Source organism: Canis lupus, chromosome 2 (genome assembly GCF_011100685.1).
Source record: "Canis lupus familiaris isolate Mischka breed German Shepherd chromosome 2, alternate assembly UU_Cfam_GSD_1.0, whole genome shotgun sequence".
Lineage (NCBI taxonomy): Eukaryota > Metazoa > Chordata > Mammalia > Carnivora > Canidae > Canis > Canis lupus.
Window position 1 is genome coordinate 4921101 of NC_049223.1, and position 204599 is coordinate 5125699.

The window sequence follows — 204599 nt, forward strand, 5'->3', positions numbered from 1 at the left end:
GATAGGAGTTTGGGAATTCACAGAACCACCCTCCTAGTCCCAGAAAGTCTGGGAAGTCTTCTGTGGAAGTAACATGCATCTAGAAAATGGAGTAATGTCTAAGCAAATCACTGCCAGGAATGATAATTATTACCATCTTACAAGCACTTACATATGTTAGATGTAGTACAAAGCACGTGTTAGCATTTATTCTTACAACAACCTGGCAAGGGTTATCCTATTTTACAGAAATGAAAGGTCAGTCTCAGTGGGATTAAGTAACTCAAATTTACATATCTAGTAAGTGGCATAACTGGAAGTTGGGCAACCACAAACAGAAAAAGTTGGAAACAGTTGACTGTAAGTTCAAAAGCAATTTTCTCGGGTACAAATATGTTCTTGATTTTACATTGCATACATGTACTATCGGTAAGTTTTCTATGAATAAATTGTTCCTAGTTCGTATTCCAGATTTAAATAGATCAGTAGGTCAGTTCTAAGTATTCTACACCTAACAAACTTGAGCTCAGCTGTAAGATGATGAAGTTAATTATGTGTCTCCAATTTATATTTTTAAAATCAATTTCACTTACGTCTTATTGATTGAATTTTATTTTCACCTTTGTTCAAGATGTTGATTATTATAATCCTAAAAATGCAACACCCCATTCTCAATTTGGACAAAATAACTTTGGCTATAAAATTACTATGAAAGCTTCAAAGGTTAATAAGCATGAATAATTTTCCTTTGTCTCCTTTAGTTTGGGATATGGGCAGATCAGCTCAGGGACGGAAGAACCCACCTTATTGGAATTTACATGAACAGGTACCACATGTTTCCTGGTATAATAGCTTTTCTGGTAAATATTAACATGAATCTTCTAATACTTAGATTTCTTTGTTGTTGTTGAAGGCAGGGTGAAAAGTGGGAGCTCCAATTAAAAGGCTCAGGAAAGACCCCATACTCCCGGTACAGTTTGATACTTTTTTTAGAGTCATCTAAATAAAAATTGATGTTGTCTCTTAACTATACCTGAAAAGCTTTTTTCTCTTATTTGCCCTAGAAATGGTGATGGCAGAGCTGTACTTCGTTCCTCAGTGAGAGAATTTTTATGCAGCGAGGCTATGCACTCTCTTGGAATTCCAACTAGCAGAGCTTCAAGGTAATTCCTTTTTCCTGAAAGCTAACTTTCAGGACTGCATCATGTTATCTGCAGGCATGTGTCAGTACATTGAGCAGATAAATCTCTGGTAGCATGACTTCTCATTGTTTCTTAGGGTTTTAGGGACTTCTTGGTAGTTTGCTAGCAGTTAACATATAACTTTAATTGTTGGATTCTCTTATGTTTCAGTCTAATTGTGAGTGATGATGAGGTATGGAGAGATCAGTTCTACAATGGAAACATTACAAAAGAACGAGGTAATAAAATTTCTAGAATACTTACATAAAATTAGGCTAAGTTCCTAAAGAATAACAGATCCTGCACCTCTTTGCAGTCTTATTAAAAAATGACCCATGGTTCAAGATGTAATTGCAGCATTAGGATATTATCATAGAACATCCTTTCTTCACATCATCAGCTCTTTGGTTTCAAACAGCAGGAATCTGGGAAGTGAACAAAAATGTTTATGGACAGCCAGCAAAATGTTACAAAGCCAGGACACGAAAGTTCATATACTTTTTTCTGAGGAGAGACTCCTCAGATCTTTCCTCAGAGCCTGACTGCTCTTACTTCATGCTTACTTCCAATCGGTTCAGTTAACTTTTTCCTCAGCCATTAGTAGGCCAGAAATAAAAAATTAGGAAGGGGTGAGAAGTGTGGTGTAGAGCAGCAAAGAGAAAAAATGAGAGAAACTTGACCCTGAATCTCTGGGGAGAGAAGAGACTTGAAAATCAACAGTATACGTTTTTTAAAAAATAAAAATTAAAAAATTAAAAAATTAAAAAATAAATGTTTTATTTATATTCATTCATTCATTTATTCAGAGTAAGCTCTACAACAATGTGGGGCTTGCACTCACTCCCCTGACATCAAGAGTTACATGCTCTACCAACTAAGCAAGCCAGGGGCCCTAATAATAAACTTATTCAACACCTTAGAAAGCAGAGTTGTTGAAGGCTGCTGATAGCTGCACATGTTTTTTTGGGGCCTGTGCACATCACTGTGTGACAGGGCAGGATTTTTCCTGTTATTCACAGTGATTTACTGAGTGTGCATGTTATATTCCTTATGCTTAGCACCTGATATGTTTCGACAAGATTTTCATTAAAAAAAAATCTCCCTAAGATATTCATGCTTAAAGGAGTTCAGGGTTACTTATCTTTGAGATTAGGAAGGATTTCAGTGGGAAAAAAAGAAGCAGTGTGCTGGGCATGTGGAGCAGGGAATAGCACAGAGGCTCAGGGGTAGCAGTGAGTGTGGTATTGTATCAAAGCACAGCACCAACTGAGCAGGAGGCTTTGTTGCCTGTAATAGACTTCATCTTGACACCTAAACACACCTAAGTACAGCATTCCTTTGGAGAAAAGAATCACGCAGTTCTATTTACTAACTATATGACTAATGGCGGCAATAGAGGGTACAAGTACTAACACAAAAATACATAGACTCACTTTATTTCTTCAGTGTATGCATAAGTTAAAATGTACACAAAACTTTATTTATTGAGGTTAATTTTCAGTTAGTTATACCAATAGAAGGCCCTTGCAGGGACTATGCCATGGAAATCATTCACTGATTCCTATTCCAGGATGAGGTACAAGGAAAAGGTCACAGCAGAGAAGACAGTGGGAATCCCACATTTGGATCCTAATGTTTAGGTGAGCAGCCTTTACTGAGATTGGAGCTGTGGTATTTCTGAAAGTGTTATGGTTCCCGACATCCTTACTGAAGATCTTCCTGTTGAGAGGACAGAGGATTGCTTCAAAAGAGCAAAAGCGATTAATTCTTCCCCTTGCATCATGCAGTACAGCTTCCAGCATTTTCTGATGTCTAGGTGCCTACCCTGTCTATACTTAGAAATTCCAACTTTCTCAAGCAGGCTTAGCAAGATATGTCTTCAGACAAAAAACATTTCCTCCTTTAAGAGGAATTCTGCTTCCTTTTGTTAAGATAGTTTTAAAAAGTCATATAAATTTCCTTAGACAAACTAGAATAGTTTGGAATGTGGATCCTGTATTGTAGTTATCAGCATAATAAATCCAGATACCTGGTCCATGAGGCATAGACATGAGAAAAGACATGAGGGAAGGCAATAAGCAGAGCAGAGAAGTCTTCACACTGGTCAGAGCCTCTGAGTCTCTTACTTTGGCAAGTATTTACTGAGCTCATGGTCATCTCACTTGTTGAGAGAGTCATCTACACTCACTGGGCATTATTTCTAACTTCTCATTTGTTTTTTGGGTCACTTCTGTTTGGATTCACAGTGTCACTGACATTTTTCCATCAATGTCATACTGGTAATACTTCCATTATTGTTCACTTATCTCTCTGGCATTTGATATATATTAGTGACCACCTCGTCCTGAAAAATGTCTCTGTTGGCTCACATAACCACATGTATATTCCTGTTTGTTTCCCAAATGCCTGAAACAGTTCTTGACATATAAACAGTTACATAATAAATTATTAAATGATTAGAAAAAAATACATATACACAAACATTAATCCATTCCTTTTGTTTTTGACTGTCTTTCAGTAATTCCCAAGTCATATCCACAAAGTCCAATTTTCTTCTGGATTCTTTCTCATCCAATGCATTAAACACTACTAGTTAGTTGACTAATCAGTTAAAATAGGAAGTAAAAAATATGATACACAGACACCTTAAATACCCTGTTTTCAAACATTGGCCAATTTTTTTGCCACCCCCATTTGTGAAGCCTTATGTAACCCTGCAGACGTAAATAATTGTTCCCTGCTCTGTTATCTTTATATCTTTTATATAGTTTTATTATTGCATGTATCACACTGTAATGTCATTACTTCTTCGTGTGCTCTTCTCCCCGATGGGCTCTGTGTGCCCTGAGGCGTGGGTCCTCTGAGTCTGGGTATTGGCATATTTTCCCCCTGTGCCTGCACCTGGCATGGTGGTACAGTATGTACAGTAGGTACACACTGGATATTTATTGAACTAATATGCGTTTGTAATATAACATGATGGAATCTAATACTGTCTTAGAAAGACATTTCCAGTTTTTTAAAAAATTATTTATTTATTAGAGAAAGAAAAAGAGAGCACAGGCAGGGGAGGGGCAGAGGGAGAAGCAGACTCTCTGCTAAGCAGGGAGCCTGACTCAGGGCTTGATCCTGGGACCCTGATCATAATCTGAGCTGAAGGCAGATGCTTAACCAACTGAGCCACTCAGGTGCCCCATAAACACATTTCCAGTTTTGACTGGTTTTGAGGAAGTATTTCTCTATGGCTGTTTTGAGAGTAAAATCTTGGTTTAATTTTAAAAAGTTTAAGCTTGAATATAACAGATTCCTGAATGTCAAGGGCAGATTGGGATGATTTGATACTGGGGAACACTGATGCCCTGTCCTCTCTCTCCAGGACATTATTAGACTTCATCATACAGGAGCATTTCCCCTCAGTAAAGATCACAGTACCTAACAGATACGTGGTAAGTTTTTAAAGAGAAAGGACAGTACTCGGTTTCTCTCATTGCCTGCCAATATCAACAGTTATAACTTAGAGCTTAACTAAAAGTAGGAAAGATGTCGAGCACTTTGAACGTTTTGTCAGAGGAGAAGGTGAACCACTTCATAAACAAGACACAGATAAGAAAGTTGTTTTGTTTGAGAGGTATTCAGAGAAAAAGAACAGGTGTTACCACATCCAAACTCTAGATGTTATGTTTTGCACATATGTTTTGTAACTTGGTCTTATGTATTGTTTCTCACAAATGAGATATATCGATATTTCTAAGTAGTTCTAAAATAAACACAATATATGACAGGAAAATGTGATTTCCTAATCTCATGGAAATGATTTGGTCTTTGTAACCCTTTTTCATTCTCTTAGCAGCTAGAGAAGGGAATTCTATTATTTTTCTTGGTGACTCAGTTTAAAGGTTAAGAACTTACTTTGCTTACACTTAACTCCCTTGTGCTGAATTCTAATGCATTTCCTGTTCTTTTTTTTTTTTTTTTAATTCAATTTGCAAACAGATAGTATAATACTCAGTGCTCATGCTTTTCCTGTTCTTATTGGAAGTGGAAAAAGCCTGGCCATAATACTGTGTCTGAGACTTTATATAGTATTTCTTGATGACTAATTCCACATTCTTCCATTTTTTTCTTATGCCTGGTAATTTCCATTCCTTTAGTCAACCTTTAGCACTCTGAATTCTTTCCATGTTCTCCTTGTGACTTATCAGAAGATCCTAAAACAGTACACATTCCTGAAAATCTGAAAAATTTCTGAATTTTATTTTAGGACTTTTTCTCTGTTGTGGTATCAGAGATGGCACAACTCATTGCCTTGTGGATGTCTGTTGGTTTTGCTCATGGTAAGTCATCTACTGATGTTTCATTTTTCTGATGGGAAAGTAGAGTTAATTTGTTGAAGCAGAAGACTTCTTTCTTGTACTTCAAAATATTCCCGCTAATGAGCTTCTTAAACTTTTATGGTGTATGAATTTGTTTTTAGCAGCAGAGAAAAAAATGTTCTTGTGTTTAAAATGGTTTTGAGGGCACCCCCGGTGGCGCAGCGGTTTAGTGCCGCCTGCAGCCCGGGGTCTGATCCTGGAGACCCAGGATCGAGTCCCGCATCAGGCTCCCTGCGTGGAGCCCGCTTCTCCCTCTGCCTGTGTCTCTGCCTCTCAGTCTCTCTCTCTCTGAAGAAATAAATTTAAAAAAAAAATACTAAAAAAAAAAAATAAATAAAAAATAAATAAATAAAATGGTTTTGAATGGAACAGTATGCACAAAATAGAATAAGCATCCTCAAATCGAGGAGGATGTTATTACCTGTAAAGTTTTCTTTAAAAAAATATTTATTTATTTATGTATTTGAGAGAGAGAGAATGCATGAGTGAGGGGGCAGAAGAAGAGCTGCAGGGAGAAGCAGACTCCCCTGCTGAGTGCTGTGCCAGAGGACCACCACCAAATGCTGGGCTCCATCTTAGGATCCAAAGATCTTGACCTGAGCTGAAATCAAGAGTTGGACACATGGGATGCGGGTGGCTCAGCAGTTGAGCATCTGCGTTTGGCTTGGGGCCTGATCCCAGGACCCAGGATAGAGTCCCGCATTGGGCTCCCTGTGGGGAGCCTGCTTCTCCCTCTGCCTGTGTCTCTGCCTCTCTCTCTCTCTGTGTCTCTCATGAATAAATAAATAAATGTTTAAAAAAAAAAAAGAGTTGGACACTTAACCGACTGAGCCACCCAGGTGCCCTAGCCTGTAAAGCCACCTTGTGGCTACATATTTAGAACTCTTTAAAGCTGTTTTTAAAATCTTTTTTTTTTTTTTTTTTTAGATTTTATTTATATATTCATGAGAGACACAGGAAAGGGACAGAGACACAGGCAGAGAGAGAAGCAGGCTCCACACAGGGAGCCCAATGTGGGACTCAATCCTGGGGCCCCAGGATCATGCCCTGGGCCAAAGGCAGATGCTCAACTGCTGAGCCACCCAGGCAGTCCCTAAAATTTTAATCATAAAAGCACTGAATGCTTATGGTAAAGAATTGAAAGTATACAGAAGTGAGTGTGAATTCCATTCTCCAGGGTAATCATTATTAACCATTTCATATCAATCCTTTTGGACTTTTTTGGGGATGATATTCATATACCTCCTGTGAAAAAAGCAGGGCTGCCTTGTGTGTTTGAAGCCGTGTAGAGTGTGAAGTTGCATAGGAAGGAATTTGTTTTTCCTTCCTATGGAAAACAAATCGTATGTACCAGTGTCTCTAGATAAATATGAAAAGGAGATCCCACACATGTATTTTATTTCACTAAGAAATTATCACAGGGTTATTTCAGATAAATTGTACAGCTAATACAGTGGTGTGGTGGTAGAAAGAATTAGGTTGACTCATAAAGTGGTTATTGTAAAACTTTTTGAAATCCGCGTCCCTTATCACAGGCATCCTCCGCATATCTCTCTTGGGGTGGGTTAGGGTTGGGAGAGTAGGGTAGGTGTTTTAGAGTTTTTGCTATGATGAACTATACCAAGTGACTACCAGGCAACTTTATCTTTGTATTCTTGAAGGTGACTTTTTGAGGACAAACCCCTAAAGTGGAATGGCTGGGTTAGAGAGTCTGTACATTTACAGAGATACACAGGGCCATCATGCTCTGAAAAAGGTTAAAACCCTATATTGGACACAGTGGCCAAATATCCTGTATTATGCTGGCATATCCGTTCCCTGGCTTCCTCCTACCCCACACTCCTGTTGCCAGCCATAGTGCCCTTGCCTAGGGTGTGGGAGAAGGACGATACACTCCCTCTCCACTCTGTTAGTTGTCTGCAGCTGATGACTGTAACCAGAGTGCATATCCATGTTTTCCCCTTTTCCCAACCTTTGAAAATGAGTTAATCTTATTCCTTTACCAGTTTCACTTCTATTCCAAGCAACATTTATTTTTAAAACAAAGGCAAGAAATTGAGGATAAGTAAGAGGAAAATTTCTTTCTTGGGACTTTTGTTCCTGTAGTATTTGAAATCTTTGTGGGCGTGGGGTCTAAAACAAAAGGCTAAATTTGGTTAAAAGATATAGTTTTAATGTATATTATGCTATTTGACATCACCAGTGAAACTTTCAATTGATAGTCTAATTTTGTGTCATTTCTAAAACAAATGCATTTTAATTACCTTTCCTATTCTGGATAATTTTATACATTTAAAAATGCTTTATTATTTTATTACCATGGTTTTCAAATCTTTTTGTTGTGGTTTCAGGTGTTTGTAATACTGATAACTTCAGTTTGTTATCCATTACAATTGACTATGGCCCATTTGGTTTTATGGAAGCCTATAACCCAGGTATGTGTGCTTTATGTGTAAATATGTGTGTGTATACACACATGTATTTTATTTCACTAAGAAATTATCACAGGGTTATTTCAGATAAATTGTACAGCTAATACAGTGGTGTGGTAGTAGAAGAATTAGGTTGACTCATAAAATGGTTTTTTTTTTTTTTTGTGGTGCTCTATGTTCTAGATGCTATAGGGATACAAAACTGAGTCTTTTGTGGTCTCTACCTTTATGGAATTACATATTAGAGATGACAGGGAAGGTGATAGGAGATATGTGTGAGACAGATGCAGGTGTAACTTCTGGCATCTGGGCCTCAGCGGCAAGTTATTTAACTTCTCACCTTACCAACTTACAAAATGGAGGTCATAGTAACCCAATACTTACAAGGAGGGATCTTACCAGGCTTTGTGGAGGATGTGCCACCTGAAGTGAAATTTGAAGTTCATGTATGATCACCTGAAAATTCTTACATGTTGGAATTGTATTCCTCTAGTAGGCAAATAATTCATATTTTAAAATAATTTCATATGTATAAATAGCGTTTTTGTGACTTTTGAGTTTAATGTTTAATGTCAGAAAAATTTAATAAATATAAATATATCTAATGAATATAAATTTATTAAGTTTAAATATGAACTTAGGGAGAGGCTATTTATTATAATCATCCCCATGATAAAATGCTAGTATTTTTTGTTTTAAACAGATTTTGTCCCAAACACATCTGATGATGAAAGAAGATATAAAATAGGAAATCAGGCCAATATTGGGATGTTTAATTTAAACAAGTTGTTGCAAGCTTTAAACCCATTACTGGATCCTAGGCAAAAGCAACTGTGAGTAAATTCTAAATCCACTACTTAAATCTGTGTGAAAATATATTTGTATAATGATCATTTTTTGAAAAAACCAGAAGCTAACATTTTATTTTATTTTATTTTTTAAGAGGATGAGGGACTCCCCTGCAGCTTTCTTTTTTTTTTTTTTTTAATTTGTTTATGATAGTCACAGAGAGAGAGAGAGAGGCAGAGACACAGGCAGAGGGAGAAGCAGGCTCCACGCACCGGGAGCCTGATGTGGGATTCGATCCCGGGTCTCCAGGATCGCACCCTGGGCCAAAGGCAGGCGCCAAACCGCTGCGCCACCCAGGGATCCCAGAAGCTAACATTTTAAAAGCCATCTTATTGTTTAGTCTTTAATAATGAAGGCATTTCAAACTGTACATTTTTCTCTAGTACAGTTTGCCTTTTTCCCATAGTTATCAGGATAAAGTGTTTCCCTATTTATTGCTTTCTAAGTGTTGTGAAATTTTAGTTTATTTCTTCTTTGATCTAAGGGTTATTTATCACTGTTTTTCCCAATATCTAATTTTTAGACTTATTTTATCCACATATTTTTATATGTGTTTGGCAAAATCTATTTAAAATGTGTTAAGGTTCTTTATGACCCCAAGATAATGAATTTTGTGCATGTTTTGGTATGGTTAATACAAAAGAATGTATACTCCATAGACAGAGGTTTTACTATATCAAATTGAGTGTATTGAGTGTATTATTCAAGATGTTTATGACTCTATTTTTTTAATCTATTTGATAAATTTTATTCATAAGAGATGTATATTAAAATCTCCCACTTTAATTGTATTTTTACTAAGTAATTTTTTCTAATTGTTTTAAATTTACATATTTTGCTATTGTATTATTGGTACATACAGGTTTTTACTTGTTTCCCTAAAATAAAAAAAAAATGTGCCTTTTAGCCTAACATAATGAGATCTTGATTTATCCTTTTAATTCCAAATTTCAGTTTATCTGATACTAATATTGCCATTCATGTTTTCTTTTGGTTGGATTTGCCTTGAGTCTCACTTTGTTTTTCAGCTTTCTTTTTTTTTTTTTTTAAGATTTTTATTTATTTATTTATTCATGAGAGACACAGAGAGAGAGAGAGAGCGGGGCAGAGACATAGGCAGAGAGAGAGAGAAACAGGCTCCATGCAGGGAGCCCGATGTGGGACTCGATCCGGGATTCCAGGATCATGCCCTGGGCTGAAAGCAGGCACTCAGCTGCTGAGCCACCCAGGCGTCCCTTAGCTTTCTTTAAAAAAAAAAATTAAATTCAATTAGCCAAGATATAGTACATCTTTAGTTTCAGAGGTAGAGTTCAGTAATTTGTCAGTTGCGTATAACACCCAGTGCTCATCACATCATGTGCCCTCCTTAATGCCCATCACCCAGTTACCCTATCCTCCCACCCACCTCCCCTCCAGTAACCCTCGGTTTCTTTCCCATTGTTAAGAGTCTCTCATGGTTTGTCTCCCTCTCTGATTTCTTCCCATTCCATTTTCCCTCCCTTCCCCTATGATCCTCTGTGCTATTTCTTATATTCCACATATGAGTGAAACCATATGATGATTGTTTTTCTCTGATTGATTTATTTTGCTCAGCATAGTACCCTCCAGTTCCAACACATCAACATAAATGGTAAGATTTCATCCTTTCAGATGGCTGAGTCATATTCCATTGTATGTATATATATGTACACACCACAGCTTCTTTATCCATTCATCTGTCAATGGACATCTGGATTTCTTTCTATAGTTTGGCTATTTTGGACATCTCTGCTATAAACATTGGGGTGCAGGTGCCCCTTTGGATCACTACATTTGTATCTTTGGGGTAAATACCTTGTAATGCAATTGCTGGGTTGTAGGGTAGCTCTGTTTTTAACTTCCTGAGGAACTTCCAGGAGGTTCCCCTTCCTTTGGAGATGTGTCTAGTAAGAAGTTGCTGCAGCTGAGGTCACAGAGGTTGCTGCCTGTGTTCTCTAGGATTTTGATGGATTTCTGTCTCACATTTAGGTCTTTCATCCATTTTGAGTCTATTTTTGTGTACGGTGTAAAAAAATGTTCCAGTTTCATTCTACATGTGGCTGTCTGATTTTCCCAACACCATTTGTTGAAGAGACTGCCTTTTTCTCTTTGGGTATTCTTTCCTGGTTGTTGAAGATGAGTTGACCATAGAGTTGAAGATCCATTTCTGGGTTCTCTATTCTGTCTCATTGATCTGTGTGTCTGTATTTGTGCCAGTACCACGTTGTCTTGATGATCACAGCTTTGTAACAGAGCTTGAAGTCTAGCTTGTGATGCCACCAGCTTTGGCTTTCTTTTTCAACATTCCTCTGGCTATTCAGAGTCTTTTCTGGTTCCATACAAATTTTAAGATTATTTGTGCTAGCTCTGTGAAAAAATGTCAATGGTACTTTGATAGCAATTGCAGTTTTTTTTACCATTTTTATCACTTTGTTTTTTTAAATTTATTTTTTGTATATTTTTTTATTGGAGTTTGATTTGCCAACATATAGTACAACACCCAGTGCTCATCCCATCAAGTGCCCCCCTCAGTGCCCGTCACCCAGTCACCCCAACCCCCTGCCCACCTCCCTTTCCACTACCCATTGTTCGTTTCTCAGAGTTAGGAGTCTCTCATGTGCTGTCACCCTCACTAATATTTCCCACTCATTTTCTCTCTTTTCCCCTTGAATCCCTTTCACTAGTTTTTATATTCCCCGAATGAATGAGACCATATAATGTTTGTCCTTCTCCGATTGACTTAATCACTTTGTTTTAAAGCATGTTTCTTGGGCAGCCCAGGTGGCCCAGCAGTTTAGTGCCGCCTTTGGCCCAGGGTGTCATCCTAGAGTCCCAGGATCAAGTCCCATGTCGGGCTCCCTGCATGGAGCCTGCCCCTCCCTCTGCCTGTGTCTCTGCCTCTCTGTCTCTGTGTCTCTCAACAATAAATAAATAAAATCTTAAAAAAAAAAAAAAGGTTTGTGTCTTATAAGAGCAAATAGTACCTATAGCCAGGTTTTAACTCAATGTGATGGTTTATGTCTTAATAGAAGTATGTAGGCTGTTCACATTTATTGTAACAATTCATTTATTTTATTCCTATCTTACATCATCCTTTATTTTATGTATCAGTTCCCACTCCCCACTTTCCTTATCTTTTTATGATGTGGGCAGTTCATTCATCATCACCCCCTTTGTTGATGTGGAAACTACTGTATTCCCCACTGCCACTGACCATTTCCAGAACAACAAGTGGAAGGCAAAGCATATAGTGATTTCATTAACCCCAGGTAGCAAAAAGAGTTACTACAATAAACATTAAAGTTTTATATTCCATATATGGTTTCCTTAACTAATTTAATGTAATTTTAAAATATATTGGTAATACATCATAGTTAAAAAATCAAAGCAATGTAAAACAGTATTAATCAAGTAGTCATTCTTGTCTCCATTAATTTAGTATCACTTTTGCCCTGCAGAGTTCATTTATTCATTCAACAAATGTTTATTGAAGTGCTCAGTATGTGCCAGACACTGCTCTAAGTGCTAAGGGGATAGCAATGAATCAAACAGCACAATAATTGTGCCCTTGTGGTGCTTATTCTGGTGGGATAGACAGTCAAACAGAATAAATAAGTTACATAGCTTATTAGAAGGAGATACATACAATGAAGAAGAATAAAGCAGAAGATAGGGAATAAAGGGAGGGAAGGGTTCACAGTTTTAAAAGGATGATCACTCAAGCAAAGGCTTGAAGAAATCACAGGAGCAAGCCACATAGATACCTGGGGGAAGAGTGTTCCAGGCACGGGACCAGCCTGTGCAAAGGCCGTGAGCAGGTGTGTGTGGGGAATTTAAGGAAAAGCAAGAAGCATCCTCTGGCTGCCTCAGAATGAGCAAGGGGAAGACTTAGAAGGGATGAGGTTAGTAAGGTAAAGGGAGTGGAGCTTCAGAATGATTTGAGCTTTTGTATGATTTAAAATATGTTAATATTAAGAAATAGAAACTTAGTTTAAAGATAAGTTTAAGGTTAAGAATGCTTTAATCTTTACATTTTTATGAAATATGTGAACCGAGATTGATAAATATGACTATATTTATATTTAATATGTGAAAAGGTTCACTTTTGTTCTTGTAAAGTGTAATTCAAGAATGTTAATTTGAAATCAAGATTTAACTGTCCTTCCTTTTTTTTTTTTCCCCTGTAGAGCTGCTCGGATTCTTGAGGGGTATCCTGTTCTTTATTATACAAGGTTTGTCCTTTTGAATAGAGATATTGAAAGATCCTGATTGATTTGAGGACAGTTCGCAAAATAGTGAGAGTTGAACTGAACTGACACTTCTCTTTCAGATTTAGAGAATTGTTCAAAGCCAAACTGGGGTTACTTGGGGAAAGGAAGGATGATGATGATTTAATTGCAGTTCTATTACATGTGAGTTTGTCATTTTATCTTTTTTTTCTTGACTAACATTTGAATTACTAATCAGCATATTCTTGAAGAATTGAAATTGATAAATATAATTATTTTCCTTAGCTCATGGAAAAGACAGAAGCTGATTTTACAATGACATTTCGGCAGCTCAGTGAGATCACTCAAAGCCAGTTAGAGGAGCTCAGCATTCCCCAGGTAGTAATTTTTGACATTTGGTTTTCTCTTAATTAAATTTTCTTTAACGGATATATTGAGGCATAATTTACATGCCATAAAATTTCACTGGCTTTAAGCATATAATTCAATGATTTTTTATAATTTACAGATCAGTGCATTTATCACAACTATTTGATTCTGGAACAATTCCATCACCCTAAAAAAAATATCCTTTGTGCCTATTTGCAGTTAATCCCTGTTTCCACTCCTAGCCCCAAGCAGCTACTAATTTACTTTATGTCTCAAGGTTTTCACTTTCTAGACATTTCCTATAAATGGAATCATACAATATGTGGTCATTTGCACTTGGCTTCTTCATTAGCCGAGTTTTGAAGTTCATCCATGTTATTACTCAGTGGTTCTTTCCTCTTTGTCACTGATTGGTACTCCACTGTAAGGATATACCATCTTTTGCTAATCCATTTACCAGTTGATGGACATTTGGGTCATCTCCACTTCTTGGCTATAGTGAATAAATACTGCTCTGAACACTCACCTACAAGTTTTTGGGTGAACATATGTTTTCATTTCTGTTGGATAGATACTAGGAGTGGAATTGCTGGATTGTTTAGTAAATGTGTGCTTGATTCTTTAAGAAACAGGGGATCCCTGGGTGGCTCAGTGGTTTCGCGCCTGCCTTTGGCCCAGGGCGCGATCCTGGAGTCCCGGGATCGAGTCCTGCGTCGGGCTCCCGGCATGGAGCCTGCTTCTATCCTCTCCCTCTGCCTGTGTTTCTGCCTCTCTCTCTCTCTCTCTCTATGTCTATCATAAATAAATAAAAATAAATTAAAAAAAAAGAAACTGCCAAACTGTTTCTAAAGTGGTTGCATTTAATTCAGTTTTAAAAGTATGTGTTGCCTTTTTATTTCAACATGAATACATTGCATTTATGGAATATTATGGGTATTACCAGAAGATTCTTACTTATTACAGATTTTTAGAGACAAATCTATTTCTAAGGTCTGTCAAAAATTGAAATTCAGCTGAATAAATGTGAAGATTCAGTCGGCTTTATTCAGTGATTCATGAATTGTGGGGCATCCCATCTAGCAAATAGAGAGGAGTTCTGAGATGTTGCACAAAATGGGAGGCCTTTTTTTTTTTTTTTTTTTCTTTTTAGTGTGAGGCTTTTATAGGCAGAAGAGGACAGGGACAAGGAAAGAGCAGATTACATCATCTTTTTTGGGAGGGGGGTAAGAAAGTGTTTATCAGGTGGCTTACCTCACTACTGCTGACCAGGAAATTTTTGACTGACCAGTTAAGATTATATTCTTGGGGGAGTTTGAAACTATAATTAGGTTAGATACTAAGTTTTGGTTTGGTGATGTGGCCTTAGCACAAGTGACTCAATTTTGAACAGGTTTAAGTATTTTATATTGTAATCATTGTTTATTTTTGAGAATAAAATTCAGCCTTTTAAAAAAAATTTCAATCTCTTCATTATATTTCATGACATTCTCTACCTAGTTGACGTTATCTTTTTATAGCTTCAGAAATCCATTTTTTCAAAAAGCACTTATTGAAAACCTGCTATTATTGTTTTTAAAGATTTTATTTATTTATTTAAGAGAGAGAGCACAAATGGGGGGGGGGGGGGGTAGAGGGAGTGAGAGAAGCAGGCTCCCTGCTAAGCAGGGAGCCCAATGTGGGGCTTGATCCCAGGACTTTGGGATCAGGATCTGAGCCGAAGGTAGACACTTAACCAACTGAGCCCAGGTGCCCTGAGAACCCACTATTATTGGGAGCTTACTCTGGGACAAGCATTATAGTAAATGCTTCACAAAATATGAAAAAATAATAACAAAAATAATAGCTAACATTTATTGAGTGCTTATTATGTTCCAGGCACTATCCTAAGAATTTTATATGTATAATCTGTGCCATGACATGAGTGGGTACTACTATTATCTCTATTTTACTGATAAAGAAACTGAGCCATGGAGAGGTTATGTAACCAGTGCCCGGTGACATAATTAGTAAATGTCTGGTGGGATTCCAACGCTGGCAGCTTTCTCAAGAGTCCATGTTCTTAACCCCTGGAATATCTGCATCAAATTCATGTAAACCTTTCTCTATCAGTAGCTCAATATAGTAATAAAAGTAAATTTTTCTTAGCTTTCAATTTATTTTCTGTCAATAGAAAAACAGTAGGATTCAATTCCCATGCTAACTCATGCCTGGTGAGGCCCCTTCTAAAGTCATTTCCATGCTATGGAGCACTTAGTTTATAGAATTTCATGTTAGAGAATGCTTTGATCACTGAGGAAGCCCTCTCTGGGCCTCCTAATTCTCAAGCACCTAGCTCCTGCTCCCACCATAGATCACTTCATCTTGACTAAACTACAAATGGGAGTACAGGGAGAATGCAAAGGGTAAACATTTCCTCCCTCTGTCCCTCCACCTAGCCAGTCACCATGGGTTATGTAATAAAGAATTAAGGTCCTATGTCATTTGAGTCCAGGTGTCATCATTGCAGTAGCTGAATAAACTGGAGGAAAAATAAAGTTAAAGTGACTTGTTCAAGTTATTAACAGGTATAAATATTTAAGTTTCTAAGATTTGGGACAATTTAAGTGAGAAGAGATCATTATACTTTTAATTATTTCAGTAGTTTTGTGTCTTTTGGACATGAGAGCTTTTCAGCTCTCTTTCAGGCTAAGCTAACTGCTTAGCCTTTTATGTATATTTCTATAACACTTCTAAAATGACATTGAATTATTTGTTTACACACTTTCCTTAAGGCTGGGATCATGTCTTATTAATTTTTATATCCTTCCCACCTAACATAGTTCCCATCATAAAGTTGACATTCCGTAAATATTTGTTGAATGAATTAAATAGATGATTAAACAAAATGCAGTTACAAATTAAGTTTTTTAAAGCAAATTGTACATTATTTAAAGGAAGGCTTTTGGATAATTTAAGTATTCATGTGTGATCTTATAAGGACTTTGTTTATCTTAAATCATGCCATTATGTGAATTTCCATGAATTAGAATTTTAGAGTTGATATAAAAATATATATTTAATATATGTATGTAAAAAAAGAAAAGTATTGTTCTTTTTTGGTACTACTTTTACTTGAAATAGCATGCCTTAAAAAATCTGGATATTACAAGTTATTATTCAAGAATATAATTTAAAGTAACGAAGTTAAATAGCACTAATATAAATATAATAAGCAGCCTATTACTGCATTTTAATTTAGCAATTCTGGGCACTGAAGATGATTTCAAAGCACAAGCTTTTTTTTTTTTTTTAAAGATTTTATTTATTTATTCATGATAGTCACACACAGAGAGAGAGAGGCAGAGACATAGGCAGAGGGAGAAGCAGGCTCCATGCAGGGAGCCCGATATGGGATTCGATCCCAGGTCTCCAGGATCGCGCCCTGGGCCAAAGGCAGATGCCAAACCGCTGCGCCACCCAGGGATCCCCACAAGCTTTTTCCTGCCTGGGTGTCGCAGTACCTTTTGAGGCTGAAGAGGTAAGGTGATCTAACCACTTCTAAAAAAGAATGTAATTCCATCAAAATCCTAGAGGAGAACACAGGCAACACCCTTTTTGAACTCGGCCACAGTAACTTCTTGCAAGATACATCCACGAAGGCAAAAGAAACAAAACCAAAAATGAACTATTGGGACTTCATCAAAATAAGAAGCTTTTGCACAGTAGAGGATACAGTCAACAAAACTCAAAGACAACCTACAGAATGGGAGAAGATATTTGCAAATGACTATCAGATAAAGGGCTAGTTTCCAAGATCTAGAAAGAACTTATTAAACTCAACACCAAAGAAACAAACAATCCAATCATGAAATGGGCAAAAGACATGAAGAGAAATCTCACAGAGGAAGACATAGACATGGCCAACACGCACATGAGAAAATGCTCTGCATCACTTGTCATCAGGGAAATACAAATCAAAACCACAATGAGATACCACCTCACACCAGTGAGAATGGGGAAAATTAACAAGGCAGGAAACCACAAATGTTGGAGAGGAATGGGGAGAAAGGGGAACCGTCTTACACTGTTGGTGGGAATGTGAAATGGTGCAGCCACTCTGGAAAACTGTGTGGAGGTTCCTCAAAGAGTTAAAAATAGACCTGCCCTACGACCCAGCAATTGCACTGCTGGGGATTTACCCCAAAGATACAGATGCAATGAAACGCCGGGACACCTGCACCCCGCTGTTTCTAGCAGCAATGGCCACAATAGCCAAACTGTGGAAAGAGCCTCAGTGTCCATCGAAAGATGAATGGATAAATAAGATGTGGTTTATGTATACAATGGAATATTACTCAGCTATTAGAAATGACAAATACCCACCATTTGCTTTGAAGTGGATGGAACTGGAGGGTATTATGCTGAGTGAAATAAGTCAATCGGAGAAGGACAACATTATATGGTCTCATTCATTTGGGGAATATAAATAATAGTGAAAGGGAATAGAGAGAAAGGGAGAAGAAATGGGTAGGAAATATCAGAAAGGGAGACAGAACATGGAAGACTCCTAACTCTGGGAAACGAACTAGGGGTAGTGGAAGGGGAGGAGGGAGGGGGTGGGGGTGACTGGGTGGTGGGCACTGAGCGGGGCACTTGACAGGATGAGCACTGGGTGTTATTCTGTATGTTGGCAAATTGAACACCAATAAGAAAATAAATTTATTATTAAAAAAATAAAAAATAATTTAAAAATGTAACGTATTGCTTTAGCAGAGACAACCCATCTAGCCTCTCTTCCCTTAATTTTCCAGATTTTGCTTTTTACTGTGGGGTCCTTTGCACCTGCTGAGGCATCCTTGACAAACACCACACCTGTTCTCTTCAACTCTGATAACACTGTTTCCTCAGGTGCCCTGGAGAGTTCGTGCCCTGGAGAGTTCATGCCCTGAAGCTCTGGAGAGCTCCTCAGGCTTCTAGCCATGCCTACTAGTTGTTACAACAAACTTGCAAGTAAAGACTTTATAGGTAGTGGCTTCTGAAGGGAGAGACAGGAAAACCACAGGAAGAAATAGCCCTTCCCAGTTGAATTGCCCCTGAGGGATGTTTATAAAGATGACCATGATTAATCAAGAAAAAGTTGATTTTCAGAAAACTATGTTTAAGATAAGGAAAGGTATCAGACAATTTAGATTTTCTTTTTTTAGACAAAACTATTTTTATAATTGGTAAAAATAAAAGGTTTGGGTTTAGCTAAAATGACTAAAGGTGGTATTCTATATATTATTTAATCAAAATCAGTATTTTCTATCTTCCTTTCAGACACTGATTCAATATAATTTTTGAAAATTTTCCCTCAATATTGGTATTGTGAAATAATTTCCAATCTTTTGAAAAAAAGAGATAGTGGTTAATTTTGTACTTTGTTTTATTCTTTGTTAGTAACATGAATGATTCAGATTCTGAAAGAAGAAAAAGAATGACAAGTGAGTAAATAAACCTTTTGATTTTTTCAATGTTAAGGATTATCACATAAAAGCAACATTTTTTTGAAAGCCAGAAGTAATTACTTGAGGGAATTCAAGGTTGTTTTTTTTTTTTAATGAGAATAATTCTACTTGAGTATATTTTACTTAAGTTGAAGTGTCATGAGCTTTTCTAAAATTATCTTTAAGAGAATATGATAGTTCTGCTTTTAATAAGTTTGCATACTGATGTTAAAGTAATACAGTCTTAAAAGATGGTGGAGAGACAAGGTAGTTTGGGTTATGATGGAAAGAACGAACGTGACTTTGGGGATCTGGCAGGTGAATCTCATCTTGCCACCTTTTAGTTGTATGATCTGAAAGATATGTGACTCAGTTTCAAGGCCCTTAGCTGTTGTGAAATGGGGATATTTTGCAGCAATTGTAATGATGAGCAATAATATATGTAAGGTATCTTGTTACAGTGTATGGGCCATCACATACATCCAGTAAATGACAGTTCTAAAAACAAATCATTTCTATATCGATTTCATCTTACCATGTGACTTCATAATTGATTTGGAGAAGAAAAAAAAAGGAAGTTAGTTATTTGTTTGCAGTGTAGATTCTAACAAGACCAAAGAAGTTCAGACTGAAGACCCTAAGTCCTTGAATATTCCTGACTTACTTAGGACTTGTATAGAGAGCTAGTGAAGTCTGAATCATCATTTCCCTTACAGGGTCTTCATTTCTGTGTATGCTCTTGACCTGAATTTCTTTTTCTTAATAGGACAATACGGCATGGCCTCTGGAGTTGGACCAGCTGTGCCTGGGCTCTGGTTCAAATATTTATTTTCTAGATGTTATTAAGCAGGTCATTCGTTTGATTCCTTCCTTTTTCTCTTTTTGGTGTGTATATATATTTCTTTAGTTTATCGGTGTTTAAATTACACCTTTATCGAGGTGTAATTTATATAACAAAGTTCATTAATTCAAGTGTACAGTGATTTTTTTTAAACTAAAAACACTACCATCATGACAGTCCAGTTTTAAAACATTTCTATCCATTTGACCTCTCTTTTGTTTCCTCATCTATAAAATGCATTTACATCATGGATTATTGCACAAATGCAGGGAGATAGTAGTTGGCACATGATATGGGCTCAGTAAGCATCAGCTGTTATACTAGTATAGTGTACATTAAATATCTTTGTTGGGAAGACTGGGATGACTATGTTTTGTAGAAACCAAAAGACTAAAAATATATTGCTGTTACATATTGTCTCAAAACATTTTAAAAAAATCATAGATTAGGGGAAGTTTTTTGTTTGTTTATAAAGACTTTATTTATTTATTCATGAGAGACACACAGAGAGAGAGAGAGAGAGAGAGAGAGAGAGCCAGAGACACAGGCAGAGGGAGAAGCAGGCTCCATGCAGGGAGCCAGATGTGGGACTCCATCCCGGGTCTCCAGGATCACGCCCTAGACTGAAGGTGGTGCTAAACCGCTGAGCCATGGGGCTGCCTTTTTGTTTGTTTGTTTGTTTGTTTGTTTTTTGTTTTTTTAAAGTAGGCTCCACACCCAATGTAGGGCTTGAAGTCATGAGCCTATGATCAAGAGTCACATGCTCTACCAGCTGAACCAGCCAGGCATTCCAGGGGAAGATATGCTTTAAAATTTTTTTTTGTAAATGCTCCAGGTTGCAAGCAATGGGAACATCAAAGATGAGAATTTTTTTAAAACTGTAAAATTTATTATTTTTAAGCCTCCAAATAACTCTGATCCTAAGCCACCAGAGGCCATTGATCACTTCTCTTCTATGTCACACTGTGCCCACCCAGCCCAAGATCATGCTAAAATTTTAATAAATGCCTTTGATAACTGTCAAGACTGTGCACTGAAGACAGCCACTATAGTTCCAGCCTTATACGATTGGGTTTATATTGCTGGGGGATATTTTTAAAAGCCCTAAAACAGTTGTATCTGCAATAGAACAAACTTGATTGTAATTCTGAAAATGCATCAGTGCAATTCTGCTTTCTTTGTGCCCAGTAGTGAATTTGTGGCACGTGCTCAGAAGAATCTTTACGTGTATCCTTAGGGTTTTAGAGCTCAAATCTTGGGCTTGAGCCTTATTAGAAAATACAACCCTGGGCCTTGTTCACAGGCCTCCCCATCTACCACCACCTTGCAAATGGCATGCCATTGATCATGGAGGATGAATTGGCCCAGACTGGGACTGGCTCAACACAAACTTATCTCCTTTGGAAAGGAACACAGAGAGAATGCTAGTGTGATTGCAAGTCAGAGATATTTCCTTTGTGTGGTGAGGACTCTCCATAGAAATTAAGCAAGGTCATTTGGGAATCAAGGTGAAAGTGCTCTCCATCAAGGTGATAGTATAAATTTAAATTGTGGCCCCAAATAGATATTTCAGACCTGACCCTTTGTAAATAATAGAGTAAAAGAAAAATTTGCTTCTTCATTCTTCTTCCTGAACATTAAAAAAAAAAGAGAGAGAGAGAGAGAGAGAGAGAGAGAGACAGAAGGAACAATGGAAGATGTATATATTTGAAATAAATTTTCTCTTATTTTAATAGCTAACAATAAGAATGAGATTTATTTTTGAGTTATATAAATGATAAATAGAACTACCATTTTCCAGTTTCATGGTCAGCCTATGAAAGATTAGCTGCATTTAATATTTGAAGTGTTCAGTGTTTTATGGCCATCGAGTCTGCTGACTTTCTGATACATTAATCTTTTCCAATAGGGTGATCACAATGACATGCTTCATTTATATTATGATGTATTCAGTAAAACATAGTCTTAAATCTTTCCAGAACTAGATTTGCTTATTCAGAAACATATACGAAGCCTTTATTATAGGCCCTTTTTCGGTGCAGTCACATTGTTTAAAGCTGAAACTACAAAGATAAATTTGAGTCCTGCCCATAAGTAGTCAACACTCTAGTGGATCTGGGATTCCCACATTACGTGGAACTCTGGCAGGATTTGTGGGTGGACATAATCCTCATTAATATACTGCTTAAAATTTTATTGCCAAAAGAAATAACCCAGGAACAGAAAACTCCCAACTAGATAGAAATGTACAGAATTTGATAACTCCTCAAAGAGTCCTAAAAACAGATCTGTAATTTTCTGATTTCAAAGTACTTTGTATATTTATAACTTGGTCCAAAGCACTTCTGCTTGTAGCTGAAATTTCCAGTATGTTTTAACAGTATTTCATTGCCAGGTTTCTTTCTTTCCTTTTTTTAAATATTTTTTTTTATTTATTCATGAGAGACACAGAGAGAGAGGCAGAGACATAGGCAGAGGGAGAAACAGACTCCCTGCAGGGAGCCCGATGCAGGACTCCATCCTAGGACCTAGGATCCTAGGATCACAACAATGTGAGCCAAAAGCAGACTCAACCACTGAGTCACCCAGATGCCCTATTATAATACTTTTAAAGTGCCAAAATACATGGTTACATCAAAATATAAATTTATAAAGAGTTTTGCCTGTATTTGGCCTTCACAGTTGCTCTTCTCTTGGCAGCATTAACATTAAGCAGTCCTAGTAAGCCAGCTTTTATTCTGAGCTTAAAGTTGTTAAAAGCAGCAACTTCTCTCCCTCCACCTCCACTTAGGCCGATTCAGATGCATTCACTACTTTCTTCACGCTTTAGAAAGTGCTTAGTGAACCGAACATGGTGAAAAGACCAAAGTAATGATGAAACACTGAAGAGAAAAAGCAAATAGTATTGCTCATAACATTCAAAAAGTGTTTTCTGGGTCACCTGGGTGACTCAGTGGTTGAGCATCTCCCTTCAGCTCAGGTCATGATCCAGGGTTCTTGGGATCGAGTCCCACATTGGGCTCCCCACAGGGGAGCCTGCTTTTCCCTCTGCCTATGTCTCTGCTTCTCTCTGTGTCTCATGAATAAATAAAATCTTTTAAAAAGTGTTTTCTGAACCATAAGACAATGGACAGTGTACACAGTTTACAAACAATCAAAATTGATTGATGCCGATCTTTTTTTTTCTCATTTGTGCCTCCCAGCAAAGTTCTTAAAGCCTGTCTAATTTGAGGGATAATTTCATATGGCCCAAACGGACTTAGTAATTCATTGTTCCAAAACACTTTTCCCTCTTAAGCTGTTAATCCGAGGTATGTGCTGAAGAACTGGATGGCAGAGTCCACAGTGTGAAAAGCAGAAAGGAATGATTTTTCAGAGGTAAGATGTTTGAGCCTTCTGGCTTTTTCTATTAATTTTCAGTGTATCATATTTTAAGCACACTTATTTTGTTTGCAGACATGCTAAACTAGACCGTTGCCAGCACCAGCTTTCCAGAATTCTTGCTGCCTAATCTCCCATTTTAAAAATTCATCGGTGAATCATTTTTTTCATATTTTATAATTTATTATTTAATAGAGTTAAGATTTTAAAGATTCATTTATATCCTATATCTGTATTATTCAAACTTCTGAGGGTCTAGTTCTGCTGCTTATTGTTTTTATTTTGGAATTTTGGATTTTAATCTCTGAGATCCAATGAAGCCTGACTTAAGGTGCATCTCTCCAGAGGGAATTAGCTTTTGCTTCTATCAGGTGTCCATGGCACTAGCAATGTAGGTCCACTTAAATTAATCCTGACAGCAGTGAAGTTGAATGAAGTAAGTCCACGTGTACCTGCATGGATGAATCCCACATATAATGTTAGGCAAAACAAGCAAGTGGCAAAGGAATATAGCAAGCACCACTTTAATGCAGTGTAAAACATACAAAATTATACATTACATAGGGATGCATGCCTATATAATACAAGTAACAAAATGAATAAAGATGATAAATGTCATCTTCAGATGGTGGTTACTTTGAGCTAAGGAAGAAATTTGAGTAGAGAAGGAGACTCATACTGGGCCGCAATCATATTGGAAGTATTTGATTTCTGAAGCTGAGTGGAGGATACACAGGTGTTCATTATATTCTGCATACCTTCTTGTAATATACATACTTCATAGTCAATTATTTAAAATGCAATGCACGTAGTACACTTTTTAAAAAAAATTTTTATTTATTCATGAGAGACAGAGAGAGAGAGAGAGGCAGAGACACAGGCAGAGGGAGAAGCAGACCCCATGCAGGAGCCTGATGTGGGACTTGATCCTGGGTCTCCAGGATCACTCCCTGGGCCGAAGGCAGGTGCTAAACTAAACCTCTGCCACCCAGGGATCCCCACATAATACATTTTTAAGAAGAGGAATGGCCTTGGCACTCGTGTTGTCTTGTCACTGTCCTACAGTGGAATACATGTTATTGATGCTCGAAGCTCTCTCTGACGCTGGTCCCACCTCAGAACCATTCTCATCACAGCATGTATGTGGTCACTACCAACAGATCAGAGTTGGTATGAGAGAGAAACTATTTTTGCTATGTCTTTTATTATTACTATTATTATTATTTTTTAAAGACTTTATTTATTCATGAGAGACACACAGACACACACAGACACACACACACACACACACACAGAGGCAGAGGGAGAAACAGGCTCCATGCAGGGAACCTGACATGAGACTTGATCCCGGGACTCCAGGATCATGCCTTGGGCTGAAGGCGGCACTAAACCGCTGAGTCACCTGGGCTGCCCTGTCTTTTTTTTTTTTTTTTTTTTTTTAAAGATTTATTTATTTGGGATGGCTGGGTAGCTAAGTGTTTGAGCATCTGCCTTCAGCTCAGGTCCTGATCCCAGGGTCCTGGGATCAAGTCTTGCATTGGGCTCCACGCAGGGAGCCTGCTTCTCCCTCTATGTCTCCGCCTCTCTTTCTCGCTGTGTCTCTCATGAATAAATAAAATCCTTAAAAAAAAGAAAAGTTTTATTTACTTATTTTAGAGAGCAAGAGAGCACACATGAGTAGGGGGAGGGGCAGAGGGAGAGAGAGAGAAAATCTCAAGCAGACTCTCTGTGAGCTTAAAGCCTCATTTGGGACTTGATCTCACAACCTTGAGATCATGACCTGAGCTGAAATGAAGAGTCAGACAATTAACTGACTGAGCCACCTAGGTGCCTCCCGATTTTTGCTATTTCTAATTTGGAACTCGCATTAACTTTTTATTACGGTAGTTTCATTAGCCTGACCCAAATCTAGTTTTTCATTTTAGATAATATCTTAAAATGTAATCTTTTTATGGTATTAAATAAGAGGAGCTCAGTATTTATCTCTAAATCTGCCTACACTGAAGAAACGAAGCATTCTTTCATCAGTTGTTTTGTTGGTTTATTTCTCCTTCCTTCCTTACTTTTTGTTCCTCGTATTCTTCTCTTCCTCCAAATTATATTTGAGTAAAGGTGCAGTTCCCACCTTTGGTGGGGAGGTGTCTTCCTAGGTTCAAGTGAACATTCAGATTCCTAAGACTAACAGGTTGCTCTTGGCCCCACTCAACTCAGAAAGAGGACAGAACTGGCTCACTTAAAAAAAAAAAAATCCTGGCTCACTAGCAAGGCAATATCAGGCTCCTTGTTTGCAGGAGTTCTTCTAATGGTCCTTGCTGGCAGCCCTGTGGAAGCTCAGGTGTGCAGAGATGAGGTCCACACTGGGAAGATGCAGGAACAGAGACACAGGAGGAGGGAGAAGCAGGCCCCATGGGGGCCTGACGTGGGACTCGATCCCGGGTCTCCAAGGATCGCACCCTGGGCCGAAGGCAGGCACCAAACCGCTGAGCCACCCAGGGATCCCCTATTGTTGAAATTTTAATAAAACATAAAATGTTTAAACTTAAAAAAATGGTTTATTTATTTATTCATGAGAGAGACAGAGAGACAGAGAGACAGAGAGAGGCAGAGACATAGGCAGAGGGAGAAACAGGCTCCCTACAGGAAGCCCGATGCAGTACTCCAGCCAGGATCCCAGGATCACACCCTGAGCCAAAGGCAGATGCTCAATTGCTGAGCCACCCAGGCGTCCCCATGTTTAAACATTTTTAAATAAATTTAAATTTAACCTTGTCATTCTGGGAATTTAGAAAATTAAGAGTCTTGAAGAAATCTTTATCTATGCTCTTCAATTGTTTGGCAGGTTCATCTTCTCCAGCACGATCTTCAGCATCCTTTCCAGAGGCATTCTGCAGCTGAGAAAGCAGGCTACTCCTCACCTATTCCTTCTTGGGCTAAAGACCTCAGAGTTAGCTGCTCATCTTAATTTAGGGCAAATAAATTAAGGAATACTTCTGCTATTGAATTAAACATAGAATAATCTATTTGATAGATTCTTAATGAGCATCTACATTTTGATGACAGCCCCCTGTTTCATAAAAAAATTATGTATGCAAATATTTTTAATCAAATAAACGACCTATTCTTTGGAACAACTTTGTGATCATTTTTGTTCTAATGAATAACTTTAGTGGGATAATAAAATATGTTTGGCAAGTTGCATGAGTTTTTCTCAATAACTGAAAAATCTTATGGCAATCTTTTAATGAATTTGTAAGTATTCATCTAAGACATGCTATGTGCCCAGTGTTGTGGGCCAATCAGATAAGTCTATAGTTTAAGTTGTACTCCTAGAGCTTTTTTGTCTATTATGGTAGTTTTTCAACATTAACCAAAGTAAAGAGAATAGTTTAATGAATCTGATTTATTAGACAGCTTAATTATCAATGAGTGATCAACGTTATTTCATCTACATCCCTACACTTTCCCTCATTTTTAGTTATTGTTTTAATTGAGGTATAATTTCTGTATCCCCCGTAAGTTCCCTTATCTGTATCATTTAATTTACAAATATTTCTGTATACATCTCCAAATGTTAATGACTTAAAATGCATATAATACCATTATCACTTTAAGACAAATGAACAACTCCCTAATTCATCCAATCAAATAACTAGTTTTTGGATTTTTCCTATTGTTTTATCACCTCTGTTATTATTTTATAGTTGTTTATTTGAATTGTGATCTAAGTAAGGATTATACATTCAAATTAGATGACAAATTGAGTTTCTTTTGGTATCTTTGGGTACAACCACCTGCATCTTTTTTTCCCCTTGAAATTTTTTGTTTTGTTTTGGTTGAAGAAACCAGATCATTTATCCCATAGTGTGTCCCAGAGTCTGCATTTTGCTAATCACATCTCTGTGGTATTGTTTAACATGTTGCTCTGTCAGCTGTATTTCTATAAACTTTCAATTTATTTGAGGGAATACTTGCTATCAGAAGGCAAGTGTTGTGCATTTCCACCAACAAGTACATATTGGCTGTTTCCTTTTGTGATATCAGTAGCCCCTGACAATCATCACCTTGACCCATTGATTCAATGAGGTTGAAAAATGATAATCTAATCCTATCATTTACTTGTTACCTGGAATCCTTCTATAAAGGAAAAACTTTCTATCATTAATTATTTGGTTATCCTGAGAGAGAAAGGCAAAGAACTGGTTCCCAAGCATGTGCCAAAGACAACCCGTGGGCTTGTTTAATTATTTTAGAATCATTATGAACTCTTGAATTTAAGCATATTTTATGTTTTATGCTATTGCAATTATTATCCTTACTGATGTACAAATTGTCCCATGTATAGCCAGTAAAGTTTTATTCATAATGGCTCTTTGTGTACCTCATTCTAGAAGTTTTTGATAGCTTCTTTGTTTTCTGATGTTGTAAGATGTTTCAGGGTCATCGTGTATATTTCTTGCCTTAGGCCTAAAACCAGTCATTTTTCTAAGGAAGCCCCATTCAGGGAAATGATATTAGAGATCACAGTTTAGATGCTTAATGTTTTGTTAAATTACAGCAAATATCTGAGTTAAAAACCTTCCCTAAAATTGAAGACATGAATTTAGAACAAAAAACCCCCAAAAGCATAAAAATGCATTAACACTAAAGTCCTAACTTCACAAAATTTTAAGGTGATCATTTATTATTTCTTAATTATTAAAGTAATACTTGCTCATGTCAAGTGATATACGCTCATGTAAAAATTTATTTATTATTTATTTATTTAAAAATATTTTATTTATTCATGGGAGACACAGAGAGAGAAGAAGAGATATAGGCAGAGGGGGAAGCAGGGTCCCTGCGGGGAACCTGATGCAGGATTCCATCCCAGGTCCCCAGGACCACGACCCGAGCCAAAGGCAGATGCTCAACCACTGAGGCACCCAGGTGCCTCCCCCACCCTTTTACATAAAGTATATAGAATAAATGTGGGAGTCATCTTTCATACTCTACTTTCCCCTCTTTTAACTATACCCATTCTGTATCCCAGAGGTAAATATGCTTTATGAGTCTCGTATCTTTCCAGACTTTGCTGTACATACTTATATACCAACATAGATATATAAGTGCACATGTTTATGTGACTAGGATCATATTTGATATATTGCTTTATTTAGTTCTATATATTATATATGTAATATATATAATATATATTATATATATTAATGTTCAATATGAATATGTGCTGATCTCCTTAATTTGCTTTAATGGTTTAAAAATATTCCATAGTATAGATATACCATATTTTGTGAAATTTACAAATTTAGTGCCCATTTGTTTCCAGATTTTTTCCATTATAAATACAGCATCCTTTTCTGTTTATCTTTGTATGTAGAGTCCTACAAATAGAATTAATTAGGTCAAAAGGTATATGCATTTAAAATGTTTATATATACTGCCAAATTGAATCCCCATAAGGCTTCACCAGTTAATATTCCCAATGATGTAGCAAAATACCAGTTTCTTCATACCTTCAGCATTAGATGAATTATTGTATTATATATTTTTCCCATTCTGATATGAGAAAATCTGATTTATTATTTTAATATTAATTGTAATTATGTGGCAGATAATTTTTGTTTTTCATGTAGTAAATAGTGTTTCTTTTCTAAAAATCAGTATTTTACTCTTTAATGGTATCTTTTTAAACAGGTTTTTAATTTTCATATATTTGAATTTGGCAATTTAAAAAAGTATTTTTAGATTTTATGGCTTGTTTAGTATTGCTTAAATTTTGTAAAAGTATTTCCTCATATTTCTAGTATCTTTTAGAATGTGTGCTTTTAATCCCTTTGAAATTTGTTGATTGTTTTTGCCACATTGACAGATAATGTTCCAATACTATTTGCACATGGTTTATCCTTTTCATACGTTTGAAATACTTTTATCATATATTAAGTTCTCATATTTTTGAGCTCACTGCTAGACTTTATTTTTCAACTTCTAGCAATGCAATTCTTAATTATTTTGATCATATAGTATTAGCAACTGCTAATATATACTATATACTATATATAGTATATTTCAATAGTTATTCTGCTATCATTAATTTTTTTTAAGATTATTTATTTTAGAGAGAGTGAGCAGGGGGAGGGCCAGAGGGAGAGAGAGAATCCTGAAGCAGACTCCTTGCTGAATGTGGAACTTCATCCCAGGACCCTGAGATCATGACCTGAGCAGAAATCAAGAGTCAGCTGCTCAACTGACTGAGCCACCAAGGTACTCCTATCGTTATTCTTTTAAAATGTTTTCTTTACGGGGTGCCTGGGTGGCTCAGTCAGTTGAGTGGCTGACTCTTGATTTCTGCTCAGGTCACGATCTCAGGGTGGTGAGATCTGGCTCTGCACCAGGTGTGGAGTCCACTTAAGATTCTCTCTTTCTCTCTCCCTCTGCCCCTCCCTACCACTTGCGTGTGCATATGTTCTCTTTCTCTGTAAATAAAATAAATGTTTTCTTTGCTATTTAATTTTTTTTTAAAGATTTTATTTGTTCATGAAAGACACAGAGAGAGAGGCAGAGACATAGGCAGAAGGAGAAGCAGGCTCACTGCAGGGAAACCAATGAGGGGCTTGATCCCCAGACCCCAGGATCACGCCCTGAGCAGAAGGCAGATGCTCAACTGCTAAGCCTCTCAGGCATCCCTACTATTTAATTATTTTAGATGAATTTTTATGTGTATCAGCTTTCAAAAAAAAATCTTGTTGGTATTTTGATTGGGTTTATATTAAATGTATAGAGTCACCTAGAAAGAATTGACATCTTTACAACATTGAGTCTTCCCAGCTAGTAACATACTATAGGCAGTCTTCACTTTGTGTGGTACTACAGGACTGTAAAAATGGCCATGCAAACTAAAACCATGCAAAGTGATCTCAATAATCAGTGGGAAAAATTATGATTGTTTTGTGATCTTCAAAAATTTTTGTCAAACCCTTAACTCTTCTACTGTTGGCTGTAGATATATAGGGAAATAAAATAGTAAAACTAGTATTTAGTGCATTGTAATTTAAAATATTAGAAACAGGGGATCCCTGGGTGGCTCAGGGGTTTAGCACCTGCCTTTGGCTCAGGGTGTGATCCTGGAGTCCTGGGATCGAGTCCCACATCAGGCTTCTGCATGGAACTTGCTTTTCCCTCTGCCTGTGTCTCCGCCTCTCTCTCTCTCTCTAATGAATAAATAAATAAAATCTTAAAAAAATATTAGAAACATTGAGAAAGTGGTTTTTTTTTTCCTAAGAAACTTATCAAGATTGGCTTCAATAATGCTTGCCTTCTGTCTTGTCACGTAACTCATAATACAGAGCAAGGATGTTTTCTATGCCTTAGTGAATTGATACTATTTTTTCTATAATTCCATTTATTTTCAATTTGAATTTCACTTTCAGTATTACCATTTTTCACTTATGTACTGCAGTTTCATATATAATGGCCAATTCCCCTCTTTCAATGGTCACTTTTATGTCATGTGGGTTTACCACTGGAGATAAGGAGCCAATGCAATGACACACTTTGCTGTCTATGCATAAACTGAATAACAAATATGCAGTGATCAATCACTAACAGACTTTGAGAGAAGTGATGTGATTGGTCACTTATCATGATACTCATCTGTTTTTTTATGTAATGATTTATGGACTGTAATGCTAATAGTAAAGTTTGTACTTTATAATACCATGGTAGCAAATGTTGGGGATAACTAGTGTTATTTAACTAAATTGTGGTACTTGGAACTTGTGCATGTTGGAACTATGCAAAACAAGGGCTTTCTGTACTTGTTTCCTAAACATTTTATGTTCTATAATAAAGATTCATAGTTTTCTTCATATAGGCTTTTAAGATTTCTTATATCAATTCCTTTTTTTAAATCTTATTTTATTTTATTTTTTTAAAGATTTTCCTTATTCAGGAGAGACACACAGAGAGAGAGAGAGAGAGAGAGAGAGAGAGAGGCAGAGACACAGGCAGAGGGAGAAGCAGGCTCCATGTAGGGAGCCCGACGTGGGACTTGATCCTGGGTCTCCAGGATTAGGCCCTGGGCCGAAGGCAGCACTAAACCACTGAGCCACTCGGGCTGTCCTCTTATATCAATTATTAGATATATTGTAGTTTTTGTTGTTACTGTGAATGAGATCACTTTTACATTTTCTAATAGGCATCACTGGTACATAGGACAATTTTTGGTTTCTATTTTGGATCTAGCCATGTTGTTGAACTCCTGTTCTTACAGCTTTCAGTGAATTGCTTTAGTCTTCTTAGTTTTTAAGTAGATATTCACATCATTTGAGAAATGAAAATTATTTTTATTCAGCTGCAAATAACTGGAAGTTGACTAACACTGTCTTAACCACACAGAGGTTTGTTTGAGTCACATAAAGGGAAGTGTATGACCAAGCATTCTAGGGCTGATTCAGCAGCTCAGCAATGCCTGAGGTGCCCAGACTTTCCTTTACATTCCCCCCATCTCCTTCTGGCATTGAGTTGGTACTCTGCTTGTTGCCTCACAGTCAGTAAATAACTGATGACCTCCAAGCTTTGATCCTTAGTCCAGTTAGGATGCAGGAGGAAGGGAGGGAAGAGGGGACGATGCCTGTAACAGGGAAACAAAAATCCTTCCTAGAAATCTCCAACAGTCTTTTACTTACATCTCATTTTTATTTTTGTGTTTCACTGGGCACATGACTGTTTTGGCTGGAAAGGGAGTCCAGGAAGCTATTTTTAGTCAGTTATGTTGCCATTCCAACTATATCTTCTGTTAATTAAGAAGAAAGGGAACTTGGACACTATGGAGATGAAAGTGTCTTTTCATTTCTTCCTGTGATTATGAGACTACAGGTTTTCTATATCTTCTTGCATTCAATTTGGTAATTCATATATTGCTTAAAAAATTAGTCTAATTCATCATGATGCTTAATTTTGTTGACCTATACTATATGTGCTATTATTATGTCTTATATTTAATTTCTTCCAAGTCTGTAATTTTCTCCCTATACTTGTTTCTAAATTTCTTAATGTATGCTCTCAATCTTTTATCCTTGATCAAATTTATAAACCTTAGTCTTTTATGTTAGTCTTTTCAAGTCATCTGTTTGCCTTTTTTTTTTTTTTTTGGCCTCCTGTTTCATTAATTTTTATTTTTCTCTTTATAAATGAAATATTTCTAATTTCTTTAGGTTAATTTTTTTATCCTTTTGGCTTTCTTGCCTTAGTACACAGTTCATTTATTTTTAATCTTGTTTTCTCATACATGAAATTAAGACTACACAATTTCTATTGAGTACCCCTTTTCCAGTTCCCATTGTCATTGTTCCTAAGTAATCTGCATTTTTCATATTGATTTTATTTTTAACCTAAGAGTTCTATGTTAGTTGCTTTAATTTTCCAAATGGGTTGGGTTTTTTTGTTTTGTTTTGGCTATTCTTTTGTAGTTATTTGTCTTATTTCACTTTGTGGTCAGAGACTATGATATACATTATACCAGTTTGGGGGAATTTGATTTTTTTCTATGTGTCCTAATGCATAGAAAAATATAATTGTTTTGTGCATATTTGATAAGAATGTGTATTCTCTAAGTTAATATAAATACTATGTATTTTATTGGAGGAAATTCTTTCAGTTGTGCCACACATTACTAATTATTTTTGCTCTACTTTAATTATTGGACTTTTGAGAGAGATGTGTTACATGTCTAAGAGTTAGGAACTCCAAGGAGGTTCAGTCTCAGGAGCCATTACTACACTTTCGTGAATTCTATCTTTAGGAGTTATACCAGGTTCTCAAAGTGAAGATATGAGAAAAATCCCCTCATGTTTCCAGCATGGAAAGAGGGAAAGTAGCCATTCTGAAATATGCCAGAGAGGAATCCCTGGGTGGCTCAGCAGTTGAGCATCTGCCTTCAGCTCAGGGCATGACTCCAAGGTCCTCAGATTGAGTTTCACATTGGACTCCCTGCATGAAGCCTACTTCTCCTTCTGTTGTATCTCTGCCTCTTTCTCTCTCTCTATCTCTCATGAATGAATGAATGAGTGAATGAATGAATGAATGAATAAATAAAATCTTAAAAAAAAAGAAAGGAAGAAATATGCCAGAGAATTCTATTCTTCTTAACAAGACCTGCCCTTGGGAAAAAAATATTTTATCAGAGCCTAACCTAGTGAGATTTTATCACAGCCTAACTGACCAGGGGAAAGGGAAATGCCCAACTCCAGCCTTCTCTAGCCTTTCATGTGGGGGAAAGGAAATACTCAACTCTAACCCTCTATAACCATCTTGTCCCACCTAAGGAGGAAAAAAACTGAGAAGCATTTGTGAAGTGCATTGCCCAGTGTCATAGACTAACATCATGAAGAATGCCTTTGATGGTGTCATTAGTAGACCAGACACAGCTAAAGAAAGTATCTCTCAGCTTGAGGATATATTAATGTAAACTTCTAAAATTGAAGAGCATAGAGAAGAAAGACTGAAAAGAAAAAAATATCCAAGAACTATGGGACAACTACAGAAGGTATATTATACAAATACTAGAAAGAAAGAAGTAATGACTGAGAATTTTCCCAAATTAATATCAGACACCAAACCACAGATCCATGGAGCTCAGAGAATACCAAGTAGGATAAACACCCCCAAAACACCACCAGTACCTAAGTATATCATATTCAAACTCTAGAAAATCAAAGATAAAGAAAAAATCCCAGAAGTTTCCAGAAGAATATAACATCTTGTAAATAGAGGAAAAAAAGATAAGAATTACATTTGACTTCTCAGAAACCATGTAAGCAAGAAGAGAATAGAGTGAAATATTTAAAGTGTTGAGAGAAAACCACCACCAATCTAGAATTCTGTATCCTGCAAAAGTATCCTTCAAAAGTGAAGGACACATAAAGACTTTCTTAGACCAAAAAAAAAAAAAAAAAGGAAGAAAAAGAAAAGAAATTTGTTGCTAACAAACCTGCTCCACAAGAAATGCTGCAAGAAATTCTTCAGAGAAAAGGAAAATGATATTCGTCAGAAACTCAAATCTACATAAAGAAAGAAAGAGCATTAGAGAAGGAATAATTGAAAGTTTTATGTTTCTTATTCTTACTGTAATAGAAAACAGTTTGTTAAAAGCAACACTAGCAACAGTGTATCAGATGATTATGCCTTATGTGTAAGTGAAATCAATAACAGTAATGATATATAAGAAACAGGAAGGAGGAATAAAAAATATTTTGTTATAAGGTAGTTGCACTTCCCATAAAGCATTGCAGTTACTTGAAAGTGGATTTAGATTACTTGTAAATATATACTGCAAACTCCAGAGCAACCACTAACAATGTTAAAAAAAAGAAAGGAATATAATTGATGTGCTAAAAAAGGAGAGAAAACTGACTCCTATAAATGCTCAGTTAAAACCACAAAAGGCAGAAAAGGAGTGGAAGGCATAAAGAGAAACAAAGAACAAGGACAACTAGTAGAAAACAGTAACAAATATGGTAGAGAGTAATCCAACTATACGAATAATCGTTTTAAACATCAGTGTTCTAAATGCACCAATTAAAAGACAGAGATTATCAAAGTGGGTCAAAAAGCAAGACCCAATTGTATTCTGGCTACAAGAAGTCCACCTTAAATACAGGGACACATACAGATTAAAATTAAAAGGATGGAAAAAAGATATACTAAGTTAACACAAACAAAAGAAAGCTGGAATAGCTATATTAATTTCAGAGCAGACATCCAAGTGAGGAAAACTATCAGAGATACATAAAGGCATTACAGATTGATAAAAGGGTTTATTCTTCAGGAAGACATAACAGTCTTTAATGTGTATGTGCCTAACAAGGGAGTGTCAAAACACATGAGGCAAAAACTAATAGAACTGCAAGGGAAAATAGATGAATCCATTATTATAGCTGGAGACTTCAACACCCTTATATCAGAAATGGACAGATCCAGCATGCAGAAAATTAGTAAGGACACAGTTGAACTCATCAGCACCATCAATCAACTGGATATAATTAACATTTATTGGTTATTTTATCTTGTAACAGCAGAATACACAATCTTCTCAAGCTTACATGGAACATTCACCAAGACAGACCATATTTTGAGCCATAAAACACACCTGAACAAATTTAAAAGAATATAAATCACACAGTATCTGCTCTCAGATCGTGATGGAATTAAATTATAAATCAATAACAGAAAGATACTTAGAAAATCTCCCAAAACTTGGAGAGTAAACAACACATTTTAAAGTAACATATGGGTCCAAGAAGGAATCTCAAGAGGAATGAAATAGTATTTTATGAAAATGAAAATACAACTTACCAAAATATGTGGGATGAAGGGCTTAAAGAGAAATTTATAGCACTGAATGCACAGAGTAGAAAAGAAGAATGATCTAAAATCAATAACCTAATCTTCCTCCTTGGGAAATTAAAAAATAAAGTATAAATTAAATCCAAAATAAGCAGAAGGAACAAAATGAAAATTAATACAGAAATCAATGAAATTCAAAACAGGAAATCAATAGAAAGTATCAACAATGCCAAAATCATATGATCACATCAATAGATGAAGTAAAAAGCATTTGACAAAATTCAACAGCCATTCATGATAAACATTCTGAACAAACCTGGAATAGAGGGGAATTTTCTCAACTCGCTAAAGAACATGTACAAAAAAACTACAGCTAACATTTTACTTAATGGTAAAATTAAGCACTAAATGGTAAAATTTCCCAGTAAGGTCAGGAACAAGGCAAGGATATTCCCCTCTCATCGCTGCTTTACAGCATCATACTGGAAATCCTAGCTAATTTAATAAGAAAAGTTACTAGAAGGTATATAGATTTGGGAAGAAGAGAGTAAACTGCCTTTGTTTACAGACAACATGATTGTGTAGAAAATTCAAAAACAGTTGACAAAAGAAATTGAACTAATTAGCAATTATAGTAAGGTTACAGAATTCAAGGTTATATGCAAAAGTCAATTGCAATTGCATTCTTATATATCTGCAATGAACAACTAAAATCTGAAATTAAAAATACCATTTTTATTAGTACCTCAAAAAATGAAATGCCTAGGTACAACACGGAAAGTATACAAAATTAAGAGATATGAAGGATAACTAGAAGGCCTGACATACATTTCGCTGGAGCTCCAAAACTGGATAAAAAGAAACAAATTTGAAAATAAAATATATGAGAATTTTCCAGAATACTGAAATCCACATATTTGTAAAATTAGGAGCCTCAATAGATTCCCAAGCATTCAACTAAAAAGAAATCTACACTTGGATCCCAACAAAGAAAAGTCTTAAAATCATCCGGGGGTGGGGGGAACAAAAAGATGGCCAAATGAAATGATTTGACAGCCAACTTCTCAACAGCATCAGCGGAAGCTAGGAGATAGGAACCTTCTTTAAGAACTCACTGTTCCTTAGTATTTACTAAAATTTATTTACAGGCAACCCAGAATTTTGTATACAGTGAAACCATCTTTCAAGAATGTATAATATAAACATTCTAAGAAAAAAAAACCCCTGAGACAGAACTCAAAACACTGGGCAACAATATTGTGCATGTGTGTGTGTGTGTGTGTGTGTGTGACTGAAACTAAAGTATTCTCAAGTCTTGTATTGTTCTAGTTAAAGTTGTTTTACTTTAGACTTTATTAAGCATGATGTTGTCACTTATAAGTAGCAATTGAAAGAATAGAAACAGTATGTATAACGTTCCAATAAGATTAAAAATGGAGTAAGAGAAAAATCCTTAATTCCATGAAGACAGATAGAAAAAGGCCCCAGAAAAATCCAGAAAATAGAAAGTATAAAATAAAATATTAAAAGCAGCAGCAAATATAAAATCATCACAGTAAGAGTTTAAAAAATAAATTTGCCAGTTAAAAGACAGTGGTGGCTGGACTAGATATAAATCCAACAAAATCCACTTACATGCCATCTACAGGTGGCAAACCTAGAACATCATGATGTAAAAAGTTTGACAGTAAATGAATAGATTTTTAAGTCTGAAAAATAGAGTTTTCATAATTGAAAAGAGATGGAACAGCTGTATGAATATGAGATAACAAGCAACAAAGCATACACGGAGGTATATCATTCAATTCACTAGGATAATATACAAATAAACTTTGTCTATATTTACTGAGGTGTCAGAACATGTTAAGGCAGAAATTTACCAGAACAAATAGAAGTTATTAACAACTCCACCTTTCTCGAACGGTATTTTAACACATTCTTCTGAGTAATCAGTAGGTCAAACAGACTAGATAGTAGGCTATGGAAGACCTGAGCCACATGGTTAGCCAGTGAGTTGTTCTAAGCACATGTACAGTACGCTGTACCTAAACACACATGGGTCGTTTATAAAAACTGATAACGTATCAAGCCGTAAAAAAACAAAAATCTCTAACTTCAAAGGCTCAGTTATCATTGAGTCTGATAATTTCAGTATCATACCAGCCATTGTTTTTATGCTAAATAAAATACGTAAAACACAGGAGCTTAACTGTTCACTTCCCCTCTGAGACCTGCTGGAAGCAGGAGATACTGTCTCCCGGCGTGGTAAATCTTGTCTGTTGTAAGCTTGATCACACCCTGTGTTTTGTTTTGTTCTATTTTGCTTTACAGTTATGCTACTACCTGGGTCTTTGTCCTGTTGGCAACATTATGCATGGAATTCTATAGTTATCATAAGTTGTCATATAGCATTACTGTCTTGATCCCATAGTTTTTTTCCCCCACTGGCTCCACCCCAATGTTGGAACTTCTGTCATGCCCAAATTTGTGGCTCAGCTGTTCAAAAAAGGGGAACAAATTTCAGGGCATTTTCAAGGCTGACCCAAGCAGACTCATGTATAAGTAATTGTTGGTGAAGACCTTTCTGCAAGACACCAGAGATTCTGTTCCACTTGAGTGAAAATCACACAGAGCTCCTGAGCTGGTGGTGCCTGGGCCTACTGAAGGTCTGCAAACTTCTGCCCCAAGATGAGGCAAAACAGCCCTGATTTCTAAGATTCCTGACTTGACCTTAACACTGGATTCTTTCTTGGATACTCATACAACAGAGATCAAAGGGCCCACCACACAGGCAAACAAGCAATGGAGAGACACAGTGCATTCAACCCTTTGGTTCACTAAAACTATTCACATTTTGGCTACAAAATCAGTTAATTCTCTTTAGGAGCTTTCCTAAAATACATATTATCATATGTAAAAATTCACATTTTAATATTTGAATTTTTATAGTTTTTCCCCTGTAAAGGAAAGGTATGGTGTGGATGGGAGTCAGGAGACGGGCTGTGACCCAGCTCTATGGGATCTAGGGCAAGTGCATTGTCAGGCCTGGTTTCTCTCTGTTAAATTAGGAATACCTTTGGGGTGACACTTTCTGGGTCTTCTGTGAAGCCCATAACAATCACAGTTCTCCCCTTCCCTTCTTGAGTGCCCTGGCTCCAACTCTGAGCCTTCTTGATCCACAGCGAGGGGTACCACGTCCCTCTGTGTTAGGTTCCAGGTACACACCTGATTTGGCCAAGGAATGACCCTTTATTCACTCAGGGCAATGAGGTTCTCTTTTAGAGAATTCTCCCAGTTGGGGCTAGCAGGTAGACCGCCAATCCGTCCTAGCCTCTAGATATATGCTGTAAAAATTGGGAAGCTGGAGTGTATGAGACTGTCTTTTAACATAGGAACTGAAAGGTGGAGTGACAACACAGAGAATAACACTATTTGCAAAGAGTGACAATGAGGCAAGCGTAGAGACAGGAGCAGAGATAAGGAGAGGGGAAAACTATGAATTTCCAGGCCCTGCCCAATAGCCCAGGTACAACTGTAGCCTCGGGTACTGGCATTCTGCTCTGAACTGTGTAATCCATACTATTTTTGGCTTAAGATTGCTCCAAGGGTTTTGTCATGTAAGGTCAGAATCCTAATTCATGTAGTGGGTTGTTTCCAGGGTCCCTTCATCTTCCCGATTCTGTGGCTGTGGGATGGGGAATGCTTTTGCTTCCTGCTCTAGACATGCCTGGGAAATTGCCATCAAAGGTTTTTATACTCAGCAAAGGGTTATTATTATTTTTATTGTAGAGGCACTAAATTCTAAATTATTCATGAATAGACATTTAATGTAAAGCATTCACCTTCTATCCTATTTTAGGAACAAGATTAGGAAAAATGTAGAGCATTTCGTCAGTTTTAATTACTAAATACTTTGGATTTAAAAATCGGAATTTGCTTTTTTGTTTTAAATGTTAATTTAGGGCTTACTTCCCCACAAAATATTAGAACATAAGATTAATCATCTTCCTTAAGTATAAATTAGCATATTAGTTATTATTTATTTTCTACCCACTTTAAGATTTTGAAATGTGGAGAAAAGGAAACCTTGCACGCTGTTGATAGGAAGGTACAGTGGTGTAGCCACTATGGAAAATGGTATAAAGGTTCCTCAAACAAAAACAGAAACACCAGGGATCCCTGGGTGGCTCAGCGGTTTAGCGCCTGCCTTCAGTACAGGGTGTGATCCTGCAGTCCTGGGATCGAGTCCCACATTGGGCTCTAGCCTAAATAGAGCCTGCTTCTGTCTCTGCCTGTGTCTCTGCCTCTCTCTCTCTCTCTCTCTGTCTCTCATGAATAAATGAATAAAATCTTAAAAACAAAACAAAACAAAAACAGAAACACCATGTGATCCAGTTTTCAAATGGCTATTTATCCAAAGAAAACACTAATTCTAAAAGATATGTGCACCCCTATGTTTATTGCAGCATTATTTACAATAGCCAAGATATGGAAGTAACTTAAGTGGCCGTAGATAGATGAATCGATAAAGATGATGTGCTATATATACCCATTGGAATATTATTCAGCCATAAAAAAGAATGAGAGCTTGCCATTTGCAGCAACATGGATAGACCTAGAGGATATTATACTAAGTGAAAAAAGTCAGAGAAATACAAATACCATATTTTCACTCATATGTGCAATCTAAAAAAAAAAAAACCCACAAATAAGCAAATAAAAAGCAGGGACAGAGAACAAACTGATAGTTGCCAGAGGTGAGGGGGTGTGGGGGGCTGGGCACAATGGGTGACGGGGCGTGGGAGACACAGGCCTCCAGCTATGGGATGAATAAGTCACAAGATTAAAAGGCACAGCATAAGGAATATAGTCAATGATATTGTAATAGCTTGTGGTGAGCACAACATCACATACAGAGTTGTTGCAATGTTGCACACCTGCAACTAACATAATGTTGTGTATTATACTTCAGTGTATTTTACTTCAATAAAAAAAGATTTTGAGGTGTTCCACAATTTTTTTAAGAACCAATTTTATTTATTTGAGAGAGAGAGAGCTTACATGAACAGGGGCAAAGGGAGAGGCAGAAGCAGACTCCCCTACTAAGCAAGGGCCAATGCAGGGATCCCAGGACCCTGGGTTGTGACCCCAACAGAAGGCATACACTCAACTAACTGAGCCACCCAGCTGCCCGTATGTGTTTCACAATTAAAAAGAAAAATAAAACTAAGAAAATCTAAAAGGACTCCCTTTTAGAAGCCAATGAGAAAGAGAAGAGAGAGGGTAACAGGAACTCAAGATAAATTGGCTATTAAAATTGAACATCAAATTTATCTGAGAGAAAACATTCCAGGTTAAAGAATATAAATGATTGCCTGTTCTTATCTCTAAATTTTAATTTATAGGATACTTATAGCAGTGTAATAACAGAGAATCCCCAAACTCTACATATCTATTTTTTTCATTACTATGGTATTTGACCATCAGAAAACCAAAACCAAAATCCAGTATGTCCAGGACTGCCATGAGTCTCAAAGAAACTGAATTCACTCTGCCTCTCCTGTTTCTTCCCTTTTTCTCTTTTGATTTTTCAGAAAATTCTGACAGTCACGGAGGTGGAAATGGAAAATATATCGAAGATTAACAACACCTTTAGAAGGCCGACTTTGAAAGGTATTAAAAGGTCAAGTATGTTATAACTGTGTTAATATCGCACTAGATTTATAAATACTGATATTTTTAGAAATACCATCTTTAAGAAAAAATTAACTTTTATTAATTTGATGCATCTGAACATAATAAAATAAATGAACATAAAACACTTCAGTAAACTCGGAAGGGAAGATAGATTTATGGAAATGGAAACACATAGGAAAGATAATGTACATTTAGGCAGATGCTCTAATGTCTGTGTTAGGTGAATGGTTATGAATGAGACATTTTACATCCTTTCTAGTCTGAATGTGTCAATATTTTATGGAAAATGAACAAGGTGTCATGAAGGTAAAGTAGCAAAAATGCACTTGAGGTTAGAAACGATTATGCCCATCGCACAGAGAGCTTTATCTGTCCCCTTAGGACATGTTGCCTCTTTTCTTTTGCAAAGCCTTCATGAGATCTGACATGAAATCCTGCTCTCCGCTGCCTCCCCCGACGGCCGGCCCCGGGCTCTCTTTCCTCTTTGGGGGAGCGGGAGGTCTTTTAAGGGCAACGCGGGGTGGCCTTGCGGCCTCGGGGGCCGGTGGGGGCGGGGGCGGGGGCGGTAACGCCGAGCCCACATCCCCTGCGAACGACGGCGGTGGGGGAGGCACGAAGTCCGGGGGCGCATCGTGAAAATCAGGGGGAGGCGGAGGGAGCTCGTCCTCGTCCAGGGGCGGCGGGGGCGGCGGCGGCGGCAGAGAGTCCTCGGGAGGGGCAGGGGCAGGGAAGCCCCCTCCCAGGCCCCTGGCCCTGGCGGCTGTGGCCGGACTGCTGCAGACATCCGAGGACCGTCGCACGGGAGGGGGTGGCGGCAGGCTGGACTTAGGGAGCTGATGGACCTCGGGCGCTCCGGGGCCCTGGTTACCCAGGGCTGGCTTCTTGTCCTTCAACAGAGCAACCACAGCGTGACATTTCCATTGAAAGGTGAGGTCTGCCTCCTGAGGGGTGGGGGAGCCTCCATTCCACGGGCCTGGGACTACAGCTCATGAGGCTGTTCATGAGCTAGCTCCTCTTGGCTCTGCATTAGTGACTTCAAATGGCCCTTCACATTATTACCCATAATAACATTATTTAATGCTAATCATGTCTTCTTCAGTGAATGGAAGATTTAGTACTATTCCACGAGGTGTTTATTACATTTAGATTATAGAAGTATCTCCTCCCAACCACCTTATAGAGGACTTACCCATGCCTCTTTAGTGATACAGAGTTTAGCTAGTTATGGGCTTACTTCAGTCTTTACCTACCCTAAGCTCAGGCTAAGGAACTCAAAATGGCAGCAAAATGGCTCTCCGGGAATTCCCACTCATGGCCTGGCTCCCAACACAAGCCTCCCAGGTCCGAGGCATATGCAGCCATGACATTTTTCTTGGTCTGAGTTGAGCCGGTTGTAAAGCTCAGTTGTCAGAAGCAGGAGTCTGTAAAATTGTTTTGCTTCTGTATCATACCTCCAGTGGTAGAGAGGTGATTAAGAAGCTTCCCCAAACCTTCCCCAAATCTCCTGGCTCAGATGTCCTCCTTTGATTAGCACAAGGAAGATGGAAGGGAGAAATAAAAGAGTTCTCTCTAGGCTACCGGTGACCTTTGTTCAAATCTGGACATAAAGAACTCTCCTAGCAAAGAACTGTTCTAACTGTTCTGCGTCTCTTGCATCAGTGATTGCCGGCATGCTGAGAACAAAGATATCTTGTCTCAGGACTGTGGACTACCAGGGAGAAGCCAATTATATGCTTCACTCCCACGGCATACATAACAGCTTCAAGGAAGGTGGTGGGTGGATCTGGAATCCACACACTTGGTCCATAGTCCAAAGGTCCATTTACTTTTTCTTAACTGTGGGGAAGTCATCTGGCTAACTAGGGATAAAAGGAGCATGCATCATAGGCTTTGTTATTATCTGTGCCTCAAAGTTCTGATATCAAAGGAGCTAAATGTGTGGCTGGGTTCTGTAGAGTAAAATCATGTTGCACATACTACTGGTGGAAACCAGAGCAGGAGACTTGGCCAAACTCTCAGAGGACTGTGCTCGTAGAGGCAGTCATTCTGCCAACAGTGGAACAGATAATAATAGTAAATTACATCATACAACTTCCCCAGGAATTTCAGGCAGCTTAGCTGAATCCCTCTGTTTTAATAATTATCACAATTTACAATTTATCAGGCTTTCATTTTTTGCTTAACAACCTCTTACCAGATGATTCAATTTAGAAGTTTTTTTTTCCTAACAAAGTGCCTATTTTATTTAGTTTATTTGCTTAGCATGATAAGCTAATTGATTAGTGATATACTTAAAAAAATTTCTGAACAGGCAGCTTGAAAACTGATGTTCACAACAAGGAAGCAATTTCTATTCTGGGATCTTTTTCTTGCTTTCAGCATTTCTGAGTGTTTCTCTTCAGCTGACATTGGTTCTAAGCTGAACCATAGAAATAATAAGAGCTGAAGGTACAGTGCATGATGTCAGACTTGAGAAGCTCATAAGAATATTAGAGAAACACAATTTTAATGGTTTATAACGGTTTTCAAAAGCTATAACAAGTTCAATAAATACAAGATTTAACTGCTCCCACCACTGGTTGATGGACAAAATGAAAGGGAGGAATGAAGTGAAAAATTATGGAAAGTACAGTTATTCAAGATTGTTTGAATCATATGCGGAAAACAGTCAACAGAATAGTCAGTTGAGATGTTACCAATTAGACTAGTAACTAGATCACAACTTTCAGCTGCAACTTTCAGGTTAAATGAATCTTCATTAATCTACTCTACTGAAAAAAAATTATTTATAGAGAATGTTCTATTGATTTGGCTATTATTTTAAAATGTGTTTTCTTCTCTATCACCCTGAGGATGTATGTAGAACATTAATAGAAAAATCTAAAATGCACATTTTTTCTAAAAGAACCCTATTAGTAGTCTTATAATCTGGTTTTGGGGCTTAGCATTTAATATAGGGCTTCTGACTAACTGGTTGCTCTAATTTATTCAGAAAAACATAAGTAAAAATCCCAAGGGCTTAAAACTCAGGAGCCACTCTCAGAGTGCTAAAACCTTGCCTAAACCAAGAAAATCCCTTCAGTCAAAATCAATGTAGCTAAATTAAAAATATTTACCAAGCCTCAGTATTAAAAAAAAATTCTTATATTTTCCTGGAGCAATGTGATAATAGCTGGTTTTAACTTTCCATTCTAGCCTGTATAACTTTAAGATTATAAAAAAGGGCAATGATCTAAATGAAATTATAGTGACTTCTCAGTTGTTGGAACTAGATTTTCTCCCTTTAGAAGAGCAGTTATTGGACCCTTGCTAATGGTTTAGAATATGGGCTTACCAGAGACAGGTTGAAAATGAGGTCAGTTCCCCTCTAGCCTTACCTTAGTTGTTTCTACATGCCTCTGGGCTTCTTCAAGAACAGCGCTTACAGAATGGGCAGCCTGGGGGATCTGACCATTGGCCTGAGGGGTGCTTGTTTTCAGTCCTGAGGAGGGGGAAGAAAGACAAGAAGAGTGGGCAAGGGATATTCAACATTCTTGCAAATTCATCTAAAAATATCAAGTACTTTATATAGGTACACAGGCCTTAACAGAAAACCTGAGGTTCTATGGCAATACTGCGTGAGATTCAGCAAAGGTTTGGGAAAGTGAATCCTTTATATAGATTACAACATCTGGATTAATTTAGAGAATAGTATGTTCTTTTTTTTTTTTTTAACAATTTTATTTATTTATCTGAGAGAGAGAGAGCATCAGGAGAGGGGAGGAGCAGAGGCAGAGGGAGAAGCAGGATCCCCACTGAGTAGAGAGCCCCGATATGGGGCTCGATTCCAGGACTCCGGGATCAGGACCTGAGCCAAAGGCAGATGCTGAACCGGCCGAGCTACCCAAGTGCCCCATTTGTTCTGTTTTCAAAAGTCTTTGTTTTTGGGGTTTGTTCTGTTTTTGTTTAGAGAGGAGAGGAGGAGGGACAGAGAGAGAATCTTAAGCAGGCTCCAGACGTAGCATAGTGCCTACACAGGGCTCAATCTCAACAACCCTGAGGTCATGACCTGAGCTGAAATAAAAAATCAGACACTTGACTGACTGAGCCACCCAGGCACACCTCAAAAGCCTTTTGATAACTGGAGAATAAACTCTGAAAAACTGTTTTAAAAACTCCTGTTGTTGAAGATTTTTCTGAAATGTGTGTTTCTAGTTTCATACTGTGCTGTGTACAGGAATAACTTTTGAACATTATTCTCATCAGCAAGTACTATGGGCACAAAAATAGCAAACATAGAGGACGAAGCAAAATATGGAGACCCCTGAGGTACCCTGGAATAGACCTTCTGCCAGGAGTTCTGAATAAACACTTATTTTCCTACCTTTTAATTTACCCTTGTCACAGAAGTGAGATTAACTGAGGTCTCAGTTTTGAGGGAATCTGATAGATTTCCTCAGATATATGTGGATCTCTCTGGCTTCTTAGAGAACATCCTGGGGAAGGATGGCCACCTTGCCACACATGAAAGCCCTCTCTCCAGCGACTAAACTGCCACCCAGCCCACTATGACAACAGGTCTTCTCACTGAGCGAACTCAGAGATTGCTTTAGCTCTGCTCAGTGCCAGCTCTTCTGTCAAGTATTTATGAAATGACCATTTGCTTGCTTCTTCAGATATTTTTCCAATAGTTTGAGAAACCCATTCATCTACATAACAACTCAAAGAAGGCTATCAGGGACTTGAGACTAGGAAGAACAGAGTGTTTGATGGGGAACAGGATATTTACAGGGCCTCAAAGTATCTCTCTACACATTATTAAGTACCCAATGAAAAATCTGTATAGGAGAGAAATTGGACAACACACTGACCAAGTGGTCAAAATGAATGTTTCTAATGAGCCGCAAACAGATATCGTAAGCCTCTGATCGTGATACCCTGAGAAGGACACACAGCCCTCATGCAGGATTCCTGCAAAAAATACACTACTATCTCAAATGAATCACATGGAGACATCAGACACATCCAAATTGAGGGATGTTCTATAAATTAAATGGCCTTTATTCTTAAAGAACTGTTAACATCCTGACAGGGAAAGGCTAGAAGAATGTTCCAGATGAAAGAGAACTAAGGGGACATGATAAATAAATGCCATACACTATCCTGGGCAGAGCCTGTGCCAGGAAAACACGCTGCTGTCAAAGACACTGCTGAGACAGCTGGAAAAACTGGAATACGGATTGTGATTTACATAATATTAAATTTCCTACATTTGATAACTGTACTCTGGTTAGTAAGAAAATAGCCATGATTTTAGGAACCACAAAGACTGCAAGGGAAGGGAGTATGAGGTATCCAATCTACTCTCAAATGGTTTGGAAAATAACATGACTGTGGATAACATATAGAGAAGCGAGAGGAGATAGAAATGATAATGCATATATGACAAATGCTCAATACGGGTGGTCTGCGGAAAGGGTTCTTTGTAGTCTTGCAACTTTTCTGTGTGTTTGATTTCAGAACAAAAAAAGGTATCTGTGTCCATTTATGCAGGTGAAATCTTAGAACAGGCTATAACCACTTTCTCTACTGCCAGTTTTTTATTATAAAATCCATGTTCCTCATTCAGCAAGGACAGCCACCTCATTGTTCTGAGCGGACCTTCACTTGCCCTCTTCAGCACGCCCGTGCAGGGCTGTTGGAGCATACATGATGTGTCACATAAATGTGCATTTCTCTAGCTCTAAGGCTTATTAAACGTCTCTAATTAGCCACAGCTTTGTTCTGGAGGTCAGGAAGTAACAAGTCTAAACATCTCAAAGCCTTACGATGTTTACACTTAAGGCTTTCATAAGGCCTTGTGCATGGTACCAGCCGCTCCTGGGAGATTTAAACCTCTTAGATTCCGAAGTGCTCCATCTCCTTGTCTCCTCTGGTCTATTTTCTTTCTTCTCTTCCCCTTCTTATACATATTCAAGTCCTTTCTTTATATATAAACACCTTCGTACAAAGCAAGCAGAAACTGAAGCTGAATCCTTAAGACCACTGGGGGGAATTCCTTTGAAGGACACAAATTGTATTTTCTTTTTGCTTCTTTTGCCCAAACATATACACAGGCTGATTTCTGACCAACACAGCATGTATTTTCATGAACTAGGATGTCCTGCTCTTTAATCTGTTTGTGAGAACAAACAAATAATAACGATACCCCAAATGCTCCAAGCTGCTGTCTTCCCATGGACCAGGAAATCCAATCTTCTCCACGGGCTCTCTGCCCCATCCTGACAACCTGTAACCTGTGGGCACCCACATAACCCATATATTCTGTAGGTCCACTGACTTGGGATCTAGGTCGTATGGGTTCACTGATTAACAGTCCCAGCTGTCAGGTAGCAATATAGCCTTTTCCACTGTCTCTATAGGAATCTTTGGCGGAAGTAGGGGTTGTAAGTTGATTAAACAAGTATGAGCCTCACATGCTTTACAGGACTCAAGTACATTCTGAAAAGGGAGCCAAACCCCAATCCCTCATCCTTAACCCACATGGTTTATGAAAGGCCAATCCTCCCACTTGACCTGGCAAATCAGAGGGCAGCAACCTCCTGGGCATAGTAAGCTCGTTAGGAATGGGCATGAGGGATCCCTGGGTGGCGCAGCGGTTTGGCGCCTGCCTTTGGCCCAGGGCGCGATCCTGGAGACCCGGGATCGAGTCCCACATCAGGCTCCCGTGCATGGAGCCTGCTTCTCCCTCTGCCTGTGTCTCTGCCTCTCTCTCTCTCTCTCTCTCTGTGTGACTATCATAAGTAAATAAAAATTTATATATATAAAAAAAGACTAAAAAAGGAATGGGCATGAAAAAGCACTCCCAGAGCTTTTTCAGAGATGAGACATTCTATTTGTACTAATATTTCCAGCTGTATGAAACATGTAAGCCTAGAGAATCAGTGGCAGTCCTTGCCACCTAATGGGGACGGTGCCTAAGAAGCCATATCTTGATGACATCACTTGATGACATCACCCCTGGATCTTGCTGTGCATGAAGGAAGCCTACCCCTGGACCTCCTAGTTTTGCGCATTAATAAATCTACCCCCCTCGCTTTTTATTGCTTAAACCAGACCAAGTTGGATTTCTGTCAACTACCATGTGAAAAGTCCTGACTAAAAATAGTCACTAAAGTCAAATTGATTTAATAAGTACTAAGAAAAAACCCTCTATGACTGTTCTCTAACATGGAAAAAAAAAAGCTGCCATTTATCTAGAATAAATTCCTTGTTAAAGCACTTTGGATAAGTGAACAATGCCTCCAGACTTTTTCAGTTGGAAAATCATAGCAGAAACACCTCATGATTTCTTTCAGTGTCTAGAGGAGAGAACAGTTCTAAACTAATCAAACAGATTATTAATTATGACTGGTTTAAAAAGGACAATTCAGGGCAGCCCAGGTGGTTCAGTGGTTTAGCACCACCTTTGGCCCAGGGCATGATCCTGGAGATCCGGGATCGAGTCCCATGTTGGGCTTCCTCCATGGAGCCTGCTTCTCCCTCTGCCTATGTCTTTGCCTCTCTCTCTCTGTCTCTCATGAATAAATAAATAAAATCTTAAAAAAAAAGTAAAAGGGACAATTCATTGTAGACCTGAGAATAGGAAGGAATTAGCCACATGAAGGAAAACATGTCATAAACAGAGGGAACAACATCTGTAAAGTCCCTAAGAGATGATGGTGTTTGGGGCTTTAAAAACTAGGAAAAAACAAGTGGCCCATGTGACAAGAATGGGAAGACACAGGTGGGGAAAAGAGGCCTCAGAGCTGGGCAAGCCTCATATTATGCAGACTTGGTTGGCCTTGCTAAGGATTTGGGACATTAAGAGCAGTGAGAAGCTTCTGAAACACTACCCATAGGGAAGAAATCACATTTTCGTTTAGAAAGTTGACTTAGGGAGGGAGAGAAGTCTTCAAATGTAGGGAGTTGAGCTGGTGCACCACCACCACTGGAGGCCAAGTGAAATATCATGGCAGCTTGGGTTTGACGGGAACGGAGATGAACAGATCTGGACAGATTTGACCAATTTAGAAGGTAGAGTCAACAGGATTTGGATGTGACTGGATTTGGGCATGAGTGATCTTTCCTTGCCTGTATCCTGCATGAGCACCTGGGCAGATGATGATGATTTACAGAAACTGAGAAAAACAACAGAAGATCAAGTCTGGAGGATAAGATGATGCATCAGTTTTACTGATGTATCCAAATGGAGCCATTGAGCAAATCACTGGTTACATGGTTTTGGAGATCAACAGAGAAGTCTGGGTTGGATTTATATATTTGTGGGTGGTCAGCACATATATGGTGACAGGAGTGGATTCAGACCACGTAAAGAGATCGTATAACATGAGAACAGAGTTAGGATTGACTGGGCCGAGGCTGATTAGGTGCAGTAGAAGAAGAGTTAGCAGAGGAGGTTAGAAGTTGGGAGTGGGATAGAAGATTTGGAGTGTGTGCTATCTGGAAAGCCAATAGAGGAGACTGTTTCAGGGAGGAGTGGACAATCGTGTTGATGGTGCTAAAAGGTCAGATACGAAGACAGGTTTATAATAGTTGCATTTAGCAACATAGAGGCCACGTGGGCTTAGCAAGAGCATCCTCCATGGGGTATTAGAAGAAGCAGCTTGATTGAAATGGGTGGAAGAGTGAATGAGGGTAGGAAAGTGGAGGCAGCACATGTAGTCAACCCTTTAGAATAGTTTGGTTGGGGATGCATGGGTGGCTCAGCAGTTGAATGTCTGCCTTTGGCTCAGGGCATGATCCCGGGGTCTGGAATCGAGTCCCACCTTGGGCTCCTGGCAGGAAGCCTGCTTCTCCCTCTACCTATGTCTCTGCCTTTCTCTGTGTGTCTCTCATGAATAAATAAATAAAATCTTAAAAAAAAAAAGAATAGTTTGGTTGTCCTGTGGGGCAGTAGCTAGAGGGAGATGGGGAGTCATAGGATGGTTTTAAAACTTGTTTGTTTGAAGAAGGAAGCAATGTTGAGGAGAAGGACCCAGTAGAGCAGAAAAGAAAGTAGAAGAGAATGGTATAATAAAGCATGTGTCTAGTCTTTGTCCTGGGTTCCTGGCACAGAACTTTTAATACCCTTGGTATTTCCAAAGTGATTGGAATGTCTTCGCTATTCAGTGAACCCCTAGGATCACATCTGAGTTTATGCTAACAAGATGGCTTGGGAGGTGGGCTTGTTATCAGAAACATCAACCAAGTGATTAGAGGGTTGGGGCTCTGTGCTAACCCAGCCTCTGGGGAGGACAATGAAATCCATCACATGGTCAATGAGAGGACAAGCTCTGCAGCCAGGACCCTCCTAGACCTTGCCTGGTGTGTCTCTTTATTTGGCTGGTCCTGATATGTATCCTTTATTTTAAAAACTGTAATAATAAGGATAGTACTCTCCTGAGTTCTGTGAGTCCTTCTAGAGAACTGTGGAAGCTGAAGGGGTAGTGGGAACCTCCAAAATTGTAGCCACTAGATCAGAAGTGTGGCAGAAGTGCGAAGAAAGGCAGCCTTGTTAGGGTTGGTGCCCTTGACCTGTATGGTCTGAGCTAACTCCAGTGGTAGGCATCAGAGTCAATACTGCAGTAAATCAACTGGTATCTGAATTGGGGACCAGAGGCTACATGGAAGGACTGGCCTTTATTAGGAGGTAACATAATGGATGCAGTCTAGGACAGGTGCACATACAGGGAAGGTGTTGGGTTTGGTGGTGGGAAGTCAAAGGAGTTCCCATTTGATGGTTTTATTTTCTCTCCTGAAAGTAAAGGATTTGGCCATTAGATATCTGAGGAGAGTAAAGAACATATGAAACAATTAGAGAAACTAGGAGATTACATTGACAGCAACAGGTTTTCTCAAGACTACTGACATTTGGGACTGGAAATTTTTTTGGTGTATGGGGCCCTGTCCTATACATTTTAGGAAAGATGGCATCCCTAGCCTCCATCCGTTAGATGTCACAAGCATTTCCCTCAAGGTGTGACAACCAAAATTGTTCCCAGACATTGCCAAGTCTTCCCTGGGGGTCAAAGTCACCCTTGGCTCCGAGAACTGCTAGTCTAGAAAACTGTAGTAAGAACAATAGGTAGTATTAAGGGCCCAATTGAAAGTGATGTCCAAAGCTCTGTGGTAGAATCACTTGCTTGGTCCTTTTGGTGACCAGCCCCCATCCTAAAGCCACAAAGGGATTCACCATGAGGCGTCTCATTAGCATAACAAAGACACCATAACTCAGCTCACCTTGGGCTATTGAGGCTGTGTCAGGAGCTGATGTCAAAGACCAAATATATTTCTTACTGAATCACAGAGACAGTTTGTGATCTGAGTGACCTGAATGAATACAGCTGATGCCAAAGATGATCCCCTGAGCACCTGACTGGATATGGCTCTTCCTGGCTGCTGACCATAAAACCCAAACTTCCTGACTGATACCTCACTGAGCCAGATCCAGGCTAAGAAACCTGTCTGGGTGACAGGATGATTGTTGGTACAATACACTAGTTGCTCCATTCTGGGAAATGGCTGATATGCCAATCAGGGTATCCCAATTGTTCTAAAACAGTTCAGCTGATGTGTCAGCTCAACAAGAGGTATGGTTATGCTTGTGAAAAATAACTAGAGCCACTAGTTGGTAAGAAATAGAGCTATTTGCTAAAGCAAGTGATCCCAATTTCAAGAAAAATGCTCAGAAGAAAAATTCTTTGGCTGTCTGGAAAGGAAAGGCATCATAGCATTCCCTTGAATCAAAAGACTAAGGAGAACCTTATGGGCTCACCCTCAGTAAGAGCTGAGGCCATAGGATGATCTGCCTTAGAAATAGCCCAAGAGCCTTTACTGGAAAGGAGGCTGGTACTCCGGGGAGAGATGCCGGAGATGGCCTCAGGATCCCTCATCCCAAAGAGTGACCCCATCTTGGGAAGGAGAAACTTGCCCGCCAAGAACTCCAAGTGGCGTTTCCCTCCCAAGCTGAAGACTGAGAGGATTAAGAAACCCAACTCCCAACCAACCTCAGCAACCCTTTATTTAGTAAATTTAGTAAATTTAGTAAATTTATTTACTCAATAAATATTAAATATATGCCAGGCTTGTAAACTCTGGGAACACAGTGTGCAACATGGTGAAATGGTCCTTTGTCCTTTCAAGACTTAGAGTGCAGTGGAGAAAACAGGCACCAAACACAGTAATGGACACATAAAATTATTACAAATCATGGTAAGTGCTCTGCAAAAAATAGTTTTATTCAAGACAAACACTTTCAGAAACTCCCTGTACACATGGCAGGCAGACCGGACTCATCTAGTAAAAATATCTTTAAATGTTGGGTCAAATCTACTGTTACTGCACCTTCTCCATTTTCAAGCTGCTTTTACCTTTGAGGAGGAAAGAATATATATACTGGCCTTTCTAAAAAAAATATTTATTTATTCATGAGAGACACACAGAGAGAGAGAGAGGCAGAGACATAGGCAGAGGGAGAAGCAGGTTGCCCACAAGAAGCCTGATGCGGGACTTGATCCAGGATCCCAGGATCATGCCCTGAGCCGAAGGCATATGCTCAACTGCTGAGCCAGACAGACATCCCAATACTGGCCTTTGATATGACCATTCTTTAACACTGAAGGGTGACCAAGACTAGTCATAATAGTTCCAGTTCTTTCAACTGTTGTTTACCATGAAGACAACATATTTGAAATCCAGCTGAGCCACAGAGAAGACGCTAGACACTTGATTATCTGAGCTTCAGAATTTCCTCAACTGTGGAGTGCAGATAGTAATCTATACTTTGCAGGGTTGGTGTAAGAATCAGAAACAGTGTATGTAAAGCAATGCTTTGTACCCACTTCATCTCTCTGTGTCTGGCCTCCTTACAAATACAAACAAGAAGCTGTTATGTTACCGTAGAATGTAATGTCCAGGATCAGCTTCAAGGCTCTGGTTATGGGATCACTGAGGCAAAACGCCAGGGAATGATCTTGTCATTTATGTGGGCTGTCTGTTGGTGCTCATGGAGCTTGGGACAGATACCACCTTTATACTCTGATGTGACACAGTACTCTTTCAGCTCACCCTCCACTGTGATCACCATCTGATCCACAAGCATATCATGAGAAAAGCAGTCGAAGCTTTACTAAGAATCACTTATAAAGAAACAGGTACAGATGTGTGTGGGAGATCTTGGGCCTGACCATCAGAAGGGAAACAAACATACACAGTGCCAACAAGTTCTGTTTTTATAAGGTGCATTAGGTAAGTTTGAACATGAGCTCTGAACAGGTAAGCTTTGAACAGGTGTCAGAATTTCTTTTTAGCACAGTACCTGTCGACGGCGCAGCTGACGTGGCTGGTGGAGCTGTGCTGACTGTGCTCTGGTTTGTCCACCGAGAGGCGAGCCCGGCCCTTGCCATCGCCCGTTGATAGTTATCATAGAGAGTCTTTCCATACTGGGGAAAGAACACAAAAGAAGAAAGGAATCCGTTTATCCCAAATCCAGCACTCAATTGCAATATACATATCGAGTAAAAAGCACCTTATAGCTACTCTTTTTACTTCTTTCTTGAGATTTTTTTTAGTATGTTTCAATTAAAAAAATTCATAGATTGTTTTCATGTGTTAAGTGATTTTCCAGATTAGCAGAGTCAGTTAATACTTTTACCTAGATGTTAGAGGAGAGCTTTTGCCTCTCAGTTCTGATTACATAGGTCTTCATGTAAATCTACTACAGGTTACGTGTTGTACTTTTTAATTACATACTATATGTGCAAAGCTCTCCCTGAGTAAATATAAAGACCTTCGAAGTCTCACAGGAGAATAAACCCTTGATTCTCAGGTCATTGGAAAGGTCTGTGTTTCCATCACTCTCTCCTATTAAAAAAGCCCCAAGGGCCAGAAAATAAAATGGCATCAGGAATGCTGACCCATCCTTAATGGATGGTCATTTTGAAGTAGTACAGAGACTGCACTCAGGTTGGGGTGCGGGTGTGCAATCCAAGACAGGCTGTGTCCAAATGGTCTCTTACCTTGGCAATCCTTATTCCCATGACCCACTGGTTTAGGGTCCTTGCATCATCACAGCAGAGATATTTGATATACTGGGACTCCTTCTGAATTTGGGGATGCTAGAAAAAAGTAATTTCAAAGACCATTTATAAACTCCTTCTTATTTATTAGCATCTTTCAAAAAATTAAAAAAAAACAACGTATGTGATTCCTGAGATAGTGGAAAACTGCTGGTAGTAATTTTAGGATTAGGAATAGGAGTACTTTTATCTTACTATTTTAAAAAGATTTTATTTATTTATTTTAGAGAGGGAGAGCACGCAAGTGGGGTGAGGGCAGAGGGAGAGAATCTAATCTCAAGCAGACTCCCCGCTCCCCACTGAGCGTGGAATCCAACACTGGGTTCAGCCTCATGAGGAACCAGGGTACATTTAAATGGACTCATTATCATTTTTAGTAAGTTTTATTATATAGAAAAGTTACAACTATAACCATTGTGGGTGAAGTTGTGTGCATAAGACCACCTCTTCTGCCTCCAACCCTCAGAGAAGCTTGTTAATCCTGCTGGAATGCGGAGAAACCGGTGGTGGTGCTGAGCATGAAATGGAATGCCAAGAGAGTGGGAAGCCATTTTCAGGGGCAGGAAAGGAGTGGAGCTGCTGGCTCCTCTCTTAAAGAGTATCGCACAGATCTCTCTCCTTCGCTTTTGCTTTTGGCTTCGTTACGGACCATCAAGGAAATGGCTATTTTCAAAATTGATCTAGGTCAAGGGCATTGTGCCTCTGAACATCAGTTTGAGTCTGAGAAACAGCATCTCAGCTAGTCACCCTGCTGTTTCTCACAACTTGGTGGCATTGCTGTCATTGCCCAAAAAGGAGAACAAGACCTGTTACAGACTCAAGAGCTTGATGAGAGGTTAGTAAATTTCGGTTTTACAAATGAGAAAACAAGGCCGAGAGAAGTTATTATATATTTTATGCTATGGTCCACTAGAACTTTGGGGGGGTCTCTTGTCCTGCTACCTAGAATTTCTGTATTTTTATGAAGCTCTTAAGGCCAAAATTCCAAACTTTAAGGATACCACAGAAAATTAAGAAATTGTAAAGAATTCTTCCCTGTGGCCTTTTGACCAGTTGAGGAAAGTTCACCTTCATACTTCTGTCTGTAAATGGACCATTCTCTTTGTTTAGGTTCCTCCGCTCTGAGAATCTGCTTCTGCATCACTTGCAGGATGGTCTTAGGTTTTCCTGAGGGTGATAGCCCTGGGCTCCCCAGGGTGGCCTGTAGTTTTCCATTCTGGCCAGCAGATGGTGGCAGACACTTCTGAATGGCCGCTGCACATTTCCCTGTTTTTGGGGTTCAGTGTTTCCTCATTCATTCTGAATGTGAGATTTTAGCTTTCTAACTGTCATGCAAACGATCATCATCTGTGGAGGCCTTTAAAATCAAAACTCTCTATCAACTCAGATAATGTGGCCCCACGGCAAAAATAGATTTGTAACATTAATGAACTAGAAGGTCATGCTGATGACAAGTGACTTATTTCCTGGATGGAATGTGACGTTCCAGAGATGCCTGCAGCACGCCCTCCCGTAATAAAATCCACAAAGCCAAACCAAAGTTCTTGTCTTTCAGCACCAGAAACCCAGCTCCCTAACTTACAACAGCATTCTTGTTGACAGTCATGCAAGGGGGTGAACGGGTCTCTTCAGCAAGAGCAATTAATGTTTGTAATTTTTCTTAGAAAGCAACTCTTATTTTTTTTTTCCTGAGAAATTTTAAAAGTTAACACTGTTAACTTGGCTTGGTATATTAAAATATTTTTTAAAAAGATTTTATTTATTTATTCATGAGAGACATAGAGAGAGAGAGAGAGAGAGAGAGAGAGAGAGAGAGAGAGAGAGAGAGGCACACAGGCACAGGCAGAGGGAGAAGCAGGCTCCATGCAGGGATCCCGACGTGGGACTCGATCCTGGGTCTTCAGGACCACACCATGGGCCGAAGGCGGCACTGAACCGCTGAGCCACCCAGGCTGCCCCTATTCAAATATTTTTCATTTGTTTTTTGGTTTTCACACCACATGAGAGCCAGGTTCCTAATAATAGACTATATATCATATTGTGCTTGCAATGAGGTGCACACATCAGCTCTCTGTGTAGAGGTATCCACTTATACAGCACAATTAACAAATTCTTAAGTATGTTATTTATCCAAATAGAGTAAAATGTGGATATTCCATTAAATAAAATGGGTTTTGAGGATAAAACATAGGCAAGAACTCTTGAGACTTGAATTCTAACAGTGGCTCCTCCTATGATGGTGAGGTAGATGTACAGACCTTGGTTCATTCTCTCCCACATTCTCACTGACTTCCTTACACTACACACACACACCACAAATGTATACAGGAGAGTTAACATCAGATGACCTCAAAAGTTGCTTGCAATCCTCAGATGTTATGGTTCTAAAGTGACCTATCTAGTGGGCACGAGGCTCCTTTCTGACTCCCAGGATGTCATATAGCAAAGTTAGCGTGTTTGTTTTCCAGTCATGGCTTAGGACTTTGCCAGGGAGTTTGCTCCCTAACTGAGCCTTTTACTGAAAAATCATTTGCAAAGGGGTTTAAGAAAAAAAAACAAAAAACAAAACAAAACACTGGTTCAGTACCGCTGGCCAGACTCTTGTGCAATAGATTTAATTTAATTGTGCTGTAAATACTACAAGAGAAGCTCTTGTAGTATGTACAACACAGTACACAAGTGTCAGGGCAATTATAGAACATTACTGTTAAAAAGGATCTTAACAGATCTCTAAACTGAGGTAACCGATGTATTACAAATGAGAAGACTGTGCTAGAGAGGTTAAGCCATTTGTCTAAGGCCAAAGGAGTGTCTGAACTAAGAAATATATTAAGTACTAAGAAATATAGCTCTCATTAATAAAGATGAGTAAGGCACTCACACCATAATTAGGACATGGTGGCTGGGGAATGTTGCTGGAGGAGACATACGTAAACAAATTTATGATTACCCTATGACATGGTGAATTTCATAGTAAAAACTTGAAACAGAGAATGAGAAGGCTCTTTGGAAGAAGTGTATGCTAATACTCTGTCACATCTGAGGAACATCTAGAAATTCTCTGTGTGACTAAGACCTGGGAGCCATGGAAAAAAGAGGCAGCAAATGAGCGGAAGCCAGAGTCAAGAGCCTTGTGTCAAACTAGCATGTGGACACTGTCCTGTAGGCATCAGACATTTTAGGAGAGCACAGTGATACAAACGGCAATGGCAGTTACGTGGAAGATGGGCCTGGAATGGGGAGGAAGGACCAACAGAGAGGGCTGGATTAGAGACATCTCTGATGGAAAATCAGAGCTTGATGATGGATTGGACAAGAAAGGGAAGAGAAGGGACTTCTAGGATGATTTTTCTATTTCTAACTTGGAAAAGTAGGTGGTTATTATGGGTTTAACTGTTTCCCCTTTATGTTGCAGTCCTAACTGCTGATACCTATGAATGTGACCTTATTTGTAAATAGGATCTTTGTAGATATAATCTAGATGAGATGAGGTCATGCTTGATTAGGTTGGGCCTTAATCCAAAATAACTGGTGTCCTTGTGGGAAGAGAACAAACAAGCATGCAGAGAGTGGAGGGCCATGTGAATACAGAGGCAGGGATTGGCGTTATAAAGCTGTAAGCCAAGGAGTGCCAAGGATTGCTGGAAAATGGCAGAAGCCAGGAGAGAGGCATGGAACAGATTTTCCCTCAGAGCCCTCCAAAAGGAGCCAACCCTACTGACACCGTGATTTTAAACTTCTGGATTCCTGGAATTGTGAGAGCATAAATTTCTGTTGTTTTAAGTCAGCCAGTTAGTGGAACTTTCTTATGGTAGCCCCCCAAAAGTAATACAGTGGGTGGTGGTACCATCATCTTGATAGGGACTGCAGAAAGGAGTAGTTCATGAGGGTGGAGAAAGTGCTGAAATTACTACCTGACAGGTTATGACTGAAGTGTCTTTGGACACGTGCTTGTCTCAGGTGTAAGATGGAAGAAAGTGAAACAATTCGCTATAGACTGGGAATTCTTAGTGTACAGACAAAAGCTGGAGCTGTGGCTGTGAAGATGATTTCTCAGAAAGAGCAGAAGTCTGGTGAGAACAGAATATAGAACCCCAGAGAACATTCTAGGGTGTGTGGGAAGAGGAAGAACTCACAGAAATGGAGGAGCGGGTGGATAGAGGGGTCTGGGCTGAGGGTGAGGCAGTTATCACCAATGCAAATGATGCCAGGAAGATCAGACACCCGAGGATTGACTGAAACTCCTGACTGTTCACCAGAAACTTTAACAATAGTTTCAGCACAGGAGGGAGGAGAAGCCTGCTAGAGTGCAAGTTCCACAAAGACAAGTTCTTTGTTTTGTTCACCATGTATCCTACGGTACTGGATAGCAGTAGGCTGGAGAGAAATATTTTGGAACGAATGAGTTTTATTTGCAGAATAACAGTTGAAGACAAGGAGGACATATTGCTTTCTTAGGAAGTCTGGGTGAAAGGGAACGCAGAAGCCCAAGGCATGGGGCAGATCAAACTGAGGGAAGTGATTATAGAACCTCCCCTATCCACCCAGGGAATACCTGAATGTGTTCTAGCCCAAGAGAAGAATTCTCTGGAGAGACATGAAGATGCTGAAGCAAAAGGGAGTCCTTGATGGTGTGGTCCTAGGGAAGGGCTAATGTTGGAGGCACTGAGCTTGGAAGAGGGAGCCTTTTCTTCTGAAACACAAAGTTGGAAGGATGATGATTGTATCAAGTTAAGTTCAGAGGTAAAGAGGAAGTAGACCAGGGCAACTCAAGCTTTTCCTTCCCTGTCTTCTCCAAGTAGAAGGCAAGGTGTGCTGAGAGGTTCGCAGGTGAGATACTCTGAGAAAGTATAGATGATGTCAGGGGATGAAGTCGAAGACTGAGTTGTGTGGAAAGCAGGGGAAAAGCTGCTAAAATCTGTGAGTGCGGAGGCTGACCCAGTCAGCAAAAAGCAGACTCAAGAGCCAAAAGTGAGTGACTTAGCTCAACTGTGTGAGCCCCACATTATGACATGGCTCTTAAGTAGGCTAGGGAAAGGAAATACAGTAGCAAGAGAATGTTGACCCTAAATCCTAGCTCCAAGAAATTCAAGATAGGAGTGAGAAGAGTTTGTTCTCAAGAGAACACATTTCATTTTTAACCATAAGCGTGAGGTGACCTCACCTAAGTTCATGAACCTCTGTGAGTTTCTGCTTCCACATTTATAATGTAGAGATGATAATACCTCCCTTAAAGGGCTGTTGAAAGGTTAAGTGAAATAATGTATGAGAAGAACCCAACACAGAGCCCATAACATGAGAGGGCATGTGCCTATTAATAACAGAACCAAAAACAAACAAACAAACAAACAAACAGAACCAGGTTTTGAAGAGCACAATGGGGCAGGGGGCTTGACATGCATTTTTGTTCTTTGATTCAACAGATGTGAGTTAAGCATTTAATACCTATTCAGGCTCTGGAACATAATAGTAAACACAACAGAAAAAGTCCCTGCTCTCAAGGTGTTTTTATTCCACTAGGGTAGAAATCCAATAAAAACAGAAAACACTAAGTAATATAATTTCAGATTGTGAAAACTTCTGTGAAGAAAATGTAGCAGAGTTAAGGGGTGGAGAGAAGATGGGTAGGGAGCTGAATTCCAATGCTCTTTCCAAGATATTCCACCACTTCTGAATAGACCTTGATAAACCCTCATTTCTCCTGGAAGATATTTACTTCCACTGCCCCATCATCTCATTTAGCCTCAGAATGGAGCGAGCAAGAATTCACAAAGGAGGGACTTCATCACAGGCTCAGGATGGGAGTGTGCATCAAAGAAAGAGTGCAAGGGAAGGAATGATTCTTGAGTACTAAATCCTTCCTTCGGATTCTAATCTCTTTCCCATGAGTATGCACAACCTCTCAAGGACAGGTGAAGAGCTAATTCCTGAGTGTGACCTCAGACACTGAATCAGAAACTCTGGAGCCCCAGAAATCTGTGTTTTAGCATCTCTCGGTGATTCTCATGCACAGAAAAATTTGAGAACCACTGGTCAATAGAAATAATTACTTAATGATAAAGTGTTGTAGTAATGACCCAATTAATGAGTGCTATGTTTCTAGACATGGAACTCAGGGTGTTTTGAACATACATTATTTAATCCACATAAGAAGGGTTGGGTGTAATCATCCTCACTTTGTAGAAGCGGGCAATGGGGCGTAGAGTGTTGATAATGTGCCAGGGGACAGGCCAGGACTCAACTCTCCCATCTTCCTGACAGCACCCCCCAATGGACTGTCATAATCAGTAAGCTCACACTAAATAAGAAACTTCTGGACTGGATTTCTCAATCAGTACATGGCTATGGAATCACACAATCTCTTAACATGCTTCTCCATATCCTGAATCCCTTTTGTAATGTATATGCGTATTCTTTGAATTCTGTACATCTGTTTGCCCTGATGAAATATTTTAATATCAAGAGGTTTTCTTCCCCCCAATATGTACAGAAAGGGAAATAAGTGACCAAATGTTCATAAACAAATTAAGTTCTTCAAACTGTGAGAGACCCTTTTACTCAGCAAATTAATAACAATTCCCAGTATTCTGGGAAGGTACTGAGAACTCAGCATGCTTAAGAGCAGAATAAGCAGAGTGATTGCTCATAAAATTGGTTCGAGAACAAAACTGATCATGTCTTAAGAAAAAGGGAAATGTTCTATGAGGATTGCTCGTGACTCCTGTCCATTTCTATATCCATCAGGCCTGCTTTCTTCTCTGTCTTGGAGCCCTGTACCTCCGCCTCCACAACACACATACACACACTCTTCAGGGAGGCCCCCAACCCTCTCGTGAAGGCTTAGGCCTTGGATATGTGGGTTTTTGATACCCTAGTCCAATACCCCAGGCCTCAGCATGGCCATTCTTCGTGCAGCCCAGGGTAACCTGCATCCCAGGTCAGATCATTGATACCATGATTCCAGGATCTACTTCCAAACTTGTGAGTTGGCACAAGAAACCGAGCTCTTGTCCTGCTCACTGTGTCTAAACATCATCCTGGGACCTCTGGGTCTGGGCCTTGTCTTTCTCTCACCAGGTGCTCCAGCCTCTGGTACCCAGCCCTGCAATTGGGGCAGCCTCTACTTCCTCCTGACACCTGTCATTCAATTTTTCCACTGTAAAGTGCATTCCATTACCAGCTAAGCCCTGACTGTTGATGTTTAGAGGTAGGATGCATTCTAACACTGAGTGTAAAACTTGGTTATGCTCTGGGAAAGCAAAGATTCCTTGGCCCCATCCTTAAACGTTCTGAGTCAGTGGGTCCAGGACCTTGGAATGTGTATTTCTACCATGAGTTTAAGTAAGCCAGTTACTGAGTAGCATTTCAGAACCTCTTTCAAAGGCTTCTCCCAGCTTAACAGATGTGGGCATTGGAATGTACACAGGAAAATGAGGGCCTCCAGTATGGTAGTATCTCAGGGTCTCAGAATTCCAAACAAGGGCCATGGGGTCAGACAGGAACACAATGAATGCACAGTTCAGGCCAGCTGGCAGCAGGGGTGGGGCAGGGCAGAGATCCTGCATCCTAGCAAACAGTCTGAGAGAGTGGCCTCTCAGCCACTACCTGGTTTCTCTATCTCTCTCTTTTTTTTAAAAAAAAAGTAGGCTCCACACTGGGTGGAGATCAATCTCCAATGTGGGGCTTCAATTCATGACTTGAGCTGAAATTAAAAGTTGGACGCTTAACCGACTGAACCACCCAGGCTCCCCACCACCTAGTCTTAACCTTGTTCGGCCGCTTACTGGTTGAAGAGTCTCTGTGCTCAGGTGCCACATCTATATTTTAGGGAGAATTATGGCTCTTACCTCAAAATGTTGGTAAGATGATTAAATGTGTTAATGTATGTAAAGTGCTTAAGAGGTTGCATTATAGATGCTATGTGTTTGTTATTATTCTCACAACCCCATCTATACCAGGAACAGAAAAGGAAAGGCAGGAACCTGAAGCAGGCAGGACATTCTCATCTCTCTTCCTACTGACCCAAATGGGACCCCACCTCAGGGCCTTTGCACTTGCTGGTCCTGTTTCCTGGAATGCTCTTCCTTGGGTAATTCTTCCTCCCTCACTTTACTCACATCTTTTGTTACATGTCATTCCTTCAGAGACCCTTTCCCTGACCAACCCACTTAAAGAAGCCCTGGTCCTTGCACACAGGGTCCCCTACCCGGCTTCATATTTATCCGGAGCCTTAGCATTGCCTGATAATCACATTTTTTTGTTTATTGCCATTTTCCTCACTCTTAATATAAACTCTATGAGAACACGGATTATTGTACGTTTGGGTCACCTCTGTATCCTGAGCCCCTGGGACAGTACCTAGTACCTAGCAGGCAGCTGGCATTCAATTGATATTGAGTATATGATGAATGAATAAATGAATGAATGAATGCCCAGACTGCCTGTGCTCAGAGTTTTGGGAATGTTGGGTCTAGGGAACACCCAACTCCTGCAGTAATGTGAGTGACAATACCACACTAATGTCGAAACCTCTGAAATGACAGAGTGGGTACATGGTCATCTCTAATGATGTGGTCCTTGACAAAGGTTATATTTGCCACACACGTAGATGTTAGGTGTTGTCCTCCACTTATGAAGGTGATATAAACCTATAGTATAGACTTTGAACCACTTTGGAAGGAGAGGTGACAGCTTTGCCAAGAAGTACATGAGCACACACGTGTAGTCTGGCAAGGATACATTTCTACAACCGCGGTGATGGGTTCTTCCTCGGGGGGAATGGGTGACTGAGCTACCGAACAATCTCACCAGGAACCTGATTTTATTTATTTATTTATTTAAAAAATTTTTTTAATTTTTATTTATTTATGATAGTCACAGAGAGAGAGAGAGAGAGAGAGAGAGAGAGGCAGAGACACAGGCAGAGGGAGAAGCAGGCTCCATGCACCGGGAGCCCGATGTGGGATTCGATCCCAGGTCTCCAGGATCGCACCCTGGGCCAAAGGCAGGCGCCAAACCGCTGCGCCACCCAGGGATCCCCAGGAACCTGATTTTACTAACACCTACCTGCTCCACAGACTTCCATCTCAGATGGAGAATGAGGAACCTGACTCTAAAGAGAAGTTCTGCACATAGCCTTGGGCCATACCTATGGATTTAGATAATCGGCACTCTCTGGCATGAAATGTGATTGAGGGACTGAGAAGGAAAAGGAATTTACGGTGTTTGAACCAAAGTATGGTCGGAATAGCTACATAAACTCCCTGAATCCATTTCTAGGAGTCAGTTGTTAATTTGGCAGAAGACAGTTACTTCTACCCAACCTTCCAAAATGTGGTGCAAATGTAAACCTGACCAAACACTTGATAATTGCCTTTTGATAATATACTCCTTAAAAAACTTCAAGATCTAGTAAGGCTATTTTTAGACAAAGGGTTTTTCCCCCCTATTTTTTGTATTTTCTGTATTTTTCTAGGAAATCTTGTCAAGTTCCTAATTTTTAAAAACTTCTTAGCAGAATAACGGTCCAATAAAGAACTGAGAAACTGTATCAGATTTGTTCAAGTTGGAGAGCTTTCATTTTTTATAAGTGATGAAGAAGACTGGATAGATCCATGATAAAGTTTTAAATTCAGAAACAGGAACTGAGGGTAGAAATGCTTCCACCTTTCCTATTTTGGTTTAAAATGAAAAAAATTATTATGATACACACTTGTGGTTAATGATATTAAATTTTAACATTTTTTTCCTTAAAAGGAAATATTAACTCGAATTGCTCACCAGTCTAAATCAAGAACTTCTTACGACATACCTTTAAAACAAAGCAGTAGTCAGTGGGTGCTTTGTATTTCATTTTACACTGAATCCCATAGTAAATGTTGACATTTTCAAACTGTATAAAACATGCCAGATCTCGAGATGTCTGTAAAAGAAGGAAAAAAATAAATTTCACTGCGTTGACAGCTTAATAATTTTTCAAGGTTGTCCTTGATGGCACAACTAAGGGTAACATATTAGCAGAACAATATTGAATTTTAGATTAACCCATTTAAGCATCTATCATGTTATACATTTTCTAAAAAGTCAGGCTGGCATTTTTAGAGGTAGAAGAGCACACCAAAGACAAAACAGTGTGCCACACACCCAGAGATGGAGTGGAATATTGTACTGCTGTTCTGGCACCTGCACGTGGACTCCTGGGGCCAGAGCTGACTGGCTGACCTTGAGACATCGTTACAGATGCAGTGGGGACAAGAGGACTGACCACCTAGTCAGAAATTTCACGTTGGCTTTTGCCATTCTGAGTCAGTGATGGATTTCCTAATTGAGCATTAGAAGAGAAAAAAGTCATCCTCAGGATGAACAATAAGAGGTAAATATGATGCTCAGGAAATCAGCACACACTTCATGCACTTCTCTCTGAGAAAAAAAGACTCCTTTCATGCTTTCCCATTAGGGCTGGCAGTGTTGCTATGGAGACAGAACCTCTCCTCCATGTCTCATGCTCCTTGTGAGGATTCCAACCTCTAATCTACATATTTGGTTACATTTCAATTACAAATTCGCCCTATTACTCTTTTTTTTTTTTTTTTTTTTTTGCCTTTACATTCTTTAATTCTTTAGCAGGTGAGTGAATAAAGGAGAGAGGGCAAACGCTACCTCTCAGTGCACAATGCCTCCTTTGTAGATGGTTGCACAGTTTTTTTCTTTGAAGATATTTTCTTCTGGATTTTCAAAGTCTTGGGTTTTTTTTTCAAATTGAAAAAATAGAACGTATAAACCATAATTTTATATATAAAAATTAATGATTTATATACTACATTGCTTATAAAATTATGCTTACACACACACACATATAATAAAATGAAAACTTCTTCCACACTCCTTTTTTCTAATTCTACTCTTTTCTCTGAAAGTACCATTGTTTTGAAGTATTCTTCCAAATGTTTTCGGGTGAACATTTATATACATATGTATGTGTAGACATACCCACATACATACATACCCACATACCATTTTAAAAATATGAATGAGATTTTACTATAAATAGTGTTCCAGAAACTTGTTATTTTCTTAACATAGTATCTTGGTCTCCCTATGTCAGACATATGGATGGATACAAGACAGTCATGTAATGGCTGCAGAGCACTCCACTCTGTGGGCGTAATGATTTATTTAACCATTCCTACCAAAGATGACTAGAGGTTATTGCAATATTTTGCTCTTGCAAAAATACTGTACATATGAGCAAATATTTCCGTGGGGGTAGATTGTGAAATGTGGAAGCTGCCATTTGAAAGGGCATTCCCCTTTATATTAATAGATCTTGTTAAATCAGCTGTACCAGCTTACATTCCAACATTTTGTGTTGACATTGCCCATTTTTCTTACTCCTGCTGAAAGCTGGATATTATCAACATTGTTCATTTTATCAATCTTGTAGGAAGAAATATTTCACTTTTTAATTTACATTTCCCTGATTACTGGTAAGAAAGGGCAACTTTTTAATTATTCACTGGCTACTGATATTTTTTTTAGTATTAAATTCTCAATAAGCATTGCAGTTTTTCTATGAGCATGTTTTTTTTTTCTTATTGACTTGTTGAAGTCTTTATATTTTTTTTTTTTTGAAGTCTTTATATTTTATGAATATTTGTATTGGGTTATACATGCTGGAATGTACTCTCTAATGCCAGAGATAGTCTTTAACTTATTGTTTGGTATCTTTGGCCTTAAAGAGTTAAAAAAAACACTTCACGAAGTCAAAGTTATCAATTTTCTCCATTATAATTTTGAGTTTTTAGCCTTGTTGAAGGTTTTTCAACCCCTGAATTATGAAAATATTAACCTATATTTTCTCAGAGAATTTTAAAAAATATAGATAAAAGGAGATTTCATACTTTTTGTAAATATATCTAATCAATCTAGGATTTAATTTGGCACATGGGAGGATACCTAGGTAGCTCAGTGGTTGAGTATCTGCCTTCAGCTCAGGTTGTGATACCAGGACTGAGTTCCACATTGGGCTCCCTGGAAGGAGCCAACTTCTCCCCCTCTGTCTATGTCTCTGTATCTCTCATGAATAAATAAATAAAATCTTAAAAAAAATAATTTGAAACATGGTATGAGGTAGGAAACTACTTTTTCCAAATGGATAGACAATTATTTCAATGTTATTTATTAAATACCACCCCTCTGAGGAATTTTAGAATCAGTCTGTGAATTTCAAGTAAAAACTATCCTATTGAGATTTTTGGGGGGATTTAACATACAGAAAGTTTGGGAGAGAATTAATATTTTTTCATCCACCAGCATGATAAATTTTTATTTATTCAGTTCTAGTTCACTTCTTTTATTGCATTTTATATTTTATACCACATTGGTCTTGAACATTTCCTGTTTATTGTTAGGTATTTTGTATTTTTTGTTCCCTACTATGCATGAAATATTTGGCACTATGTTTTCATTTGCATATTGTTTGTATAAAAGAAAACAATTTATTTGGTCCTAATAGTCGTTCAGTTGAGTGTCTTATATTGTGTGGCAGACGATCACATCAAGTGTGAATAAAGCGAGTTTTGCCTCTTCTTTTTTTTTTTTAAATTAATTAATTTATTTATGATAGTCATCAGAGAGCAAGAGAGAGAGAGAGAGAGAGAGAGGCAGAGGGAGAAGCAGGCTCCATGCACCAGGAGCCCTGATATGGGATTCAATCCCGAGTCTCCAGGATCACACCCTGGGCCAAAGGCAGGCGCTAAACCGCTGTGCCACCCAGGGATCCCTGCCTCTTCTTTTAAAAATTTCTACTTCTTGTTCTTTTTCTTGACTCCTGGCTTGTTCCTCTCTTCCAAGGTTAACTGTAGCAGTGAGTAAAGTACTCTTGTCCAAAGCTAGAACAGTTATAATTTTATCACTAAATGTGTTGGGATAGGTTTATCATCTCATTTACATGTAAATGTCAAAGACTTTGTGTGTGTGTGTGTGTGTGTTTTCCGAAACACTCTGTCAGTTTTCTGTGATTCACACTAAGTAGGAGCAGTAGGCTGACATAAACCACGCAGTACTGGTTATGCCTCTCCTGCATTCTGATCGGTAAGAGAGTCTTCTCACTAGAGGAACAGACCTGGATATTTCCCAGGACTTCACCTGCTTGGGAATGTGGGTCAAGCCTTATTAGAAACAGCCTGAGGGGATGCTCAGTGGTTGAGTGTCTGCCTTCGGCTCGGGTCATAATCCCGGGGTCCTGAGATTGAGTCCTGCATCGGGCTCTCCGCAGGGAGCCTGTATCTTCCTCTATGTCTCTGCCTCTCTGTCTCTCAAAAATAAATAAATGAAATCTTAAAAAATAAATAAATAAAAGGAAGCAGCCTGCAATTTGTACATATGCCATTTGGTGGTGCCCTGGATTCAGCAGTGAAGGCAAAATGCTTCAGCGTACCTCAAATAATATGATGATGAGAGAGGTATTCTAAAGCTTTTAAAGGTAAACAAGATGCAAATGCCCAAAGCCTCTAAAAAAAGCTCTTAGAAAAAAAAGCTAATGGTCAGAATGAGAGTTAAAATTCATTTCAAAGATGAATAATTTAAGGTATGCTTATAGATCAGAGGCAATAATCCTAAATCACCAAGTAGAAGTTTAATCTAAGATACTGTCCTAAAATAGGCAGGGTAATGCAAACAGCACACTTCAGAGAACAACTTAAATGTTCAGAGTATAAGGGCTACAATCTTAATATAGCTCTGTCAACACTTATACTTTTATGATTGCAGATAAAAGAAGTTTATTATAATTACCACAGAACAAGAGAGTAAATACAGGGGAAAAAAAAAACCCTCAGAAAAAGATATATGAAGTAACAAATTATCTCTAGAAAAGTGCTTCTGAAAAAAAAAAAAAAAAAAAAAAAGAAAGTGCTTCTGCTATAATTTTTGAAATCTGACTTTAAAACAGATAAAATTCTTCACCTACAGGAGAAAGCTTTGGAAAAATTCAAAAGGACTTCTGCAATTCTGTCCGAATAGGGTATGTATTTGCACAAACATTGTAGTAACATGAATTTCAGAGCAAAAAAGTGCATTTAGATTGTGATCTGAAGATTTCCTTAGGTTAATTTTCATAAAATGATTTTTTGACAAAGCGTTTTATTTTTCTTTCTGACCTTAGTCTTTCCTTTGGGTACATAATAAATTCCAGAAGCCCGTAAAAGAAAATAGCGCCTTTTCCAGGTTTTCTTTCCATCTTCTTTCAAAGAAAGAGCTCCTTCAAGTTCTGGTACAATGATGGATGTCCCGCAGAAACTTTCCTGAAAATTGAAAATCCGATTATAGAGAGCACAAGAAAGAAAAAAAACCACATTTTTGTTCATATCTAAACAGACTGTGGCAAACTAGCCTTTAAGCTAAAAGTCATTTGTCTATAACTCTGAATGCATATACTTACATCACATACTACTTGTCAAAAGAGAGGAAGGATATTATGGTGGCTAAATCTCAGCTCTTGAGTTAGACTTCAAGGCTTCTTGACCACTTAGCTTTGCAACTGTGGGCAAATCCTAAATCTCAGCTCCTTTACTTGTAAAAATGGAGTCACAATAGCTTTAGCTTCATAAGAAAGGTTATGAGTATAATCTTGGTATACTATAAAAGTAAGCATTCCATAAAGGTTATTTCTGCTATTATAAATTGCTAAATAGAAACATTATTCCTTTTTCTATAAGTAAAAAAAATTACTATTTCACTACTAGTAAATAGAAAAAAATAGAATATATAATCCTATGCATACATAAATATGTGTAAGTTAATTTATTCTTTGGATAGTTTTCTTACTGAAGAATAAAGAAGGCAATTATTAATACTATGGTATGAGAAAAGGTAGGGGACAAGGTAAAATTTCTAGGTGTAGATTTTCAAATCTCACAACATGCATACAATTATATAATTCTTAGTAAATTTCCTTTAAAAAGCAATGTAGCATAATTATACATCATTTTTGTCTCCCAGTTCAAATACTCATTTATTTTGGGCTTCTTTTTTTCATAACTCTCAACCTCCTTTCATTCCATCTCATAAATGTAGAATAACTTTTAATTTTGTACCCTGCAAGCAAATGTATATATATAGTGGATATGGGATACATTTTTGTTCACATTTCCCTCCAATTTAGCTAGCACTAGCTGCCTTGTATATAATCCCTTCAATCAGATTTTTGGTCCAAATTAGAAAGCAGGCTAATGCCAATTTTTCATAGCATAACATGCTTTGTATTTTTCTTTCACATCCAGCTTTTAATACCCTGCTGAAGTCCTATATCAAGAACTATTCAGGCAATTGTATAAATCAAGGAACAGGCAGTGTAGACAGCTGATATATAAGCACTGATTATAAACAAATGGCTGTATTAGGAAACTTCACCCTCCCTTTCCATGTCTGTCAGTCCCTATCACTACTAAGTTCGCTCAGAACCTGAATCTCCTTGCTGCTGGGGACACCTGGTACTTTCTCTTCCTCAACTGAACTTGGAGTCTGGTAAATGCAGAGAATGTCCCCATTCCCACTGTTGGGCCTCCATGGGAAATACACACTGTGCTCTTGGTCCCAGAAAGCAGAATTTGTAAGATTTTTTTCAGGACCTTGGGAGGGGCAGGAGGTTCTGGCACCTACTCCCTCTGGTATAGGGCTGGGAGAATGTGGTGGGGAGAGAAACCTGTGTGGGAGCCTGGCCAGACCTTGGTGAATGAGAGAGGGTGCTCTTCAATGTCAGCAAACTGGCTCCAGGTGTGACTGTAGGCCCAGGTGTCCCCAGGTCTTCTAAGTTTTCAGAAGAAGCCTCAAATCTACTAACTCTAGAAAAGGTCAACACACTGTTGACCAGCATGGCCACCTGTGACCTGTGATCTCTGCACTCCTCTGCATTATATGCTGGGAACAGAGCCCTGATTTTTAGCATACTATTGTGAAAACTCACTAAGAGTTTCAAAAATAATCAACCATCAACTGAACATGTCCCTAGAATGATAATCACAAACATGTGCACAGTAATCGACACAGGGCTTCCATGACCTCCCTGGATAGTTGTAATAATTCAGTACAATCCAGGAGACTGAGGTTCCTGGACCTATCCAATAATTATGAACCTCAATGGCAGACCCAGACCTTGTGTCAGGTTTCCTATCTCCAAAGCTCATACTTCCTACCACACGTGGCTTCCAGAAGAGCATCTTAGAATTCATTGTAAAGTAGGTTTGGAAATCCTTACATCTGACTCGTATGGAGCTTTTTCATTACTTAAGTAATGAAAAATATAGAATGTTAAGAGATTAATTTTATGTGGGTTTAAAAGTGTTTTAGTCAAGAATTACTAATCCAACTTCATGAGAGTAAAATACAGTCTAAAGCCATATTTTAAACTGACTCAAAGAACCAGTTTAATTATCTAAATAGCTATAATTTAGTAATAATTTGATTTTAAAACCCCAAGGTAATATTTCAGTGTGTCTAAGAATCTCCCATTGTTCCAAGAAGCAAATAATTTAAAAATAGATACAGTTAACAGCTTTCTCTTTTCTTCTACTCTGCAAAAATAAACCTACCTCAAGTAAGGATTCCTTGTTCTTAGCATTCATTTTCTCATTTGTTTCCTTTCCTTCTTTTCTTCCTTTGTTATTCAAGTAAAAATTCTAAATAAAATATTAAAAGAGCAGATCAATAAATGTTCTTCACCATGCTAGCCACTGCAGGGAACCATCATGGTCTTGCTGGAGACAGACTATACACCTATAGGAAATAAAGTGGGAACCATAGCATATGGCATCTGTCAATCAAGTGCCTACTAAGGGTTTACCAAGTCCTATGGTGTCACTTAGGCAGATGAAAAATCTTCTTCCCTTCTTCCCCTAATGCACAATCAATGAGGAAATAAACATGAGACAGAAAACACTAGCAAAGGACACCATTTAGTTGTTAAATTCCATTGTCTAGAACACATGCCCAGTACTGGAGGCTAGGAAGAGCCTCTTTTTATAAGGATTTCCCAAAGGGTCGGGATCTGTAGCTGTGTCTTCTTCTGAGATTTTCTCTGAGACCCCTCTCACTTTTTCAGCTTCAGAATCCGTTTTTTCCCCCCTCCAAGTGATGGTGCTATACTGTTTTTGTTTTAAAGAAAATGGGGTGGGGGGAAATGGGGAAAAACCCCCCACAAAGGAAACCTGAGCTGGAGTTCAGGGAGTTCAGGGAGGGTAGTCCTTAGAATGCACAGGCTGCCCTTAGGTCAGAACTTTATCATGACTTTATCAGTCGTGAGGTCAGCCAACTCAATTTGGGCTGCTCTGTAGCAAAAGGCAGAGCTCAAGAGTTAACTCAGTAGCTGTTACCCACGGAAACTGGATGATCTGAGCTGAACAATAAGAGAACTTTAAAATGGGAAATGAAACTTTCACTTACAGCTTGCTCCCTTTTCTCACCGCTGAAAATACAAGATTTGGGGGCAGCTGGAGAGGAAAGGAACAAAGCAAACACATTACTTTTTAAATATCACCTTCTTGGAATAAAGAGTAAACCAAGCAGTTACCAGCCCATGAATAAATTATCTTATACACGTAAAATACCCCTGGTTCCTGAGAATATTCTTCTGTCATGTCGAGAAGATATGTATAAACAGATGGCTTTGGGTCTGTAGATGGGAAGATACATAGACAGCACATAAACTCAAAATGAGCCATTTCTATAGCTTTTCAAAGAGGAAAACAAATCCCTGTAGGCTGGAATGGTCAAGGAAGACTTTCCAGAGGAGGTCCAAGTTTGAAATATTGTCCAAATATACTCCAAGGCCTGTCATCAGGTGACTGAGCAATGCCTCCCCTCACAATGGGTGGGACTCATGTCCCTGCCCCACTTATGTTGGATTTAGCCACATGACTTGCTTTGGTGAACAGAACATGGGTGGAAGATATAGGGCACTGACTGTGCAGAGGACCTGAGAGGTTGTGTCATGTGTTTCCATGCCATCCTCCTGTATTCTTTGCTGTGAGTTCACCAGGAGAAGAGTGTGTCACAGGGAGCTGCTGGTCTGAGGATGGTAAGAGACAAGTGAACTAGCTGAGTCTGACTCACATTCTGGGGCCAAGGATGATGACCCGCAGACCCAGGAGAGAGGAAATGTCTGTGGCTGTAAGCCATGAGGATTCAGAGGTGGTTTAATGCATCCAAGGCTGACAGATGCACATGCCCACACTGGCTGGTGATTAGATCTAGGGCACTGAAGCCAAGGCTAGACTTTCTTTTAAAATAGGAAGCCATATTGGAGACCAAAAATGTGATTACTATAAGACTTCCTCCTGTAGACCTGGTCCTGGATGGTCAAAGATAAACCTTGGTGGGAGAGGCAGGTTGGAAAAGAATGTCAGAAAGATGCCATGAGATCATTTTCTCCCTCAGCGGCTGGTACCCTTCTTCACCTGAGAAGCAAAATGAGGTTGTGTTTCTCTCTGTGTTCCTCACTCCTACAGCCACACTGAGCCACAACCACTACCAAATGTCAGTTAAGGAACACAACAAAGGATGGGATGAAAACTGCCTAAAATATCAGCAATTGTTGGAGTTGCAGGATTACAGATAGTTTAAATTTCATTTTTTCTGTTTTTCAACTTTTTTTTTCTTTACAGTAAGTCAATGTTATTTTTGAAGTCAGCAAAATAAAGTATGTCATTAAAGAAATACAAAGCAATTAAATAAGCAAGCAACCTTATATTAACTGATTTGCCAGTACCTTCTTTGAAAAACAGATTTTTCAGGCTCCCAGCAAGAAGAATGGCTAATTTTTTTTTTTTAAGATTTTACTTATGTATTCATGAGAGACACACAGAGAGAGGCAGAGGCATAGGCAGAGGAAGAAGCAGGCTCCCCAAAGGGGCCTGATGGGGGATTCGATACCAGGACCCCAGGATCACAACCTGACCTGAAGGCAGAAACTCAACCACTGAGCCACCCAGGAGCCCCAAGAATGCCTAATGTTAATACTGGAGAGCTTCTCTACCTCTAGACATATTCCTCAGTCCTTATACCTCTCTTTTCGTTTCAGGCAACATCACTGGTCTTTGCATAGTGGGACTTAAGTTTCAGCATCACTCTGGGAAAACAGAACTCTTGAGGAGCTGACTCCCATTTCAACAGCTGGCACTTATTTAGGAATAGCAGACCACCCTGTGCTTCCAATCAACTGAGAAGAGGAACTTTTCTAATGACAACCAGACTGAGAAACTAAGCTGCTTTTTAAATAAAGTTGCTTTTATTAGCATAGCAAGTGTCCCCAGGCTCCTGGATGGCTCAGTCAGTGAAGTTGGTGAAGTGATATACTTTGGCTCAGGTCATGATCCCAGGGTCCTGAGGCTGAGGTCCATGTTGGATTCCCCACTTGGCATGGAGTGTTTCTCCCTCTCCCTCTACTCCTCCCTCTTGCGTGCGCTTTCTCACCAATAAGTAAATTTTTAAAATCTTAAAAAAAGGATAGAAGGTGTCCCAAACTACTTTACCCAAAATAAGCAGTACCACCTTGGGCAAGAGGGGTCCCTGCCCTGACTCCACTCTTTAGAAGGTCTCTGCTCTGACACTCACCCAGACACTCCCCTACTCACAGGGTGACAAGTCTATGGGGCCAATGGGATATGCCCACCTGAAGCCAATGACCCCCTACATTTCAGTCCACACTCCACACACCCAGGACCTTGGAATTCCCTGACTAAATGGCCCGGAGACTCTGCCCTATATTCATTCTCCTGCAGGTTTATGGCACTGCTAGCATGTGCATCCTAGGCCAGAGGGTGGCCGAGGGGCAGCTTTTTGCAAGGGAGTGATGGGTTGTATGGAGCCTGCTCTCTGGGCTGGAACATCCACATCATGCATGCAAGGCTCCCATGGCTCAGGATGGATGGGATGGATGGAGGGGGGAAGTCTAGGGGTTGGTCATGAGCAGTTCCAAGACACCATCTTGCACAGAACTCAAAGAAATCTAAGAATACTAAGTCTAAACTCTTAGGTCATTATGAAGGCAATAAGGTGGGAGGACAGAACACATTTAACTGCTTATTAATTTGATTTAGAACTTTAAATATACAGATATACGGTATATAAGCCTTCAATCTACAATTGCCCCAGGCCCTAATAAATATTGGGAGTTTGCACAGATGCCTGTCCTCCACTCCCTGTGGGATTCCACATTACCAACCCATCCTTTTATTCTCTTCTAGTCATCAGGGCTACTTAAAATGCAAAATAGAAATATAAAAGAATTTCTTTAGACCTTCTTTGACAAGGTGCTTAATTTTCTGGGAAACTTTCTCAGCTATAGGGCAGCCACAGTTGTTAATGAGTAGAACATAATCTCTCCTTTTCCTCATCCTGGATTTTCCTGCCCATGAGCTTACATCCTTTAAAGTCTACACACCCTGGGCCCTGGGCTAGAACAGGTGCCCATCTTGGACAACTCTGTCTCAGTCCTTAGGATACAGGGCTAAACACCCTTCCACAGCCTACAGTATCCTGGCTGTACTTCACTGACTACTGACCTCATGCCCCCAGGCACCCAGCCAAGCAGAATGTCCCCATGTCATTCATTTGTGCTCTGCATGGACTTCACTTTCTGAAGAATGCTGGTTACTACTTTTATTTTCACAGTAGTTCCTAGATACTTCTGTTCCTTCTGCCTATTACATCCAGCAGATAGCTCCTGGCCTTGCATCTCACCTACTGTCTCCTTCCCTGGCTTTATTCCAGGGATGCTCAAGAAATATTTCCTGGTCATTCTTGAGCAAATGCTTGACATCCTGGGGAAGCTAGGGATTAAATCCTTATCCCCTTAATTTGTCCTGAACAACTTCAGGTAGCCTGAGGTTAGACTCCTATTCACACTTCTTTGAGTCCCTGCTCCAAACTTCTGAGATAGAGCACCACTGTCCCACACCAAGTCTGGCCTGGCTGCACTGTGATCACCCTAATCCAAGAGCACTGCAGATGCCTTCTGGAGAGTTGCTACCATCCTCCCAATTGCCTCCATTTCTTTTTTTTTCTCTAGACTATTCTCTACAATGAAGCAAACTAAAATAATGATAATTATTACACTTTGTGTAGATGATAGCCTTTAATTCTCACCACACACTTCTAAAAACAAATTATCTCCATTTTCAGACAAAAAAAAATAGAGACTTGGTGAAGTTAGATGATTTGCTCCAGGGCCCACAGCTAACAAGCAATGGAGTCAGGATTCAAATCCCACCTGTCTGATTTTAGGATCCACAGTCTGGCCACTCCATGAGACTGCCTTCCAGAAAGAGGCAGTTTTGTAGAAGACAAGTTTGAACAGAAAATGCCATGTTCATGAAACTGAAAACCCTCAGCACGGTGTGGCAGGTCCATCAACTTGGCCTTGCACACTGTTGTCCCCATTCTCCACAGCAGCCTCAGTGGGCCTTTCTACTCCTTGAACAGGGCTTGATTCTGGGCCTCAATAATCCTACACTATGGCTTAGAATCTCCCCTCCTGCCTCTCTCCCTCATCTTGATTCCCTTGGCGAACATGAGAAACATTGCTTCCTTAGGGAGGCTGTCTCTGATCGAAGAACTGGAAGACCCTCCTGCTGGAGGCACCCAGTTATGATATATGCTTCAATGGCTATCATTAGCTAAGTGTCCTTACTGGTTGACAAGAAGTTCAATGGTACCCACCCTCCTTGAGCCTCCTAATAGTTGAAGATGAAAATGACACAGATTGTTATTTTATAAGAATTGTGACAGATTCAGAAGCAGGGAGACAGTTAACTGTGGGGGAGCCTGAGCCATCACTCAAGACTGGGGACCTTTAAACTGTGTCCCCCTTGGGGAATGTACTGAAGCTCCTCTAAGGGTACTCTAAGGGCATCGGTCTTCACATCCTAAACTTCAATGTGTACTCTTCTCCAAAGCGGATCTGCCTGTGAATGGAAGGCCCCTTCCCTACTTCACACACAAGAAAGGTACACCTCACAGCTACACAGAATCTCACTGCCCTGTGTGGGAAGCTCAAAGGCTCTGAGCAAAGGGATAACTTGAAACACGAGTGTTGTGAGAGGGAAAGACTCACCACTCAAAACAAATCTTTTTTGGAACTTATTAAACTCAACACCAAAGAAACAAACAATCCAATCATGAAATGGGCAAAAGACATGAAGAGAAATCTCACAGAGGAAGACATAGACATGGCCAACATGCACATGAGAAAATGCTCCGCATCACTTGCCATCAGGGAAATACAAATCAAAACCACAATGAGATACCACCTCACACCAGTGAGAATGGGGAAAATTAACAAGGCAGGAAACCACAAATGTTGGAGAGGATGTGGAGAAAGGGGAACCCTCTTACATTGTTGGTGGGAATGTGAACTGGTGCAGCCACTCTGGAAAACTGTGTGGAGGTTCCTCAAAGAGTTAAAAATAGACCTGCCCTACGACCCAGCAATTGCACTGTTGGGGATTTACCCCAAAGATTCGGATGCAATGAAATGCCGGGACACCTGCACCCCGATGTTTCTAGCAGCAATGGCCACAATAGCCAAACTGTGGAAGGAGCCTCGGTGTCCATCGAAAGATGAATGGATAAAGAAGATGTGGTCTATGTACACAATGGAATATTCCTCAGCCATTAGAAATGACAAATACCCACCATTTGCTTCAACATGGATGGAACTGGAGGGTATTATGCTGAGTGAAGTAAGTCAATTGGAGAAGGACAGACAGTGTATGTTCTCATTCATTTGGGGAATATAAATGGTGGTGGTGGGGAATATAAGGAAGGGAGAAGAAATGTGTGGGAAATATCAGAAAGGGAGACAGAACATAAAGACTCCTAACTCTGGGAAACGAACTAGGGGTGGTGGAAGGGGAGGGGGGGGGTGAATGGGTGACGGGCACTGAGGGGGACACTTGACGGGATGAGCAGTGGGTGTTATTCTGTATGTTGGTAAATTGAACACCAATAAAAAATTAATTTATTAAAAAAAAAAAAAGGAAGTCAAATGCTTTCTAACCCTGCTTCTACACGATGGAAAGCACCCAATCATCCTGTCAGGTGGTTTATGAAAAGAATCATCCTTGATTCTTCAGCGACAGATAACTTGGAAGGAATTCAAGAAACAGGATGGGATTGCTCTCACAAAGCTCTTCTGTTCTCATCCACTCATTTATGTGAACAAGGTTTCTCACCACTGATATCTATAAAAAATACTTAACTTCTATAGAAATAAAAAACAGCAATATAATTGATGCTGAACATTCATCCCTTTATCCTAGGACTAATCAGAGGGGAAAAATGTTTCATCTATTTATCTCATTAAGAGATGTTTCCCCCCAGATTTTTCCTTTTTAGGCTTAATATCAATATTTATAGCTTTAATGTTTTGAAATTGTTTTAACCAACTGTGTAACTTTTTAACACTTATGTGCCTTACAATGACAGGATATAAAAGATTACGTATCGGGATGCGTGGCTCAGTGGTTGAGCATCTGCCTTCAGCTCGGGTTGTGATCCCAGGGTCCTGGGATGGAGTCCCACATTGGGCTCCTGGCAGAAAGCCTGCTTCTCCCTCAGCCTATGTCTCTGCCTCTCTCTGTGTCTCTCATGAATAAATAAATATAATCTTTTTTAAAAAGATTACATATCAATTTATAAACAGTTTGTCGAAAGAAGTATGAGAGAGATCAATTAGAGAATTATAAACATAAAAATACATTACAGTAGGAGAAACCTTTGTGGAGAAAATGGAATGGGAATATTTCAAGGGGAAAAACGAGGAACAATTAAAATTTCCCAAATGTTAAAAAAAAGCTTATTGTACAACACCACACCTTAATGTAAACTATGGACTTGGATGGTAATGGTGTATCAATGAAGGTTCAATGACTGTAACAAATACATCACTGTGGTGGGGGATGTTGATAGTGGGAGAGGCAATGTATGTGCAGAGAGTGTATAAGAATTTTCTCAATTTTACCATGAACTGAAAACTGTTCCAGAAAATAAAGTCTATTAAAAAAAAAAAAAAGCTATTCATGTGCTGCTTACACGGATGCTGGTGGGAAATCAAATTGCCTGAAACTATATATTTTTTAAAGATTTTATTTATTTATTCATGAGAGAGAGAGAGGCAGAGACACAGGCAGAGGGAGAAGCAGGCTCCATGCAGGGAGCCCGATGTGGGACTTGATCCCAGGACTCCAGGACCACGCCCTGAGCCAAATGCAGGCACTAAACCGCTGAGCAACTCAAGCATCCCCTGAAACTGTATTTGGACTCCATTGGATATTTTTTAAAATGTCAAAATTCATAATATGTTGCTTATTGCATTATTTGCATCTACTTGAACTAGTGTTGAAAAACTCTGGATATGGGGTGCCTGGGTGGCTCAATCAGTTAAGCATCTGCCTTCATTCTCAGGTCATGATCCCAGAGTTCTGGGATCCAGCCCCACATTGCACTCCCTGCTCAGTGGGGAGTATGATTCTCTCTCCACCTCTGCTCGTGCACATAGTCTCTCAAACAAATAAAATAAAATCTTTTTTTTTAATTTTTTTTTAATTTATTTTTTATTGGTGTTCAATTTACTAACATACAGAATAACCCCCAGTGCCCGTCACCCATTCACTCCCACCCCCCGCCCTCCTCCCCTTCTACCACCCCTAGTTCGTTTCCCAGAGTTAGCAGTCTTTACGTTCTGTCTCCCTAGCAGTCTTTACGTTCTGTCTCCCCAAATAAAATAAAATCTTAAAAAAGATCCTGGATGTCAACAAAGGTCTTACTGATTCTAATGCACTCTCAGTATTTAGTAGTGCTTAGGTTTTTATCTATCTTTAAGACTGTGGGGCCATTTGTCAGACTTTTCCAAGTTTCTTCTCTTTATTTCATTCCCAGCCAATTTTGCTTATTTGGCATCTATTCCTAAAGTTCTGGGTTTGGGTGAAATATGGATGAGTGAAGTGTATGTATGTAAAGCTGTTGCTTGATGCCCTTGGCCACTTCCCTGCTCCCAGCTAGGAAGACAAGGACCTAGTTGAGGAATGGTAGGTGCCCCTGGGGTCAGGCCAGCTCTGTCAAGCACTGAGATGGCAGGAATAAAACACTCCAGAGTCTGAATATAATGAATAGTACCCATGATTATTATCAGTGATTGTAGAACCTTCTGTCATATCATAACCTTCTGCAGATGGCATTTCACTCATCATCTCTACTTCCACGAATCATTTTTCTGCAAGATTGAAGCTTAAACATCAGCTTTGTGCACCTGTAAAGAGTAGGGCACACTCCATGCAACAGCTTCAGTCATGATAGCAAAGTTGGATCACACTATGGCAAGGAAATGCAGTCTAATATCAAAGAAAAGTAGGCATTGGTGGTTGCAATTGGATTTTTAAAAATAACCGAATGCTGAAAACTGACTAACTTTCCTGAAAATGCATTTTAAATGAATCCCATACAATTATGACTGCATGAACTGTGACTGGAAACATCCATTTCTGACTTGTTTTTTATTTTAATCAATATAGTATTTTGACAAGTTTCTTTCCCACCAGTTTATCTGAATGCACCGTCACTCTCTGTCTCTACCCTCACTCTCCATGGTCCAGCCATACAACTATTTCTCGTGACCTAAATGCACATCCTTTTTACTTCCTGGACTCTTCACACACCTATTGCTTAGAGTTGTCGCTTCCACTCTACTCTTCCCCTGACTAATTCCTACAAGTTTACCAGGTGATTGCTTGGGCATCAGTTTCTCCAGGTAAATTTCCCTGCCCTCCCTGTGCTCCACAGAAGCTGGTGCTCCATCTCATCTCACAGCTTTCCAGATCCGATTCCCTTCTTTGCCCTCCCATCCTCTTTTCTTTAACACTTATTTTGTTGCCTTTTCTTCTGGTTTATTTGGACCATATATCACCACCTTCTACTGAAGATAACAATTTTCCACAATTTTTTTCTGAATCCTAAGTTTATTAATTGTATTGATTTATTGTCTAGAAGGTCTTTCACATGCTATTTTCTGTCAGGTCCTACAGTATTCTGTCATAAACACAATGTTGGTTTTTCCTTTTAATTCACCCTAAATCAGGGCAAGATTGTTCTTTAGTCAGTATCTGTCAACAGGCAAAAATCTGTGGTTTGCCTTGAGCTGCACTCTCTTTGCATCTGTGCAGAGAGCATTTTTTTCCTTAGAGTTGGGACTGAGGGATTAACGGACTCCCCAGTTCCTAGTTTCATTGCTCTTCTAACCTTGGGTAATTTGAACTAATATAGTAATTTCAAAACTAAAACTCTCAGCATATATCTTCACGAAAGCTCTTCTGCACTATCAGTAGCACCTTGTGCACTAGGACTTAATCTTAAAACAGCACCATGCCACAGTCTCTGTCCTATGCCACTCTCATGTTAAAGCTGGAAGAGCAAAGATTATCTTCATTTTTGTATCCTCCATAAATAGCACAGGTTATACACGTAAACAGATACTCTACAACGTTTGCTAAATCTAAGCAAATGGAGTGAATTCTACTAAAGGCTCATCATATAAGTCAACATGAGAAAGATACTCAATATTCTGAAACCTTTTGGGAAGAACAGAGTCTGTCTTTTCCTTTTATAATTTCTGGTTAAATATCGTTCTTCACACACAGTTTCTAACTAACTCTTTTTTTTTTAAAGATTTCATTTATTTGAGAAAGAGAATATATGTGTGTGAGCACAAGCAAGGGGAGAGGCAGAGGGAGAGAGAAAGGCAGAAGCAGATGCTCGGTGAACAGGGAGCCTGATGCAGGGCTTGATCCCAGCACCCTAGGATCATAACCTAAGCTGAAGGCAGATGCTTGACTGACTGAGCCACCCAGGTGCCACTCTAACTCTTGAAATAGTTCCTAGTCAGCACCCTAATCCAGCTGGGCCTGATGATCATGCTGTAGGCTCACAGATGTTGCTCTGACTAGTGAGTGGAAGCAGGTATCCATTACGTACTACTGTGTTCTGGGATTTGCCACCACGTAAGTGTTGACAATTACTTTTGAAAAACAACTAACAACCCAAGAGAAATACAGGATGTATTTGGATTTTTGAATCAACTGCTTGAGATACTGCTTGAGGACAAAATCTAAGACAATTAAGCAAAAGAATCTACAGGTTGTGTTTCCAGAAGAAAGTTTCTCCAGAAATACTCTTCCCTACTACAATTTGTTATTCTTTTGGTGTAAACTTAAAAAGTTGTTTCTGTTAAAAACTATCAAAGGGTCTCAATATGTAGCTCTTACAAAGGGACTGCAGATATTTCAAAATTACGAGGCCTCCCTTTTTAGGAGCCATGATATCAACATAGGAAAGGTCACAGTCTACTTCAAGAACAAGGAGAGAGCCCTAAGGTTAGCATGCTGAAGTAGTAGTAGTTATTCACACAGAGCACTAATCAGAAGATAGATTATCCAACCAAACACTGAGAAAATGGAAATACCTAAAATTAGCAGCTTCAAAAATGCTTCCACTTCCATTATGGTCTTTAAATGTGATTGTAAATTAGAACAATCCACTTATTTGGTTTTTAAGAACATATTATTATTCAGAAAAATTCAGCAGGAGGATTTCTGCTTCCTCCTATGATAGAGTAGCTTGTAGTTAGACCAAAGCTCCACAAAAGCCATCTGTGCAAAGGCTTTGGAGAGCTATGAAGGCAACCAGGACTCAAAGGGCCAAAATCCAAGAGAGAAAGGAACCACAAAGAGGTGCTGAGACATTCTGAGAGCCATATTTTCTCCCTGGTGAGAGGCTGAGAATCATGGGAGAGGATCTGAACAGGTACCTCACAGAAATGGAAATATTTACATGGATAATAGACATTTAAAAAGGTACTCAAATCATTGGCAATAAAAAATTCTACTTAAAACCAAAGGAAATACCACTACACATTCATACAGTATAACTTTTTTTTTTTTTTTCAATGGCAACACCAAGGGCTGGCGATGATTTGGAATGACAGAAATTCTCATACAATACTAACAAAGGCAAATCATCCAATCACTTTGGAAAACTGCTTGGCACTTTCTCCTAAGGTTAAATATGTGTATCACCTATGATCCAGCAATGGTATTTGTAGGCATATATACAAGAAAAAAGTCTACATATTTCAACAAAAGACAGGTACAAGAATGTCTTCAATAGCATTACTTGTTAAAGCCCTGAATTAGAAACAAATGTCCATCAATAATACAACAGATAAACTTATTTTGATATAATCACACAATGGAATACTAAATGCCAAAGGAAAAGAACAAACTATGCACTGCCGTATGCAACAACATGAATGAAGGTAAACACCAAAGAGTATTATGGTATGATTCTGTTTTATATAAAGTTCAAAAGCAGGAAAAACCAAGGCCAGAGAGGTCCAAATCATGATTCTCTTGGTAATGGGGATCAGGGGCATAAGTGAGTCTGCTGGCATACCACTTCTCGACATGGGTGGTGGTTAAATGGGATGTGCACTTTGTAAAAATTCATAGCATAGAGTTGTGTTTTGTGCACTGATTCATTAGATGCCACAGCAAGCTGCAGATTCACTGATATTCATTCTCCTCTTCCTCCTCTTGGTTAATACAATACTATAGACATGTGACATAACTCCTGGGCACCATTTTTATAGACTCAATGTGAAAGGTTCTTTGTGGAGGAATCGTACAAAGTGGTAACTCTGGATGTAACTACCAAATTTAGTTATGTGTATGGTTGTTCAGATAGAGATAGCATTTGTCAGCTCCTTGTGTAGCTCAATATTACCATGTGACTAAGTTCTAACCAATGGGATGGAGGCAGAAATAAAAGTGTCATTTCTAGGTCTTTCCAATAAGAAGCCTGGTTGTATACTTCCCTGGCTCTTTCTTCTCTCCCTAAGGACTGGAAGATGGCCAAGCAGAAAAGCTGCCTTGGGCACTGAGATAGAAGCCACCTGTTGAGGATGGCATAGCCTATCTATCCACTTATGCCTGGACTGGTATGTGAGGAAGAATCAATCTTCTAGGTGGTTCGAGCCACTGATTGTGGGAAGTCTCCTTGTTACAGAAGCTGAGATGGTACCCTAACTAATATAGGCATTAAAGCATGCCACTGAAGGTAGTTATGGTTTGAAAATTTTGTACAGTTGATCCCTAAACAACTCAGGTTTGAACTGCATGGTCCATTTATATACAGATTTAAAAAAATACAGTACTATAAATATATTTTCTCTTCCTTATGATTTTCTTAATAATGTTTTTTTTCTCTACCTTTATTATTGTCAGAACACACTATATAATACATAACATACAAAATATGTGTTAATTGACTGTTTATGTTATTGGTAAGGCTTCTCAGTCAAGAGTAAGCTATTAGTAATTAAGTTTCTGAGGAGTGAGAAGTTATACACAGATTTTCTTTTTTTTTAAAGATTTTTTTGTTTTTTTTTTTAAAAAGATTTTATTTATTCATTCATGAAAGACAGAGAGAGAGAGAGAGAGAGAGAGAGAGAGAGGAAGAGACACAGGCAGAGGGAGAAGCAGGCTCCATGCCGGGAGCCCGATGTGGGACTCGATCCCGGGACTCCTAGGATCATGCCCTGAGCTGAAGGCAGATGCTAAACCACTGAGCCACCCAGGGATCCCCGCATACACAGATTTTCAACTGCATGGGTGGTTGGCACCCTAAATTCCCTCCCCACCCCACTAAGTGTTCAGGGCCAACCATACTTTTACTGTTCAATATTTGTCAAAGACAATAGTATTTAATTGCTTTTTTGTCAGTGTGCCACCAAAAAACCTAGAGAAGACTCTACAAAAAAGCACAGTGTAGAGGAAAGAGTATTCTTCTCATGAGAAAGCTAAGAGTATCCTTCTATTTTTGCCTCTAGTGATATGGGTCTTTTTTTTTAAATTATTTATTTTAGAGAGTGAGCAGCAGCACCAGCCAAGAGAGAGGGAGAGAGTATTCTCAAGCAGACACTCTGCTGAGCACAGAACCCAAAGTGGGGGCTCGGTCCCAGGACCCTGAGATCATGACCTGAGCTGAAATCAACAGTTGGATGCTTAACTGACAGTCACCCAGGCACCCCAGGACTTGTTTTTTTTAACCTGTAAAATATAAAGGTGTCTGGATGTCCCCACCAATCTCATCTGTGTCTAACATTCTTTGACTTCCAAAAAAGTCTTAGTGACCCTCATGTAATTACAGTTGGCTAGAGGCCACCGTGGGAAAAGGTCTACACTTCTGTAACATCCTTGTACACATGACTTGAAGGAAGCCTTTTCAAATATGGAGAACAATGTTTTTTATTATGTGGCCTGTTTGTAGAATTAAATCATAATAAACTGGACATTTTCTAGGTGCTCTCTTTAATTATTCCAGCATCAATAAGCACCAAATATTAGCAACAACAAAAAGCAATGTCTTTAAAACATGAAGCATTAATGACTCTTAATGCAACACAGTATACCGAATTAATGTAGCCAAATGGAAATAAGGACAGAAGAAGAGGATTAGTCAACAGACAGATATGCTTTGGACGCTGAATCCAAAGAAACAAATTGGTTTCTTTTCTGTTTAAATCTTTCAAGGATCTATTAGTTTACATATGATATAAGAATTGGGTTTGTGTTTTCTGAAAGGAATAAATTTGCATTATTTTGTGAGACAATGAATGATGTTTGTTAGTACATAGGTAAGACTAAAAAAATATCCTCCATACTTTATGTGGTTTAACTATATACAAGTTATCTTACCTGGGGGTTCTTAAATACAGCATATTTTTCCTCTTTCTCCAAAAACAGCACTTTATTTTCTGTGTCTCTTGTCCAGTCTGATAGGACTTCAATAACATTTTCATGGTCTTCAAAAATCCTTTCTGATGAAACAAGAAAGCATTCTTTCAGACTCAAGACATTAGGGTTTCCAACAGAGAAATAAGCTAGTATTGAGTTAAACACAATGCTTTCTACCTCTCATTGGTTTTTAGAAATTCTTCACTCTTACATAATGCCACACTGTAACACTCCTATTATGTTTCTTCTTCAGTGCCAGGTCTTCAACTTATTTTCCATAAAAAAGTACAGCAGATGAACATACAATATTGTGACAATAGCCAGTCACTTCACTTTTCTCTTAGCATTTTTTACTTTAAATAGTCCAGATGGAGGTAGACATCTTATTCATAAAAAGGACCATGAAGCAATAATTGACTAAACAACTCTGAATGAAGCTGTGAGACATGTGACATGTTCTCTAAAATATTACCCCAAAGACTCTAAAAACAATATATGCATATCTGAGCCAAATGTAAACATAAAGGAAGGCTTTTCATTTCTCTATTTGACTCAGGGAGTTAAAAAAAAATCCTTCAAGAGGTTGTTTCAATAGAGACCTTTTCCTCCAGAAAAAAAAAAATTCACTGAAAGCTTCTAAGGCAGGCAATTCTGGATTCCATCAAGCTCTCCTGAGAGAAAAAAAAACTGTTCCAAGTGATTTTGACAATGAGAAGTAAAAAGAATCTTTCTTTAATTGCTTTTTTACCTTTTTTTTCCTCTCCATCAATTTCTACCAACTATCCTTTGCTCTTTAGGACTGAGCCTCTTCAACTAGATAAAATGAGTGGGGATGGTAGAAGGGGAAACATTGATGTATGACAGAGTTACACTATAGTTTAAAGAAGGAAACTCTAAAGATATATTAGCTGACAGATATCCAAGCCCCCCCACCCCACCCACCCCCCTGCCCCGGTTTGCACAGCTTACTAAGCATGCAGTAAGAGGTATCATCCTGTCACTTTCTCTTCCTTATGGGACCACTAGAGAAGTGGCAGTAATAATGCTGACATGCCCCAAGGTGTGGTCACTTGCTACAATCCAAGCCTCTTCACAGAGAAATGAGGAGGCAAGCACTGAATGTGACATAAGAGGAGAGTGATTTATGGGAAGTCTTGAGAGCCTTGAACCAAATTCTTCTTAATAAGAAACCAAACCCATCATAAAGGAAACCCACAGGTTCTTGGAGGAGTTTATCACTGGGGATGGGACTTACCAATTTGTAGTTCTGGGTAGATTTCATAAAGACACCAGTCTACATTGCAGTCACAATGGGTTTTCTCAAAAAGGTTGTCTAGAACATCTCGGGCCAATTGCCGCTCATCCACCATTAATGACTTAGTGCTGTTATCATTCATATGTACCTTGACAACAAGCTGAGGATAAAGCCACAGAGCAGCCAGTAAATTTCAGCAACTGGAGAAGGTCATGAAGATGAAGATTTCAAAGCTGCTATTGTTTCTGTGAATTTAAGTAAGAGTGTGGGGATCCCTGGGTGGCGCAGCGGTTTGACGCCTGCCTTTGGCCCAGGGCACGATCCTGGAGACCCAGGATCGAATCCCACATCAGGGCTCCCGGTGCATGGAGCCTGCTTCTCCCTCTGCCTATGTCTCTGCCTCTCTCTCTCTCTCTCTCTCCCTGTGTGACTATCATAAATAAATAAATAAAAATTTAAAAAAAATAAGTAAGAGTGTGTCCTGCAAAGTCACTCAGTATGAACTGATATGCTCAGTACTTGTCTAAGGCACTAAGGATACAGAGGTAGAGAAAGTAATTCACAAAAACAAAAACAGAACAAAACAAACCACACATAATCAAGTCCTTGCCAGCCTTCAGGCACTCCACATTCTGGTGAAAGAGAAAACAAACAGAATCAAAGTGATGGCTTCCTACTTTCATAACATCTTCCTGGCACTTATTCAGATTTATACTGGAGCCAAGAAGCATTTGATTGAAAGTGTATCTATAATACATTCTTCTCTTTTGCTTAGCTGAAGTTGAGTCCTATTTCATGCAACCCAAGGGTTCTAAGATACACTTAGATTAACCATGCTGGTTAATCTACAATTCTCTTGAAGGTCAGCAGTGCAAGTGACACAGCATGCTTACGGGGGCAAATAGGCTGTGTTACAGCAGAATATGTTTGAGATTAGAGGTGGATTAGGCAAAATGAATGAAGACAGAGAAACTAGCTATTATGAAGGCACACAGGCAAATCAGTGATCAAGCTTACTTTTCATTTCATTAAAAAAATATTCTCCAGCACTGATTTTACCATCAAATTGGAATTTATCCCAATACAGATCTGCAGGGTTCGATGGGAGCAGAATTTACTCATATTCAGTAAGGACATAGGACTTTACTGTTTTCTTCTGGGCAACTTGGCAAAGTTATTAGACCTTCTGACTCCTCCCTCCCCAGAGAGACCATGATTCTGATGTAATACAATAGAATTAATTCATGAAATAATACAGCCAGAGTTTGGATTTTCTTTGACACCTGTGTATTTGTAGTGCATTTCTGATTACAGTAGTTGTTATTTATGAGTGCTACAGGTTATAATGGGGCCATCTATTTAGTCTTTAAAAGGAACACTGGAAATGTGCCCACTAAGTCTCAATTTACTACACATGTATGTTAAGGGAAGATTTTCTACGACTCTTTCTGGGAAGATCTGTGCTCTTATTCTTTACTAAGATCACTGATCCTACCTAATTAAGTGGGAAGTAGCTTTAGTCAGAGTCAATCAAGTTAGAGTCTATCTTTGAATGCAAGACCTTTCCCTTTCCAGACAACACTGCCCTCAATGACCATCAGCCTGCGGTGCCTGCTAACTCAACACACTATACACACCAACAGAGAATGCCTGGAAACATCACCAACCAGAACCACTTGATAATACTCTTGCTTAAATTTCTATTCTAACTTGAAAAGAGAAGTGTGAAACAGCTAAAGACAAGTTCTGCCTATCCTGTTGGTCCATGGTTGGTGCTGGTTACTCACACGTGAGACTTACCATTATCAAACAAGGGGACAAAGGCCTGGAGAGGCCAGACTACTGGTAATATTTCTTCCTCCCCAAAAGTGTGCATTAGGTTCTGAGCCCCTGAGAAAGTGCCCCTCCTGTCCTACTTCCACGTAATCAGAATGTTTTCAAGATCAGATTATGTGGAAGTGGGACAGGAGGGGCACTTTCTTAGGGGCTCAGAACCTAACGCACACTTTTGTGAAATGTTCTGGGGGACACCTGGGTGGCTCAGCGGTTTGGCACCTGCCTTCGGCCCAGGGCCTGCCTGATCCTGGAGTCTCGAGACCGAGTCCCACATCAGTTTCCCTGCATGGAGCCTGCTTCTCCTCTGTCTGTGTCTGTGCCTCTCTCTCTCTGTGTCTCTCATGAATAAATAAATAAAATGTTTAAAAAAAAAAAGAAAACATTCTGTAGTGAACATAATGAAGAGTGCAGTTTCTGTGGATTGTTACACAGAGATATGGAAGACAGACTGAGGGTGTGGGTATAGATAGAAATCTGGGTGAGGGGCCTGCAGGAACCACAAATTGAAGCACTCTATATGCCTTCTCTTCTCAACACCTGCACGCTGAGAGTCAAAACACAGACATCAGGGCAGTAAAAGTGCATTTCTTCTCCCCAGGATCATTCAAATTAGACCTTTATTCCAGCCTTGTCTGTAGAATACTTTTTTCTTCCTTGAAAACCTGTAAAATCTATACCCCAGAAACCTCTTGTTGGATTGTTGTTTTTTGTAGGTTTGTCTTTTCATGTATTTAAAATGTGCCACAATGTCAAAGATAAACTCATATGACCTGAGAAATGAAGCATGGAGGGTTGCCAGAAAAACAGAAAATCCCTTGAATAGGATGCTTTCCTAGGATTTATTTTCTGTGTGTGGAAGGCATAGTCACTCTGCTGAGAATTACTGCTGTAGAGAGGCTACATGTCCTAAGAAACACTGCCAATGTTAGGATTGAGAAGACAATCTCCCTGATGCAAAAATGTAACAATGTTTGACCACATTTCATTTCTGCATAGGGATCCTGAGAAAATAAAACATATTTTGTTTTTGTTTTGTTTTTACATAGAGGGAAAAAAAACTAAACCACATAATTTGACAGTGATGAAAAGTTGTTCTTTTATTTTTTGGCAGAAACTGCAAACTAAATTTAATCCACATGTAGTTATGAATGTCTACAATTATAGAACTTAGAAAATTAAAAAAGCAAGAGAAGGCTGGTGACTTTTAGCAAGAAGAAATTATATTTACTATTCTTCACAGCTTCTATCACATTTACAAGCTGAAGAGTAGCTACACCAACACATAATACTGCTAGATCCCAGTTATGTGATTTAGCAAGCAGAGTGCTTTTCATATTTACACTGTTTGATAGAGGGTAGAATGATTTCAGCATGGAAAAAACCTCCCCTTTCTAATCTGTTACAGTAAAGGTTTTTAAAATTTCTTCTTTTTCTTTTGCAAGTTGTTAAATAAAAAATACCCTAGCCCTAAATCCTTTATAATATATATTTTTTGCTTCCGTGCTAAAATTCACTTGAGATTGTTCTCCTGTGTCACAGAGCTTTAAAGCAAAAGAACATATGAAATTAACAAGTTTCCAGTTCCAAAAGCTTTGTCACATAAGCTGTGTTCATCACTTGCAATCCAAAATGATGTCAATGCCCCATAGAGTACTTGAGGTCAAAGTACTTCAAAGAGACTTGATTTCCACGTTGCAGATTATGTATGAGCACATCTTAGTTATTCTCTTAATGTTCTGTGCTTAAAGGCTTTTGTTTTAAGGGATATGTTTGGAGTGTCTGAAATCAGACCAAATATACAACATGGCTTCTTAATTTTCTCTCCTTTCCCACTGATCAGGGTGTCTTCTGTTTTACATCTTCTTTGTTGAGTCAATACAGGCTCTGCTTAGTGTTTACTGCTACAATTCACCCACCTAAGTTATGGAGAAGTTCTCTGGCTTTCTGATACATTGCAGGAAACAGCTGCCATTCTCCTACCCACCTCTTAACCTCTAGTTGAAGCAGATCAACTCAGCTAGCTGTCCTACCTTTTTATTTAACAATCAACTTCTCTTTTCACTTCCCCTCTGAAAATATAGCCAGTGTGGCCCCCTTTTTATAAACAATACAGTGGTTTAAAATAGTTTAAGTACCTATGAATTTTCTTTTTACTCATTTCTTTTTGTGTTTTTATCTGACAGGTAAAGTCATTGACCCAGTGCAGCCCACAATGATGGACAGTGAGCTGCTGTGCCAGAGCGGGCTGTAGAATGGGCCACTCTGATTGTCATCCTTCCCCCTACAATCCATTTCCCACACAGCAGCTGAGATGATCTTTCAAAACCAGATATTATCCCCGATTTAAAAACCCTCAAGTGGCTTCCCAATGAACTCAAATTCCAGACTCTTTCTCGGGCCTGTGAGGCTGAGTGGCCTGGCCTGCCTCTCTGACCTCAAGTCCTCTTTACTCTCCCTCCTACTCAATGGCTCTCTGAGCAATGGCCACACAGTCCTGCTCAGGGTACTGCCTCCTCAGGGAGGCTTCCTCCATCATGAGGTCCATCTAGAAGTGACCTGGGCACTCTCCATCACTTTTTTCTGCTTTATTTTACTTCCTAACACTTGCTCCCCTGCTAGAATTTAATTCTACATAGGCAGGGACCTGACCTGGTTTATCTCTGTAAACCCAGCTCTATGAACTGGGGCTGCACCAGAGATGAAAACACAAAAATCCCTGGAAGAACTTCTGTGGGGGTAGAGAGGGGATGTAGGCAATAAACATAAACATGATAAACAGTAGAGTGGCTATTATGTTGGCTGGTAATGAGTACTGAGGGAAAAAAGAAAGTAGGGAAGAAGGAGGGGTATTGTGGGTGTGTGCATAATGTCAGATAGAGAAGGCTTTATTGAGCAGGTGACCAGACCTAGGGGAGAAACAGAGAAAACCCACTGGAATCTGGGGAAGAACTTTTGAGACTGGGTACCATAAACTGCAAAGGTCTTGAGGTCAGGGCATACCTGGAGTGTTGGAAGAGCAGTGGTGACATCAGATAGTGAGAATGGGGTAGGTGGTGGGGGACATGTTCTTGCATGTAGAGAACAGGGGAGGATAATGGTAAAAAAAACTTCATGCATGTTTAGAATGAACAGGATCAGACTGATCTAGGAAGACTCTCATAGATGAACCTTGAAAGTCTGGATCCAGGGACAGTTGAGGACTATTTATTGAATATCATTCAACATGTATTGAACACCTTCATTCAAGGAATCATGGGAGGTGCTGTAGGAACATAGAGTCTAATGTTTTTCCCCCAACTAGAAGTAAAAAGTTCTTAAGTGGTCTCAGACATAGCATATGCTTCAGGAACTGAAATAAGACTATTTCGTCTTTCTCCTAAGTAACCAAATTAACTATTATCAACACCTAATTGCTATAAGGTAAGTGCTTCTATTCTACTAAGGTTAAATACATGTGTTTCTGTTATAATATATGTTCTGGAAAGCTATAGTCTACAGAAAACAACTCAGTAAAATTGCAGGATTATTGGAAAAATAGGATTAGGTAGGTAACTCAAAATGTATGCAACGTTGAACCCAGAGCACTAGCCCAAACATTTGGGATCTCTGGAGATGACCAGGATATCTAGGGCAGGCAGCAGGGCTGAAAGCTGCCTCAGGGGTAAGAAAATGGCACAAAAGCAATCATGGACATGCTTATTAGCAAGGTCAATGGAGGCTGAGCTCTGACCCAGTTAAGGCGGGTCCAGGAGGTGGTGCCACTTGTGGTGATTACAATGCAGCTAAGCAGAACCCAAGAAGGTGCCCCCAGGAGCCCTGGGAGCAGAAACTTGGAAGCTTCCACATTTACATCAACATAGGTTCTGATTAATTAGTCAGAAATAAGCTAACTGATGTCACAGAAAGAATAACTATGTAATTATCTTTGTCCTAAAATTAAAAAAAAATTACAACTATTTGGAAAACACCACTCAAAATTTTATTTTATTTTTTTATCATTAAGTATAATACCATGTTATTAATTTAACTGTCCCACATAAAAATGATTCACAGTTTACCTTCTTGACCTTGGCCTCTTTCAGTTTTTCCAATGCTAGCTTAATTTTATCAGCCTTGGCTTGAGCTGCTTCTTCTTCCTGTAAAATAGCAAGACATTCGACACAGTCCACTAGAGAAGAGCAGTGAGAAAGTACCCAAGCCATGGCAAACATCTTAGTTGCTTTATGTTGACAAAAGGCTGGGTTCAGAGGCACCAAATTTCATGTTTGATTTTCAGAATTTAAATGACTGTAATAAAAATCTTCAGCCCAAAGATGTAGAAGGCATCTTTTGTATCTTAGAAGCGCTAATTTCTAAGATAAAACGATGACTCTAAACAAGCTTCACATATGGAGTCCACAAAAATCTCTGAGTGGGGTCTAACCTGAGGAATCTGTTGGTGGGTCTCAAGGGATTTAAATACTCTAAGAAATTATACACATTCTTCTGGATCAGCTAGTGTTTTCTGGAATTCTTCTTAGCTTTTTATTTGAGTCCTAAAGGGGTACTTCCTGAAAGTTAAGACTTAGACTCAAACTTATAATTCACCAAGAAAACACTGACAAACATATGAGTAGGCAGAAAAGAGAGTGAAATATTTTATAAGCCCAAAAGTCCTTTGATACTTGTAAGTAAATATTCCAAGAATAAGATTATTAAGGCCTTCATACCAATTTACAATGATGAGGAAATGAGCTGTTCTGGTTACATGCTTATTACCTGAAAGCAGACATATATCCTCTCACACTGGTAATTGTTAATTTTTTTTTTTTTTGAGCCACAAACCCCTTTAGGAATATGTTGAAAGCCACGAAGCCCATAAAGCTTTACATGTGTATTCAACTTTGCATATACTTTCAGGAAATCATGGCCTCCTTGAAATCTTCATGGACATTATGTTAAGAGCCTTTGCTCTTTAGAATGTCTGTTGTCAGAGACAAGAGAGAATGACTGTTGGGGAGGAAGTGGAGAAAAGAGAACCCCTGTGCACTGTTGGTAGGACTGTAAATTGGTGGAGTTGTTATGGAAAACAGTATGAATGTGCCTCAAAAAACTAAAAATAGAAACAGCCTATGATCTAAAAATTCCACTTCTGGGTAAATATCCAAAGAAAATGAAATCACTATTTTGAAGAGATTGGCATTCCTATGTTCACTGCAGCATTATTCATAATAGCCAAGACATGGAAACAGACTAAGTGTTGCTGATGGATGAATAGATAAAGAAAATGTGGTATATATATAATGGAATATTATTTTGCCATAAAAAAGAATGAAATCTTGCCGTGTGCAACAACATGGGTGGACCCAAAGGGTTTATGCTAAGTGAAATAAGTCAGGGAAAGACAGATGCCAAATGATTGCACTTGTATATGGAATCTAAAAAAGTTGAACTCATAGAAATAGAAAGAGTAGAATGGTGGTTGCCAGAATTTGGGAGTAGGTGAGGAAATGGGGGGATGTTGGTCAAAGAGTACAAACTTCTAGTTATAAGACAAGTAGGTTCTGGGAATCTAATGATGTACAGCATGGTTACTATAGTTAACAGTACTATATCGTGTACTTGAAAGTTGCTAAGAGAGTAGATTTTAAGTGTTCTCACCATATACATGTGCATGTGTGCATGCATATACACACAAAGGTAGTGTGAAGAGATAGAGGTGTGACTAATCATATTAGGGTAATCATATTGCAGTATATATCTGTACCAAATCATCACATGATAACACCCTAAACTTACATAGTGTTATATGTCAATTATAAAATAAAGCTGGGGAATAAAAGCCTCTGCTCTACATGGGTCACTAATTTTCAAATAATATTTCTACAATAAATACACACTAGAACAATGAGCATGATAGAGTATGACTTAACACTTGATTTATATTTAATATTCATTCATTTAAAAGGCATTGTAGGAACTTTTAGGGTTACTAGGGCCATATTTATGAATACTGATCATCACACAGTACAACAAATGAGGAAGCTACAGGAAATAGAGCTGGGTTCTTACTTTAAAATATTTTTCAAGTGGCTTACTGTAAGAAAAATCCTTAAAAGTGCTCCTTTTACTTTTATAAGAGACACATTATAGGTTAATGTTCCAAATAATGGTGATATGAATTTCCCAGATGTGTATCTTCCCAGGGTTCAGAAATTCATTAATACTGAGCACTCATCACCTGCTTGCTCTAGAACACCCCTACTCCTGCCCCACTCAACTACTATACTACAAATGATTCATAGTATCTTTGCCCTACTGAACAGAGTTGACATATTCAACAAAATTCCATTTAATTCAATTCAGAATTACATAAAGAATGCTTTCAATACTTTATGCACTGGGCTAGCACCAGGGACACACACGTGTATATATTGGTCCCACAGTTCATGTCAAGTTAATAAAACATTACCCCAAAAGGTTGAGTATTATTAGGGAGCATTGCATACAAATATAAATTTTAGCCAAGGTATAATAACTCCTGAATATGGCCCCAGTATGTTCTTTATACACACCAATGTGTCTTTTTATGGAGGAATCTGGCTTTGCAATGAATGTACTCGGTATCCTTGTTTTTTTAAGATCCTGCCATCTTTGCCCTACACACTTACCTGAGATAGAGGTTCAGGAGGCGGTGGTGGCAGAGGAAGGTTTAACATGGGATCAGCTGGCGGAGGTGGTAAGTCATTCTCATATTGGCTAACACTAATTGCAGTGACATTTGCTCCATAACTAAGAGCAGCTGCTCCACTGAAATCTGGTACCTCTACGGATGCTGGATGATGCTGATTCTGAGAGGACTCTTTCTGTGCTTGGATTGTCCTCTGCTCAGCTTCGCTTATGTCTGCCACCAGATCTGCCATAAGAGCATCTAAATCTTGATCTTCCAGTGCATTTAAGGACTCTGATGGGGAAAATCATGTTAATGATCAAAACAATAATTTATACTTGGAAAAACTAAAATAAGGTCATTTTTAAGAGTGATATTTGGGTAGTGGTTGTCAGGGGCTAGGGAAGGGGTGGGGGAAATAGGGAGAGGTTGGAGAAAGGGTATAAACTTTCAGTGATAAAGATGAATAAGGTCTGAGGATCTAATTTATCTAACATGGTGATTATGGTTGATAACATTATTGTATAATTGAAATTTGCCCAGGGAGTAGAACTTAAACGTTCTCAACAATACCAAAGAGGGTAAATATGTGAGGTGATGGATGTGTTAATTAACTCGACGGAGGAAATCCTTTCACCTGGGATATATATATCAAGTCATCACGCTGTACACTTTAAATGTCTTAATTTTATTTGTCAATTATATCTCAACAAAGTTGAATCCCTCACCCCCCAAAAAAAAATAAAAGGAGAAAAATGTGTACCCTTACAGTTTAGCTATAAAGTCAGATCCAAGCACATCATTAACTGCCTAAGTAGGAATTCTTGTATATTCTGGTGCAGGATCTGAGAGATTTAGAAAAGCAGGGGAGGGGAGATGCTGGAAACAGATGGAAAGGGAGTTTCTTCCAGAAGCACCACTGATAAATATACTTGGGAGAAAGTAGGTTTCAATCAACTGGAGTTTAATATGCTTTGAGACTTTTGGTAAGGATAGAGCTTCTGTAGGCATACCATCCAACTACAGAAACTCTTACATTCAGAGAAGAGGGAAATTAATGATAAAGCACTAAGGAGGCTGAAGCAAAATACAATTTTAAAAGTTGGGGTTAAGTGGTAAAGACTTTGTAAGATGGTGAGCTAAGAGTTGACTTTAAAAAAAAAGGGCAGATGTAGACTTTCGGTGGGGGCAGGGGAGGACAATTCTCATTGGAATTTCTTCCACGTGTGATAGGCCATTGGACATGTGATCCTGAAAGCTGACAGAGATGAGGCCTAAGGGAAGTGATGTCAGTGAATGGTGTCAGCAGAGTGCTCTGGTGATCAGGCATTCCCTGGATGGCAAAGGTAATGAACACAGCATGGGCAGGACGGAAGTGATCCACGAAGAAAAGGATTCACCTGCTATGTGTAGGATGTACTGGAACAAGGAAATGCAGCCTAATGAGCAAGAAGCATGAGGCTTTGTGAAAGATTTATTGCCAAACATCATCACAATAAACACCATGTAGCATATTGTACTCCTGCTAACAGTGCTAGTGCACAGCACTTGGACTAAGGTCTGGATCTCCTATCTGCGTAAGAAGGATTCATCATCTTCTAAGCCATTTTTGCAAATAACTTCTTCATAAAATTAAATTAATTTAAAAAATTTCAGAGAAAATATATGTAGAACAAATAAGGCACATTCACATGTGACTGCTGCCATCTAAGCAAATGATTTTAATCTTTTATTAAAATCTTAGGGACAAATTTCCCATAATAATTCTCATATTAACAACTTCCAAAGCAAATCATAATCCTAACTGTATCTTTATAAAATTGGGGAATAAGAATGAAGTGGATTCTATTCAGAACTCTGTCACTAATTCTCTGAATGACTTTGGGCAAAATATTTTTAACTCATTTTAGCAATGTGAAGACAGTAAGAAACTTATTCCTTTTCTGATTCCCAACACACTAATTTTTAGTACATATCAATCCTTTTAATAGTTTGGTCCTATACCCAAATTGTGCCACATGTATATATCTTATCTCAATGACATGAGTTTCTTGTTACTGCACTTCAACATTACTATGTTTATATATATATATATATATATATATATATATATTCAGTAATTTTTGGATACTAGTACTGAGTGCTTAGAAAGCATTAGTTGACTTGATTATAATTGCAGTATTAATTCTTAATTTTAACTGAATTGATTAAAGCATTTAGCCATTGTGAACAAGAGGCGGCAACTCGGCATTGTTTATATGTGCAAGTCTATGTTATTTATTAATATCATACATTTTACTCAAGTGCATTGCTTTTTGAAACATCATGAATGCTACTATCATTCAATTGTATGATGAAAATGACTGACATGAATAGTAAATTTATATGGCAAACAGAAAAGGTAGTGGGAAAAGTAGTCAGAAGAGATGTATTGTAACCAATTCAGGGGCAGGCATTGGCACCTAAGGGTTTATAAAAAAAATATTGAAAATAACAGAAACAAATCCAGTGACTGACAGAAAAAAAATCTGGAAGTTTTGGATTTCTGTAACTGGGCTTCTCTATTATTTTGTTTTTCATTTTTTTGGTGGGTACTGCCAGCCAGTCTTTGGAAAATCTTTTTTAAGAGTTGCAGTGAATTCTCATTAACTTTGAAGCAATTACTTCAAGATTCATTATAATTTGAATAGCATATGGGCTACTGTCTCCACACTAAATAAGAAGAGAGATTTTTGTTAATAAAATAATGTGATGATCTCGGAACCTGGATGTTTCCTTACATTTTTATTTTTAAATTGTAGTTCTGTACAGATTTTATTTATTTTTTTTATAAATTTATTTTTTATTGGTGTTCAATTTACCAACATACAGAATAACACCCAGTGCTCATCCTGTCAAGTGCCCCCCTCAGTGCCCGTCACCCATTCACCCCCACCCCCCGCCCTCCTCCCTGTTCTGTACAGATTTTAGTCATCATTACATCTCAAGTTACTTAAGAATATACATTATTATACTTACCATTTAAGTCCTTAAAACCCACACTGTAGTTAAATTCAGCTCTGGGTGGTTTGGATTCAGGAGGAGGAAGAGTGTCCACTCCTAAACTCTGTGAAAATAGATCCCCGTTCCCCCAAAGTTATTCACCACATGAACATGCTGGACACTGTATGTTAATCATTTAGTAAAAATAATTTATTGTTTACATATTTTCTTTCTAAATATGATCTTTAAAAACTGTGTTCTTACATGAAAATGTTTTGTGTTTGTTTTTCCCTACAGAAAATTACAACTTAAAAATTATTCTACAAGGTACATCTTTGAAACAAGGCAGGTCAACTGAAAATGATGAGCATGAGACAGTCAATTTTTATAAATAACAGAAAAATAGCTCCTGTAATGGTGCATTTGTGGCACATACACTGTATGCAATTCTATAAGAAATTAAGTAATGACATCAAAGAAAAGGAATGTTCACTTGGAAGATAAAAGTTGTTTCAGGATGAATCTGCCATTAGGTAGTATGTTACTCTTATCTAATAAAATTCTTGTTAAAAAGAAATTAGGATGGAATAAGTTATTAATTTTGTAAATAATGGGTTTTAATTGAAAAAATGACTTCCTATATGATATAAAAGCTATATTATATATACAATCTAAATTTTTTTTTCTTTTAAAAAGTTTTGAAACTTTTAAAATTTTTCTTTTAAAGAGTTTATTTACAATGATTGTGGGTCTCTTTGGATGTCTGTGAAAAAATTAAGTTAGAACATCTAACCTACTTGAGGTTTAAATAAAGTTTAATTTTAAAAATCAATTAAAGACAAATATTACAAAAAATCGTAGGACAGATGGATTGCAACATGGCAAAAATCATAGAGGTAATATGTGACTAAAGATTGAGAAGAACACTGCTCTGTATGCACTAATCTCCTTTAACATCATATGCTTGAAAATTTATTTCATCAGAAGTTGCATAATGGTGATTTTCTAACTCTTCATTCCTTTTCAATGTTTAATTGGAATTCTACTATAAAGAAAAACTTCCGTGGGGCACCTGGTTGACTCAGTCTGTGGGGCATGTGACTCTTGATCTCAGGGTTGTTAGTTCAAGCCCCATGTTGGGTGTGAAGATTACTTAAAAATAAAATCTTAAAAAAATAAAGAACTTTCTCTCATTAATTATTTGTTTAGTCTCAAATACAGTTTGACTGGGACCATACAAAGACTAAGATAATGCTCAGTTCTTTCTCTTTATTTATCAATTTTTAGAGTATCAAGTTAATGCTCTGTCAATCTCTCACAGTGACTGATAGTTTTGTTTTTGTTATTTTTGTTTATTCTTGGTATCAAAATGAACTCATAGTTTACTTGTTTTTTGCCATTTTGGATATTTAAAATTTTTATATTTATACATTTCCTTCTTTCTTTCATGGCTTGTGGGTGTCATGTCTTGCTTAGGAAAGCTACCCACATCTTAAGATTGGATAAAGATTTTCCTCATTTTTTCTTCTCTATATGTATCATATATTTAGATCTTTGACTCACGGAACTCATTCTGGTATAAGGTCTGAGGTAGAAATTCAGCTTTTGATTTTCCAACACAATTTATTAAATAATTCTCCTTTTTCCTACTTAATTAAAATGCTATTTTTATCATGTTTTAAATTCTTGCATGTTTTGGGATCTAATTCTCTCTCATGAATCTGTCTTAATGTAGTATTACCTCTTCTTTTTCATATTTTCATGGATAATGTTTATAGCAGCAATGTCCACAACAGCCAAACTGTGGAAGGAGCCTCAATGTCCATAGAAAGATGAATGGATAAAGCAGCTGTGGTCTATATATACAATGGAATATTACTCAGCCATTAGAAACGACAAATACTGACCATTTGCTTCAACGTGGATGGAACTGGAGGGTATTATGCTGAGTGAAGTAAGTCAACTGTAGAAGGACAAACATTATATGATCTCATTCATATGGGGAATATAAAAAATAGTGAAAGAGATTCAAGGGGAAAGGAGAGAAAATGAGGGGGAAATATCAGAGAGGGAGACTGAACATGAGAGACACCTAACTCTGGGAAACGAACAAGGGGTGGTGGAAAGGGAGGTGGGTGGGGCCATGGGGTGACTGGGTGATGGGCACTGGGGGGGCACTTGATGGGATGGGCACTGGGTGCTATGCTATATGTTGGCAAATTGAACTCCAATAAAAAATAAAAAATAAAAAATATATATTCATGGATATTTGTGTATTTAAATATTTCTCATATAAATAGTGGCAATGGCTTGGTTTCCTTTTTGCACAAAAAAATCCAGCTAATATATGTACTGGTTTTTAGCCTTTATGTCTCTCTATGCAGAAATGTATATTCATATACATAGTTTCTAAATGCATGACATACATATATGTATGTACATATATGTGTGCAGAAATATATACATACACATGCATATAACACACACAACACAAACACATATATAATGGAGAGAGAGACAGAGACAAAGAGACAGAAATAGGGAATGATAATGCAAATAGAGTTAACATGTTAATTGACGAGAAATCTGGGAGAAAAGTGAATGGGAGTGCTTTGTATTATTATTCTGACTTTTCTCTAAGCTGGAAATTATTTCAAGATAAAAAAGTTAAAATCACATTATTACATTTTCGTTTCTTTTAATTTTGCTTCTTTTGGGAAATTAGGAAGCCAACCACACTGTAGCTTCAAAGAACTGAATATGCACAAAATTCACAAATGAAGATCAAAATACAGCTTTTCTAATGACTCAGAATACTCAATAATCTCAAAGGGCACTTGATAGTGGTTGAATTGAAGCTTAGATTTTAAACTCAAGGACAAAGTGGGGCCTGCTCTTTACCATGAACTCTTGAGGCCTACCTGTTGGGAGAGGTGCATTAGCCAAGGAACCCCTGTGACTACATCCACTTAAGCACAATAAAGAAAGAGCAAATAGCAAAAGGGCCTTGAGGGGAGGAAGGTCCAAGACACTATGCCCACCCCCTTCCTACTCCTGAGTTAGAGTAACAACACTGTTGCGATCCTATGAAAATCCCAGACTGTGACTTAATCAGAATAGTCATGGGGCACCTGGGTGGCTCAGTGGGTTAAGCATCTAACTCTTGGTTTTGGCTCAGGTTTGATCTCAGGGTCATAGGATGGAGCCTGGAGATGGACTCAGCCCTAAGGGGTCCTTTTTTGGACCTTGCTTGGGTTCCTTTCTCTTCTTCTCCCACTGCCCCCCTACCCTTACTTTTTCTCTCTCATATAAGTAAATAAATCTGTAAAAAAATAAAAAAAGGAGCAGTCATTCTCCCACTTGGAGAAGTGAGTGAAGGGATGGAGACCACAGTTGTTCATTCAAATCCTTCCCTTTTATGGGTGGTGTAAGAACTTCCTCTCCTCTAGAAGAATGAAGTGACCATCCTAACACTCAGTGTTAATTAGCACCCTTTTTATCTAAGCCTACCATCTCATATTTTGTTTCTTCCTTCACAGAGGCTAAACATTCTTGAATTTTATATTAACTATAAAGCAGAAGCTAACTAAAATTGATTTATTTTTCCTGAAACAAGTACTTTAAAAAACATAGAGTATTCTTCAATTATTTTTTGGAAAGCTTTTAAGATCTTTGTCTTATTTAGGAATACCAGATTATTCTCATTTTAATATTTTATGCAGACAGTGATGAGCTGACTATGCTCTGAATCAAAGCATTTATGAGAACAATACAAGACACACTAATGCTCACTTGACTCTGTTACCTGGGTCCGGGTTCTCAGGTCAGCAGTCCCGGGGCCCCATCAGCCCAACAATGGGGTGATCTGAGTTAATCTAGTTCTGGGGCCAGTAGCTCTTTCCTAGACATGAAGCCTGTCTCAGTGGTCTTTGTGATCCTTGAGAGGACTAAGTTCTTACAGACTAATCAGAAGCCACAATAACTCCCATTATCCTTTAAAATGCAGCAGTTTCCTCAAAGATTGGGAAAGAACCTTTACTAACAATAATGTGATTTTCTTCGCTAGTCTTTGTATAAAAGTAACTGCAGGGGAAATTGTTCAGTGGTGGTGGTTGTGAGGGTTTGCTTGGGGAAAATTTCTCCATTGGCTAAATATCTGAACATGATAAGCATGGGAACTGCCAGAACAGAATGTATGTGTGACCAATGTATTCCATGAACTGAATTCAGAGGGTAGAATCAGAAAAACAGCTTTATTACCCGCCACTGTTATAGTTACCTCAGGAAGAAATGATATTGTTAATCTCCAGTTGTTGTTTTTTTAAAGATAGCTCTTTCATCCTATTAAAGCCAAATTCTGTAAATCTGTCTTTTATTAATTTGAAAGTTAAGAAGGAGTATTTACCTGGGTCAGAAGATCCATCTCTCCCAGCAAATTGCTGAACATTTGGTCTATGTCGTCGTTGGACTCACCCATCTAAAAAAGGAAAAAGAAACAACCCAGATATAAACAGTCTAATAAAAGCCTAGTCCCTGGAAAATTGTCCTACCTCTTTACTTTCCTCAAGAACCTCATCCATCAAAAAGTCAAAAAGAGAAGGCTATGGAGAGAAACGTTCAGCCTAGAATTCCATGCGTGCCCTCTCTCCAATTTGCTTGGCCCAAGACTGAACCAAACCTTAGGACCTGTCTCAGAGCCACAACTGGACTCTACTTTCCCAGACTAAACTAGTTTCTGTAGGGCCAAGTGGACATGGGGACTTCAGTTAAAACGAAAGAGGACTGTGAGATCATGGGACAAGCACGTTCCTAAGTAGCAGGCACATCTGAAAGAATCAGGTGTATGTGCACGTGGGCACGGAGACAGGTACTTGAATCCTAGGTAGCCATTCAGTGACTGCTCAGGGACAGACCACACCAGGTAAGCAGGTGAGCACTCAGGGATGTAAGTGACAAGGCAGACACTGCAGGTGTCTGTGTGTAAAAGTCTGAGTCAGAGATGATGCAAGCACAGCATCAGTGAGCAAAGATGGAATAATAAAGAAGGAAGATTCCATTCTGTGAAGGTTTTTGGGCTTGATGTTGATCGGTCAGAGAAGGAGAGACTGCTGCAAGTAGGTCCTGCCTCTCGTTGGGGAGGGAAGCCACTCACATGTGATTTTATTCCCTCCCAGTTGCTTACAAAGCATCTGAGTCATACCCTCCCTTCTTTAAATTATCTACAAAATGGAGAAAAGAAAGTATTTAAGTCAACAAAGTACTCATGGTTTCACACGCTGTCCCCTCAAACACTTCATCTGGTATTCAAAATCTCGTTATGGATGATTCATTTGTCACTTTGATAAGAGGAAACTAGCAAGATAAACAATAAAATTCCAGAAATACCTATGGGAGTTTATTTTTATTAGAATATTATGCAGTACAACGTGACAAAAAAAGAAATCCTTCAGATGAATTATTATTAACAGAGAAAGTTAAGTGTTAGTGTATCCTGGTGAACATTTCATTAAATACATAACTGTCAAATCCCTATCTTGTACACCTGAAACTAATATGATATATTAATTGTATTTCACTTTTAAAAAATAGTTAGTGTTAACACATTTTTAATTTTTCATAGGAGAAAAATAATCCATCCAGAGTGGAAAGAATAAATTTTTTGCTGACCTCAAAAGTGCCAGCCTATGTCCCAAAGAACTCACAGAAACCAAAGAAGATGTTAATAATAAGAATCTTGCCCTTAAACCTTTCTCTTAAATCATTAAATTTAGAAAACCACTAACATGATGAAGAATAACGTCTTGAAAAGCAATGACACTGATAAGTCAGAAAAACCTATTGAGCGCAAAGATCTTAGTTTCTCGGCTTGCACACACCACTCATACACAGTGGGCTAAGGACATGCCAGAGTGAATCACGCACCTAAGGAAGATGGAAATAACTCAAAAACAGCAGCATTCTCATGACCTCTGCTGAAACTCTTCCTGTGTTCATCTGGTAAAATCTTGCCCCCTGCCCTTTCATTCCTTTTTCTAACCATTCCGTTGGTATTGAATTATTAAAAGGAGTCAACATCAGAATTGTGCTGTAAATCTACAGGCATAAGTAATCTGCTACTGAATGAATTGCAGTTTAAAAGAGTTGTAACCTTGGCGAAAATAGTAAGACATTTGAATTGAGGGCCTTTATTAACATAAATGTAGATTAACCTATAAATTTTGCATATTTATCCCCCCCTCCAAAAAAAAACCCCTTATTTTTGGAATGGACAGAACAAGAGTTACAGGGATATATATAGTGCATACAAATACACATAGACACACACCCAAGCATGAAAACATAGGGTTGTGTCTGTTTGTATGTGTGGTATCCAAATGTCAAAATCAAGATGAAAAAGAGAGCCAAAGAGAGAAAGAGAACACCCAACCCTGAGTGCTATTCAGGTTAGCAGTTCAAAAGAGCAAGGGTGGAGCTGCCTTAGTCAAGCAATGCATTGCAAAACAAGCAATGTGCAAATCACGATTGGGTGGGATTAACAGTTTTTTGCGAATATGTAATTTCTAAGCAACCTTTGGGTCTTGGAAAGACCAACAAAGAAATCAATAGATTTCTTTCTGTCTAATTCAATTTGAAGTCAGTTAATGTTTCAGATAGTGCATTAATTAATTATTATTTAATAAATAGAAACAAGTTGTGTCTTCCATCTTAATTATTCCTTTATTCACATCATATATCTAACAAATTTTAACCCTATAAACATAGATTTATACCATAATTTTGAATGAAAATGTAACAGTTTAATTATATAGTAATTTATCAGGTTATCTGTATCACTTTAATATATAACATTATGTATTTTGCTATTTACATAGAATTATCTGCTTCTGGCTTGCACTGGGTTTCAAATAGAGAATAATTATATGTATGTGTGTGTGTGTGCATTTGATGATGATGCATTTTTATTTTTCATGTGTTTGAATTTGCTAATCTGTAAAAAAAAATGAACACACATATGAACATGTTCAAGTACCCCTCTCATAACATATATGTTATACTTTTTTGCTATGAACTGAATTTTGGGCATAAAAGTATTAAAGGGGTTATTTGATGTATTTAAAACTAAAATATTTATTCATTAAACACACAATTTTGTATGTTAAACACAATAGATAATAATACATTTATAAGCACTTTTCATAAAACAAAAAACAATTAAAAAGACTACTTTTCATATAGGTTTTTTAAAAAGTACTAACAACTTCTGCATAAAATCTAAGATTTTTATGATATACTAGTGGCAGTCAACATCCATACCATGAAGAACCTTGTGTTATATACATTTTAATTTTACTATTTTTTATTTTTTAAAGATTTTATTTATTTATTCACAAGAGACACAGAGGGAGAGAAAGAGGCAGAGACACAGGCAGAGGGAGAAGCAGGCTCCATACAGGCAGCCTGACGTGGGACTCGATCCTGGGTCTCCAGGATCATGCCCCCGGCTGAAGGCGGCGCTAAACCGCTGAGCCACCCCGGCTGCCCAATATACATTTTTTTTTAAATATTTTTTTCCAATATATATTTTTATAAGGAGCTTTTGTCAAATACCTGCTTTCTTATAGTACCAGGTTTGTGGATGGTCTAATTTGAATGTTTGCAAAGCTCATCTTTTTGGCTGTGTTCTTAGATATGCACAATATTTACATGAATTGAGGTACTGGTACCAATTACAGAATGAAAGAATATCTTTTAGTAAAATTAAAATAATAAAATAACAAGAAATGTATAAAAAAATGACTTCCTGATCATTAAAATGAGTCAGTCAATTAAGTTCAGACAAGTTAGAACTGGTTTTCAAAATTTCACCAGAAAAGATGTTACCCCTCTCTTTGTTACTTCTGTGCATGGCTGTGGGTTGAAAGAGAGAAGAATCTCCCCATTCCAGCACCTGCCTGATAACAATACAAATAACTATTAACACACTGTTAGATGTTCTCACTCTGTGCCATGCATTATTCTCATGCTTTACATATACTGACTGAGTCCATCCTTATAACCACCTTCAATGGACATTTTTATTTTCCCCATTTCACAGATGAGGAAACTAAGGCACCTAGAGGTTAAGTAACTTGCCCAAGGCTATGCAATTTAAGTAAATCAACAAATATTTATTGATCCCAGACACTGTTAACAAATCTCTTTCAGGTATTTCATTTCATCAATGTGTCAAGGGTTAAATACCTAGGCTTTATTTACACACTGTATTGTATGTCTTATTTTGAAGGCAGTTAAAAATGTTTGCATCTTTGCACTGAGACTGTAACTTTTTAACTTTTCATTCTATCATGTATTTCTTAGTGAAGGTAATCAAAGCTTTGAGTCTACAGCTAGATTGTCAGAGTCTAAATATAAATAGAAATAATAAGAAAACAGGTTGAAAAATTTGAGGCTCTATTCATATGAATTTGCTTTGGTATTTTTATTATTTTTAAATTAAAAAAAATAGCAGGTCATGTTCATTTCTTTTTCAAGTAAAAAACGTCAGCCCACACATTACAACCACAAATACCAAAGAAGAGAAAATTAAAAAAAAAAAAAATCTGTTCATTATAGGAATCACACTTAGTATGAGATAGGAAATGTAGAATCCAGAAGATCACAAATGATGGTGGAAACTATGATGTAGATAGTGTACAATATGATTGGAAAATAACTGACAATATTAAATTTTACTTGATTCCTTCAAGATATATATATATATATATTTTTTTTTTTTTTTTTTTGCAAAATGCAATGAAAGCACTTATCAAGAGGAAGTGGTTCACAGAACAACACAGCATATGGTTAAAGCTTCTTGCAATGTTTGGGGGTGGGGGTAAGTTAAAGCATCTGTGTAACATAAAACAGGAAATATAAGCATCTGTAAACTTACATATAAATCAAATAATACTCAACAAAGAAGTAAGATGAAGAAATCTCTTGGGCCAACTTAACAGGCTTTATATAGTACATCTGAGGTAAGTGAAAATTTTAAGAAATAAGCTAGCAAACAGTTGTCATATTAGTAGGATAATCACTATGATCACACAAACAATACAGACAAAACACAACAACCACTCACAAAGGAAATTCGTGTGGACACTGGGATATGCATGGTCATGCAAAAGGAACCATCAAGACAGTAGGGTTCTTCAGTAATCAATATTGTGATGGCAAGAGTTAGATGGAAAAAACATTTGTACATGAAAAAGAAATTGTGAAATGACATGGTTTATTTCAATAACTTAAAAACCACTATGGCAGTGCTTTCAAAGGCCTTAGAATTTGTCACGGGGTAGAATCAAGACACACAGAACAGGAGATGGGCTACTATATTTTTTAAGGTATGATTTGTAAATGTATTTACTTCCAAACTACTTTGCTTTTTAATGAATGCAGGGTGGAGTAGGGCAGAGTGCATCATTATGCTAGGTCAAGTCCCAGGGTAGGTGAAAAGTGATGGCTGAAAGACCCAGAAATGTTCAACAGGACAAAGAAGCATACAAGCATGTGACACAGGGAAACAAACTCACATGAACTCAATATTCTCACTTCCATCTGTCCAGATGGCTTTCTGTACCTTGGGGAGACAAGCTGTAGACTATTTTCCTTTGGATATGCATAGGTTGAGGAGAGAATTTTTAAATCTTGAGATTTCCTCAAGTTGCCTTTTAAATTTAATTTTGAGCATCCATATCAGGAATTGGGGGGTTGCTTTTGTGTTTGGGATCCACTGTGACATTGAACTAAAATGACAACATAATTTAGGGTTTTTTTTAAGAGACAAAAACAGAAAATATATTGTTCACTCATTTGTAAAAAGAAACTATGGACATTAATTATTCAGAAAACTCTTATGAATATCTGTCTATATTCACCATCTCCTACCTACCCATCTCTATTTTTTCCTCATCCTATCCTGACATGGCTGAATGTTTGTGTCCTCCCAAAATTTATATGTTGAAATATAATCCCCAGAATTAATACTTGGAAGTGAGGATTTGGGGAGGTAATTAGGTCATGAAAGTGGGATTAGCGACCCTTATAAGAAAAGACACAAGAGAGCTGATTCCTCTCTCTATTCTCTGCCATGTGAGGATACAAGATGGCCATGAGCAAACCAGAAAGAGGGCTCTCCCCAAACTCCAGATCAGCTCATGCCTTTATCCTGGACTTCCCAGTTTCTAGAACTGTGAGAAACAAATGGTTGTTGTATCAGCCATCCAGTTGATACTTTTGTTATAGCAGCCCAAACAGACCAAGACATACCCCAATTGGACTCTAGTTCCCCCATGTTACCAAACTGTCAATACTGCCAATGACTTGGATGTTGCCAAATCCAATGATTAATTCTTAGCATCTCAAACAACATTTATCACCACTCATTGATCACTCTTTATTGGAAATACTTTTTTTAACTTGGCCTCCATCAAAATTTTCCTTTCTGCTTTGCCTCCTGACAGAGGCCAACTGACTTGAAGCTATAAAGCTTCAGCTTCTAGGCTCCTCATTTCTAAGTCCTCTCTGAGACTGCATGTCTCTTCTAGCACCCGAGCAGCAGTGAGGAACACAGTTCTTATGTTGGGAGATGATCCTGGTGGTGGTTCCAGGGCTTGGAGTGGGACCAGTGGGCTGCTAGCACTACCTCCACTTCACCTGGACTCTAGCAAGAGCTGGATCCCCAGTAGATCTCATGGACTGTGTAATCTACCTTCTATTCCAAGGAGAAGATCTGAAGGAGACATTGTTCTGCTCTGCTCCTTGCATGGGCTCACCTTGACTGCAGAGACTTCATGGTCACCTTACATTGTCTCCAGAACCAGCCTAGCTGTTGGGATGTAGCAAAAACTGATATCTATATGGTCCTGGCTGAGTGGGACCAGCTACTTCCGGGGCCACTGGTAGCCATGGACTGCCATGCCACAACTGGTGAGAAAAAATACCTCAGTTTTCTGAGGTCTTTCTCCTGGCAAGACACACTGCCAGAGTAAAGAAACCACAGAGGAAGTTACAGATGAGGCCTTACCACGGAGAGCTGTGCTAGTGCTTGCCTTCGTCATGGAAGACCTTCAAAAATATTTGTTAAATAAATGAATGAAGAGAAATGAAGCTAGGGAAAGACATTAAAAAAAGGAAAATGATTCTACAACCTCTCTAGTGAATAGTAAGAATAAATGGTGGATGTTGACACCAATGGATGAAAGATGGCTGAGAAACGATATTGACTCAGAATAACTCTCTACTCTGTTAAGTTAAGCTCCAGGGTAGGTGAGATGCCTGAGTAAGATCCCCAAATGCTCAACTCAGAAGCAAGATAGTAAGGAACACAGATGTTAGTTAACTATTTCAAAGGCTATACTTTTAAATGTAGAAATCTGGGGGGGGGGAGGTCCAACTTTAACCAAATGATCAAATTTAGGATCATCATTGATGGGACAACCTGACACCACTGTCCCTCATGTGATGCACTGAGGACATATGTCACCATTATAATGCTGCAGCCAAAATGTTTAGCCTGAGTCTAGTCAAGAGGAATCAACCAGACAAATCCAAATTGAGGCATGTTCTGCAAAACAACAAAGTAACTGTTTTGGACTCTTCAAATAAAAAAAAAGATATTATAGGCATAATTTGGAAAATTTGAATATGGACTATCTACCAGACAATGCATTAAATCAATTTAATTTCCTGAGTGTGATAGCATGATTATGTAAGAGGTTTTTGTTCTTAAAAGATAGTGAAAAAAGAGGACATAGAAAAAAATGTAAATAATTAGTGAATATGAAATGAAGGGAAAATGAAAGTCCATTGCACTACTTTTGCTTTTGTTGTTGAAGTTTTGAAGCTTTTCAAAATGAAAAGCTGGGGGAAAAAAGAATCAATCTTTTGAGCCAGACAGACCTGAGTTTAAAAAAGCAAGGTAAAACAAAATAAAACAAAAAAAGAAAGAGGAACGGGCAGAATAAGAAGTAGAGGCAGGCAAAGACAATGTCAGAGAAAAAACATCTATCCTGGGCAGCCCAGGGGCGGGGGGTGGGGGTGGTGGTGGTGGTGGGCAGCAGTTTAGTGCCGCCTTAGCCCAGAGCATGATCCTGGAGACCTGGGATCGAGTCCCACGTCGGGCTCCCTGCATGGGGCCTGCTTCTCCCTCTGCCTGTGTCTCTGCCTCTCTCTCTCTCTGTCATGAATAAATAAATAAAATCTTTGAAAAAAAAAAAAAACATCTATCTTGTGACCTACTGATATGTTCTATCATCTGACTCTCACAAAAACCATGTGGGGATGAATATTTCTCCCATTTTCACAGATGAGGAGCATGTGCTCCAGAGTTTGAGTGATGGCCCCACGATCACACAGAAGCACAGGTGGAAAATACACTCGGAGTCACACGAGGCATCTGCCTAGAGATGACACCCAAACGCACACAGAGAAATAGAAGTCTGTAATGAGGATTACTTTGTGAGTCAGTTACCTTACAGGTTAAACACAATACTTACTAGGTTATATAGGATCTGTAAAGTTTTGTATTTTATATCCTAAGAATGTGTAACAATCACCCACTATTATTTTTTACCTTTGACTTACAAATAAAGCATTCTAGAATCCTAATAATTTTCATATTATTGTTAGGATGAGCTATTTATACAATTAATTGCCAAAGCTCTCAGATTGCCATTTTCAAAGTGAAAAGAAATTGAAATGGCAGATTCTGCATCATGAAGGACTGCTTTTTAGATACCAAATGCCTATCAAAAGCTTCTATTAGAATTCAAGAGAGGTTATTTAACTTCCAAGAGTACTTAAGAGAATAAAGAAAAATATATCTTTGTATTTAAACAAGTAAGAAGTATAGAAAAATTCACAACTTTCTTTGATAAGCCTAAAAATTATACTGTGAACTCTAGAGGTTTTAAGGAACAAGACTTTATGGCCTTGGGCAACGAATGGCTGGGTGTCCTGGCATGCTCTGCATGTCTTAATGAATGTCTTTAGATTCTCAATTTGTGAAAACTCTGTTTTATTTGTAAATACTAACAAGAAATGGTATGTAATTCTAGGAATCACTTTGTGCTCTTAGGTCTTAAAATCTTTCTATTTAATGCAGCATTCTCCCACCTCCAAAAAAGAAAATACTAATGAATTATTCAATGAAATATGATAGTAACATACAATGTTCTCAAGATGAGAACTGAAAAATGACCTTTGACTTAACTGCACAAAAGTCACTGATTATCTCTGGAGCATTGAGGGTGGGAGTCAACACAGGGCTTTCAGAAGTGAGTGGGAAACCAAGATAACAACACAGACAACTTTTCCGGGGCCACAGCAATTTTACGTGCTTTCTTTGTTACTCAGAATTCTTCCAAAGTCACTTTCATGGCTCCAAGCATCTTTCGTGTGGATGTGCTGCACCATCATCTAATCAAGTCTCTATTGTTGGAAATTTATGGTTTGCTCTTCTTTTCAAGATATGATGCCAAGAGCCAGATGTTTGCATTTGCAAAAAAATTATATGCAGCATGGCTTAAGGATAACACTGGAAATATCAGCCAATTCTTGACTTTCTGTGGGGTGAAGAGTTTTCCGTTTCTGTACGTTGGTCAATATTCTATGCCTGTTCCTAGAAACCCCCAAAGATTGGGGCTCTTGGTCAAGATGAGGGTCAAGTATTGTAAACTGCATTAATGAACTCAAGCACTGTGTGTCCCACTGTGCTGTTTATTTCTCTTTGTTTGGAACTATTTGCAGCCATTTCTGTGACTGCTGGTATGTGCAAAACTTATTATGGTGATACATGCCATGGAAAAAAATTTACATCAGAAAAATCTAAGGTACATCTGAGATTTTTCAGTGACAGCCCAGTTTTCATTCTTTTCCTGGGTCTCTTAGTAAAATATCTTTCTTCTTCTTCAAAGATGCTACTGACAACACTTTCACTCTATTTTAAAGAAAGGAACTGAATCTTTACTCCTCCACATTTAAGGTGATTCATCCCTTAAATAAAACAAAACCCATCTAATATTGTTCTCCTAAACCATCTTCTATAGGCAGCTAGGGTGCAGTGTTTGTGGGCTTCTGTTTTGTGTGCATTTATCTCCCCCACTATGATATGTGGGCCCACCTAGGTGGGCCTCAGTCTGGGGGGTCCACAGAACAGCAGGGAGCAGACAAGATCTTTTCCCCAGGAATAAGACTAGAGTCTTGAACCACTTACTGCTGTGTAACCTTGGCAAGTTACTTAACATCTCAATGTGTTAGTTTTATCTTTGAAAAAGGTGTGAAAAAAACTACCTCCCAGGGTCAAAGTGAGAATTCTATAAATTAATACATCTAAAGTGCATAGAATAGGCCTGGCTTGGATGGAATTGCTCAGGAAGTGGACATCCTCATGCTATTGAGTAATCAGAATCTCCCAGAAGCCTGGAAGGCCGATGTGCAAGGGCACAGGCTGCGGTCAGACACTCTGATCATGATTTTGGAGAGGAGGATGATGGGGACAACAGCATGGCATATTGTTAGGGTCAACTGTCTCCAGACCAGGGTCCTCCCTCTTGTCCCATCCTTTCCCATCAGAGAAAACCACTTGGCCTAGGGATGTTCTTGGTTGTAGCTGGTGGGGGAGGAGAGGTCATGAATTGAAAGAGGGAGAGAGTTGAAAAAATGAAAAGACTGTGTCTTTTGAGACCTTAGTGGGAACTCAGAACACAGGTCTCTGTTTTGTGGAGTATGCTGGAACTGCCCAGAGTAAGAGCTAAGGCCACACTAATTGCACAGAGGTCAAAAGAAGGGGGAAAGCCATCATAGGAAGAATATGTAGCCTGCAAAGACAGCCCTGCAGAAATGACTGTATTCCCAGGCACAGGATAGTCATGTCCAAGAGCTCACAGGAGCCATGCCCAGGACTCCAGCAATTAGCCAGGAAAAGCCGATGAGTGTGGATGTAGAGACATCTTCCATTGAGATGTGGAATCTATGTCTCCTTCTCCTCAATCTGAGCAGGCTTATGACTGCTTTGATAAATGCAGGATAAAAGCCACCTCCCTGGGCCTCTCAGGACCCCCTCTAGACATTCTTTCTAGAAGTCCAACTGCCACACTGTGAGAAGCGTGGGCCACCTGGAAGGGGCCTACTGAAGGACTCTAATCACCAATCCCAGGCTAAGCAGGTGAGTGAAAAACCCTCCAGATGAGCACAGTGTCCCGATGTTTGAGTCACCCCCAGATGTTCAGGGCTTCCCAGCTGAGGTCACAGATCTCATAGAGCTGAGAAGCTAGCCCTGCTGTGACTTGTCTGAATTTCTGACCCACAGAGTCCATAACCATAATAAAACTGTATATTTTATAGCACAAAGTTTGCAGTGGCTTGTTATGCAGCAGTATGTTATGCAGTATGTCATTTATTATGATAAATAAAATTTATTATAAATATATATTTATAAATTATATCTATATATTTATATATCTATATAAATGTTTATAAATTATATATATTTTATATATAAAGTTATATACATTTATATCTAAATGTATATAAATATACATGTATTTTGTAATATATACTTTATTTACTTATTTATATATACTTATATATATAACATATATAATATATATATTATTTTTCTCTGCAAAATACATTATCCCCATTCACAAGTGAAATATGCAGGGGCAGACATCTGGTAAATAACTAGTTTATGTCAAAATTCAATGCACAGAAATACCAAAATGCTAGTCTGCAGCCACCTAAAGATGTTAACTAGGGAATGGCAAATTAAATATTGATAATAATACAATTATTTTGTTAAAAAAGCTTTTAAAAATTAATGCTTTTTCTTTCGAGAATTTAATCATTGTACCTAGTCATTGTGAGGTACAAAGATCATTAACTTAGTATTAATTACAATTAGTAATTATTATATCATTACAACATAACAATGTCAGCATTAATAATTTATTTTGCCATAATTATGATATGTTTGTCATGAAAAATACAGCAATGCGTGTCCCTGAATAAGCCAACTAGATAGTAATTAGCCCAACTACAGAGCATCACAAATAGCAAACTAGTTAAGATCTGAGCACATTTATGAAACAAAGCAGGACACCTACCAGTGTTGTGGATATATGAGAATATTTAATGGCTCTATGTGAGTTTCTTCAATTTGTGAAGGCTATTTACATATAATTTCCTACTGGTGTTATTTTTACATATGGCAAATGAGAGCCTTTTAATTTAATTATATTTTTCTCTATACAGTCTACATGGGATCACACCCACTCTATAACAATAGCATTTAAAGTTTTCTCTTACAGTTGTGAGAAAGCACAAATGGAAAATGAAAATAATGTACTTGAAAACACAGAATGCTCCAGAGTTCTCTGTCAGTTTTGGTTAGACTACTAAGCCAGTTCTCTATTTAATTCATGTATCAAGAAAAAAAAAAAAAAACAGTGAATATGGAACTTGGAATTACCCTTGATCATCATTCAAATGGCATATATTGGGGGGCCTGTTCTATCATCAGAGAATTTATTAGGTGTGAACGTGAGTCAAACCTGAATTCAATCCTAACTACCGCGTGACTTTGAGCAACTTAATTGGTGAATTCCAGGTTTTTCATCTGTAAAATGGGAGTAAAAATACCTAATTCATCAAATTACTTTGAGAGTTAAATTAGCATAGTCAAGGCCCTGGCACAGTAACTGGCACACAGTGGTGCTTGTATGTAGGTAGGTAAATTTAAAATGCACTGACAGAGAAAGACAAATACTGTATGATCTCAGTTATATGTAGAATTAAAAAAACACAACAAAACCCCAAGCTCATAGATACAGAGAACAGATTGGTAGTTGCCAGAGGCAGGGGTGGGGGCTGAGTGAAATGGGTGAAGAGGTCAAAAGGTAGAAATATCCAGTTATAAGGTATATAAGTTTCAGGTGTGTAATGACCAGCATGGTAACTACAATTAACAGTACTGTATACTTAAAAGCTAAGAGAATAGATATTAAAAGTTCTCATCATAAGAAAAAAATTTTATAAACTATGCATGATGACAGATGTTAACTAGAACTGTGTTGATCATTTCACAATATAAATAAATATGGAATAATTATGCTGTACACCTGAAACTAATATAAAGCTGTATGTCAGTTATATCTCAAAAAAAAATGCCATGTGTTGATGAGGTTGTAGAGCAACAGGAAATCTCATACATTGCTAGTGGAAATGCAAAATGGTATAGCCACTTTGAAAAACAATATAGAGGTACCATATACAATTAAACACACATTCATCACTCAGCAATAACACTTTAAGGCCCAAGCAAAGTGAAAATGCATGCTCACTCAGAAACATGTTTAAATGTTCATAAAAACCAAAAACTGATGAGTGAATAAACAAATTGTGGTATACTCACTTCACAGAATGCTACTATCAATAAAAAAAGGAAGAAACAGTAATGCACAGAATAATATGGATGAATCTCAAAGATACTAGGCTGAAAGAAGTCAAACATACTGTATTGTGTATAATTCCATTTATATTAAATTCTAGAAAAGGAATAGCTATAATGTCTATAAGCAGGTTATTGGAGCCAGGAGTTGGAGGGAAAGGATTAAGTGCAAAGGGGCACAAGGGATAAAGATATTTATCATATCCATCCCTTAAACTCAGGTTTATATAAAATAAAACAAAATAAACAAAACAAAAAACAACTTCTAGTTCCAAATAGTGGACAGTGAATACACACTCTACTAAAATTCTAAGGACATTTAGTCTGGAAAGCAAGGAAGAATAGCATCATTATACTAAAAATTTTGAGGAATTTCTGGAAGATGTTAAAGAGAAAGTACTGTATGGACTAAACAACAAAAGCTAAGGAAAGAGCAGTTTAATATGAAGCTAGAAGAGGGCTGCTTAAGATAGAGCCAAGGAAAACACCCACACTCAGGGTCAGCAGAGGGAATCCAGAGACTCCCAACTGGAAAAGTAATTATTTAAAGGACTGAGTGCTTTAGGCCATTGAATTTCCGTGTCACAGGGAAAAATGAGCTGTCACAATTGCCCCAGTCTAAAATCAGCAAACATCTTTGCCTTAAGTAAGATGGGAAAAGTGTCTCATTGGTTCCTAAGCTGAGTATTAAGTCTCCCAAAACCACTGGAGCAGTGCCTTGAAAGTTGGTTGCCTGACACATAGGCAGTTTCCAACCCAACCAGCTAACAATTCTTTTTTTTTTTTTTTTTAATTTAAGGTTTATTTATTTATTCATGAGAGACACACAGAGAGAGGCAGAGACAGGGGAGCCTGATGTGGGACTCAATCCCAGGACCCCAGGATCACACCCTGAGCCAAAGGCAGATGCTCAACCACTGAGCCACCCAGGCATCCCCCAGCTAACAATTCAGTCAACCAATCAATCAGAAGGGAGTGGGAAGAGAAAGATTCACATTGAGTAAAAAGCACTAAAAACTCTCATGCCCTCCACCTCCAGCACAAAGCTTTGCTGGCCTTGGTAAATAGCATTCAAAGAGGGCTGAAACTTACATGTCTTATTGTTATAAGACAAACCAAAGGGGAAGGCTGCCTATTAATCCCCACATTCATTTTTGAAAGAAACCTACAGGAGCTTTCTAGCCGAAAAAGAGGGTTGTAACAGTTGCCAAGTAAATTCATGCCATTTTCCTATAATATTCGAGCCCTTTCATTAAAATTATAAATCAATAACTAAGGGTTATAAAATATTTGAGGATAAGCAAGACATGAGAGCCTCAAGACTAAAGACCAGAACACTGACCCCTGAGGAGACAGAGTTGATGAGAGAAATGGAAAAGAAATTAAAAGAAAAAAATGCATCTAATGGCTTTAGAGTGTTTTAAGATAATATAGAAACAAGAATAGGCTGCTATTTAAAAAGCAACCAAAAATATGAAAACAAATCAATATAACTTCAAAATAGATGCAAAAATCCCAAATAAAATTTAAAAAATGATTCCAGGAATATATTAAAAGAATAATACATAATAACCAGGAATGCAAGAAGAGGTCACCAGTAGGAAATATACTGCAGTAATTCACTAACTTAAATATTAAACGATAGACCATATGATCATCTTAATGCATGGTGAATAGGTAGTTCAATAAAAATCCAATTAAAACCTCTTAGTAAGGCTGAAATAGTTGGTACTTTCCTTAACTTAATAAGGGTATCTACCAGAAACCAATAGCAACCATTAATCTTTCTTTTCTTTTTCTTTTTTCTTTTCTCTTTTCTCTCTTCTCTTCTTTCCTTTTTTCTTTTTTTAAGGTAGGCTCCATGGCCAGTGTGGAGCCCAATGTGGGGCTTGCACTCATGAGCCTGAGATCAAGACCTGAGCTGAGATCAAGAGTTAGATGCTTTACCAACTGAACCACTCAGGTGCTCCTGGCAACCATGATTCTAATTGTAAAAGACAGAAATTGCTTCTGTTAAAACCAGATACAAGTCAAAGAGTCTCATCATTATTGCTACTACTTGTTTGTTCTGGTAGTCTGAGACAATAGAACAAAGGTTTCAAATTTATAGATCTTTTATGGCAGGATCTGCAAACTTTTTCTATAAAGGGTCAGATAGTAAATATTTGAGGTTTTGCAGGTCATATGGTCTCTGTCATAACTACTCAAGTCTGCTGTCAAAGGGAAAAAGGTGCTGTAGATGACAAGCCATGGCTAGTGGTAATAAAACTTTATTTACTTAAAATATTAAATATTTAATATATAAATATTAAACAACACACTACTATATAAGCAATGGGCCAAATAAGGAATCAAACAGTACGTCAAAATATGGCGCAAAACAAAAGAAAAAGAAAAAACACAATATTCCAAAGCCTATGGGATATAGCAAAAGAAGAGGTTAGAATGAAATTTACTATAAATGCTTATATTAAGAAAAAAGTTCAAACAAACAACACTACACCACAAGGAACTAGAAAAAGAAGAAACTATAGCTCAAACATAGTAGAGGAAGGAAATAACAAAGAAAAATCAGAAATAAATTAAAATAGAGACCAGAATAAACAGTAACATAACACTGAAAGTAATGGCCACTTTTTTGAAAAAACTAAGTCTTGGTTTATAACTAAGAAAAAAAAAGAGAATATTCAAAAACCAAAATGAGAAATGTAAGAGAAAACATACAACAGAAAACCACAGAAATACAGTGTGGTAACAGATTACTATAAGCAATTATATACTAACAAGTCAGATAACTTAGAAAAAAAACCAGATAAATCCTAAAAATATGCAAGTTATTATGATTGAATCATAAATCTTGAATCCAAGAAATAGAAGAAATTTTCTTAGACCAATAACAAGAATGAAAGTTGAATTAGGAATCAAAATCTCCCCGCACAGAAAAGCCCAAGACCACATGGTTTCATTGGTGAATTCTATCAAACATTTAAGAAAATAATTAATGACAATCATTATAAAAATCTTACAAATAATGGAATAGAGGGAACACATTCAAAATCATTCCATGAGTCCAGTACTACCCTGCTACCAGAAGGATAACAACAAGACAGGAACAACAAAGTTTATCTAGTTTGTCTGATGTAAGTATTGCTACTCTTGACTTTCTTTTGACATCTATTTGTGTGATGTTTCTCTAACCCCTCACTTTCAATCTGTAGAAGTCTTTACGTCTCAAATGAGTCTCTTGTAGGCAGCATAGATGGGTCTTGGTCTTTTGTTTTTTGTTTTTTTGTTTTTTTTACCCAATTTGACACCCCATGTCTTTTGATTGGAGCATTTATTCCATTTACATTCAAAGTAATTATTGATAGATATGTATTTATTGCCATTTTATTACTTATTTTGTTATTGTTTCTGGAGATTTTCTCTGATCTTGTCTTTGTCACTATTGGTCTCTCCTTTGGACTCAAAGAGTCCCCTTTAATATTTCTTGTAGGGCCGGTTTAGTAGTCACAAACTCCTTTAGCTTTTATCTGGGAAACTCTTATTTCTCCTATTCTGAATGAGATAGCCTTATTGGATACAGCATTCTTGGCTGCAGATTTTCAGTACTTTGAATAGATCATGCTTCTGGCTTGTCAAGTTTCTGTTGAGAAATCTCCAGCTAGCCATAGGGTTTTCCCTTGGAGGTCAAGGACTTCCTTCGTCTTGTTGCCTTAAAAGATTTTTCTTTTATTACTCACAGTATTTTGCAAACTTAATTACAATATGTCTTGATGTTGGCCTGCTTTTGTTGATTTGGTTGATTTGGATGGGTGTTCTCTATGTGCTTCCTAGATCTGGATGTCTGTTTCCTTCTCCATATTAGAGTAGTTATTATTTCTTGAGATAAATTTTCTGTCCTCTTTTTCCTCTCTTCTTCTCCTTCTTCTCCTGGGTCTCCTATAGTACAAATGTTATTATACTTGATGGGAGTCACTGCATTCCCTAAGTCTATTCTCATATTGCATATTGTTTTCTTTCTTTCTTTTCTTCATTTTATTTTTTTAAAGATTTTATTTTATTTATTCATAGACACAGAGAGAGAGAGAGAGAGAGGCAGAGACACAGGCAGAGGGAGAAGCAGGCACCACACAGAGAGCCTGACGTGGGACTCCATCCCGGGTCTCCAGGACCACGCCCCAGGCTGCAGGCGGCGCTAAACCGCTGCGCCACTGGGGCTGCCCTCTTTTCTTCATTTTAATTATTGTCCATTATTTTATATTCTAGGACACTAATTTATTCTTGTTTCTTCACCCTGCTGTTCATTTAATCAAGCCTGTTGCCAATCTTGTTTATGGTATTCTCCATCACTAAGTCTTTTTTTTCTTTTAATTCTTATCTCTGTAGTAAGGGTCTCACTGATGTCTTCTACTCTTTTCTCAAGCCAGTGAATATCTTAAAGCAACTTATGATTGTTGCTTTAAATTCTCCATCAGGCATGTTACTTAAATCTGTTTCACCAAGAACTCTGGCTGTGGCCTTACCTTGTACTTTCATTTGGGACAAACTTCACATTTTGTCTAAGTCTCTGTCTTATTCTTCAATGCGGCCTCTTCTCTATCTTTAGCTGTGGAGTTGGTTCTGTCAGTCTTCAGGCCAGTTTTTAGGGGTATTTAGGATAATATGATGGTTGTCGAGTTGTGTTCATGCAACAAGAGGAGCCTAGGGTCCTCCTACTCTGCCATGATCTCTAATCTCAAACTTTATTTACAAAAACCCCAAAATAGATTTGTCAAAGAGGCAATAGGGAAAAGATGAAGTTAGTATAATACATAGGTGACATGATTGTCTACGTAGGAATATAAGCAAAAAGTACAATTAATTAGATAGTGGATGTGATGTAAATACATACAAAACGACATTTTTAGCAATAAATGTTAGAAAATGCTATGATAAAAAATCAAATTTATAACAGCAACAAAAACTATGAAAAATACAGAAATAAGTAACAAGCAATTTCCCAATTCTAGACAGAGAAATCTATATGGTATAAAAGATGACTTGACCAAATGGACAGAACATGTTACTAGAAAGGAACAGTCAATATGGTAAAGATACCATTTTTCCTAAATGAGTATAAAACATTTTGCAATTTCAATTAAACCTCCAGATGGATTAAAAGAAATAAATAAAAGCTGACAAATGTATTATTAACTTTAATTAAGATACAAAAGATTATTTTAATATGGTTAGGAATACAAAAAAATGTAATTTAAAGAAAAAAATTTGGTACTTTAAAATTTACACAAAAAAGTCAATAGAAAAGAACAGAGAGATCACAGAACTTAAATTTGATATATGAATAAGTTGGCAATTAATAATCAGCAGAAATAAGAAATTTGATAAATTGCTACCCATTTGGAAAAAAATAAGATCAGATCCCTATTCCATGACTATACACATAATAAACTCAAATTGGGTCAAGAATCTAAGTGTAACAGCAAAACTATAAGAGTCATAGAAAAAAAAAAAGTTTTTCTTTCTCCCCTTCCTCTCCACCTCCCTCCTTTTCCTTCTTCATAATTCTATGGCAGATACTACTAACTGGCTTTCTGAAACACTCTCTCCTAGTGCCCTGTATGATGTGCTGCTGTAACACTGAAGCTGGAAATCTAAAAATGATGTTTCCCAGACTCCTTTGCAGTTAGAATTCTACCTGTGATCAAGTCAAGGATTCACAATGACATGAGATCTGCTAGGTGGAAATGAGCAACATAACTGAAAGCCACATGTGGACAATCTTCTAGAGGCATCTATCCTGTCCCTTTTGTTTTATTTTATCTTATCTTTTTCAAGCTTTTATTTTTAAACTGAGACATAGTTGAAAATATAACTATATATATTTAAGGTGTGCACTGTGTTGATTTGATACATTTATATACTGCAGCATGATCACCACATGTTAGCTAACATTTCTATAATGTCACATGATTATCTTTTTTTGGTTAAACAATTAAGATCTAGTCCTTAGCAACTCTGAAGTTTATAATACAGCTTTGCTGAGTATAATCATTATGCTGTGGATTAGACCTCCATTTATCCACTAGTTGCGAGTTTATACCCTTCAGCATCTCCCCAATTCTCCCATCCTCCAGCTCCTGGAAGCCAGCATTCTACTGTTTTTATGAGCTTGTTTTTTTAGAGTCTACATGTAAGTGAGATAATATAATATTTGTCTTTTTCTGTCTGACTTATCTCACTTAGCACAGCACTCTCAAGGTCATCCATGTTGTTACAAATGGCAGGATTTCCTTCTTTCTGAAGACTGAATAATATTCCACTGTGTATATATACACATCTTCTTTATCCATTCATCTACTGATGGACACTTATGTTGTTTCCGTATCTTGGCTATTGTAAATAATGCTGCAATAGGCATGAGAGTGCAGGTATCCTTTTGAGATCCTGTCTTCATTCCCTTTGGATATATACTCAGAAGAGAGATTGCTGAACCATAAAACAGTTCTACTTTTAATATTTTGAGGAACTTCAATATTGTTTTCCACAGTTCCTGAACCAATTTACATTCCCAACAATGTATAAGGGGTTCCCTCTTCTCCACATCTTTGCCAACACTTGTTATCTCTTGTCTTCTTGATTACAGCCATTCTGACAGGTGTGAGATGATACCTCATTGGGGTTCTGATTTGCACCCCTGATGATCAGAGATGTTAAGCACTTGTTCAAGTACCCATTGGCCATTTGTATGCCTTTTTTGGAAAAATGTCTATTTAAGTCCTCTGCTTATTTTTTTATAACTGGGTTGTTTGTCTGTTGTTGCTATATGGAATTGTATGAGTTCTTTACATATTTCTGATGTTAACTTCTTATCTGATACACAGTTTGCAAATAATTTATTCCATTCCATAGGCTGCCTTTTCGTTAAATTCCACTGTGAAAGCTGCTCACAAAAAAGGGAAAAGAGACTCTTCTCTACCCCATATGATTGTGACTTTCCTCTCTAAAACACTGCCAGGATCAATTTGAGTTGGAACGTGTACTGCAATAGTTCCTTGTCTTGGGGCACCCGGGTGGCTCAGTGGTTGGGTGTCTGACTTTGGCTAAGGTAGGTATCCTGGGGCCCTGGGATTGAGTCCCGCCTTGCAGGGAGCCTGCTTCTCCCTCTGCCTGTGTCTCTGCCTCTCTGTGTGTCTCTCATGAATAAATAAATAAAATCTTAAAAAAAAAATACTTCCTTGTCTTCCTGGCCTAGAGTCTTAGGGAAAAGAAAATTCAAACGAAAATGTATCCTTCTGGTGTTGTTTCTGGTTGGTGAATTTTATGATTATTTTTATAAAAGATATTTTATTTACTTATTGTCACTATGCTTAGTAACTTTCGAAGAAGTGTTTTTCTTATCAGAAACTAATTATTTTCATTATTTCTCAGGAGCAACAACTGCTAAGATTTTAGCATTACTTGTCTAGGTTCAGAACTGAATCATTACTAAGCTTCCCAGCCAAAAATATATCCGTTTACATATTCAAATTATTTTGAAAACTATATCATTGTTATATAGAAATAATACTAAAGATTTGGCTTATAAAACCATGACCTTAACAATGGAACACATTTCTTCTCTATGACTGATTAATGGAAAAAAAAGCTACTAGAACAGATTTGAGTAAAAATCAGACTTTGCTTTAAAAAAATTAGGCTTAGTTTATAATATTTATTGAAAACTAGTCATATACCAGAAAATCTCAATAAATTCCCCAAAGGAGAACTTGTACAGGCTGTATTTTCTGATTAAATATAATAAAACAGAAACTACTAATAAAATATTAAATAAATAAAAGAAATCCTTAAGAAAAAAGTATTTTCTTAACAACTTATGGATCAGAGGAGAAAATTTCAAAAGGACAATTTCAAACTACGTAGAAAATAGCCATAGGAAAAAGTATACACACACATACTCAATTTAACCAGGGTCAAATTTAGAGGAAATTTGGAGGAAAAAAAAAAAAAAAAAGAATGAAAGACTTCCAAAATGACAGTAATTAATTAAAGCAGAACAATAATATTGTAAGAATAAAATAGACAATGATGGAACATAACGGAATATAAAAATATACCAAAGTATATTAAAGAATTCACTGCTTTATAATCTTACCAGAATGGGAAACGTAAAATGAAATATGGTCTTAATATTTTTGGATAGCATACTATAGTCTTTATTTTGCACCAATTTTACCTCTAATAACTTGTTTTAGAACATTGCAACAGTCCAGTGATGTCCTGATATAAAGAACATAATATATTAAGAGATAATTTAGGTTCATTTTGTTATGGACACTAAAAGAAAAATGGGATACTGTGCTGGTTAGTCTTTGATTGGGTGTTTCATGGACTTTCCCAGATAGAGGTCTCAGTAAAATTTCCAAGAAACCACACATCATGTCCTCACACTTTCCATTCCACTCATCTTCCTGTTGCCTAGGCACCTGTCTTGGCAAAGGCATGACCATAAAAATATCCAGATTTCATAAATATGAATAAAGATGCAACCGTAACTACTTTTTGAAGCAAAAGTGGCAACAAAGTTACCACTTCAGAAAAATGATTTAGTCATTTTAGCTGTGAATCAGGACTATCTTTGGAGTAGATGCTCCCTCATCTTTGTTTTCTATTATCTTCACCCCTATTATCTATTCTCTGTAGATATACTGCTGAGTGACACAAAAACAGCTTACTTATCCAAGTCACCATTTTCTCTTCACACTGAGCCCTGCATTTATACTTTTATTGTCCACAAGGCATTTCCACAGAGGGTAGTGGTTCGACCACCACATGGCCCCTTCCAGCTGCCTCTTTGCTCCACCCTGCCCCTCAACACCCCCTGGCTTGCCAACATAGGTCATGGTGCAGCAAGATCCAAGTTAGAGGTTATTATGGGACCTGGGGAGAAAGTCAGCATAGCTCTGGGTGCAAATCAGATCCCAGGGAAGATCAGTGCAGTGAAGTAAGGCTGAGACTGGATGTCTGGGCAGAAGACACCCAAGTCAAATGTGAGAGCCACAAGAATTGTGGAACTGAAACAGGAACGTTAGGAAGTGGAACAGCAGATGAGACAAAGGCAAGAGCAGGCTCAGCGAAGAAGCATAGGTCGGGCTAACCTAATAGCTACGGGTGTTTGTGATGACCAGACAGACTCGTGGCTAAAAGGAGCCATCTAGACATGACTATGCCTCTGTCCACATTATACTCCCAAACCCTTACTCCCTCCCATGCCAAAAACGAGTCTACATTTGTCTTTACCTATAGTTCAATTATCTCCCCTTAGCCATTCTCAAGAACTTTCGGGAGCATCTTGTTAGCCTCCTGTTCCTGAGGCCCCCAACTGGAACAGCCAGTGTGTCCGATCAATGAACCCTTCCTAATGCCCTTGAATTTGTCCCATTTTTTCTACAACTACCACCCTAGTTCCGCTCCTCAACAAGTCTTACCGGGACTCTGCCATCTGCTTACTATTTATCTCCCTACCTCTAGTTTCTCCTTTAATCCATTCTCTAAAATGTCACTAGGGCTTTCTTATCAAAACCCAGTTTTCTTTTTTTTTTTAATATTTTATTTATTTATTCATGAGAGACACAGAGAGAAAGAGAGAGAGAGAGGCAGAGACACAGGCAGAGGGAGAAGCAGGCCCCACGCAGTGAGCCCCACATGGGACTCGATCCTGGGTCCCCAGGATCAGGCCTTGGACTGAAGGCAGCGCTAAACCGCTGAGCCACCTCAGCCTCCAGTTTTCTTCATATCCTTTCAGTTAGCAAAACTTCAGTGGCTCTCTCCTGTCTGCGGGATATAATCTATATTCTTTAATGTGGGTTTTATATTCTTTCACAATCCAACCCCCATCAACTTCTCCAACTTCACCTTCCAGATATCACTGTGTTCTCCCCATAAATCTCCTCTACTGCTATAACTACTGTTTTCTTTATAATCCCTGGCACGCCAGATACTTTATTTAATGTACTGGAGTCAAAGCACAGATTGCTTCTAATGCATCTATTCATCTTCCCAGTAGTTAGAGCATCCTTTTTTTTTTAATTTTTTATTTATTTATTTATTTATTTTTTAGTTAGAGCATCCTTGAACACAGGCCCTGCACTCCATATTTTGAAAAATAGTTTTATTAAGATATAATTCACATAACATTTAAAGTTTATAATTCAATAGTTTTTGGTATTTCCACATGGTTGTGCAACCATCACTAAAATCTGATTTTAGAACATTTTCTTCTCTCCTAAAACAAACTCCATAGCCATTAGCAGTCACCATTTCTCTACCCTAAGCAATCACCAATCTAGTCTCTCTATATATAAATTTACCTATTGGGGGCATTTCACTGAAATGAAGCCATACAATATGTGGTCTTTTTGACATGTAGAAAACCCAAAAGACTCCACCAAAAAACTGATAGAACTAACATATGAATTCAGTAAAGTTGTAGGATATAAAATCAATATCTAGCAATCTGTTGCATTTCTATAGACCGATAATGAAGCAGCAGAAAAAAGAATCAAGGAATTTATCTTATTTGCAACTGCACCAAAAACAATAAGATATCTAGGAATAAACCTAATTAAAGAGATAAAAGATCTATACTATGGGACACCCAGGTTAGTTAAGCATCCGAGTCTTGATTTTGGCTTAGGTCATGATCTTAGGGTTGTGAGTTGGAGCTGTGTTGGGCTCTGTGCTAAGTGTGGAGCCTGCTTAAGATTCTCTGTCTCTCTCTCTTTGCCCCTCCTCCACTCCCTAAGAAAAAAAGAGATCTGTACTCTGAAAACTATACTCAAAAGAAATTGAAGAGGACACAAAGAAATGGAAAAGCATTCCATGCCCATGGATTGGAAAAACAAACATTGTTAAAATGTCTATACTACCCAAAGCAATCTGCACATTTAATGCATCCTTATCAAAATACCACCAGAATTTTTCACAGGGCTAGAAGAGACAATCCTAAAATTTGTATGGAACCACAAAAGACTCCAAATAGCCAAAGCAATCCTAAAAAAGAAAAACAAAACTGGAGGCATCACGATTCTGTATTTCAAACTATATTACAAAGCGGTAATCATCCAGACAGTATGGTGCTGGCACAAAAACAGACCCACTGATTAATGGAACAGAATAGAGACCCCAGAATTAGATCCACAACTATATGGTCAACTGATCATCAACAAAGCAGGAAAGAATATCCAGTGGAAAAAAGACAGTCTCTTCAACAAATGGTGTTGGAAAAACTGGACAGCAACATGCACCCAAGAATGAAATTGGATCGCTTTCTTACACTACGCAAAAATAAATTCAAAATGACTGAAAGATGTAAATATGAGATGGAAACCATCAAAAATCCAAAAGGAGAACACAGGCAAAAAACCTCTTTGACCTCGGTTGTAGCAACTTCTTACTAGGCACATTGCTGGAGGCAAGGGAAACAGAAAGTAAAAATGAACTATTGGGATTTCATCAAGATAAAAAACTTCTGTACAGTGAAGGAAACAATCAATGAAACTAAAATGAAACAATCAATGAAACTATGAAATGGAGAAGATATTTGAAAACGACATATCTGATAAAGGATTAATATTCAAAATCTTTTTTTTAAAAGATTTTATTTATTTATTCATGAGAGAGAGAGAGAGAGGCAGAGACACAGGTAGAGGGAGAAGCAGGCTCCATGCAGGGAGCCTGATGTGGGACTCGATCCTAGGACTCTAGGATCACACCCTGGGCTGAAAGCAGGCGCTAAACCACTGAGCCTCCCAGGGATCCCCCTCCAAAATCTATAGAACTTATCAAACTTGACACCCAAAAGACATATAACCCCTTTAAGAAATGGGCAGAAGACATGAATAGACATTTTCCCAAAGACATCCAGATGACTAATAGACACATGAAAAGATGCTGAATGACACTCATTATCAGGGAAATACATATCAAAACCGTGATGAGATACTACTCCATACCTGTCAAAATGGCTCAAATTAACAACATAAGAAACAACAGGTATTGGCAGGATGTGGAGAAAGGGGAACCCTCTTACACATTGTTAATGGGAATGCAAGTTGGTGCAGCCGCTATGAAGAACAGTATGGAGGTTCCTCAAAAAGTTAAAAACAGAACTATCCTACAACCCAGCCATTGCAGTACTAGATGTTTACTCAAAGGATACAAAAATACAGATCTAAAGGTGTACATGCACCCTGATGCGTACAGTAGAATTATCAAAATAGCTGAACTATGGAGAGAGCCCAAATGTCCATTCAACTGATAAATGGATAAATAAGTTACATATATCAGCCATTAAAAAGAATGAGATCTTGCCATTTGCAATGATGTGGTTGGAACTAGAGTATATTATGCTAAGTGAAATAAATTGGTCAGAGAAAGACAAATACCATATGATTTCACTTTGATGGACATATGGGAAGTCGGGAGGAGAGAGGGAAACAAAACAAACCATAGGAGATGCTTAATGATAGAGAACAAACTGAGGGCTGATGGAGGGAGGTGAGTGGGGAAAAGGCTGGATAGGTGATGGGTATTAAGGAAGGTACTTGTGATGAGCACTGGGTGTTGTATATAAGTGACAGATCACTGAATTCTACTCCAAAAACCAATATTTCACTGTTAACTAAGCAAAATTTAAATTAAAAAAAATTTTTTTACACTGTGGGGGGCACTTGATGGGATGAGCACTGGGTGATATGCTATATGTTGGCAAATTGAACTCCAATTAAAAAAAATAAATAAAATGTACTTTGAAAGCAATAAATAAATAAATAAATAAATAAATAATTTTTAATGTATTCTTTTGTGTTTGGCTGCTTTCACTTAGGATAATGTTTTCAAAGTTCAGCCACATTGTAATGCATATCAGCACTGTTTCTTTTTATTGCTGAATATTTCGTCATATTAAAACACCATATTTTGACTATCCATTCATTAGTTAATGGAAATTTGAGTTGTTTCCACTTTTCAGCTATTATTAATTATGTTGCTATGAATATTTGTATGTAAGATTTTGCATAAAATATGTTTTCATTTCTCTTAGGATTCCCAGGAATGAAACTTGCTCGGTTATATGATAACTTTAACTTTTTGAGGAACTGCTGAACCCTTTTTCCAAATTTGTGGTGTGATTTTACATTCCACTGGCAATGTATGAAGGTTTGAATTTCTCCACATCCTCATCAATACATGTATCTGTCATTTTGATTATAGCCCTCCTAGTGAGTATAAAGTTCTCATTGCAGTTTTGATTTGCATTTCCCATATGTCTAATGATGCTGAGCAGTTTTCATGTGTTAACTAACTGGTCATTTCTATATCTTCGTTGGAGAAAAGTCTACTCAGATCCTCTTTCTAGTATTAAAATGGATTTTATATATATTATTATGTTGTCATAAGACTTCTATAAATATTCTAGATATAAGTCCCTTAACAGATACAGATGGGTTATGTTTCAATAAACTCATTGTAAGGTGAAAATATCCTAAGTAAAAAATGCATTTAAAACACCTAGACAGCATAGCTTTTGCCTAGCCAAATTTAAACATGCTCAGAATACTTACATTAGCCTACTGCTGGGCAAAATCATCTAACACAAAGCCTATTTTATAATAAAGTGTTGAGTATCTTATGTAATTTATTGAGTATTGCACTGAAAGTGAAAAACACAATGGCTATGCAGGTGCAGAATGGTTATAGGCATATTACTTGTTGAGCCTTGTGATCCTGTGGCTGACAGGGTTAAGGCTAGGGGCTGCTGCTCAGCAGTATGAGGGAGTATTTTACCATATATTGCTAGCCTGGGAAAAGATCCACATCCAAAATTCTAAAAGTGTAGTTTCTACTGAATGAGCAATGCTTTCACATCATGATAAAGTCAAAAAATTCTAAGTTGAGCCATCATAAGCTGGGGACTCTTTGTATATCACTTGCAAACAAAATATTTTCTTCTATTCTGTGCATTATTTTTGTACTTTCCTGATGGCACTGTTTGCAGCACAAAAGTTTTAAATTTGGAAGTAGTACAATTTATCTATTTGTGTGTGTGTGTGTGTTTGGTGTTATATCTAAGAAACTATTACTTCACCCAAGGTTATAAAGATCTAATCTTATGTTTTTCCCAGGAGTTTTACTATTTTAGCTTTTCATTAAGGTCTATGATCCATTTTGAGTTAATTTTTGTGTGTAGTGTGAGTCATTATTTTTAAATAGATGCTACTGAGAGCAGAATGTTTTTTAATACCTTAAAGTCCTCCCAGAAAGGTCTTTTTCTCTTTCTGTGATTTAATAACTTACAGTTCTTTGCACATTCAATCAGAACATACTCATTGAGTCATTTGTGAAATGTAGGTGCAGTGAACAAGCCACTGTGATAAAAATAAAAGGGAACTATAACAGCAAGCACTATACTGCTATAATCCAGGACCAATCCAAATGGATTTAGGGTAAATTTCTGATTGCTCCTGCAAAGAACCAGACTCCAGCAACACTGGCTTAAATTGAGTCCAACCACAGAAAGATTACTGAATAACCTGGCATAGAAATTAATCCTTGTTTTAAAATACATAGATACCAGCAAAACAAAACAAAATACCTCAAGACCTCAAGAACCTCAAACATCTGAATTAGCATATATGGAGTGAAATTCAACATCTAAAAGCCTATGTATTTTATATTTGTTCCACCTAACAGTTACCGTGGAACTTTCTTATGTCAGACTACAAATCCTTAAACACTTTTTTAAATGATATTCCCAGTCCTTAATTCATGGCTCACATTTATATTTCAACTAGCTAAGCAATGTATTGTTTTTTAGGGGGCATCTCTATCATTTATTGCCTCTTGGTAAAAAGTCTGAACTCCTTATACCATTTGGCTCATTGTCCCAGCAGGGACACAAATCTAGTTCTGCAGCAGAGATAACCTGTCAAAAATGAAATTATTCTCTCATCCCATTGTGTCAAATTGTGGAGGGTCATTCAATGCCCTCCTCTGTCAATATGCACCAGGGGCAACTCCCCCGATGCCTTTCCCAGGAGTGATCAGGGTTTGTACTGCAGCAGTCTCCAAGATTAAATCAGTAGGCTATCTGAGCACTCTTGTCCCAAAAGGTACAAAGACCAAATCTGGGAAGTCCATGTCAATCAGAGAAAGACAAACAGAAGGTGAAGGAGCAGGTGGCAGAGAAGCCAATGCTTTTAGTCAGGAAGCAGAGACTAGATGGTTGGTCTACAGCCCTCATTGCTGCCTGTGTGCAGGCCATCCTTGCATGTTTCCAGATAGCTGGAAAAGCTGATCAGAGAAAACACCTTCTAGCATGAGCTCATCAACAATCCATCAAACACATCACTCCAAACTCATCAACATCTTCCTTTAAACCTTTGCTTACAGTAAAAGTAGTTTATTTCTCTTCTTCCATACACACTATACCTCTGTGCTGTTTCTCCTCTTTTTCTCTTTTATTCATCCTTACCCACTATGCAAGGCCAGCTCAAGGCTCACTGCTGGATCCTGGTGATCTACCCTCATCTTATATCCTGTAGCAGCAGTTGTGAGGATCACTAATTTGATAGTTCATCAGTTCCCTTAAGGTATGTATTGTTACCTTCTCAACTATGTTGCAGAGGCAAAATTTACACATTAACTTTGTTGGGACCTGGCATAGTGCCATGGCTGGTACTTAGAACTCAGTATAAGCTAGCTCACATTCACAGATATTAACACCGACTTTATTATTTTTTTTAACACTGACTTTAAAATAATGATAGGAGGAGTTATAAATGTGGAGCAGTCACTATAGGTCAGACACCTAGAGTGTCTAGTTTAATTTTCAAAACAATTCCCTGATGTGGTGACATTATTCTAATTTTACAGGCTATAAAACTCAAGCCTAGAGAAATTAAATAATTTGTGTGTGCTCATGCAGCCAGCGAGTGGTGAACTGGACTGTACCTGGGTCTAACTCAAAAGTTCATGTTCAAAATCAGCATGTCATGCTGCCTTCCAAAAGGAAAGACTGTGATTGTTAAGAGGTGAAAATTGGCAATTGCTTTGCTCATACCTCTGTTACAGTGTTTATATGTCTTTCACACTCAATTATGAGTTCAGATATGGAACACTGTATTTTCATTAAGTGTTGACATATACCATTTACTTAGTAAAGATACTCAGTGGCTGGGTAATCTTGGGCAAGTTACTTAACCTCCCTGTTGGCTTAGTTTCTTCAGCTAAAAAATGGCAACGAAAACAGTCCTTCAAAACAAAGCAAAACAAAACAAAACAAAACAAAACAAAAAACAAAACAAAACAAAACAGTCCCTCTCTCATGGGGGTGAAATGGTGTTTATAAAGTGCTTAGTAAAGTGACAGGCACATATAAAGGGGGTATTAGTGATACTAATATCAGCTATTATCATCATTTTTATTACTATACTCTCCATCTAAAACCAGTGATGGAGACAAACTTCAGGTGGCAGAGACCATATTCAGTCACATATTCATACACACATTCCCATGTTTACAGCTGGATGGGTACTTTTTCTTTGTTGCATTTCTGTGAACCTAGCAACTGAGCTGGACTGCCATTTTTTTGTAGACCAGGCATTTTAAAAAGACCAAGCCACTGGGAAGGACATATATAATATTGTTTCTTTGACAGAGATTCTTAGCCATTCTGAATAAGACAGGACATCAGAACACCCCTGAGGCTTTTTCAAACCAAACCTATGAATCAAAACAACTCCATCTTCCAAATCCTATCACTACTGTCTCTACCCCCACAAAGGAAGTATATTTCTGGAGTTGAGAACCACAGTAAAGAGAGCTGTTGTTGATGCTTATGACTAGTAGGTGTAATCAGAGAGAGAAAGAGTGACAGAGAGAGAGAGAGAGAGAGAGAGAGAGAGAGGTGGCAACCACTGTTGCCTAGACCAACAGTTCACATTTTGCCGGATGTGGGTGGGTGTAGGGCACACTGCTCCACCATTTATTTCCATTTTTTTTCAGTTTCTGTTACTATTAGGCAGAATCCAAAAATTAAGGTGGGAAGGGAAGAGAAAGAATAAAAAGGCAGGTAAGCAATGATAATTTGAGTTTGTTTGTTTTTGTTGCTAGAGGACTAAGAAAGTATTGAGAGCAGATTTAAGTATGAATTAAAATCAAGTTCCAGGGACAGACCTCATACTTATAGGAATGCTATTCCCTGCTTTTTCCCTTTACCTTACTTCATAATTCATCCAATATCCTCCATGCACCTGAAGAGTCAGCGTATAGTTAGGACACAATAATTGTGCCATTATCTAGAGTTGTGCTGTCCAGTTGGGTAGCCACTAGTTCATGAGGACTTCAAATGTGGCTAGTCCAAATAGAGGTGTGCTATAAGGGTAAAAATGCTTGTTTTAAAAGATTTGGTATGAAAAAAAAAGAATAAAAGATTTCACCAATAATTTTAATATTACTTAAATTTAATGCTATTTAGTATAATTACTATTAAGTAATTAAATGACCATTCGGGACATAAATGAAGTTTAATGTATTACTAAAACTAGCATTATTTTATATGTTTTATATATTTTATTTATATATATTTATATTTATTTATATATTTTATTAATATTTTATATTATTTTTATATTTATATTCACTATTTTACTGTGTTTCAAGTGGCTTCTTTAAAATTTAAAGTTATATATATGGTTTGCTTTATATTTCTATTGAACAGGGCTGGTCTAGAGTACTACAGTTCCATTATTACAAGTGCCTAAACGTTGACTCAAAGGTGATAGATGGTTGTAAATGTAACATATGAATGTAATTTGGATATGAGTCATCAAGAGTTAAATTAGAATTGCCCCATTTCCTTTCCCACTGTACTTTATCCTCCAGTAGAACTGACAAACTCTTTCATATATGTGGTACCTGGGGTGGCCTTCCAGTGGCCACCTGGAAATACCTTTATCCTTCAAAGTGCCTCTTGGTCACCCTCATATAAAGTCTTCCCTATAGTCACTCTGTTCACCATATTATTTCCACACCTATCATTGAATATCACACACTTGAATGTGTTTATTTACAGGCCTGTCTTTCCCATTCAACTAGAAGCTTCTTGAGGTTAGGAGCTATATCTTATTCTACTTTACACCCTCCACATTGGGCACATGGTTGGCCTTCTATAGATGTGTTGAAACTGAAAAAAAATAGTTCTGATTACAGCATGTTTAGCAGTTTCATGCAACTCAAGCATACATATAAGAACCATACTCCCTCCGTAAGTCTCACTTTGAGGGATGCTTCTCTGTTCTGACAGTGGGGTGACTATCTTGGGGGTTTCAACTTCTCTATTCAGTCGTGATCTTATGAGCCACGTGTTTACAGCATAGCGTTGCACTGCGTTTGCTCACATTCATGGACCAGGCGACTTCATTTCTGCTTGTTGCTTACAATAGGGTAAATATACTGAATTAGTAAGCATGTTAAGGAATAGTCTTGATTTGCTAAGCCATATCATTTATGGAATTTAACCAGAAGGAAACCTTCCTCTTAAAAGAACAAAACAAACAAACCAATACTATATCCAGAAGCTACTCAGTTCATTGACCTGTCAGTTGTGAATTTTACATTATTAGCAGACATGAATGAGTTCGTTAATGTTGTTACTATAAATAGAGTAGCCTTAAGATAAATTTACTTAATTAGTAATGTAATTAATATGTTGTAAATCTCCTGCAAAAGATTTCGTGGTATTTCCCTCCCTCCCCTAATTGTTTTATTTTTGAGATGAAATCTTAAAGCATTCAATTGAAAGTACTTCTTTATTAAATACATGCTTCCAGATTTTGAAAATGCACTTAATTAAAGACTGGAGTTTTGCCTGGTGAAAAACACAATCTATTAAATGGTAATCAACCACTTAAGCAGCATTCCACTAAATACTACCATTCCATAACTATGCTGTTTCGATGCCTATAGTAACCAGAACAAGTGAAATATCAATTAGCACCATTTCAGTATACTTCCTAATGAAGTAGAAAGTACTTTCATCTTTCCAAATACTGTAACAGTGTCATCTAACATCCTCCAACAGCTGTTAGTGGCCCTTTAGCCCTGTTCAAACACTTGCATCTATCTGGATATCCAGCAGTGCCAAAATGAAGCTCCCCTCTCTTCCAAATCTGGTCCTAGATTTTGTAAATATAAGTATCTTAACCTCTGGTTGAGATAAAAAAATCTCCTTTGTGGAAAAGGCCTTTGTTCTCCATCCCTCAGAATCCATTATTAAACACAATCACGGAAATCTTGTATTGCAGAATGCCCATGTCACTGGTTAGCACTTAGTGTTCTTTAGTATTATTTCTTGCCTTTCCACTCATTAAAAATAATTTTCATTGTCTAGAGTCTCATGGAGGTGGAATATTACTGAGGGTTTGACTATATTCTTAATTTTTATCTGTATAATAAAGAGTACAGGTCAACAAACCTTTCAGCAAGGGTTTTTTTTTTTTTTTCCTTTCAACAAATTTTGAAAGAATGGTTAAAGCCATAGGATATAAAAGATCTGGTTTTATTTTCTATTTCTTTAACTCTCAAACTATCATTTCTAAGTTTGTAAAATCAGAATAATAGTATCTACCCAAAAAGTTACTTAGCTTGAATGACCTTAGCCTTATATATAATAAGCACATATTTACCAGTTGATACTTCATATTCACATCCAAAGCTGAACTTCTGACCACCTCCTCTCCAAACTCCCCCTGTCAATTGATGGCAGTTCCATCTTCCAAGTTGTTCAGGCCAGGACTTTGGAGTCATCACTGGCTCTTCTCTCAAACCCCACATTCTGTTGGCCCTACCTTCAAAATGCATGGTGATTCCCAAAGCTTCCTAATGGGCTCCTAGTTTTTTTTTTTTGTTTTTTTTTTTAAGATTTTATTTATTCATTCATGAGAGACACAGAAAGAAAGAGAGGCAGAGACACAGGAAGAGGGAGAAGCAGGCTCCATGCAGGGAGCCTGACGTGGGACTCAATCCCAGGTCTCCAGGATCACGCCCTGGGCTGAAGGCGGTGCTAAACTGCTGAGCCTCCCAGACTCCCTGGGCTCCTAGCTTTCATTCTTACTCTGTTCAGTTTATTCTCAAGCAGTGAGGGCAAACCTTTCAAATATAAGTCAGATCATGATACTCCTTTCCTCATAATCCCCCAACTGCCCCTCAATTTCACTCAATAAAAGCAAAAATTCTTACAATGGCCTATGGGACCCTACATGATCTTCCACCTCTTCATGCTCCTCTCCAACCACATCTCCTGCTACTCTCTTCCTAGTCATATACTTTCTACCCACGTGGGTCTTCTTGTTTCTTGAATATACCAGGCAGATCCCTGCCTTACAGCTTTGGCCCTGGCTGTTCCCTCTTCTGGGAACACCCTTCCCTCAGATAGTCTCTTAGTTAATTCCTTCAAAACTGTGCTCAGATCCTATCCTACCCAGTGAGGCCAAGCCTGACCACCTTATTAAGTATTACAACTTTACTTTGCTCAACTTTGTCTTTTTTTTTTATGACACTTTTCACTTATTACTACTGAGATTATTTACTTATTTATTATTTTTATTGACTATTGTCTGTATCTCCCCATTAGAATATAAACTCCATAAATGCAGAGATCTTTGCCTCTCCTGTTTGCCAACATGTCTCAAGCACCTGGAATAGTGCTCAGCAAATATTTTTTAAATGACTGAGTCGTATTTAGAGTAGAAATTTAAGTAACATAAAAAAAATGAGCAGTTCCTAAGTTATATATTTTTTATTACCCTTAAAAGTTATGGTTATCCACTGGTGAATCTTGGTCACTTCAGTAATGAGTAAGATACCTCTAACTATTTCCATGGTACTTACTCTTAATCATTTATAGCCCACTTTGCTTTTATGCTGTTTAAAATAAGTTATCTTCACTTAACAGTGAACACTTCACTTTACAATCATGCCTACAGTTGGTGGAGATTCTAATCTGTTTCCCAAGTGCCGGTGTACTCTCTTAGTTTGACGTCTTTGCAAATGCATGTACATGCTTTCTACATGCTTTCAAAAAAAATCAGCACATTCGCAATAGTGATGACGTCTGTTGAGAAAAAAGGGGAATGCTATTAGGAGGAAGTCAGAAGATATATTGGTAATATTTTACTTCTTCAGTTTGGGTATAGGTATCCAGATGTTGGCTTTATTATTATTCATTGTAATTTACATATACATTATACACCATCTTTTGTATATGAAACATTTCATAATAAAAAAGGAAGGACAAAAATAAATCTAGACTAGTATTTACTTGTTCTACTACCACTCTTTATTTTTCTTCTAGTTTGATATACCTCTCTGGACATAAATCTTCTAGCCAGTGTGTGGAAACTAACTTTTGTTGATTTAGCATTTATACCTTCTCCCAGCCCACAACCATCTCACTGATGAGTGATGTGAGATGAAATCAGAAAAGATCCCCAGCAGAAATAAAAAGAATATGATACTCATGGCTTTATTGATTTAGTCAACCTAGAAGCTATCAAGAGGGATGAGAATAAAGATAAAAATCAAAACATGTGATGGCTGCCAAAGCAGATTATTTTTTTCAAAAGACATATATAAAGATAATAACTTCACAATTGATTATAATACCTTATCTTCCCACTACAGCAAGGCAAGTTCCTTGGTTACCTTTATTTCATCCTCCCTTCCCTGACCCCACTGTAGTACAGGGATTTGATATTTACTTCTACAGCACACAATTCTGGTCATGTGTAGAACTGTTCACTGCCCATTTATGTCCGCTTTCCCCACCCCCCCACCCCCACCACCTCGCCGCAAACAGACTACAAGTTCACTGAAGAAAGGCTCCATGTTTTTTCACCATTTGAGCCCTGTCCCCAGTACAGCTGCTACGGTGTTGGCATGAGACTAGCTCAGTTCAAAGGTCAGCTCTTCTTACTCTCTGTGTAACCTTCTTAACCTCTCTGTGCTTTCATTTCTTCGAAGATAATAACCATGGCATAAGCCCAGGATGTGAGAATTAATGCAATGACACATCTATATTAATTAGCACAAGGGTCTGGTCCAAAATCTAAGCTAAGTCAATAGAATAATTATTTACGATTACCATTTGGTGATGAAGAAGAAACCGAGTTGAGACAGAATAGTTCTTACAATATGATTTTTCATGAATCAAGTGCCTAGTCAATCTTCAGGAAATGTATGGAAACTGTGTCATGAATTTAAGCTTCAGAGTGCATGCTGAGAAGGTGTGGTTCCTTGGAGTGGGGCTACATCTCTGCCTGTTCATGCCTCAGGGTTAGGACCAACAGGGCTGCCTGGGTCAGGGGCTTGTGACATTTTGATGGTACAACCCAGAAGTGGAACTGATGTATCTGGACACTCAGAAAATATTTTTTGAGTCCCAACTATGGTGCCAGGAATTTGGCAAGATTATGGAGACGTGGTGGTGATAGGTCACATCTCTGGTCCCTATCCACAGGCCCCGCCTTGTCATGCTGCACCTATAATCTAGCCCCTTTAATAGAATATAGCTTATTCAATGCTATTCCTTAGTGCTGCTATTGTTGCTTCTCAAGAGACATCTGTTTACTTTTCCAAATATATTGCAGTTTCCCCTACAAATCATGTTTCTCATGACAATTATAACTGTAATACAGATAAACATGACTACACAACCAGTGTACCAATCTAATACCTCAAATCCTGGCATTTATTGAATTTATAATGAATTACTTAAATTTATAATAATTGCTTAAACTTTAAGCTACTTGTCACATAGAATGACAGAACTGACATAAAACTTAGACATATTGAGACACCTGGGTGGCTCAGTGGTTGAGTGTCTCCCTTCAGCTCAGGTCATGATCCTGGGGTCCTGGGATGGACTCCCACATGGGGCTCCCTTCAGAGAGCCTGCTTCTCCCTCTGCCTATGTCTCTGCCTCTCTCTGTGTGTCTCTCATAAATAAATAAATAAAATCTTTAAAAGATATATAGACATATTTACATACTAAAAGTATGTTAATAAGAATTGCTCTATTTTGAGGTGAGAATTACTAAGATCATTCTATGGCCTATAAAATAAACTCATGAGGTCTTTAAAATGGAAAATATTTTGGTGTGGCAAGCTATGATATGCCAACTTAATTTATTATAAGATCTGTGGACTCACTACAAGGTTTTGGATATAAAAATAATTAAAACAAGATTTTAATTAAAAGTAAATAAAAATAATGCTTTTGAAAGTAGTATGGCTTATGGCTGCCTTGGTGGCTCAGTCAGCTAAGCGTCTGCCTTTGGCTCAGGTCCTGATCCCAGGGTTCTGGGATCAAGCCCCATGTCAGGCTCCCTGCTCGGCAGGGAATGTGCTTCTCCCTCTCCTCCCTGCTCCTGCTCTCTCTCACTATTTCTGTCTCTCTCTCTCAAGAAAAAAAAAAAAAAAAGAAAAGAAAAGAAAAAGAAAAAGAAAAGAAAGTAGTATGGTTTAAAGAAATTCAGAGCGGCATATCAAGCATAGACATTTATGGCAATAAATTTTATAAGTGATTCATTTTAATAATAAGATGAAAATATCTAGAACTTTTTTACTATAAGTTAATAAACATTAAAAAATTAGGTATTTGGTATTCATTCCTAGGATATAAAAATATAAAAAATTAATGGACACTGTATAGCCTAATGAGTATCATGTTTAAGATTTAAAGTAACTAAATCATAATATAATCCATATTATAAAGATATATTTCTTGAGAGATAATAATTGAAGAATTTTGAAATCTAATGTTGATCTGCCCAAGCCTGGGCACAACAATGCCCCACCTCAGTTTTTCAACAGATCCAAATACCAAGAAAAAACACAAATATTAGTATCACTGTGAAAATTATTAAGTACTAATAACCCAAAGATGACATTATATTTCTTAGACCTTTCACAACATACTGAACAGACAGGAAATACTACCCGGAAGAGGTTATGGAAGGTTTCTTAGCACATTTTCTGTGAATTTTGTCAGCTAGTCTTAACTATAAGACTATTTCAGTGAGGCCAGAGGGAAAATTGTCAGTGGTGGTTTATTCCAAGGGACAAAAGCTCTCTTTTCTGAAATTTCTGTTCAGAGGCCGAGAATTTAGAATGCCTCTAGGAAACCACACCTTTAGCGTTCCACAAGGGTATGTACAAGAAATACCTTCCCAGAAGAAAAATAAGAGGTGCAGGGGGTCAAGGGTTCAGGGCGACTCCTGGATATCAGGACATCCTAGTTAGTTTCTTTCGTGCTACAAAATGGCACTCTGGCCATTCGCTCCAAGCCAAATTATGAGACTAACTCCTGGTGTCCAAATCGTTCCTCTATCTTATTTTTTTTAAAGGTTCATTCATTCATTCATTCATTCATTCATTCAAGACACAGAGAGAGAGGCAGACACAGGCAGAGGGAGAAGCAGGCTCCCTGCAGGGAGCCCGATGCGGGACTCGATGCCAGGACCCCGGGATCACCACCTGAGCCAAAGGCAGACAGACGCTCAACCACTGAGCCACCCAGGCGTCGTCCCCCTCTATCTTATTTTAAAACGAAAAGGAGTATCACTAGTAAAGACTTTTTTTTTTTTTTTTTTTAAGAAAAAGAAGATACGGTTGTCCAAAAGTTTTAAACTCAGGAAACACCCTAAGATACGTCAGACTGCGATCGTCAATCTCAAATTCTCACACGACCGGCCCTGGATGTACGGTGCCCTAGAGCGCCCCCCGGAATTCCTCCGGAGGGGTCAGTCGGGGCTCCTGGGCCGCCAGACAGGCGAGGGTTCGGCCACTTCTCCATCCACCTCCGAAGCAGCTTTGGGCGCAGCGGGGATCCCGGGGCCGCGCGTCCCCCCGAGGGCCGGGCCGGGCGGGGCGCGCGAGTCCTCCGGGCCACGGCCGGGAGCTGGGTCGGACCCGGGGTCAGACGCAGACCCGCGGGAGACACCGGCCCTCGGGGCCCCCGCCGGGCCGCTTACCTTGACGGCTCCCGGGGCCTCGGCTGGGGCGGGCGCGGGCGCGGCGCGGCGCGGCAGCCGCGGGGCAGGCGAAGCGCACACTGGGCGGCGCCCGGCTCAGGTCGGCGGCGCTGGAGGAAGTGGTGTCGGCCCTGCCCTCCCCGCGCAGCGCGCCGCCGTGTGGCGCCCCCGCGGGGGGACGTGTGGAGGAGGGCTCCTGCGCCTCGGGGGCTGCTGCTTTCCCAGCTCCCGGCTCCGAGCCGCATGTCCCCCGGCCCTCCCCCTCCTCGCCACGCCCTTGAAGGAGGGGGGGGGGGAAAGTTCTTGGTTTTCTAAGTTCTGGGAGAAGCTGGGCCTTCCCGTCTGACCCCTCCCCTCCGCGCGCCCCCTTCTCTCCGAGCGTTCGTTCCCTCGCTCAGCGATCCTGCCTCGTCACTCGGTCCACCCGTGGCTGAGGGATGTGGGGCCACACGACGGCTCCGCAGAAGCCCGACACCCTGAGCGCTGTTGCAACGGTCGGCCTAAGTGTTTGCTTCAAGCCCTTCCGCGCTTCCTCTTTCGGGAGGGTTGAGCAAAGCCGGATCTCCGCGGCGCGCAGCCCACCCTTGGGGGCCTCGGCGCCCGCGTGCCGAGCGCGGACCTCGCCCCGCGCGTGCGCGCAGCTGCCTGGCTCGCCACGCCGCGGGGATGCGCTCCGGCCGGGTGACGCGGCGCGGCTGTCCGAGGTCAGCGATCGGGTGGGTGGGGAAGGGCGCGCTCGGTCCGGGCCATTTCTCAACTGTCGGATTGGCCAACCCCCCTGAAGCTTAACGACACTGAGTTGGCCGGCGAGGCCGTGAAGAAACAGGCACTCGCTGGCGCACACCGCTGCCCGTGGAAACCCAAAAATCCGGTGATCCCCGCGGAGGCGAACTCAGCAATAGCTATTAAACTCACATATGCAGTTATCCTTTGATCCAGAAATCCCACTTCTCAGAATGTATTAGGGTGATAGGAGTGGTGACACGGAGTTTTGCATATATACCCACGCCCATTCTCGGCCGCATGATTTGTAATAGCACAGCACTGACTGGAAGTAACCGGAGGCTGCTCAGAGGGAGGGGGGCCTCCTGAGAGAATGAGGGGAGATCTGAAAATATAGAAGTTAAAAGCACGATTTGTAAATGTGGTTGAATCCAGCTCCTCTTCCCCTATACATACAGCTGTGTCTTTTAGGGCTTATGTGTGGGGAAGGGGGTGGAGAAGACAAAGACATATGCGAGGCACAAAGTAGGTAAATTAAGATAGTTCAATCATTTAATGAAAAAAAAAATTTAAGTATTTTATTTATTCGTGAGAGACAGAGAAAGAGAGAGAGAGAGAGAGGCAGAGACATAGGCAGAGGAAGAAGCATGCTCCCGGTAGGGAGCCCCGTGGGGGACTCGTCGTCCAGGATCATGGCCTGGTCCCAAGGCAGACACTCAACTGCTTAGCCACCCAGGCATCCCTTAACGAAAAACTATTAAACACCTACTCATCTAGGGACAATGGAAATAGTTATGGAGAAAACAATTCCCTGCTCTCCTGGATAGTACTTTCTAGTTGGGAGACAGCAAATTAATATATTTTTTAAAGATTTAATTTATTTATTCATGATAGACACACACAGAGAGAGGCAGAGACATAGGCAGAGGGAGAAGCAGGCTCTGTGCAAGAAGCCCAATGTGGGAATTGATCCTGTAACTTGGGGATCATGCCCTGAGCCAAAGGCAGATGCTCAACCACTGAGCCACCCATGTGTCTCTGCAAATTAATATTTAACTCATGAGTGACATAAGTATTTTGGAGGGAATTAAAAGGTGGGAGTGATGGTAGTGGGGATGGAGCTGTTGTTATTAATTAGGATCATCAAGGAAGATCTTTCTGATATGTGTCACTTGAGCCAGACCTAAATGACTTGAGAAATTAATTAATGTGGATTTTTGAGTGCGAATGTTCAAGGGCTCTGGGTTAAGAGGGTACTTGGGATGCTGGGAGAACAGCAAAGTAGCTAATACAGCTAGAGGAGAACGAGGGGACAGGTGGTATGTGACATCAAAGAGGAAATTGTGGACAGATCATGTGTGGCCTTTCTGGTTGTGGTAGGGACTTCACTGTGAGATAGGAAGCCATTAAAAAGTTGTAGAAAGTAATAGTACTGTATAGAAAGCCAGGGCAAGCAATAGAGTGACTTTCATAAGAGAGGAAGAATGGGCAGGCAATGCCCCTTTGAAAAAGTAATGAAAAGGGGCAGCCCTTCAGAGATTTGGAAAAACATTTCAAGGGAAGGAAGAGCAAGAAAAGCCTTGAGATAGGACCATACAAGGCTAGAAAGAAGGCCAGTGTGACTAGCATATAGCAAAAAAATAAGGCAGTGGTAGAGGATGGGGACAGAGAGGTAAGTGGACCAGATCAGGCAGGGCTTTGGGGTCAGCCTTGAGGACTTTGGGTTTTATTCTGATTGCAATGAAGAGCTATTGGAAAGTTTTTAGGAAGTACGTGGTCTGATTTATGCTGTATGGCATCATGCTGGTTGGTGATTGGAAATAGATCAAATGGGGCAAGGGCAAGACAAAGGGCAATGAGAGATTACTCAGTAGGCTGTAGCAATAGCCATTCAGGTGAAAGATGGTGGTGGCTTTAGTTAGTATTCTAATAGTGGGGATGATGGGAAGAGTTTGGATTCAAGACACAACTTCAGAGCAGAACCAACAGTGTTTGCTAATGGGCTGTTGCAGGAGTGGGGGAGTAGCAGAGTGGCAGAGTGGCAGAAGGGATTAGGAATTGACTGTGAACCGGTGTGGCTGGAAGTCCTGAGAGCTCTAGCGTGAGGCAAGGCTAGACAGAGAAAGGTCAGTAGGGACAAACCGTGTAAAACCATGAAAACCATGTTGAAGATTGTTTTCTCATCCTAAAAACAATGAGATTGTGTTAAAGAATATTTTAAGCTGGCAGGATTTGTATTTTAGGAAAATCACTCTGGCTATAATTGGGGAATTGATCAGATGAGGAGAAGAATGGGTGCAGTAAGATTTCTGAGCTAGGCTGGGTGAGACATTATAATGGTTTGGACTAGATTGGTGACAGTGGAAATGGAAGGAATTGGTGGACCTGAGAGATATTTACAAGGTAGTTGATAGGAGGCTGTGATGACTGGATGTGGACAGAGTGAGGAAGAGGGACGAGCCAAGGATGCCAATTAAGATTCAGGCTTAGAGATAGTGAGTTTTATTTTGACAAATTGTTGACAAGCCTCTGAGACATGCAAGTGGAGACCTCACGTAGAGAGATATATAAGGGTCTGATGCTCAGAAGATGGTTTAGAGTTAGAAATACAGTTTGGGTAATCCACCTATAGGTGGCTATTGAGATGGTTTAGAGAGAAGTGAGTGGGATGAGAGAATGACCCAAGGCTAAGCCTTAAAGAACGTCACCATCAAAGTAGAAGAAGCTTCAGCTTGCAAAGGAGACAGAGGAAGAGCTCTAATGGAGTAGGAGGCAAACCAGGAGAAGGTAGCGTGGAAGTCTCAAGAGTGGGGGTGCTTACCCGTGTCTGGAGATGTTAAGAGTAATGTAAGATGAAGATCAAGATGTGCCCATTAACTTGAGCCTTATTAATGACCACAGAGACCTATTTTATTTATTGTATTTAAATTCAATTAACATATAGTGTATTACTAGTTTCAGAGGTAGAGTTCGTCAGTCGCATATAATACCCACTGCTCATTACATCAAGTGCCCTCCTTAATGCCCATCACTCAGTTACCCCATCTTCTCCCAGCATCCACCTCCCCTCCAGCAACCCTCAGTTTATTTCCTATAGTTAAGAGTCTCATGGTTTGTTTGTCTCCCTCTCTGATTTTGTCTTGTTTTATTTTTCCCTCCCTTCCCCTATGATACCACAGAGACTTATTTTAAATAGCATGTTAGGGCTGGAAGCCAGATGGGTTGAGGAGTAAATAAGGAGAAAGGAATGAAGACTGTGAGCAAAATAACCCTTCTGAATAGTTGTGTGTAAAGAGGAGAAGGATAGGCAAGGTAGAATGTCAGGCATGTGAAACTGAGGAAGATTTTATTGTTGTTTAAATGGTTTTCAAGCAGGAAGAATCCAGATGAGAGGAGGGGTTAAATATTAAAGACAGAGTAGAGATAATTGATGGTGGAAAGTTCTTATGTTTTTTTTCCCTAGTAATTGAAGTATAGTTTACATATAATATTATGTTAGTTTCGGGTGTACAACCCAGTGATTTGACAATTATATACATTATGAAATGCTCACCAAGGTAAGCGTAGTTACCCCCATTACTGTACAAAATTATTGCAATGTTAATGATTATATTTCCCATGCTGTACTTTTCTCCGTATGACTTAATTTATAATTGAAAGTTTGTAGCTCTTAATTCTCTTTAGTGATTTTGCTTAGCCCCACCCTCCTCATCTCTGACAACCACCTGTTTTGTTTTCTGTATTTATGAGTCTGTTTCTGGTTTTTGTTTGTTCATTTATTTTGTTTTTTAGGTTCCACATATAAGGGATATCATATGATATTTGTCTTTCTTTTTGGACTTATTATCCTTACCATAATACTCTCTATGTCCATCTGTGTTATTGCAAATGGCAAGATTTCATTCTTTTTTACAGTTGAGTAATATTCTATTATGTATACATAATATATGTTATACTATATATATATATATATATATATATATATATGCCATATCTTCTTAATCCACTTATTGATGGACATTTAGGTTGCTTCCATGTCATGGTCATTGTAAATAATGTTGCAGTAAGCATAGGGATGCACATATCTTTTCAAATTAGTGTTTACATTTTCAGCTGGTAAATACTCAGAAGCCAAATTACTGGATCATATGGTATTTCTTTTTTTCATTTCTTGAGAAATCTCCATACTGTTTTACAGACTGGCTGCATGAATTTGCATCCTTACCACCAACACACAAGGGTTCCCTATTCTCCACATCCTCACCAACACATTTATTTCTGTCTTTTTGATACTAGCCATTCTGACAGGTGTGAGGTGATATGTCATTGTTGTTTTGATTTGCATTTCCCCAATGATTAGTGACATTGAGCATCTTTTCATGTGTCTGTTGGCCATTTGTTTGTTTTCTTTGGAAAATGTCAATTCAGGTCTTCTGCCCATTTTTTTAAAAAGATTTTATTTATTTATTCATAGAGACACAGACAGAGAGAGAGAGAGAGAGAGAGAGAGAGGCAGAGACACAGGCAGAGGGAGAAGCAGGCTCCATGCAGGGAGCCCAACATGGGACTCCATCCGGGTCTCCGGGATCACGCTCTGGACTGAAGGTGGTGCTAAACCACTGAGCTACCCGGGCTGCCTTCTTCTGCCCATTTTTATTTTTTTAATTTTTTTCTGCCCATTTTTAAATTGCATTATTTATTTTATTGGTGTTGAGTTGTATGATTCTTATATATTTTGGATATTCTTTATCATATATATCATTTACAAATATCTTCTTCCATTCAGTAGGTTGCCTTTTGGTTTTGTCAATGGCTTCCTTCTCTGTGCAAAAGCTTTTGGTTTGATGTAGTTCCAATAGTTTATTTTTCATTTTGTTTCCTTTGCCTGGGGAAGCAAATCCAGAAAAATATTGCTATGGTCAGTGTCCAAGAGTTTATTTTTATTCTATGTTTTCTTCTAGGAGTTTTATGGTTTCAGGTCTCACACTTAGGTCTTTAGTTCATTTTATTTTTGTGTACAATGTAAGAAAGTGAGCCAGTTTTTTTTTTTTTTTTCCATGTGGCTGTCCAGTTTTCCTGCCACCATTTACTGAAGAGGCTCTTTTTGTCCCATTGTATATTTTTGGGTACTTAAATAAGTTAAAATAAGAAAAGTAAGATTTCCTGTATTTTACCAGAAAGGAAGAAGACTGCGTTTAGAGTAGATGAGAATTTTCTTCTTTTTGATAGCTGTGAGATAAGGAAATTCTAATTTGAAACCTCTATTTTCTTTTGTAAGGTAAGAAAAGAAATAATCTTCCGCTGGGAGATAGAAGGGACTATCAAATGGATTATCATAGATTAGGGAAACGAGAAAATTTGACAAGGTCATTGGAGAGAAGGGAGAATGAGTTGACCAGAAAAATTTAATGAAATTTCCAGGCAGTATGAGAATCTATTTGAAATTGACAATGATGGTGTAAGCAATCTGCTCCATCATGTGACTTTCCTGCAAGACTAGGTTCCCTAGGCTTGGAGAAAGTTTAGCTGTGATGGGTAAGGATGGATTATTGTGTTCGGAAAGTAGGTAGATTAAATTTTGCTTCTGGATGTATCAAGATTATGGGTGCTCACGATGTCCAGAATGTGACCGTGGGCCTCCATGGCTGAAGTGATCAAGGAAATGAGAGGCCAAGGGGTTACGTATATCACCCCAGTTACACCTTGACCTGACTTTTTTATGCGAAATGATTGTGCTTACTATTCTACCTTTTATAACTTTGAGTCATCCAGGATTAGGGTGGCTCAGAATTTACTGTTGAGACTGAGCCTCTTCTGAGAGTACCAAAATGCTAACTGAATGAGAATGGCAAGAAACAAGTGTGATACATGACTCTTCCAGACAAACAATGATGACAAGATTTAAAGTCGTCATTAAGAAAGACTGAGATTCAGGTGTCAGGGTTTCAAAATGAGAGAGCAGGACTGACTGTGATTTTTGGAGATGACAGATCTGCAATGGTAGACAGAGAGTTTACCCAAATGGTCTGAGCCTCAAGAGAAATCAGTTTGCTTTTTGCTTTCTTTTCCTTTCAATAAAAGGAGGAGCCATTAAAGGTCTTCCAGTAGTAGTGGGGAAGCTTCACCTTCTAAACTGAAGGAACATGGAGTGTGAGAGAATAAACTACTTTTCCTTGAGAAAGCTACAATGAAAATGCCAAGTTAAAGTTCCAGAACAGAGGAGCACTCTAGAAATTGCCCCATGGTACAGGAGTGGCAGTGAGAGAGTTTGGGATGTGGGGAAGACAAGGGCTGAATGAATCACAGGTGAGGAAGAAGAGAGTATCATGGGATGATAGTATGGAAGAAATTTCTCCTGGTGATCTCTTTGCAGAGGGACTAGTGAAGCAGTCTCCCTGGAGTATCCTACAGAGCATGGTAGTGGCTAGAGAACATGGACTCTGGCACCATAGAAGAACTTAAGTTTAAATTGAGGTGGATTTTAACTGTGTCTTACTACCTTACTGTTTTGGCATGTCCATCAAGTCCAACATGTATTTTGGCCCGTTTCCCTCTGGCTAAAGAGCATTCAGCTTCCGGTAAGGGAATTAAGATTTCTGCCACTTTTGGGAGGGGGGTATGTTTCCCTTTGGCTTAACAATTCATAAAGCTTTGCCTGTTAATTCTATGTGGATTACCCTTAATTATAGGGAATATTTGCTTCTGATTTAGATACATAACTTTTACACTATCTGCAATCCATTTTCCAAAGATGGCATGACCCTATGTCCCTTCCCCATCAAGAGGTGGAGTCCATTTCTCTCCCTCCCCCTTGAATGTGGGTGGGTTCTGTGACTGTTCTGATCAATCGAAGATAGCAGAAGTGATGGTGGGCTTAGCACCTACCGGCTGGGAGCATCATTTCCTACCTCTTTCAGCCCTGAACACTCATGAAGCAGCCTACTCTATCGGAGAGACAGGCCACATAAAGAAGAGAGGCCACCTTAGACATGAGGTGAAGATGCTATCTTGGACACCCAGCCCCATCAAACCTTCAGAAGATTCGAGCCCAAATTACCTAAATGCAGCTACACCAGAGAGCATAGAGAACCAACCAGATGAGCTGAATCAACCTACAGATTCCTGAGAGATAATGAGACATAGCTGTGTTAAGCCTCTAAGTTTTGATTTGTTAAAGCAATAGATACTCAAGACATCTTGAGTACCTCTATGCCTCATGTTTCTGTCGTAGTAAAGCTTCTGTGCTTTTCCTTTTAAAATATTAATTGAGGATCCCTGGGTGGCGCAGCGGTTTAGCGCCTGCCTTTGGCCCAGGGCGCGATCCTGGAGACCCGGGATCGAATCCCACATCGGGCTCCCGGTGCATGGAGCCTGCTTCTCCCTCTGCCTATGTCTCTGCCTCTCTCTCTCTCTCTCTCTGTGACTATCATAAATAAATTAATTAATAAAAAAATATATATTAATTGAGAGGCACCTGGGTGGCTCAGTGGTTGAGCATCTGCCTTCGGCTCAGGTCGTGATCCTGGGGTCCCTCTGCCTGTGTCTCTGCCTCTCTGTGTGTATCTCATGACTAAATAAATAAATAAATAGACAACAAAAATAACTGTGATTTCTATTTTAATCATAAAAATACATAATTAGTATACTACTATTAATATTTTATTTGGTTTTATATATAGTATATGTATTTTTTCTTGCCCGTTAACAAAATGTTCCCTCTGCCTGACCTCTGACCCTCTACTTGTCTTCTGGCCACTGTTTTCAGATATCAATTTCCTGCTTTATACCCTAGTGATAGTCAGTGGGAGGAATACCAAACAGGCTGGATGGAAGAACAGCAGCAGGAGAAGGGTAGAGAAGAAAAGAGAGAGCCCAAGGAGGCTTGGGAGACGATTTTTGGTAGGAAGCTGAGAGAAAAACAGAGAGAAAGATGTCTTTGGGGACACTGCTGGGTATAAGAGGTAGAGAGTGAGAAAGAAGGGAGGAAAGTAATTTGCTTGAAGATTAAACTTGGATGGTTTCTTTGCATCCACACTGCAGAGGCTATGCCTATGGGAGTCCAGTGGTAGGTTACTCAATAAACATTAAGATCTTTGAAATACTGATTATATATATATATATATATATACACACTGTATCGTCCCAGAGCATATGTCTGTAAAGCAGCGATCATGGCTACCCATGGCATAAGTCAAAGGAAGTTCCTGGAGAGAAGCTCTGAGAGCTCACTCAACTCAGACAGGAAGTACAGTTGGGCCACTTCAGGGACTACAGTTAGAAGTAAGGGACCACCAGGAAGTCTTTCCATCTCTTTATTACTTTTCCTTAAGTATTTTTTTATTGTGATAAAATATACATGACATTGGGGCACCTGGGTGGCTCAGTCAGTTAAGCATCTGCCTTCAGCTCATGATCCCAGGGTGCTGGGATCAAGTTCTGCATCAAGCTCCTGTTCCCCAAGAGTCTACTTCTCTCTCTCCTTCTGCCTACTGCTCCCCCTGCTTGTACTCTCTCTCTCTCTCTTTGACAAATAGGTAAAATCTTTAAAAAATACATACATGATATAAGTGTATCATCTTAACCATTTTCAAGTGTACCACTTAGTGGCATCAAATACAATAATAATGTTATTCCACCATTACCACCATCCTTCTCCATGGTAGTTTTCATCTTGTAAAACTGAAACTCTATACTCATTGACCACTAGCTCCCCATTCTCCCCTCCTACAGCCTCTGGCAACCATTCTACTTTCTGCCTGTTCTTCACTATCTCATGTAAGTGGGGTCATATACTTTTTTTTTAAAAAAAGATTTTATTTATTCATGAGAGACACACACACAGGGAGAGGCAAAGACACAGGCAGAGGGAGAGGCAGCTCCCCACAGAGCAGAGAGCCTGATGCAGCACTCGATCCCAGGACCCTGGGATCAAGACCTTAGCCAAAGGCAGACACTCAATCACTGAGCCACCCAGCAGCCCCAATAATATACTTTTTGAAACTGGCTTCCTTTACTTAGCATAATATCCTTAAGTTTCATTCACGCTATAGCTTAAGTCAGATTTTCCTTACTTTTTAAGGCTGAATAATATTCCATTGCATGTATATGCACATTTTGCTTATTCATGCAACTTGGGTTGCCTCCATGTTTTAGCTTCTGTTTTTTGTTTTTAAAGATCTTATTTATTTATTCATGAGAGGCACAGAGAGAAAGACCCAGAGACATAGGCAGAGGGAAAAGCAGGCTCCCTACAGGGAGACTGATTCAGGACTTGATCCCAAGACCCCAGGATCATGCCCTGAGCCTAAGGCAGATACTCAACCACTGAGCCACCCAGGTGTCTCAATGTACAAAATTTTTAACTTTTCTGCAGAGTCCAGTATATGTATCTTTTATTTGGTTGCCTGTATCTTTGGTGTCATAACTAAGAAGTCATTGTGAAATCCAATGTTGTGAAGATTTTACACTATGCTTTCTTCTGAAGTTTCCTGGTTTTAGGTCTTACATTTAAGTTTTGGATACATTTTGAGTTAATATTTGTTTATGTTGTTAGGCAAGGGTCAAATTTTATTTTTTTTTACATGTGGATATCCAGCTTTCCCAGCACCACTTGTTGAAGACTGTCCTTTACTCGTGTTATGGTCTTGGTAGCCTTGTCAAAGATCATTTGATCATATGTGAGAGTTTGTTTTTGGGTTCTCTATTCTATTCCATTGCTCTGTATGTCAGTCTTTATGCTGGTACTACACTGTTTTGATTTCTATAGCTTTGTAGTAAGTTTTGAAATCAGGAAGTGTGTGTCCTCCAACTTTGTTCTTTTTTAAGATTGTTCTGTCTATTATATATGAATTTTAGGATGGGGTTTTTCTATTTCTACAAAGAATCTGTAGAGTGCTTTGGGCAGTATTGACATTTTAACAATATTAAGTCTTCTAATCCATGAACATGGGATTTGATTCCATTTATTTATAATTCTTTAATTTCTTTAAGCAGCGTTTTGTGGCTTTCATTGTACAAGTCCTTCAACTCTTGGTTAATTCCTTAAATTTCTTTCTTTCTTTCTTTCTTACTTTCTTTCTTTCTTTCTTTCTTTTTTCTTTCTTTCTTTCTTTCTTCTTTCTTTCGAGAGTAGAAGTGAGTGGGGCAGATGGGTAGAGAGCAGAGGGAGAGGGAGAGAGAGAGAGTCTCAAGCAGTCTCCCTGCCAAGGGAAGAGCCCAACTCAGGGCTTTGTCTCATGATCCTGATCATGACCTGTGCCAAAATCAGAGTCAGCGGCTTAACCAAATGAGCCACCCAGGTGTCTCAATACTTTATTCTTTTTGATGCTATTGTAGAATTATTTTCATAATTTCCTTTTCAGATGGTTGTTTGTAGAAATGCAACTGATTTTTACATGTTAACTTTGTGTCCTGCTAGTTTGCTGAATTCATTTATTAATTTGAACAGTTTTTTATTTGTTTGTTTATTTTGGTGTGGAATCTTTAGGGTTTTCTATAGAGGAGATCATATCATCTGCAAACAGAAATAATTTTACTTTCTCCTTTCCAATTAAGATTCTTCTTATTTCTTTTTCATGCCTAATTGTTCTGGATAGAACTTCTAGTAATTGTGTTGAATAAAAATAGTGAGAGTGCACATCCTTGTCTTGTTCTTAATCTTAGAGAAAACACTTTCAGTCCTTCACCATTGAGTTTGATTTTTGCTGTGGGTTTTTCAGATATGATTGTTATATATTAGGTTGAGTAGTTTCCTTCTATTCCTAATTTCTTAAGAATTTTTATCATGACAGGATGTTAAGTTTTGTCAAATGCATTTTCTCTATCCATTGAAACGATCATGTGTTTTTTCTTTTCCTTCATTCTGTTAATGTGGTATATATTATATCAGTTGATTTTCATATGCTGAACTCCCCTTGCATTCTAGGAATAAATTCCACTTGATCATGGTGCTTAATCCTTCCAACATGCTGCTGAATTTTATTTGCTAGTATTTTGTTGATTTCATTTCTCTTTTTGTACTCATATGGTTTATGTCTAATATTCTCTACCTAACTGCTTTTTTTCTTCTTTTTCTGTAAATTAACTTTTTTGCCCTACCTCACATATGACCACTCCTTGGAGTAGCTCCCCTGGACTCCAGACTCTGAGAGATATCCATGCAGAAAGTTTGTTGAGAACGATTTTAGAAATGAGGCTTGTAAATGAGTGAGGGAAGAGGGATTGAGAGAGAGAGAAACTAACTACGGTATATTGGCAACAAAAGCCTTAGCCAATTATACAGAGAGCTCTAGGCAAAGGAGACAGGACCTTTGCTTGCCCCATATTAACCAGCCATTGGATACTGACTGTCTTTGGGGAGGAGGGGATGCCCTTAAACAGAGCAGCTCTTTTTGGTCAAGGGCAGTTTCTGGAGAAGGATTCAGATATGAGCAGTGAGCAGCTACCACTACTGTAAAGGGAATATGAACCTTGGGCATCGTAATCCAGATTGACCTCATGTCCCATCTCAAATACCAACTGGAACTGAAGAGAGTCCTTATGTTCCACTTTAAAATTCCTGGGAGCTAGAATCTGATTTGCCATGTTTGATTTGTTATCTTCTGATCAGCTCTGGCTCTGGAAGTGAGTTTATGAGGTATATTATCTCCTGGGATCTAACTGATAAATGTTTGCTAGTATCCAATTATCAAAACAGCTATAATTTGTCTTTGATTGTAAGTGCTGATAAGTAAAGATTTAGTATTCAGTCTCTAAACCAGGTACTATTTGTCTAACATTTTTGTTAAAGAGTAGTTATGATTTTGTTGAAATAGAGGCAAACATTTAGATAAATATGATTCTAAAAGTCAGTGTTTGTACATGTAGGGATGTGTGGGACAAATGGGTGGACAGGTCATGTAAAAAAAAAGCTCACATTTATTCAAAAGATTGAATAGTTACCTTTTTTTAAAAAAATATTTTATTTATGTGAGAGAGAAAGAGGGAGAGAGAGAGAGCATGAGTGTGGGGAGAGGCAGGGAGAGAGGGAGAAAGAAGCAGACTCCCTGCTGAGCACAGAACCCAAGGCAGAGCTGAAGTCAGACACTGACTGAGCCACCCAGGTACCCCATTACCTTTATTTTAAAAAGATTTTTATTGGGATCCCTGGGTGGCACAGCGGTTTGGTGCCTGCCTTTGGCCCAGGGCGCGATCCTGGAGACCTGGGATCAAATCCCACATCAGGCTCCTGGTGCATGGAGCCTGCTTCTCCCTCTGCCTATGTCTCTGCCTCTCTCTCTCTCTCCGTGACTATCATAAATAAATAAAAAATTAAAAAAAAAAGATTTTTATTATTAAGTAATCTCTTCACCCAACATGAGGCTCAAACCCACAGCCCCATTAAGAGTCACATACTTTTTAAAGATTTTATTTTTCTCAAAAAAAAAAATTTTTTTTTTATTTTTGAGTGATCTCTCCACCACAATGTAGGGCTCAAACCCACAACCTCATTTAGAGTCACATTCTCTACTGACTGAGCCAGCCAGGCACCCCTGAATCTTTACCTCTTAAAAGCATTTTTGTTTGCCATGTCTATAGTTTTACCTTTTCCAGAATGTCATATAAATGAAATCATATAGTATGTAGCTTTTCAGATTGGTTTTATCCACTTAGCAGTATGCATTTAAATTGATCTAAGTTTTTGTGTGGCTTCATAGCTCATTTATTTTATTACTAAATAGTATTCTATTAAATAGATATATTGTAGTTTGTTTATCCATTCACCAAGGACATTTTAATTGGTCACAGTTTTTGGTGGTTATGAGTAAAACTGCTTTAAACATTAAAACTGCTTTAAACAAACATTTCATATCAGTTGGCTAAATTCCTGGTAGCAGGGTTTCTGGATCATATAATAAGACTATGTGGGATCCCTGGGTGGCGCAGCGGTTTAGCGCCTGCCTTTGGCCCAGGGCGCGATCCTGGAGACCCGGAATCGAGTCCCACGTCGGGCTCCCGGTGCATGGAGCCTGCTTCTCCCTCTGCCTGTCGCTGCCTGTCTCTGCCTCTCTCTCTCTCTCTCTCTCTCTCTCTCTCTCTCTCTGTGACTATCATAAATAAATTTAAAAAATTAAAAAAAGACTATGTATACTTTGTATGAAATTGCTAAACTGTCCTCCAAAGTAGTTGTGTCTTTTGTATACCGATCAACAATAAGTGTTCTGTTGTTCTGCATCTTCACTAGCAATTGGCATTGTCAGTTTTTTGAATTGTAGCCATTGTTAATAGGTGTGTGGTGGTATCTCATTGTCATTTTTTGTTTGTTTGTTTTTGTCTGTTTTTTTTATTTACTCATGAGAGCCAGAGACAGAAAGGCAGAGACATATAGACAGAGGGAGAAGCAGGGTCCTCTCAGGGAGCCTGATGCGGGGACTCAATTCCTGGGCCAGGATCAACCGCTGAGCCACTCAGGCATACCTCTCATTGTCGTTTTGATTTGCATTCCCCCAATGATATATGTTGTGTATCTCTTAATATGCTTGTTTATTATCTGTATTTTTTTTTTTTTTTGGTGAGGTGTTCATTTAGATCTTTCGCCATCTCTTTCTTTCTTTCTCCTTTTCTTTTCTTTCTTTTCTTTTCTTTCTTTCTTTCTCTTTCTTTCTTTCTTTCTTTCTTTCTTTCTTTCTTTCTTTCTTTCTTCTTCTTTCTTTCTTTCTTTCTTCCTTCTTTCTTTCTTTCTTTCTTTCTTTCTTTCTTTCTTTCTTTCTTCTTTCTTCTTTCTTTCTCTTTGCTTTGTTGTATTATTGTTGGAATGTAAGAGTTCTTTGTTTATTTTGAGAATGCTAAAATGTTTTAAAGTGTTTTATTTATTCATTTGAGAGAGACAGAGAGTGAGCGAGAATACAAGCAGGGTGGAGGGTCAGAGGGAGAGGGAGAAGCAGACTCCCTACTGAGCAGGTAGCCTGATGCAGGGCTCTATCCCCGGACCCTGGGACCATGACCTGAGCTGAAAGCAGATGCTTAACTAACTGAGCCACTTAGGAGCCCCAAAATTTTAATATCCAATTTCTGCTCACTCAATATTAATCCTAGCAAGGTCTAAAAAACCTCTTCCACCCCCATTTCCTTTCACACAGTGATAGCAAATGGCAGCTACCACCAGTCAGCTTTTGTATGAAAGAAAAGTGAAAAGTTGTTTAGTGCTATCAGTATGAAGTGTGACTATGCACACTATAAAATCGATACTTAAAATCTTTTTGTCTATTAAAAGAGGCCAAGTGTTTTATCCAGTATGATTGTCAATGCTAGGTGCACATTGGAACCACTGGTGGAGCCATAAAAAGTACTGATGCCTTAGGTAAAATCCTAAAATAAGTGTTGATATCAAAACCAACTAAAACCATATGGGACACTACTATATACCCACTAGAATGGCTGAAATTAAAAAGATTGATCATACTAAATATTGGCAAGTGTGTGGAAGAACTGGAACTCTCATACATTGCTAATGGGAGCAGAAATGGTACAACCACTTAGAAATTAGCAGTTTATTGAAAGGTGAAACACACTCACTATATGACCTGGCCATTCCATTCCTAGTATCTATCCAAGAGAAATAAAAGCATATGTCCACCCAAAGACTTGTTACATGTCTATACACAGCAGCTTTATTTGTAATAGCCCCAAATTGGAAACAACTCAAATCCCCATCATAGGTGAATGGATAAACAAATTGTGTAATAATTGTTCTATGGAATACTACTCTGCAAAAAAAGGAATAAACTATATGTGTGCAGTTTGCTATATGTCAATTGTACCTCAGTAGAGTTATAAAAAAATCTTTTGCATCTTGGACTGTTATTTAATTCATGATTTCAAAAATGTAATTTAAAAACATATATTAAATTTTAGTTAGAATCTTATTCATTGAAAATAAGGGGAAATCTGAATTGTCTATGATATTAATGTTTATAACAAATATTGATGAATAAGGAAGGATCACTGCTTTAGATTTTCCAAAAATGAACATTTTATTGTTGGAAGCCTTGATCTAAAATATAAATGGGAAAGAGAGAGAGGGAACATAAAATTGTATGGGAAGAAATAAGGTATCAAATACCACAAACTTTTTAGAAGCTCTGTCTAATCCTACAGGTGACAACATGCTATTGGATACTGCAGAGCCTTACAGGTACTTAAGGACAGTGTTGAGGTAATAGTAGGTGTGTTTCTATAGCAAGAGTGTTTTATACCAGGACTAAACACTGAAAAAAAGCATATGGCTTAAGGAACACTGGTGTTATATATTTTAAAAGTTTAGAACACAAAATTTGCTACAGGTCTTTTACTCCAAGTTCTTTTATCCTCCTTTTTGCCAGATCCATATGGCTTTTGGTAATAGAAGCCAAAACACATGAACTTCTCAGACTATCTAGCAAAACTCCATTTCAGGTAATTTTTGGGAGCAGCATGAGATAGAGTTTGGGCTTATTGGCCACTATATGTCTTGCCTCCCTGAACTGTCATTCCTTGTTTACATAAAATTTAAACTTGCCTTTGTTAGGATAAAATTTGAACTCCTAGGCATGATCGCTAAGACTTTATCAGATCTGGTGCCAACCCCACTTCTCCAACTTCTTCTAGCTCAAGCCATATTGTCTTCCTGTCTGTTCTTGAAAATTAAGATGCTCTTTGCTGCCTGGAATGCACGTCTCTGGTTGTTTGCTTGAATGACATCTTTTCATCCTTTCAATCTCAGGTTTATGATGACCTCTTGCTTGTGTTAAGTAAGTTCCCTGAAGACATGGAAAGTAGCTGAAGTAGGGGTTAAGGTGCAGGTTGGAGGTAGGAGACTGAGGAGACCCAGCAAGGCTCCATTTCTCCCAGCATATTTTCCTAAACTGGTGCCTTTTCTATGAATTGTGTGAAATATTGCATTTAAACACCACAATCAGACTGTACCTGTGATCAGACTGAAATAGAAGGAGGTCAGGGGATCCCTGGGTGGCACAGCGGTTTGGCGCCTGCCTTTGGCCCAGGGTGCGATCCTGGAGACCTGGGATCGAATCCCACATCGGGCTCCCGGTGCATGGAGCCTGCTTCTCCCTCTGCCTGTGTCTCTGCCTCTCTCTCTCTCTCTCTCTCTCTCTCTCTCTGACTATCATAAATAAATAAAAATTTAAAAAAAATTTTATAAAAAAAAATAGAAGGAGGTCAGAAGATGGTGTTTATTAAAAAATATTCTCACCCTACCCTTAACTGTAACATGAAGCCAATAGGAATGTTTTCTTGCCTGAATCACAGGGTTGGTGTTTAGATAACACATGCAAGATTGCTTCAAAAACTGTAGACAGGAATAGATGTTAGTAATTTCAGGCTAGTGTGTTCTTCACACTGTAGAGGTGCCTTCCCTTGTGAAGGTCTTTTGCCAAGGACAAAGCAGTCAGCTCAGTGTGCTCCAGAAGAAGCTCTTGGTAGGCATTTCATTGCCTGCTCTGGGACCCCAAGGGACTCTGCACTTCATTGCTGCTCCTGCAGCAATCCTCAGACATTAAGTTAATAATAATAATGTTTATTCCATTCTCTCAATGAACATAGCAAAGAGATATATTTTAAATGGGACTTTTCTCCTTCCCTCCTTCCACTCTCTTTCTCCCTTACCTTTCCTCCCTCTCTATGTCCCTGCCATTTTCCCTCCCTTCTCATCTTTGTCAGTTGAAGAAGGAATCTGGGCAAAGTGAAAAACTCTATATGAAAAAATGAATTTCAGTAAAATACATGGCAGAGGCTGTTGGTATAATAAAATGACTAAGCAGAGTTGCTAAGACCCCCACCAAATCTATCTCCACTCCTTCTAGTTTGCTTTGCTTTATCCAGTTTTATATCCTATGATCTCAGGTAAAAGTATAAAACAATTCACTGCTGGGAATTTAATTTTCTAATTAGAACCACATCAAATATATCTCTCTGTTTTTTAATTGTAGCTCATTCTCAACAGGGGATAAAACCCATACGTATGTCTTTCTCTCCTGAATCAATCAGTGAGATCGTAATTGGTAAAATCACTGCTTCTGTCTACAGTTCTCTTAAATTTCAGTTTCCATCCTTTTCTTGACAGATTCTAAGTTATTTTTATTATTTTAAAAAGGAATCTTACTCAGTTTTTTTCCTTAGTGTATCTTTCATGATGATGTGATTCTCTTTCATTTGAATCTGGTGAAGCTAATCCCAGCAGATTCCCAAAGGCAGGGTCACACAGTCTGGGGCCCCTGGCCCTCATCCCCTTCAGTCTATGGATCCTCTTGTGGTTGAAAATTCTCTATCCTACTTTGCCATTCTAGGCACACAGGAGAAACACCTGGCTAATTTCCATATCATGCTGGATAAAGATTCTGCATCTGCTCCCAGTGTGTATGTGTGTGTGGGGGTGTTCTCTAACCAACATGCAATTCTAAGACATTAGATGGACATCCTATCGTTCAACTCAATTCTGATACCACAGATTAAGGATTAGTCCTACAAGCCTGCCCCTCCCCCGCAACTTCAGATGCCAGTGTCACCTGGGATCCTGGCTCACCAGCTACAGATTGGAGGTTCCCACAGCTCCCTCCTTCGGTTTGGCTAATTTGCTAGATTGGTTCACAGAACTCAGGGAACCAGTTTACTCCTTGGATTACTGGCTTATTATAAAAGGATATAACCTGGGAACAGCCAAATGGAAGAGATGTATATGACAAGGTATGGGGAAAAAGTCACAGTTACCATGCTCCCTCTGAGGGCACTGTTCCCCCCCCAAATCACCACAAGTTTCACCAACCAGGAAGCTCTTTGAACCATGTCCTTTGTTGTTGTTGTTCTTTTTAAGATTTTATTTATTCATGAGAGACACACAGAGAGAGGCAGAGACACAGGCAGAGGGAGAAGCAGCCTCCCTGCAAGGGGTCTAATGCAGTACTTGATCCCAGGACCCCAGGATCACAACTGGAGCCAAAGGCAGATGCTCAACCACTGAGCCACCCAGGTGCTCCCAGTCCTTTGTTTTTTTTAAAATGGAGGCTTCATTACATAGGCATGTTTGATTAAATCATGGGCCTTTGATGATTGATTCTAACTTCTACCCCCTCTTGCCTCCCCAGAAATCAGGTGGTGGGACTGAACATTCCACCCCTCTATCCATGGTTGGTTTCACTGGCAACCAGCTCCCAACTTTAGGTACTTTCCAAGTCACCTTGTTAACATAAACCCAGTTATGGTGAAAAGGAGCTTGCTATGAGCAACAAGACATCTATATCACCTTTATGGCTCTGAAGTGATTTCAGGAACTGAGGACAAAAGACCAAATATTACAGCAAAAGATGCTCCCATTGCTCTTGCTTCTGAGGAAATTCCAAGGCTTTTAGGAGCTCTGAGCCAGGAATCAGGACAAAGATAAAATATGTATTTTTACAAATCACAACAATACGCGATCTGAGATTTTCTCACAATCTCGGGGATTGTGAGAGGCATTTCTTAACCCATCTTCTTTGGCTTGCTAGGCAGTTGTCTCTACTCTCCCAATTGTGGGGGTTTGGGGGACACTGGCTCCTTCTAAAAGCAACCAGGATGGAATCAGGTTATAGATCCACCTGAATCAAAACTCTCATTTTTGCGGACTTGGCTGAAAGTTTGGTCAACCCATGCCAAGTGCCTTCTCTGTTCCTCCCAGACTCTATCCTGCCACCCAAGCTTTAACCAGAGGTTAGAAATGCAAGTAGGAAAAATGAATTCTGCTCAATTACATAAAATTTCAATTTTTTTCTTATATTTTGTGTTAGAGACCATCACTAAGATCCAATATTCACCACCTTCTTCTATAATACGGAGTTTTGGAAAATGTGTCCTATCTCCCCTGAATCTAGTTGAGGCCATGTCAATAAATTTTGGCTCATGAGAGATAAGTTGAAAGTATTACTTTAGACTTTTGGGAAGCCTCCTTCAAATGTGCCTTTCTTCATATCCTCCCTTCCTGCTACTTGGAATGGAAACCTTGGAGTGGCTCTCCTGGTCCATGAGGTAACCTTGAGTACAGAAGGCACACACTAAAGATGGCAAGACAGAAACATAGGAAGTACCTGAGGTTTGAAGGTTCTGTGGAACAGCTGTATTAGCCCTAGACTACCTACTTCTAGATTGTTGTTTTGTGAGGGAATAAGCTTTTGTGTAAGTCCCAATTTTAAAATCTCTATTATACCACCCAGGTGTCCCCTTATTTATTTATTCTTAAGAGAGGCAGAAACATAGGCAGAGGGAGAAGCAGGCTCCCTGTATGGAGCCTGATGCAGCACTTGATCCTGGGACCCCGGGACCACACCCCGAGCTGAAGGCAGATGCTCAACCACTGAGCCACCCAGGCGTCCAGTGAGTTCTGGTCTTAATGCTCACAAACTCATAACTACTGGGCGGTTTCCAGAACTGTGTGCCTTCATGTGCAGAGTTCTCAGCTTCTATTCGTAGCTGAATCTCAATACAAAATGCAATCTCATCTGTAAAACCTCTGGCTTCTCAGATGTGAGCATTCTGCTCATAAATCCCACAGATATAAACACTATCTTATTGTATTTTACTTCTTTATTTGCATGTCACACAGAATGTAATTTCCTTGACATCAGGCATATTGTCTGTTCTATGTCTAGATCTTCAGTTCTTAGAGTAGTCCTTGGTTCAATAAATACTTGTTGAATTGGGCAGCCTGGGTGGCTCAGTGGTTTAGCGCTGCCTTCAGCCCAGGGGGTGATCCTGGAGACCCGGGATCGAGTCCCACATTGGGCTCCCTGCATGGAGCCTGCTTCTCCCTCTGCCTGTGTCTCTGCCTCTCTCTCTCTGTGTGTCTCTCATGAATAAATAAATAAAATCTTAAATAAAAATACTTGTTGAATTGAATAAGTAAATTATTTATGTCTTACTTTGGTCAAAACAATTAGAGAACAATTCCAGACATGTTATAATGTTAATTAGGATCAGGATAGTAAATAAATTCTCTAAATTAATACAATATAGGCTTAAATGCCAGGACAGTGACCCAACATTGAAGAATGTCCATTTCTGTCTCATGTCAACATTGAGCCTGGTCTGGCGGCTCTGCTGTACAAGGCCATTAAAGATCCAAGATCCTTCTATTTTGTTGTTCTGCTGTGTAGATGTCCACAAGATGTTCACAAGAAATTTTCAGCAAAGGCATGTGTTGTTTTCCAAGGCTTTCTGGAGTCAGAATTTTGTTTCTTTTGAATGCACTCTTGTATGGGGACTGACCTCGAAGCAAGAAAAAGCAGCTCCTATTTATTCAAGTTAGTGGAGTCTTTGTATGGTGAAGTTCTGGGTTTCACTTATTTGACTTATTATTCGTTGCATTTGATGCAGGCAGGCCAGGTTTGAGGATCAAGAGAGGGTCCTGCAGGACCAGTCAAAGGGCTCCTTGGCTTTGCTCAGGGTAGAAATAAAATGTGAACCAGCAGGAAGTGAGAGCAGGGTTTACTGAAGATATAGAGAGTGCAGATATAAACAGAGTATCTGGGAGACATAAAGGAAAGGACAGAGTCTCATCTTTGCATGGGGCCTGGGGTTTTTACTGACAATTGTGATCTGGTGTATATGTTCTCTCAGGCACCCAGCACCCGGTCAGAACAGGAACACGGTCTAGGTGCCCATCATAAGTCACTTCCTCCCTGGTGCCAGGGGTGTCTTGGCATCGAGAGGTCTAGTACTGGATTACACACATGATGGCCTTACCCAGTCATTCTTGCCCCATCATTCCTTAGGTGTTATCTGTCATGCTGGAAGATTCCAAAGAAATCATCAACTCCTCGTCTTTTACAAGGAGGACATACATTAAGGCACGTGTTAGCCAGGGGTCAATGCCAGGATATCATCTGTGGCATTTATGTGAAGTGTCCTCAGAGCTGTAAATGGGGACTTTGCATAGGCTAGAAAAATGAAGAAATGATGGGCAGCAGTAAATCCACACAAAGCCAGGAGGTGTTCAATGCCTTGGATGCCCTGGTACACACACTGTGAGGCATTACAGTCTCTTATGCACTTTTCTAGTTTTGAATCCTATTTCTTTTTCCTGTGTATTAATCTTCTAATCTATTCTAGCTTACCTCTTTGAGCTATGTAGTCTACTGTTAAATGCAATTGATTTTGTTCATCATTTTGGTTCTATCATTTCCATTTAATTCTTTTTTAAAAATATTTTATTTATTCATATGAGAGAGGAGAGAGAGAGAGAGAAAGAGCATAAACAGGGAAAGGGGAAGGGGAAGAGGGAAAGAGAGAATATTAAGCAGACTCCGAGCTGAGCTCAATCCCAGGACATTGGGATCATGATCTGAGCTGAAGTTGGACACACTTTACTAACTGAGCCACTCAGGTGCCCCACCATTTAATTCTTTTTGAAACAGTTTCCAGTTTTCTACTGAGACTTTGCATTGTGTCATCTAACTTCTTGAGCATGTTAATCATAGCCAGTTTTTTTCTAGCTTTATGGAAATATAATTGACATACAACCTTGTGTAAGTTTGAATGTGTGCAATGTGATGATTTTATACATGTGTACATTGCATTTACCTCTCATAATTGCCACTTCCTGATTATGGTGAGAAAGTTAAAGCTCGGGATCCCTGGGTGGCGCAGCGGTTTAGCGCCTGCCTTTGGCCCAGGGCGCGATCCTGGAGACCCGGAATCGAATCCCACGTCGGGCTCCCGGTGCATGGAGCTTGCTTCTCCCTCTGCCTGTGTCTCTGCTTCTCTCTCTCTCTGTGACTATCATAAATAAATAAAAATTAAAAAAAAAGAAAGTTAAAGCTCTATTTTCTCAGAAGTTTTCAAGTATTCAATACAGTACTGTCAACTATGGTACCATGCTGTACATGGAATCCCAGAACTTACTCATCTTGGAACTGAAAATTTGTACTGTTTCACCCATCTCATTAGTCCCTGGCAACCACCATTCTATTCAGTTTATTAGGTTTTACAAGTGAGATCATGCAGTATTAATCTTTCTCTGTCTGATTTATTTTACTGAGCATATTGCCTTCAGGGTCTATTGATGATGTTGCAAATGGCAGGATTTCCTTCCTTGTCCTTGGTGACCAATACACTCCAGTGTGTGTGTGTGTGTGTGTGTGTGTGTGTGTGTGTGTGTGTTTTCTTTATGCATTCATCCATCAATGGACACTTAGGTTGTTTCGTAACCTGGCTATTGGGAATAATCCTGCAATAAACATGAGGGCTGTAGATATCTCTTTGAGATAGTGACTTCATTTCCTTCACATACATAACCAAAAGTATAATTTCTGGTCATACGGTAGTTTAATTTTTAATTTTTTGAGAAACCTCTATCCTGTTTTCCACAGTGCCTACACCAATTTATATTCCTACCAACAGTGCTCCAGGGTTCTCTTCTCTCCACATCTTCACCAGCTTTTGTTATCTCTTGATAATAGCCATTCTGATAGGTGTGAGATGATATCTTATTGCAGTTTTGGTGTGCATTTCCCTGATGATTAGTGATGTTGGTCTTTTCATGTACTTGCTGGAGATTTCTATAGAAAAATGTCTATTTAAAAGTACTCTGCCCATTTTTAAATTGGATTGTTTGTTAGTGGCTATTGACTTGTGTAAGTTCCTTGTATATTTTGCATATTAACCCCCTATCAGACATGGTTTGCAAATATTTTCTTTCATTTCATAGGTTGCCTTTTCATTTTGTTGATTATTATTATTTTGCTATACAGAAGCTCTTTAGTTTGATGGAGTCCCACTTGTCGATTCTTGGTTTTGTTTTTGTGATTCTGATATCTCTGTCCAAAAATTTATTGCCAAGACCAATGTCAAGGAACTTTTTTCCTCTTTTCTTCTAGGACTTAAATTAAGTCCTTAATTCATTTCAAGTTAATTTTTGTTAGTGGTGTAAGATAGAGGTTCAATTTCATTCTTTTGCATGTCAATATCTAGTTTCCCCAATACTATTTATTTAAGAGACTATCCTTTCCCTGTTGAGAATTCTTTGCTCCATCATCAAATATTAGTTGACCATATATGCATGGGTTTATTTCTTGGCCTTCTATTCTGCTCCATTGATCTATGTGTCTGTATTTATGCTATTTTGGATACTAGTTTTTTATAATATGGTTTGAAATCAGTAAGTGTGATGACTCCCACTTTCTTCTTTCAATATTGCTTTGGCTACTTATGATCTTTCGTGGTTCCATGGGAATTTTAGTATTGTTTTTTTTCTATATCTGGAAAAATGCCATCAGAATTTTGATTGGAATTGCATTGAATCTGTAGATGGCCTTGGGTACTATGAACATATTACAATATTATTTCTTCTAATCCATGAGCATGGAGTATCTTTCCATTTATTTGTGTCTTTATCAATTTCTTTCCTCAATGTCTTAATTTTTGGTGTCTGGATCTTTAACTTCCTTGGTTAAATATTTTCCTAAATATTTCATTGTTTTTGATAATATTGTAAATGGGACTGTTTTCTTTATTTCTTTTTCAGATACTTCATCATTAGTGTATAGAAATACAACTGATTTTTTATATGTTGATTTCAGAACATTTTTGAAATCTTTGATTATATCTAATGATTTTTTGGTGGAGTTGTTAGGATTTTCAGTGTATAAGATCATGTCATCAGCAAACATAGGCAGTTTTACCTCTTTATTTTTTTAAAGATCTTATTTATTCATGAGAGATACAGAGAGAGAGGTAGAGACACAGGCAGAGGGAGAAGCAGGCTCCATGCAGGGAGCCTGATGTGAGACTTGATCCCGGATCCTGGGATCATGCCTTGAGCTGAAGGCAGATGTTCAACAGCTAAGCCACCCAGACGTCCCTTTCCTCTTCCTTTCTGACTTGGATGCCTTATCTTCTTTTTCTTGCCTAATTGCTCTAGCTGGGATTTTCCATATTAAAGTTGGATGGGAGTGGTGTGAGTGGGCACTTTTTTCTTGTTCCTGATATTAAAGGGAAAGCTTTCAACATTTCACCATTGAGTATAATGTTAGCTGTGTTTGATATATTTGGCCTTTCTATTGTTGAAATATGCTTCCTATATGCCTAATTGTTTGAGAATTTTTATCATGACAGAATGTTGAATTTTAATGATTTTTCTCCATCTATGAGATGATCATAGGATTTTTGTCTTTCATTCTATTAATGTGAGATATAAGTTATTAATTTACATATGTTAAATCATCCTTGCATCCCAGGAATAAATCTCACTTGCTTATGGTGTATGATCCTTTTAATGTGCTATTGAATTCATTTGCTAATATTTTGTTGAGGATTTTTGCACTTACGCTCATCAGGAATATTAACCTGTAAATTTTTTTTCCATAGTGTTCTTATCTGGCTTTTGTATGTATGTGATGTGGGCCTTGTAAAATGAGTTTGGGAATGTTGCCTCATTTTCAGTTTTTTGTAGAGTTTGAGAAGAATTGGCTTCAATTCTTCTTTAAATGTCTGGTACGATTTACTCATGAAGCCTTCTGGTCCTGGGCCTTTCTTGCTGGGAGATTTTTTTTATTACCAATTCAGTCTCCTTACTTGTTATTGGTCTGTCTGAATTTTCAATTTTTTCATGATTCAGTTTTGGTAGGTTGTCTCTCCAGGAATTTACCCATTTCTTCTAGGTTATCCAATTTTTTGGCATATAATTGTTCATTGTAGTCTCTTATGATCCTTTGTATTTCTGTGGTATCAGATGCAGTCTTTTTTTGCATTAATAATTTTAATTACTTGAGTCCTCTCTCTCTCTTTTTCTTTCTTTTTTGGTAAGTCTAGGTAAAAGTTTGTCAATTTTCTTATCTTTTAAAAAAAGAATCTTAGTTTTGTTAATCTTTTTGTTTTCCTATTCTCTATTAAGATTGTTTCTGCTATGATCTTTGTTATATCCTTCCTTATGCTAACCTTGGATGTAGTTTTTCTTGTTCCTTGAGGTGTAGAGTTAGGTTATTTATTTGAGATATTTTTCTTTTTTTCTTAAGATTCTGTATATTTATTTGAGGGAGAGAGCACAAGCAGGGGGAGCAGCAAAAATAGAAACATAACACACCAAAACCTATGAGATGCAGCAAAAGCAGTTCTAGGAGGGATGTTTAGAGCTGGTTTCTAGGTGGGGTGGAACTGAAGCGAGGTCTTTGTGTAGGACCCCAAAAGACCGGGGAAGCTGGTCACTCACCTCACTCTTCCTCTCCCTGTGAGGGGGAACTCTTTCTAATTGGGAAGTTCCCTCTCGATGCTCAGCAATGCTGGCTTGGGGAATGGGATGATATATGCAAAAAGAAGCTGTCTTCCTTCCCTTTTTGTGCAGTTCTTCTCAAGTTTTTGTTCCACTGGGTTACCAAAGTTTCTTATGTGGACTCCCAAACACTCCCAGAGCTGTTTCTGTTCATGGATAGTTGTATAACTGTTGATCTTTGTTGGGGGACAGAGGCTAGGCTACTCTGCCATCTTGGTTCCATTTTGGTTCCATCACTCTCCCTGATAGGCATTGAAATATATGTAATACACACACATAACAAAAACAAAGCCAGACACTTTTCTCATACTACATACAGATGTAGGAAAGATTTAATATTAAAAGACAATTAACAATTAGATACAATTTTGGAGAGCAAATTTTGAAATATGGAAATCCTACAGACAGACCAAGAAACCCAGTAATCAGAAAACCAGGTATGTCTTTCTATATATATATATATATATATATATATATATATATATATATATATATTTTTTTTTTTTTTAAGGTTCATGGCAAGAAAGCTTTACACTAAATAAAAAGGGAGACTGGAAAATATATTTTCAATAGATGTTACAGGCAAAACTATTAATATCCATAATAATAATTTCTCTGGATTAATAAGACATAGAAAACACACAAGGAAAGAAAGGGCAGAGGTGAGTCATGAAAAATAAAATGTAATAATCAATAAATACATGAAAAGATTCTCAAACTTGCTAGAAGTCAAATCAGTGAAAGTTAAGGCATTTATATTTTTAAATCATATAACTGGAAGAAAAAGAAATAGAAATGAAGGAGAGAGATCACATCATGGGCTGTCAAAGGTACAGGAAAGTAGGTGTTCTCTTACTTTGCTTCTGGCAGTAGTGAATTGCTGTACCTTTTCTGAATGTAATCTGACTATATTTATTAAAATCTTAAAAAATCCATTCTCTGGCATGGGAATTTCCATTTTGAAATCTATCCTATGAAGATAATGGTATATAAAGCCTATATTCCTAAATATTTATTATAGCATTGTTTGTAGTGGCAAGAAAACTGAAAATGATTTGGTTGTTTGTGAATTAGTGAATGGCTAATTTAGAATAATGTTAAAAAGCCCAAATTACATTCATTCTTAGAAAGACACTCATACAGAACAATGTCATGTGACCTTGTTTCTGCAGCAAAAACTGCCCCAGGGGAGGAAGTGCCCTGACTTTGATTTCAATATTTTACAATATCTTTGAAACCTTCTTTATCTTTGAAATCTCTCAACATGAAAAGGTTTAGGTATTTGCATTTATCATCTATTCTGCTGTGCTTGGGTATGGATTTTGGCAATTCTTTTTGATACAGTGAGCTTTGCTTAGGTATGCAGTTAAATAATTGTTTCTCCTATTAAAAAGAATATAGGGTGATGGACACTGAGGGGGGCACTTGACGGGATGAGCACTGGGTGTTATTCTGTATGTTGGCAAATTGAACACCAATAAAAAATAAACTTATTATTAAAAAAAGAATATATATTTCTTTAATTTTTATAAATTGATAAACATATAAAATATAAAAAAGAAAAAATCTTAAAGGACAATTTATTTTCTAAGTATAGGAAGAAGGGGCTTGAAATATCAGGAAGAGTGTCAAGACTACAAAAGGGTGAGAGCAATTTGACAAGAAACCAGGAAGAATTGTGAGGCAGCATTGAGCACCCATTTGAGTTTGGGGACCATGATTCATGGGGCTACTAGTATGCTCTAATGTGTGACTTTCTCTGGTAGTGCTTCACAGAGCTATGGAGAAGGAAGCATCTTGCAAACCCTAACTGGGCCTGTGAAAAGATACCAGATCGAGGTAGTTAAAGTTTTCTGCAGCATCTTGCTAAGATGAAGGATCATTAAGTATAAGCTAATTGAGTATAGAAATGAAGGAAAGGGAGGCCAGTGGCTTGGAGAAACCAGAGTAGTCAATAGGTTGGTCCTGTGAAGTTGAAGAATAGTTGAGTAGGAAAACTTGAACACGGTTAAGGCAATATTAAAAATATTTCACAACTGTAAAACATGGGTATTGACCAATCAGATGGATATCCAGTCAACTGACACAATAACCATATTTGTGGGTGGAGCCTGATATCACTTGGATGTGGGACTGAGCAGTAGAGGAGTTGAGATGAACATTATGGGGGCTAAAGATATCTGGGAACTGAGGGATAAGCGTTTTGTCTGAATTGTCCTTGTGGACACTAATGTCATATCATATGATGACAGGAAATGAGGTCTACCTCTTTCTAAAGAGATTGTGAGCCTCTTTAGTGTCAATTCTTCACTGAGTGACTGGTTTTGGTGGGAGGATTGGTTGGTGATGACCATGACAAGAAGGGGTAAGGGTGGTAAAGCCTAATGGCATGAGAGCCTAAAGAGCAGAGGTTTTATAAGAGTGTGAAGGAGAAATGGGGAGCATGGGGGACACCAACACTGAGAACCTCCCAAAACTGGGGGCCTGTGGGAGTAGCCACAGTTGGGGCATGCTGCAGTATGAACAGGTTTTAGATAAGGCTAGAAAGTGAGTGCTTTCAAGGAATTTATACTCTAGTAAGGGAGATGGGTGAAAAAGTCAATGAAAATAGTGATTTGATAAAGCTTAAGGTGCTATGATAAGCATAAAAGAGGAACTATTTTTTTTAAAGATTTTATTTACTTATTCATGAGAGACAGACAGAGAGAGAGAGGCAGAGACACAGGCAGAGGGAGAAGCAGGCTCCAAGCAGGAAGCTCAACGTGGGACTTGATCCCGGGTCTCCAGGATCATACCCTGGGCTGAAGGCAGCGCTAAACTGCTGAGTCACCCGAGCTGCCCAAAAGAGGAACTATTAACATAATTTTGGAGGTTTCTGGATAAATGAGATCTCAATGAATGACAATAATAAAATATTATTATAAAATATAGCAAAAAGAAAGTAACAACACAGTTTCACATTTATTGAGGGCTTACCACCCACTGGGCACTTTATATGTTTTTTCCTTAATTTCTACAACAACCCCATTAGGTAATACAATTATCCTTCCTCAATTTATAGGCAAGTACACAGAGAAATCAACTAACTTCTGCAACAGTATGGCCAGTGTGGAAGTCACTGTGATACACTTCCCAAATCCCCAATAGCTGGGAGTGCCGCCAGCTAACAGTCCTCAGTGGTCAGCCCTTTCTGGAAATTGCCCTCATCTAGAGAGAGGTGTCTTGCCCAAGGTCACCTCCCTCTCCAGGGGACAGCCTACACACATGAATGGCTGATGTGGACAGATGAAGGCCTGGCTCTTTTGCTGCATTTCCTTCCAACTGTACCTAGGAAATGCACTAGGACAATTCTGAAGGGCCATCCTAGTTTCAGAAAGTTTGCTTGAGACCTTTGTTGAGACTACATAGGAGACTGGTTTCTTCCCCTGTCCAGTGCTGCTTTGTTCCTTCCCTTTCAGGTATTTACCTATAGATCACCCTCCAATAAATCCCCTGCACTCTGATCTACAACAGTTGATGCCAGGAAAGGTTTGAGAAAGTAGAGGTTAAAAAGACAATGTAGAGTTGGATCACCTGCCAGCTGTTTTGAAATGAGGATCCCATCACTAGAGATAAGGGTGAACAGGCAATTCCTAGCTTAAGGTAGCAAAGCAATTGTGAAAAACATCCCCGGGTGCCTGCATGGCACAGTTAAGCATTAGATTCTTGGTTTTGGCTCATCAGGTGGTGATCTTAGGGTGGTAGATCCAGACCCATGTTGGGCTCCATGTACAGTATAGAGTATGCTTAAGACCGTCTCTCCCTCTCCCTCTGCCCCTCCCCACTGTGTATGCCCTCTCCCTGTGTCTCCCTCTCTCATAAATAAATAAATAAATAAATAAATAAATAAATAAATAAATCTTAAAAAAAAAAACAAGGGGCACCTGCATCAGGGTGGCTCAGTTGGTTGAGTGTCTGCCTTCAGCTCAGATCATGATCCCAGGATCCTGGGATCAAGTCCCACATTAGGCTCTCTCCTCAGCAGGGAGCCTGCTTCTCCCTCTCCCTCTACTTGCTGCTCCCCTGCTTGTTCTCTCTCTCTCTCTGTCATATAAATAAATAAAATCTTTAAAAACCCCACATCCAGTCTTAGTGAACTGAGGTAGCATAGAGTTGGAAGGAAATGTACTTATGGAGGGAATGTTAAGTCCATGAGACATAGGGAGAGGCTATCTATAAAGGTGTTGGAATTGAGTGGCTGTTACTAACTGCAGTTGATGCTTTGAAAAGACTTTGACTGACATGAGACATGAATCAAGCATACTGTCCTTGGTAGTGCTTCTCATTCATATAGAGTGAATACTCAATTTGGCAGGAGATGAAGATGCTGCTGCTTGCTTTGGGATTTCCAAGATGTGGTGAGGGGTGTATAGACATATAGGGTTTGGAGATCAACTGAAATATGAGCTCTGGAGTTACAGGTCTGGGAGTTGCCAACATATATATGGTAATTGAAAAACGATAGCCAGGGATAAAATTTAGGGGATTGTGTAGGGAAGATGAGGGATGGGCTTGTCAAAGGCAATGTATGACTCATGGTGTAGCACTGGGGACCAAAGTTGGGACTCTGAGGACACAGAATACTAAGAATGGGTAGAAGATGATGAGCTCATGAAAAGATTTTCCTTCAACCAGAGAAGTCAGAGAAAAATCAGGAAAAAGTGATGTCCATGAAGGTGGTGTGGTGCAGCAGAATGCAGAGGCTTTAGCTAGAAGTGGGTATGGGATTAAGGGAGCGTCCCTTTATTGGTTGTTGTTAAACATGAGAGAGAGCAGAGAACCTTTGTAGGAAGGAATAAGGAGGCGGAGGGGATGGTACCAGGAAGCAGGGAGGTCCTCAGGAGGCAGAAGGGGATGGGTTCCAGAGTAGAGGGGATGAGTTAGCCTTGCCAAACAGGAAGAAGGCAGAGTGGAGCCCAGTTGCAGATAAATTGATAGTGGCAGAATGCTGATGGAGTTGGGACCTGATGACTTTTAGTTTCTTCTCTGTGAAGCAGGAGGCAAAAACAATGGCTAAGGACAAGTGGGCCTGAGAGGTCAGAGGTTCCAGAAAATTGCTGTGAGGTGCCGAGTGGAGACTGATGAGGGCAACATAAGGGGATGGCTGGGGAGCAGGGAGCACCCAGTTGACTTTGGGGTGTGAATTATGAATAGCCCCATCTGAGTGGTTAAGTGCTCAGCAGCTGGGGATTGAGCCATGAGTTGACTGAGAGATTTAAGAATCTCAGGAAGGGGGACGCAGGCGTGGGTGGCTCAGCCATTGAGCATCTCAGTGTGTGATTCTGGGGTCCTGGGATCAAGTCCCACATCCGGCTCCCTTCATGGAGCCTGCTTCTTCCTCTGCCTGTTGTCTCTGCTTCTCTCTGTGTGTCTCTCATGAATAAATAAATAAAATCTAAAAAAAAAATCTCAGAAAGGGAGATGCTGAAGTGATGCCAAATGGGGTCTACAGAAAAAAGAGGAGGGGGATGATAGATTGAGAGAAAGTTGAGATAACATCACCATTGGGGTATTGGTACATCCAATATTTTTTCATCCTTTCTCCAAGGGACAGAAAACCCTATTTATCACATACCAGTTCTTAGAAATCTGTCCTCAGGGAATAAAGCAAATGTAGCATAAGCTGGCTATTTATTTATAACCCTAATAAACCAGTAAAAAATTAGGCAATATAAGAGGCAAAATGATGTAATAGAAAAAACTCAGACTTGATCTTGACAGAGCCTAGTTAGATTTAGACAGACTAGGGTTTGAATTCCAGAGCTTCCAAGATGCCTGACCTTGGGCAAGGCAAGGTCATCTCAGTTCATCTTTTATAAAGTAGGGATAATAGTACCTGTCTGAAGAGCACTTAAAGTAACACAATTCAATTCTTACATATTCCCAGCACATCTTGTTGCTTTAAAAATATTACTCAATTCTTTATTCTTTATTCCTTATATAAGTTCAATAGAGATATAAAGGACCAAGGAGCCTCTTATAATTTTTTTAAATTTGTATTTATTTATGGTAGTCACAGAGAGAGAGAGAGAGAGGCAGAGACACAGGCAGAGGGAGAAGCAGGCTCCATGCACCGGGAGCCCGACGTGGGATTCGATCCCGGGTCTCCAGGATTGCGCCCTGGGCCAAAGGCAGGCGCTAAACTGCTGCGCCACCCAGGGATCCCCAAGGAGCCTCTTTAAAACTTTGCTGATCCTCGTTTTCTCTGCTGTTGTCATTGTTTTTTATCTTCCCCTTTCCTTGTTTTAATGCTGTCAACATCCCTTTGTATATAGCCCTCCTGCTCAGGCACGTACATGTTTATATAATTCAACTTATAAACCCCAAGTCCTAGAATGTCTCTATTCACTAAGAAGATCCCTACAAGGTAAATATGAGCTAAGTATACCCTAAAACAAAAGTTGTGGTTTCAGTCCACTGGGTCAAAGTAAATTGTGATGATTTGGGACCGGGTGACAGAACTCAGACTCCTGTTAGCCTTCTTTTTATTTTTTTTTTTATTTTATTTTTTTTTATTTTAATTTTTATTTATTTATGATAGTCACAGAGAGAGAGAGAGAGACAGAGACACAGGCAGAGGGAGAAGCAGGCTCCATGCACTGGGAGCCTGACGTGGGATTCGATCCCGGGTCTCCAGGATCGCGCCCTGGGCCAAAGGCAGGCGCTAAACCACTGCGCCACCCAGGGATCCCAGCCTTCTTTTTATTGTGTGATGTGAGCTTGGTCAGAACAAGGTACACTTCTTTGCCTGGGGTTAAATCTAGCATATTTTCTGAGTCTTGTTCCTTCATTCAGGTTGAACCCAATTCAGATGTCTCAGTTACCTCTGGAGTCATCTCAGTGACAAAAGTAATCAGGAGAATTTAGGAATATTACTCAGGAATTAAATCTAAATCATCAAGTGGAGAGTACCGACCAAGGTGTCAAGATATTTAGCTCTGCTCAGAATCCAGTGGGCTAGTCACTTCTTCCCTGGGGCCTACTTTTCTCATCTGTAAATGAGAATTGACCTTGGGGTGGGGAGGGCGACCCATAAGGACTCTGATGCTACTTGATTCTGTACGTCTGTAGTAGAGAGCATGGCTAAACTCCGTCACATTTAACACGGAACCTCAGAGAGGGTCAAATTCCCTAGTATTTCAAACCACCAAAGCCACCGAAAGTAATCTTGGCAGTCTCTGGGCACTTTTGTCGTTGTTGTTGCCAAATCATTAGGAAGGGACTGCACCTGTTCTAGGTAGTCATTGCAGAGATCTAAAGGAATGCTTCATCTTTAGGTCCCTGGGAGTCTTACTAAGGAAGGGACATTGGATATTGTAGGTAATTAATTAGATTGACTATTTGGTGTCATGTAAAGCTAAAATAATTAGGAAAGTATTCTTGGCAAGAACATTACACATACACATATACACACACAGAGAGAGAAAACTATTGATGCTAAAGTGGTTTGTAGAAAATTTATGGACAGAACTTCTCAAGTAGCCTTTTCTATTAAAAAAAAAATCAATGTCTGGGATGAGACTTTTATCAGGAAAATACCTAGCAAGATCTCATATTACTTTTACTCCCTCCCCTAACAGGCCTATTCCAAACTACAAACATTAGTTTAGTTGTGAGCCCACTTAGTTACCGATTATTCAGTAGTGTTGGTTAATAGGTAGAGTTAAGTGTTACTCTACATTTTCAGGCGTTAGATAAAAATCTTTCACTCTCTTTTCTGAAATTGTGTGATTTCATTTGGCCAGAATTGTCTGAAATGTTAGCAGTCAAATTTCCAGCTATTGCGTGGTTACACAAATTTTGTGACTAAGTAGAAAAATGGAGAGGAGGGAATGTTAGTATATTATGGTCATCCTATTAAATTAGTATTCCTAATTGATCTTCCAAATTCCCTTCTAAGTTGTTTGTTTTTAGCATCCACTAGTGGTTTGTGTTTTCCTTTTCTTATTCCATAAACAAGTCATTAATCTATGAAATAAGAAAAGAACAGAACCTATGCCTCATCAAATTGGTCACCCTCTGATGAAAAGCCTAAGTGAAAACATACATGCATACACACAAATGCACATGCACCTGATATTCACCGGTACATAAATAAACACATAAAAACCTATGATCCCATTATCCATCTTCTCCAAAGGCAGGGATGAATTGCAGAGTTAGCATTTTCTGTTTACTGATAAATTCTGTGGATAGCTTTGGGTAACCACAGGCTAAGTGGTATTGTGCTTTGAGCTGTGGTTGTATGTGGAATTTAAAACCACATAGTTTTTATATTAAGAACTAGTACTTTTGGTTTTCAGAAGCACCTATTAAATTTTGATACTCTAAAGCCTTAAGTAATGTAAGGTTTTTGTATATGCAAAAAAACCCCGAAGAGCCTAAAGCTTCATGTTGGGGTATAGATAGAATGTTCAGGACACTTATGATTTAAGTTTAAAGTTGCCAAAATAAGAAGTCATATTATTAACATTGTTGTTTTAAACTCAAAACATTGCCTGAAATGAAAAATGGCGAGCCGTTATGTATGACATTATTGTTCTAACTGCAGGAGAAAATGGAATCCCATCTGAGGATGCACTGGTCCTGCAACTGGTCTCTGCAAAGGGACAAGAGAAATTGGTAGAGATGCTAAAGAGCCAGCACACGATTTGCAGGAGAAACTTACAAAACAACAATAAATATCGATTATCCAGTGAGGAGCTATTCTACACCAGTGGAAGAAAATGCAAGAGCAAATGAATCTGATGTAAGTTCAGTATGGCACCTGAAGCCGATGTGTTTCCATAGCTTGTAGGACAGCCAGCATTATTTTGAAACTCATCTTCAGGGACTATAGAACCATGTCAGAAGTCATCTCCAGAAGTCATACCTTCTGCAGAAAGTTGAAGCAGGTATGAAAGTGATTAATGTTGGAGGAAAGCTCTCTAGACTGTGGCCTTTGTGAAAGGGATGAATTTTGCAATTTTTAAGAGATCATCACAGTGTGGAAAATAAACTTTTGCCCTGCTGGGTTTTCCCCAATTTTCTGAATGTTCCACAAACATGGATCAGATTTGTCAGGTGAAATATTATAGTTTTATCTATTATTATTAGGGATTTAAAAATACCACTGTAAGGCAATGGTCTACTTTCTCTAAAGTTATTGAAGTAATTATGATCTTTACATTTAGTTTTACTTGGTTAAATGTAAATACAGTAATGTAAAATATTTCAAATTAATTTTTAAGTGGTACATAATAAGCAATCTGAAAAGCTTTATTTGCCAAAAATGTACTGGTAAAAAGAATGTAACCTAAGTAACCTCTTATGTGATGATGGAAAAGATGCTAGGATTTGAAGCTGATGGCCAATAAAGAATTCTTGAGATGTCTTTGGTGCAAAAAGATGGTTTTATTAAGGCACGGAAATGGGACCCATGGGCAGAAAGAGTTGCACTGGGGTCATGAGGAGTGGCCCATTACATACTTTCAAGTTGGGAGGGAGTTAGGGATAGCCTAAGGCTCTAAGGAATTTGGAAGCAAGGTTTCCAGGACCTCAAAGGGGCTACCTAATGTTGGGAAAAAGATGTTTATTACCGGCTAATAAAGCTTTAGGCATAAGACCCTTCAGATGTATATGGACGGGCCATATGCTTGGGGGATGGTTGCCAACATGTATCTTAGGGGGTAGAGATAAAGGAAATTTCCAAGGGAATTTTTGTATGTTAAAGTAGACTTAGAGAATTCTGGGGATCAGGCTAAGATTGCCTTTTGCCCTTAGCAATGTATTAACATCGAGGCAGTTGAGTCCCTAGAGGAATGTCATTCTGCCTGCTTCAAAGACTTGTCAATGGACTGTGGGTAGTAAGGAAATTTAATAATTTTTCTCCTGCCTTTGTTTCCCAGATCATTATGCACATATTTGCAAACAGGATATATCTAAATTTGGTTGATATTTCTAGCTCAAACTTCTTTGTCTTTCCATAATTTAGTGAGAAAGGAACATATTTTCCTCAAATAAGGTGGCCAAATCAACGTTTTAGTATTCTTATACCATCTCTATTTTTGTGACTCACAATGCGATTATCATGCTTTTCAGGATAGAGAAGAATGCACCGAATCTTCAAATATATGTGGTGAAAGGACAAAATGTCTGAATACCCTAGATAATCTATTTACAAAGCATCTAGTTTTCATAACAATGAAAGGGTAATAATAAGAAAATAAGAAAAGGTAAAAATAAGAAAGGGTAATAATAGTCCCCGATTTGATCATTTGGGGCTTTTCAAACACATACATGCTCTTACAAACTTAAACACACAGGCCATGAATCCTTGCTCAACTGCATATAGATTTGTAAGTTTCTGGACTTACTGGGGGAAATTCTAGTTCTAAGTTGTCTTCTTTTTACTTCTTAGCCATTTTTTAAAAAAAATTCTTCACCCACTGCCTGTGAATTCTCAGGAAACTCAATGATATTTTATTCTTTAGCAAGGAAATATGTAATTTAAAATGTAAGTTAGATGTTAACAACTAAACAATGTATTTGAAAGCCAAAAAGACTTGAGTTAGGTTGTTTGAATTTCCCGGATGCTTCCTTGAATTTAGGTAACTGATCTAGCTCAAAAAAAGTTAGAACTAGTTCTCTGATGAAGGAGGGACTCCTTCACGGCTGATGGAGGAATTCATTATCAGGGTTAGATTATGTTTTATTTTCTATCTGAGCAGAATCCAGTGTCAATGATAGAAAAGAAAAATGGAAGAGTGTGGTCTCAGAGCACCTTCCTTTGTGGGATGAGCTCGCTGAGCAGATGGAAGAGAGCAACGGATCTCCTACTTTCCCCTCTTATTCAGGGCTGTGAGCAAAGGACTACTTTTTGTCATTCCTTCCCATCATTAGTTACCAGGAAGAAGGGGGGATAAATCTGAGTGAAAAACTGCTTATGTGAAGGAGGAGTATATTTTGATTATAGATGAAGGCTGATAGAGGACTTGATTACCATCTTTAAGTTTATGAGCATTTTTAAAGAAATGTGTATTAGAAAAGTTGTTGATTAAAGATAGAAGCCTGAACATATGAATGTAGACTAATTGGTGACTTGAGGTTTCTGCAGTATTTTTCTCATTTATCAGCAAAGGACCTGGATGTTACCTGATTGTACCTTTTTGGGAGTGGATGGCTATTTTCATTTAAGCCTTTTGCCTGATGAAGTTAGGTTGTCCAGTGGACTGTGTCTGCAGTTTTTGAAGTTGTGCCTGAAACTGGAAGTATATTTAGTTTGAATTATGATAGATTTAAGAGAGTTCATGGAAATTTATGGTATGGTTAGCTCACAAACAAATTTTTTCCACAAAAAAAAAAAAAATGGGTGTTTGTGATTCAAAAATTTTGTAGTTTCTGATTTTGCTTTTGTGTTTTGTTTGTTTCCCCTCCTCCTGAGCTAGTTATCTTTTGATATTAATAGCTTTAGAATCTTGGGGTTAAAAAAATAACAACAACAAAGGAATGAAAAAGAGTGAAACTAGCTTCTGGGACTTCTAGAGCACCAATCCCAGAAAGGTGGAAAAGAAAGAAAGGGACACAAAGTGTATTCAAAGAAATAATGACTAAAAAATTCTCTAAACTGGGATAAAAAAACAGCTATCAGATGCAGGAACACACAGAGTACTAAATAAGATGAATCTATGGATACCCATACTGCCATATACCATGGAAAAGAGTATGAAGTTCCTCGAATTATTAAAAATAGAATTATCATACAATCCAGCAATTCCACTTCTGAATGTATATCCAAGGCAACCAAAATCACTATCTTAAACAGATTATCTTCACTCCCATGTTCACTGCAGCATTATTCACAAAAGCCAAGATATGGAAACAACTTAAGAGCCCATTGACAGATGAATGGATAAAGGATATATATGATATATATATATATCATATGTATATATATGACAGTACAGGTGACCTTGGTCTATGTGATGCTAAGTAAAATAAGCCACATACAGAAAGACAAATAACACTACATGTTATCACTTATATTTGGAATTTAAAGAAAAGTCTGTCTCATGTAAACAGAGACTAGATGAGTAATTGTCAGAAGCTAGGTGAGAGGGTAAGAGAAATAGGAGAGGTTGATATAGGGGTACACAATTTCAAATAAAAGATGGATAAGATATGAGACTCACTTCAGACCTAAAGCACATACAGATTGAAAGTGAAGGGATGGAAAAAAATATTTCATGCAAATGGAAATGAAAAAAAAAAAAACCCAAGGTAGCAATACTTCTATAAGAAAAAATACAGTTTAAAACAAAGACTAACACGAGACAAGAAGGGCATTACATATGATAAAGGAATCAATCTAAGAAGAGGATATAACAATGATAAATATGCATCAACTTAGGAGCACCTAAATACATAAGGCTAATATTAGCAGACTTAATGAGAGAAATTGACAATAGAATAATAATAGAAGACTTTAGCACCCCACTTACATCAACGAATGCATCATTTAGGCAGATAATTATTAAGGAAGCAATGTCTTCAAATGACATATAGACCTGATGGACATAACAGATATATGCAGAACATTCCATAAAAAAACCAATAGAACACAGATTATTTTCAAGTGCACCTGGAACATTCTCCAACACATATCACATGTTAGGCTACAAAACAAGTCTCAATAAATTTATGATTGAAATCACTTCTTGCATCTTTTCTGACCACAATGGTATTAAAAAAGAAATCAACCACAAGAAAAAAACTGGAAAAAAACAGAAACACATGGAAGCGAAACAATGTGCTACTAAACAACCAATGGGTCAACAAAGAAATCAAAGAAGAAAGAAAAAAAGATACATGGAGACAAATAAAAATGAAAAAACACAGTAGTCCAAAATCTTTGGGACACAGTGGAAGCAGTTTTAGGAAGGAAATTTATTATAATACAGGCCTACCTCAAGAAACAAGAAAAAGCTTAACTAAATAATCTAAACATACACCTAAACAAACTAGAAAAAGAGGAACAAACAAAGCCCAAATTGAGTACACAGAAGAAAATATTAAAGATCAGAGCAGAAATAGTGACAGAGACAAGAGAGAAAGAGAGAGATTAGTGAAACCAAGAACTGATTCTTTGAAAAGATAAAATTGATAAACCTTTAGGTAAAGTCATCAAGACACAAAGAAAAAGGGTCCAAATAAATAAATCAGAAGTGAAAGAAATAACAACCGACACCACAAAAACACAAAGGATTGTAATACTACAAAAAAATATATGCCAGCAAATTGGACGACCTAGAAGTGGGTAAATTCCTAAAAAATACAATCTTTCAAAACTGAAGTAGGAAGAGATAAAATATCTGAAAAGACCAATACTAGTTATGAAATTGAATTGATAATCAAAAAGCAACCCCCCTCCCAGAAAAAGTCCAGGACTAGATGGATACACAGGTGAATTCTTAAAACATTTAAAGAAGAGTCCATACCTATTTTCCTCAAACTGTTCCAAAAACTAGAAGAGGAGGGAAAGATTCTGAATACATTCTACAAGACTAACATTATCAGGGATGCAGGAGTGGTACAATATTTGCAAATCAATCAAAGTGATATACCACATTCACGAAATGAAAAGTAAAAACCATATGGTCTTCTCAATAGATGTAGAAAAAAAATTTGACAAAGTTCAACATTCATATATGATAAAAGCTTTCAACATAGTGGGTTTAGAGGGAATTGGCCTCAATAAAATAAAGGCTCTATATGGAAAAACCTGCAGCAAACATCAAACTTAATGTTTGATACTGAGAGCTTTTTCTTTAAACTCAGGAACAAGACAAGGATGTCCACTCTCACCACTTTTATTCCACATTAGTATTGGAAATCCTGGACATAGCAATAAGACAAATAAAATACGGTCATATTGTTAAGGAAGAAGTTAAACTGTCACTATTTGCAGATGATATGATATTATAAGTAGAACACCCTAAACAATCTACCAAAAATTATTAGGGCTAATACATGAATCCTGTAAATTTGCAGAATACAAAACTAATACCCAGAAATTGGTTACATTTCTATACACTATTATGAAGTAGCAGAAAGAGAAATTAAGAAAACAATTCCATTTCCAATTGCACCAGAAAAGAATAAAAAGCTAAGAATGGATTTAACTAAGGAGGTAAAAGATCTGTACTCTGAAAACTAAAACACTGATGAAAGAAATTGAAGATGACACAAACGAATGGAAATATATTCCATGGCTCATAGATTGGAAGAATTAATATTGTTTTTTTTTGGAAAAATTAATATTGTTAAAATGTCAAAGCAATCAACAGATTCAGTGCAATTCCTATCAAAATACCAACAGCATTTTTCACAGAACTAGAATGAATAATAGTAAAATTTACATAGACCCACAAGGGATCCTGAATACCAAAGCAATTTTGAAAAAAGAAAAACAAAGCTGGAGGTATCATAATCCCAGATTTCAAGATATACTACAAAGCTGTAGTAATCAAAACAGTATGGTGCTGGCACACAAAAAACAGATAATGGAACAGAATAGAGAGCCCAGAAAGAAATCTACACTTAAATGGTCAATTACTCTATGACAAACAAGGCAAGAATATGTAATTGGGAAAAGATAGTCTCTTCAACAAATGGTACTAGGAAAACCAAACAGCTACATGCAAAAGAATGACCACTTTCTTACACCATATATAAAAATAAACTCAAAATGGATTAAAGACTTAAATGTGAGACTTGAAACCATAAAACTCCTAGAAGAAATATATACAGTAACATCTTTGACATCAGCTATAGCAACATTTTTCTAGATAGCCCTCAGGTGAGGGAAACAAAAATAAAAATTAACCCTTAGAACAATACCAAGATAAAAAAAACATTTTGCATAGTGAATGAAATCATCAACAAAACAAAAAAGCAACATAAAGGGCAGAAGATATTTGCAAATTATATCTCTGATAAGGGGTTAATATCTGAAATATATAAAAACTGAATGCTAAAACCCCAAATAATTTTATTTATTTATTTATTTATTTATTTATTTATTTATTTATTTATAGAGACAGAGAGAGAGAGAGAGAGAGAGAGAGAGGCAGAGACACAGGCAGAGGGAGAAGCAGGCTCCATGCAGGGAGCCTGATGTGGGACTTGATCCAGGGTCTCCAGGATCACGCCCCAGGCTGCAGGTGGCGCTAAACCGCTGCACCACTGGGGCTGCCCTAAAACCCCAAATAATTTGATTAAAAATGGGGAGAGGAACTGAATACATATTTTCCCAAAGAAAACACATAGATGATCAACAGACAACTTGAAAAGATGCTCAAATCACTTATCATCAGGAGATTGCAAAACAAAAAACAAACAAACAAAAAAAACCCACAACGAGATATCACCTTACATCTGTGAAATGGTAGAATAAAAAAGAGGATGTGAGTTCATGACCTAAGCTAAAGACAGACGTTTAACCAACTGAGTCACCCAGGTGCCCAAAAAGAGGATGTGAGTAAAAGGAACTGTCATGTACTACTGGTGGAAATGTAAACTGGTGCAGCCACTGTGGGAAACCACATGGAGGTTCCTCGAAAAATTAAAAATAGAATCATCATATGATCCAGTAATTCTACTACTGGGTATTTACTCAAAGAAAACAAAAATCATAATTTGAAAAGATACAGGATCCCCTATGTGTATTGCAGCATTATGTACAATAGCCAAGATATGGAAGCAACCCAAGTATCCGTTGACAGGTGAATGGAAAAGAAGATATGGTGTGTGTGTGTATTATTACTCAATCATAAAAAAGATGAGATCTTGCCATTTTTGAGAACATGTACCTAGAAGGTATTATGCTGAGTGAAATAAGTCAGACTGAGAAAGATAAATACCACATGATTTCATTTACATGTGGATTCTGAAAACCAAAATAAATGCACAAACAAGAAAAAAGCAGAATCAGGCCTATAAATACAGAGAACAAATTGATGGTTGCCAGAGGGGAGAGGGTTTAGAGGTGGGTGAAATGGGTGAAGAATAGTGGATGATAGAGGTTCCCAATTATGGAATGAGTAAGTCATGATATTAAAAGGTACAGCGTAGGGAATATAGTCAATGGTATTGTAATAGCATTGTATGGTGATAGATGGTAGGTTTACTTGAGGTGAGCATAGCATAACATATAGAGAAGCTGAAACACTATGTTGGATACCTGAAACTAATTAATGTAACATGTGTGAACTGTACTAAAAAAAAAAAAGATGAATCAGATCTGAGGATCTAACGTATAACATGGTCACTATAGTTAATAATACTATATAATTGAAATTTGCTAGGAGAGTAGAACTCAGGTGTTCTACTAAAAATATAAATAAAAAATCTGTGAGGTGACAGATATTAATTATCTCAATGGTGGGAATCCTTTTACAATATATACATATGTCACATCATTGTGATGCAGGCAGGCCCTAGAGGAGCCGACCATGTGCTTGAATTATGCCTTAAGGATACTTATTAATTTTGCAACCAAAGCGAAAGCTTCCATGTGTTGATGATCTTCATATGCCACTCATCTTGTTTTGTCTCATAACAGAGGCCACAATGCATAGACATCAACCGTGATACACTACCTAATTAAAAAAAATTTTTTAAGTAGTCTCCATGCCCAACATGGGGCTTGAATTCATGACCCTGAGAGCAAGAGTCGCATGTTCTACCAATTGAGCCAGCCAGATGCCTCATCTATTGTCCTATTTCTAAAATGAACTCTGACACGTGCATTATCAGCCTATCTGATGATGGGAAGGCTGGATGCTTCACCAAAGCTGGCACCATCATTTGTTTTCCACTGGGCCTTGTATTCCATGGGTCCCACTGGTGTTTGTGAAGGGTTTTCCTTGATCTCTTGTATCAGCAAGAATGGTACCACTGTGGAACTAATGGACATATGCAAGTCTAGTGTAATTTACCAAGATACATCATTCCATCACCAATGTCCAGGATGGAGTTCTAATGAACTTTGAGATTTTCTCCCCTGATCAGTGCCATGTATGGTATTTTTGGAGATGGCTCCAGTACCAGTGTATTTAGCTTCATCTGGATCCTGTCAGCAATTCCTACTGTTCTTTCAGCCACTGTTTCCAAGATAGCTCTGCTTATTGGAGCTGTAAAGATCAAACCCACTTAAATCTAATGAGAAGCAGATACAGCTGGTTTCTTCCCAACAGTTTGTTCAGAAGTGTTTTAGATTTCCTGACAAAGGGCATTGCCAATGTTGCTATTAATCTAAAGCTCTTCCATTTATGTAGTATAATTAAAATTACTTCAAGTCAACTGTCTCATGATGACATGCAACCAGCCACAAATGTTCAGCAAATTGGTGGTCAGATGACCAAGGGAAGTCTATGAGCTATTATAAGTCTGCGTCTTCTTTTGAGGATCATGATGACACCATGATCTCTCTTTCTCCAGGAGTGTGTATAGAAGAATCAGTCAGATGGCTCAGGAATGTGCCACCAGCGTATCTCTTTTATGGATTGCCTCCTAACTTCATTGAGGAATAGAGAACTTTTGATTGACAACTTTTGGATTGTCCTTTAAAGAGCACTGTATGTTTACATATTGTGATATCAGCATGTAAAAGAACTATGTTTTGAAATATATTTGCGGCATTGTGAGTTGATTGAGTTCCATAAAAAGATGACCGAGACTGTCTTTTTAAAATATACATGGAACTCAGTCTTACTTGTAATCTTATTTCTTGTGGGTTGGAGTTAGAATTGGGTTAATTATAAACTCAAATTTTCACTAGTTATTATAATAAGTTCAGGACCTTCTTATATTTATTTGGACAACAAAGCATGTTACTAAATTACTGCTATGGAAATTTTGTAGATCTAATTTTAAATTAAGTGAATACACACCTGTTTGCGTTTAAATAAAGCTCATAAGACCACTTAAGACAAAGTGTTTGGTACTTCTCACATGTCATATTAACTCTGCTAACAATAGGTTTTTTATGAATTAAAGTTGGATTTAATGATGATGCTCAACATGTAAATGCTGAAACTATCAATCATGCTGACTTTTACTGATGTTTTATAACATTTATTTATACTCTTTCTCTTTTTTTCCCTTTTAAGAGTATTTGGCACTTTCTTCAAGCATATTTCAATTACTTCCTTATTTTTAGAACTCTCAAGAGTCTTGCCTTTATCTCTGCTTTGTTTCCTTTGTATTTGTACTCCCTCCAAATCAGTCTTAAGCAGCCAGTGTATGAAAATGGTTATAACTGTTATGCTTTTTTTAAATTGATCTGCTCTATAAAATTGTGCTGGTACTTTTTTTTTGAAAGGGAGAGAGAGCAAACATGTGTGAGTGGTGATGGTGGGCAGAGGGAGAGAATCTAAGCAGGCTCCATGCTCAGCACAGATCCTACCATGGGGCTAGAACTCACCACTGTGAGATCATGACCTGAGCTGAAATCAAGAATTGGACACTTAACTGACTGAGCCACGCAGGTGCCCTTGCCCTGCTTCTTTTAAAAAATTTTAAAAATCACAAATTTGTCATAAGGAAGGCCTATGGAGAAAATGCAGTGCTCAACTTAGCCATATATAGGATCAGATTGAACAATGGTGACTTTACTACTGAAGTCTTTTGCAGTTGTTTGGAAGCATTCCTGTTGGCACTTCCAGAATCTGACTTGTTTACTATTGTGTTAATATTTGGAAGATCAGCAAAGTGCTTTTTTTTTCTGCCCTCTAACTCAGCTAATGAGCAAAGAAAGGCAGACTTCATGTCCAGAGGATAATCAAAGGAGCTTTATATGACATACTGAAATGTTCAGTACTAGAGCCAAGATTAAAAATTCTTCTTTGAAAAAAAAAAAATTCTTCTTTGTTTCAGCTATAAATAACCAATGTCTCAATACTATTCAGTAGCACTGGGCTGAATAACGTGCACTTATAAGAGGGAAGTCTGTGTTCTTGGTGTGGTTGTAAAATAAATCCTTGAGATGAAAGTGAAAAGCTGATGAGGAGTAAAAGTCTCTACAAGACCGAGATTCTTTTATTTTTTTTTTAAGATTTTATTTATCTGAGTGAGAGAGAGAGAGAGCACAAGAAGGGGGAGCATGCAGAGGGAGAGGGAGAAGCAGATTTCCCAATGAGCAGAGAGCCCGACATGGGGCTTGATCCCAAGACCTCAGGATCATGATCTGAGCTGAAGGCAGATGCCCGACTGAACCACCTAGGCACCCTATGAGACTGGGATTCTTAAACATGCTGCAGATGATGCACTTGGCTCTGTGTATAGTTTATTTACAGCCACCTTAAGTGGCAGTGTGCCTGACAGTCACATTTGACATCAGCTAGCAGTGTAGGAGCACCCAATTCGTGAATATTAAAGCCATACAAACTATAATTTTTTAAAAGATATTAAAGATAAGGATGTAGCATGTGTCTGATGTAGTCCATCTTCAGGGGATTTTTCAGTCAAAAGATATGATCATCACCTTTATTTTTTTTTTTTGATCATCACCTTTATATTGGATATTTAAATCCTGACATTTAAATATTTCTTACTGTTGCTAATGCAGTGTTTCCTGATCTGTAAAAGCTAGCTTTCTATCAAGTGGTTTCTGATTGAATATATTTAAGTATTCTTAGCTTTTAGTACTGGGAGCTATCTATGAGGGGGTATAAAGTATAATTTATTGTACATGAATTATTTGTTGAGACATCAGGGATGCTGAGTTGCACATATTATGCATTTAAGTGGGCTTAACTGCTTATATATAAGAATTAAAGGTACTTAAGGAATACTTTTTCCCTGGGGTTTATAGTTCTTTCAAGTACACTTTGATGTCTGGGCTAGGGCTGCCATAATAAAATATCATAGATTGGGTGGCTTAAAAAACAGAAATTTATTTTCTCACAATTCTGGAGGTTAGAAGTCTAAGGGCAGGGTCTCAGATGATTTGGTTTCTGGTGAGAGCTATCTTCCTGGCCTTCTTGCTATGTCCTCACATGGCCTTTTTTGAGTGCTATGTCCTCACATGGCCTTTTTTGAGTGCATGTACACAGGGGGAGTGATGTGGGTGTGGGGTCATTGGCTGGAGAGAGAGAGTTGTCTGGTCTCTCTATAAGGACATTAACCCTATTGGATCAGGCCCCACCGTTATGACCTCATTTAATCTTAATTACTTCCTTGAAGTCCTCATTTCCAAATATAGCCTCTTTAGGGGTTAGGACTTCAACATATGAATTTGGGGTGGGGGTGGGGGTATGGACACACAGACATTTAGTCTATAACAACCGGTAATCCACAGTTTCACATAGAGAAGGTAAATTGCCCTTTATGACAGCTGGATGGAACTTCCACATATAGTTGGGAGAATTAAGTTATGAGATACTGCTGTAACTGATATTTGAATAATGGGCATAGACATACCACAGATTAGTGTGAAGTTGCCTTTATTTTTTTTTAGCCACTTACACCTAATAGAGTAATATCAATACCATTCTTTCATTATGTGTAAGCCAATTAAAAGCACTAATATGTCATTTATTCCCATCATACTCCTAATAACCATTTGTGGAACAATTAGCATGTGTCAGACACTGGCTAAATTTTTATATTTATTAATCTGTATGATAACTGTGTTAATAAGTGACATTTTACTCTTTATGGTGGTCTAGAGATGTAAATGACTTGCCAAGTATACAGGGCTTGTTCTGGCAGAGGCCTTATTTGAACCCTGTTTGGCTATCTCAAAGCTGGTGGCTTTTTCTTGCATCACTACTTCTTTTTTTTTTTTTTTTTTTTTTTAATTTTTATTTATTTATGATAGTCACAGAGAGAGAAAGAGAGAGAGAGGCAGAGACATAGGCAGAGAGAGAAGCAGGCTCCATGCACCGGGAGCCTGATGTGGGATTCGATCCCGGGTCTCCAGGATCGCGCCCTGGGCCAAAGGCAGGCGCCAAACCGCTGCGCCACCCAGGGATCCCTGCATCACTACTTCTTAAAAGAGAGTGGCATATGGCCAGGGATGTAATGGAACCAAAGGCAATAGTACATTGGGGTTCCCCAACTTTGGTATTCTGGGTTGTTAAATTGGACAGGATAGCCTTGAGACTGATCTATTTAGATAAGTCCAAGGGCACCTGGGTACATAGTTGGCTGAGCCTCCTACTCTTGGTTTTGGCTCAGGTCATGATCTCAGAGCCATGAGATCGAACCCTTCTTTGGGCTTCTTGCATGGCACAGAATCGGCTTGGGACTCCCTCTCCCTCTGCCTTTGCCTTTCCCCACATTTGCACTCATGTGCTCTCTCTCTCAAATTAAAAAAAACTAATAAAAATATTTAAATAAGCTCAACACTGTATCCCCTACCTATTGAACTTTAAGAGAAATTTTTAAAAGAAATATTTTCAAGTAACTACCTTGTGAGCTGTAGATTGTGTACAACTTAAATAAGAACATCAGAGTAAGTAGAATTCTGGTGCTTCATTTTTCACTTGTAGAGCATGCATTAATGGCTTCTTAAAAATTGAAGTCAGTTCTTTTTGATAAATGGCGTTTCAGGACTACAACATGGTAGCATGGAAATTCACATCAGGATTTACCAATAGTTATCTGTTAAGCAGGAAGTATTAAATGAACTTCCAAAAAAGCATAAAGTAAGCAGATGCCAGAGCAATGTTGGCTACTCGGCATAAACATGGAATTTTTGACATGAAATAGGACAGTTTTAAGGAAGTGGCAAGTGAAACTAATTAAGTTCCATCCAGGACTTAACTATGCCTGCCCCTAGCTGGCTCTCTATAAACTTGTCTGTACTGATGACCGTGTAGCACTATTTTCCTGGTTCCCATTAAAACCAACTTGGTCAGAGAAAGGTGTCCTTACTCCATTTTCTTTTGTATCATAATCTAATGTTTTCATTTCACCTGCAAGTTGAAGACAGATCATAATCTATAATCTATGGTTAAAGGTGGTAGGAAGTTGTTATTTAAGGGATATATATATATATATATATCAGATTCATGAAGTATCCCATTCTAACTTTATTTTATGCTAAGTTGGATGAGTTTTTGCACTTATTTCAAAAGACAATTAAAATTTGAAAGCGTCTAAATTGTCACATAAAGTTACAACTCTTTCATTGCAATGATAGCGATTCAGCAGTTTTAGAATTTCTTTTTGTAGTTTTTACAATTGTTTATTACAGATTTTGACATTCTAATATTGTGTTAGATTTGCAAAGGTGGATTTAGATAGCACTGCAATGATAATTTAATACACTTAAGGTTATAAAAATAATTGACTCTACTTTGGAGTGGTGTTGATATGACTAATTCAAAGAGAAAAACTTCATTATCTCTAATTGCATTAAAAGGAGAATCTTGTGTCAGTGAGGGTCCAATAAGGAGGTGGAAACCATCATGGTAATTTAAATAAGGAAAATTTAATGTAAAAATATTGTTTTCATCCATTTGGGCTACTACAACAAAATACCACAGACTGGGTAGCTTACAAATAATGGAAACATTTTCCTCAGTTTTTGAGGTTGGAAGCCCAAGATCAGGGTGCCAGCATGGTTAAATGAGGGCACATTGCCAGGTCCCAGACTTCTTGTTGTATTCTTAAATGGTAGAATAGAGGAAGGTAACTGTCTGGGGTCTCTCTTACAAAGGCATTAATCTCATTCATGAGGGTTCTACCTCCATTACCTAATCACCACCAAAAGGTCCTACTTACTAATACCATCACGCTGGGCATTGGGATTTAAATATAGGAGTCTTGAGGGGACACACACATTCAGACACAGCAATTATTAACTAGGAAAATGTAGTTAATAACCTAAAGGGGTAAAAGATTTGCAGACAATATAGCAACAACAAAGGTAGGGAATAGCTAGCTGCTACATCTAGGGCTAAGGGAGAAAATCCAAGGAAAGAACAAACTTGGAAGGGGGCTCCTCCCACTCTAGAATGGATATTCAGACCTCTTAGGAGAGGGTACATCTGTAGCCTACTAGACGCAAAAGAGGTTCCTGAAGTCCTGAGGTGCCTCCAACCGGAGCTAGTTTTAGCTTTTGGGCTGGGACTGGTGAAGAAGGAATTTGCTTGACCAGAGTGCTAGCTAAATATGCAGTGGGTCTTTCACAGGCCACAGGCAGCCTCACCATAGAAGTAAGAAGAAAAGCACATCCAAATGTGGAAGAGAAGCTCTATACTCTTGCAGTGTGCCTGCCATGGCCTTTGCAGAAAAGCTTTTTTTGTGTGAGAAGACAAAGAAAAAATGTTTATAGAGTCTAGCCCCACTATCACAAAGCACTGCAAAGAATGGTAATTCCACAGTGAGCTACTTCTTCATTCACGCTAGGATGGTTATCCATGTCAAAGAGGTGTCAAAATGATAACAAGTGTTCACAATTGTGTGGAGCAATTGGAGCTCTTATATGGAATGGAAGAAAATGGTGCAGCTGCTTTGCAACAGTCTGGCAGTTCCTCAAGTGGTAGCATAGTTACCATATGACCCAGGAGTTCCACTCTTAGGTATACAGCCAAAAGAAATGAAAACAAGCTCTACACAAATACTTATACACAAATGTTGATAGCAGCATTTTTCATAATATCCCCAAAGTGTAAACAACCCAAATCAATGCCCATCAATAAAAGGAAAAATTGATAAAATATGGTATACCCATACAATGGAATATTATTTGGCAGTAGAAAAGAATGAAGTATTGATACATGCTACAACATTGGTGACTGTTGAAAATATGCTAAATGAAAGAAGGCAGTTATAAAAGATCACATATTCTATGATTCCATTTATATGAAATGTCCAGGATAGGCAGGGACAGAAGGTAGATTTGCAGCTATCTGGGTGGGTAGAGGATGGAGAATGTGAGGTGATGCTAAATGTAAGGAGTTTCCTATTAAAAAAAAAAAAAAAAGATTGTATTTATTTATTTATTTGGAGTGAGCAGAGAGAAGGGGCCTAGGGAAAGAGAGAATCTCAAGCAGATTCTGCACTGAGTGCAGAGTCTGATGTGGGGCTCAATTCCTGAGATCATGACCTGAGCTGAAATCAAGAGTTGGATGCTCAACCAACTTGAGCTACCCAGTTGCCCCTGTAAAATTTCTTTTTGGGGAGATGAAAATGTTTTTAAAATTGATTGTAGTGATGATCTTAGAGCTCTGCAAATATTCTCAAAACCATCAAATTGAATATAGTAAGTGGATAAATTGCATGGTGTGTGAATTGTATGTATGTATATGTATATATATATGCACATGTATATGTATATGTGTATATATATGTTATATATATGTATGTGTATATTATATATATAGAGAGAGAGACGGACAGACAGAGACAGACAGACAGAGAGGAAGCTACTAAAAATGTCTGAAGCCCAAAGAGGATAGGTGAGTTGCTCAGAACATGTTTTTCCTGACTCCCAGTCTATTGTTTGTTGTACAAGACAATACCACTTCAAGAGAGTCTGCAAGACAGGGTTTAGACAACTTCTATCCTTCCCAAAGAGAGATGCTCTCTGAGAAATGTGTAGCCGAACTTATCTATTTCTGACTTAGACATGTTAAAGGGGCAAGATATCAAACAATTTGTTAAGGTGGAAAATACAGGTCTGGATATAAACATCACCTCAGGTCCAGGTATGAAAAACAGTTGATTGGAAAATAAATTAACAGTCTAAAGATAAGAGGACTGTTGATGGAATGAAGAAGGTAGTATTTTGAATTAAATTACTAAGTTTTTGAGTTTTGATAAATATAGACTCCTTTCTTAATATGAGAGAACACTATTTCTTATATACATTACTCTTAGAGTGCCTTACATTTTAAATTCTCAAGACATAAATCAGTACAGACACAATTCTGGATCATGCTTTAAATAACTTCTCTCTCTGTGATAATTCACAAGATTGAATTAACAATCCAAGATTGTTTAGTTATAGGGTTTATGTCTGTAGATGATTTGTACTGGTTTTCTCATTTTCACTGGATCTTTAGCACTTTCTTTCTTCTATCACTTCTAGTTTGACAAACCAAGAATAGGAAGCCATAGTATTACTCTAAATATTTATTCTAGTTGTATTTAAAGATAGATTTATTTATTTATTTATTTATTTATTTATTTATTTATTTATTTGAGAGTGTGCCAGCATGAGCAGGGGGGGAGGGCCAGAAGGAGAGTGAGAAGGAGAAGCTGACTCTCTGCTAAGCAGGAAGCCTGAGGATCCTGGGATCATGACCTGAGCTGAAGACAGATGCTTAACTCACTGAGCTACCTAGGCACCCCTGATTCCAGTTTATTTAAATTAAAGAGATAATTTCCTTCCTTGAACAACAGAAGTATCATGACTAATGTTTTTGTTATATTTTGGAAGCTAAACCTTCCAAAAAGATCATGAATGTAGAAATTTTATTTTTACTTTTAAAGGAAGAAAATCAGGGGCACCTGAGTGGTTCAGTCTTTTGAGCCTCCAACTCTTGATTCCAGCTCCGGTCATGATCTCAGGGGGGTGGGATGGAGCCGCATGTTGGGCTCTGTGCTCAGTGTGAAGCCTGTTTGTTCTTCTCCCTCTGCTCCTCCCCCACTCTTGCTCTCTCTCTTATTCTAAAATAAGCAAATAAAATCTTACGAAAAAGGAAGAAAATCAGGTGTTGAAACAGATTTTCTCTCATGTCCATTGTACTATTGTCGGCATTTCTTTGCTTCTCTAGTTGAAGCAGAGTGGACTTGTTCTGTGCTACTGGCACCACATGGAAAGTGAAATGGTTAACGCATTGTTTGTTTATAGATTGCAGATGCAGGAAGGAGAGAACCTGAAAGCATAACTTTACCTGCATTGTTACACCATAAGTGAGAGACCAGCAGATGTTAGCATAAAGACACAATTTCTGCTGATTTCCATTATACCTAGCTAAAAAGATTGGGTCCTGCTGCTCATATAAATGACAGCAGCTGAAGCTTTCTCCCCTTCCAGATGAAAATTCTCCCTCTAGGGATATGGCAGCACTTAGAGGTATCTGTAGAAAAATTATGTCATGCCTAGGAAATCACCTGTCCTCCATGTACGTGATAAACACCACCTCTCAGGATTCTCATTCAACATTTCTGGAGTAGTATCTTGGATTTTGCATTTTTTATAACCTCTACAGATTATTCTGATGCACAGCTAAGATTGAGAACTGATGTCTGAAGGAGTAATAACAAGGGGGGGAGGGGCTAGATGGCGGAAGAGTAGGGTCCCCAAGTCACCTGTCCCCACCAAATTACCTAGATAACCTTCAAATCATCCTGAAAATCTACGAATTCGGCCTGAGATTTAAAGAGAGAACAGCTGGAACGCTACAGTGAGAAGAGTTCGTGCTTCTATCAAGGTAGGAAGACGGGGAAAAAGAAGTAAAGAAACAAAGGCCTCCAAGGGGGAGGGGCCCGCGAGGAGCCGGGCTGAGGCCGGGGCGAGTGTCCCCAGGACAGGAGAGCCCCGTCCCGGAGGAGCAGGAGCTGCACCGACCTTCCGGGCGGAGAGGGGCTCGCGGGGAGCTGGAGCAGGACCCAGGAGGGCGGGGATGCCCTCGGGCTCCGGGGACACTAACAGACACCTGCGCCCCGGGAGAGTGCGCCGAGCTCCCTAAGGGCTGCAGCGCACGGCGGGACCCGGAGCAGCTCGGAGGGGCTCGGGGGCGGCTCCGTGGAGGGGGCTGCGGGGCGGGAGCAGCTGGGGGGGCTCGGGGTCGGCTCCGTGGAGGGGGCGGCGGGGCGGGAACGCGAACCCACCAGCACAGGCCGGGAGCCCAGGGCGCCGGGGACACAGCCCAGGATCCGGCCTCCCCCCAGGTCGGGCAGAGGCCGGGAGGGCCCAGGACAGCGAGGACGCTCCTGCCCCGAGCTGAGCAGATCAGCGGCCCCGCCCCGGAGCCTCCAGGCCCTGCAGACGGAGAGCTCCGGGGTTACTGCGGGGGCTGAATCCAGGGCTCCAGAGCTGCCCCGCCACTGGGGCTGTTCCTCCTGGGGCCTCACGGGGTAAACAACCCCCACTGAGCCCTGCACCAGGCAGGGAGCTGAGCGGCTCCCCCAAGTGCTAACACCTGAAAATCAGCACAGCAGGCCCCTCCCCCAGAAGACCAGCTAGACGGACAGGGGGAAAACAAATTATTGACCAAGCAGCACTGGAAAGTTCCAGGGGAAGTCGAGGGTTTTACAGTATACAGAATCAGAGGATACTCCCCCTTGTTTTTTGTTTTTTGATTTCTGTTTGCCCCCCCCTTCTTTCTTTTTTTCTTTTCTTCTCTTTTTTTTCTTTTTCTATCTTCTTTTTTTCTTTTTTTTCTTTTTCTTTTCTTCTTTCTCTTCCCTCTTTTTCTCCTTTTCCCAATACAACTTGTTTTTGGTCACTCTGCACTGAGCAAAATAACTAGAAGGAAAACCTCACCTTCATAAGAAAGAATCAGAAACAGTCCTCTCTCCCACAGAGTTACAAAATCTGGATTACAATTCAATGTCAGAAAGCCAATTCAGAAGCACTATTATACAGCTACTGGTGGCTCTAGAAAAAAGCATAAAGGACTCAAGAGACTTCATGACTGCGGAATTTAGATCTAATCAGGCAGAAATTAAAAATCAATTAAATGAGATGCAAACCAAACTAGAAGTCCTAACGACGAGGGTTAATGAGGTGGAAGAACGAGTGAGTGACATAGAAGACAAGTTGATGGCAAAGAGGGAAACTGAGGAAAAAAAGAGACAAACAATTAAAAGACCATGAGGAAAGATTAAGGGAAATAAATAACAGCCTGAGGAAGAAAAACCTACGTTTAATTGGGGTTCCCGAGGGCGCCGAAAGGGCCAGAGGGCCAGAATATGTATTTGAACAAATCATAGCTGAAAACGTTCCTAATCTGGGAAGGGAAACAGGCATTCAGATCCAGGAAATAAAGAGATACCCCCCTAAAATCAATAAAAACCGTTCAACACCTCGACATGTAATAGTTAAGCTTGCAAATTCCTAAGATAAAGAGAAGATCCTTAAAGCAGCAAGAGACAAGAAATCCCTGACTTTGATGGGGAGGAGTATAAGGGTAACAGCAGACCTCTCCACAGAGACCTGGCAGGCCAGAAAGGGCTAGCAGGATACAGTCATGGTCCTAAATGAGAAGAATATGCAGCCGAGAATACTCTATCCCCATCAAGGCTCCCATTTACAATAGAAGGAGAGGGATCCCTGGGTGGTGCAGCGGTTTAGCGCCTGCCTTTGGCCCAGGGTGCGATCCTGGAGACCTGGGATCGAATCCCACGTCGGGCTCCCAGTGCATGGAGCCTGCTTCTCCCTCTGCCTATGTCTCTGCCTCTCTCTCTATCTCTCTCTCTCTCTCTCTCTCTCTGTGACTATCATAAGTAAATAAAAAAAAAATTACAATAGAAGGAGAGATAAAGAGCTTCCAAGACAGGCAGGAACTGAAAGAATATGTGACCTCCAAACCAGCTCTGCAAGAAATTTTAAGGGGGACTCTTAAAATTCCTCCCCTTTAAGAAGAAGTCCAGTGGAACAATCCACAAAAACAAGGACTGAATAGATATCATGATGACACTAAACTCATATCTCTCAATAGTAACTCTGAACGTGAATGGGCTTAATGACCCCATCAAAAGGCGCAGGGTGTCAGACTGGCTAAAAAAGCAGGACCCATCTATTTGCTGTCTACAAGAGACTCATCTTAGACAGAAGGACACCTACAGCCTGAAAATAAAAGGTTGGAGAACCATTTACCATTCGAATGGTCCTCAAAAGAAAGCAGGGGTAGCCATCCTTATGTCAGATAAACTAAAATTTACCCCGAAGACTCTAGTGAGAGATGAAGAGGGACACTATATCATACTTAAAGGATCTATCCAACAAGAGGACTTAACAATCATCAATATATATGCCCCGAATGTGGAAGCTGCCAAATATATCAATCAATTAATAACCAAAGTGAATAAATACTTAGATAATAATACACTTATACTTGCTGACTTCAGTCTAGCGCTTTCTACACTCGATAGGTCTTCTAAACACATCTCCAAAGAAACGAGAGCTTTAAATGATACACTGGACCAGATGGATTTCACAGATATCTACAGAACTTTACATCCAAACTCAACTGAATACACATTCTTCTCAAGTGCACATGGAACTTTCTACAGAATAGACCACATACTGGGTCACAAATCGGGTCTGAACCGATACCAAAAGATTGGGATCGTCCCCTGCATATTCTCAGACCATAATGCCTTGAAATTAGAACTAAATCACAACAAGAAGTTTGGAAGGACTTCAAACACGTGGAGGTTAAGGATCATCGTGCTAAAAGATGAAAGGGTCAACCAGGAAATTAAGGAAGAATTAAAAAGATTCATGGAAACTAATGAGAATAAAGATACAACCGTTCAAAATCTTTGGGATGCAGCAAAAGCAGTCCTGAGGGGGAAATACATTGCAATACAAGCATCCATTCAAAAACTGGAAAGAACTCAAATACAAAAGCTAACTTACACCTAAAGGAGCTAGAGAAAAAACAGCAAATAGATCCTACACCCAACAGAAGAAGAGAATTAGTAAAGATTCAAGCAGAACTCAATGAAATCGAGACCAGAAGAACTGTAGAACAGATCAACAAAACCAGGAGTTGGTTCTTTGAAAGAATTAATAAGATAGATAAACCATTAGCCAGCCTTATTCAAAAGAAGAGAGAGAAGACTCAAATTAATAAAGTCATGAATGAGAAAGGAGAGATCACTACCAACACCAAGGAAATACAAACGATTTTAAAAACATATGAAGAGTTGTACGCCAATAAATTAGGCAATCTAGAAGAAATGGATGCATTTCTGGAAAGCCACAAACTACCAAAACTGGAACAGGAAGAAATAGAAAGCCTGAACAGGCCAATAATCAGGGAGGAGATTGAAGCAGTCATCAAAAACCTCCCAAGACACAAGAGTCCAGGGCCAGATGGCTTCCCAGGGGAATTCTATCAAACGTTTAAAGAAGAAACCATACCTATTCTACTAGAGCTGTTTGGAAAGATAGAAAGAGATGGAGTACTTCCAAATTCGTTCTATGAGGCCGGCATCACCTTAATTCCAAAAGCAGACAAAGACCCCACCAAAAAGGAGAATTACAGACCAATATCCCTGATGAACATGGATGCAAAAATTCTCAACAAGATACTAGCCAATAGGATCCAACAGTACATTAAGAAAATTATTCACCATGACCAAGTAGGATTTATTCCCAGGACACAAGGCTGGTTCAACACTCGTAAAACAATCAATGTGATTCATCATATCAGCAAGAGAAAAACCAAGAACCATATGATCCTCTCATGAGATGCAGAGAAAGCATTTGACAAAATACAGCATCCATTCCAGATCAAAACTCTTCAGAGTGTAGGGATAGAGGGAACATTCCTCAACATCTTAAAAGCCATCTACAAAAAGCCCACAGCAAATATCATTCTCAATGGGGAAGCACTGGGAGCCTTTCCCCTAAGATCGGGAACAAGACAGGGATGTCCACTCTCACCACTGCTATTCAACATAGTACTGGAAGTCCTAGCCTCAGCAATCAGACAACAAAAAGACATAAAAGGCATTCAAATTGGCAAAGAAGAAGTCAAACTCTCCCTCTTCACCGATGACATGATACTCTACGTAGAAAACCCAAAAGCCTCCACCCCAAGATTGCTAGAACTCATACAGCAATTTGGCAGCGTGGCAGGAAACAAAATCAATGCCCAGAAGTCAGTGGCATTTCTATACAATAACAATGAGACTGAAGAAAGAGAAATTAAGGAGTTAATCCCATTTACAATTGCACCCAAAAGCATAAGATACCTAGGAATAAACCTAACTAAAGAGGTAAAGGATCTATACCCTAAAAGCTATAGAACACTTCTGAAAGAAATTGAGGAAGACACAAAGAGATGGAAAAATATTCCATGCTCATGGATTGGCAGAATTAATATTGTGAAAATGTCGATATTACCCAGGGCAATTTACACGTTTAATGCAATCCCTATCAAAATACCATGGACTTTCTTCAGAGAATTAGAACAAATTATTTTAAGATTTGTGTGGAATCAGAAAAGACCCCGAATAGCCAGGGGAATTTTAAAAAAGAAAACCATATCTGGGGGCATCACAATGCCAGATTTCAGGTTGTACTACAAAGCCGTGGTCATCAAGACAGTGTGGTACTGGCACAAAAGCAGACACATAGATCAGTGGAACAGAATAGAGAATCCAGAAGTGGACCCTCAATTTTATGGTCAACTAATATTCGATAAAGGAGGAAAGACTATCCACTGGAAGAAAGACAGTCTCTTCAATAAATGGTGCTGGGAAAATTGGACATCCACATCCAGAAGAATGAAACTAGAGCATCCTCTTGCACCATACACAAAGATAAACTCAAAATGGATGAAAGATCTAAATGTGAGACAAGATTCCATCAAAATCCTAGAGAAGAACACAGGCAACACCCTTTCTGAACTCGGCCACAGTAACTTCTTGCAAGATACATCCACGAAGGCAAAAGAAACAAAAGCAAAAATGAACTATTGGGACTTCATCAAGATAAGAAGCTTTTGCACAGCAAAGGATACAGTCAAGCAAAACTAAAAGACAACCTACAGAATGGGAGAAGATATTTGCAAATGACGTATCAGATAAAGGGCTAGTTTCCGAGATCTATAAAAAACTTATTAAACTCAACACCAAAGAAACAAACAATCCAATCACGAAATGGGCAAAAGACATGAACAGAAATCTCACAGAGGAAGACATAGACACGGCCAACACGCACATGAGAAAATGCTCGGCATCACTTGCCATCAGGGAAATACAAATCAAAACCACAATGAGATACCACCTCCCACCAGTGAGAATGGGGAAAATTAACAAGGCAGGAAACCACAAATGTTGGAGAGGATACGGAGAAAAGGGAACCCTCTTACACTGTTGGTGGGAATGTGAACTGGTGCAGCCACTCTGGAAAACTGTGGAGGTTCCTCAAAGAGTTAAAAATAGATCTGCCCTACGACCCAGCATTTGCACTGCTGGGGATTTACCCCAAAGATACAGATGCAGTGAAACACCAGGACACCTGCACCCCGATGTTTCTAGCAGCAATGTCCACAATAGCCAAACTGTGGAAGGAGTCTCGGTGTCCATCGAAAGATGAATGGATAAGGAAGATGTGGTTTATGTATACAATGGAATATTCCTCAGCCATTAGAACAGACAAATACCCACCATTTGCTTCGACGTGGATGGAACTGGAGGGTATTATGCTGAGTGAAGTAAGTCAATCGGAGAAGTACAAACGTTATATGTTCTCATTCATTTGGGGAATATAAGGGAAGGGAGAAGAAATGTGTGAGAAATATCAGAAAGGGAGACGGAACATAAAGACTCCTAACTCTGGGAAATGAACTAGGGGTGGTGGAAGGGGAGGAGGGTGGCTGGTGGGGGTGAATGGGTGATGGGCACTGAGGGGGGCACTTGACGGGATGAGCACTGGGTGTTATTCTGTATGTTGGCAAATTGAACACGAATAAAAAATAAATTTAGTATTAAAAAAAGAGTAATAACAAATATATGACTTTTGCTTCTTTGCATCCTTGTTTTATTTAGGTGTGTCTTTGGATTTTACTCTTTTTTGGAAAGCTATTTGTTGGTTTATTGGGTCATTTTTGATGAATTCATCATCTACAAATTACTGAGTCTACTATGTCCCAGGAATTGTGCTGAGGCTGAGAAGAGTACCCTACATGTGGTTGAGAAGATATATAAACAAGTAATTTTAATATAAGGTGACAACTATCATAGAGACAAACTCAGCAGTGGGAGAAGCTTTTAACGTAAGAAACACAGTCATGGCATGACTAAAAGATTGATGGAGAGGAGAGGGTGGGAAGTAGCCTGGACAGTCAGGGTGTCCTTGTCCTGGGTGCTGAACCATCTCTTTATCTGCTAGAATAAGGAAATTTTTCCTAATATCTGGCTTCTGATGATTTTTCTATTATCTCTCCCACTATTTCTGAACCAGATGAAGAAATGGATAGCAAAAATGGAGGAATACAAAAATAAGTAGATTAAAGAGGTCATTGCAGGGACAGCTACTGTCTATAGAGTTAACTGGGGAAGTAGAGAGTAGAGATTTCATGTTAATTTCCAAGAAAAAAGTTTCTTCTTTGGAAACATAAGCTCTCCAGTACTTTCTATAATACTATTCTTTTTTTTTTTTTTTTTTAAGATTTACTTGAGAGACAAAGAAAGAATGAGTGAGTCTAAGTGGGAGGGAGGAGCAGAAAGAGAGGGAGAGAGAGAATCCCAAGCAGACTTCCCACTGAAGAAGGAGCCTGAACTCGGGCTCAATCTCATAATCCTGAGATCATGATCTGAGCTGAAATCAAGAGTCCAACCCTTAACTGACTGAGCCACCCAGGAACCCCCCTACAATGTTATTCTTGTGAAAGCAGAGGCCTTCCAGAAGTGCTAACAATGTGAAATGTGTCTAGAAATACAGTTCTAGGTGAAGGGGGCATGAAAGACATTCAGGAACAGAAAGCAGTATAAGGAAAGGCAGAAGAAAAGAAAAAGAGAAGAAAAGAAAAAAAAAAGGGACTGATTCAAGGACCTACACATAATTTAGTATAGCAAGAACATATAGTGTGATGATATTAGATAATAATCTAGCTGTTACAGAACTGGGCCATTCCTTGGGCTCTCTAACCAGTAGAAATTGACAAGAGGCCAAAGAGGAATTTCAGGCAAAATTTTATATTGGGGCTTCTGTTTGAGCACAAAGGATGCAACACAAAGGAAAGGATCCTCAGGCTAACTCTCCAAAGGAGAGTTGTTAAAAGAAACTTAGGTGGAAAAAGGGTGACATCTAAGGATGTAGAGGCAGGGATTTATTAGCATCTGTGCACTTGAAGGTCATGCTTTTTGGGGGAACCCGACTGGCTCAGTTGGTTAAGCATGCAACTCTTGATTTTGGCTCAGACCATGATCTCAGTGTTGTGAGATGGAGCCCCGCGAGAAGCTCAGTGCCCAGCAGGGAGTCTGCTTAAGATTCTCTCCCTGTGTCTCTCTTCCTCCGTCTCTTAAAAAAATTAAAAAATAAAGGTCAAGTCTTTTCATGTATAACATGTTTAATTAACATGTTAAATCACTCCTGGGCATGACTTTTAGCATCATAATGAGGAAAAAAGTTGGCAAAAGATCAGTGCTGGGGTCCATCTTGGTGCAGACTGATTTAGGTTTATCTTCATCAGTCTTTGTAGTAAACATTCTCCCTTTGCATTCCTGCAAGATATGGTACTGAAGATGCATAGAATTTTAGCCTTTTTTTTTTTCTTGGAGGCTGGATTTTATAATCAGGGTTGAGGGGACCTGAATGTAGTCCCTGTTCTGTCTCGTAGCTAGGAGCTTTCAGGAAGATCTTGTGTGCATCTATTGGTCTGTTTGATAGTGTGTTGGAAGTCCCTTAAACTATCTTTTTCATTCTTTTTCTTTTTGACCCTTTGATTGGATGAATTCCACTGCCCTGTCTTTGAGTTCTCCAATCCTTCTGCTTCATCTACTCTGCTGTTAAACATCTGACTTGAATTCTCCAGTTCAGGTAATATATTCTTCAGCTCTGTGATTTCTGTTTGGTACTCTTTTAATACTTTATATTTTTTTGTTGAATACTCATTGCTCATGCATTGCTTTCTTGACCTCAGTGAGTATTTTTATGACTACTATTTTGAACTCTCTCTAAGGCAAATCATGTATCTCTATTTTATTAAGATTGGTTTCTGAAGATTTATCTTATTCTTTGTTTGGAACGTATTCCCCTGTTTTTCCTCCTTGATTTCTTGTGTTAGATTCTGCACATTAGATAAAGCACCTACCCCCTTCTGTCTTAGGAGGTAAGCCTCATTAATCAGGCTGATTTGAGCTCCTGGTTGCCTCTCAAATTCTTTTGTGATCATCTAAGCCTCCTTTTATAAGTGGTTCCTAGTAGTTGAGGGTATGACAAGACCCATCAGTGCCCTAATGGGGAGGATTGCAGTCATTACCTAGATGCAGGCTGATTAGAAGCCAGATCCCCTCAGATAGCAGCTGGGAAAGTATGTAATTAAGCACCTTGCAGGGAGAAACTGGAAAATGGGCATTTTTCCCTGCTCCATTTGTGTCTGGCACCCATCAAGAACTGTTTCTTTGTTTGCTATAGTCCCATGAGACTCATGAATGCAAGCTCTGTTGGGTATTAAAGAGCCAGACATCTAGGGGCTTGTCTCTCATGTGACTGCTACAAAAGTTAGGGCACCAGATATGTGGATAAGCTCCTTCCAGGGACATACTGGTGACTTGGAGTGGATTAGAGGGAGAAGGCAAAAGAAATATCCTCTGTCTTCCCTGGTCTCTGGGGGAAGATTAGCAGGCAGCCCTTAGAATCTGGTGAGTTAGAAGACTGGCCCTGAGAAGACAAGTAGCTTTGAAAATAAGGAGATAAACCTCTTTCAGAGAAAGACTGAGTCAATTTTTCTTGCTTTCTTGGCACTGAGGCCTGGGGAGATAGTTTCAGTGAATGCTCAGGCATTGTTAAGAATTGCTTCTTTGTTTGCTATAGTCTTGTGAGTCTCATGGACATAAGCCTCTTGGCTTTTAGAGCTAAGTTTTTTTTTAGGAGTCCATACTTCTGGTGGGAATCTTTAAAGTTGAGGTGCTAGGTGTGGGGCCCAAACTCCTCACTCCTCAGGGTGAAGCTAAGAGTTAGAGGTTCCTCCCAATTGTATGGCACTGTGCTGGGTGTAGGGTTTATGGTGAAAGAATATCTCAGTTTTTCCTATCTGTTTCAATGTGAGTATTTTTCTCATTTTTCCAATGTGTAGGAGTCACTCAGCAAACTTCTGAATCTCTTTCAAAGGGAATTGCTCTGTGTGGAGCTGCACATTTGGTGTGTTCATGGAGGAGGAGAGCTTAGGAACCTTCTATATTGCCGTCTTGGTCAATTATTTAGTCCTCAATTATTTCTCAAATATTTTGCTAAATTCACTTGTTGAATTTAGTTGGTTATTTTACTGTCATGAATAAATGGGGTTTTAACATAATTTCTATATTATTATTTTTATTGTTGGCCAAATTGCCCCATCTTTGGCCAATGGGAACTTCTTTTTTTTTAAATTGGAGTTCAATTTGCCAACATATAGCATAACACCCAGTGCTCATCCTGCCAGGTGCCCCCCTCAGAGCCCATCACCCAGTCACCCCAACCCCCTGCCCACCTCCATTTCCACTACTCCTTGTTCATTTCCCAGAGTTAGGTGTCTCTCATGTCCTGTCACCCTCACTGATATTTTCACTCATTTTCTCTCCTTTCCCCTTTATTCCCTTTCACTAATTTTTGTATTCCCCAAATGAATGAGACCATATACTGTTTGTCCTTTTCCGATTGATTATTTCACTCAGCATAATACCCTCCAGTTCCATCCATGTTGAAGCAAATGGTGGGTATTTGTCATTTCTAATGGCTGAGGAATATTCCATTGTATACATAAACCACATCTTCTTTATCCATTCATCTTTCGATGGACACTGAGGCTCTTTCCACAGTTTGGCTATTGTGGACATTGCTGCTAGAAACATCGGGGTGCAGGTGTCCCGGCGTTTCATTGCATCTGTATCTTTGGGGTAAATCCCCAGCAGTGCAATCGCTGGGTCATAGGGTAGATCTATTGTTAATTCTTTGAAGAACCTCCACACAGTTTTCCAGAGTGGCTGCACCAGTTCACATTCTCACCAACAGTGCAAGAGGGTTCCCCTTTCTTCACATCCTCTCCAACATTTGTTGTTTCCAGTCTTGTTAATTTTCCCCATTCTCACTGGTGTGAGGTGGTATCTCATTGTGGTTTTGAGTTGTATTTCCCTGATGGAAATGGAACCTTCTTCAAGTTGTCTCATAAGTTATGTGAATTATGGTCAAAGAATTATATTTAAAAATTTTTTGAAACAATGTCTCTGTGTGTCATCAGTTTGATAAATAAATGACTTCATTTGTTGCATTTTGCTTTTGATATTTAGGTATTGCTTTATTTTCATTTTGATTTATTTTAAAGTTATATAAAATATTTACATGATTTCAAAGTCAAGTCTATAACACATGTTGTATTCAGAAAAGTCAAGCATCTGTCTTTGGCTCTTTTCTTCCTCTATAGATAGTCCTCCGGTGTATTTTATAGTTTATCCTTTAAAAGTAAAAGTGTGCATGTGAGAACCTTCCTTCCTTCCATCCTTTCTTCCTTCCATCCTTCCTCCCTCCCTCCCTCTGTTCCTTCCTCATTCCTTTTCCTTTTCTTAGATAAATACTATGTATATTCTTTTCCATGTTGTTTTTTCCAGCTAAGATTATACTTTGATGATCAATTTATACTAGTGTATAGAAGTAATACTTATTCTTTTTTATAGCTGTGAGAGGTAATAGGAAGTTTAACTTATAATCTGTTACATACTTTGTGATAGATCCTTTATATTTAGATTATATAGAATAGAGTCTGTTATCTGCAACTGTACTCAAACCAGTAAGCTACCCTAGAAACATCTCTCAAATGTGTACTGACACATCAAAAGAATATTAATAGAAGTATCATATGTAGCAGCAAAGCCTGGAAACAACTGAAATATTGATCAATAGGAGGAAGGATGAATACATGCTGGTAAACCAATAGAATGCTGCAATAATGAGAATAAATAACCCTTAGTTGTGTACATTCAACATGGATGAATCTTAGAAATATATCATGCCAAGAAAACAAGTTATAGGATATGCATGATTTCATTTTTAAAGAAATAAAATGTGCAAAATGAAACCATATATTGTACGAGGATATAATCATAGTGCTAAAACCAGATATAAAACCAAGGTAATGACAAACATAAATTCTAAGGGGTGAAATACCACTGGAAGTCAAGTAGGTAAGAAGGAAGAATATACTGCTCCAAAAGGACAGGGAATGCTCATTTCTTATGGTAAGTGTAGGATGCATGGTGTTTTATTTGGACTTATGAGTCCATGTAACTCAAACAGGTGTTATAAA

General features: G+C 38.6%; 1 protein-coding gene and 2 long non-coding RNA genes across 4 annotated transcripts; 2 read left to right on the top strand and 1 right to left on the bottom strand.

Annotated features, from left to right (window-relative positions):
- Positions 1-41530: 41530 nt before the first annotated feature.
- Positions 41531-141008, bottom strand: APBB1IP (amyloid beta precursor protein binding family B member 1 interacting protein). Of its 2 annotated transcripts, none has more exons than XM_038529749.1 (14): positions 140798-141008; positions 102217-102288; positions 97848-97935; positions 94831-95123; positions 92239-92316; positions 86345-86504; positions 85051-85172; positions 70840-70926; positions 68410-68553; positions 64062-64172; positions 54191-54289; positions 53491-53614; positions 44531-44634; positions 41531-42040 (listed from the first exon to the last, which is right to left on the bottom strand). In XM_038529749.1, the coding sequence occupies exons 2-14, from the start codon at positions 102286-102288 to the stop codon at positions 41531-41533; spliced, it is 1992 nt and encodes a 663-aa protein (XP_038385677.1). In that variant the 5' UTR covers positions 140798-141008. The 2 variants fall into 2 exon arrangements, with proteins under 2 accessions (XP_038385677.1, XP_038385676.1); XM_038529748.1 differs by lacking the exon at positions 140798-141008 and adding an exon at positions 140391-140446.
- LOC111091234 lies at positions 41901-73543 on the top strand. The gene is made up of 3 exons (XR_005355165.1): positions 41901-42080; positions 68222-68273; positions 73326-73543. It is a non-coding gene; the product is annotated as an uncharacterized LOC111091234 (long non-coding RNA).
- Positions 141009-141105: 97 nt separating the features above from the next.
- LOC119870094 lies at positions 141106-184376 on the top strand. The gene is made up of 3 exons (XR_005355164.1): positions 141106-141261; positions 174971-175168; positions 183898-184376. It is a non-coding gene; the product is annotated as an uncharacterized LOC119870094 (long non-coding RNA).
- Positions 184377-204599: the final 20223 nt, after the last annotated feature.

Coding starts and splice junctions, on each gene's coding strand:
- APBB1IP (XM_038529749.1), bottom strand. CDS start 102,288: ATGGGTGAGTCCAACGACGACATAGACCAAATGTTCAGCAATTTGCTG. Junction 70,927..85,050: donor CTGTATTTAAGAACCCCCAG/GTAAGATAACTT, acceptor TATTTTATTTAG/AATTTTTACTTGAATAACAA. Junction 44,635..53,490: donor GTCAGCTGCGCCGTCGACAG/GTACTGTGCTAA, acceptor CCCCCTCCTCAG/GACTGAAAACAAGCACCCCT.